The sequence below is a fragment of the Besnoitia besnoiti genome, chromosome XI, assembly GCF_002563875.1.
Source record: "Besnoitia besnoiti strain Bb-Ger1 chromosome XI, whole genome shotgun sequence".
Classification (NCBI taxonomy): Eukaryota; Apicomplexa; class Conoidasida; order Eucoccidiorida; family Sarcocystidae; genus Besnoitia; species Besnoitia besnoiti.
This window is the reverse complement of record NC_042366.1, coordinates 1,324,776-1,558,781: the sequence shown is the minus strand read 5'-3', so window position 1 is coordinate 1,558,781 and position 234,006 is coordinate 1,324,776. Positions and strand designations below refer to the sequence as shown.

The 234,006-nt window shown below is 56.5% G+C and overlaps 31 protein-coding genes and 2 non-coding genes across 33 annotated transcripts; 18 read left to right on the top strand and 15 right to left on the bottom strand.

The window, feature by feature from the left end:
- Nucleotides 1–4,155: 4,155 nt before the first annotated feature.
- Nucleotides 4,156–6,966, top strand: BESB_020990 (AP2 domain transcription factor AP2IX-4; the record flags this gene model as incomplete). Its single annotated transcript, XM_029360808.1, has 1 exon — nucleotides 4,156–6,966. The coding sequence occupies one exon, from the start codon at nucleotides 4,156–4,158 to the stop codon at nucleotides 6,964–6,966; it is 2,811 nt and encodes a 936-aa protein (XP_029216167.1).
- A 2,218-nt stretch (nucleotides 6,967–9,184) lies between these two features.
- On the bottom strand, nucleotides 9,185–23,614 carry BESB_020980 (uncharacterized protein; the record flags this gene model as incomplete). Its single annotated transcript, XM_029360807.1, has 4 exons — nucleotides 9,185–19,991; nucleotides 20,263–20,467; nucleotides 21,000–21,964; nucleotides 22,419–23,614. 4 exons carry the CDS (start codon nucleotides 23,612–23,614, stop codon nucleotides 9,185–9,187), a joined length of 13,173 nt encoding a protein of 4,390 aa, XP_029216166.1.
- A 1,961-nt stretch (nucleotides 23,615–25,575) lies between these two features.
- BESB_021980 lies at nucleotides 25,576–25,657 on the top strand. Its single transcript has one exon. It is a non-coding gene; the product is annotated as a tRNA-Ser (tRNA).
- Nucleotides 25,658–26,877: 1,220 nt separating this feature from the next.
- On the bottom strand, nucleotides 26,878–30,901 carry BESB_020970 (uncharacterized protein; the record flags this gene model as incomplete). Its single annotated transcript, XM_029360806.1, has 8 exons — nucleotides 26,878–27,108; nucleotides 27,618–27,703; nucleotides 27,963–28,056; nucleotides 28,367–28,427; nucleotides 28,561–28,622; nucleotides 29,184–29,293; nucleotides 29,719–30,033; nucleotides 30,835–30,901. The coding sequence occupies 8 exons, from the start codon at nucleotides 30,899–30,901 to the stop codon at nucleotides 26,878–26,880; spliced, it is 1,026 nt and encodes a 341-aa protein (XP_029216165.1).
- Nucleotides 30,902–31,993: 1,092 nt separating this feature from the next.
- BESB_020960 (uncharacterized protein) lies at nucleotides 31,994–38,527 on the bottom strand (the record flags this gene model as incomplete). The annotated part of the gene is made up of 6 exons (XM_029360805.1): nucleotides 31,994–32,093; nucleotides 32,611–32,742; nucleotides 33,433–33,933; nucleotides 34,250–34,445; nucleotides 35,027–35,259; nucleotides 35,901–38,527. 6 exons carry the CDS (start codon nucleotides 38,525–38,527, stop codon nucleotides 31,994–31,996), a joined length of 3,789 nt encoding a protein of 1,262 aa, XP_029216164.1.
- A 1,934-nt stretch (nucleotides 38,528–40,461) lies between these two features.
- On the top strand, nucleotides 40,462–45,049 carry BESB_020950 (RNA recognition motif-containing protein; the record flags this gene model as incomplete). The annotated part of the gene is made up of 6 exons (XM_029360804.1): nucleotides 40,462–41,654; nucleotides 41,982–42,088; nucleotides 42,436–43,060; nucleotides 43,470–43,881; nucleotides 44,313–44,438; nucleotides 44,678–45,049. 6 exons carry the CDS (start codon nucleotides 40,462–40,464, stop codon nucleotides 45,047–45,049), a joined length of 2,835 nt encoding a protein of 944 aa, XP_029216163.1.
- A 584-nt stretch (nucleotides 45,050–45,633) lies between these two features.
- BESB_021930 lies at nucleotides 45,634–45,706 on the bottom strand. Its single transcript has one exon. It is a non-coding gene; the product is annotated as a tRNA-Glu (tRNA).
- Nucleotides 45,707–46,597: 891 nt separating this feature from the next.
- BESB_020940 (uncharacterized protein) lies at nucleotides 46,598–52,209 on the bottom strand (the record flags this gene model as incomplete). The annotated part of the gene is made up of 11 exons (XM_029360803.1): nucleotides 46,598–47,227; nucleotides 47,705–47,920; nucleotides 48,396–48,575; nucleotides 48,842–48,923; nucleotides 49,072–49,302; nucleotides 49,726–49,813; nucleotides 50,086–50,183; nucleotides 51,057–51,093; nucleotides 51,303–51,510; nucleotides 51,842–51,883; nucleotides 52,162–52,209. The coding sequence occupies 11 exons, from the start codon at nucleotides 52,207–52,209 to the stop codon at nucleotides 46,598–46,600; spliced, it is 1,860 nt and encodes a 619-aa protein (XP_029216162.1).
- Nucleotides 52,210–53,945: 1,736 nt separating this feature from the next.
- Nucleotides 53,946–55,207, top strand: BESB_020930 (uncharacterized protein; the record flags this gene model as incomplete). Its single annotated transcript, XM_029360802.1, has 3 exons — nucleotides 53,946–54,217; nucleotides 54,507–54,643; nucleotides 54,846–55,207. The coding sequence occupies 3 exons, from the start codon at nucleotides 53,946–53,948 to the stop codon at nucleotides 55,205–55,207; spliced, it is 771 nt and encodes a 256-aa protein (XP_029216161.1).
- A 1,208-nt stretch (nucleotides 55,208–56,415) lies between these two features.
- BESB_020920 (uncharacterized protein) lies at nucleotides 56,416–59,808 on the top strand (the record flags this gene model as incomplete). Its single annotated transcript, XM_029360801.1, has 4 exons — nucleotides 56,416–56,674; nucleotides 57,110–57,390; nucleotides 57,765–59,204; nucleotides 59,713–59,808. The coding sequence occupies 4 exons, from the start codon at nucleotides 56,416–56,418 to the stop codon at nucleotides 59,806–59,808; spliced, it is 2,076 nt and encodes a 691-aa protein (XP_029216160.1).
- A 1,108-nt stretch (nucleotides 59,809–60,916) lies between these two features.
- On the top strand, nucleotides 60,917–61,456 carry BESB_020910 (uncharacterized protein; the record flags this gene model as incomplete). The annotated part of the gene is made up of 1 exon (XM_029360800.1): nucleotides 60,917–61,456. One exon carries the CDS (start codon nucleotides 60,917–60,919, stop codon nucleotides 61,454–61,456), a length of 540 nt encoding a protein of 179 aa, XP_029216159.1.
- Nucleotides 61,457–62,025: 569 nt separating this feature from the next.
- On the top strand, nucleotides 62,026–63,597 carry BESB_020900 (Armadillo/beta-catenin family repeat-containing protein; the record flags this gene model as incomplete). Its single annotated transcript, XM_029360799.1, has 1 exon — nucleotides 62,026–63,597. The coding sequence occupies one exon, from the start codon at nucleotides 62,026–62,028 to the stop codon at nucleotides 63,595–63,597; it is 1,572 nt and encodes a 523-aa protein (XP_029216158.1).
- A 1,518-nt stretch (nucleotides 63,598–65,115) lies between these two features.
- Nucleotides 65,116–77,823, bottom strand: BESB_020890 (uncharacterized protein; the record flags this gene model as incomplete). Its single annotated transcript, XM_029360798.1, has 10 exons — nucleotides 65,116–65,205; nucleotides 65,611–65,698; nucleotides 65,924–66,660; nucleotides 66,982–67,175; nucleotides 67,651–67,788; nucleotides 68,027–68,071; nucleotides 68,293–68,631; nucleotides 69,083–70,369; nucleotides 70,701–75,698; nucleotides 76,326–77,823. The coding sequence occupies 10 exons, from the start codon at nucleotides 77,821–77,823 to the stop codon at nucleotides 65,116–65,118; spliced, it is 9,414 nt and encodes a 3,137-aa protein (XP_029216157.1).
- A 1,491-nt stretch (nucleotides 77,824–79,314) lies between these two features.
- On the bottom strand, nucleotides 79,315–82,291 carry BESB_020880 (uncharacterized protein; the record flags this gene model as incomplete). The annotated part of the gene is made up of 3 exons (XM_029360797.1): nucleotides 79,315–80,261; nucleotides 80,781–81,008; nucleotides 82,180–82,291. 3 exons carry the CDS (start codon nucleotides 82,289–82,291, stop codon nucleotides 79,315–79,317), a joined length of 1,287 nt encoding a protein of 428 aa, XP_029216156.1.
- A 1,812-nt stretch (nucleotides 82,292–84,103) lies between these two features.
- Nucleotides 84,104–96,202, top strand: BESB_020870 (E1-E2 ATPase subfamily protein; the record flags this gene model as incomplete). The annotated part of the gene is made up of 20 exons (XM_029360796.1): nucleotides 84,104–84,743; nucleotides 85,422–85,728; nucleotides 86,167–86,497; nucleotides 86,810–86,949; nucleotides 87,273–87,535; nucleotides 87,715–87,981; nucleotides 88,172–88,569; nucleotides 89,011–89,182; nucleotides 89,514–89,774; nucleotides 90,096–90,432; nucleotides 90,632–90,831; nucleotides 91,186–92,225; nucleotides 92,521–93,009; nucleotides 93,194–93,313; nucleotides 93,815–93,885; nucleotides 94,150–94,338; nucleotides 94,639–94,830; nucleotides 95,100–95,225; nucleotides 95,532–95,733; nucleotides 96,065–96,202. The coding sequence occupies 20 exons, from the start codon at nucleotides 84,104–84,106 to the stop codon at nucleotides 96,200–96,202; spliced, it is 5,883 nt and encodes a 1,960-aa protein (XP_029216155.1).
- A 2,767-nt stretch (nucleotides 96,203–98,969) lies between these two features.
- BESB_020860 (HEAT repeat-containing protein) lies at nucleotides 98,970–102,539 on the top strand (the record flags this gene model as incomplete). Its single annotated transcript, XM_029360795.1, has 1 exon — nucleotides 98,970–102,539. The coding sequence occupies one exon, from the start codon at nucleotides 98,970–98,972 to the stop codon at nucleotides 102,537–102,539; it is 3,570 nt and encodes a 1,189-aa protein (XP_029216154.1).
- A 6,440-nt stretch (nucleotides 102,540–108,979) lies between these two features.
- On the top strand, nucleotides 108,980–115,730 carry BESB_020850 (uncharacterized protein; the record flags this gene model as incomplete). The annotated part of the gene is made up of 16 exons (XM_029360794.1): nucleotides 108,980–109,177; nucleotides 109,556–109,672; nucleotides 109,972–110,117; nucleotides 110,454–110,748; nucleotides 111,008–111,073; nucleotides 111,280–111,335; nucleotides 111,679–111,820; nucleotides 112,131–112,224; nucleotides 112,675–112,774; nucleotides 113,243–113,338; nucleotides 113,561–113,654; nucleotides 113,912–114,106; nucleotides 114,498–114,578; nucleotides 114,751–114,920; nucleotides 115,211–115,345; nucleotides 115,655–115,730. 16 exons carry the CDS (start codon nucleotides 108,980–108,982, stop codon nucleotides 115,728–115,730), a joined length of 2,061 nt encoding a protein of 686 aa, XP_029216153.1.
- Nucleotides 115,731–116,926: 1,196 nt separating this feature from the next.
- On the bottom strand, nucleotides 116,927–118,378 carry BESB_020840 (uncharacterized protein; the record flags this gene model as incomplete). The annotated part of the gene is made up of 1 exon (XM_029360793.1): nucleotides 116,927–118,378. One exon carries the CDS (start codon nucleotides 118,376–118,378, stop codon nucleotides 116,927–116,929), a length of 1,452 nt encoding a protein of 483 aa, XP_029216152.1.
- A 1,353-nt stretch (nucleotides 118,379–119,731) lies between these two features.
- On the bottom strand, nucleotides 119,732–123,184 carry BESB_020830 (uncharacterized protein; the record flags this gene model as incomplete). The annotated part of the gene is made up of 1 exon (XM_029360792.1): nucleotides 119,732–123,184. The coding sequence occupies one exon, from the start codon at nucleotides 123,182–123,184 to the stop codon at nucleotides 119,732–119,734; it is 3,453 nt and encodes a 1,150-aa protein (XP_029216151.1).
- Nucleotides 123,185–124,630: 1,446 nt separating this feature from the next.
- On the top strand, nucleotides 124,631–136,356 carry BESB_020820 (uncharacterized protein; the record flags this gene model as incomplete). The annotated part of the gene is made up of 10 exons (XM_029360791.1): nucleotides 124,631–126,328; nucleotides 126,654–127,868; nucleotides 128,286–129,746; nucleotides 129,986–130,460; nucleotides 130,917–131,047; nucleotides 131,666–131,803; nucleotides 132,269–132,412; nucleotides 132,857–132,946; nucleotides 133,385–133,495; nucleotides 134,077–136,356. 10 exons carry the CDS (start codon nucleotides 124,631–124,633, stop codon nucleotides 136,354–136,356), a joined length of 7,743 nt encoding a protein of 2,580 aa, XP_029216150.1.
- Nucleotides 136,357–138,341: 1,985 nt separating this feature from the next.
- On the top strand, nucleotides 138,342–139,874 carry BESB_020810 (uncharacterized protein; the record flags this gene model as incomplete). Its single annotated transcript, XM_029360790.1, has 1 exon — nucleotides 138,342–139,874. The coding sequence occupies one exon, from the start codon at nucleotides 138,342–138,344 to the stop codon at nucleotides 139,872–139,874; it is 1,533 nt and encodes a 510-aa protein (XP_029216149.1).
- A 758-nt stretch (nucleotides 139,875–140,632) lies between these two features.
- Nucleotides 140,633–142,170, top strand: BESB_020800 (putative ribosomal protein l22/l43; the record flags this gene model as incomplete). Its single annotated transcript, XM_029360789.1, has 3 exons — nucleotides 140,633–140,767; nucleotides 141,103–141,318; nucleotides 141,904–142,170. 3 exons carry the CDS (start codon nucleotides 140,633–140,635, stop codon nucleotides 142,168–142,170), a joined length of 618 nt encoding a protein of 205 aa, XP_029216148.1.
- A 2,234-nt stretch (nucleotides 142,171–144,404) lies between these two features.
- Nucleotides 144,405–148,594, bottom strand: BESB_020790 (uncharacterized protein; the record flags this gene model as incomplete). The annotated part of the gene is made up of 5 exons (XM_029360788.1): nucleotides 144,405–144,965; nucleotides 145,393–145,637; nucleotides 145,896–146,052; nucleotides 146,280–146,364; nucleotides 146,526–148,594. The coding sequence occupies 5 exons, from the start codon at nucleotides 148,592–148,594 to the stop codon at nucleotides 144,405–144,407; spliced, it is 3,117 nt and encodes a 1,038-aa protein (XP_029216147.1).
- A 4,846-nt stretch (nucleotides 148,595–153,440) lies between these two features.
- On the top strand, nucleotides 153,441–158,893 carry BESB_020780 (adenylate and guanylate cyclase catalytic domain-containing protein; the record flags this gene model as incomplete). Its single annotated transcript, XM_029360787.1, has 4 exons — nucleotides 153,441–154,386; nucleotides 155,878–156,257; nucleotides 156,714–157,814; nucleotides 158,426–158,893. The coding sequence occupies 4 exons, from the start codon at nucleotides 153,441–153,443 to the stop codon at nucleotides 158,891–158,893; spliced, it is 2,895 nt and encodes a 964-aa protein (XP_029216146.1).
- Nucleotides 158,894–159,511: 618 nt separating this feature from the next.
- On the bottom strand, nucleotides 159,512–161,848 carry BESB_020770 (putative thioredoxin family redox-active protein; the record flags this gene model as incomplete). The annotated part of the gene is made up of 4 exons (XM_029360786.1): nucleotides 159,512–159,563; nucleotides 160,290–160,353; nucleotides 160,861–160,964; nucleotides 161,451–161,848. The coding sequence occupies 4 exons, from the start codon at nucleotides 161,846–161,848 to the stop codon at nucleotides 159,512–159,514; spliced, it is 618 nt and encodes a 205-aa protein (XP_029216145.1).
- A 1,863-nt stretch (nucleotides 161,849–163,711) lies between these two features.
- Nucleotides 163,712–174,870, bottom strand: BESB_020760 (tetratricopeptide repeat-containing protein; the record flags this gene model as incomplete). Its single annotated transcript, XM_029360785.1, has 19 exons — nucleotides 163,712–163,762; nucleotides 164,093–164,210; nucleotides 164,490–164,644; nucleotides 165,018–165,428; nucleotides 165,806–165,964; nucleotides 166,239–166,503; nucleotides 166,820–166,911; nucleotides 167,235–167,324; nucleotides 167,594–167,628; nucleotides 167,909–167,992; nucleotides 168,735–169,010; nucleotides 169,137–169,228; nucleotides 169,882–170,371; nucleotides 170,836–170,928; nucleotides 171,325–171,631; nucleotides 172,109–172,396; nucleotides 172,995–173,465; nucleotides 173,948–174,369; nucleotides 174,681–174,870. 19 exons carry the CDS (start codon nucleotides 174,868–174,870, stop codon nucleotides 163,712–163,714), a joined length of 4,089 nt encoding a protein of 1,362 aa, XP_029216144.1.
- A 1,631-nt stretch (nucleotides 174,871–176,501) lies between these two features.
- On the top strand, nucleotides 176,502–185,158 carry BESB_020750 (RAP domain-containing protein; the record flags this gene model as incomplete). Its single annotated transcript, XM_029360784.1, has 15 exons — nucleotides 176,502–177,190; nucleotides 177,573–177,759; nucleotides 178,116–178,181; nucleotides 178,535–178,608; nucleotides 179,323–179,450; nucleotides 179,912–180,014; nucleotides 180,288–180,391; nucleotides 180,744–180,909; nucleotides 181,302–181,359; nucleotides 181,801–181,899; nucleotides 182,176–182,269; nucleotides 182,579–182,809; nucleotides 183,430–183,975; nucleotides 184,413–184,521; nucleotides 184,987–185,158. The coding sequence occupies 15 exons, from the start codon at nucleotides 176,502–176,504 to the stop codon at nucleotides 185,156–185,158; spliced, it is 2,826 nt and encodes a 941-aa protein (XP_029216143.1).
- Nucleotides 185,159–186,402: 1,244 nt separating this feature from the next.
- BESB_020740 (prefoldin subunit protein) lies at nucleotides 186,403–187,091 on the bottom strand (the record flags this gene model as incomplete). Its single annotated transcript, XM_029360783.1, has 2 exons — nucleotides 186,403–186,566; nucleotides 186,911–187,091. The coding sequence occupies 2 exons, from the start codon at nucleotides 187,089–187,091 to the stop codon at nucleotides 186,403–186,405; spliced, it is 345 nt and encodes a 114-aa protein (XP_029216142.1).
- A 1,968-nt stretch (nucleotides 187,092–189,059) lies between these two features.
- On the top strand, nucleotides 189,060–199,412 carry BESB_020730 (uncharacterized protein; the record flags this gene model as incomplete). The annotated part of the gene is made up of 16 exons (XM_029360782.1): nucleotides 189,060–189,201; nucleotides 189,956–190,133; nucleotides 190,178–190,606; nucleotides 191,049–191,157; nucleotides 191,468–191,764; nucleotides 192,046–192,201; nucleotides 192,718–192,923; nucleotides 193,161–193,353; nucleotides 193,988–194,350; nucleotides 194,736–194,898; nucleotides 195,380–195,453; nucleotides 195,915–196,396; nucleotides 196,953–197,205; nucleotides 197,465–197,785; nucleotides 198,587–198,718; nucleotides 199,149–199,412. The coding sequence occupies 16 exons, from the start codon at nucleotides 189,060–189,062 to the stop codon at nucleotides 199,410–199,412; spliced, it is 3,762 nt and encodes a 1,253-aa protein (XP_029216141.1).
- Nucleotides 199,413–202,396: 2,984 nt separating this feature from the next.
- Nucleotides 202,397–203,953, bottom strand: BESB_020720 (radical SAM domain-containing protein; the record flags this gene model as incomplete). The annotated part of the gene is made up of 1 exon (XM_029360781.1): nucleotides 202,397–203,953. One exon carries the CDS (start codon nucleotides 203,951–203,953, stop codon nucleotides 202,397–202,399), a length of 1,557 nt encoding a protein of 518 aa, XP_029216140.1.
- Nucleotides 203,954–207,006: 3,053 nt separating this feature from the next.
- Nucleotides 207,007–210,152, top strand: BESB_020710 (uncharacterized protein; the record flags this gene model as incomplete). Its single annotated transcript, XM_029360780.1, has 5 exons — nucleotides 207,007–207,032; nucleotides 207,454–207,505; nucleotides 207,822–208,104; nucleotides 208,489–209,085; nucleotides 209,542–210,152. 5 exons carry the CDS (start codon nucleotides 207,007–207,009, stop codon nucleotides 210,150–210,152), a joined length of 1,569 nt encoding a protein of 522 aa, XP_029216139.1.
- Nucleotides 210,153–211,470: 1,318 nt separating this feature from the next.
- BESB_020700 (uncharacterized protein) lies at nucleotides 211,471–215,363 on the top strand (the record flags this gene model as incomplete). Its single annotated transcript, XM_029360779.1, has 7 exons — nucleotides 211,471–211,597; nucleotides 212,148–212,402; nucleotides 212,771–212,843; nucleotides 213,204–213,467; nucleotides 214,306–214,469; nucleotides 214,830–214,980; nucleotides 215,303–215,363. The coding sequence occupies 7 exons, from the start codon at nucleotides 211,471–211,473 to the stop codon at nucleotides 215,361–215,363; spliced, it is 1,095 nt and encodes a 364-aa protein (XP_029216138.1).
- Nucleotides 215,364–224,108: 8,745 nt separating this feature from the next.
- On the bottom strand, nucleotides 224,109–231,608 carry BESB_020690 (DnaJ domain-containing protein; the record flags this gene model as incomplete). The annotated part of the gene is made up of 13 exons (XM_029360778.1): nucleotides 224,109–224,300; nucleotides 224,689–224,784; nucleotides 226,317–226,537; nucleotides 226,837–226,955; nucleotides 227,415–227,569; nucleotides 227,698–227,860; nucleotides 228,324–228,566; nucleotides 228,985–229,123; nucleotides 229,314–229,584; nucleotides 229,722–229,791; nucleotides 230,024–230,595; nucleotides 230,937–231,221; nucleotides 231,537–231,608. The coding sequence occupies 13 exons, from the start codon at nucleotides 231,606–231,608 to the stop codon at nucleotides 224,109–224,111; spliced, it is 2,598 nt and encodes an 865-aa protein (XP_029216137.1).
- Nucleotides 231,609–234,006: the final 2,398 nt, after the last annotated feature.

Sequence of the window (234,006 nt, the reverse complement as noted above, 5' to 3'; positions counted from 1 at the left end):
TTCTCTTCGTTTGAAGCGCTGCGCAATGATGCTCCGCCACATGCTCACCTTACCGGTCAGAGATGGTCGAACTGCCACGTGTAACCAAAAGCGTCTTAGATCCACAAGTACCAAACATAGTTGGAATGGGAAGGAAGAAGAAAGCGAAAAGCACATACGCTTGAGATTCCCGGCACACGCCAGCCGCACTTGCTTCTCCCAAGGCACTTCATAATGAAGGGTATCAACTTTTTTGGCCAGAGGGCATCGCCTTTTCTGTGTCAGTATTCTGTGGATAAACCCAAGACTCGTCGTTAGCGACTGGCAACGTCATCACTGCGCGAGCCGCTCAGGGAGTCGAGGAACCAGACAGCGCTGAACTGAATGTTGAAACTTGACCGCACGTGGAGGAAGGGGAGCGCAGCTCCGGCCCGTGAGTCGCTAATAGACAGTGCCTTCCTCATGCGGGTGTACTGTGACGATAGGGCGCATCAGATGCCTTGCCTGTCCGGCCTCAACTTTTCGTTGCGCGGGTTTTTTGACCCGAGGTCCGACTACCTCGCAGCCACGTACGCGGCTTGGGATTGCAACGGTGGACAAAAATGAAGCGGTAGGAGTATCGGGGGCGGATACCTGCGGGTGGCGTTACCTCCCCGGTGCACGCGGGATACGAGAAGTGTGCGCATTTCGCGCGGGGAGACTAGAGAAGAAAAAACTTACTATGAGAATACTTTGGCAATCTTCTGGTTGGACCTACATGAACACCTGTAGAAAACAGTTGCAAAAGAGTTCGGCACCGTGCCTGTATAGTGCCTTCTGGCCGGCAGTCCTTTGTGCTGCCGGCGAGGCACGGGTTACAGTTTTCAAAAATACGAGGTTAGAATGCGGTTCGTCTAGTCGATCCCCATCTTCCTTTCAGCCGCTTTCGTTAACTGAAAGGACTGAACGGTATTTACTTGTTCCTTCCGCCGCCAACACGTAAAACACGAGGCCTGGCGCATTCAGGGTGGCCCCGCACACTTTCAACTTTATCCCCAATACTTCGCTACAGTAGGGCCGCCTCTTCCGAGGTGCCAGATCACGTGGCGTGCATCCTGGTCGGCAGGGAGCGTGAATAATTAGTAGGAAACTATGCTGGAGGCACCCGAGGAAATACAGGCGTACACACTTTTGTACCTGTGCCCGCAGCGAATGCATACCTCTAATGACGGGGGGGAGGGCTCTAGCATCAGTTGTACGTCCGAGGTGTGTTTCAGGGCGGTACTAGAGTGGCCACGTAAACAGACCGGCGCGCGGACAGGAGCGCGTCCTACTTCTTGTCTAACCGAATATTGAATCAGGCAGGGTAGAGGCGTGCCGGTCTGCACCGTGCAGGCCCGCGACTTTAGAACAAAGATGTGCTTATCAACCACTACAGTGGGCCTCAACCTCGTTCGCACACATCGTCACTTTGATCTTCATTTATGTACTCACGCAAGTTCATCCTTTTGGCGGTGATGAGTTCGCGCGTGTGGGCTGTTGGAAACGGTTCTGTGAGCGTAGCACATCCAAAGCAAAATCATGCAAGGGCTTCTGACAGCAGAGTGCCGAATATGCGAAGGCATTGCACGAACTTGTGCGACCTTTCTGGAGTTGACTGACAATTTTTGGCATGCCGCTGATTCAGTCTCTGAAGTGAAACGCACACTGTTTTTTCTTTCGTCCGTCCCCACTCCAAGGGCGGGGGAAGGAGAAAGACATTGGCTCGTCCGAGTGGAAAGTAACGAATATGAGGGACGACACGACAATGCCTCTCTCCTGGAAGCATTGTGTCTCGTCAATCCGCGAGGGTGCGCTGGGGATTTTGCCTGGCAACAGACATGACGTTCCTCCGTCTTCGTCAAATTATGACGTTTCCGTGTGAAACTAGCATGTGTGTTGTGCCGGAAAATATCGTGGAGAATCACCGGGCATGGTAAGCATACTCTCAGTGTGAGAGATAGCGTGCTGGACTCACTCGACAACCGTGGCGGGACAGCTGCTGGCGGACAGTGCGTTCCTCGTCAGCGGCGGGCGTACTGTGAATGTCCGCTGGCGGGTAAGGCATGGTCGCTGTAGAAGACACGACGAGGGGGCATGTCCACGCGGGACACTGCTGTCGCGTCCCCGGTCATATCAGTTGCAGTACGTTTCCAATTCTTGTATTCGTTCCTTCTTCCAAACTCCCCCAATTTCGTTTATAAACAACGTGTTAACGAACCTAAACCATTAAGTAGGCCAGGTAGCTCTGTCGTGCAAGGCATTCCCGGTCGGTCGGCTTCTCCGGGGGGCGAGCGGTGAGCCTGAGGTACGTCGAACGGTTGTAGCTTCTGCATGACTTGATTACGTTTCTGTCTCGTATAAACTCGTCTTGTGACTGTTTTCCTTTCTGTGTCAGATGGTGAGGTGTGCCGCAATATTACTTCCTTTCTTTCCGAAGGCGGTGGCTTCTGCACCTGAGGCGCTCGCGTGAGGCTCTCTCGGTGTCTTGTCTTGGGAGGCCTGTTGTCTTCAATCCGCCGTTCCGCCCGCCGCCTCACTGCCTCGATCCTCGCTCTCATCCTCGCGTTCTCCCTCGATTCTTCGAGTCGTAGAAGGCAGTTTCTGCATTTCGCACCGTTTCCTATTCGGCATTTTTTCCCGTATTGGTTTACAAGGCGGGTTTGCGGCGGCCTTCCGAGTAGTTGTAAGGTCTTGTAGCGTGTGTGGCACTGCACGCGAAGCGCTCCTGGCCCTGCCAGCTGGGAGCTTGTCGTCCAGTGCCGTGCGTGATCGGACTCCACGACCCGTCTTTGCTCGACGCTTGCAACCTCAGGATTGCAAAACCGCTGCATGGGAAAAGAGGTTTTCGAGGCTGATGTGTGCGTGAAGGAAATTTGTTTTCCCGGCGGAGCGCGTCTCGGTTCTCCGTCTTTCCGTCCGTGTGGCGGGCGCGCCAAGCCATCCTGCTCGGAGCCAATCCCGAACAGCTATTCAGGCGCGCCCCCTTGTCGCTTAACGCGGAGAAATAAGCCTGTCACGTCGTCGTCTTTTCCAATCGACAAATGTAAATCTGACTTTTGATGTGTACCTTTCCGCACCGGAAAAAACTGGCTTGGCTGCGCCCGTAGCAAGTGGTGCTGGTCCAGACACAGTGTAGCGGAGTTCGCGGTGGCCTGCCAGCGCGGCCGTGCCGCAAGGTGGACGACGTCTCGTGGCTTTTCATTATCTTGGTCTAGCAGCCTCGCCTACGGGACTTGTAAGTGAACGTGCTTCCAGCTCGTGTAAGTTCCACTCCTTGGGCACCCAACAGGGTTGTGGTGGTTGCGATAGCGGCGTGATGTTTGACTTGCGAGCCGTCGGTCAAGCGTGCCACGCGGTCTGGCTCTTGCCACAAGACCTCCAAGGCCGCGAGGAACTTACGCACTAGACGCACTAGATGCCTTGTTCACTTTCGGGAGAGACGTCTGAACGGTCTCGGAATAGGGACATTTGGATCAGTTATGAGCCATCTGCATTGAGTGTTCCGGACACCTTAAAGTAATTTCGCCTCGCCGTATATTTCGCTCCACCACCGCGAGCTCCACACGCGGTTCGGTCGATCCGAGAAAGGTGAAGTACGTTATTCGAGCGCCTGACGCCCCCCCTCTCCAGTGGATTTCCTTTCGGGCAGATGAAACCTGATCTAACCCTGTAGATCGAGTTCGATACGGAGAGGCACACAGCTAAACGAAATCCAGCAGCGACGTTTTGCAGCCAGACCGCGTCCACTCTGAGGCCACGCCCTCCGCTCCCTGGCTCGGAAGCTGCGCGATCGATTGCCGGCCCGGCAGAGGAGCGTATACCGCAGTTCACCAAAGACGCGAGCTGTTTTTTTGAGGAATCAAACAGCTCGTCGTGAACCACATCGTACGCGCGTGTCATCGACAGCAACACGACAACAGGCGACGATTTTTTTCTGCCTCTTGTCAAGGTGCCGTAATTAGTCAATACGTTTGTGTGCCCTGTGTCGCGAGTCGATCTGCGCTCTACAACCTGGGACCCCTGCTGTGTGGGGTCGCACGGCACCGGGGCCCGTGGCGTGTCTGGTGCGCTTAGTCGCGAGGACGCCCCCAGCGTAGTTTCCTATCCGAAGAATTTTATGTTTTAAGAAACTCTACGGGAGTTTCTTTGCGCCACATGGCGACCGTTCTGTTACAAGCGGCCGAGCGGCCGTCAGCGTGCGCTGAGGTCAACATGACTAGCCAGTACGCAAGGCAGCCTGGCAACACGGACGATCTACGCGGCGTGGCCGCGGACAGTGTTGAGGCGTCCCAGGAGCCTGCGTCCGACATCCGATGCGTGGCCGCTTCTTTAGATGACTCCAACGCTCTTGCTCCATTCGGGAGCCAGCCGTGTCACGGCATCAGCACGTATTCGGGTGCTGCGAGTTGCGGCGACGGGGAAGTAGTCCGGGACGATGACCAGGTGGACGATACTTCAACAACATCGCCAACTCCATTAGTGAAGGCGCAGGCGACTTCCCCAATGAGCTCCTCTGGAATTCTGACTCCCCAATTGGACCCAAGCAGCTGCATCAGCACTCCTCCTCACGAGGAAGCTGGTTCGAGGTTCCTGCCGCCAGGTCTTACAACGGATCAACTGTGGAACTTCGTCGTTAACGTTTCGGGCGACACAAAACCAGAGGGCGTTGCCGGAAAAGCCTGGCAAAATACAAGTTGTGACGAACATCGGGAAGCATCGTGCCGGGCCCTCGTCGCATCGACAGATTCGCTGAATGCACCCTCCGTGCCGTATGAGTTAGCAGAGCCGGAAGTTGAAGAGACACAAGGCTTCCACTCGCACAGCACGTCTAGTGCGCTTTTTGACAGCGCTCTTTTTGATGGATCCGCATCGCGAGTTGAAACAATTGGCAGCCGTGTGGGGCTGTATCGACGTCCGCAGCTACGCAGACCGCACCGAGACGGCGATTGCTACGCGCGGCAGTATCCTCAACGCTCACCCCTCTCACCCGATTGTGTCGCCAGATTGCCAATGCCTCCGCCTGTGTCCCGGGCAACTCGAAGCACCGCGAAACGCTCTTTACCCGCTGAAACGACATGTCCCGGGGCGCCGAAGGACACCAGCATACCTTCGTTACCAGCGCTGAAGCGCCGAAGAGGAAGTCAAGATAGCGGGAAAGGAAATGCCATGGCTTGTCCTCCTCGCGAACTCGGCGCTCTGTTACATGTTCTGGCAGAGCATGCCAAACAGGTCGCGCATTCTCCGGAAGGAGCTGTTCCGGCGGTGTTGGACTGTTCCTTCTGGAAGGAGTTACAGGAACAGATGTCTGCGTTTGCCAGTCAAGAGCGCAAAGCTTCTGCGACGAGTGACAAGCGCAGCTGCCCGCCACAGTTCCTTTCCCGTGTCCGCGTTGCGTGTTCGACATGTCCGGTTATCCCACATCCAAATCAAAACGCCAAAAAACACAAGAAGAGACACCACGATCCAACGCGGCCGGGTCTTCCGTTGCCGTCCCCTCGGTGCGTGCCCAAATTCTTAACAGTGCCGCTGGCCGCATACCGTGTGCCCGCCTTCCGCCAGTATATCTACCAATGGATTGCCAGTCAAGCCGGAACACCGGTAGAAACATTGGAGAGGCTGAGAGAAAACTCTTCTGAGGAGGTGCCGCCACTGCCACTTCCGCGAGGGCTCTTTTTCTCATCTCGCGTCACCGATCGCATGAACGCCGAAGAAGAGGCACAGCTTTTCTTCACTGGCTATGTGCCTTCCGCTGGAGAAGAAGCAAGTGCTGCTCTGGAGCAGCAGGATAACCATGTACGTGCTGAGGAGGCGAAGGGTATGCCCACGACGGACGAATTCTCTGAGGATTCAGTCCTAGCTGGGCGTACCGCGTTCTCCTTTGGTGGAGTCTACACACAATGCAAGCTACGCGCAACGTGCGCTAGAGACGGCGTTTACTACGATCGAGAGGGATGTTGCTGGAAGGCTACAGTTCAGCGACGAAACCGTGCCGTTTCGAGAAGATTCAAACCGCGATGCTCTCAACCAGAGAGACACCCGCAAGATATCCTTTATGAGCGAGTCACATCGGCCTCGATGACGCTACGAGATGGGCATCATACTGCGAGCCCCGGGGCAACCACTGCAGAACTGTACTACGATTGGGTGAGCAAGCACTTCAAGGAGGTGTGTCAGTTTCTTGAGTCCACCCCAGCGCCGCCGCCAGAAAATCAAGAATCATCCACAGCTGGTACCAATGGAGATTCGAGAGTGCCTGCGAAAGGAGGCTCGCACGCGACTTCTTCAGTTCGCTTTGCGCCGCAGTCGGGTACTCCTCAATCAAAAGCAGCAGGTCGGCCTGTGTCTTCTACATCATGTAGACTAATAAATACTTCCATCGTGGAGAACACCAACATACTCGCGCAATTGATGGAGCCCCTGAACAGGCGAGAGGCTGGGACGCTGCACGAAGTCGAGCAACGTATGGAGATGGACCAAATCCCCTTCGTCTCCCACTCTGGACTATCAGACTCTCATGAACAATCGGAGAACTCCGTTTGCTGTCCCGAAGTTCTGGAGCGGCACTCGGTGTTGCGGCAGTGTCAGCGCCTTCTCACAAGTCATCGCCGGCAGCTTTCCGATCATTTGTTGTCTCAGAGAGTAGCATCGCTGCAGAGCTCTCCCACATCGCGCCGTGCTTGCCCTGATAGTTCCCTGCCATTACCACGGCCGAAGGAACCAGAGCAAACCCATCAACCGAGTCAGCTGTCGGCAGCCGGCCACGTCGTGCAGAAACTCCAGGAAATGATTCGCGACACGTTGGGAACAGTGTCGACCCCGCCTGCAGGGAATGGCTCGTCTCGGTACCTCGGGCAGATCCGATTGTTACAACAGTTACGTAAGCACCACCAGGACATGCAGCGCCTGATCATCAATACGGCTTCAGGCGCCGAAAGGCAGGAAAGAGGTTGCGTCCCGGGGGACTGAATGCCAGCGGCGCGCGCAGCGGAATGGACGAGTTCTGGAGCAACGGCCAGTGCCGGCGTGTTGCAGTAGAACCAAGCGATTTTTTCTGGGTTCCAAAAGAAGCAGAAGCTGTCCGGAAGATGGTTGACAACGTATGTTCGAACCAAATGTCGATTGTCACCGGTTGAATCTGTACCCGCCTACGCTGTTGTTGCCGTTGCCACGAACGCGTCGCTGCGGGTGTTCATTTCGTGTTCGTACTTAGCGATGCTTGCCCACAAGTTTTGAGGGGCCTAGCTTCTGTTCCTAGTCGGCGGGATCGAGTAATGAACCCGGGAGTGCATGCACGTGCTTCTCAGTTTTCCAAGAAACTTTACGTAGCAAGTCAGTAAACGATATCTCGCTATGTCGGAGGTCAACAAGCCAGAGGCGCGTTCGCTCCCTGGTACGGTCTGCGTGCCCTTCTCGCTGGCATTTCAGTCCACTATCTGTCTGGCACATTCCTTTCGCCTATCGATACCTACACACGATACATGGGTTGCAACATGCCAGTCAAAATCGGGCGACTCTGAATGAATTTATTACAAATAAATGGGACTTGTACTCCCTGACTAGGCGATGAGAGCGAAGTAACGATAGCACCCCGCGTATCTGGATTGCTCTCCCATATGCGGCAACTTACTAGTAGTTTTGCCTTCCTGCGACTGTCTAGTGCCATTACCAAAAGATGCAGCTACATACACTTAGATCTCGCCCCGTCTTTCGAAACTATCGAGGACTGAATTCCTATGGAAGCGGCGTATTCAATACGCTGGCAAAACACGAAGTAGGCTTCGCGCGCTCTCAAGATAACTTACAGTCTCCTTGAAGAGCCACCATGACTTTCCGTGTGACTCGCTATCAGCCTTGCTGAGGCACGTTCACATCCGCGTGTGTCTGAGTTTCAACTACAACGTAACTTGATACGGTCACAGTGCGATACAGCGACTCACCTAGGCCTTGGTCTTCGCTGAGCGGTTTCCACCAGAGACAGTCCCGCGGAACCGCCGGCACCACTCACTGGGTCGGTATGAGGATTGCAATCCAGCGAATTAACAGGAGTATCTCAGTTGTATCCAGTCTTGCACGAGGATAACTCCACAGAACGGCCTTTGATAAAACAACAACTTACCCCTTGAATCACTGGCGAACTATCACTCTGTTCGGATTACCTCGTGCCACGACTGCGGTGTGCGCTTTCACAGAGATGTGACTTAAGCAGCCCGTGAAGCAGTCCATGTTTTCCGTGCACTGCAGTCCCTCTGGTGGTAAGTACGCTACCGGAGCTGGAGCAGTGAAGATACCAGGGACTACTGCTTGGGCGACATACTGGATCACATGGGTTGCTGGAGAGAGATTCCTACACATATACGTTACATTCGAAACCACTGGATTTGTCAGGGGGGAGGATAAAGTGAGTAAAGGTGAGTTCCGTGTCGACCCCGGTGGCATCAACGAACACAACCGAGACCAGGACGCAAAGAAATGACGACTTTCGGGGTGGCTCATCGGCGTGACGGTAGCGGCATTCGTCATCAAGCGTGGAAGAACTGTCGGAGAAGGCAGCGTGACAGATGGAAAGAAAGCTGGATCCACCAGCTCAAGTCCAGCAGGCAGGGGATCTTCCACAACCAGGCTCCTGGGAAGCAGGCACTCACACGGAATGCATACAGAATATGATGCGTTTCCGTTTAGACAGGGAAGCGCACTCGTGTGATGCGAATTTCATTAGATGATTAATGGTATAAAAGGCGACTTCCCTTCCCAGAGCTGCCTCCTTCCCCGAAAAAACATACGGGACTCCTTCCACAATTATTTGCTTATTGGATGAACTGAATATGCGGTTGTTCTAGTACGGGTGACATGACGCAGGTGCTTTATATAGTGAGGTACTCTCCCTCCTCCCACCAGCTTTTGCAGAACAGCAGACTCAGCTCATGTACCACTGTTTGTTTTCTCGTCTCTGTGACGCATGCAGTAAGAAGGATTCAAGCGGGTAGAGAGGACAGATACGCACGAAGGGGCAAGACTTCCCTACAACTGGCCCAAACACTTGCGAGCCTCCTGTCTTCCTGCTTCCCATTGGATGAGGAGCTCATTCCCCACCGGCGTCACATGTCAGAGTAGCAGACACGAACTCTCGTGGTCAAGGCGGAGACAAGTACAGAGAAAGGCATGACGTCGTTGGCTTATGCCAGCCTTACCTCATAGGCGTGTTCATCTCCAGTGCTACGGAGATACACAGGTACTGCTTCACCTTGAACCCGTGTCGACTCATGTGCTTCAGACCATTGTCTGTTCCTCCTCTGTCTTCCCGCAAGCCCTCATTCGCAAAGGCCTGAAGCGGCCCGGTGCACCTCAAGGCGTTCTTGTCGAAAAACTGCCAAAAGCGGTTGATTCCTTTACTCATGCTCGAACCGAGCAGGGGAGAGAAAGATCCGGCTCGCGCAGGCGGGAAGTCAACACCTGCCCTGTCTAGGCCCCTATACACCGCAGACAGGATAATAGAGAGACCAGCTGCAGGCCCCGATACAGTAGACTCCACGCGGTAGACAGTCACAGCACTGGTTGCTTCTTCGTCCTTGGCACCCGCCCCGTGTCTCCCAGCAGCCTCAAAGGGTCGTGGGACGCTGTTTTGCCAGTCCTTTATCTGTTTCCAGGAGATGCTCTTGCGTGACCACGCTGGCCCTTGTCGTGAGGCTGTTCTGTACAACGTCAAGTTTATCGCCGGAAACATCGCTGATGGCCTTTCTGCGGTTGTTGACGGGTCATCCCCGGAGGGGCCTGAAAGAAATGGGAAGCCCTCGGACCTCTCGGGCCGGTGGAATGCGTCATGTGAAGGATCATCCGTTGTTCCGAATCGTGAGACGGGAGAGGAAGGAGCTGATTCTACACTGAGAGTCACACGAACATTTACCGGCTGACGGGGAGTATCTGTGGGGTATAAGAATTCGTGAGCACAGCTTAGGGCTTCTAGAACAAAACTGAGATCGTTCTCCTCACGACAGCGGCGGGGGCTGTCGCCATCAGCCTCTGCAAAGTTTTCTTTAGCCTTTGGCCAGACTGCCTGCCCCGTCAGAAAAGGTCCAGCAACATCACTGTCAGCCACCGCATTTGCAATGCGCCAGAGGAGCTGGAAGTTGGGCAGTTCACACGATGAAGCACCTCGGAACCAGAGAATAAGAAGCAGTGCATGAGATTTCAGAGTTAGAGCCATCTTTGAAAAAGAGCTAACGCCTTCGGTGTTGACTACAGTTGCGTACTTTTCCTGCGGGCCGAATTCGATCTGTCCGATTGAGGCTCTGCATATGCTTGCCCGTAAGCGGTTAAGAGACGCATTAGGACTCTCTATTTTCTGGAGAGGATGAGACAAGAGATACTCCGAGGACAGTTTGCCACAGCATTTGTTTAGTGGAACCCTGTTTTCGGGTGGTCCGTTCGCCGTCCGATCTTGCTCTCCGACACTTTGACTCGGTAGATCGTCCGGCGTAGCAAAAGCAATAGACGCGTTGCGTTCAACGTTTGGGAAGCCAGCGACTGTGGGGGCGGCGGAAAGAAGTAGGGCGTGGAGCTCAAGAAGGTTACCGACACTCAAAGCGTCGTCTCCCAGTTTCGTAGCATCTGTTGCGGCCGAACGCAGAACAATATTTACTAAGTGGTCGTATCCTATGTTGCGCTCCATATCCTCAGGCAGCCCAAAGCGATGCTCCGCACCGAGGGCAAAACGAATTTCTCCAAGCAACTCGATGCCGATCCAATCAGCGAGCGAAGAACCATGTCTCCTCTCGTCCCCTTCCAGTAAGGCATCAGCCTGGTTTTCTGCCCACGCCCGCGCACGGGCTTTCACATGACAGTTGATCGCGTTAACTACCGAGCGTACAGCTGCATGCAGGAGCCTGTGTGATGTGCCGCGTGGAACACTCTCCTTCCTGAGCTCAGTTTCTCTTGAGACAATTCTGAAGACGCGAGCGGCATGTAGCATGAGGTTTATATCAAGACCCTTGCATGGAAGCCGTGCGTCACTTATTCCTGCCATTCTACTCTCGTCGAAAATGCCTCTGTGAGCATGATTGTCCGTGTCGTCTGAAGGGCCTGATGGCAGGGAAGCATCCTGCTTGAACGAATGCTGGCGGCGAGTGAAATTCTGCAGAGAACCATTCGATGAAAGAAAGTGGCCGTCGCCGCACCCACATGAGGCATTCCTCTGGAGGTAAAGCGGCAACAACCGCAAGGCAGTCAGCCCCGCAATATCGATAGCTGCCCGTGTTTGTGACACCAAATTCTCACACAGTCTATCCTTTCCATCTCCCGCGGCATCTGCTGCAGTAGATCCGCGTACCGCTTGCCCCTCAATCGCCTGTTGATAAGGAACTGTAGTGAACGCCGACTCATCCGTGGAGTTTGTCATCGACGACGCCCGGTATTCGGTCTCGCGCGCACTACCACACTCATAGTCTAAGGAGGCGAGGATCGCCCTGGTGACGATGATGTTTAGTAATGTAGAGAAGTGTGGCAGTTCCTCGGGGGGCGCACCTGTTGCCGTCTCAGCAGCCGACGAGGCACAGGCCTCGCGGAAGCTATCGTATTCTTCCGTCCAATTTAAAAGAAGCCTTTCTCTCCCGTCATGCCGGTCGCTTCGTGGCGGAAAGAAGTTAGTGTCGCGTCGTCTCCCGTGACTAGCATCCGTCTTCGAAGTCTGTGGTGACGTGGGGACCCCGTTCAATTCACTGAAGTTTATGGATGTTGATCGTCCGTAGAATGGAGGCGACAACTTGTAGAATTCGTCGCATAGCAGCGTTGAGTGATATGGGCTAACCAGCCTCCATCCGCGTCGCTCGATAGTGTCCACGAAACCCATCCGTGCCTCTATGAAGAAACCTCCCTCGTCTCCATGCAGAGCATCCGGGACAGGAAAAAACTCACGAAATACAGTTCTCCCATCCTGCACTTCGTAGTCAGCAGGTTTCATCTTCGGGGGGCCGCACACAGAGGCATCTCTATTTTTACTAGGGAGGCCAACAGCGCTTTTTATGGGCTTTGACGGACGCGAAGGAGAAGCACGAAAAACAAAGTCACACCCATGAGTCACTTGTGTTTTGTTAGTTCCGTCTTCGTGCATGAATTGGTCGGATAGTTTACGAGACCCCTGTTGCCGTCCCATACGCGGTTGCACCTGGAAAGAAGTGTCTCGCGGAGCCTTCTGCTGTGTGTCTTCTGGCGCAATAACTTTCCCTGCTGCAGCATCGGTACGACTTCCATGTGGCTGGAGGATATTTGAGAACTCAGGTGCCACCACATGAAACGCATGAAAGACGCTTGGATATTCCCTTGGCAGTATAGGGATTTTCACAAATGTTGACTGCTCGTCATATATCAGCGCGTGACGGCCGGGCGAGGAAAGCTCCTCGTGCCTGCAACGGCCTGAGTCGAGACACACCTCTCTCCTGTGAGCAGATGCCGCTTCGCTCCTGTGTTTGTTGCAGGAGCCCCCTTCTGGCGTCCACGAGAGAATAATCAGACCTTCGTTTATAGCACCATGTCTCCTACCTGATGCTACTTCGCTGTTGGCGCGCAGGCGAAGCGCGTGACTGCACTGCCAAGTGGCGTTCCGCCGTTCCACGGCATCCATGTCATCTTCTTCTTCCCGTCTCACCCTCGTGTGTCGAAGGTTTGGCGGCTCTGGGCCGTTCTCTTTGCCAAGTTGTCCACTATTCGGATACAAAGCAAGTGAGCACACGCGCTTGTCCGGCATCACCTCAAGGGCTGAGTTGCTGGTCCACCTCACGAAAGGTTTGTTTTCATGCGGGGGGCACGGCGCCACAGGTTGGTCAGGGGGTGACTCACACGCTCCCGAGCATTCCGCGGAACCCTGCGTCCAGTCCGTGCAGACCAAAGCGTCCGCCGCCATATAGACATACGCCACATCTCCGTGTCTGAGAAACCGAGGGAGGCCGCCCTCGATAAGGTCACGTGGAGCCGCTTCTGGTGGAGTAGCTTCATCCAGAAGCACTTGCTGGGTGGAGTACCAGACTTGTTGGTACCCAGCAAATGCACATGTGGCTGTGTTTTTGCTGTTATGTGCCGGAATAAAAGGAGACTCGTCCGGTTTTCCTTGTCTTCCCAACGAGGGCCACACGCCGCCAGGGACCGGGCGCATTTCTCTCCTCACAATGGCTGCGAAGACATTCACCGCATAAACACCAGAAGCAGGCCTTGGGAGCGGCAGCCTGACCGAAACCTTTACTGTCGGCGATGCTCCCTGTTTGGTGCCATCGTCTTTTATTAGTGAGGAACCATCTGACCGTTTTTTGAGTAACCCCTGTATGTTCACGCGGAAAACTCGGACAGCGCTCTGAGCAGTCCCATCAAGTACATGGGCGCTCGAATGCGTATCCACCGCATCCAGATAAGAGCTAAAGCCGCGCACACTGTGTATGCCGTCATCTGCGTCCCTGTGTTGAGAGGAATGCTGCGGGTCAGACGTTTGCGCCGTAATCGCAGTGCTCGATAGGTCGTCCACTGACATTATGTGCACCCCGGCAGAATCCTGCCTCGCCGAGGGGGTCATAAGCTCAGTAGCACTGGGTGCTTCATGCTCCGTGAGAGGAAAGCCCCTCCCTGGATTGGAACTAGCCGGAAATCCAGCAGTGGCAAGCAGTGTGCTATACTTCTGCCTCATGCACGTAAGGAACTCGCATCCCAGGTCTGCTTTGTTATGTTCAGACGATCGCAGAGGCCACTCCGTGTACTCGATCCACGGATCAAACCGGAGACGAGCTTGAAGGGCCTCAGCAGTCAAGAGTTGCCCGCGGTAAGATACAAAGTTTTCTACGTTGTGATAGGCTGAAGACGATGTGTGTGTCCTGATGTGTAGGCTGGATCGCGCGTTTCGCTGCTGAGCACGTGAGAATGCCTTTGCCGGGGACCGGAGGCTATCGGCGTCCACAGGTGACCCCCGTAGGCCCAGCAGGCGCTGGTCGGTCAATATCAGGTAAACGACTGCCGCGTACTCTGCCTCTCCGTGGCCTCCTACGCAGCCAGACGTGCTAGCCGTGGTTGAGTTGTAGACGCCCGGCTTGGTTTCAGACACCTGCTGACTACTTGGCGCGCCAGGCGTCCCCGGTTCTTTGGCATCCTGTTTGATTGCTGGTGGCATCGAGTGCGTGTTGGTATGACGAGCCTCCTGGAAGGCCGGTGGTTCTGTAGCAAACGTATGCTCTTGCATTCCTGATGTCTTCGGTCCTTGATCACTGTCGTTCCTCGGCTTACGGCTCATGCTTGAACGTCGTCCCTGTTTTTTGAATAGGAGACCAAGGTCGAGAGTTGCTGTCACTATAACGCTGGCCTGATCTGCGCTCCTCGTGTGGGAAGCAGACTCACTCCCGCTCCTTCCTGCATCGCTGCTGGCCTCTGTCGTTTGTGCCTCTGATGCAACATGTTGTCGCTGCACGCTCGCCAAGGTTTCTTTCCCCTGTTCCACCCGCGCAAGGTTGTCAGTTGTCTCTTTAGCGGTTTGGATTGTGAGCACACCCGCCGGTAGCTGCAAAGGTGATTCGTCAGGTTTTCTGACGTCCACATAGACTTCTTGATCGATGAAGAACGGTCCAAACTCTGCCAAAAGCCAGTCTGTATCGTGCTGCCTCGAGCCGAAAACTTGCTCGGGAGGCCTCACGGATGCGTTGCAAGCCAGCCCAACTTCCTCACGAAGATGGAGCTTCCTCACGCTGTCGGTGCCCTCGCTGAGAACTTCCGCCTTCACCTTTGCTTCTGTATACCTCTGATGTGGTTCTGTGAAGCTGTCGGAGTAGGGGCTGCGTAGGATTCGGAGTCCAGCTATTGGAAGCCTCTCTTGCGAAAGAGGCGGTATCAGGACGAGACGAATCTTGCATGCTGATGTATGCATACACGCATCAGGGACTGGTCCAGCGGAGACAGTTATAACAGTCGCCTTCTGAGCTGCTTCTGCCGCCATTATAGCTGCAAGGCGATCTCGCCCGCGGAGGCCGCCATCCCAGAACGACCCTGTGCCTCTGCTGAGCTCGTGCAGTCCCACTCGGTCGACATCATCCGTTTCTTCGTCGCTTACTTTTCCATTGGCCGGATCTTCAGGTGTGTCAGCTGTTGACGCTGGCGCCGTATTTATGAGAGGTATTCTACGAGTCAGCGTGAACGCTCCCTTCACCAGCCATGTGATATTCAAGCGCGAGCTCCACGACAAGTCTCCCATGGCTTTCGCATGGCCAGACTGGCGTTGGGAGTTCCGAGCTGGGCCGGACAACCTCTGATTCGTGATAGGAGATAGGAGAGCAGCATTCGCTCGCAGGTGGGGCGTCGTCTGATTATGGGGTAGGCTAGAGATTGACACAAATACGGAGTCATCGTCGGCATACGTGCTGCCTTCCTCCTCGTGCAGCGCAGAGTCACTCGGCACGAAAAGGGTTTCACGGGTCCGCGCCTCACCTATGAGGACCGCAGTTGCGTTAATATCTGGAACCTGCCACGTCTGCTTTTCCGGGATTGGATGGGTAGGCCGTTTGTCCTCTTCGTCAGAAAGTGGAAGATGCGGGCTTTTTTCTGTGGGAACGGGAGTCATGCTTTCATTGCTCTTCGACGCACCGAGGTGGCGCTTGCCGCTTTCCACGCTTGACGCTCTGGTCGCTTCCACGCTTGGTGCTCGAGAAGAAGAGGAATCTTCTTTCTTTCGTGGTATAATGGCTGAGTAGTGTCCGAAAGGGTTTAGAAATGAGAGGATAAATTCCTCTCCCGCATTATACACACGCTTTCCAGTATCCACAAGGACTGCAAGCTTTCGTGTGTCCAGCGTTTTCTCTGTTGCCTGGAGTACCAAGCAGTCGACGTAGCACCCCCAGTCCCTCACCCCGCTTCGGTCGGGCTCACGCTCCGTCTGGATCTTTCGCTGGGCAGAAGCACGTAGCGTTTGCTGCTGATTCGCGTCTGTCTTCCATGATATCTCGCCCGGATGCTGTCTCACCTTTGCATCCTGTGCCTCGTTTCCTGTTTGCCCCTGTTGAGGTGGATTGGCAACACCATCGAGTTGCTCTCGCCTGTAGACAAGGGGTTCCTTTTCTTGTATTGCTCCCGAATGTGCACTTCCTGTGACTCCGGCATCTGCCAATGAAGGAACTTTCTTGATGCACATTTCCGTGACAAGGAGGTAGGGATGCGAATCTACGGGCGTATTCATGACGCATGACCTTTCGATGCCTTCAGACTCATCCACGTCGGCCCTCCCTTGGAGGCGTACTGCACGGCAGCGCTGTACTGGCACAACGTTTGGCATCCTTTTCATGGCTTCGGCATCAATACCTCCTCCCTGTCTCGTCTTGACAACACCTTGTGGACACGACCGTAAGCCATGTCCTTCCGTGAATTCCCCCTCTTTGTTTCGGTTTCCTGATTCGAGTTCATCGAATCCAGGCGTTCCTTTCTGGAGGCTTATCCTGAATAGAGAGAAAGAGAGCTCTATATTGTCATCGTGGAGCCCCTTGCTTCGGTCGTACCTCTGTTTTGCTTTCGAAAGCGGAACTACTTTTGCTGAGACCATGAACGGCACCCCAGGCAGGAACCGCAGAGGGGACATCGAGATCGGTAGCAGCTTGTAGAGCAAGCGGCTCACTATGGATGTGGCCGCAACCCGACTGCTGGGCTCATCCGGCACACCGCCGCTGGCCTCCGCTTGCCATTCTAAGCGAGATCCAATGCGAAAGTCCACGCCGAGGTCGCCGCAGATGCAACTAAGAACAGCATCCTGCGGGTCATCCGCTTTGCGGCTTTCAGCACATGTATAGCGGAGGAGGCTTAGATCAAAAGTCCCTGCAAACTCCCCTGTTTCACGATCCACAGGTACATCGCGGAGACGAAGGTGAAACATCTTGTTCCGCTGAGTGTACGAGACGGATACGCCTGGCTGCAAAGACGTGAGACCCCACTGGCTGTTTCCTCCTCTGTCCTCCAAACAATGGCACGGGGACCTGCAAACGTCTTGAGGGGGAGGTTGCTTTGAGCTTATGTCTGCTTCTGCCACGGGGTCAGCGAAGACTTTATTTTCGGGCTGCTGCTCTACTGCATGCTGGCTTCGGGAGGGAAACGCGCCACCGTCTGCTGATGTCGCCTCTTCTGCGAAAGTTCGCTGTTCCCTCATCGTGCGTTTCGCTGTCGAATCTCCGTCCGCTTCGAAAGCTAACATGCTTGCTCGAACCAGCTGTCGCTCGAACGTGGACCTCGCATGCAGAAGCGCACCTGCGCTGCGTGCAAGTGGCGGCGTGGCCGGAGACTCGAGGGGAACCTGGACAGCCGCTGGGGCGATGCTCTGCGAGGACGCGGATTTCGTTGCAGTAGGACTTTGGGAAGAGGGCGAGGAGAACGTGTCCTGAGTGACAGAAGGTTTGGGAGTCCCTTCGCGCAAGTCGCGCCTTTGTAGTCGAAGCGACAGCGAGGCTATGAAAATGGGAGAGGCAGACGAAGAGGTGGATGAAGATCTATGGCTGGTGCCAGTGGCTTCTCTAGCGCCAATCTTCCTGAGAGTTCCTCTTGCGGTCAGTGCCCCGTCAGGTGCGACGACTGGTGTGACTGTCAATCGATGGGGCATGAACCTTACGGAGGGAAGCTTAGATGCTGCCAGAACTGGGCGGGGAAAAGAAATCACTTTCACTGGAATGATATCCGCGCGTCTACGGAGTTTGCGAAGCAACGACAAATCGGAGGCGCTTTCGAACGCACAAGGCAAGTAACGACTGAGCCGGATTTCAGCGGATTCTGTTGTCTCGTAAAGGTGGCTTCCGCTTGACTTCTGCTGCAAAAGAAGAGTGGAGCTGGAAGACGCAGACGCCTTCCGCCCGCCCTCAGCATCCTCTGTAGAGACAGACTTGTCGGTGGCACTACCGGGAAAATGTTTCCACTGCTGACCTTCTTGACTGGCCATGAGCTCAAGCGCCACGAGTGGCGAAACCACACGAAGTGCGGGCGTGTGCAGAACGCGATGCGTAGCACCAAATGGGATTTGAACTCTCAGCGAGAAGGAACCAACTTCGTCCAAGGGAACCAGGAAGTCTGAACAGGCAAGACCCTGACGAGGAAAACTCGCGGATGGCTCTTTCAGTATGCTGTACTCCTTGCTCTTCGTTGCTGACAATTTGAGGGCATCATCCATTTCCTCGTCGCCGTGTGGCGTCGTATGCCGAACGATTGAGAGCCGTGAGCGGACGTCGGTACTCGCACCCTTGTCTGTTGTCGAAGGCGAAGGCACATTAGACCTTTTCGGCTCGTCATCTCTATCTCTGCTCCGGGGAGAAAATTCAAAATTGAGGCCTTCCGGAAGAGACGATGTCATGGTCGAGGCTGGTGTCTCTCGCGCAGGGGCTCCACTGACTCTGGATGTGTGCCCGGTACCTCGATGATCAATGACGGGGACCGGCTGTTGCGGGAAGAACAAAGCATTCGCCGGCTGCGTACGGCTCTCGTCGGACCACTGAAACGTGGCGACCACGTACAGAGAACTCAAGGGGAGCTCTGAACCTGAAGAGACGCGTTGAGTCCCTGAGGATTCGGCGGCGTCACCCCCTTCTGGTGCGTCCTGTTGCTGGTCGCTCTTCTGCATTCCGTTCAGGCCAGTTGTTGGCTCAATATCAAGGGCCCAGTGAGGCAGGCACGCCCCAGATGCTGTGGGAGCATGCTTGGGTCGAGGAGTCTCGCTGCCTTCCCTGTCACCATCGGCGGAAAGCCCACTTTTTTGTTGGCAGGCATTCGCTCCGCTTACAGTGATAAAACCAATTAAGCTCAAAATCTCTCCAGCAGCATAGGCCGGCCTATCGCTGATTAGTACCGCCTGCATCTGCTGCCGTTGGTAGGAAAACGACGCAAGCTTCGCAGACACGTTGTCAAGCCACGCCTGTCGGCGTTTTGGTTCCTTTTGTTGTGTCTTGCTCTGCTGTTCAAGAAACAGCTGTGCCTTGCGTTTCGCTGCCTCTTCGATTTCAAGTCGCTGGCGCCCCGGGCTTAGTGGAATGAAGTACGGACCACCAACATATGCATATCCCGTTGCGTATCTGCCGCGCCCCATACCGCCGTGGTTCTTCTCCGTCAATGCTGCATGGTTCGCGGAAGCAAGAAGACTCTGTAAACCAGGGGAGCGCGATCCGCCACTGCCTTCTGAGCGCTCCGCGTCTCCGTGCCCTCTCGTTCGATTAGAACTTCTCTCCTCCGTCAGTTGGCCGCGCTTGTTCGTCGGCGGTGTGGCTTCTGGAGTGGAGAGGTGAGCGGTTTCTTGCGTGCCGGCCTCGCTTTGCGTCGTATTCCGTTGGTGCTGAAGGGCCAGTGCATCGCGATTTGCGGTTATCACAACATACAGAGGGTCGAAGGGGCCTACACTCTCTGGAAGAGAGATTCGAGCAAAGCCTCTCGTATTCGTGGACCACTGGGTAGTGTTTGCAGCACGGTGGTCTTCTACGCTTGCATGATCCCCAGGTGAAGCCAAAGGAGAAGCACTACTGTAATCGCCTCCACCTATGTCCTTGTTGTTCGCAGGGAAGAACGAAAGTGACCCTTTCAGAAGCTGTATTGTAGCATTGTTTAGCGGCCATGCCGTGTCGAGGTCCACGACGTCAACTAGGAGCTCCGCCGTCCGATGCTGCACCTCTCGAGGATACAACTGATGCTGGTGCGTTAAAACGGGAACACCAGCTTGGCTCATGGGAACATCAAACGAATGCGTTTCATACGTAGCCACGACTGACACGCTCACCCCAAGTGATGTAAAGCCAACCAGTGCAGAGCGCTGGGAAGAAACGAGCGCTCCGGAGGATCGAGTGGTACTATTTTGTCCTGCAAGATCAGTTTTACGCCACTGAATCAAGGCGACCGGGGCCGGGCTGCGGGGGTTAGAAAAGGTGAGATCTACGGGAATGAGGCGGCTCGACACAGATCCGGGCCCCGGCGCAGCACAAGACGTCGGCGTGTTGGCAGAAACCTCGAAAGTTCGAGTGGACGGTCTGCAGACAATGCGGGTGGAAAACAGATAATGGGTGTCGAGGCTACTCGTGGAGTGCGGTGAGGAGCATTAATTGAAGGGTTCACAGAAATTTGTGCGAGCGTGGAGCCTTTTCCTGCGGAAAAAGACGTATCACTTACTGTGCACTCCAGAAACGCTATCCCGGGAAATATACTTTTCAAGCTAACTGTGAGCTTCCACCGGATAAATAGTGTATGCTGACCTACATCATCCAATATACCCCTTGCCCGTGTCAACACATCACGACGTACCTCAGAAGCAGAGCGGGCTGCCTGTAGAAATTTACTTCAACAGCCTGAAGGGCCTGAAGGAGGATCTCTTCTCGAGAAACCGGTTCTTCAGTGTAGCTGTTGCTTCCAGTGCTACGCTCTTGTTTCGCGTTTTCTCCGTTTGCTCGGATTGCCGGCCCCCGCGCAGAAGATGACTTCTCATCCGCTACTGCTGCGGTACCCTCAGCTGCTATGCCGAACCTGCAAGAAGGGCTGAGAGGGAAACGGCCGTCTGGCGGGACGCTAGCGGATGGTTCATGCGGTCTTTCAGGATCGCTCCCGAGAAGGAGAAGATCATCTAGAGGAGAGATGAAGGCGTTCCATGAATGCCGGGATACAGGCGTGGATGCCTGAAGCGGCTCGCGACGCAGTCCAGCTGAAGACGTGCCACCAGCTCTATGAGGTGACTGCTGCGGAGGTGTGCTCTTAAACGCTGCATATATTGCCAACGTTCTATTGTTCGCCATCGATTCTAAAAGCGGTGCACGAAGAAGACAACAACGGCAAAGCGGGTATTGTTCTCGCCAGCAACAAATTTTCAGGCGCAAAGCGACCCCGATGTCTAAAGGTGAGCACCCCGCGGCCTCCTCGCTCGTCGTCGTTGTTGTATCGCATCTACACTGAAGCTCTTTGGCCAGCATCTTGATGCTCTCTAAACACGGGACAACCAATGTTTCTTGCGGAACACATTGTATCCACTTCGACGCTTGTGTACGCACCGCCTCTGAAGTCACCAATCTCATCTGCGCCCCTCGGCTTCTCTATACCTCGCAGTTGGATATGGCTGCTTGCTGCAGTGGGGCACACTGCATCAGCGCGCCCGCGAATCCGGCCGGCATCCATTCGTTTACCTGCTACATCCCGCGTCAGTGGGAACCATACGGCGCCACTCAAGCTGGCGAGAGAGTCAACGGGGCCGTCCTCCATCTCGAAGTACAGGTCGCCGTCCGACAGCGGCACCCCGAGGCCGTCTACAGGTGGAACACCCTTTTCCCTGCAGAGTCGCGTTCGTATACGCAGATGGTACTTCCTTCGCGGCAACAATGCCGGTGAAAATGTCTCGAGAGAATTAGACCCCACACGTCGGACGTGAACAGGCAGTTGCTGCGTCGGGTGCCCGAACTCTGTGAGACAAAGGCACTGTGCAAACTGGTCCGTGTCGAAGCCTCTGGGCAAGCCATGAAGAGTGTCCAGACGCAACCTCTGGTACTTCATCTTCGCAAAAGCAGGTAATCGGTTAGATGCCTTTGGGGAAGAGGTGAGCGTGGCACCATATGACATGCGCTGGGCGCCTTCATTTTCTATACTTGTCGATAGGGAACCGATGTGAGAGTCGTCGGCGAGGCCTGATTTCACAGAGGTGGTAGTGCCTGCCCGTGAAATTGATGGTCCTTCAGATTTCTCTCCTGACGGAGAGATATTCAAGCCCGTTGCTTCGTGTTTTTCGCAGGATGAAAAGCGAAATGCCCGAAGTCCAGTTAGGAAGACGGGCACGCGTTGCACTGGCTGCGACGAATACGGGCATTTAGGTGTGAAGGCCGCTCCCGCCGATGGTTCCGCGTCGAGATCCGAAAACTTGTCATCAGGAGAGCCGACCCCTCTCCTTTGTAACGCGCCTCTCCCGGCGCGTCTCGTGGCCGTTCGCCGCGCACAACCGTAAGGACAGCTGTGCTTTTCTCGGTATCTGGAAGAAAGAAAATACATGCGCTACGCCGGAAATACATGACACAAAACGTCAGCTTGGTGTTGCGTGAATGTGGACGTGCCCTGATTCTCAGTTGAATGGACCCAGCCTTATGGGAACCTAGACTCTGAGATACGCTCTGAGAACATTAGCAAAGCCTCATCTTGGAGCCGCCTTTACTGATGCTGTGACCAGGCCTGAGGAACGCTAACATACAGCTCACAGAACCCACAACGCGGAAAACATAATACTGGTGTGAATGGTAAGCATAACAGATATGTGATATACGTGTGTACTGTGGACGCATACCTATTCACATTCAATCAAGTATTTTGTCTGATGATTGGCTTCAGCTCTGATACAGATCTTTGGCGCTTGCTGCAGCGCTAAGGAAATGCGTCCTTGGCGCTCTCTGAACGTGATGTATATCATGCTCTTCGTGCTCCTTTCGCACCTCTTGTTCTTCAGAAGGACGACTCGGTAGAGGGTGTCGGTCTTTAGTGGATCTGGAAAAGTGAAATCTACACAACGTGTCAATCTCTCCGCCTTTCCGGCGGCACGAGCGATGTTCGCCTTTTCTCGAACTGGAGGGACTCCGCACTCGCCACGAGAAAGTGTTTGTCCTTCAACCTGCGCTGTCTTCTTCTGCCATGCGTCCAACAAGTTCACTTCCTCGTCCGCTAGCCCAAGGGAGGACAGTTTCCTTCTTCGCAAGTGAGAGGACGATCTGGGATCAATATCATCGTAGACATCTGTTGAATGCTCCCCTGCACAGTCAGACGCTGTGAACCGTACGGCAGACGATCCACCTGCCGCCTCTCCAGCGCGTGAACCATGCTCCAAAATTACCAGAAAAGCACGCTTTGGGTCACGGAGGATGTACAAGTCAATAGGGAAAGAAAACACGACCCTTAGTCTGCCGTCAGGTGGTACCTCATGCGCACTTGCAAGTTGGTCTCCACACCCGCCGTCATGGATCGGCATCCACAGTCCGTCGGATGCGGCAGACGCCATTGAGGAAGTGACTGCAGTTACCGTGAAGCTCAGAGATGCTGTGAAAAACGTTTTGAGCACGGCACTGCTACGCAGTGGCATCCGTACAGCCGGTGAAGTCCCGGGGCGCACGCGCTGCCTCCGTGAAGCATCTGTAACTAAAGTGCCATTTGTATCAACATTCAGATGGAGACGAGCTTTGAGCTGCCCGGTAGAGACCGAGGTGCCGTAAGCAGCAGCGCCGTCGTTGCAGTAAGCTGGGGTGCCTACTGGAGACGAGGACGAATCCAGAGCGTCGCCAGGTTCCTGAGGTGAAGTCTCAGGTTTTTCATCCCAAGGGCCGTCAGACACAACATGGATAATACAGTCTGTTGGCCATACAGATGCCGGCGTGAACCTATAGACTGTAGAATCCAACCGCTCCCAAGAACCTGGGATTTCAATGTCATCTGCATCTGGCGATCGACAACCGGAGACGATGCGAATCATGACTTCACGAGACGCCGAGTCCTGCAAAGGATTATCGAACTGATGAGCAGCATTTGTGGGGGTGTTATCTTCAACAGGGGTGCTAATGGGAGGGGAACCAAGCAGGCTGTTAGAATGGAGAGGTCGATTTGATAAGTCAATAGCGACTATGACTGGAGCTGCGTGCATAAGAAGTTCTCCGGTAGGATGTATCCAGGTCGCACTCACACGCGCTGGATGGGGCAGACGATCAGCCTTGAGAAATCTCGAGCTACTTTCAGTGGAGCTCCGTCCTCCTTCATGCCTGGAAAGAGATATGGCTTTTCTCTCTGAGAGAGGGACGGCGGGAACCGGCGGGGGAGAGCTGGTTCCCGCGCGAATTACATTGTGGGCTCCTAGTGAATAATGATGAGATATGTTCCGAGTGATAAGCTCGTAGCTGTTGCCGACCATCGACATGCCACTAGGTTCAACGTAACTGACCTCATCCAAGCATGATGTAGAGGAACAAGAGGTCGAGTTATAACTGGCTCCACCTTGGAAAACACCGTTTCTGTTGATCGAGTTCGCAGATGACGAACTGCGGCTATGGAAGGTGTCTGAATCTGGAGTCGACCTAATTAGCGCCCCTGTTCCACATGCATAATGGAAAGCGATCAGCAGATACAACGATACAAGCCCGCGTTTGGAAAGGACCGCCTCCAGCCGCACCGCCCCGCTGTGGGCGGCGTTGCGTCTCGTATCGGCAACGCGTTCAGCCGTGGACGGCATTGGTGGAAGCCTGAGGAGAAGAGAGCGTGGATACATTCGACGGCGACCTCCTGAAGGATACCTGTCAAAACGCAAGAAAAACCTCTTACTCTTGAGCACAGCATTACGAGCCGAAACGGGGAGTTTCTCGTCTAGGACCGAGCACATCCAGCGCTCTACAGGCCTGACTGCTTCCCCGTTGTCATGCGTCGGAGACCTGTCCCGTGCCAGAATAGCAACGCCGGCAGATACTCCAGCATCATAGCAAACACAAAAAACGGACGAGATTTGTTCGGAGCGCTATCATCAGTGTACAATGCGTGCGTCCGATGCGCGACGGTTTCCGTATGCGAATACTTCATGCGGACTCGTGGTAGGCACCGACTGCGTGTCAGCCTTCCAGACTCTAGCAAACTTAACACTTGGGCAACGGAACATCTTGTGGTCGATTGGGTAGACGACCAAGCATGACCTTCCTTGCCAGGCCCAAAAAGTCGATGCTGAACTGCACACATGTCGAAGTGGATTTTTGACGCGCGATCATGCCCGACATACTGAGCACCATGATATTTCAAGAATACCGACAATTGCTGGCCAGCCAGTGTCGTCAACGCAGGATAATATGGGGATCTAGTTCCGGTAATATGTGACGTGGAGGAATGTGATGAGCGATGTCGCAGCGAGGCATTCTAACGACAACCCTGTACATCAGGGCCTTCCGGGGAGGCTTCTGCACTACCAGGGACAGCTGCACAGCGTTCCAACAGACACAAATTAACGACTGTGCCAGCAGGCTGTGTATATGTTATTTGCTTCACAGTTTAAAGGATTTCAAGCTTCCTTCATCCGATTGCCACCTCAGCTGGTCATTTTGACGGAGTGTTTGTGACAACCATCATCGCCTATCATTTTTCTCACCTATCATACGGATTGAAACGTTGCTTGTGACGCGATACAAAGACACTGGTTGTCCAATGCACTCACGGCGAATTGCGCCATCCATCTGTAGCTATCTGGCGCGACATTATCCTTGACACACCATAGTGGTCGTGCCGTTGGCACAGTCAGGATACAACAACTTTGACACAACAAGGACTCGAGTCACGATGATATTGACGGTGTGCAGATCATATGGCACTGGCGGCGGAAGACGCTGGACATGGCGCCTGCCATACATGCAGCCACACCGTGGTGCAACGCTTATGGTATGCACCGCGCCCATGGACAAAAACATACACACCCTCTCAGCTCGTTTCCAAGCTTTCGCCGTTGCTTATGGTGTCACCCATATCCATGCAGTTCTGTGGCGACTCTAGCCTGGTCAACTGGAAAATACTAAGAATACAAAGGCCGCCTGGAAGAATACGCGTCCACGCCACTTTCTGCGAGCCAGCGCCTCGGACAACGTGGCCGAGTGGTTAAGGCGGTGGCCTGCTAAGCCATTGGGTTCTGCCCGCGCAGGTTCGAATCCTGCCGTTGTCGGCTAATATCTTTGGTGTCGCGAGAGTTTGACCACTGAGGATGGATGGGCAGTATCTCGAGTGAAGCTACGACCGCGTTACCGCGACTACATTCATATGGAGAATTGTTAGAGAACTCCAGATTGTTTAACTGCGTGTCCTTGTGTGTCGCACTACTGTCTATAGACAGCGGATTAGAATTAGTGAGCATTGAACTCAGACGCCATGATTCATACATACCACCGCCTACTTGCGAGTATTCGCAGGTAAATGGTGTGTCAGCAGCTCACAGCTATCCGTAGCGCCCTGCCACTTGGGGAGAGAGGGACGAACACGATAGAACATATGCCCCGAGCTGTGTATATCAGAGATACATGCACCTGAATGAGTACGAATGTAATAAAAGTGGCCTGCTGAACAATGTAGGTCCTTTTAACGATTCAGAGGAAGATCCGCGCCTGAGATTGCGGTGCCCAGACAACGCGGCCCAGTGGTTAAGGCGGTGGCCTGCTAAACCATTGGGTTCTGCCCTCGCAGGTTCGTGGGCGACGACTAACTCTGTCATCGAGGGCTAACTCACGCGACGGATGATCCTCAGCCGTTTAACAAACGATCGGAGTAGTAACGACAGTACAGGCGCCTAACGAGTGCCGCACAATCTTGAAACTCTACGAACCTGGTGAGCTGCGCCCTACTGCGGAATCTGAGGATTCTTAAAAGCGACAAAACTCCTTCACTGGGCGGGACGAAAGAAAACCTACGGATGAGTCTAGTTAAGCGTTCACACTGCTCTCGACATACAACAGATTGTAAATTGGTAAATCCACAAGACTAGGACTGATCATATGAGGTTGCACTCCACCTGAGCCTCAGAGCCTATACTTGGGCACGCCCCTGGAGTCGGCGAGCTGCCAACACGGATGGGTGTTATACAAAGCGGCTGGTTCCTCCACGTGGTACGCCAGCTGATGCGCATTCCTGATACAACACTCATCACCATAGTGGCACGGAATTCAGAAGGCGCAAAACCCGACCAAGTCACCATCCGCTCTGATGTTCTAGCGCCGGAACATCAGTGCACGGCCAGACGGGTTCTTGATGAACTCACACGCACATCGATGTTGCGTTGCGGTATGTAGTAGAACGAAAGCACAAGAAACGTATTATACACGGATTATGAGAAGCGGTTAGCTCCACTGCTGCCGCTGGAAGTAGGGGCCCGCCATGCTAGTACTCCGGCGGTCATTTCGCCTCGCGCTCTTCTTCAGACTGAGAAAGAGTCTGCCGGAAACAGTCATTGCGCCGATAGGCTGCGAACTGATTTGGTAATGAAAAAGGTTGCGCGGGGTCGGTCTTGAAATTGGCAGTGGAAGGGATGACATACAGCATAGACGGCAGCAGCTTGAAGTACCGCGAGAAGAATAGTGGCCGTGTACATTTGGTGAGCACAGCCTCACATCGTCGCTCCTTATTCTATAGGAAAGCGAGACAAGACACAGAAGCGATCCTGACGTCACTGAAAAAAATGACAGAATATCACCACATCTCTTCACCTGATGTCCACCGAATAATGATCCACACACAAGAATGAGACATACTGCCTGCAAAGCGACTGAGACTGACAGCTGATTTACACCATTATTTTTGTGGCATTTTACAACGTGTGGTAGGCCGATCGGGCGAACGCTACTTCAGTCTTTGTCTGCCTCCACCTTCGCACATCAGGGTAAACATACTCAGAGGCGCTACTGGAACGGTGGACAAAGAATGCGAACGATGCTTGCTGTGACACACATCACACTGCTTCTGTATAACACAAAAACGACGCAAAATACACCTAGTTTCCTCGTGACATTCCCGCTAGCCTTCACCGGTGCCAGCGGGAGAATCAGGTGTACGAGGACGTGAGATCGGCCGGCAAAACAACCGAATATCCGAATATCCAATCAAGACCGCAGTACAACAGCCCCCGACAAACCTACCTTAGGGATCGTCACGAGCTGCTCATAGCGCGCCTGGACGTCCTCGAAGTCCCTCTGCATCTCCCACGAAATGTACAACCAGGGGTCTGAATGCACAGCACGCGCGGGCAATAGCGAAAGAGAGTCACACCTCTCGTCAATTCTTTGCCTTCGCCTGACTGGCGCTGAGTTGGAAATGCCGCACGACACTGTCCGGGGGCTTTCGACTACCGTTGTGAAATACGTTTGTTGTACACGGAGCTGTAGTCGCAAGATGCGCAATGACGTAACTATTTCAGAGAATAGAGCTGCACACCGGCACCAGCTCAACGAGACACCAGGGCACCGGTGTGACCGTCTGCCTACCGCCAAAAGAGACGTCGTACTGTGCGGCCAGCTCAAGGAGGCGTGCATCGTCCGCTTCCCTCCATTCCTTTTTCTCGTTTTCGAGAGGGGGCGCCTAAACCACCGACAGAGTCAGAACGTCTTGTGATAGTGGACAGTGGACAAGACGCGGCTCGCCACGAGAACGAAACGAACGAAGCCAGGCCATGCAACGTGCGCGCCAGCAAATCATTCGTTCAGCGGTATCCGAGTGCCATAAACGGACTCCTGTAAATCCCGGAGCCCGTCCAGGTTCATCGCTTGTCTGAAAAACGCTCTCGTCACGTCGCGCCTTGCGTCCCGTACAACACTTCTGTAGTGCTGCTCTCTTGAAACAGGTAACACCGTGGCAGAGGCAACGCCCTCCTCCCCTTTGCCGCACTCACCTGAAACTTGTCAATGTAGTCCTCGTAGGAGTTCTCAGGCCAGAGCCCGTGATTGTAGAGCCTGCATCAGACCGACCAGAACGAAACTGGACATCACGTGGAGGGCGTCGCTTGGTCCTGCTGCCGAAATGCCACTGTATTGCTACAGATCGTAGCACCGTAGACGAGTCGAGGTACATAAACGTGGATCTCACCGGATGTGCTTGACGATTAGTCTCCTCTGCTGGTTTGTCATTCCCTCGACGCTCTGCAGCTCCTGGATGAAGTGAAACGACAGATCAGATCGATCGTGGAGCCCGAGCCCCACAACGAGCATGAGTGGTAACACACGGATGCGAGTGAAGGTGAGTGCCAGTCCCGTACGACAAGGGGGAGACGGCTTCCCGCCTACACGAGAGCGGCGCCGTGCGATGAACCCCCCAAGAAACAGGATGGAACGCCGGACGTCAGGCAGACATGGGCAGGGGAGGCGGGTCGAGCAGGCATACCATGCAGAAGGCTGACTTGGCTGCTTACGTGGTTATCCTAACACGAAGAAGAAATTGAAAGAAAGCTCGTACATTACTCGCGGGTTTCGCAGTCGTGAAGCATCCTCGTACACACCTAGAATGCTACGCACCGAGCGGAGAGCCATGAAACAGTACCGACAAACTGGTGCGCGCCCCTCAATAGGCCTCACGCAGCCCTGCGTGATGCGCAGAGCTACCTGGCAAGCCTGCTCTGACTTTCTTTCCATAGACCTACGACACAACATGCATTTTAGTCACGACCAGCAATACTATACGCGAAAATCCACGAAACGCCCTAAGTGGCTTACTTCGATGGTGGCGTTGGCGAGATCCGTCCACGAGTTGAAGGCAGCGGCAATATCTTCCACATTGTCCCCGATCTTGATTTTCTTGAGAAATGTTAGAACCGTCCATCCGGCTGTAACCACAGACCCGTTTACCACACACAGTTGCCAAAAAACCTTCGTGACGCTGCCATGGCTACCACGCACGACATGCCGCAGCGGTATCGGATTTTGTCAAACGCGTCGCCCGAGCGAGTTAGGCGTGAGCCTTCTGCATTGACTGAAGTGAACGAATAGGGTCGACATGAGGTAAACCAGTATACCCATCTACCCTGCTGTGAACTGTCACTCAACTGCGCCTGCTGACGCAGAAGGGCCCCAGACACGGGATACGCACAACAATACGTACATATAAATAATACTAATACGTCTCCATGCACAACGGTGAATAATTTACCGGCTAATTGTTGGGGAAGACCAAAACTCTGTGAGAAGACCTCGAAGGGACACTAGTAAGTCGGCGTGTGCGCGGGCCTATTATGCATAGCTGTCGCCTTACCAGGGAGAGGTTTGGTGTAGGTCCGTTTGAGTAGAAGCTCCTCCGCTGCTTCTTCCTTCTGTTTATATCGCAGGATGAATTTCTTGAAGGCCTTGAGGTCGAAGAAGCGCCTCGGCTTGGGCTTCACAGGGATATCGACAAGGGACTTGGCACTGCTCCCCAGAACCACACCAACACTGCTGCGACTGTGACCCGCGCTGCTCCCCCCCGCGGCCGCCGCGAAAGTTCGCTGCGAGCAGAAGCGGAAAAGAGGACTGCCTGCACCCGCGGCCGCAACAGACAAAGAAGTCGCCGTAGACGGATGCGGCTGGTAAGCTGACGAATCAAAACGTGACGATAGTTCAAAAACAGCACGAGAGCGGAGGCGATCGTGAAGCGAGGACGACGAGCGCTGAAGCGAAGCCGACGGAGAACCGACAAGAGGAGAATCGCACACACCAGATGGGACAAAGCGGAAGCCGGCCGAATGGGGACATTCGCGGCCGCGAACTAAAGACAGTTCCGATACCGAGGCAAGAGACGATGAAGGTGCCCTACATTGACCATGTTGCAGACAAGACTCTGTCGGCCTCGCCGTCTGCCGCCGTGGCGCCTTGGAGGTAGAGCGCAAAACTGGAAAACCGCGGGTGCGCTGCGCTGTGGCGCCCATAGCGGATGGTTCGTTTTTGGCAGGCACCCCGCAGAAGGGTTCAGAGAACGAGGAACGCGACAGAAAAGCTCTTAAGCCCGAATACGGAGCTCCAGCAGTCTCCAAGGAGGGCACTGCCTGAGTGTGACGTTGGGCGCATGCTGCCGCCCGCTGCAGCAGCCCCCGTTCAACCTGTGCCATTGCAGTCAAAATGATCCAAGACCGCCGCACCGGACTGATAGGCGGCAAAGACGCAAACGAAGGAGAAAACTCCTACTGTACACAGGAGACTACTAACAAGCTCTGTTTCCTCCGGCCGATACGAAGAGTGTGCGTTTGTGGGTTCTCCCCTCACATGCGAGCCCCAGCCTCACACACGCTGGAGGCCAGCTGATGTAACAGCTGTACGCAGTTGAAACACCGGCGAAATCGAGGTGACAGAGAGGAGAAGAAAGTCGAGGGAAAATACCAGTTCAACCTAACCTCACCTCGTCGCATTGCGAGAAACGCATGCAGTCCGCGTTCGTACACTGAAGGCAACTGCACTCTGCGCATACAGTTACGAACCCGAGACCTACGGAAAAGACAGACTGATTCCCTATCAACCGTCTGCACCCAATTGCGACGGTGAAGGCTTGAAGGTGGAGAAGACAAATTCGCGATAATCATTGCGCAGCCGAGGCCGTATGCCCGGCGAGCCAGATGCATGCGTTGAACTGGGCCTCGAGCGCGTGGAGCATGTAAGTCTAGCAGCCGCCAGGACTCAAAAAAGACACCTGAGGCTCCGGTCTACGATAGTAGCAGTGACCTCTTGCGTGCCGGCCAGAATCAGGTTCGTCTCGTCCGCCTTGTTATTCTTGGCCTAACGCAGCGAAGACGCTGGCGTAAGCTCTGGGTCCCCAACGACGTGGAATCTTGCGAGCACGATGGAACAAATGGCAACGTAGATGCGTCCAGTACTTATGGTCTGGCAAGTAAATTTTTTTGAACAAGTCATTCCTCTCTTCTTCAAGATTGGGGCACCATGAAAGTCGGGAGTATGCTAGCGCGGCTGACACACGGTATGATGCGTGTCCTGAATTCTCGACGGATATACAATACCTCCGTAAGGGCTAGCTGAGCAGCAATTACACTCGTAGCAGCGTCCGCTTCGCGTCTACTCTCTTACGCTGTGAGCCCAAGTTAGAAGTGGTCGAAACAGCAGCTGGAGTGACAATGAAGCTAGTTCCTCGCCTTCAGGCTTAGCCTAGCGGCGTGCACATGCTTCTCAGCTGTCGTCTCAAGTTACAGACAAGCGCGAGATGTGCTGTGGAAGTACCTGTGCATGTGCTTGTGGCAGACGTCATCGGCTATGGCAACCACAATTGTCAATTGTCCAGACAATGTGCAGTTGACTTCACAAGTTACAAGGACATCCTTCCGCAGTCTGAGAGCAGCAAATGCTTGACCTGCAAGCGACAAACGGGTTGGTGGAGTCTCTCCAACTTGGTGAGTGTCCATACTTTTCTACATAGTGTCTGCGGTGGAACCTTCCTTTCCCTTTCGGGGCCCAACACAAACAAAACGGAGGGACCATGCGAGGAAATTTCCGGAAACAAGGCGTGCACCCCTTTAGGCACATATCGCCCGAATCCGCAGAGGGGAAGTTTAGGTTCCACGTTTCTCTTGCTGGCCGTACACCATCAGCGAAGAGAGACGAGAGAGGTCCGGGAGCAGAGAGGTTCCAGCGAGCGCTTCGTCCAGGACACTGAAACACACAGTCAGCCGGGAACAAAAGAATGGAGGAAAATGAGTCTTAGCAGAGCCCCTTTTCGCAGCCTCGGTCCTGCACGGTGGAATAGCGGTGGTTTCCTTCCTCCTCGGTAACCAACAAGCGCCAGCGGCTATCCTGCGAGCTCCACTGTTCATTACTCCATCGCATGTGCAATGCACACTCCCGTTCACGACCGGCGCATGTGTATACCACAAAGGCAAGAATACCTTCCTCACAGAAGAGCGCCACGCGTCATAGCGCCATCTGGAACCAATGCAGCCGACAGCATGTCTGTGCGGCGTGGCGGCGGGTGAATCGTGCAACTGAGCGAAGACGAGTTAGCTACACAAAGTCGAGCCTATGGTGAGCCCGAAAAAGGAACACACAATCATGGACATGAACTGAAGACAACACGGATAGCAACCGAATCACACGTGGGGATGAGCTTGTCGACATCATTTGCGGTAAACTACGGTCTAGATCGCTCGGCGAACACTTCGTGCGGACTTACGGAGCCTGTTCGGGGCTTGCCGCGGTTCCTGCGGAAGCCCACGCACCACTCCAGAGCTTCTGAATTCTTCCTTTGAGCGTCTCGCCCCGCCCAGCGATGGTTACCTCATCGGGAGAGAGGCCGACCTGGCGCCTGCGCATAAAGACAAATCAAATATAACACGATGTCGCGTACCTTAGAGGCGCCAAATGACCCGCGTGGAACGCCGAAGCAAGCTACTTGAGCTGCATTACCCAGACAGTGGTTACCTCTAGTAGGTGGCTTCGAAGAGCGCACCTACGAGTAACAAACAGAAGAATACCTCTGCTACGAACGAGCAGGGTCCGAGGGCATACTACGTTCGATAGGCTCCTCCTCACGCGTATGGAAGAATAGTATGTCGCCCAGCTGCCATCCACTCATTCCACAGCTTGACGATAGAAGTGGCCGGAACTCCGAGGTGGGCGCGCTGCATCCTCGACATGCACTATGCTTCGTGTTCAACAGGGGCTGCTTACGCTGACGTGGATGCTGAGATGAACTAGGACCAGACGCTGCGCGCGCCGCGAGCCCTTCCCTCTGCGCTCCGTCAAGCATTTGCCGGACACGCTGCTCGCCTCGCATCTCTTCATGTGGTGTGTCTGACTGGAGCTCCACCCTCTATCAGGCCCTGTGTTAACCCCAAACCTTGAAAAAGGACGCTATAGCCCAACTGTGGTGGAACTAAGGACGCTCTACCTTCGGGATGATAGCGAGTGCGACTTCGACGACAAAATGGCCGCGCCCAGCGACCGTTCTAGTTGGATTCTCGTCCCATATTTGTACGCTGTCCCTGCCACCTACCGGAAGTTGCTCAGGCCGAAAGCCGTCGGGCTGACGTACTGCAGAGAAACCTCGATGGGTTTTCTCCTTCGCCACCAGCCGAGAACTGTCCTAACCGCGACCGATCGCTGTTCGGCTCTTTCAATGACTTCTCTGGCGGCCTTCAGACCGAGTCGCTCTCGCACTTTCTCCGAGGCGTCGGCGACGCCGTCGAGGACCCAGCTGGCGACGGAGTTCGTGGTCCACACTCCTCCCTTCAAACCACCTGCGTACTCTGAAAGCAGGATTTGCTGCTGCTGAAGAACTGAGCTCGCCATCTCGCGCAAAGTCTGCAGGAGTCGCTGATGCTGGCGTTGCTCCACCGAGTCCAGAGTCCGTCGTGAAGACAGGGAGGCCGGTAAAGACGGCCGCTCCATCGACGTTGTCAGCTGTGCAAGGAGCGCCTGAGAGAAACTACGATGAAAGCGGCGGATCTCAGCTAGGAAGGTCGTCCCCGCAGCAGTCAGGAGGGCCTGAATGAGCCTGAAAAGATAGAGGATGGAACCTCGCAGGCCTAAGCTGCATCCGATGCCTACCACGATTCAACGGGGGGCGACCTGTTGAGTCACCTGAGGCCATGCACGCTTTTTTACAGCAGTAATCGAGACCACATCACCCAGGAATGCATCCATACGTGCCCTACCGACAATTCCTGGGTGCCCGCGCGCGAAATAAAAATAGTCCTACATTGGGGCAGGCACTATCCGCCGACGACGGCCTCGAACTCACGCAACACCACGAAAACATTCCGTGGCGACGCCCATAGTACGCATGAGCCTCTTTTTGTCTAGGACATTACCTAGAAAAGCGGCGGTAGCTGAGGAGTTCAGGCATGTTCTCGTCGACGCCATCATCCTTCTGCTGCTGACGACGGACGAGGTAGGCCTCGAGAGCGACGAGTTGCTCTCTCTGAATGTGCTCGAGTTGCTTTCGGAACTGGCGGGTTATCTCAGTCCGCAAAGCATTGAGTTGAAGAAAATAGCGAGGCGAGAGAGCTGAACACGCGCAGACAATTTCCAAAGATAATTGCCACGTTAATGCCCTCGCGTCCCATTGTCTGGTTTTGTTGGAAAAGAGGCACCATCGCAAAAATGGGCGAGATTCAAGGGGAACACATTGCATGCTGGCGCATCGGCGCTAGCGCGATGAAAAACACACGCTGTTATGCGTTTTGCGCATACAGCTCTGCTGTAGACAGGGAAAGCGACGGGGAGAGGTACAACCGAATGGATGCAGAAGAACAGCAACCACGTTCAGTCTGCATATTTGTCCATATATATATATATATACCCTAAACCCGCTTGCGCCATAGAATCGCGAGACGTCCCTACCCTGGGTCCATAGTCACAATCAAATCCTTTGGCAAAATTCAACCCACAGACCGTATCCCAGTACTCATTAACAGAATAGACAAGTCGATTCATAGGGGACTCTTAGACTTAAAGTAGTCACAAGCACACAGGGCAGTAGGCTACCCCACAATATATTTTCCGCTTCTCATCTTGAAACCAGCCGTCCTCTAAGTCTCTTGTGTTTCACGTGGGCTGTCCTGGTTGGTGCCCTCCATATCCCTTACATCTTGCGATTTCGCTGTCGAGCTCGTCTCTGAAAGTATCACTGACTCGAGCGAAGTCCTCGCCCACTGAGGTTGCAACAGGGTCGCTCTGTAGCGTCTCGCGCTTGGCGCCTTCGACAGACGACACAAACAGACTCAGCGAGGCGCGACGCAGCTCGGAGGCGACGACTGGGAAAGAACGCGAGTATCCCAGGTGAAAAGAAGGGGGCTGCAAGTTCACGAGGGTGTCGAACCTGTGAACAGGCAGGAACGACCATGCAGCTGCGGTGGATGTCGCCCCTTGCGCTGCACGCGTCACATCTCGCAACGAAGTCTGGTGCGTGACAGAGCTTCATGTACGTCCCCAGGTCACGAAGGGAGAAGGAGCACGTGCGTCTACGCCTCGCTGCAGCGCCCTCGCGAGCCGCCTCAGGCGGTATAGATGCGTTCTCACACGAGCACAGCCTTCTTGGTAGGCAACTGCTTCGTCGCTACCAGGAATGACAAGGGGTCTTTGGTTCCCTTCCCGGCAACACTCTGTAGGTATTACAGATACAGCGACCTCTGCCCATAAATGTGTCTATTTATCTGCCTATATATATATATATATATATATATATATATATATATATATATATTTCTGAAGCACCGGGTTAGTTGGAGATAGACGTAGAGACCAATTCACATGAACGCCAACCTGCACGAGGCTGGGACTCGCTCCAAGTCTAAAGGATCCGTGAGAGATCAGCTGAGCGATGCTGGGCGTTCTCTGTATGATGTGAAACGCGCACGGGATCTTCGACGTGGATGAATGACCCCACGTCTACGAGCATCCACCGCGATTCGTGTTTGCTACATGTGTGCACATCGGTGGATTTCGGGAGAGACAACTCACCGCTCTCTCGTCTCTTCTTTGATTTTTCTAACATCATACTCCCAGGTCACCCGCGAAAAGCGTTCCGCGTCTCCGCCGTTCACAGCTTCTCGTATGTTCCTGAAAGTAGCCCAGACCGACTGCTGTGCGCTGGCAGCCGCTGTCCACGGGTCAGCGGCCTTTACCTGTGACGCCGAACCTGGGCCTGTCTGCTGGCCATCTCCAAAAGTTCGCTCGCAGACTTGCGCAACACGAGTGAGCGACTGCAAAAGAGGCTCGCGAGGAGCGGCAGACGACCGACCCTCAACCGAAGAGCTTCGAGAATGCATGTCTTGCTTCGCATTCTCAAAGGACAACACGATTTGCTCGACAGTGTGGCGGACGCGCCGGGCGACACCCAGGGCCTCTTCGCGAGTTCCTGCTCCATCTTCAGCACAGCTTCCTTCATCTGGGCTTCGTGGAGGCAGTGGCGGAACGAACACGACGTAGACGGAATACAGCGAACCCAGAGAGACGCCGTCTCTCCGCGTGGCGGCGGCGTCGCTCTTGCCACGTGACCGTTGTGTGGTAGGCTGTCTTACAGCCTCCGAGGCTCGTCCTTCTTCTAACGGCGGCTCTGCCTGACCTGCATCCCCATGCGACTGTCCGACGGCCGCGTCATCTCCAGCACTGTCTGCAGACGTGGCTTTTTTGCCGTCGCCGTCCTCCTCTTCCCTGCTGTCGGGCTGCGTCATATCGCGGGCTTGGATATTCGCCCACACACCAGCGAGAAGACGCGCAACAGCGAGCCCAGCTTCTCTGCGCTTCTCTCGAGCTCTGTCTCGCTGGCGCTCCTCCGACAGCGCCTTGGAGACCTGGTGATGCCATCTCCACGACGATGACGGTGGTGTACTTTCAGTCGATGCTTTAAAAGGCGACTCCTGCAGAGACAGGTCGTCGAGACTGTCACCCTCTGCACGTATCGACACGACAGGAAGGGAGTCGCCGTCCATGAGGCGATCCCCTTCGGGGTCGGCGAAATCGGTTAGGAGCACGATCAAGGGCTTCTTCCTCGCCACAACTCCTTCAATATCTGACTTCTCGAGTTCCATCGCCCTGCCTGGAAGGCAGGGGCTTCCGCCTGCCGCCGCTCTTCGCGCGTCTGCGTCTACGGCGGCCCTCTTAGCGGGTGCGTCCACGCGGGTCGGCACACCTTCCGGTAGCAAAGCGGCTCGGCGCGGGCAGGGACTGGCCTCTAGGGGCCCAGCGTGAAGCGCGTCAGCCGTGTCTGCGGCCGCCGAGCATTCACGGGAAAACGCCGCGACAGACCTGCACAGATTTCTCTGCTGTTCAAGCACCGCAGAGAGAAGAAGCATCTGCGGCTCCGCCTGACCCAGAAGAGCCAGAGGCGTGTTGAGCTGAGCGTACGAGAACGGCAGAAGCAGGGCGTCGGCGCAGCAGGCGGCCGAGGCAGCGGCCGCCAGCAGCGGTGTCGAGGAGACTCGCGACGGAGGCGCGAAGAGAGAAGAAGTGGAAGAAGAGGTCGGGGCGGAAGCGCTTCCAGATGGAGCTTCAGAAGGGACAGGAGAGACAGAGGCCTCTTCTGGGGATACACTCAAAACGAACGTTGCACGCGTAGACGGGATAGACGATGAGGACTGCAGAAGAGTAGAAATAACAGACGCCGCAGATGGCTCGCGTGCGGACGTGATGACAGGCGGGAGGCTAGGAAGCCCGGCATCGTCTCGTGATGGCAAGAGAGCAAGCACAATGGACTCCCGCTTCGCGGCAGTCCCTTGCTTTGCTCGGTCGCACGTCTCAGCAGCGGCTGCGTCTGTCTCCATACCCTTCGCTGCAGCCTCCGGCGTCACTGGGGGACGCTCGGCTTCATCGCCCGGCGCAGAGACACGGAACAGACGGAGGTGGCGCAGAGCAGAAGGCGCCGCGTGAGAGCCTAGCGACGGCCCGAGCTCTCGCAGAGGCTGCAGGACCTGCAAGCTCGTCTCCGCCGGTGTGTGGAGAGAACTCTTCGCAAGGGTCATGGCGGCTGCATGTTGGAAACCAAAGAGGGTACGAAGGGTCGCTGGAAGGCAAAAAGCGCAAAGCAAGACGAGACTGAAGAAGAGGCCGCTCAACGTCGGACGCTGCCTGCGCCGACGGGAGAAGTATGCACCTCCATTCGCCACTTCAAGCGAACAGGGAGCGCCTGAGGCTGAAGAGACAAGTTTGGACTGCACAGAGAGTAAAGACTGCCGCCTGCAGCGCGCGGGCGGGAGGGTGAGGGGACGGATGCCGTCGATGCCAGAGTCGCAGACCGACCTGAAAGGATAGAGGTAGCCACCTCCTCTCAGCCGCCCTCGAGAGGCCTGTGTGTAACGGTTGCCGCCTTGTGTGCTCATCAAACCATTACGCAACACGAGCGTAGAGGAGACGACACCGTCACAGGACGGGTAGTGAAGCGCCACCGCCCGCCTGTCTCGCCGCATCTGAAGGGGAGCCGACGAACCTTGAGGACCCCCCGCAGCGCCAGGAGTCGCGGATGATACCGACGCTGACTGGCACTTGGGCGAGGAAGAAAGAGAGCAGCGAGGCAGAGTCCGCTGCGCAGCCATGTCGCACGGTGCTGCATCAGCAATACCTCCGCGTGGCGCGTCCACCGATCGGGACATTGTCAAAGATCTAGGCCAAATATCGCATACCACGGGCAGCGCGGAGAAGCAAGGACGTAAAAAGAAAAGTAGTATCCTCTTTTTGAGTCATAGGGGACTGCGCCGCGCAATACCGCTGGGGAGGCACGAGGTGGGTAGGATAGCTGCTGCGCTGGACTAGCAGGGTTTAGAGGCGATAGCTGTAACCTTAGAGCGAGTGCAAATGAAATCCGTTCACTGGCATTTGTTGACGCGGCGCGGTCGTCTCTCTGGCTTCTCTGCGGTCCGCGAGGCCTCAGGTGTTTGGAGTGACCAGGATCAGAGGCCCCCAGAAGACAGCGGAGACGCCCAGCGCGAGTTGTGGCAGTTTAGGAAAAAAACATCGGATGTTACGACGTCCAAAGCGTTGTTGTGGAACGCCTATGTGCACAAGGATCGCATTTGAGGGCTGCATTCACTGCATGGAGGAGGCGAAATGGGCACGCGACGACTACCCTCACGGAGACACTTCGGGGATGGTGTCTCCTTGGGCTGTGAGAGGGAAAGTCGGCTGTGACGAGTCAGCACACGGAAAGTGGATGGAATGCTTGTTCCTGCGAGCGAATCGTTTCTTCCGGAGAACAAAAGCTTGCCGAAACTGACACTGTTAAATGCATCATATTGTATTCGTGCGCAAGACACGCGAGGAGACACGATGTGCAATCCGGTGGTGTATTTCCAGGGGCTTCCCCTGGCTGTCTCCGCGGGTCACAATCTCGTCGGTTTCCCAATGGATTGTCCGTAAACCAAGCGTCTTGTGAGGATTCCCGCAGCATCTTAGCCAATCGCTGGCTGGATTGCTTCGATTTCCTTGCATTCGGTACTCGTCCACACCCCCGCGCTGGAACTGTGCCGCAGCCGCATATAGGGCTTGTACGCGGTCTGATCGGCGACGTTGCGCAGAGAGTCTCTCGCTGCAGAAGCGGGAAAAGGCGGTAGAAAAGGCTCCTGTAGAGGCACTCAGACGCAGGGCTGTCTTATTTTTCCTTCATCTCCTGTTGAAACAGAGCAGTCTGTCTTGCTCGGCTCTTCTTTCAACAGCTGACGGAGGCGTTGTCGTCAGTGTGATTCGAGTCGGGCTCTAGAAGAGCGCATGCAAACAGAAACGTTTCGCGCTTCCTTCACCGCTCATTTTCTTTACCTCCTTTCTTCCTGTGTCGTTCGCTTAGTATTTATCTCTCTGCTCAAAAGCGTGCTTCTTTTTGGAGTTCGTTGTCGGAGGCCCGCACAGTAGACCAAGTCCTGCGTTTGGGAATGCCTGCCTGCGTTACCGACTCGGTCAAGTGTCTCGCTCGCTGGACGTTCTCTTTTCTGCTTCTCCGATTTCTTTTCCTGAATTCTTTTTCGCCCTCCTGCTGCTTCTGAGTCTTCATCTCGAGTTCTTCATAAAGCCCCCGACGCTGCAGCTCAATACGAAGCCCGCTAGCCTTGCCGCTGCGGAGCTCCGGCCGTTCGGCCTGCACAAGCCGGCAGGTCTCCAGGCCAGCGCATTTCGCGGTGTTTTAGGGGAATAGATGTAGGCTGTTCTCCCGTGCTGGATTCCATTCGTTCAGAACGTGCTGCTGATACAGTCTGACCAGACTTTGCGGCCTCTTCAGCTTGGCTGTGGTGTATCTGTCCCTGTTCTTGACGCATTATCTGTCCCTCTGGCTTCCCATGCCAGCTGATGCGACTCCCCACGACAGCCGAGACCGGTGGCAGACCTAATTATTCTGGTGCCTGGTATGGATGAAGGCGACGATCTGCTTCTTGTGTAGGGACCTGCCGTCTGGCTTTGCTCAACGCCTCGCAGTATCTCGGCGTCATCTCATTCGTTTGTCCCCTTCCCACGCGCCCTGTCGTTCCCCTAGTCTCAGGAGCTGTTGCGGCGACTCGGGGGTAACGTATGACGCATTCGCAGCTTCTTCGACTTCCCCATGGCAAATACATCTCGAATTCTCCTTTGCGGAGACGTGGCAGGCTCCTTTCAACTTCTTGGAAAGCTGCTGAAGCAAATCCAAGATCGCCAGGGCCCGTTCGCTGCGCTGTTCTGCTGCGGTACATTCTTCGGTGAGGAGGCGAGCAGCGGAAAGGGAGATGAATCTGGCGTCAAAGCGACGGGGATTGCGTGTCCGAGTGCCGCGAAGGCCGAGCCAGGAGAGAGTGCAGGCAGCGGCAACGCTCTGCTGGGTCTCCTTCAGGAGCGCTACCCGTCTAGGGTCACCGAGCTTCTCAGAGTGTCCACGGCCTTCCCGATTCCCGTTTTCTTCATTGACCAAGATGTTGCATCGTTGGTGATCGGTGCAGCAGCTGCGAGACGACAGACCCCGCGAAGTGGAAGCGGAGAGGCGAAGAAGGAGAGGATGGGCGCAGAGCGGGGGACCGATGCATCGACTGAGCAGGGGGGCGGCACGGAGGGACTGGATGGCCAGAACGATGCCGCCCGCGCGACACATGCAGACGGGGGTTCGTCGTCTCTCGGAGCCTGTTCGCAGGCCGCGCTCTTTAGTGCGCTTGCTGTGGATCTGTCGGGTGCATCCGCGCCTGTTCAAGTTTGCCACAATGTCTTTTGGCTCGGCGCAGCGGGCGTTTCCCGGGTCGCAGGTCTGAAGGTGGCGTTCTTCGGCATGCCTGAGAGCGATTCGACAGACGCGCCAGAAGGCGGCGAAGGCGACGCCCAGCAGGGAGAGAGCGAGGCAGCCCCTGCCGACGAAAGGCTCTCCAAAGCCGCGGAGGACACTCCCGCAGAGGCTCGCGGCTCTCCAAGCGCCAAGCGCCGCCGCGTCGAGGACGGCGCTGCAGACGCGTGTGTGGAAGAGGCCTCCTCGAATCAGACGTCCGCCGCGCAGTCCCACTCTGCTTCGTCTGGCTCGTCGTCGCGCGCTGCGGCGCCGCAGTGGCTTGCCGTGTTTCGTTCTTCTGCCAAGGCTCTGAGGCACGGATGCGCCCTGGGCGAGAGGCCTGAGTGGAAGGCGCGAATTGACATCCTCCTCACGACTCGGTGGCCGGAGGGAATGTGCCGAGAGCTGTCGCTGCTCGTGGAGCAACATAAACTGGAGAAAGAAGATGAGTTCAACAGTCTCTTGCGCAAGCAGAACATGACCTTGTCTGACCTCGAGATGAAGCACAGGTGGGCGAGAGCAATCGGTGTCGCCGCCAGCTTTCTCCGTGCCGCTTTGTCACAGCGCACTCCCGGTCACACTCGAATCGCTACAAATTGGAAGGTGCAACCTGCCGTGCACTCTCTCTGGATCTTACACTTTGTTTTGGCGAGCAAAGACGCCGCCGTCTGCCGCACGCACTCTGGTTTCCACAATCTCAGGTCCGGCTCAGCCAGTTGTGTCCGGGGGCGGCGCTGCCGCGCATCCGACGTGTGCCTCTTGTCTCAGCGTGGTGCGGCTTGTCTCAGCTTGGTGCGTCGGTGTGTGCCTTGTCTTTCTCATGCTCGCGGTCTCAGCGCTCCCAGCCCTGCGCGTCTCGCAGCTTTCTTGGAACCTCGCTACCTGTTCGCGGCGTCCGCGGGCATCTTCTACCAACGGCCAGCTTTCCGCGGTACACGCTTTGGTGAGGAGGCGGAGGCTTGCGGCACTGTCGACTTGGGCGTGCGCAGGCGTCAGACGGCGTAGCGACCTCCGGGACAGTCCGGCGGGGGAGGGGGGGGGGGGCGGGGGGGCTGTTGCGATGAAAACTCTTCGTGGCGATCCTGTGTCTCTGCTCCTCGTGTGCTTTCTGTGCGTGTAAGGGGCGTGGCAGACATCCCTTACGGCTCCGAGCGCCCGTCAGGCGGATCGAATTCACCTGTATCAATGGCCAGTTACCGCAGTCGGGCGCCAGCCTGATTACCCGGCTTGCATTGGTGGATTCTCCGCGGGGCTAATTTTGCCGCGTCCCCACATTTTGTGACCGCTCAGGATACACAGTGAAGTTCATCGCATTGGGCGTTCTGGGAAGCAAGCGGCCGGAAACGAAACCGTTGCATGCCCTGCAACTGACGCCGTTGGATCAAGTTCGTGCGGCGCTGTCGCCCTCGCTGGCTCGCGTCGATGCGGCGCGCGACCCAGAAGCCGCCGCTATGCAAGCCGCAGACCCGCTTCCCCTTCCCGATGAAGCCGCCAGCACGCTCTTTGCCCTTCCTCCTGATGCGACTCGAAATCCGTTCTCGCGTCTGCTGCCTCCCGAGCTGCAGCTTCCTGCGCGGCTGAGTCAGGTGCCGGCTGCCTTGGAAAGCGTCGCACCAGCGATTTTGACGCACGAACTGTTACGTGCGGCTGGGTGTTCAGAAGGGAACGGAGGCCACGCGGTGCCTCCCCACCCGCCTCTGGAGCCCAATGGGGGGCGCGCGTTCGGGCCGCGAAGAGACTCGCAACCGAGAGGACAGAGGGGGCCTCAGCGCCCCTGCTGCGTCGTCTGTGTGTGCAACCTGCCTTACGAAGTGGACGACGAGAGTCTCGAGAGAGTGATGGGGGCTTTTGGCGAAGTGAAGTTTGTCTACGCCCCTCGGAATCCGGAGGACAAGTCGAAGGGAACAGGGAAGGCGTAAGCTGAACGTACGAATTCCTCTTTGCATGGGCTTCCTGCCTGTTACCGCTCGTTCGTGCTGCCATAGGTAACAATGCCCGCGTTCTCTGCGCCCACGGGTGGGTTTCTCTTATGCAGGACTTCGTCGCTATATCATGCACTGCATGCAAGACGCATGCGGGTGAGAGCCGCCCTCGCGGCCTGAGATACTTCAGTCGAGTGATGGCGCACGAGGAATGCGCATAGAGTGTTAGCTCTCCCACAGTTCTGTAGCGCCTTTGCTGTTGCTGTCCTCTGTTTTCTGCGAATTATCGTGGATGCACTTGCGCATTCATGAGTTCTACACCTCCTTGCTTGACACGCGTCTCAGCTCGTGCACACAGCATTCAGCCGCGCTGCCCTTTCTGCGCGACCTCTTTGTGTGCAGCTTCGTTGTTTACTTTGCGCCGGAGAGCGCGGAGAAGGCCGTGGAGGCTTCGGGGCAATTAGAGGCAGGGCGCCGGGTGCTCCGCGTGGCTATGTGGCGAGAGAAGATTCCGTTTGCGCACAAGCAGCTTCGCGAAGATGGCGCGCCTCCGCCTCCGCAGGCAGGGTCTTCAATCGTCACGAAGCCCCACGCAGATTGCTGGTTCTGCCTGGCAAATCCCAAGGTTGAGAAACATCTGGTGGCGGCTGTGGGAGAGACGTGTTACGTGGCCGCTCCCAAAGGTGGCCTCCACCCTTTGCATGCGTTGATCATCCCCATCACGCACTTTCCTTCCGTCGCCTTCGCGACGGAGGAGGTCCGCGCCGAGGTTGGACGTTACGTCGACGCGTTCCGCACAGCACTCCGCAAGAAGGTAGGCTCAGAGGAGGCCTTTGTCTCATGTCACTGCAAGAGAGACTCGTGACTTTTCCTCCAGTGTACGCGTAGCGGAGAACCTGGCGCTTCTCTAAGCCGGCTGTGCCGTTTCTCGCCGCGCTGCAGGTTTTCCTGTAGGTAGGCACAATCCCGAGTCGCTGCTCTCTGCTACTCTTGACTCATCTGCGTACAGCGGCATCTCTGTCCCTTCAATTGTGCACGTGTAGCGTCGTCGAACTCCCCTTAGACTGCGTGGCGTTGCCAGTGGTGTGAGACACTCTGGCAGATCTTCGTTGTGAGTCGATCGAATAAGAGTCTTTCAGCCAATGGCCACCATACTGCGTTGCCGCAATGCTTTATACCGAATCCGAAAAGTGGTGATTTCACACCTGCGCTAGAAGGCTGTGTGCGTTTATTTTGGCGGTTTAGGAAAATCTCGATTGCATCGTGTACGAGCGATACGTGCCGATGCGCACGACGAAGGCGATGCACACGCAAGTACAATGTGTGCCGTGTTCGCGGGCAGAGGGTTTCCGTGCTGTCGAATTTTTCAAGGTGAGCGAAAGAGATTTCGCGCGAGCATACGCCCATCACGCGAAAAAGGGATTTCGAATTCGATGACTTCGTCCTGCGGCGAGAGCAACACTGTTCCCGACCCTCCAGAGTCTGGGAACTAGAGCAGATGACGCTGGGTTCCGTTGTGATGATGGACTCTTGTTCCAAGTCGTCGCCGGCCACGGCCCGGAACTACCGTGAAATTTGCACTTTTTGTGTCCTTTGTTTGGCGTCTTCAGAAAAAGGCTCACAAAGCTGGCCTTCGCTTTGAGGAACTTCCACATGATCGGAATGCGCTGCCCTTTTCGGATCTCGCGGCACGAGCACCCGGAACGGAGAGCGCATACTTTTATATCGAGCTGCCTGGGCTCTCAACTGCAAGCGGGATGCTTGTGGAGCGTTTCCTCTACGTGCAACCAAACGCGACCGGCGGAGACTCCAGAGCGAAGACGCGGGGGAGCAGCGGTGGAGATAGATTGCCCATGAATTTTGGACGGGAAATTGTGGCGCAATTGATTGAGCATCCGGAGCTAGCCGACTGGCAGAACTGTATTGTGGACGCAGTTGAAGAAAGGTCAAGAGCGATGCAACTGACCAAGTTGCTGGGCTGATTGTTGATTGACGTAACATCAGCATTCACATAGCTCCCGTTACTGAGAAACTGTGGAAGTACTGAGGGAGATGGGGCAGCGAAGAGTACACCCTTAGATATACTAAGCATTGATCAAACTTTCGTGCTACTGAATGTAAACGATACGGTCTGCGGGTGGTGTTGGCGTCCTCGCCCTCGTCCCTTTCGCCAGATCAAGTGAGCAGTAAATCTCGCAGTGGACTCAGGCACTTTGGATGGTTGTCTCGTTGAGACGCGCTGTGCCGGCTTTTCAGGCTAGCATCCGGGGCTTGGCCTAGTGCCTGCGATGCTTTTCTGATTCTCAATTTTACCATATCTCCAAGTTTAGAAGCCAAGCATGACGCGCCACGACCCCACACTCTGTTAGCCGCCTTCCAGCAACATGTGCATATCGATACAACCGTGTACAGCGCACAGTGTGACCGTATGGTGGTCTTACAATGGAATCCTAATGTGCAAAGGACGCTGATAATGTGAAACTTCCCAGCTAATTCAAATTTACGGGCCCGCTTCTGCAGTTGTGTCTATCACTAGACATGGAGAAAGAAAAGTGAAGAAACAGTATTCCGCCGCCGGGACTTGAACCCGGGTCGCGCGGGTGAGAGCCGCGTATCCTAACCACCTAGACTACAGCGGATGTTAAAGGAAGGCACGTTGTACCAATCTACACATTTCACAGCTATTGTGATTTTCGAAGCCCTCAAAAATGAATGCCGGCACACGCTATCTTGCATGCACTGCGCGGCATAATATTCTAACTCGTGTTTCATTTAAATAGTCATCCGGTGGCTCACGTTGCGTTGCCAGGCAGGCGTGTGGACGGCCCCTGCAAGGCATGTGGAACGTTTGTTCTTTCTGGTGAAAGCGATGTTATATTCTATCAAGAGCCGCAAGCAAGTTCCGCAGCACGAGGCTGCCTCAGTTTTTGTGTGAAGTCGAAAGTAATAAACTATTTTCATAGCCAGTACACTTGGTGTTTGTATTGACTGTATGTTCTCCGATCATGACAACACCGAGTGTTTCCGCGACGACTCCTTTTGCATGAAGTGTCTCTGTAAGCCTGCCACAGGGTCCTGTCGATGCTGGGCGCTTGTCGGAGTGGGCACTGGAAAAGCTCTACTTGTGTTTCTGTGAGAAACGCTCAATGAAGTGGATAAGTATCCCACAGTACTTAACTCGTCTGATTTGCTCAATACGCGCCTCCCTGCAATAGCACACGAGGAGCCAGCTCTGGTCCTTCAAATCCGATTCTCTCTGGTTTGAAGCCACCTGTTGACGCGACCTGTAATCCGTTAGCGGGGGCTCAATACAGTGTGCTTGCGGATCCCGAGCTAGTTTACTATTTCGCAAGTTCTTCATGTGCAGTATCCGTTGAGTCACGGCACGCAGGGGCGGGCTGTCCCCAATCAGGACTTGAGAGCAAGCGAGGCAGCGACACAAATTCACCGCCGCCAGTCAGCAGCGGACTCTTCCGGCCTTCGTTCAATTCCAGCCCGTCCAGCGATCCGTCCGATAGACCAGAACCCCTTCAAGGGACTGAAAACGTGCCATCCAGAGGCGAGGCTCCGCAGGAAGCATTACCCACCTTGTCTGCTGTCAGTGGAAACACCGTCGTTGAAGGCAGCCGTCCAGGAAGGCCACCACCTCCCGTGGTGCCTCCCAGATACGTACCCTCCAAGCCCGTCACTTGTAAGGGGGCTTGACGCGCTAGGCCCTCACCGGCATCAGAGTGTCCTCCAGTTTGCTCCCAAAAGGCCGGATACTGGGAACTCGGAGCCTGTTTACGTGATGAAGCATAAGGTGTGACACCCCGGCCGACGCTGAAGTGAGGTAAAGTGGTTGGACATAACCGTGAGCTGGAAATCGGCAACTGCATGCTTGAGGCTGCATGCGGCTCAATACGTCTCGCGTGAACGTCGTAGTCGTCTTTAACCTTTAGCAGCGCCTGCCAGAGGCCATTGCGTTCAGTCACCACCTGACTGAGTTTGTCTATCAACACGCGAATATTCATTCGAAGCTTTTCTTCTTTTCTTCGAGCGGACGACAGTTTCGCAGAAGCCACCCTCTTCAGCTGTGCTGCCTCGGACACGGCTCTTTGCAACTGGCGGTGGATTTCTTCTTTTGCTGTCTCCTTCTCGTTGATCATTTCCCGACAAGCCTGAGATCAAAGTACGATGATCCTAGGTTGCGAGCAGCAGCGTGATGTAAATACGGGTAACTGCGGGGATACGGACCTCGAATCCTGCTGGAGTCTGGAGTGCCCCCTGTCACGGGGAAGTCAAATATAGCTAATAGAGCGTGACATCGAATTACCACTGTACAGATACATCTGATTGACGATCCATAACGATATATGCATGCGCCGCCGCGCACACTTTGTCTACCTGGAGGATATCGGGTACCGGCCGCCTACGCGACCACTGGCTGATCGCCTGTACGGCGATCAGTTCATTGGAAAGCCGCCGTACAGGCGGCTTTCCAATGAACTGAGATGACAGCGTCCATCACTGAAAAACGGGAGGGCGGAGGGGGACAGAAGCAACAATCGCCGAAGCGAGGTATCTCGCCCAAATATACGCGACTCAGCCGGGAAGCAGACAACGTTTCCGCCGCCAGGGTCCGGCAGACTACTCACGTCGATCTCCTTCTTGTTCCTCTCTTCTATATCTTGTTTCTCGATAAGTCGTCTTTGCAAGTCAGCCACTGCATCCTCTGCCTCTACCTTTGACCTCATCAGATCTTCTGTTTCTATTAAGAGTCCTCGGTGTGTCTCCTCAAGGGCACGGAAGTCCGCCTCAAGCCGGTCGTGCTCGTTAAGGCGTCTTTCACAGTCCGCCTGGACTCCTTCCGCCTTACAATCGGGCACAGCAACAGAGTGCACTGAGCGACTCCGTGCCAATCGCCGCATGGGTGCCGCGTCCTCGACGCCGGGCATGACGCCTGTAGGTGCTGTCTAAGACCTATAAACCCTGGGTCCTACTTTAGCAAATAGCTGCTTCTACGTATTTGAACGGCATTAGGCACAAAGGGCCTATGCTTCGTGGGGCGGGACATCTCCTCGTACTTGTGTTTTTAGGAAATGGAAACGTGGGAGAACGAGCACCACCGCCGAGTTCCAGACTCGTTAATTCTTCAATAACATATATCTGAATAGATAAAATTAATGTACTATTAACTGCTGCAGCATGTATTTGTGCATATGCACGGACATGAAAGCCTCAATAATGAAGCCCTTCTCCCACGCCGCGCGAACTACTCCTTCTCTACTTCGCATCTTCAAAACTCCTTCCGCTGCATTGTACCACCTGACGCCGCTCGACACCTACATGCTTGGCTAACTGCTCGGCCCGCGCCACAGTCTTGGCATGCTGCAGGGCGAGATTCTCGCATTGCTCCTGCAGGTTTTCCACATCTGTGGCCTTCCGCTCCTCTTCTTGCCTGAGAGCCAAGATTGCCTGGGATGCTTCCTCGGTCGCTCGCCGCTTTTCTGATTCGAGGGACTCCATCTGCAGGCCGCAGCATACGCGCCGATGCTGATGAACTCATTTGCGCAACCTGCCTGTATGGATTCCTTATCGATATCCCACGCTCCTAGATTGATGCCAGTGGTCACAACACGCATGATGGGTCACTTCGCGATGTTACGTCCCACGATACTCAACTACATCAATCACGCCGATGAAGCCGCCCGCGAGTCCTACAAAAAGAGAGAAAATGTGTGCGTGGCAGCTTCAACTAATTTCAACAACCCAGAACTGACTAACCGCCGTACCTTCGCAGCTGCCTCTCGCACGAGTTTTTCAACTTTCTCCTCATGATGTCGCCTTTCTTGGAGGAGTTGTGCCTCCGCTACGCTACACACATTGACAGACTGCTCCTGCAATATGGAGTCTGAGACAGTCACGACGGGATGTGGCATCTTTGCATTGTGCCAGGCAGCTAGGCAGCCAGCCGCACAGTCAATTCTGCTGACGGCCCGGAGGTTCACAAGGGTTAACTTACTGTAGCAGTTTCGTTTGACGTTCAATAGTCTCTTGTGCCTCTTGAAGTTTTAGCTGAGAAACCCGCTGCAGTTGCGCAAGCTGTTGCGAATATGCATCTGCTTGCTCCTGCTCCCGTCGCTGTGCTTCGCGCATTTCAGCTTCAGCCGTCCTCGCTTGCTGGCTTAATTCTCTGAGCTCAGCTTCGCGGCTGCTCCGTCCTGCTTCGTCCCTCGTTGTTAAAGCGGCCAGCCTGCCACACGAGCAGTACTTGCAGAGATCATGCGTCCGGTTTAGCAGTACAGGGATTCATATCCACGCCACAGGACACTTTTTATTAGTACACCCGCAAGAGGATACGGTCCAGCGTTGAACGGCACGAGAACGCCGTACCAGTATGAGTGCCTTAGCCTTAACGCACGACTAAGGTGTGTTGCTATATACGCAGCCACGGCACAGTGAAACCTATTCCATCTTATTCATTCGACAGACGAGTTGTCATGTGGCCGAATCTGCCCTCGTGAGGGGGCGCAAGCGCGTAGAGCCCCTCAACGGGGGCGGCTCGCACAAGGAAAACGCGTTTAGGGTTTAGGGTTACCTAAACCATAAACCCTAAACCCTACTGAGAGATCCATTTTGCCCTGCGACGAATTATATGTGAAAGATAAAGACCTACTCTCTCCGCAGAGCCTCCACCTGGCGTGTCAGTCTCTCATTTTCAGCTTGGAACTCCATCATCCTTGCCTGGTGGCTTGCAGCTTCTTCTGCAGGCCAGATGAAAAGCCGCACGACACGTGCTCAGAGCAGGCCAGTTGCGAGCTTGGGACTTGTCCAAATACCACAAGAAGATGCAGAACTAGTTTTTGGCGGCAGACGTTAAACGCCGAATCCTAGGATCGTCTAATCACTCGACCAGGGGAAAGTACCCAGCGCTAGCATTTGAGATGGTCGTCGGTCGTATATGACCTGCTGCAATAGTATTCATGGCCAATGCCTCAAAGATAGTTTCATACCTTATTTCCACTCGGAGGCTTACCGCGGAGTGACTCCCTCTCTTTGCTGCTTTGTGCCTTCTTCTCGTTTTGTTCTTCCACCAGTCGGTCGAGCTCCCGCTTGAGAAGCGTATTTTGAGTCCTGGACAGCCGTGATACAGAAATAACCCGAGCGGGCCAAACATGCAGTTCCCATGACCAACCCACAGAGTACACATATATAGGCATCACGCGGAATGACAAGACATTTGCCGTTAGCGACCTAAGAAGCCGATGAGAACGCACATATATAGTGGCATACAGGGAGCTGGTAGACTGTTTCAGGTACAAGTCTCTGCTGTGTGCCGATTTTGTAAGATGATACGAATTCTCTGGTTAGCCTAGAGCTCCAAGATCAACCATCTTGCAATTGGCCGATCTATGCGCCTGCCGAAGGTCTACTTCTTCACACATGCTATGCAGGGCATTCTTACGCCTTCATCTTCCGAGGGTTATAAAATGTGCCGCACCGATTGATATACAAAAGACTTTAGTGGGTAGCTGTGTGCCCTACTTCCAGCTCTGCGAGAGGGCAGTTTGTTCCTTGACCTGATGCTCCAGTTCAGCTGTACTTCGGGCCTCATTTTCGAGTTGCGTGAGCTGTCGATTTAACCGACTAACCCGGTCCTGAGAGGTAGAGCACTCAGGAACACGTTTATGTCGAAGAGTTCGTGGTTTTATTTGTCTATCGTGTGGCTGGCTGTCCTCGCTGGAATTTAACAGAAGTTGACGGTGGCACTGGAACACTCGGATGAGGTGACGGAGGAGCAGAACACTGCTAGCAATTCATGGATGCAGGCAGCATGGACTTAAAGTGTTTCCAACGTATTACGTGAGGACTGCTCCGTAATGTTTTCTCCGATGATGAAGGAAGAACGCGCGTCATCTTGTCGCGGGCACTGCTATGGAAAGGATTCCAATGTATCTGTCATACATGAGCAGGATTAATGATGCAGTTTGTGCTATACTTGCTCACGGGGCCGCCGTGTGGCTGTCGTTCCAGCCTGCTTTTGCTGGAGAAACAACGCCGCACACGAGGCGCACAAACACTCTCGTGTGGAGGTGAGGTGGCAGCCACTTGCGTGGCAGTTTTTGCGCCGATGGTGAACGATGCGTTGATAGACTCCTTCATTGTCTGGCCACGCGCCCTCCACCATATGCCTGAGGACTCATTGTGTAGAAACAATTTTAGGCGAGAGGATTCTGTCACACTCGAGCGTACTTGGGCTTACTTCGTACTGAGATTTTTGGTAGACGAGACGCCGCTCCAGGTCACCCTTGCAAGTCTGATAGATGATCTTGAGTTCTTGGTGATCTCGCTCTATTGCAGCGTGCCGGGTTCTTTCTTCATCGAGCTGGGCGCGTAACTGCTCAATTTTCTCTTTGGACTTAGCCTCTATATCATCAGCCGTACGAAGCCGGACCAATTCCTGCTACATATCGTCGCACCAGGCTGGAAGAGTTTTTCAATGTGCAATATGAGTGTTTTTTTCTCTGCACAGGTCTTATGCCGTAGCAAAGGCAACGCTCTATGCGGCGGTATACGGGAATGATCTCTTTCGGAAGCAGTCTCTGCGGCAGGGAGTTCCCGGGAAGTGACAGTCATCTGGTACCACAAGGGTAGCCTGCCTGCTGTACGGTCACCACATGAAAACCCGGTTGTTCTGCTATTCGTGGACACAGCCGAAACACGAGTTCCAAGCGTCCCACCACACATTGGGGCACCGCAGCACGCAGGAGACGCGGTTTGGTCGGTCTCACCGATTCGTAGGCCATCGCCTTCAGACTGAGCTCCCTCTCAACCTGCATCCAGTGAATTTAACAAAGCCATACTAAACTAACATTCGGGCGCACGAACAGCTTCTGAGGGAGCTTCATCCGATCCGCGGCACCTCGACTGGCAGTGAAGAGACACAAGTTCTGCTTGACCTGGTCGAATGAACATGATGTGGCACTGGTAGGCAGGCAAGGCACAGTGTTTGCACATTAGCCTTAAGGTGATCGGCAACGCAGGTATACAGTCAGTGCGTTGAGCTGGGCATGAAAATGTCGTATTAGATAGAGCGGCGTCTTGCACTCACCGCCGACTTCATCGTGGTCTCTTTTTGAAAGGGTGATTCTTGCGCCATCTCTCAAGACTAGTAGTGACAATCCTGCGAAGAATAGCCCACAGGCGGGCGGTGAAGTGACTTCACGCCTTCACCATCGGGGCTCTTCCACGCGCACCGGCTGCGTAATCCAGCGAGTATGTCCTTGCCGGCACAAATCCCTTGTTGACGCAATGCTGTGAGGCACTCCTTCCTATTGATATGTTCTCCGCTCTAACTATCGTCGCCGCGGTTGGCACCGCAACGGGCCTCGGTATTGGGTCGTTTGTTGGTTGTGCAATGTGTTCGCCCATCCGTCTGCTTTTTAGGAATGCATGCTTGGGAAGCAACAATCGATCTCGAGACACGTGAGTTATTATCGTTCTGGGGCCGCCGTCATGACTGCGGTAGAAGTGAGACGATTATCACAAAAGGAAGTGAGCCTGTGTTCCTTCACTCTACGGTATTGCACATCGCCAAGGCCGATTAGTAGGTGGGGTCGACAAACATGAATGTAAGCGAGACACTTGATGAAAGAGGGGAGTGGGGCTGCGCTTTTTTCGCCTGGACTGCAACAATCAGAAAATCCTCCTGTCCACCTCTTCGTAGAGCAGTTGTTGGTTCACGCAAAAGTGGCAGGCAATCGAGAATCCGCCGGTCATGTTGAATTATCTACCCATTCTGCCAGTGAATTTTCTTTTGTCTCACCAGCGCTGAAGTGCGAAAGGATTTGGCAGGCGCTGCGCCGTTTTGGGGCTCGTGCATGATACAAACTGCAACATATCCGCTGAGGCTCGATTTGGTTTCGCGCTGCCGAATCAGCACTGGACACCAATAGGACTGCCTTTCTCACTATTCGTCGGCCTCTTGCCGTCGTGTGCAGTGCCTTTAGACACCACAGGAAGTCTTGAGGTTATGGGCAGGTCAGTGCTCTGAGTGATCGACAGCGTGGGCTTTTCCGAACGTAACTCTGCATGCAACTGTGTGCGCCTGGCGCGGCCTCCACACTCGGTAGAGGATTTTTAGTCTTGTCTTGTCTGAACTACTTTTGACAGCGGTGATTGCTAAACTGAAGAATAGGCGAAAAAAGCTTGGTTTCCCTCGGGCATTGCTTTGTTGTCGCCTACCATGAGAACAAGGTACCTCATGCCGAGATTCCCCTCCGTCCCGCTTCGATGCTGCAACTGTTAGCCCCTCGACAGCAAAATGCCGGACGGCAGTGCCAGAACAGATACCGATGTGCCTTCAGTCATCATAAAACTGTACGCAGAACTCAAAGTGCTACAGCAACATTTCCGCCGAGCAGAATGACTGACTATGATAGAGCATTGTCTCCAGCTCAATTCACACAGAGGTATCCAGTGCCTTTGTTCGTAAGTAGACGTACGTACACGTGCATTCGCATGCTCACACCGCCGCAGGCATGCTTCCATCCTCACGTACGTTTTCTTTACGCAGCAGCCCCCCGCGTTCCTAGTCGCAACCGGCAATCGGTCACAGCTCACCTAGCGGCCCTACGCAGATGCAACAGCGGGGGTCGGCTACGCGGCGCGAGCTCTGCATTTCCTTCCACCGTAGTTTGATTGTCTGCGACTGTCTGGAAAGCTCGGACAGAGCAGTTGCAACTGCAGCAGCCTTGGTAGGGGTCGTCCTCCGTGGCCCTCCATATCCATTAATGGTGCGCTTGACTCTGCATCGAAGTTACTTGGCCTGTCTCAGACGAGTCAGCGGCCATCCTCTGCTGATAAAGGGCATCCCGTATCAATGCTACCGTCATCATGTTGGAAAGGAGTTGCAAGGCGGGGGACCCGCCAGTTCGGACGGCGACTCCTTCAGATAAGGTGTCGACTCCAGTCAAAGATGAGGAACCTGCGACAGATAACTCGGACAAGAGTCAAGCAGACAGTCTGCTGGAGCAGCTTGCCGCCGTGCCTGAAGGGGACGAAGGTAGTCTTCTTCCTCAGCTTCCAGGACAAGTGCCGAGCTCGGAGCAGGGGCGGTGGGAAGACAAGGGAGAGGCAACCCTTTTCAAGCATCAGCAGCTCCTCACGTACGACACACACACGATATTCCAAGGCAGTACCACGCCAGAACTCAACGGGTGACTTGCCAGTGGGGGGAAGGGGAATAAGGGGCTCTTACATAAGCCGTACCAAGCAGCAATGACCATTTACACGCGAAACAACAGTCGTCAGCGGGCGTTAGCCAGCGCGGGTGCAAACAGTAGGAGGACAGCGCGTTTGCCTGGAACGGTAAAACGTGAGGTCGCTTGCCACTGAACGCAATATTAGCGCCCTGCTCTCATTTGTCTCGGACTCGTTTTCAACGTGGCCTTTCAGGAGATTGCGGCTTTTCATGCCAAGCATCGTAGAGGAAACGGAAGAAGACTTAGCTCGACAAGAGGAAGAGGAAGACGAAGATTACGCCTTCGAAAGGGCACCTGCCGCAGCGGCTGCCATGGAGGATGACCACGAAGGTGCAGTCGCGTATCTCTGAACCACATCCTCTTTTGAATGTATCAGCTTTAAAAGAGTTCTTCCTTTACCCAGCATATTTCAAGGTTAAATATGGTCGCGCATGCCACCTACGGACTTTCGACTGGACGCGGTGTGGATTTTCCCGATGCAGTCACACATGAGCCCTTTGCGTGCTATGGTCTGAATGTATGTGCTGAGCAGCCCTTTTCGACTCAAACTTCTTACGCTTCGTCATTGACACAAACTCCATCGGCAAAGATCCTTCTCGAGAAAATCCTGAATTTCGCCAGGATTTTCCAGATCTGCTCAAAATCCTGCAGACGAAACTCAAGCAAGAGGACAAATTTATCAAATATATTGCTGGGCAGATCACGTCCCTCCGCATCAAAGAAAAACTTCTGCTGCTCAAGTACATCAGGCATGTGGCTCTAAACTCTGACAATTCCATCGCCATGTTCAAATCAGGCGGTGGATTCGCAACCCTGTTGAACCTCTGCCTGCAAAATGATGAGATGCTCGAGCACCTACCCGGTAAAGGAACTGCCCTCGAACTCGAGTACTAATGTCTGCCTTCATTTCTGAGGAGCGATGTCTCAAATAAAATCTAGGTGCCGCATAGACACGACGTCGATGCTCTTGCACAAGGTCGAATGTTATCATCGATTCAGGCCCACTGGCCAAGAGCTGGCTGCTTTGTCTGCCTATACTATGACCATCAGGCTTGCGACAGTAACGGTGCATATGCACTCACCAATGAGAAGAAACTAGAGAATGAGAACAGCACACACAGGCGACTATGGCTGCGTCAAGAAGAAAAACATATCACTCACGCAGGTATAACCTGTAAACTCTAGCTTGCATGCTACTCCTCCACGGTAACCAGGACATCTCACGATAGAGCCGCGATATTAACTACTCAATAGATTTTAGGCGACACACCCGTCAATCATGCAAACCATTTCTATCTCGTGCATATACTCAGACGGCGCACATACTCTGAAAGAGCGTTACGTTCTGTGGTTTTTCCCGTCATGGAAGGAGCAGTGTGTGAACTGGGCCTTCTCGCGAGGATGCCGCGTGCGCTTCAGTCGCCAGTGCCTTACCCTGAGCACTGCTGAAAACGGCGGTAGTGTAAAGGAAGCACTACTTTTAGGCAGCACGTGAGATTATGTGCCATCTTTCTCTGACGAGCATGTCACAGCGGAGGCGTCATTCCGAATGATTGAGCGTAGTTCTTGAAGGTGCCGGTGGTTGGTGGCCTCTCGTATCCAGGTTCATTTTTGAGCGGCGAAAAGCCACGTACGATAGCATGCCCGTATCCGCTTGAACACTCGATTCGTCACTTGGAACGTGTCATCTTTCGAGTATCGTATGACCCAACTGTGTACAAATGTGGTATCAAATACTGTCAGAGATTACCTTCACAGGCATGGACACTATGCTGTTCGGCGATCTCGGGTTGGACACTGTAGCAGGCTCTATCTAGGCTGTCAGACAGTTTCGCAGTACTACCCTTCGGGTCTCACATATAGCGCTGTTATCTCGAAGTACATGATGTAGTGGAGCTCCACAGTAATCGGCGACTAACTTCCATGTGAAGTGCTCATCCTATCTCGTAGCCAGCATTGGCAATAGTGGCTCGGGGAACGGCACAGTTGCCGCATTCGTCCGCCAGTTGCAGTGGCCATTGAGTGGACAACCATGGTTTTTTTTGTGTGAAGGCCGCCTCCATTCAAACTTCGTCGTTGACTGCTCTATCGAGTGTTACCGTATGATGACTGGATCAGGTATTATTGTCGCTGTCCGGCTCAATGACGACTCCTTGCGTTACCTGGCGGACGAAGGTGCTGGAGGTTTCATGATTAAGCTTGCGAAAAAGGCAGATGAAGGAGTGGTTTCTCGGGCGGCACTCGCGCAGGCTTGCTTGGTGCCTCTTCAGCAAGAAGAAGAAAAACAGTATATCGACGGATGGATTGAAAACCTTGTAGATACGGTGTCTGGCAACGTCCCCGTCGCTCAAGAATTCAGCAGTAAGTCGCCCATGCAAAATAGCTTCTAGTTGGCCGTCACAGGTATGAGTTCCACAGGCGCCGGAAATTTCCTCTGCTGCTTTTCCTAAGCCCCAACCCCTCATGTGCTTACAATGTCATGCACTAAGTATGTGTCCTACGTCGGTACACAGGTGTGTGCAGTTTCTATGTAAAGCAGCGACGGAGTACTTCCATGCCCACTTGCGGTGGCCAGCCTCCGTGAACGCGATTAACGGCTTTGCTTTGACGGGATGCCCAGCAGATATGCCCAGCACCAGGCGCCTTATGACGTCGACCGGCGCTAAAGAAACACTAGAGGCATGGAACTGGGTCACGTCTTCTGCACCTTATGAGATGGTTTCTTGGCAGAGCGTCTCCGGATCTTGCTCCAAAAGGTGCCCGGATCTTCCCGTGGTGTGACGATATGTCGCTCAGGTGCCTCCTTGTGTTTAATGAGCGCCGACACTTCACGGCAGTCCCGTCTTTTCCAGAAGACAGGCACTGGTCCTGTTCTCCACATCTTCAACCCTCATACGGCACCAGAGGCCCTTCTGTGGGAAGCAGCCACCGTCGCCAATCTCGCGAAGAACCCAACCAACTTTCCAGAGTTCCTCCGAGAGGAGACTCTGGACACTTTACACGAAATGTCGAACTCGGTTTGGAATGAAGTCAGGCTCAATGCGGCGTGGACGTTCGTGTTCCTCTCGCTTCATAAGGTGCGGTGCCTGCTGTTGGTGTGGCCTCGAGTGTACCCCTAGTGCATTATGAGCCCAAGCACGTGAAACCCACGATGCATCTTTCAGAAGTAACCGGGCGCACCTCCAACAACGCCCCGAATAAAGAATGAAGCTGAGTGACTCCGTGGCGGTGCGATATACCACTGATGCTTACACGACCTCTCAAAGGGGATGCACCCTGTCAGGAGCGAGCCGGCGACGGTTTCTGCTCCCGCGTTAGATGCACATAAGTATGCGTCGGCAGCTCAGATGCAGCCATCTCTTGGGCAGTGCTAGATCCTGACGAGCGCACACTAAGGCTGTGGCGTTACATGTGATGGCCATCGTGTATGCTGCTGGCATGCGGTGTGCAGGCTTTCCATAAACAGGCCATCGGCCGTTGGGCCGCTTGGGTCCGTGACGTCTTGACAATCGGAGTCTGCTCGGAGGACGGAATCACTAATAGTATTATCGAACTCTTCTTTGCAAACATCACTGGGAAGGAGACGACACGATGCTATGAGGCGCCCGCAGTTCGCCGGTACCTTGACAGCTTGCATCAGACAGACAATACTGTCCGCGAGCAGGCTCAAGCGTTTGTGACGAGTCTGGCCAGCGTCTACCCAAAGGAGATGATTGACTCCTTGCTGGTGCTTTGCTCAGTATCGCACGATGGTGACGTTGCCCGAGATGCCTTGGCAACGCTGGCAACACTTCTGTCTGATCCGGATACAGCTGAAGCAGCGATCGCCTGCGATGCGTATCTACCTTTCTTATGTCTCGCCGGTCGGCCGGACGAGAGTATTCAGCTTCTTTGTGCACGCCTCCTCGTGAAACTGATTTCAACTAAAGATGTTTTTCTCAAATATGAAGATCTCGAGCCCGCCTCAGTTCTACTCTACTTGTGTGACTCCAAGAGCCATGCCGTCCAAGAATGCGCATTCAATGGGATCTGGGTTGCTATGGAAATGGCTCGCCGTAATCCGGAAAACCTTGCTATACCTGTGTTGCGTTCTTGCCGCGAGGACGTACCTGGAGATAGCGTTCATCATTCTTACCGGTCCTCAGTAGCACAAGCAGACGCGGCATTTGCCAAGCACCGGGCAGCTGATGCAGCAACGAAGGAATACTTCGGCCTGGAATGCCTTTGTGCCCTCCTTGTGGATGCGTCAGCGCCCGTTCAGGGGCGGCTCGCGTATAAAATCGAATCTTTTACAGCAGACACCACCAACTTGAGTCGCATGAACGATCTCTGCACCCGCGCGCTTGCTTACAGTTTAGTAGCGCTTGGACAGTCTGTTGTTGATTCGGTAAAATCCAGGGTCGTGACGGCTTTCATGCAGCTCGTGTCCCTCGATCGCCAGTCGCGAGCAGCAGCGTTTCAAGAGTCTCTCGCTGGAAGAGGTACTTCGGATCAGCCGCTGGTGTCTGCCTTAACCAGTCGCGAGCCGACTGCGAGAAAAACGGTCCAGCCCGAATATCGCTTCACCCAGGCTCGTCTCGCTCTTGACCATTTTCTGGCAGATAATTATACGCAGTGCCTATGTGGAATCCTCCTAGACGCATCTGCAAGTCCGCTTCTGAAACAGCAGTGCTTGTCCGCGATTCGCCAGAGTCTGAGTGACCCTTTGGTTTGCCAGTACCTAGGGAAAACAGACTTCATGTCGCGTCTCTTCTCGGAAGAGATCGCGACATCGGCCGGAGACCCGACGGACTTTTACTTCATGTACTGCCATATTCTTAGCCATCCAGTCACGCTGGGGCATATCTCCAACTACATGGGAATCCTGGAAAACATTCTCAGAGACGTAAAGGTGCGTCGGCGTAAACATGAACTTTGACAATCTGTTCCGGGAGCTTGCTGGCCGAGCGGCCGACCATTCTCAAGAACACCTCAGGCCATCCTTCTCGTGCGCACAATTGGTGTCCGCGGACACTTAAGAGTTGTTGTAGTACGTGCACGCTTCTTGATCTGCAAATTGTTGCGTGTGAGAGTAGATGAAGTTTAGTTGTAAGGTAATCGTGGGAAGTCACGCATGCCGCCTCCATTGCAGTCGGCACCGTCATCCTAACTCCGGAACGAAGACCTGCATGAAGGAGAGAATGGACATTTGTCCTCGGGCGCGAGGCTCTGCGGGCGATCAGGAGACCCCTGGTTGCCGTTTGAACTCTTGCGCCACTGGAAAGGATGGATTCTGCCGTCAGTGCGGCAAAGACCATTATTCACTACGTATATACCGTGTTCGTTTTCGGCTACTTGTAAGCACTGTCCACCTCTTCCAAGGTCATCCTCTGGGGAATCACTGCGCTGCACCGCTTCAGGCCTACCCTTCGCTAGCGCTTCCCCTTGCAAAGCTCCTGGATGCGGCGTGCTTTCTTCCTCACATTCAAGGGTACGTTTCGGAAGAACACTTCTAACGCCTCTCGGCACTGCTCGTTGCTGTCAGATCAGATGACCGGCTCGGGAAACTAGCAGGACACGCTCCAGCCCGTTGAGACACGAGCGTTTAACAGATGTAGGGACGGCGTGCATTCCGTGGCAGCCGTATGCAGAGCCAGGTTTGCATCACCACCTGCCGCAGTTGCCGGCTCAGGGGCTACAGGCAGCACTAGTATTGTTGAAATGAATGCTTCTGATTAGCTGTACGGCCACCGACAACTCGTCCGGTCTCGTGTATAAAGACCAGTCTGCATACCGCCTATGAAAAAGATGCTGCAACGGCTCATCTGCATGTTCATGCTTGCGCATGTGCTTACAATCTCAGGGTGATCTATTCGAATTTGCGGCAAGTCTGCGAGTTGCTCATTGATAACGTGAAGACCGGGAGGTGCACGAAAGCACTCGTATTTCACGTCCTCAAGTCCCTGACGCGCCTGTCCAACGTTCCCGGAAGCAAGTTGTACGATAACTCACTGAGACGGCTTCTTTGGCAGTAATTCACGGTGAACGCCAGCTGGGAAAGCAACAAACACCAAGCCAGCGGACTCCTCCCACTCTCATAAGCCGCGGCCCTAGAACTCTCCAATGTGCAGCAAGCAGAGCCCGGTCTACATGCTGAAGAGGGAACACACTTTGCAGGGAAAACTGCCTTGCGTTAGTATTTGGATACTCCCCAGATGCGTTGACCAAGAATACCAGGGAGAAGAAGAACTATCGTACCGTTTTTTCTTTCAGGATCTGGTTCTGTGCAGCTCAGCAGCACGGGTACCTCGGTTGGTGTTTTCACACATTATGGATCTGTCTTTTACGCGTTAGGAAGCATTCCGTAACGGATAGGCATCGCAGCTAACACGTCATCACACTATTGTCTCCATTACTAAGCGACGAGGGAATTACCCGACCGCCCCCCCCCCTCCCCACCATCCCCTGAGATCCGTCAACGAGTTGATTACGTGGAAATCGCAAATGTATGCTTGCGACCCACCACGTGGTTCGTACTAATGTTTGCGTGCATTTCTTCCTGTTTTTTGACTCAGTCAACGATTTGAAGAACAATCCTTGATTCCCCGGCCTCTTCTTCTAGATATGCTCGATCTGCTAGGACAGTATTCGAATCCGAACGCCAGCGCGCCGACGCAACCTAGGCAGATGCAACAAGGCCCCTCTGGTTCAACTTCCCATTTGACTTCCCGGGCTCTGGAAGGGTCAGAAAACCGAGGCGGCGAGAGTCGCAGGGAGTCGTCTCTCCGAGTCAGTCAAGATGAGGCTGACGACTGGGGGAGAGCCCTGAACAATCGCGAACTTCTCGACTGCGTAGTCGAGGCCCTTATTTCGCTCTATCGCCTGGGCGTGCTTAGAGACGTCTTTGACAAGGAGGCGATGGACAAGCAGTTTCTGCCTTTGTTCGCCGGTTCCTCAAGCTCAGACAGCACAATTGTGTCTCTTCTGTCGCTGGCGAACTGTCTTTGCATTGAGCCTGAGCTGCTCAACAGCTTCCTGGAAACCTCGATTCTAGGCGACATTGCGACAAGCATCACCGAGCAGGGCGTTCAGAGCGAAGATCTATATACTCAGACCGCTGAGCTACTTCGCGTCGCACTGCTCCACGAGGATGCACAAGAGTAAGCCTATGTCCGGTAATAACTGAACCTGCCACCCCTCCTGGTTCCTGAAGGCAGTCTCTGTGGTCGCGGCCACACCTTCTACGGACAAACTCCACCACTCCTCTTCTTTCTTTTTGCATGCCAAGCAAGATCGTGATATACCATAACCGAGACAACAACGCGCCGGCACCCGTCGTCAAAAGAGAGTCTCTCGGGAACCTGACCGTCGGGGGGACACCCGTAATGCGCCCGAAATCTCGTGTGTCACTCCGTATTTACTGAAACGAAAACAACCTGGCGTCTATACGTGCTTTAGAAGATAGCTCGATTGCAGAAGTATTGCGATCTGTGACTATTGTCTCAAGGAGTCGCACCCTTTGGGATAGACGCGGGCTCGGCCTGCAGGTCTACGCGCCTGCCGGTGCTTCTGTGTTCTGTCTGGCTTCACAAATCCGCAGGAAGGTGGTCGCCAACCTTGCCATTGTGGACTGCATATTCACGATCATAAGGACCCCTGCTTATCCGCCGGCGCAAACTCGGGCGCTCTTTGCTCTCCACAGCATTTTAACAAATGAAACCATATTGAGGACAATGGCAGCTGAGGACTTCGTCCCAACGCTGTGTGACATCGCGCTGAAAGGAGGCAGCAAGGATGTACAGCGTGTGGCGGCTGGCGTCCTGAGCACCACTGTTGTGAGGCCGACCTGTCGCGACATCGTCTTCACTGGATCCTCTTTGCAAGATGTTCTTCGGGTGGTGCTGGACTCGAAGATGCCGGAAGTCTACACTCAGGTCCTTTGGGCCATCTCATATTTTCCGCTCGGCGACGAGTTCGTTCTACCTCTTTTGGAGAATCACGTGATCGAGCGCATGAAGCAGATGTTGACTGAAGACCATGTAGGAGTTCAGACGCAAGCGCGAGCTACCATCGTACAGCTGAGCGCCAACAAGCAGCTGCGAAACCGTTTTATCGAATTGGGCTTCCTCCCCCTGCTTGTAGCTCGTACCAGCACTCATGATCTGTCGTGCTGCGAGGCGAGCATCCTTGCCATGCAAACACTGAGTGATTCGCCAATACTCTCGGCGTCGCTCCTCGACTTTGGCGTGGAGCTCAAGCTCCAGGAGATTCTCCATGAGTGTCTCCAGCACGAAAGCAAACTTCTTTCCATCTCCTCCGCCGCTGGTTCACGGACGTCACTGAAGGACGAAACAGAGAGCGGGCCTTTTTGCGCGACTCCGCTCTCCGCGCCAAGCGATGACATTAGGCATTGCTCGAGTCCACACACAGTCCAAGAGATCCCTCGAGAGCTGGAAGCAGCCAGAAGCGCAGCGCTTGGCCTGCTTTGTCAGCTTTCTAACCACGCTGTTCAAGAACAACTGGCTATGTTGGACGACGCAACAGTGACTATGGTGATCAACTGTATTGCGGGGGCGCGGATTCGAGCGATTGAAGAGAAGCGGTCTGCAGCCTTGTTGCTCAGGCTCTGGGCTGGAGTCGAGCGGACGCGGAAACTCTTGCTGTCCCACGGCGTCATCGCGGTACTACTGCAACTCATTCTTTCGACAGAAGAACCAACCGTGATGCACCAACTGGCCTGGAGCATTGGCAACATTGCTCTGGGGGAGAGCAGCACGCAAGTGGAAACTCAGCTGGCCGAAGCCGGCGCGGTAGATGCTCTCCTTTACTACACCACATCTATGCATGAAGAGGTACGACGACGAGCGCAGTGGGCCCTCGGCATGCTTGACGAAGAGACGCTGAAGTATAATGCCATCCTCGCAAGCAGGAGCAGCGAGGCCCTAGGTCTTCCGGAGCTTCTCCGCCGCCAGCGGGAGTTACTGAGACGAAGATGGCAGTGCAAGAATGACCGCGCTGCCCAAGCTTCCAGCGACTCTGCGCCAAAGCTACAGACGCAGCAGGTGCTTCCAGCTGCCCCTTGTTCTCGTATGAATCATTTGGCCGGCGCAGAGCCCGAGGGAGCAGCCGATGACGTCTGCAGAGTCGATGTAGATTTCGCGAGGTCTGAAGCTGGAGCTCTGGAGAACGATGGGAGGCTCATCTCCCATACTGGACTTCGTGTGCGGGCGAAGAGTGATAGTATAGAGAACTTGCAGGGGTCAGTCAGGCACTGTAGTGTTTGCTGCTCCCGGGAGGCCCTCTAAAACTGCAGCCGTCGCGGTCCGTGACTCCACACAGTGCGCTGCTGTAACACCGCGGCGGGCGGTAAGGGGCACACAAATGATGTCCAGGGGAAACTTTGAGGTGCGCAGGGGTTGTTCTTATAGTATGCGACTGACGCCCGGTTCGTTTCCAGTTCATTGTCACGCCGGCTCGGTAGTAGGCGCTGCATGAGACTGAATCGCCCGACGATGCCTGTGGAATCGGAGGCGCGATTTCATCGATTCGCCTGGGCCCTGCGGCAGTAAGAACAGCTGGTGCTCCCTACTACATACACTACTTTCCAAGTGATGCAAGCCTTGATGTCGAATTCGCCTATCGGACTTTAGCGTTTAGCCACAGGACCACGCAACGCAGTTGGACGCTGTCGCGAAGCCACAAGTGAAAGGCCGCGGAACTGGGTGGCATGTAATCCGGAATTCCGCAGGCTTTCGGATACCGTCGTACTATCTCGGAAAAACGCAGAAACATCAGTCACCGTGCATTTGTCTGGCGGTGAGAACAGGCCCTCCGCGACTGAAGGCACTGCATCCGGTCGCACTACAGCGCTTCCCGGCCGCCAGGAAAAAGGGCAACGGCAGGAAGAATGCCCTTCCCTCGCGCTTGCCGTATCAGACGTGCCGCTCTCAACGCTTCCACATGCGGACAGTAAAGGCAGTAGGCTGCTGAAGGAAACCGAATTCCCCGAAGTGCAAGGCGGTGCATCCGTCGACGGAAGAAAACTCTCTCCCGCAAGATATGCAGGCAAACGTTACGTTCGCATACGGTGAGTGGCGTTTAACGCGGAACCAGCGCCTGCCATCAGCTGGACACCTCATGGCGAAAAGCACTAGACTCAGCTGGACTAACTCATGACTATTACGATGCTTTGCAATACTCCATAAACCACTGCTCACTTGCGTGTGCCTTCGACTGACTGGTGGAAACTGTGCCACTGCCCCAGGGCGGGTAAGAACCACTTGAAGGTCCCCAGCACCTAAAATAGCGAGTGGGCGTCACCAGAGCGGAAACATCCGCAGGTTCCTCTGCCGTTCGTGCGCTGTGCGCTAAAAACTCTCACCATGTTTGGGCTGATTCCCAACGTCTCGTCAGTTTGGAGTCTCACGACAGGTTCACACCCCAGTCTCAGCATGTCAGTGGCGCATGCTGTTCCCGCCCGACCATTGTGATACCATGGAAGTCGCTCCATTTGCACACCCCACAGGCTACCAGATGATGCGAGCTGAAGAAGGCTCTCGGCAAGTCCACTGAAGAACAGCAACGACCAACGGTCGTGCATAGCTTGCTATTCACGACCGACAAGGATGACGACGCGGACAAACTACCAAAGCTGACACCACAGTGTCCCCAGACCCCAGCGCGTTGCAATAAGTTTTCAAATGTTCATGTCCTTCGTTAAAGCCGCTTAGGCTGAGTGCATGCACCAGCCGGATCGCGCTACAACTGCTCCAATCTTTGCCGTCATCTTGTTCTCGCGCTGTCACGAAACCGGTGCAGATTTTCTATGTCGCTGCAAGTGTGCACGTCCACCAGGGATGTCGAAGAATCTCAGCAAGCGTCGATCGACGCGCGGGGTTGGGTTCCAGAGCCCCCTGAAAGCCCAATTAGCAACTGGTCACCACGAATTTGCTTCCCCAGAACACCACCACCATGTCGCCGCGTCTTCGCACACCAGCAGTTTGTATGTAGGCCATGATGTCAGCTTCACTTTACCCGAGGCCCTCATCCGCACGAATTCCCGCCAAACCCACTGATAAACCACAAGAGGCTAGCAACGAAGCAGATAATGTATTTTTATGATTTGGAGTGCGAGTGCATAAAGTCGAGCTGCACATGAGGACGGATCTTGAAGATGGAATGGAACAGACGCTTCCAAATTGCCTGAGAGAGGCCACTGCTGATCCCAGTTGTTACGTGTTATGTAAGCAGGAGACAAACGCAGGGCACCATCATGGATAGGTTCGATGCACAAGAAATGTTTGTGCCCTTCTGCATACCTTGAGTAGATGAAGCAGTTCCGTAGGCCAGCCATCGCAGTCCGTGAAGATCCCGAACTCGAGCCCGCCTTGAAGCAAATCGTTATACCTGGGCACGACAAGCGACAAGGAAGATATGCGCGCACCCACAATGTGCTGCAAAAAAGGGTACCTCCTGAACGGACATGTACTTTTTTCGGGGTACCGTAGAGAGAGAACTGCTCCAGTCACGGCTCTCTGTTTGGGCAGCCAGGAGCAGACGACAGACGCGCAGCAGGCAGCACGCGTAGGAACTGTCTAGGAGGGCCCTGAGACCGGCAGCCTGCAGACGTACTGCGTGTCTTGTCGCGGGTCGGAGCATGTCCAGATCGACCCCTCGGCCCAAATCCAAAACATCAGCGCTCCAAGCATGTATACATCAGCCTTGCGCACGTCGAAAAACAATTCAGCAGCGTCCACGCCTGCCGAGACGTCGACATGCAGTCCAATCCCTCCTGCGCCAAGGTCTTTTTCAAGACCGGGGGGATCCTTCAGATATAGAGGAGGTGGCGGACGCCCGGTAGTCAGTAACGGCGCCCCCACTTGCGCGAAGGGCGCCGTGATTCCAAGTGCCCTGAGAATGTAGACGATGCGCCAGCATTCGGGAGGCATGTAGGGACCTTTCGCCACTGTTGGTTCACAACTCAAGAACGGCTGCGCAGCATCGGTTGCGACTGTGTCGTCCAACCGGGTATCACTGAAGTGCGCCTTGAGGATGCACTGGGGTAGCCGAAAGGGGGACGAGTTGAAAAGCGGGGCGGCTTTTGCTAGGTCGCACACCTTGAGCTGCACCCGGTGAGCAGAGCCCCCGGACAGCTTTGCGGAGGGCGTAACAGACGAGGCGCTGCCGATGCGGTTCCCGGCGCCGAATCCAGAATGCGGAGTGACAGAGGAAGGCAGCGCCTCCGTATAAGCGTGAACGAGAACGTTCTCAGGGGTGAGATCAAGGTGGGCGACTCCCGCGGAATGGAGAGCCACCAGGATCTGCGTCACTGAGTACTGGAGACTCCGCTTCGATGCAGGAGTGAAGACCTGTAGGACAGACACAGAATCCTGGAAGTGTGACTACGTGAGCATTCCGGGGGGTAAGAGGCAGAATAGATCTGTGAATATGAACCGAGCCTAATGTGGATACGATATCAACCGCATTGAAAATCGCGGGCCGTCGGCTACCCTTTGTCAGCCACAGAAAGAGTCTTGCACGATGGTGTCTCTACCTTCAGTCAACAAACCGAGCTGTGCTTCTGCAGTCTTCATCGCCCCTCTTTAACCGCGTTTGCAGGGCCTAAGAAGTCTAATGCGTTCAATTATGCATTCGTATGCGGTTGCAGTGTCGCTCGCCCCGCAACGCACCTCCGGATCTGCATTGTCAAAGAAATCCAAAAGGTCTCCTTGTCCGAAGCCCTGATTCACGAGGACAAACCGGCCGCCAGTTGATGTTGTGTCGAGTCCTTCAGCCTCTACACTACTGGTAGGCCCGCTCTCTGGGAGACTCCCGGCTTCATGGAGGATGGCGAGGAGCGGAGCCACGCAGAGGGGAGCGCAGTCTGTCGTGGCAGAAAGCACACAATGAGCCTTTCGGTGCGCCAGTAATGTAGTAGCTACGGGCGCGTCGAGACGCGAGTAAAGCCCTGCCCGGCAAAGCAACAGACATGATGCGGGGGAAAGTGATCAGTGAAGCTAACAAAACGTGAAGCGCTGCGAGCGAGTAGAAAAGTACGGGGACGGGTTTCCTCAGACCGCATTCCACCTCATGGAGGGGGACAGTCATGCGCCCCCCGGAAACGCGCAGGCTTGGGGTATCTGCGGCTACAGCTCTCCGTAGGTGTCCCATAAGACTTTCCTGCTGTTTGCAGCAATGAAGGGTTCACAGAATCCTCTTGCGACGAACCTGGCACCATGAGGACTTCTGACGCTCCTTCGAGTGGCATCAGCAGCGCTGCGGTGTCGAGAGATGCACCAAGCAGCGATATACAGTTCTAGGTGTCACTCCGGGGTGATGCTTAAAATGCTGCTACCGACCTGTGAGGAAGGCAGATAATGCGGCCTCGCCGACAAAGTTTTCTCCGTCTGTCAGGAAGAATCCCTTATATCGTTGTGCGAGCCGCCATTGCTGCTCCCACACAGCTGCCGGGATCTTTTTGATGAACACGGCCCGGCCTGAGGGGAGCCGGCCTTTCCACATCCTCTGCAAGTACATAAATCACAACACCGCTTGACCGGCGGGACGCTGAGTTCTCCAGCTTAGGTGGATGCAGGTGCCTTCGTGCTCCTCGCACACAGACTCTCTCTAGGCAAACATGACCCCATGAGATGGGCGTCCTGCCCAGCGATCACCAGGTGGGATCGCCCCGACTTGGGCGGTCTAGCAGGCGTCGGGAGAGTGAGGGAGCCTCACCTGACACCGGGTCGCAGTGGTTGAGGCGCCCATAGTAGGAACCACCTGAAGCCGCCAGCGATCGAACGGAATCCCGTCAAGCGTGAAGTCTTTCGCCTGGCAGGTTCGTCGGGCGATCAGCTCCCGACATAGATTCCATGCAGGTACTAAGGCCTCTGATCCTCTCGAAGCGACGGGCGCTGAGTTGCTGGGGAACAACTCCGCCGTATTCGCTCTCGCTTCCGCCGATTCACCTCCTGGCCATCCCGCTCGGATGGGCGGCGTACTCCGGGCTCCTGACTCCGTAACATCATCTTCTGCATCCCCACCATTTTCCCCAGGCGCTCTCGTTCCACGAAGGCCCCCCAGCCCTGACGCAGACGACGCCGGGCGCGAAGTGCCTACTTCCGCGTCACTCGGCATCACACGGAGTCCACCTATTCCTCTGCCGCGGCCCTCCTCGCCTTGCGCCCCTTCACGTAGTTGCTCGCCGTCACACAGAAATGGCGTCACCGTGTGACGATGCCGGCCGCGAGCCTGCGGGGATCCTGCAGCTCCGCTCTGCGAGCGCGGGATGGCAGCAACCGACGGCGATCGCTCTCGAGCATTGGTCTCTGCTTGTGCGCCTGCAGCCATTGAAGCGGGGAATCAAACAGCATCACAGTCTTGTCCAGGCGACTGACCATTGAGGCACGACTGCGGCGTACACCTGCGTGAAGCGCCACAGTGCCTCAGCGCCACGTATGGATTCGGCATGCCTCTAGGGACACGGGCCGTTCCACATATCCGCAAGCAACCATGGATGCGCAGAAGAGCCACCTCGGCGTCGCGAGCTGCCCTGAAGCTGTGGGCGGCCGTTGGTGCTGCGCGAGCGTGCAAACCAGCAGCAGACGGTTCGTAGGTACATGTTAAAATCCCTCACGCACACACCCTTAGGCACTAGCTGCACAAGCCAGTGTCCGACGCGCGCGATCAAGAAAACGGTAAGGCAAAACGACCGTGAACCGCTCCTGTACCTAAGAGGCGCAGGCAGCTGCCTTGGCTATATCACGCGCGACGCAAGCGGCATCCGCGTACTCTCGAAATCATGGGACACAGCGGCAGAGGAGACCTCTCCAGCTCGGTGTGCCCTTGGAGTAGAGGCGGCGGCGCTCCCAAGAGGGTGCCCCGGCCGACCCAATGCTGCTGAGGCAAACGCGAGCCCGCGAGCGGCGCGCGCCGCAGCGGCCCCTGCCGCGGCTGCGGCTGCAGCAGCGGAAGTAGGAAACGGCGTCCAGCTGAACCGGGCGGCAGTGTCTGCCTCCCGCGGGGGCGGATGCGAGCTGTCTGGAGTCGCTTGTGGCCTCCAGGCTACCGCACTCTGGTTGCTGGGAAGAGAGGCAACACCGCGGGGCGTAGTCCACGCCAGCCCCTTGGAGCTCGCTGCGGCGGCGCGCTGCCTTGCAGCCGCGACCGCAGCAGCCGCAGCAGCGACCGGCACAGCTCGTCGTCTGGCCTCCGCGACGTCCTTGGCATTCGCAGCCGCCGCGGCGGAAATGGCAGCAGCAGCCGCAATTGCCGCGGCCGTCCGCTGGGCTGCGGCGGCTATCCGGGGCGAGGCAGAGGCACACCGCCTCGCTGCCGCAACCGCTGCAGTCGCTGCATCTGCGGCGCGCCGAGAAGCGTCCGCAGCTCGTGGAGACACAGACGATTTTGCAACGGCTGCGGCCCGATGAGCAGCGGCCTCAGCTGTCGCAGCCGCTGCTTCCGCACGCGCACGCGCTGCGGCGGCGGCTGCCGCAGCTCGTGGAGTAAGCGGGGGCGATGCGCGCGACGCAGGCGGGTCGCCTCTGCCAATTGGGGTCATATGGCTGGGAAAGAAGTGCCCGAGGACCAGAGCGGATGCTTCAGGAGGTAACGCCGACGCTGCGGCGGCGGCAACAGGAGAGAGCGAAGGCAGAATCGAATACGCTTCCTGCACGGTGTGTCCGCTAGCAGTTGCCCGTGGACTGTGCACGGAAGCACCCTCCGAAGGCAATTCTAATGGGCTCCGGTTTTTAGCTGCAGCTGCAGAACGAGGCGGGGCCAACGCCGATAAAGCCCGTGCGGGAGGAGGGAGGTCGGGACCCAATTCAGATACCGACTGCAGCGCCGCGGAAGCGTCTACGTTCTCCAGCTGCGCGGCGGCCGCTGGCGCGGTCTGTAGAGATGAGACGTGAGGCTGTGGAAAGCGCAAAGGCGGCGACGGAGAATCGGAGGGAGGCGAACCATTCGCTGGAGGTGTAGAGCGGCCCAGATGAGACCGCGGCGTGGCCTCAAGACCGGGGCGTAAGCAACCGGCAAGCCCGATTGGCGAAACGAGGGGCGAGACAGCAGGGGAAGTATCTGACAGACACGAAGAGAGGCAAACTCTAAGAGGGAGACCCTATTCTGTATTGGCTGGACCCGCGCCTGTGGAACACAGTCCTCAAGTTGGCTGTCAGCCTCCAGGGGGCACGAGGTCTTTTGCAGAGAGTGTGATGCAGGCACCCGCCTCCCTTGCATAAGCGCCAGAGGGAAGGCATTTCCACTGTCGCTCCAGCGCTGACGCGTCTTTGTCAGTGATTCTCCGAGGCAGTCCCATTCTTTTTTTGAAAATTACACCAGCAACTTGACTTTTAAACACCCACCTTGTCACGCCGCGGCGCAGGGGGCACCCGCACTCCTCCTTACTTACCTCCGAGCACCTGCAGAACGGAAGGCGAAGCTGCAACAGCTGCCGGCATGTTTGCTCGAGCTGCAGCACTGATCGCATCAGCTGACTGAGCTTGAGCAGCCTTAGCTGCCGCTGCCCCAACAGCCTCTGCTGTGGAGGTCGGAGAAGTGCGAGGTCGTGAAATCTCGCCTTCGGTTTGCCGATCTGCGGAAAGTGTTAAAGACGAGCCGACCTCGACAGCGTCGCTTTCCTGCACACCGGGCGCTGCTTCGCCGCGGCGGGGGCATAGCGGTGAGTCGCCAACGTTGGGTGACGATGCGGTGGAAGGGAAGAAGGGAGATCCTTGCTCCAGGAATCTTCCGGCTGGACGCATCCGAGACTGAAATGCGCTCGATCGCACACCGTCGGCCGAACTTGGAGACGGCGAGGGGACGCAGAACAAGGGTGAGCGTTTGCCGCTTGCGCGGTCCCTCCTGGGCAGAGCTGCCTTCCGACCCCCTCTTGGAGACTCCCTGGCGGCGCTGGACGGAGACTGAGGCCGCAAGCCTGGGACGCGCCGATTCCTTCCGAGCGGCGATCTCACCTGCACAGCGTGTGAACCGTTGAAAGGCGAAATGGCGTCGATGGGAGAGTAGGGGACAGGCGTCGACTGAAAGGCGCTACCCGGGGAAAAAAGGTTTGCCCGAAGCGGCGTCCACGCTCCCACAGACGCTGCCTGTGACACCTGCAACGAAGTGCTGCCCGTTGCCGTCACTGGCGTGCCCACGTTCGACGCACCCGAGCGGGCAAATGGGGAACTTGAAGCCGCGGCTCGCGCTGTGGCTGCGAAGGAAGATCCAGGTGATGATGCAGGGCTCGAAGATCGCTTTGAAAAGAAAGTGGGAGACGAGGCTCGGGGACGGCGGCTGCTCTCGCCCCCGTAGCTACTCTGGCTTCTCACGGAAGCAGGCTCCGCCGCGGGGAGGGCGAGAGGAATTATAGTTCGAGATCGGTTGGAGTTCGCTGGGGACAAGTCGGTAGGGGAGCCGAACGCGGCAGATTCATACGCAGAGGGAGAGGTTCGTGACGACAACTGTGTATCGAGACAAGAAAGGCGTAGCGGAGACCGCATGTCTTGCTGCGAGACGGGGGTCTGAAACAGCTGCTCTATATCCAGACATGAACGCGACGTCGTCAGCGAGCCGATGTCTGTCGTGGTGTCTAGCGCCTCCCCCAGCCGCAGGCTCCGGCATTCTGAAACACTTGCGCGGCTGCGGCCTGTGTCTGAAGGCGCCGCCTCGGTCAGCGGATGTGCAACTGAGTGACAGCTCGTCACACTGGACGGTGAGCGGACAGGCGCTGCGGGGGACAGCGAGCTCGCGGAAGTTCCTGCGTAGGTACTAGAACAACGCGCGTGCCTCGGGGACATTGACGGCGGCGTCTCACCTGACGCGATCGCCTGCGAACCAGCCTGAAACGGATACTGGTGAAGGGTACTGTGAGTCTCATCTCCGCCTGGAGCTGGGAGTGACGAAGGCGAATGCTCCCTCAAGTTCTCTGGCCTTGGGGAAACAGGTGGTGTTCCGTGGGGAGAGTGTGGCTCCGCAATCCGTGAGGTTGCCACCGACCGCGATGTTGATCCCCGGCAAGAGGTGGGAGTTTGCGGATGCATTGGAGGCGTGTGCAGCACTTCAGCAGTCCCATCCACAAACTCAGGAGAGGCCGTGCCGCCGTCGCCACACACCAGCCGGCCGGAACCGCTGCAAGGTGTGTTGCCGCCATCCCCCACGATGACGTTCCGGCGAGCCAGCGGCGACGCGCAGCTCGACAGTGCAAGGTCGCCTAGCCCTACCGCGGGACTCACGGCATGCGACAACAGTTCGGACGACTGGGATAGCATGTCTCGGGGCGACCTGCATCGGCTGGAGCAAAGTCGCAACTCTTGACGGAGGCCTACTCCACACTCGCTTTCTGTGGATGCCCCTGCAGCGCGAGGCGATACTCCACTTGCCCTGCAGGACGCGGGCGTCTGGGAGCCCATTTGAGTCAGATGGCACAGCTGACTTGCACTTCCATCCAAAGGGACGACACGCGCTATTTCACTGTTTTGGGTAGCTGGGAGGTACTGCTGTGCCTCAAGAGTGGAACGAGTCCGGTGTTCGGGGGCGTTTGACAGTGTGCTGCCCAAGAGGCTCTGACTCCACTGAGGCGCAGCGCCGACGAGCGGCACGGCCCCATCTGCGCTGGTTGCCGCGGCTGCGCGAGACGCAAGGGACCCTGTGGAGAAGCTCTGCGCGGCCAAGCTCCCCCAGCTGCTGGCCTGAGCAGTGAGTCCGCTGCTGCCTCTCCACGCATCGCTTCCAGGACGGCTTGTCGACACACGAGTCACGTCGAGGGCCCCCTCTCGAGGAGACGCCGGGGGAAAGCGGGCGCCAGAACCCGACTGCTCCACCTGAGACGAACGACACGGGCTGTGCCCATGCGTTTCTTCCCACGTGGTTAAAAGACCAGATTGCTCTCCCCAGGCAGCCTGCCCGGCCTGCCCCGACAGCGTCCGCCCTCGCGATGACGTTTCAAGAGCCAGTGAGCAAGGTGTGACAGCAGCGCTATCAAGAGAGCAGCCAGAGGATGGAGCAGAGGAAACGAGATCTCCACAGCCTTTTAGGGTTGGCAAGCTGCTTTCGCCGTCCTGCGTAGTCCACCCTGGAGGTGCATTGCGTCTGAGGCCTCCACTTTTGCACGCGGCTATGCCAGTCGCGGCAGGCTGCCGTGATTCAAAGGACTCGCGAGCTGTGCCTGGTGCAGAGATGCGAAGGCCGCTTGCGGGGCCTTGGACGCAATCGGAAGTCACGAGACTGCGCTTCAGTGTATGTGGCTCCCCGGTTAGTTGAAGGCTAGACCCCGTCACCGTACCCACCGACGGCGACAACGGAAAGTGCGCGTACATCTCTATTCCAGAGGCTCTATGTCCCGAGGTATTTTGACAATTCACAAGAGAATCCTGCGTTTGGACAGTCAGTCTATTCTGCGCAGACTCCGCCAGTAGCCTGCTTTGGGAATCACCGGGGAACGTCGCACACGAACTCCCGCTCGCGCAGGCCACCGATTCCGAAGCTGCACCAACTGTGAGGAGGCTCGACGCAGTGCTGCCCCCTGTGGTCTGCTTTGACGCGCCCGCCAGAGGGTGTCTGAGGCCCTGAGAGCGCGACGGTGTCATGCAGCCCCTCTCCGCAGGCGGGGGGGATCGATCTAGCCCAAAGCTGATCGGAGTGGAAGGTCGCTCGGCGACGGGAGTGCCCGCTGTGCTTCTTGCATGGAGCGGCATTCTTGTGTTACAGCCCAGCATGTGAGGCACAGAGGGTGGCTGAGGCTGATGAGCCACAGGCGACCACGCAGGCCGTTGGGCTGGAGAAGACGCGGTGGGCAGGCAGCGGGGTTGACAGACCGTTTCACTGCAACTCCCGCAGGCTCGAGCGGTTGCTGCGTTTGCTGCGTGCTGCTGCCTAACCGCTGTAGCCCATGCTGCTCCAGGCTCTGCAAAATTCGTAAGCGACAGGGGAATGACTCCGCCACCATCTCTCGGAGAGCATGCGGCCTCATTGCCGCGCTCCAACAATTGGGCGTGCGGCGGATTATGGGGCGTTAGCTCGCCGACGCGCTTGGCAGGCGCTAGCAACCCGTCCTCACTTTCGCCGCCAGCCCCCTGGAGAGAAGGCGCTGGCAGCAATGAAGCACTTGCCGCATCAGCGGTATGCCCTGGCATAGACCTTTGAGCCGCTACATGCGACGCAAATGCTGAGCATCGTGGCGACAGAACCGGTCCGGGCACACGCTGTGCCATCGACTCATGAGGGTGGTGTAAAGGTTCGAGTGAAGCAGGTGGTGTGCCAGTAGACCGCCCCGGAAGGTACCGGGTGGCGTGCGCTGATTCGCGGTTTTCGAGGCACACTGGCGAGGCCATCAGGGTTGAGTCGGTTGCGGCCTTCCAAGACCTGGTGCGGCTATATGCGTGGCTGCGTGCCGGCTCTGAGAATGACCGGATAGCTGCTGACCCACAGCCGTGAAACTGGTGACCTCCGTTGCGGCGTTCACCGCTGTCGAAGCCGTCGCTTTCAATGTAAGTGTGCGTATCTGGAGCTCTCGGAGAGGTCAGGTGGTACATGTCAGGTTGGGTCTGGGAGAGCCGTGGGATCTGATGATAATGTGCTGTCCTGTAGCAGGCCAAAGCGTTTGACTCTACGTTGCGCGGCAGCGGGTTCGGAAAATCGAGCTCCTGCCCGTAACTGCAAGGCTGATGGGAGAGAGGAAGCAGTGACATCTGACTCGAAACACGCATTGGGCCTGTAGGCATTGTCACCGTGGTTGCGCCGTGCTCGGCTAGACCAGCGCCAGCGAACTCGTGTCTCAGCTCGGCGGATGCCGAACGGCTTCGAGAGCTCGGAACGACGTTCGGCCGTTCGCTGGCGCTCCCAAGGGCGACTGCGGCTTGTCGGCAATTCACCGGAGGACTCCAGATGCAGTCGCCAAGGGCTGCGGCCTCGGGGGCTTGCCGCGCCGCGTACCCGCCCACAGGTGGATACGAGTCGTCCCCGTGCAAACTGTGTGCAACTCGGCGGGAAGGCGACGGCGCTTGTGGGAGCCCATGGTCTACGCGAGAGAATGGCACGCTTGTCTGCGGGGGCCGCGGCCCCTGTCGAGCACCACTGGGGACAGCTGCAGCCGGCCAAACCGACGGAGCAGCTTGTAGGGTCCGTATATTGCCATAGTGCATGTCAGCATTCGTCACCCCCTGCTCACCTGGCGGTGCTCCACGATATCCCTCTGGCATGTACGAGGCAAAGCACGGGCAGCTGTTCTTGCGCCTAAGCGCAATCCCTCCTGGTGAAATCGTCGGCTGCGAATGCTCCGGAGTGTAACGCGGTACGCTCTGAGAACGACGCTCGCATAAGGGGACGGGTCCTGTCGACTTTGCATGCCGGCTTTCTTGATTCTCCTGACAACGAATCTGCAGCAGCGGGTGATTCCCTAGAGGCGAGCCTCCTGCTCACAGTCATGGAGCCGCAACCCGAATGTGGAGAGCGAGGCACGCAGTGCAGTTCACAGGCTCGGTGAGTTGGTCCGTCCAGTCCCAAGGCAACGCAGCGCAGCATACACACTCTTTGCCACGCTGCGTAGGAGCCCAGAGGAGACTGAGAGCGGTACAGTGCAAACAATACCGGTTACAGTGTGCTTTACTCGCTCCTGCAGTACGAAGCAGTGCACGGGCGCTTTACCAAGCCTGAGGTGCAATTGGGTAGTTTCGACGAGATCACCGGCCTACTGTGTGGTCTACGCTTCGCAGTCTAAAACTCGTCGTCAGGCAGGCCAGCAATATGCGTGTTTCACGGCAGCGGAGGTCATCCGTTCTCTACTAGAAGAATGCGGGTGTTTGCAACGGCGCGAGTGCATCGCCACAGGCGACCGCGACGTCCCTGCCCCGCCTCGGAGGCATATCTGCATGGCAATAGCGACCGCTGGCTTTAAGAATTGCGACTATCGTCACCTGCCAGCTAGGCGTTCGAGCTTTGAAATGACCCCGCAAGGGCAGGCAAACGGATTAACTGCGGCGGCCCTTCGGTGTAAACATGACGTTCTGCGTTGCAGATGCATACGGAGAAATCCACTCACCAGGCGCATCTGCAGGTGGGGCCCGCGGAACGGAGAGAGGAGCTAATCTCTGTGTTAGCTCGGTTAGCACACATGGCGGGTACGTTTCCTCCTCAGAGTGAAAATCGTGCGCGTCTGTGGGGAGCGCAAGGCGGTGATAGACTGGAGGTGCAGAAGCGTCCCCCAAGCGGATGGGTACAGATGTGCCGCCGCTAGGCGCAGCGGCGGAAGGTTCCGGCATGTGTGGAGCCGGCGGACGGCCCTCATGTTTTGCAGGCCTCTCCCAAGGTGTCGCATAACAAGCCGCAGACTCCTTGGCAGACTTATAGCCTGGCAGATGGCCACGAATGCCGCTTTCTGGCTGCAGTTTGTTTGGCTGAAAAGGTGGCACAGGTCCGCCGGTGGCGGGCGGCGCCGGCGCATCGTCCGCCGCGACCTGCCAGACCGGAGAACGATACGACTCGTTTGGATCTCCCGGCGCAGCAAGAAATCCATCGGGATCTGAAAAAGTTGGGAAATCTCCCGGGCAGTGCGCCTGCTGTTCTGCGTAGTTTCCTGTCCTATATCTCGCGAAACCCTCGGCAGGAAGAGACGCCACCCTCCTTAGCGCAAGTCGCTCGGGAGTGCCCACCTCTGGAGAAGAACTGCAGTCTGAGCAAACCACTCGCGGCTGTTGGCAGGCACCTGTCCAGACACTGGACCTGTCAAACGAGGACGCAGCAGTGGTGGACGTCGTGTGAAATCCTGGCGGTGTCCGCAAGCAGCTGCCGTACGATGCGAGCTGCGCTGTCCGCACACCGTCTTCTGTCCAGGCACTGGGAACAGCGGGAGGTAATGCAAAGGGGCCTACACTGAAACCGGAGCTGCCCGCGTGTGAAGAGGGGAGCGGGGTCAACTGCGTAGGAGGCCGCTGTACTTGCGGGTACGTTTCCGTGTGGCGTATGTGATTAGAGGAGGGCAGGGCTTCGTTTCCGCCTTGTGTGCGGCGGATTGTCGGCGCGGGCGGGTGAGAGAGGACGAGGGCGTCGGCCGCAGTTGGTGTGGGGGTCATTCCAACGATGGAAACAGAGACGAGGGGAGCTGAAAGAGGCCGGCCTGACGCTGTGGCAGTTGCGAGCGCGTCTGTGTCACCTCCAACCCCAAGAGAAATAGTTGAGGGGTTGGTACGTGTGATGGACGCGGGAAGGCCGTGGGAGCAAACGTTGACAGTGATATGCGGCAGGGACACTACAGGCACTGTGGCCGTGGGCGACGCGAATCCGAAGGTGGGGGGGAACACGGCAGCTTGACTCGCATGTACTGGAGGCGCAGCTGCATCTGTCGCACCACCAGTAGGTCTGGGGAGAGGGAGAGTGCCTGCCTTAGGCGCAGAGGGCCGCCTGCCGTCCGGCGGTGCTGAGCCGGGACGTGCAGACAATCGGCGCAGCAGCGCTGCGTCATGACGACTATCGGGGAAAGGGCATGCGCGCGCAGTCGTCGTAGGCCTCCCAACCCTACAGAACGGGAGGGCGGGCTGCATAGTAGTGAGGCTCGTCTCGCCGCCACACCATTCCGGGTGTGCACGTTAGATCAGATGATTCAGTGTAGAAGTACAAAGCCACGGATCTTGTGAACCATCTGGCTTGAGACGGGAAAGGCACTCATTAGGCTGGGACACGTCGTCGGGCCTGCCAATACCACTATAGTCAATTCCTCAATCCCGACCGGCACCCTTACCTGCTGTCCCCCCTCTGCTGCGAACTTTACCGCTGTGACTTGTCCCGAACTGCATCTGTGCAGCTCTGGTTGTTTTTACCGGCACCAGGCCGTCGCCATGAGCTATGGCTTCAGCAACGGTGTTCAGCTACGGAGTGCCGTTGGTGGAGGAAGAGAGTTGACACTGATCCCCACCTTCGGAGGCAAATGAGATGACACTCGTCCGATGTACTGCATGCATATGTTGTGGCAAACAGCACACTCATTCTTCATCCGGTTTCGCGCTCCAACACAATTCATGTGACCCGAAGGTAAGTGGGATGGAGCCAAAAAATCTGGACCGTGCGCTTTGTACCGAAAGGATACACGTATTTCGCTGAGCTCAGGGAGGCAAGAAGAAGGATGGAACTTGGCACGAAAAGGAGTTACTGAAACGATGGCGCATGTAACGGTGCAGTTCCTGCAGTCTTGAAATCCGCGACGAACAACGGTACTCGCTTAGCTAGGCATTCACGAACACATGCGCCGATGTACGACGACCGTAACATCAGAGCAGGCGCACAGAGGCGAAGCACGCGGTTCATGAAGGCACATATCCTACCAGATGATGCACGAAAAATACAGAGGGGCCGTTTTCGTCAAACAGAAGGTAAGGTCAAAAAGGGGACGGGCAAAGTTGCCTTGCATACACAGTATGCCTGTAACGCGATGCGATGACCAGGCAGCGAAGCTCATCCCGTTCGCACTTACCAGTTTGTATTCTGTATAAGGAACGGCCAGAATAGCGTTACGGATGCAGCTCTGTCAAGATGAAGGAAAGGAATTGTAGAGGTACGCCGGCGGTTGGCACAGTTGCCCGTATGCATCTGGAGCATCTTGAGCCAGCAAGATCTACCGATCCCTCGCGCGAAGAGTGCGATCACCGACAGGGCTTTGAGCTATACACACTCTTGCAAAGTTAGCATTTGTGATCGTCATCCCCGCTTGCGCAAATGGCCGCAATGACTTTCATGCCTTCTTAGACGAATGACAAGATTTTCAGACCAGAGAGACCGCATTTGTTCATGTGATCGTGTCACCGCTATGTCATCCGCAAAACACTCTTAGGTTATTCGTTCAAGTGTTCGTTGTCGTTTTCGTTGACAAAACGCGATTTCTCAGCTTTCCGCTGAGTTGGAGGGACGATAAAGGCTTAGCGATGTGCAACAAAGCGTGGAAGTAGCACAGCTATTCCAGGGGACACACTGGAGCAGCGTTGCTGAAAAAAGATTGAACACACTGCACAGCACGTGATCTCCAAATACACCATCCACCGTCAATGTGTCGCAAACGCCGGTAGTGCCGCTGGATTGTCGCCAGCGTCCGCTTCTACGAATGCCTCGACATCGGGAAAGACGCGGTTCACCACAATGTCAGAAAGTGTGTGCAGCAGCGGATCACTTCGGATGAACCGAACAAGCTGCACAGCAGCTGTCTCGGGGTCGGACAACTCGGTTCCTTCGTCACGAAGCCCCCCAGTGGACCAGTGGGTCTCTACGAGCGTTTTGTGCGCGTCTTTGAGCATCTCCAGCGTCGGCCCGAAGTGCTTGCGAGTGAAGTGTGACAGCCTGCTGAGTGTTGTATCTGAGCTTGCAAGCGCGTGAACGACATCTCCAGGAGAGACATCCGACAGATCTGGTCCATGCCTTGCTAGCAGGTCCTGTACGAAACGCTCATCTTGCTGAATCAGCTTATTAACCATGAACTGTGCCACCGAAAACGGATTGATTGGCGAGCCTCTTGCATCAGTGGGCGCTAGGAGGGACGGGCCTGCAGCTGTGACCGGCCGGGTCACCACACCACCGGATGGGAAGGCACGGAATTCAGTGGGACTCGAAGAGGGTTGATTCCATGTAAACGGACGGTCCATTTGTGGTTTTGCCCGCTCGTAAGACGATTCGTGCGATTGGGACTGGCTAATCAGGGCATCGTGCCACATTTCTCGTGAGCCAGTGTCGGGCGGCAGCGGTGCATCGTGTCGCTTGAGGAACTGGGTTCCGGAAACGCCATGTGCGTCGGCTGCCAGAGATACGCGTTCCGGATGCACCAGCGGCGAATGTGCGGGGTCCGCTCTGAGCATGGCTTGTTGGCTCTCAGTTTCACTGTATGATTCCTGAGTCTTCGACGATTCCAGGGCTGACGACGAAGATGTTCCGGAAGGCGGATATGCCTGCCAAGCTCCGACCCCGTAGCCATCTCGCGAGTGCACTCCTTCTGTGGGATCTGTGTGGCCAAACACAGCGTCAAAACGCGAAGTCGATGCGCGTGGGCCCGCCATGGATATAGTGAACTGCGATTGTGGGTAGAATCCCTCAAGTGCTTGTGGCCTGTAGATATCTGGAGAGGGAGCGGATGACAATCAGCCACAGGCAAATCCTATTTCTGGGTCTTGGCGACCCTCGTTTGGTTCCGATGTGTGGTCTCGTGGCGACCAAATGCTGCGTGCAAAGCAAATTATAGCCGCGCTACTTGAGGGATTGCCCTGGTTCTCACAGCATCATGCAGGCCGGCCGCCCGTCGCCCCCATTCAGTTGCAGATTTCGGGTGCGTCTATTCGGACAGGCGTTGCAGGCAGGCCGCTTGAAAGCGTGTGTATGCTGACTGCTGATAGTCATGACTCAGAAAAATCCGCTTGGAAGCTCTGCAGGCATGTTGCGATGTGGAGACCCCTCAGGAGACGGGGAGCAGCCAGGCAACCACCAATGACGGCTAGGAGCACATGTCAGAAAACACTTGACTTACCCACAGCATCACGGTACAGCAGCGACGGCCCCGCTACGTGTGTTCCAACCCAGTGAGCACTCCTGGCTCCGCTGTTGCCATTCTGCATGTGTTGACTCTCTAAGCCAGTTGTGAGGCGAACGTGCGGACTTGGAGTCGGACTGATGGACCAGTTAGTGTCAGAGCGCGAGCGTCCGTACGAGTACAACGGTTGCTCAGACCCGCCAGCTGGGACCATCCCCGCACTCGCTGAACACATTGCCATCAGAGCAGCAGGAATCGTACGACATCGCATGCATGCTGCATCGAATAAGGGGTTCCTTCCTGGTGAAAAAATAGTGTATTATTAAGCGGAGCAATTCACCGCGCAGTGATGCGATTTGCACACGCGCTCAGCGAGCTTTAGAGCTCTCGGATGCGTGTTGGGAACCCGATTTTCATCAAACGCAAGAGTCAACTGCAGAGATTGCTGTGGCGGTCTGCTCCTTAGAGCGCTCACAACCAGCCTGCTGGTCACGCCGACAGGCAACTGCCGTTTTTCTGTCGAGTCTACAGACGTACCGATAGTGAAAAAACTTCCGATGACAGTCCAGGTCCAGATATACAACTGAATCCAGCGCCGCGCAGCACTACGCCTGGCAGGCCTAGCAGGGCTCGAGGACACATCGCAGTGGTTCTGCGTCGGTAGTCCGCCCCCCGTCCTCGGATGTGGCCTGCAGAGAACGGGGGATAACTTTGTCAAACTGCCAGTCGGAAATGGGGAGAAAGAAATATGGTCAACAGCAAAGTTCATTTTCATTAATCCACTTTCAAATTCACAGCATCCGATGCGCCAGTACTACACAAAACAGTCCCTTCGAGCTCACTCAGGCACGCTGACCGAGAGGAGGCGAGATTATATGCACCGCCTCGAGGAACAGAATGGAAAATGCATTTTTGGGGAGGGCATTTGAATACACACTAAACGATGAGCTAAGTTGGCGTACAGACTGGAAAAGATAAAACGCCGAGGTCAAGCGTTTTTTGGGGAGGCCGTGCCATCCAGAGACGTTTGAGACCTACGGGCATATACGCCTGGTCCCGTCTGAGGCATACGGTCGCTGTGACTTGTTGGAAGCAGGGTTGTCATTCAGCTTCATGCTCCACAAAAACGCACAAAAGCTGACCCTTGTGTGGTAGTACTGCTTCCGATCCATCCTCAGAGCAGGCCATGCAAAACAATGTGGGGTGGCTATATTCGTGGTCGCTGTTGATTTGCCATGGCAGCACACAAGCCTGTATGTCAGCGACCTTCTCTGGCTTCGGTGAGTCTCTTCTCCGAAAACTATGGACTACAAAGACTGCCTCACTACGCCATTCAATCCAAAGCATCAATTTTTATTCTTTCGAGTGAAATCAGATTGGGTGTCAACATTCTTACCTAGGCCGGAGCCGGCGCGCCGGGCGAGCAGAACGAGGCGGAGAGCGGCGGCGAAGAGGAGGGGGGACGTCGTGGGAGCGGGCGTGAGAGAGAGCGCTAAAGGGAGACGCATCGGCGCGAGCTGGGTCGCGGGGAAGAGATCTCTCTGTAGGCGTCTGCTCTTGGGCTCCCCCCTTTGACGCCTCCCGTTCGCGAGCCTTCATCTTGGCAGCGTCGACACGAATTGTAAGAGACAAGTCGTTTGGCGAAGAGGGCGTATCCAGCGTGCGCGTATTCGGTGCTCTTCTCAGAGTGCGGTGATTTGTCGTCGGGATGTTAAGTCAACAACGGGACTAAATTGGGTGCCCCAGCAGCGGTACGGTGGCATCCGCAGTCGGACGATCTCAGGCAGATCATTCTTCAACAAAATACCCCAGTTACTTTTCATTCTGTTCGTGAAATGAATCATATCATACAATTCCTTCCCGAAGGTTGCGCGTTTTGCCAAGTAGGAGTCCTGCTTGTCAGTTCCCTGGATCACTTCTGAAGCCGGTGTTCGCGTGTTAGGGGAGCTGTCAGGATGAAACAGGCGTAGTAAGTGACAGGTAGAATGTCCGGACAGATCAGGTGTAGCTTCAGAGATATTCAGCTCCGTACGAATACACATGGGGGGCGCCAGCCCGCCCCGTTTCTCCTTCCCTTGTCTCGTCGCTCCTCCACCTAGGCGACCGGCGTCAAACAGGCGCCATTGCCACGCGAGGCACCCAGTTTAACGGAAGAAACATGAATATGGGTCTTCCCGTAGAAGCCAATGGCATTGAATGGTCATAGGCCTGCGCCCGATAACATGAGGGAACACAAAATGACTTCATTTTCCGTGCCCCCTGACGGCATGGGGGACCCGCCACTCGATGCTGCACGCAGCGGAGACAGAGAAGGCGGCAGAGGTGCCGGTCGCCCACGAATTGGGACTGCGCGGCGACGAAATTCCAGTAGCAAGCAATATCACTATGCTGCAGTTTCTTAGGAGGAGTGCGCTAAAGGTTCTGCTTTTTATCCGTTCTCGGATAGAATTCAACAGCGGATGTAGCGCCGCGAATCCAGCTGCATGTTGTCTTGTGCTTGTGCCCTCCTCGTTGCCCGGCAGTGCAAAACGCTGTCTCTGTGTTAGTGGAGACATGGCGGCCGCCCTCCAGATTTGCCACGGGCTAAAACTCGTCCATTTATCCGTTTTCTCTGTAGTCGAAGTAGCTTCCTGGTTCTCATCTTTGATTGTTTCGAGGGAGTGCTGCCGTGCCGTTTGAGCATTTCTCCCCAAGAGTTTCCATACTTGCATTTCTCTTTTTGTGTTGCATCGTGCGCGTCCCCCCTCTTTATACCGCTGCATGGAAGGACACCTTTCTGTATTACCGGTGTGTAGCCCCCTTTGCGACGTTTTGTTATGATGCCTAATTCATAGTGTCTGTGATTTGATAGGCGACACTGGAGTTTTGTCTGCTTTTCACGCCTCTTGCGGCGCATCAGGCGCAGTCGCCCACCAGGTTGGGTTTCTGTCTGTGTCGCTACCCGACAACGCTGGAGCTGTGTCTGCGTAGCCCGATGAGCTCCTAATCGATAGCCCTGTCCACAGCCATTCGTCCACATAATGTGTGCCTGTGTCTGCGGGATTCGGCAGACCTTTGAACGTCAAACAGTTCGTTAGGGCTTGATGCCTTCGCTTAACGGGATTCTGCCGCGCTCTGCCGTCGGACCGTCGGGGGGCGGTGATTCTACAAGTGATGCTGTGCATGTGATGAAAAGGACTTTTCCTGGCTGATTTGCTTCAGCGTCCGCGTCGGCGAGCCACATCAACTTGCGAGGTTGCTGCGGGCATCTGAGGCCATTCAGCCGGCTAGACTCCGGTCGTCCTGCTGCGTCGTTCTCGCTGCGATTTTTTCGGCGCACAATGTCGCCCCTATCGCCCACCCCTTACACTTCTCGTGCGTCGCTACTCCCTCTTCAGTTTGAGCTCTCGCCCCTTTCGGAGTTGTGCTCAGGAGATCGAGTACCACTGCCTCTCGTCTCGACGATCAGCTTCCTTTCTTGTGTCACGTTCTCTCTCATCGTGTCTCTCTTTCTCTGGCGTCTGCGCAAGCGGTACCACGAGCGCCTCCCCTTCGAATCCGGTGTTTCCGCGCACCTGTCACGACCTGACAAAGATGCCTCAGCATGCACTTCCTCTTCCACGGCTTGTTCTGCTACTTCGTTGCAAGCTACTCGAGTGGTGCACAGCAGCGGCAATGAGGGTCAAGACACGAAGCAGGGAGAGGACGGAGACGCGGAAGGCGCGGCAAAGAGAGGAACGCAGCTCTCTGATCCCGCACCCTGCGCTGATGGCTTGGTTTTCCAGAAGGGATATCGGCGAAGCCGCATCGGCTTTGCCCTTCATGTTCTCTTGTACACCGTGGTATCCTCTGTCCTGCTTCTCATGCTCAGCTTGATCGCAATCGAGACCTGTATACCAGTAGCAAAAAGTGAACTGCACTGGCGTGACAGAGCGGTCAGTTATATCGCCCTGTGGATTTTTGTTTTCTCAAGTCTTTACGGTGAGTTAAGAAACGGATCCCTATCGCGGAAGCAAAACTCTCAATCCAGTCCTGACCACACGACGGTGAAGTAGAACTGTAGAACTCCTAATGGCACGAGGGTCGGGGCGCGCGCATTTGAAGGTGGGCATACCAGCGACCCGGTCGTATCATGCATAAATGCGAGATGGATCAGCGGCTCTCTGATGTCTCCGGTGCTCAGTCAACGGGCCGTCGTCGGAGCCGATGGAGGAGGGGGAGGGGGAGCAAAGGGACGGAGGTAGAGGGGGAACTCTTCACAAGCGTGTAATTCTTTGCATGTAGAGTTTTATGCAGTTGTGTGCAAAGTTCACGCTCCCGATGCTTAGTCGTGCTCACTGGTAATATGGTCTTTTGATGCCGCGCGCAGCTCGCTGCGGAGAAGGCGTCGTGAGAGGACTCGTGCGCATGAATCACTTGTGGCCGCGCCGGTGAACTCTCCACTTTCTCGCAGCACGCGGGCCTTCATCGGATTCAGATAACACCAGAGCCTGTGTTTCATAAGCAACGCCAGCCTACCGTGGCGTTTAACGGGACTCCAGAGGAATCGCCTGAGGGGATCAGGGCTCGCCTGAGTTTGTCCCTGCCAGCGGCATCTCAGCTGGCAGTCGGCGAATCAACCTCGTTGACCTACAGTTTGCTGCGCGGCGCTGTTTGCAGGGCTCCAAATATTCCACCCTTACTTCCCCTGGTTTTTCCGGCTGCGATGCTCTCTCTCCGAGGCCACATCTGTGTCGTTTTCTCGAGAGCCCGGCGCGCATGCTCCTCCAGGAGAATCTAAACCAGCGCCTGCAGTGGGGTCGTCGTCTTCGCTAGGGCTGCGCAAGGCAAAGAATTGGCAACATGGCGCTAATGACGAGACTCCAGAACGGTGGCACGACGACGAGACGGAGGCAGACCCCGAGGAAGATGATAAGGAAATTTTGAAGGCGGAAGCCCCAGATCCCATCTCTCGCGCAGTTGCCAGGCAAGCCGGCTGCAACCAGAAGTGCCCGTCTCCGCATGTGTTCGGAGAAGCGTTCAGTTTTTATCTGGATCGGGAAGTGGAGCTTGTTCTGCAGCACAGGTTTTTGCGACGCCATATGGACAGAGCTGTGAAATATCGTTTCAGCCTCTTTACGAGAGGCAACGACATGAAGTGAAGGCTTGGCACGGAAACCAACGACATGGCGTGAAGGCTTGGCACGTGGTGACACCTGCCGCTGCAAAAGCTCAACATCGCTTGCCAGTGACGGCTGTAGTGCTTGAGCCGGTGCCGCCGCCGCTGCAGATGCAGAATGAGCATTCCTCAGTGTACGCATGAGTGATAGTAGTGCTGTCAGCATGTGCGTTGTTATACAGTGCAGGCGCGCGGTTTCACTGATGCGCTCCCACTTCGCCGTGTGGTTCCTTGCGACTTCTGCAGAGCCCGCCGGGAGGTATTCGCCTTCGCGCTTTCATTTTGCTTCGGGATACCGCGCCCGGATCGCTCACGCCGGAACGCCAGTCTAGCGCTGTCGTGTGAGCCATCCTGCCTTTCGCTTGTGCCCGTACGGCGACTCCAGGTGACGGCAGGATCGTCTTCTGGCGGTTCGGGTGACGAGCGCAGCGGCGGCACTTCGGTAGATTCTGGGGCAGGATCGTCTTCCAGCAACCGTGGCGAGAGGTTTTGCCGTGTGGCGCACTGGGAAGGCCGGAGGTACATCTACTGCTCCGACGCAGGACGCTTCGTGCTCTCCAAGAGCGAATTACCGAAGGTGAGTGTTTCTGGTCACACGCAATCCAAACAACTGCTTGCGACATTCTCCGCCCTGAAGCAAACCTTCAGCCCCCCTTTCGACGGGGGGGCCGGTTCAAGGAGGGGGGGATGCTCGCAGCGTTGTTGGATAACATCGCTGCATGCGCGTCCCTCATGGCGGCGTGGGCGTCGCCCTAGGGCAGCGTCTCCAGCAGACTGGCAGTAGCATCGAGGCCGGTGCCGAAGCGGCGGCGTCAGAGGCGTTTGAGCGCTGAGTTTGCCTCTCTCGATGTTATAGCCCCGCCTTAGCCTCTCTGTCGTATCTCTGCAGGCAGAGCGGACTGAACACGCGTTTGTACTCCTGGTCAGCCAGGGGGGGCTGCTGGCGTCTGAAGCAGTAAATCGGTGTCGCCAGTATGGCGCGAATGCGGTTCCAGTACACCTGCCACAGCTGAGGGAGGCGCTCAAAGGGTAGGTTGTATGCCGCGAAGCATCGTGGGGAAGCATGAGGTCCGGGGGCTGTCCCCCGCGCTCCCTGTATAAAGCGCCTCGGTGACGTATGTGCGGCTATTTGCTCACTAGGTACCTTTGCCGCCCCGTTGCGAGTACACTCATGCTGAAAGCATGCACACCGGAGTGCGCTCCGGAGTTGACGGGAGACGCAGCTCCGCGTGAGTGATTCACGCGCGCAACTTTAGCGAGGCGATAAGAGTATATTCGTTTATTCCTTCAGGTGACGAGCCAAATAATGCTGCGTTTTCGGATTCTCGTTTCCCCCGCGTTGTTGTCTGCAGGGAGTTCCTCGACGTCATGTTCCTTCTTCAGTTTCTCCTCGTTTGCAACTCCTTCTATTGGCGGTCCTACCTGGCCTCGTCCGTATGGGCCCTGCTGGCAGTCTACGGCATTCTTGTCAGGGTCTGGATTACACGAAAGAACCAACTCAAGGTCCAACGGCTGGCTGAGCAAGGAGACGCAGCTCCAGTGTCTGTCCTGCGTAGGCCTAGTGAGACACCCTCTTGTGCAAGTCTGCGCATTCCTGCGAAGGAACTCGTTCCAGGTAGGGAGAGAAGTCTGTTGAGTGACAGGGCCCGTGCGGGTCTACGTGTGGAGAGGACCCTCAGTCACAGTGGCTTGTCGACGGCACGTCTAGGACTCAACAGGCAAATCGCTCTCTGCAGCGTCGCTGCGCCGCCCGGTGAATTGTCCCGGTTGTGTGTTTGTATCCATTGCGTGCAGGTGACTTGATCTTGCTCAGGCCGGGTATGTGTGTTCCGGCGGATTTAGTCCTCCTTCAAGGCAGCGCTGTCATCGATGAGAGCGAGCTGACGGGCGAGACAAAGCCCATCCAGAAAGTGATGTGGTTGCACAGCCGAGTCGTACTCCCTGACCGAGCAAGGCAAGATCCGGAAACGCCGCAGAGGGGCGGTTCTCATGCAGATACGGGAAGAGACAAACCCTTTGCCATCGATCGTCCAGCCATGAGAGAGTCTGCTTTGTTTGCCGGTAAGCCTCTCGTTGGATAGACGTGTCTGAGGTAACTGTACGTGCAGGGTGCGTTCTGGCAATCGATGGTGCCCCCCCCTGCGTCAGGACAGCACTCCCGTGAAGCGCCGCAGAAGAATCGTTCGGCGTTTCAATGATAAATGGACAAAATGGTGCCTGCTTTTTCTTGTATGCGTACGCTGAAACGCAGGGACGCATGTGGTCTCCGTCGCGGGCTGGAGTGCCTCGAATATTCGCTTCCAGCACGAGGTTTCACCATTGGGCGCACCACAAGAGGGTGAAAAGATCGACGGCTCAGTGCCCCCGTCAAACTTCTCTCTGTCCTCTGATCTCCCCTCCGAATCTCCCCCCTTCTGTTTGGCGGCTGTCGTAAGAACTGGCAGCAGCACCGCCAGGGGCTCGCTGCTGCGCCGGACACTTTTTTCGTCTCTGTTCCTGTTCAAGTACGACGCGCAGCTGCCCGCGGTCTTCCTCATCATGCTGTCGTACGCCGCTCTCGTTATTGGCGTGATTTTCAAGTTCTCGCCCAATGCTACTGGAGTCGCCGGCTGGTTCTACGCTATGGGCACGTTGTCACAGCTGCTTCCGGTAAGAGGCACAAATATCCTCGGCACAGCTAAGAGGTGTCTGTTTAAGGGAGGCCGTGCGCCAGTAGCGGGGAGGAGAGACGTGAACTTATGTGTCTGTAGTTTACAGGGCGACCACAGAAGTTCAGGAACTATGCACATGAATTTAGCATCGGGTCTGCCTCCAGTGGTCGGCACCGGCAGCTATTCTCAGGAACTCGTTGCGAATGCATCTACGCACCGCAGCCTTGGTCGGTCATCCAGGTGGGGTTGAGCGAAACTGGAATGCGTAACGTTGTTTCCGATGTGACTCATCCCCGCTACTCACGGCGCTCATCGCGCAGGTTCTTGCACGCCGTGGGCACTCTCCATCGAGCATACGCCAGCCTGCACATACTGCTTTAGGCCCCCTGCGGTCGTAGTGGGTACTGCTGCGCGCGAGTGGCTGTCTGGGGCTTTTCAGGTGTGGACGCCCGTACTGATTGCTGGAGCCCAGGCCGCGTCTGCGCAGCGGCTGCACGAGACAAAAAAGATCCTGACTTTAGCGCCGCAGCGCATCGCAATGTGCGGCAAGGTCCGCGTCGTCTGCTTCGACAAGACGGGCACCCTGACGGAGCACGGAATGCAGTTCGTCGGTGAGCCGCCGTGGATATCGGCGGAAAGATACCGTGCCGAGCCTTAGCTGTCAACGCACTTCAGCATGCCAGCCTCTGACTGGCCTGGATGTCTCCTAAGGCTGGAGGAGCCGCTGGCTGAGGGCCTGCACGCTCCGGCGCGTAGGCTGCCCAGGAAGGCCTGTGACTGGGCAGGACGTCCGAGAGCTGTGCTCGGCCTTTTGGTGCCTTCTCACAGTGGCGGTCTCTTCTGAGGACGGAAAAGTCTGAGGCGGCGAGTGGGGACGCGCGCGGCGTTGGAAAGCTGCATCTGCAACCTGCTGCACGCGAGACCCGCTGTCTGTGCTTGCAGGCGTACTTGCCACCCGCACACCGCGCAGTAGAACGTCTTGCTTGGATCCGAGGATTCACACCATGGATCAGGAGAATCCGGTGAGTGGAAGTGCGCAGCCTCCAACCCCACAACCTGCAGAGGCGCCAACAGTTGCTTTCGACGACCACGTTCGGCCAGTCACCGCAGCGGACTGCAGAGACACCGATCTGCGAGCGCCATTTAAGGTCCCCCCGCCCAGCTGTTCCTCACCCACATCGCGTGAAGATGCAAACTGTCGAGGTGAGATGAAGGAAATAAAGTGCTGTGCCGTTGCTTCACGCACCGCCCAGGGGAGTGCGGCGGTGTGACATGTTGTTTGGTTCTCGCACAGCCCGTGAGGTCTAAGCAGGGTCGAGATACTGTTCCGGGCGCAGAGCTTGGATAGGGCTGGTCGCAGGGTATCATTGGCCTCTTGGCAAGACCGCTGTAGAATGACAGGGAGCCGACGGGGACTACAGTGAGAAAACCTGAACTGGACGAACCAATATGACCAAGCGAGGTGGAGAGTAGCGCTGAGATCTTTCTCAATGATCAGCCATGCGCGTTGCATGCCATTCGCAGACTCAGACGGCGACAACGCCGAAACGCCGCAAGGTGGATCCGCTGTTTTAGCGCCACTGCAGAACGACAGCAGTCTTCTGGTTACTGGTCTTGCCACATGTCATGGATTAACCTTGAAGACGCCACTCCTGATCCAGCATCCGATCCAGTTGCGCGTGCTGCTCCGCGAAGCCGGCACGCTGCCTCTTCTGACTCAAAGGCATGCGTGTGAGGCGTCTTCGCCGCAGCCGCCCCATCCACACACAGTGACAACGCGAGGCGGCGGCGACTGCGCGAAACGCGGCAACCACGAGGCGGACGATGTGGACATCTTTCTTGGCTCCGATTTGGAGCAACGGTGAGCTACAACTGCGTGCTTTGGCTCCGGACTTGCCAGGAAGCTGCCCGAAGGTGGTCGCTTCTCCCGCCGACTAGCTTCGTTCGTCTGACGCCCATTTCTGGGAGGTAGCACGGTCTATGCTAATTGTGTGCTTCCTTCGTTCGATCGTTCGACTGGTGCATAGGAGTGCGTTCGTGGCTGCTGTGTCTTTCGGCAGGATGGTGCATGCTACCGGCTGGGCTCTGATGGAGACTGCTCGTGGAGAAGAGGAAAACAAAGAATGTCGCCCGTCCGAAGTTGGCAGCACTCGAAGGTGGATGGTGCCTCCAGACTTCGCGTCCCGCTTCTTGGTTTCGCCTGACTTGTGGGACGCGTCCGCTGGCGACAGGGAAGATCTCAAGCTCTACTTCGACGCAGGTATATAGCCAGGCAGTCTTTCACCCACTGAGATGCAGTGAAAGTCGCGTCAGGCTCGGCGGATGGCGCACCACAATTCTGCGGTCAACAGCTGACGGATTGTGCAGTCTTGACTGGGCCTCCTACATCTCAAGCCGCAGTGCACGACGCGTGATTCTTGGCGAGAAAGTCCGATCGCACATCAGCCTTCTGCGGACCCGACCCTATCGGTTGTTGCGATGCAGCATGTGCAGTCTTTGATTGTTGTCACTGGCTGTAGCGCGTTCGTTTCCTTGGGTCCCTCCCCTTGGGGGAATCCGTGTTCGCAGTTCTGATGCGTCCTCGTTTGCTTACGCTGCCTTATCGCCATTTTAGGTGCTGTGGAAGTCCTGCGCGTCTTCCACTTCGACTACGTTTTACAACGCATGAGCGTCCTCGTGAGACGACGCCGGCCGCGGACCGTGCACCTGAATGCGGACTGCTCCGAGACGTCAGCGAGGCTGGATGAGACCCTGGTATTCTGCAAGGGGAGCTACGAGTCAGTTGGCCCCCTGTGCACGTCTGGGCTGCCGCCAGACTTTACTGAGCGCTGCCACACGCTCGCCCGCGCCGGCTTCTACGTCCTTGCTCTCGGTTGCAAGCGGGTCTCACTGGACGCGCCGCAGGCTCGCGCATGCAACGAGTCTGTTCCTGAAGACGCGCATGGGCCTGACGACGGGCTGAGCGTGCGCAGGCGCAGGGCGCGCAAAAGACACTCACACCCAGTGCAGACATCTGGGCAGCAGGAGGAGGAGTTCGTAGAGGCCAAGTCAGCGGGAGATTGTCTCAGCAGTCCCCGTGATGCGGCGTTCCTTTCTTCGCCGAGCCACTCCGGGACTTCCACTGTCGGCCTCAAGGCGGCTGGTGATGTCGCAGCGCGATCTGCGGCGGAGCTACAGAGGGACTCAGCAGAAAGCAATCTTCATTTTTTGGGTTTGATTCTTTTCCGCAATGAACTCAAAAGCGACGCGGCAGAAGCTATCCGGCAGCTGAAGCAAGGTCGCGTAAGACCTGTCATGATCACTGGCGACAGTATCCTCACAGCATCGTGTGTAGCCAAACTATGTGGGATGACCCAAGGTCACCCTCTCTTCGGGTCGGCAGCCCCTCCTCACTGCAACGCCACCTGCGACGTCCGTTGCAGTGGAAAGAGCGCGGGGGACGAGAGCGCCATTGAGCGAGTGGCGATGGACAGCCATGAGGGCATCCTCGTTCGAAACGCCGCAGACGAGTTGACGCCGGTGCAGCCGTCCCCATCGCTGCTCATCGCAGAGTTCAAGACTATGGAGGACCCGCGCTCGGGGCTCATATGGCGTGACGCGGAGCGGCCAGAGCGAATATTTGGCGAAGCGGAGGTGTATCAGTGTGTCGCCAGAGTAAGCACTCCACTGGCAAGCTGGAGGACCTTGCAGCACTCAGAAGGGCCGCAGAGCGTGATGCCACTGTGTCCAGACTGTTTCACTTGTTCGCGGAATCGCACGCTGGCTGCAGGTTTGCTTTCTCTCTGGAACCGGAATCGAGCTTGGCGCTAGCTAATGCTAATCAGTGCACGGAAGACCACCGGTGTATCCGCGGAGTAGCTGGTGTGGAGTTAAGGGTTGAAAGCCTCAAAGAGTGCATGTTTTTTGAGCCACAATAGGCCTTCATCGATTGTGTTTTGTCTACTGCTAGGCTGGAGGCTCTTGCGATTTGGCGGTGACGGAGAGGGTCCTCGAGTACCTTGCGACGACGCCGTTTGAGCCGACAGACGAATTGGCTCGACTGAGTAGCGCATCCGCTTCAGATGGCTGTGACGCTCCACCGTCGTCCGCGTGGCCAGTCCCTTTCTTGAGGAATGTGCAACGCAGGCTAGGGGACGGTCTCGAGGCTGGTGCGGACGAGAAAGCCGCTCTTTTGGAAGCAGGAAGTCCTGGCGCCTGCGTTCAGCAGCACACGAGAATTCCGGCGTGTCGTGATGTTCCCTCAGAGGAGCGGCCAAGCCCCTTGGTCTATGGCTGGCGCGCAGCTAGGGAATGGTTGTTCGGGTCCCGTCCGCCGGTTTCGTCATGCCCGAAATCCAAAGGAAGTTCTCAACCGCACGAAAGCGAAAACGGTGACGTGACGACGCTTCTAGACGTCCTATTGATGCGCATCAGGATTTTCGCGAGGATGTCGCCTTCTGTAAGCGCCTCTACTGTGAACAAACTATACGCCGGGCAGCATTCCACCTGTCGCACGCGCCAGGCTGCCTGCACAAGTAAAACGTCTTTTTCATTCCCACACGGGGACTCGCCGCCCCTATGCATCAGCAAGCACCAGCTGCCGGGTTCCACACTCCACACCTGCTCCTGTGCGTGTGTCGCAGGGAAAGCGACGCGTCGTGCTGGCCTTCATGAGACGAGGCTTCGTCACTTGCATGTGCGGCGACGGAGGAAACGACTGTGCAGCGCTTCGGGCTGCTCATGCGGGTCTTGCTTTTTCTAAGGTTCGTTGCAAGAGACCGTTGCACCTAGTAGCCGCGGCTCCGACGCGCTTCTTAGCTGGTTTACGCGGAGTATCGTTTTCCCTGTCTGCATGTCCCTGTACCCAGAACAAGAGCTGGTGCAGTGACCTCGAGACGTGCGTGTGTTTTCTCCGTCGTCCGCCACATATTTCTGCGTTCGAGGTGCCGTCCTACGCCGTGTAGCCAGGCTGGTCGCGCGGTTCAGCGTGTTGATACGATACTGGCGTGCCAATACGACCAGCCCATAGCGCTGTCTCGTAGAGCCGGAAGTGAGAGCCTCCGATACCGTACTCGTTTTTGTCACCGTCGCAGCTTGTTCTCACAGGAATGCCGGTCAAGGATCCCCACTGGGGACCCCCGAGACGCAGCTACTCTCAACTCGCGGGGGATAGCCTTGACATAGGACGTAGTTCTGTATCCAATCTGTACTATTGCTTAGTCGCGTTGATATGGTGACGTCTTGCGCGTGCGAGTGTGCTGCAGCGGTCTGCATCTGTTCTTGCTCCCTTCACTGCCGCATCTCTGAGGCCAACTGCTGCGGCAGACCTGTTGAAGTAAGTGCATGTGGCATCGAATAGTGTTGACGTTTTCGCTCTTTGTTTCTGATGCTTGATTGGGGGCCGAATAAGTATGTATATGTATGTGTATGATTGCTAGGTTGAAAATGTCCTTCTCTGCAGATTGACGTGACGCTTCCCAGCTGCGCCTCTGGAGTAGCAGCCACTCGACGGGTATCGCACTTTGTTCCGCTGTGCCTCACGAGACTGCTGAACGAATGCGTGGTTCGCTGTTTGGTGTCCTGTACGCGCTGCTCCCAGAGAAGGGCGCTGCAGCTTGGCCACGGCTCTTTCTGCGTACAAGTTCTTGGTGGTGTACGGCGTCTTGCTGTCCTTCGTCAAGGCGATTCTGCTCACGTTTGGAGGAGGCTCCTGCATGAGTCAAGCCATTTACCTCATTATGGATGTCGCCATCCTTCTCGGCATGAGCAAGGTCATGGTCCTCGCCAGGTACGGCCTCGATACTGAGGGAGCAGGGCTCTGCGCCCACAAGGCTCCGGCTGCAGAAGGTGCCGCCAAAACGTGTTTCAAGCAGGCCTTGAGCCATATAAGTTGCTGGGAGAGCGTTCGCAGCTGTAGGTGTGCCCCGGTGTGCTCCCGGCTGTCTAGCGTACACGGGCGGGCTCGTCCCGAACACTCATATGCCAACGCTATAGCGTCAAAATGGTGGTTCCTGTACGGCGGCGGTTGTCGTCATTTTGCGACTGAGACCCCACAGGGGGCTGGGCTGCCTCGACATGCTGTTTGCAGGCCCAAGGAGAGCCTACGAATTCGCTCGCCAACGTCGAATCTGTTAGGCCCAACTACAATCGTATCTGTCTGCGTTATGCTCCTGGTGAATCTCCTCTTCATCGTGGCGCTCTACACACAGCTTCTCGCCGCAGGCCTCGGCGTGGACATGGCGTACCAGTCTGCGCTGCCTGCTCAGGCGTGGTGGACGAGGTGCGTCTGAGGCTGTGCCTTGTGGGAGTCTTTTGTCGGTTCTCTAGCGACAGTCTCCCTCGGCCAAACTGCTCCGTTGCACTAACACAGGGTGATGCAGCAAGTCAGCATTTCCGACTGGGTCGTGCGGTCGCGCGGGTTGCTCTGCAAGAGAAAGCTGGAGCATGCATCACCGCGGGCAGGATTTGCGGAGCAAGCAGACGATTTGCAGGCTGACGACTATGAAACAGTATCGTGCTTATGTCCTCACTGAATCTGTTTTCTGGCAGGAGCGACACGTACGAGGCGGCAAGTTGTGCCATTTGGCTGTGTATGCAACTCACCAACACGGCATTCGTCTTCTCTCTAGGTGGCATGTTCCGCGATCGTTTTTACCGCAACGCAGCTCTCGTCGTGTAAGAAAGCGCACGGGTCTAGTGGACGCTTCTGTCGGCGGCTTTGGCTCTAGGATTTCCAGCACCAGAAATAATGTAGCTGTCAGGTATATGCTGTAGCGCAGTGGCCTCAGAACGTTCCTCGCTGACTCGTCGGTTGTAGTGCCTCTGAAATATGTTGCTTACTCGCCTTGATTCGCGGGCCCGAAAGAAATTCAAGATGCGTTCGTCGCAAACAATTACGCATCTGATTTTGCCGCTCAGGCCGGAGGGCGTCACGTTCTTCCCTTCGCGTGGCGCGGTGTGACATGTTTTGTTTGTCTTCAGCTTGACTGCAGTTTTCCAGCTGTTTTTCATTGTCATCACTTTCCTGCCGACGTCGAGTCTTTCATGCGTCATGCGCATCAACTGTACCGACGAAGCGTCTCGGGCGCTGCGTCTCCCCATCCCCGCGTGGATGGCTCGCCCAGCTGCGGGAATGCCTGTGCACAACCTGCGCGGGCACAACATCTTTCCGATGGCGTGGAAAGTACGTGAGGCGAGATGATGCGGCCACAAACCGCATGGGTAGGCACTTCTGTTGCAGTCCCCCACACGTGCCGTGCGTAGTCGACGGCTTCCGTCTGGTGCAGCGATACTTTGAAGACATTCCTGTTGTCCTGTCAGGAGCTGGCGAGTTGACCCGCGTCTGTGGGATTTGTGCTGGAGACTTGTGGGCATCGCGTGCCGAAGGAAACCGGTCGCGGGAGGGCAGTAACGCTTCACCTTGCACATGCATTCGCCACTGTATGTGAGCCAGTACGTTTTTCTCATGCTGCTGCCGACCGGTTCCTTGGATGCGTGTCCTCGCGTGCACGCAGGTGCAGCTCGTTGGTTTGTCGCTTGCCAACGCCGCAGTCAACATCTTCATGGCCAGATTCCTCTTCTCCGCCGCCTTCCTCAGATTCCTTAGAACTTACACAAATTGTCCTGGAGAATCGGATCATCTTCGAATCTAGTTGTGTGAACGATTCACCTTGCGTGGGAGCGTGAGTCCCGCTACACCGAGGTAGCGCTACGCGAAGTATGTCCCGTTTAGGAGTGAATTTGGATTTGTTATTTATGAGCGGTAGCCAGCCGCTCTTTCCCACTTGTCGGGTTCTCATTCCGGTGGGCTTCTTCTGTTCTACCACATCCCGAACAAAATACACGCACGAGTCTTGTGCAGTTGGCGCACGAGAATGCAGGGTTTCGCAAGTGCGCACGTGAACACACGTTTTTGCTTCCTTAAACACTGATGGCTACGGCTGCGAAATGCTGGCATCAAATCATCTAGGCTCCTATTCTGTGCCAGCGAAGGGAGATGATCAACTAGAGGGTCAGCAGCGACGGCAATGGCAGGGCATCATCCGTTTGAGTGCATTTGCGAACCGTTTCGCCGACCGTGCGACGCCTCTCTCCGTGGCCTAATAGTTCCGCACGCACCCCGTATCACGCGGTTTTCGTCAGTCAGGATGTGTGAAAAGCGCCCCTATTGCCGCGATATCCGAACACGCATACAGCGAGTTATTGAAGGCGTCGGCCAGCCTACACGAAAGACATTGTAGTCTCAATAGCTTACGATGTCTGTCTTTCTTCTGATAAAGGATGACCATTTTCCTTGCATACCGCTGTTCGTCTCTCATGTCTTTTCACGCCAGTGCCTATGCACTCTAGCTGGTTCTTCTGATCACCAGCCTACGCGCCAGCAGTCGAGAAGGAAGTTAAATTCGGTGCGATAGTAACGATAGGTGACATAACCCCGGCACGTAAGTTCGTCGTGGCTGCTTTGTACGGAGGATATCGCTTAAATCGCGGCTCTGGGAAGGCCATTTCGGTCTTCCCGAATTCGCGTTGTATTTGCCTTCAATGTAAGTTGGTTTGAGGTGCATGAAGCTGAGAAAGAACCACGGTTAAATCCTGAAGGCGAGATATCTGGCACACTGGGGGGGCTGAGTAGAGTTTCCACATGCCCTGCATTCAAGCATCTGTCGTCGGATCGAACCACTTGACTCGTCACGACAGGCGTTGTTTTTTTTTCCACAGAAGACAGTCCCTCGATTCTGCCTCAGTATTCGTTGTTCCAATATACAGCCACGTAACTCATGCTCAGTCGTGTTTAACCAGTTCGCGTCAGGGCGCGTTGAATCCTTTTCGAAAAAGAAGTGAGTCGGTCTGTAGCATTGCTGAATATCGACTTGATGGTACCTGGTGGTTTCCCCCTTACGTGTGGAAAATGCCGTTCGTCTCGAACGAGTAAGCAAGCTGCAGTAAGGCTGAGTCGCACTGCAGACGCCGTGGGGGGACAGCCACAACGTATCGAACGAAAGTGGTGCTCGCCAATTGATAACAGTGCTCTGAGTTGCTTATCGTCATCTGGTGGCTCACGTCTGCAGCGCAAGGGGCTGCAAACCCGCGACACACAAGCGGATGCTTTCGTTTCGGAGACGGCTGGCCACCGGCTCGCCGTGAGGCTTGCTAGACAGAAGTTGCGCGTGCCAGAACGTGCTTTAGTTGTCACAGCGTTGCATCTGCGTCTTGTGTCTTCAATTCAGTGTATCGATTCGTCTTTTGTGTATTTCTGCACGCGTCGGGCAGAGAGGAATGAAGCGAGGACAACTGCAGCCGGGCTTTCGTCGAAGCCGAAGGGCCAAGACAGTTCGTAGTCATCCGAAGGAGCACATCTAGACACACTGAACACATCCGCACGCTCATGCGCCTCCAGTTCCCAACACCCCTCGGCCAAAATATCGCGTTGCATGCTTGTCTCATTAAGTCAGTCCCATGCATGAGGCTTTGCCGTCAATTATGACTGCATCCGAACTTGGCCGGAGTCACCTCTGAGACGTTCTGCATGCGTGCTCCAAGACCGCTGCGGCAGGCAGCCGTCCTTACTCCGAATGTATAGATCGAGTCGCTAGCGCGATCGAGTGAAAAACGTTTCAGGATTACGACAGGGTTTCAACAGTCATGAACTGGCATGGCGAATATCCTGTCGCTGTGCGTGTACTGCATGTAGCCGGATGCGGCACTGACACGCTCTGAGCCCACACAGATGCAGTGAGCTAAAGTACCTACGGGAGGTCTCCTTCTTTCTTCCATTTCTCTTTGCTCTATGGGGCCCTCCTACTTAGTTTCACGGTCTTGTGTGTTTAGCTTGTCCAAGGACTGCGTTGCAGTGTGGCTCTTTCTGACACGGGGTGTCACTCCTGCTCTGGTGTCTTGAACGGTCTCCTTTTCGGCCTGTCACGCAGAAAACCTGTGGCAATACTTTATCCTTTTTTTTCCCTTAAATCTTCTGGCGTAGTTGTCCTCCATAAAACTTCGAAGCGATATTTCTGACTTTATCTCCCGCCGCTGTCAACCATACTAGGGCTAGTCTCTCGTCATCATGCGTTCTGCCCTCGCTGTAACTTCCAGTCTCAGGCGTTTTCGAGCCCCGGATTTGATCGCGTGAGGCGTTCTCACCCGGCCCTTTCGTGTTCTCCCGTAGATTCATCGTTTTGTGGACATCAGGCGACGTCTCATCTACTCTTCGGAGACCTGAGCAGCGGCTAGCATCTGCGACGGGCAGCACCCGGCGGGAGTGACTTGTGTCTCGCCTGCACTGCGAGGGGGGGAACGGGGAGCTATTTCGGCTTATCTCCATGCTGGCAGCCGCTCTTTCGGCGCCGTCATAGTGCGTCGATCCTCGTCTTCCACGCCTTTTTCTCCTCACCGTTTCGTCTTGCTCTCCCTGTCTAAGAAATGTCGTTAGCTCCGTTTGTCGCGTCGACCGGCCCTTTGCTGGACCGTGCTTCCGCAGGGATGCGAGCACTGATCAGCATTGTCTCCAAAAATGAGTGTCAGTATTTCGAGGAGGGGCACTTCAACGCATCCCAAGTCAAGAAGGAGCTGCAAGATGCGAGCGTGGAAGCCAAGGTGACAGCCATGAAACGGCTGCTTGCCGCGCACGCCTCTGGTGCAGATGTCTCGCCGCTCCTTCCCGATGTCGTGAAGGCAATCGCTGTGCCGGATCTCGAACTCAAACGTCTCGTCTACCTCTTTCTAGTTCAGCACGCGGAAGGGAACCGCGACCTTGCTCTTTTGTCCATAAACTCTTTCCAGAAGGACCTCAGTGACCGCAACCATATTGTCCGTGCGGCGGCGTTGAAAGCACTTGCCTCAATACGGCTGCTGGAAGTCGTTCAGCTTCTCGTTATCTCGCTGAAACGTGCGGCCGCAGACTCGTCGCCCTTTGTGAGGCGCACCGCAGCGCAGTGTGTAGTTAAGGTGTTTGCTCTGGACCAGGATCAGTTTGAGGATTTGAAAAACATCGTCCTCACCCTGCTTGCAGATGTCGAAGTGTCTGTTGTCGGCGCGGCGTTGGTCGCTTTTAGAGAGCTATGTCTCCGCCATTCCTATTTGCTTTTTCACGGCGACGAAGATCATCCGGATGATCGCGACGAGGAGTACTTGAAGTGTTCGTACACACCGACAGAAGGCAGAGACTTGAGGAGTGGAACTCCAGGCACTGCTGTAGGTGTCGCTTCTGGTGGGTGTGAAGGTCGGTTTAAAGAATCGCAAGAAGTCCGAGCGCAGGCGGCTGCCCTCGCACTCCTTCATCGGCATTACCGCAGACTCCAAAAGTGCCTCCCGCAGTTTGAGTCGTTCGCTCAGGTAGTTGCCGTCGATCTATTCCTGCGCTACTGCCGCCTCTATTTCTCAGATCCCGTTGAACGATTTCGGCATCCGGGCGCTGGCGTTGCTCACCGTGGGTCCGATGCAGCGGAACGCAACAACGAGAACGGGAGGCGGGCACCTGCGGTGCAGGGCTCCCTGTCTAACGTGGAGGGGAGCGCTGAAGCTCCCGTGACTATAGAGCGGCTTACAGAGGACTCTCCCGGCAATCCCACGCCTGCGGACTTGCGTCTATTTTTGACAAATCTTCAGCTGCTTCTGCACTCAGAGAGTCCTGATGTCGTTGTCGCCGCAACGGCGGCTCTCTTCTACCTTATTCCTTCGTCTCCGGCAGCGTGGCAGGCTGCCGTCCATCCGATGCTGCGATGTATGCACACGTGTGCGTCGGACGTGCATGAGCCACTGCTGCACACGATTTCTGTGCTGGCGTCAGCAGCGCCGTCTCTGTTCGTGCCTCATGTGCGGTCATTCTTCCTGCGGTTCACGGATTCTCCACCCGTGCGACAAGCGAAACTTCAAGTTCTGCGTTCTCTCGTGGCCTCCGCATCTCCGCAGGACACACCTGGCGGGGCGGTCAGCCCCCTCGCGCTTCTCATGCTGCCAGAACTCCGCACGTACATCCACTGGCCAGGTGATCAGGCCCTGCTCTCTTCTTCATTCCGTTTTCTGACGTTCCTAGCCCTCCGGTTCCCGCCAGTTCAGGCGGCCTGCATGCAGATTTTTGTTCAGCTCCTCGATGCGCCGTCGGCGGCTCTCGCCGCCGAAGCCGTGCTCGCTCTGCAGACCTTGCTGCAGCGCCAGCTTGAGCAACAGCGCGAGAGCAGTGCGCGGTCGGGACAATTGGGGCGTCTGCTCTTGCAGCTGGTGTCGCAGCTGCCGCGAGTGCACGCGCCGGCAGCTCGGGCGTCTGTCGTGTGGATCGTCGGGCAGTATCAACGAGAAGTCGGCTGGGTTGCCGCGGACTTTCTGCGGCAGCTTGTTGGAGAATTCAAGGCGGAGGCGGAGGAAGTAAAGCTGCAGATCTTGCTGCTCGCCCTGAAAGTCTGGGCCTTCCACTGGCTGAACAAGACAGGCCTGGCGCACGCCGTGGATGACGACGCTGTGCGCGAGCGGGGCGTGGCGGCTGCCCGCGGCACCCCCGCAGCAGAGGAAGGACACGGCCTTCGGAGCGACAAAGGAGAGAAGCCTACGGGCTGCGTAGGAGATCAAAGGCAGGAGGAAGAGGTCCATCAGAGCTCTCGCGACTTCAGTGGCGCAGAAGGATCGTGCAGGGGAGCGCAGAAACGGGATGTGTGTGACGAGACAGGCGACGCCCCACACGGGCAAGCCACTTCGCAACTGCTGCCGATGCCGACGGAGGAAGAGAGTGCGGAGGCCTTCCCGAGGCTCGACGGCATGCTCAAATACATTTGCGAAGTCGCCAGCTTTGATAGGAGCTACGACGTCAGAGACATGGCTCGTCTTTACTTCACACTCTCTCGACTCGCACTCTCAACTGAGCGCGCAGCGCCCCAGAGAAGCGGCGTTCGTGACCCAGGGAAAAATGGCATCAAGAGGGAAGACTTCGCTGACGGCGAAAGTTCCGCAGAAGCGTCCGTTGCGAGCGGGGCGGCGTTATCGTCACTCGAGGGTTTGTCCGGCCTAGGTGGAGACAGCCTCAAGCGAGGGGCGCCGGTGGCGAGTATGCAGCAATTCGCAGGCGTCTGCATGCGGTTCCTCGCTGCTGCACCAGGCGACAAGACTCAGAGAAAAGCCGACAGTCGGAGCCACGTAGCCTCGACCTGCGCGGCTTCCACTCCGGTGGCTGCATTCGCACATTCGCAAAACAGGGCTGACGAGTATGCCGGCCGCGCAGTCGGGTGTGACGCTCCTGACACTCGGCGTGAACCAGTCTTTGCGTTGGGTTCGCTCTCTGATATGATGTCGGAGCGTATGGCTGGATACGCGTCGTTGCCTGCCTTCGCCGCAGAAGACTCAGCGGATGAACTCAGGTTCGTCGAGACAGAAGAACGCCGCGCCCTGGTCATCGGGCCTCCCGGCACCGAGAGGCGACCTGGCGGAGGGCTGTCTTCTCAGAAAGAGCTCAAGTCGATCTCGTCCGACGACGTCGTTGTCCGCAGAAATGCGGCGGCGCTGATGGGTCGCGAAGCGGTGGTGAAAGCGGCTCCCACCCCGCTTGACCTCGACACCTTCTACAACGATCTCGGGGGCCTTGCAGGCGACCGCGCGGGACTGGAGGCGCTGCGGGCTGCGCAGCCGTTGCAGCAAAGCTGGAGGGAGGCTGCTGGTGGCTCGGTCGCAGCAGAAGCAGAGAGAGGCAGTGAAAGCGCGGATTTGTGGCAGATGTTTGGAAATGCGGCGGACAGCGGGAGTCGCGCCGGTTTTGGAGGTGTTGAAGCGGTTTTCCAGCAAGGCCGACACCCCGCTGCGGCGTGTGGACCCAAGACTGCAGGCTGTGGCGGCGGAGTGGCTGTGGCAGGGGAAGACGATGAAAGCGAAGACGAGGATCAAGAATGGCGAGCAGCCGCCGTCGGCGAAAAAGAAGTCTGTGATGGAAGCTGTGGTGTTGGAGCTGAGGGCGCAGGCGTTGAGAGAGAGGAAGAAAGCGACTGGAAATTCATGCCCCCTGGCCGATGAGGCTGATCACGTCGCCCTGGAGGTCGCCGTCTGTGTCGTGAGAGCTTCTTCTGTGCTAGTGAAAGGGTACCAGTTTCAGGTAATTAGAGTGTAGCGACACAGTTTTGAAGCGTGCTGACGTGCCCGGATGCCGGGGGGATGTGCATCAGGTGTTGGTACCCGCATTCTTCGCAAAGTAGGGCGTTGGCAGCAAGCGGAGAGGTAACGATCAAAGTGGAGGTGTTCATAATGACGGGGTGAAATGAAAGGACAGCGTGTGGGGGACCATCAGCAGTTTCGTCAATCTCTGCGATGGTTGCGCGAACCAGCTCTCCCGTATCTCTCTGTGGGCGCAGAAGGTGTTTTGCGTCTGTTTTCTACGCGCTGAGGCAGTGCCTCGCGCGTGGGTTCTTCTGAAGAATCTGTGTGCGGCGGCGCAAGAATGTATTGGGGGTGCGTGAAGTGGTTTGTAGAACAGTGAGACGCTCTGTATAGTCCGCCACTTCTATCTGTTATACTTCCGAATCCAGGCATGGTGTGCATGACGGCCAATTGCGTCAGTGTAGAGACTGGGATGCTGAGTGGATTTTGCGGGCGTTGAGAGGATATTTCGCGTGTTGTATTCTAAGGCGAGTAACGAGTTAGCTGTTGCCACGGTGCACAGACTAGTGCTTAGAGTGTGCTAGGGAGATTCTGTTAATGCGGCGCGACGAACCGTACGACGACGGGATAGACGCAGAGGTCTTCTGCATGATTGAAGCCTCCAAACGTCAGGCGTAGACGGATGTGAGGGAGGCCAGATAGAGCAGAGAAGGATTCAACAGGTTATCCGCTTTCCCCATCTTATGCGTCCAGCTCAGTCTCACGGGCAACGGAGGTGCCGTCTCAAGACTCCATCAGCAGGTTTTTATGTGGAAAGTATAGTACGAGGTAGCCGGGTTAAGTCCGGCTTCTCGTCTCGAATTAGAGCCACGAACATCGGTCGCGCTACGGTCGTTCATTAGGCTGCACAACGTCGCGGGGTGCGGACCCGATACATATGAGTAACTACGATATTGCACGGGCTCGAAATCTGTTTATTTCGTTACAGTTCGGTGCAGCGAGGCCAGCTATCTGCAGCTGTTTCCTGCAGAGTCCAAGACAAATTTCATGTACAGTTTAGGGTGCGATTACTGCAGAAGTCAACGCATTGCGTTCAACGAAAGTACGCGCCTGCGTACTCAGTGGGGGCGGGGAAGGCTCCGCAGGCAGTTATGCGCGGGACTCAGGAAATCACGCGTTTGCCATTCAAGAATCCGTCCGGCTCGTCGAACGGATTTCTTCTAGAAAGGCCTGTGATTGTGAGAATCAGAAACGAATTCGCTGAGAGTGTGTGCTCGAGCCGCAAACGCTCATAGAACCGCAGGTGCGTGTCGCCGTCACCAACGCTTTTGAGACTGCACACTGTTTACAGAGGTTTAGATCAGCGTAGGCAAGGCCTTGGCTGATTCATCAACACTAGTTCCGACGAGCTACGGGCATTCAATCGCAGCAATACCCGGACTTTCTGTTGCCCTGGTGTCAAAGGCCGTAGTCTCTAGTCTGTCACTCTGGAACGCCCTGGGCAGGGCTTGTTCTTTGCCTCTATCGCTTTTCCTTCTCCCCCCTTCTTTTCAGATTCGGTCTATATGGCGTCTTTGTTATCTGTCAATGGATTCAAATAGCAGCCTGCATGTTGGATTGACTGGATAAATTCATGTGCCACCGGTGTCCTTTGTGGACTTTTCGAGCGGTAGCGACCACGACGGGCGTGAGGCGCTAGTGCTGGTGGAAGCCGGCAGGCTAACCACATCTGGCGGGAAGAAGTCAAGCAAGCTTGAATGTATTCTCCGAGAAAAAGTCGTTTTCTAAGGTGGACAGCGCTTCCAATATCTGGGTGTGCGGCATGAAACCCACCACATGCGCGACAGTAGCGACAGATCCTTTCGCGCCACCACGGCTTTGAAACCGCGGGGCCGGCGTACACAGCCAAGCCTGTCCCGGCACAGGAGGGCTTCGAGACTATTCCGTCCCCACACGGGACCATGGCAGCACACAACGGCTTCTTACTGAAGACAAACAGTGGTCGTCCACTGCTCAGCCCTCTTTCCCAGTACAGTGGCGTATCAGGCGCAGTGTTCAAAGAAACGCTGACGGCGACACAGGTGGTCCCAAAGAGGAACACAACGCATGCCATGTGTGTAATCCTATTGCACTGTGATCGGTCTGCAGAGTGGCTCGCGGGCAACAGTATCTACTTTGCGAGTCTACCCGAGGCAGTGGGACTGTATGCGGCTGGCGTCCTTTTCGATCCCGCGGGCGACAGAAAGTTCGTAGGCGCGGCCACGTTCGCAGAAGCGAAAACGACTGCGATTGCACAGGAATCATCGTTGCAATAGCACACCACCGTGATTCATGTGATTGGAGCACTGTTCAACCACCGCAATCGAGTGATGGCATCGCTAAGGAGCTGTTGGATTTCTAGAACGGCTGAGGAGGGATCACCATACTGACTCCTTACCGACCCAGCACTCTCGATGGCCAGTTGGAGGTGTTCACTCTCAGGCGCCCTCATCGAGATAGCAGTGTTGAAACCCACGTGTAAGGCGTGAGCGGTATTAGCAGCGAAACAGAAGAGCCGCTTTCGTAGGAACAACAGTCCTACCACTACAGGAAAGCTGTGCAGGGGCCTCTGTTTTTCAGAGGCCCCACAAGCAGACAGTTCTCCAGGCATACTTTCTGCTGCCGAGATGGAGGGTGACCCAGGACCACCTCCCCCCGTGGATACGAACGGAAAATCAGAGCCCTCTAGCGCTCCCGCTGTTTTCACTAAACAGAACGAGGGTGCATCTCTGTGCAAAGATCCAGCGGGGGATAATTCTACAAGGAGAGAGGATAAAATCTGCAAGTCCAAATCGCAGAGCTGCAACCAGTCCCCTGAGGACGCAGCGTACTCTTGTGCTGCTAGAAAGCAGACATATGAGTATTCGAAGCAGGCTGTGTTCAATGCGAGAGCTATCAAAAAGAACTCGAATCGAGGGTGTCATGCCTCTGAGGGGAAGGTGAGTCCTTCAAACTCACCGAAGGCGATGAGATTGTCAAGAAGCTCGACCGTGGCCAGCTACGGCTCAGATCGTTCCACTGGATCTAGATGCCCACAGAAACACCCCTCGAAAGCGAGGAACTTTGTCTTGGAAAATGCACGAGCGGCAGCTCTGTGCGGGACCCAGCGTCGGCGGCCAGTCGCTAGTGACGGCATTCCACGAAGGCATGTGAACTACGGTACCATCCCGGAATACTTGACAGTAAGTGTGACGGCGTCCTCTAATCTACTGTCCGCTCATCGAGGCTCTGCTGTATCCAGTGCACCCTGCAAAACTGGTTTCTGTCGCGAGTATACGGTGCCGGTATGGTACGGGCGTTGCCGTGTAGCCGTATGGGCGGATCAGCATGGCAGGGTACTCCTTCGACCAGAGAAGAACGCTTGCCTTTTTTCCGGTTGCCGCTCGTGCCTCACATCGTTACTGTCACGCCATCAATAACATTACACGCAGTACACAATCATGGCAAAAGATTGGCGTCCAACAGTTACTTTTGTGGAAATCCGTATCCGCATAACGTCAGTTGCCCTTCCTCCACGTATCCCCTGGTTCACGGCGTTAATTCGGGTCTGACCTCCGGAACCCTCTTCGAACGGATTGAGTTCGACAGATGAATTCTGGTGGGGCGTCGTTAGACAGTTCATGTCTCGTTTTTCGTGCGTAATCAACGCTTCCCTATCGACTATCTGCCCTCTCACTGTCGCAACGGATACGCCGCTACTGAGAGGCAGTCGCCGCCCATGTGCATGTGAATGCATTACCTCTACAACTTGTCCTAGCAAATCAAGAGAGAACTAGAGGAGAGGCGACGGAGGGAGAATGAGGAGGAAAACGCGAGGAAACTCCCCGAGGGTATGAGGTTGCTGAGCACTGAAGAAAGACTCGCCCTCATTGACGGTATCAAAGTTGAGCAACGCCAGATAGAGGTAAGAATGTGGACGTGCAAAAAAAGAAGGTTCTCTCCGGGTATTCCACAGTTGCCTACAATGGTGTACTCCTGGTGACACAACTTGCTGATGCCGAGCGCTTTCAGAGTGAAATGGCAAAAATGCCAATAGCGCTCAAGACAGCATCGCAGCGACGCCGGATCGAGTTGCTCGAACGTAGGCTAGGCGAGCTGGAACAACAGGAGGAGAGGTTTTCCAAGCCCAACCTTCTAGTAGAAAGATGACAGAATCGGTGGCTCGTCTGAGCTAACCCTTTCGTTTAAACGCATTCGGTGGTCGTTGGACGCGACGTGAGAGACGGCCCCCAGTCTCACCGTCACTGATAAGGACATGCAATGTAGGTCCACGTCTAACCAGTTTCATGGCAGTGCGGGGCCAATTGCGAGGAGCGGTCTCGTGTCATCTGCTCCTGGAGCCTGTTTGAGAGAGTTGAAGGAGTCTCAGCTAATGAGGGACTACTCTGGTAGCGCGTTACTGACTAGTGCCAGACACCTTGAATTGCCTAGCCGACCTCGTTCGCAACTCAGAGCGAGGCAACGCTATGGAACGCCTGACCACGCAGAAACACAACGCACTATTCTATGCACGAATCATGACAGAGCACATGGCGTTTTGTTTTGGATGCAGAGCGTCCTGCGGCGACGCTGACTCCCCCTGCGTAGGCGTGAACCGAAATACCTGCTGAGGCGGTAGACGCCCTCGTATAGGCCCGAACCCCACTCTGCATCTTTCATTCTAGTTTTGACTTGAACGGGACTTCAGGACGTCGACCCGCACTTAGAGAAGTCATTGACCGTCGACACGCTTCGGTCTCTTCCAGACAATGATACAGCGTATCGCTGGGTGTGTATGGTAAATGATTCGGACCCTGCAGGCCGCAGCTCACGCGTGCGCCAGGGATCAGAGCGTGGATGCTTGTGCACACAACCTCAACATAGATACATGCTTCCCGCAGTGACAGGATCGATGGGTGCTTATTTGGAACAGCTGCATACCAGGTGGCCGTTGGCTGGCGCCCTGGTTTCCAGCTACGAGAAAACAGAACCCGCCAAGCGCTCTAGCCTATTGAGAAGCACACCTGGACACAGAAACTCCGTCTCAGCTGCGGTGACAGTGACACGCCTCCAACCTACACTGCGGAGGGCGTGCGCAGCGTCCCCCAGGGTCGAGCCTTCGACGCCGCAATTTCAAACCGGTGGTCGAGTGAGGACGAAGTACCGAACCCTGCGGCAAGGGGGAAGGAGAGCGGCGAACCGAGAGAAAACTGACATGCTAAATTATAGGATTCAGCGTGAACCGATCTCTGCATGGTCATAAAGTTGACGGACTCGTGAGTGGGAAACAGCAGTGCTCCAAACACTTCCTCACTGCTGAGGCTTCGATGCTCGCGAGAAACAAGGATGCGCTGTTGTATCCCTTCTTTGCTTGCATGCGTACCGGACGAGAAACTGACTTTTCCGAAACACTTTCCTGCTGCTTGGGTTTTCGGTAGCTTTTTCGTCATCAGTGTGCATCTTGAAAACTCAACAGAAGGAGGATTTCATTCGACATCTTTCGCGTTTCACCGAGGCATAACGGCTGCCGGGCGTGTTAGGCATCGCTACCTGCCCGGCTTCCAAACAGTCCAGACAGCCAACAGTTGTTTCACGATTTTGGCGAGATACGCCGCTTTTCGCTTTTCCCTTTCTGCTGCGTCGTTCTAATTGTATTCCTTCTCTAACTGCCGACGGATTTCCTCCCCTTCGTCGCTTGCGCAACTGTTTCTTGCGCCTCCCATATCCCGCGCGCGCGGGCGCCTTTGAATACAGCCCTGCGGAGAAACCGAGGCATCAAACCCCAACTCTGCCTTCCTTGCGGCACTTTTGACTTTTCGCCCCCTAAAGGATTTGGTGAGGTGGCGGCACAGCTGCGTAACCGTGCTGGGGTCACTCTGAGTCCTGGCAGTGTCTGTCGCTGCTCGGTGCCCGGCCGCTGCTGCTGTATCGGCCACTTCGGGGGTTCCTGCTTTTCTGCTGCTCCAACGAAATCTCGGAAAGTTCATCGCGGCGGCAGGAAACACTCACTCCCTGTGCGGTTTCACGCGCAGAGCCGCGCGCTCGGTGCTGCGCACGCTTGGTCGCCGTAGGCGGCTGCGGTCAAATCGGGTGATGTAACGAAATGCCGAAGCTGCCTGGTCGCCTGACCTGAGAGAGACAGTGTGTGTGTTGTGCTTGCGCGTGTTTCGCTTGCGCTGTGTTGTTCTGAGAATTGTTTCACGTTGTCTTGGTCATCCGTCTCTCGTGTTCGCCTTTTCGTTCTTTTCCTGGTCCGGGGCTGGGAGTTCTGCCGTCGATCCTCCCGTTGTCGCCGTTGCTCGGTAACCTTCGTTGCTCGGGTTTCTCTCCAGCTGCCCAAAATGTCGTTCACTCACGCACCGCTGCTCGACACGGACGCGTGTCTCGAATTTCTGAACACACTCGATTACGGCAAGGAGCACCATGTTCAGGAGCTGCAGGACTGCGCCACGGCGGAGTATGTGTGGGGAGCACTCCACGAGATCTACCCTGCCTGGTTCGACGAGTCTCTGCACCCGTCGAAATTCGCGAGCGGCCAGGTGATTCCCCGTTCCGAAAGTCCGCGGGCTCGGCTTCAGGCCGGTGGCAGGCGGAAGTACTCGTCAGAAGGAGGCAAAATATCCAGCTATGGGGTCGTCAGGTCGACCGACATGTATGATGCGCTGTCAAGTGCGCGCAACGAAGTGTGTGCGCTTTGCGGGGAGCTTCAGAAATCGCCTGCCAAGGCGTGTGATACTCCTCGGCGGTCCACGAAGTGTCTCGCCTCTCTAGCCCCCCGCGCCGCAGCAGAGACACAGCTTGCAGTCACTTGACGCAGAGTCACGTGCGTCACCAAGAGGGGACCTCGACACATGGACCTGAAGCTCAAAAATCCGCGGGCGTGTGACACGGCTGGTTCCGCTGTGTTTGTTGTTCAGGAGGCCCTGTCACAGATGCTGTATTACCTGGATGAGTATCACGAGAACAAATATGCTGGGGACTTCAAGGTCATCACCGACCACCTGGATGCCTTCCTGTCAGGCGATCCCTCTCTCGTAGGTGCACTGTTTTCTCTTCAAGGGAGGAGAGCGTGACTGAGAGAAAGCATCACAGCAGAAAGTTTTCGAGGACAGGGTTGGGCCTGTGCTTTTCAGGGGGCAGAGGGTGCAGATTTTCTCACAGGCAGCACACGCTACCGCTGGAAACGCAGCGCAACTTACTCCACACGCCGGGCCTAGGTCTGCAGCAGCCTGCAAGCGAATCGGGGGATCCGGGTGTGCGCCGTTTGTTTAGATACAGAAGCATCCGCCACGCATTCGTCTCCTGGTGAGGCGTGTGTATGCGGCGTGAACAGATTCTGAAGACATATGAGTTCGTCCTGCTCGCGACTGTGAACGGAGAGTGCCAGCAGATTATCGCGAAAATTATGACGATGAGCCAGCCGACGCAGGAAATCATTCAGGCGATCATTCAACAGTATGCTGAGAACGACGTAAGAACGTGCTTCTCCGCAGTGTCTCGCCTCCGCAGTGTCTCGCCTCCGCAGTGTCTCGCCTCCGCAGTGTCTCGCCTCCGCAGTGTCTCGCCTCCGCAGTGTCTCGCCTTCGCAGGACACGCACGCCGCGTCGCGAGGGGAGTCTACGGAGCACAGCAGTTGGCTCCTTCTCGTGAGGCAAATACACTTCTCATCCGTCTCGCAGGTGTGACCAGCGCTCGCGTCGGCGCCGTGTTCGCTGCGCCGCTCCACTCGGTCTGAGCTGAAGCCGCGCGTTGCGCCCGCCGGTTTTTTGTTGTGATGCAGAACGATCCTTCGCACTCGCACACGCGAGACTTTAGTCGAACGCTCTCAGATGCGCTCGCGGAGTCGAGACGCGACGTGCCCGACTTGGGCCTTGGCCGCGTGCCGAGTAACGCCGGAGGGGCGCTGGCACCCGTGCTGCAGAAAGTTCAGGAGGAGCTGTCTCAGGTCAAGGCGGAGCTGCGGAAGACCAAAACGGCGCTCACGGAGAGCGAAGGCCAACGGGAGGCGCTGACAGACAAGCTGCAGCTCGTCGAGAAAGAACGCAACGAGGAACGAACCAAGCGGACGGTGTTGGAGCAACAACTCGCCGCGAAGAAGGACGTGCTAGTGGTCAGTGGAGAGACTCTTCGAAGTGCAGCCCTGCGACAGCGCCAAGGGGAGGGGGTGGCGAGGGGGCAAACAGAAAGCGGAAAAACCGGCACACCCTGGAACAGTGGCGAGGAAAATTAGGACGTAGGGTGCGCGCTGGTCAGTAGCCAGGAGCAGGCAGCACCAGGTCCCCGTCGTTTCCACGGAGATGTCTGGTGTGACGCAACGTGTCTGCGACAGTAGGTCGTCTCGCCCTCTCCTCTGTGGTGTCTCTTCGCAGAAGGACTTCACTGAACAGATCGAAGACTCTGATAAGCAGATCGCACGGCTGAAGGAGGAGCTGGAGGTAGGAACTAGTCAACACGGGGGAATCAAACTCACAATTGCACTCGCGTCCTTTGCACTTCGCTGAACGAGGCCAGCCGCATGCGCCTGCGGGGAAGTCTGCGGAATGGACACGCTCACAGTCTGTCGTTCGGCTTCCTGTGGAAAGACAAACGCGTTCTAGTCTTTCGTGTCGCTTCGATGTGCGGCTCGAGTGTGGATTCCCAGAATGAGAAGAAGGAGAAGAAGAAGTCGGAGGAGAAAAGCCGTGCCCAAATCGCCGAGTAAGAGTTTTCGCTGCCCGGGTTCCCCTCAATGCTCGCGTCAGCGTTCCCCGTGCCCTCGTGTGGTGGCCTGTGCACGCCGCTGCGATTGAGGTCTATTTTGGATTCTCTGCATTCCTGGGAATACCTCACTAAACCAAGATTGAATGAAAGTCGTTTAGATCTATGCATTAGGTCAGATCCAGGAAGTAAAACAGATCTACCCGAAAATTCATGCGGACGCCTTTGCTCCAAGCAGCACCGCATACATGTGTCACTGCTCGAATTCGGGTCCGAAGCGACATGTTTGCAGCCGCGGGCTCTCCACAGACGTGCGTCCTTCACTGCTTGTCTCGTTGTTTAGACTGAAGGAGGAGATGGATCTCCTGAAGCAGGAGTCGCGTCGCGTCTCCTCGCTGGAGGTTCAGATCCAAAACTACAAAAACAAGCTGACAGAAATGGCGACTCTGAAGGAGAAGATGACTCAGCTCGAGCTCCAGAACAAGGTACCACGTCAAAAACAGGGCGCTTACCTTCTGCAGAGATATCTTGTGCATGCCTGATGCAAGAAAGTAACCTGAACGGCTCCGGCAGCTGTCTCTTCTGTCAGTCCTGGCGGGGATGTCGTGAAGCTTGAGCAAAGACCTTGGCGACACTGAGCGCGGATGCTTCGCTTAGGTCCCCTCGCTTTTAACGCAGCAGGAACTCGGCCGCTTTACTCTAAATTCTTTCTTGATGTGTGCGTCCTCTCCTCTGTGGATCGCGCTGAGTTCTGATTCGGCTTCAGCTCCGTTTCTCTTCCTGCCGTTGCTGCAGGCCTACATGGACAAGATTGTGGAGGCGCAGACTGACAGCGTTGGCGCGCTCGGCCTGAGGAAGCAAATCGATTCCTACAAAGACCGAGTCGCAGGTGAGTTTGCGTTTCCATCGGCAACTAGTTGTCAAGAAGGGTCCTCTTCCTTTTTGCCAGCGCGCGGGCTCGCCCGAATTTCCGGCTAGGTGTTACCCTCCGATTCGAGACAGAGGATGAAACGCCGGTTTCCAGTTCCCGTGATCAGAGGATAAATGAGAGAGTGGAGGCTGGTGCGGAGATCCACGTTCTGTTGATGGCGCAGGCGACGTGCCTCGTCGTGGCGGTTTCTGCTCTCTGCGGCGCTGCGCGTGGCGTTGTGCCACCTTGAGCGCAGATGCCGATTCCCTTTTGCAAACTCACGCATCCTGCCGCGCGAGTCGCCTCTGCGGCGCTTCATGCACTCTAGCGACGAGGTCTCAGACGTCGAGTAGGCGGGGTCTGCGTCAGGGCGGTTTTTGCGTTTGCAGAAAGTGATATGTCGGTTTCGCCCTGCGTGTCTGTGTGCAGACGCGGAGGAGCGACTCAGCGCGGCGACAGCGGAGAAGGAGGCAGTCGTCAAACTGAAGGACGAAGTCGAGAAACATGTTTCGACTCTCGAGAAGAAAGTGTACGTTTATGATTGCAGCGCATTAGATGGGTTCGTGGAGTCCTGCGTCGCAGCCAGCTACCTGTCTGGCCGTCGCGCATGAGCACTTCTGAGGCTTTCTGACTCGTCTCCGCACCACCCCCAGCAGAACTCTCGTCTCATCTGGCCGCCGCGCGTCTGTTCTTTTCCGGAGACTGCCAAGGCAGCGTCCACCCTCTGGTCACCTGGAGCCTCTGCGCGCCGCAGATGTGTTTGCCGCGACGAATTCTGTCTGCAGTGATTCGAAGGTTTCACCGCGCATGCGAGGCTGTTCCCGCTGCCTCGTCAGTCCTGCAACGTCTTCCGGATCCTGAGGCTCGTGTGTGTACGCCTTTGTGCAGAAAAGGGTTTTCGATCCTGGATAAGGCGCAGATGCGTAGAGGCATGCGGCGCGTATTTGTCGGATGTCATGCGGCGCTGCATCGCTGACTCCTCTGCGCATGTGTGTAGGGAGGTCAAGGAACTGGAGATTGCTCGCCTCCAGGCGACGATTGAGGCAAAGGATTTCGAGATTTCTTCGCTGAGCGAGAAGCTTAAAAACATCGAGTGAGTCTCAGACCGAGGTGTCTGTCCGCACAGGCGTGTAGTTGGCTGCCGCGGGTGCTTGTCGGGAGCCTGAGGGTTCTGTCGCGGCTCGGCCTACGTCTCCGCAGACTCTCTGTGAACTGGCGGTCGCTAAGGCTGAGGTGTTTATTGAGTTTGGCTGTCGCTCCACGAGCGCACATGAACGGCGGCCCCCTGGCGCGTCGCTGTCGCTTGCCTCTTCAGCAAAAACCAGGGACGGGACATTGCGGAGGAGTTGGCCGCTCTCGAGCGCGAGAAGAAGGCCTCCGGCGCTGAGAGTGCAGCGCGCATCGTCGAGGTAAGCGTTCCAAATTGGTGGATGAATTGCATGCAGGAAGAGTCCCGATACTGTCTCTCAACAGCGTTTGGGGCGCGTGGGCTGCCAGGGGAGCCAGCGAACTCGTGCTTGACATTCAAAGTTGCAGCTTGGCGCTGCCGTTCCTGGCAAATGACACCGTATTGAAGGGTCCGGCGTCGAGGTGGCTGTAGGCGAGCGGGCTTCTTGGCGTGCGAAAAACTCCGCGGCGCTTCGCTGTCTCGTGTGCGCGTGCATAGCTCACCAACGAGGTGGACGACTTGAAACGTGTGAAGCAGCGGCTGGAGAAGAACAACGCAGTTTACGTCGCGCAGATCGCAGTTTTGCAAAAGGAGCTCGCGGCAGGCTCCTCGAAAGAAGCCGACGCGCAGAAGCTGCAGGACTTGGTCGCGAAGACCGCGAAGCAGGAGGAAGAAATTAACCAGTTGCGAGAGGTGCGTCGCAGGGCGCCGAGCGCTGAAACTCCAGGCGCCCGCCTGCTTGGGGATGCAGAGGCGTACCCCAGCCGCGCAGGGTAACCTGCGGATTCTGAGGCCACGGGCGTTCCGCATTCAACCTGGGAGTCGTGTCCGGAATGACTCCAAATGCAACTCTCGAAAGAACCGTCACATCAAGGGGAGCGCCTGCATTCCTGGTGCTGCGTTGGCGCGCAGCTCTGTCGGGCGCTGCGCCGATCTCTGTGTGCGGTGGCGCTGCTGGTGTGCGGCGCAAGGCTTTCCGGAGAACGATGGAGGAAGAACGAGGGGCGCGGGCTCCGTGGCAACGAGCGCACTCTCTCGCCAGCGTGGAGCTTGGCTGGGCATGCATTTCGTTTGCTGTTTGTAGAGCAAAGACGACATGGCGAAGAAGATGATGGAGACGCTGAGCAAGCGGGAAAGCGGAGGGGGCGGCGACGAGGCAGCGGCGGTAAGCGGACGCACGCGTCGTCGCGCGTTGGACAGCTTTTGCGGCAGCATGATCCGCGAGGCGCGAAACCCGAGCATGCAAGGCACACGCATGCAGAGCCAGACGCCAGTCGTTCTGTTGGCTTATCTTAGTGACTGAGCAGTTCAGTGGCCTCTCGTCTCTGTTTGCGTAGGCCAAGGTCGCCATGCTGGAGACGCAGCTCGAAGCCGAGCGAAAGCAGGCCTCCATGCGAGAGGACATCGTCCGCGCGAAAGTGGAGAAGGAAATGGAGAACGTGCAGTCCACGCTGAAGAGTCAGCTGCAGTTGCGCGAGCGGGAGACAAATTTCTACAAAAAGGCTGTGTAGGTCGACACGCGCCAGAAGGAACAGTTTCGCTGCCGCGGGGTCGCGAGGTTTAGGGTCTGGGGTCGACTCGAAGGCTTGCGCTGGAGTGCGACTCTAGATCACTCTTCTGTCCTCCAGCCGTGAAGCGCTGGTATTCTCCCAAGCGACGCCGGTTGCCGCATCTGGCAAAGTGTTTTGCGCATTGCTTCATGGCTCTCTTGAGAAAGGAGTTGGGACTTCGTTTTCGCCGGTTTTCTCCGTGCGTCCGACTTCCTATCGCTGTGTGACGGGTCCTTCGATCTCGCAGGGAGGAGAATGCCGAGAACAGCAAGAAGGAGATGAAGCTGCTTTCCTCGGTGCTGTATGACCTCGGGCTCCGCTTCCATCGGCTCCAGGCCTACTGCGATCAACTGAAGAACGAAAACGAGGCCATTCAGCTCAGGTAGGCCTAATGCAGCGATGCAAGCGGTGCTCTGGAAGGCGCAGTTCTCTGTGTCAGAGCAAATACGTCTTTCTGTGACGCTCCTGCTGTAGCGTCTCGCCGACGGTGCCGGCGCCGTGGCTGGGAGCGTCTCGGCGCTGCAGTTTGCTAAGCGCCGAGCAGATGCGGAGGAGAAGACATTTCGCCACTTTCGTCGGCTCTGCCGCCGCTGGCGTTAGTGGTTGGGAGGGCTGGGGTGTCGCTGACTGTCTCCTTCGTCGCGCGGAGCCGTCAGTTTCCCTGTCAGAGCTTGTTCTCGCGCTGTTGCAGGGTTCAGATGCACCAGCAGGGCTTGTCGGGGCTGGAGTCCCCTCCTCTTGGGCCAGCTGCAGGATCCGCGGACTGACGGCAGCGGCCTGGGAACGCGACCATGAAGGGTTGTGAGCAGCACGCTGTTGACGCGGACTCGCTTGGCGTCGCGTCTAAATGCAGTCATAAGGATCTTTTGTGACCGCGCGAGGTCGAGCTCCAGCACTTGAATCAAAGGGCGGCGGCGTGTTCGACTTCCTCGCAATCGTGGACTGCAGAGGCGCGCAGCTCCGCGAGCGTACCCGGCCTTCTCGCGGCTGGCGCCACTGGGCGAGGCCTGCAGGCTGCCGAGCCAGGAGGGCATGTCTGTGGATCTACCGCAACTCTGGTTGTATTGGAGCGGTAGCATTCGACCAACGACTGCTAGAGTCGTGTTTTCCCCAATTTTGTCATTTAGTGCTCGACGCGACGCATTTCTCTTTGGCTTCCAAGGAGCAAGAGTGAAGGGCACGTTGCTGCCCCGATAGTCTAGCACCTGCTGTGGGAGCACCTTGTGGGGGGATTTCTCTTGAGTTTCACGCGACACAGATGGAGTTAGGACCGTGTAAGAGGCCCGGAAGCGGAAGAAACAGACTGTGGTGAGTGTTGAGTAGCACGACAGTGCTCCTACTAAGCAGCGAGTATACGAACAATGTCTGAGTCCGAAAGGCTCAGTGGAAGGCCTTTTTCGTGCTGGAGAATGTGAACCGGTACCCCAGTGGTGAGCGTGACAAGATTGGGAAGGCTCCCATTGCTAAGCTTCAGTCACATCACCACTTCGGGGCCCATTTAAGTCGCGCCGTGAAGTCTGTCTCGACAGTCTCTGCTCAACCTGAAGGTGCAGTGTGGTTGTGAGGAAACCCCGTTCACGCGCAACGCCGCATACCAGTGCTGGAACTCCGTTCCAGAATAGTTTTCTGTTTACCCAAGTAGGCTTCTCAGCTATCCGCTTTTCAGCGAGTTACGCATGATCGCCTAGTGTAGAACTGCTGGATTACAGTATCATACACCGGATGTATTGCCGAATTCGCGTAGCCATTGCTTGTCACGCAGGGACACGCGCGTAGAAGTCCTGTGACGAAACGATTACAAGCCGTTTTTGTTTGTGCATACACGCGAGACACATCCGCACCGAGCGACGCCCAATACGTACGCATCTTCAACATCGGCTAACAAATGAAAATGAAGTCCACGTAGTTGTTGTTCGAACAACTTTCGGCGAAGTAACCAAGCGCGGATGCTCCGTTATGGATGTCACCTATCAGACAAAATTGAAGCGATCTCGTCTGGCGTAGCAGTTCTCAATACCGCAGTCTTTCGAATCAGGTACCCAGGTTTGAGCCTGTCCCATCCCTTCCTCAAAAGTCCTTGTATCAGACCCTGAATAACTCGAGGAATGGGGGGACAACCATCAAAACTCAGTTCGGAGCTGTTAATGCGAACAAGCGCATCTTGCATTACCGCCAAAAGATTGTCCAGCGGTTTGCTGTCGTCTAGCCCGAACGGCAGAGTTCCACACCACAGCTTATACAAGATGAGACCAGTAGGCCAAGCGTCAACTGTCGCATCATACCGAATGCTTGAGTGTTGTCCCGTCCAAAGCTGTAACACCTCGGGAGCCATCCAGACAGGGTTCCCGAACGGCGTTTTCGGGAAATCGTTGCCTTCCTGAAGAACGATGTCGAAATCAAGCACAATGGCGCCCGACTCGTGAATCAGAAACATCTTCGGATGGAGCTCTGGCTGCCCCTTCCCTGCACCGTGAAGGAAGTCAAGAATCGAAGTGATCTGCGCAGTAATACTGAACCTGGCCCTGTCTGATTCGGCGTCTGCCTCTAGAACTCTGAGCAGGTCCTCCAGCGTGCCCTCTGTCTTCGCAACCACGTGAAACTCATTGAGAAGAGAAAACTCGCCTTGCTGAATAAGCTTGTTTTCCACATGCCTTAAAGAGAGAGTTCTGAGAGGCGTGAGTAGTCGCCCTGAGGAAAAGAAGCACTCCAGAGACATTTTACGACGAAGAAGCCTCAGGGAATCCTCAAAGGCTGCGACCTCATTTTCCATTTTTTCAACACCTGGGGTCCCCCCTTCGGCCACCCGGACGCGAAAGGCAAAGTGGTGCCGCCGATCCGCGCTTTCGACATGAAATGTCAGACACGTGGAGGTTGCAGGCATGAGACCTCTAGTCCTCACAGTAATTTTCTCTCCTGTTACGATGTCACTGAATTTCAGAGTTTGCTTCGTGTCCTGCAGGTCAAGACCTGTGACCCGCGTCACGAAGCCTAGAAGCGCTGGCGAGATCGGTGGCAGTGGGGCTGGGGCGTGCTCCATTTTAAACTTCTCCATGAGGTTTGCGACAGCCGACTGGGCGGGCAATCTTTCATCGAACTCCGGCAGGCCGGGCGAGACATTCCCACGACCCACAAACCGGAAGACGCCAATTAAGGTGGTTGACGTTCTCACTCCCGTCGACAGCGACAGAAACGAAGGATTCCCTGGCTCTGTTGGATGAGGTGGTTTCGTGGAACACGACTGAGACAAAACCACCTTTTCGCCATGTCTTCGCACTTTGCGAAGCCTCCTGAGCAGTTGAACAACATTGGTTGCGTAGGCTGCGCTCACGGAGCGTGCTAACCCTAGCGATAAGCCATCGGTGTAAGCTCGGAATGCGCAGATGGCAAGAACAGCAAATACAGTGCCTGCCTTCATTGCAGTACCGGGAGTGCGAAACCAACGAATAAAACCTACAAGGGAAAACGGACAGACACGCCCCCGCAGGTGGCAGGCGCTCTGGTCATCCGACAGCATCGACCAACGGCCTCTTACTGATTATCCATTCATCTCTTCAAGAAGGGGGACGGCCGAAATCCGTGACCCTCGAAACGCCGGTCGCCGGATGCCCGACATCAAGTCCACTGCTTGTGCCAATTACCAGATCTGGCGGATGAGGGGCGACGCCTACTTGTTTCTGCACAGACCTGCCTCAATGCCGAGCGATCAGCAAAAGCGCTCATAGGCAACAAAACTCAGAGACATATGGAACCACAGAATTGTGCGTCTGCGTCGGCAAACAGACACTCTCACAAACCTCCCCGGAGGCCCGCGGACAACGCTGGGACGTCTTGCCGCTCAATGAGACGGATAAAGATACGTGTTTGTTCACCAGCGGCTAGTCGCGCTAGCCGCGGCGGCAGTCTGTTCGTTCGGCTGGGTGTGCGCGTCGCCACGACGGTTTACGTGTTACTCAGAAAAACCTTGAATCCTTCGAGCTTCCACATGTTTCCAGTGCCACTGCAACACTTAATCTCGCACTGACGACCATGGCTTGGATCGCCATTGCATCGCTCAGAATGGCACAAGGAGAGCCCCGCCAAACTCTCTTTGTTGCCTGCATAGACGCACGGGTGCGTGTGTGCTGTGGCGAGCAAAATCAAATTTCCACTTTGGGCGGGCCGATGCCTCGTGGCGGCGTGCCTACCGGATCAGCTTCGGCGAAGATATGCAGTTTGATTATAACTAAAACCAGGAAAAAGAACTGCGGCATCGCGCCTGCTAATCCAGCTACGACAACTCGCATGCTAATCCAGCTACGACAACTCGCATGCTAATCCAGCTACGACAACTCGCACTAGCCATGCTCTGTGCTCGTGCCGATTTGAGGCGCTTGCGAGCGGTGCCAGGCTGCACAGACAGCTTGCGGCTTTGCCACGAACGAAAGCAGATCCGAGGATATTTTGTGATTGCGACTAGGGCGCACGACGGAGAGAACTTGACAGTTCCTCTGTCGGTGCTTTTTATGTGTTGCCACGCGGGGGGGCGAGCGATCTCCGAGGACTCTGCCTGCCCGCACCTGCTCCCTTTGGCCACGTGAGGGAGTCTCAATGCGCGCAGGGTTCTGAAAGACGCACTGCTCACTAGGAACAGCGACCCGATTGACAAGCGTTGCATGCACGCCCAGAAGAGTCAGCACAGTGTTGAGGTGCAGACTCACACTGAGCACATATGCCCCAGCTTCGCGTGCACGCCATTAGCTGTGCATACACGGGTGCGTTGTAGGCGTTACTACGAAACGCCGGCAGACTTTGTTTTCCGCAGGCTGGTTTGACTGGTGACAATGGCATCCAGCGGCAGCAGCTGTGAGAGGCTTGAAGGGACACGTTTTGGCTCTGTTCTGTTTGCGCGGGCAGCACCGCCCGGGACCGCTGCTAAGGGCTCCACCGACGACATCTGCGCGGCGGCCTGAAGGTCTGCGGTACTTTCGCTGAGCCAACTGCCGGTCTGCAGAATCCGCTGAATCGACAGGGGCAGAGTCGGAGTAAATTCCCTGGCTTCTGCGAGCGGCGAGCAGACAGCCGCACACAGACTGGTGCTCGAAGCGTCTGTTGAACTTGAACTCGACGTCGCAGCCTTTTTGCGCGGCCCACTCGGCACCTTTGCCCTGTCGACAGCCATCCCCGCGCCTGCAGGTCCTACCGGGAGACTTCGGAGCATGTCTTGCAAGCGCGAGCCTTTCTTTTCGAGGCCGCTGTGTCGAGAGGCCGCCCTGAAGAAGACCTCTGCGCCGGCCGCGCGCAGATCGTTCACGAAGACTTCGAGGAGACACAGCACCGTCAACAGCAGCTCGATACTCGGTCCGCGACACACCTCGGCAGGAACCGCAGTCCAGGAAGCACCACTAGGTGGGCTCGTACGAGAGCCACGTGCCCGGTCTGCCGCGTCGCCTGCCGACTCCGCTCGTCGCTGGTCGGAGTCATAAGAACCGCAAGCGGGAGTCTCTGAGCCGCCGCGCCGCTGAGCGGCACACCCTCGTACCACGACAGACTTCACCAGGCGTTTGAGGCGCGCCACCACCTTCAGGACCCGCGCCACGTTGCCCAGGCGCAGCTCTCGACACACGTCCTTCACAAGCCTCACGACAGCCACGAATCGAAGTCGCGCCTCACGAGGCCGCGCAGCTGTCGCCGAATGCGTCAGCGCGTTCCCGCCGCACGCCTCCCACGCGTCCAGCGCCGCGCCCAGAGAGACCTCTTCTCCCCCCGCGCCTCGATCAGGCGCCGCCAGCCCGCCCCGCGGCGTGCGACTTCTTCGGCTCTCCTCCTCGGCGTCGACGCCCGCGAGCTGCTCGCAGAGGACCTGCACCGCGCGCAGACACTCTAGAATCGTTGCATTTGTGCCGATGGAGGACAAAGAGCCGAACTGAGATGCGGACGGCGCATGCGCAGCAGCGCCCACCAGGGGCTGCGTCGCGGCTCTCACACACACGATGGAAAGCCGCGAGCAGGCCGCCTGCAGAAGCACGAAGCGCTTCCGCCCCTCCTCCGCTCCACCTCTCCAGTCTGCCTCCCTTGCAGCCGCACCGTCGCCCTCAGGCCTGCGCCGCGCCGCCCTACCTCCCGGCGCAGCCACGACACTGCTTGCCGTCTCCCGAACTTCTCGTGGACCCAGGGGCGCGGCCCTCTGGACCTGCCTCAGCAAGAGAGCCGCGCACACCGCAGCCTCGCTCACGTCTGCGGCCTGCGCCGCAACGTGCAGATTCGTTCGAAGAAGGGCTTGGTAGAACGCACATTGCCGTCCGTCTGTCAGCTTTGCAGATACAGGCGTCGCCTGCTTCAGCGCTCCAGTCGTGCGATGCGAATCTAGACTCGGCACAGCCCTCGCATTCTTCTTGTCCCCCTGCTCTGCAACGATCTCACTCGCGTCTTCGTCATCGTCGTCGTCGTCGCTGGCGCGGCTCGCCTCGCCTCGGCGTCGACGGGATGCCCGCGGGCTGGACGCGGCGGGTGCGGCGCGATGCAAACCCTGCACAGTGCAGCACTGCCGCAGGAAGCGGAAGACGTCTTGCTCCTTCGCAACCCAGAATCTCCGCATTTCGGCGCGGTATCTGCTGAAACGCGCATCCAAACCCCCCTTCTCGTCCTCCTGAGGGTTCGCCGGCGCCACGCTGGCCGCGTGCCAGACCCCCTGCACGTTTCCGCGCTGCTTCGCCTCGCGCCGAGTCTTCTTCGCTTCTTCCGCCTGACGGCCATTCGCGAGGGACTCGGCACCCGGATCCCCCCCCTGCGCACGCCAGACGGAGCCAACTTCAGAGACGAGACACGAAAGAGCGAGGGTAGCGTGCGCCACGCCTTGCCGCGACAGCAGCGCCTCCAAGTCAGCAAGCCGCGCCCTGTACGCCGCAGCCGTCGGCGCACGACAGTGGAGAGGAATCACGCCCTCCGTCCACAAGTCGCTCTCTCCACGTTCCACGACACGCGCAGCGTCCCCTTCATCCTTTTCGTCTTCTTCGTCGCCTTTTTCGAGTTCGTCCGCGTCTTCTCGCGCGGCCTCGTCTTCCTCCTCACCTTCCGCACGAACTCCCTCGTCCGCGTCGTCTTCGCCATCTTCGCTGTCCTCTGCCCCCCCCTCTCCGCCTGTGTCTGTGCCTTCTTCACCGGCGCCTTCGCCGGCGTCGCTCGCCTCGGGTTCAACGTCCTCGTTGCCTCCTACTTCTTCACTACCACCTGTAGCCTCTCTTCGCTCGCCTGTTGGCAGCTGCTTCTCGGCCAGGCGTTGGACGCGGCGCCATTGAGCTCGCACAAGTGCGCTTCGGGTTGCTGCCGTCGGGTTCAGAGGCGCTGAGCTCTCTCTCGGGCCGGTTTCGCCTCCTGCTGGACGCGGAGCGTCTCGCTTCACCTTCTTGTCCCCGTTGGACATGTCGCTCCTTGTGTCTCTGGTTCTTCCTTCTCTCTCCCTGCCGGCGTCTTTTACGAGGGCTCTCTGGGTCACGCGCCGTGAGCCGAGTTTTCCTTTGCGCGCACTCTCCGTGCGTCCTCCGCTGCATTCAGCGTCGAGCCTTCTCCGCGCGACCTTCTGCAGCCCTTGATTCGAGAATTCGTCGCGAGTCCAGGCACCAGCGGCCCACGCTGCGGAAGCGTGGAGGACGTTGGCAAAGAGAGGCGACGGCGCGTTCGCTTCAGGCTGCCGTCTGGGGCGGCTGCATGCCGAGAGGCGCTCGCAGCGGGTCAGGCGCCGGTACAGGAGGGCGCCAGCGAGCAGGCGGAGCCGCAGGGCGCGGCGCGAGACGAAACGCGCGCGAGCCGCGTTCCGTCTCACAGGCTTCGAAGAAGACACCGAAAAAGACGACACAGGATGAGAAAAAGGATGAGGAGTCGCAGAAGAGCGGGGGAGACGCGAGGAAGCAGAAGGCTGACGGAGAGAAGAAAATGAGTGCAGAGAATCGGACCGAGAAGAGGCAGAAGACGCAGAGTGCCACGAGTTAGAAGGAGCCGATGCGCGCTGGGGGCGAGGAGGCGCCCGATCCGTCGCGACCTCCAGGCAAGCCCCGCCAGCAGGACGACGAGTCTTGGGGAGAGACGTGGCGACGTCGGTCGCCGCGGTTCGCGCGCATTTTGGCGGTTTGGTGCCTCTCTGCTCACGGCTCCGCGCCGCAGGACTCTCCCCTCCCTCAGCAGGCCGTTCGCAGCGGGCGTCGTCGCTGCGCCGGCGCTTGCGCGCCCTCGCCTCAGGCGGCGCCATCAAATGACTCCGTCACACGCTGCCAGCCCGAGGAGACACAGAGTTTCAGCAATGTCGTTTTGCGGGATTGCCCTAATCCTCGTCAAAGCCAGCGGATTCGCAAGTGCCGCTGCGAGGAGCTTGCGCCCGACGGTAGTCTCCACGCGCAGGGGGACGAGACACACTGCACTGCCGAAGAGGCACACTGAGAAAACAGACGGGGATGGAGTGTCGGAAATTCACGAAATGTCACAGGTCTGTGGAGGGAAGGATTGTTCAAAACACGGAGAGGGTCTTTCGCTGTTCTTTTTATGGTGCCGTGCCGACGCTGCGCGACTCCGGCGCTCGCGCAGGCGCCTAAGGCTGCAGGGCGAGGAGAAGGGGGTTGGGGGTGGCGAAACAGATTTCACGGGAATCTTGGCAAATAGAAACATCTTCCCTCGCCCGCAGTTCACGGATTCACCAAGTCGGACACGTTTTGATCTCGCGGAGAGGCTCTCTCGAGACCGAAAGCGTCTCCTTTCGAGCAGCGTTGCGCATGTCGAAAAAAACCGAATCGGCTGCATGCCCTCCACATCATGGCCATCGGCTGTCGCTTTTCGGCTCCTCTTCTCCACCGTAAAGGACACCTGCACCTTCGGCTAGTACGTCCACTTTGCGTCGCTTTTTGCCTCTACTTCGCTGCCTAAAGAAACAGCAAAAACCCGCCGATGGCGCGCGTGCTTTTCCGCGGGCCTTGCTTCCTCGTCGATGCACATCTGGACGCCCGAAAAGCTCCCTTCCCTGTCTCGCGCAATTTCTGCGGCTACCGAACCCTGTGTGCGCCTTTTGACCTCCGACTTCGCCGTACGCTCCTCACACGCTACGCTTCTGGGCTAAATCGTTCTCTTGTCTTCTCTCTCTCGTCGCTTCGCGCGTTTCCTCCTGCGTCAACCTCCCTCTTTCGGGTCGCCTGGACGTCGCGGAGCCGCGCCGGCCTTCCTCCGCCGGCAGCGACTCTCCGATCGCTTCTTCCTCCTCACATGCTCTCTTTGGAAGTCAGGGTTCCTGGTGCAGCGTTTCTGCAGCTGTTTTGATGTCTTCGGGGACGTACACATCCGCCTTTCTGTCTGTCTCTCCTCGCGTCCGCTTTCGCCCGCGCGAAAGGCTTCTCTGCTATGCTCTCCACACTCTCAAGATGCACTTGTAAGAAGCCCGACTGTCTGTCACGTCAGATTCCATCTCCGCGCGCCTGTACACGGCTTCTCTCTTCTCTCGCGTCTCGCAAGGCTTGTGCCGCCCTGCTCGCTGCCCTGCGCGATCTCTGAAGCATCGCTGCCGATCGGCTTGTGTCTCTCTACGCTGTCCGCCCTCCATCGAGCCCTTCGCCCTTCCCTCCTCTCCCGGACCTATGCACGCGGAGGGCGGCGCCGCCGTCCCGTGCGTAGCCTCTGCTGAGGATGCGTAGCTTCTTCGTGTGCGGCGAAGATGTCAGCCATCTCGTCCTTTCTGAAGCGAAAAGTCAAGGATCGGCTGTCTCTGCTGGACGCCGCCTTGGAAGCAGACACGCTCTTGACGCGTCTGAAGGCGACACTCTCGCGGTTCTTTGAGGGCGGAGGACTTCCGACTTCTCTGCCTCCTGCTGCCCTCGCCTCTGACGCGTCTCGCCCTTCACCGGCGAACGCGGTCACCACGTCTGCGCCGAGTCCGCCCTCCGCCTCTCCCCGGGCCTCGGGGGACGGTGCTGCAAAAGGCAGGAGCGCGGATGGAGACGCCGCTGCCCGCGCCGCGCCTGTTGCAGAGGCCCGCGACGCAGACGCGTCCAAGCCCTGCTCGTCGTGGAGTGGGCGGCGAAAGTCTTCTGCTGCGCCTCAGGCGCGCTCCGCCCCCGCGCTCGTCTCGCCTCTGCCGGCGGAGGCCCTCGAAAAGCTGCAGCAGCTCTTGCAGCAGCTGCTGCTTCTCTGCAGACAGCAGAAGGCGTCCGCGCTGCAGGCGGCGCAGAAGAAGATCGCCTCCGCTTCGGCGGCCGCCGCTGACGGGCTCGCTTCGGGGCCCCCTCCAGCGAAGGCAGCAGACGACGCCACGCCCTCCGCAGCGACCCTGTGCAGCTCCCTCGTCACGCATCCGTTGGGCCTTCGAGTTCTCTGCGGCGTCTTGCATCTCGGGAAGGCGTACGCTGAGAAGACGGGCTCCTTTGCGCATGCCGCTGCGGTTTCCACGATTCTTCAGGACGCCTTGGAAATCCTCGACCTCCTCTTCGCCGTCAATGCGCCGCCGCCCCTGACCCGCGTTACGCGGCGCGGAGACTCTGCCAGAGGGGCGAGCGGTTTATGTACACCCCAGAGGCCAGAGGCGGCGAACGAGAAGGGCGCTCACGTGAGAGGCTCCCAAGCGGGAGTGCTCAAGGAGTTCTTGGATGCTTGCCGCTGCGGCGATGAGGAAGGCCTCGATGCGACGTCGTCAGACGAGGAGGGCGGCGACGGGGATGGCGATGGCGAGGAGGAGGATGACGTCGACGGTCCCGGGCGAGGAACGCCCTCGCGTTCGCAGAACGACGGAAGTTCCGCGAATCGAGGGAACCACGATTTATTGAAACGCTCCGATGCTGCCGACGCGTGGGGTGGGGGCGTGTATCTCCAGCTGATGGATGGCGTCATGCAACACACCGAATACGGCGACCTTATTGTTTCGCTGCTCCTTCTTCCAGAGGTCTACATCCAGCATGACGTCCTTCTCGTCTTGCAGAAGCTTTACGGGTTCGCGGAGGAGGCGTGTCGCCGCGGCCGCGAGGCGCTCCGCGAGCAGGGCGAACAGGCGGAGAAAGCGAGGCAGTGGGAGCTCGCCACCCGCCAGCAGAGCTCCTCCGAACAGCCCACGTCTTCCTGGATTCCGGTGCGCCGCGCCGCCAGCCGCGTGACTAGTAAGAGAGACGCGTGGAGAGGCGGCAGTGGCCGCGGCGAGGGTCAACGATGCGCGAAGGATGTTTCCGAGCTTGAGGCGCGCGGCGCCGCCGTCTGCCGCCTCCTCGAAGACGCACTTCTCAACCGCCCCGCCTGCATCACGCGCCTCACCGCGTCGCTGCAGGAGGGGGCAGGCGCCACGGACTTTGTGCGCGAAGAGGCGCTGGAGGTGCTCAGACTCATCACCGGGAGACGCCAAGAGATGAAGGTGATCGCCACCTTCCAAGTAAGCCACAGAGAGAGAGACGCGTCGCCCAGTTCGAACTCCTCCGGCGCCAGGCATCGGCTGGCGCCGGGCAGGTGTATGTGCACGTGAGGCATGCTGCCACGCGTATGCATCCTTGTCTGTGTCACACGACCTGTCTACCTCTTCAGGCAGCCGGTCTGGTCGCTATCGGGCACACAAAGGCTTCTTCTTGAGTTCTCGTTTTAGGGACATCTCACACTTGGAGTAAGCTGTTTGTAGATTATTGAATCTAGCGGCATGTGGAGACGCGCGCATTCCGCCTCGCGAACTTCCTTTGCCTCTTCTCCCTTCGTGCGTCTCTCAGGGCGCCATCGAGGCGCTTTTGTCGCTGCTCGCTTCGGAGCTCGGCCTTCCTCTGGGTATCACGGAGACCTCATTCGGCTCCGCGTCCTCCTCCGCGCCTGAAAGCAGGGGAGTCGAGGCGCTGCAGCCTCCGCCGCTGGCCACGACGCAACTCCTGCTGAGTGCACCGCGCGTGCGGTCGAGCCTGCGGTGTCTGTACAGCTTGACCAGCTGCGGGCCGGTGTGTAAACACATTCGCGAGGCGAATTTGCTGCGGCCGCTGGCGCTCCTGCTTCAGTTCCTTTTGCGGGCGAAGGAGGATCATGTCAAGCAGCTGGGTCGTCTGACCCGCCAGCAGGCCCTCCGCTCGGAGGAAAACGCGACAGAAAACTCGTTTCCAGGCAGCCCCCCGTGTGCCGGCCTCGAGCGCGGCGGCGCTCGCACGAATGGAGCCGCGAAAACGCAGCTGCCGGGTGTACGTACACCGCCTGAACCAGCGCCCCCCTTCGAAAACGCGCCGGGCCTCGAGACCTCCTCCACGCCGCTCGACGAGGCTCTTTTCCTCGTTCTGGCGGTCTTCGGGAACTTCTTCCCCTACCGTAAGAAGCTCGGGCCGTCGCCCGCGTCGGGCGCCGTCGCCGCAGCGTCGCACGGCGCATTCGCCTCGAGTGTCGGTTCACTGGCGGCGCGGCAGAAGCGAGAGCTTTCGCGCGTGTCGTGCGAGAAGGGGCGGCGAGGGAAGGCGCAGGCGCGGTGGTCTGAAGCCGACATTCGAGCGAACCAGGCGGCGTTGCTGCGGAGCGGACTCCTCGACCTCTTGTGCCAGCACGTCGCGAAAGTGTGGAATTCTCTGGCTTTCTTCTTTGACTCCCACTCGCAACGCCCGGCGGCCGCGCCGCTGGCCGCGCTTGTCCCGTCTCTGTTTCGCCTGTTCACACGCCAGCTGCAGCTGCTGCTGGCGCTCGTTGTCGAGGAGGCCGACGGAGGCTCGGCGGCGGCGCAGCGGGGCGGCGGCGGCGCGCAGGCTCGCGCCGCGGAGTCGTCGTCGCTCGCGCTGCAGGCACTGCTGCTTCCCTCCACGCCTCTGCATCTCTTGCCTTACGAGGCGCGCGCGCGGCAGGACGCCTCGAGGGCTGAGGCCGCAGGGCCGCCGCCTTTCTACTGCCTCGCGTTCGCCGCGCTCCAGGCTGGCGCGCCGCCGGCGTTGCATGCGCTGCTCCTGGAGGCCCTCGACGTGGTAAGTGGCTACAGCTGAGAAGTGTGAGTGAAGAGGAACTGGAAAATGTGAAAATAGCTTAACAAAGAGGAAAAAAAGCCGACTTAGCAAGGGCCTCAGCGGGCATGGCTTCTATCTGCGAAGCCAAGCAGCGAATGTCACCGCAGGAGCGCGCTGTCAGAGGAGGGAGAGGAGACATTTCGTTTTAAGCCGAAATGTGTGGCGGGGAGAGCTAGATGGTTGTTTCATAAAGCTCGTATTTGCGGCATTCTCTCGCGCGACAGCAGCGTGCAGCCGACTCATACACTGGGTCTCCTTCCCATGGCTGCCTCGCGACTTCCTGCGTGCGTGCCTCCTCATGCCGCGTCAGGGGAACCTGCGTTCTGCTAGCCTTCCCACTCAATCGGTTTCCTTTGCGCTTCGCCTTCCGTCGTTCAGATCATCACTTCCTTCCCCGCTGTTCAGGCGCACATCCTGGAGGGCTGCCTCGCGGCTCTCGGCGCCGCGTCCTCTGCGGCCGTTGCCTCGGGCTCCGCTCGCGAGGTCGCGACGCCCGCGCCCGCAGCCGACCTCGCGTGCGCGTTGCCGCGCATTTTCGAGTTCAGCTCCGCTGCGCCCGACGAGGGCGGTGCGGCGCGCGGCCTCGAGAGCGCGCGAGGCGACGCAGGCGACGAGCCGCCGCCTCTGCAGATTCTCCCCCCTGGCGTCGTGCTCGCCGCCGCCTTACAGTGGGCCTTCCGCCGCGCCGTACGCGCCGCGGAGACTGCGGCGGTGGTCGCGGCGCCAGCGCCACAGAGCGAAGAGAACGACCCCGAGGCGAAGAAGCGGCTTGCGTGGCGCTGGACGCAGGCGTGCACGGCGGTGTCTCTTCTCTCTCTTTCGCTCTTCCAGAATCCCTCCCTGGCGCTGGTGGCATGCTCGCGGCCGCTGCCGTCCGTGGCAGCCGGGCCTGGAGCGCAGGGAGAGGAGCCGCTTCTGCGGCAAGTTGTCGGAGGTCTCCTGCCTGCGCTGTCTCGCGCGCTGCGACAGCAGGAGCCCACCGCAAGCGTGTGTCCTGCTGAGATGCGCGCGCTGCGCCTGTTTTCCGCACGCGTCAGCGTCCTGCTTCTCTCCCTGCTTCTCCCCAGGGTGTGCGGGGACGCCTGGGCGCTGGCCTCGCCTGCTGCGAAAGCTGCCTCGCACGCGCGCGCGTCGAGAGGCCGCGAGCCGCCGGGGAACCCCTCTCACGCGGCGTCTGCCGCTGCGGCCTCACGGCTTCAGCACCCCGAGGGCACCGTTGCGCTGGCGCTCGCCTGGCTGCTTTCGTCGGCGCTGGTGCTACCCTCTTTGCTCCTTCTGCTTCCCTTCTGTCCGTCGGCGCGAGCGGCTGGGACGCCTTCTGGCGTAGCTGATGGCGAGGCGCTTCTGCGGGCGAGCGTGGCGCTGCTCCTTGATCGCACGGCGAGTGCGCTGCAGGCCTTCGCCGAGACTGAGCGCGAGCTGACGCGCGATATTGCGAGAGGCCGACTGCGAGGGAGGGGGGAAGACGAGAGGAGCTTGGTGCCGGAAGGGGGGAGACAGGGGAGGGGCATGGCTCGCGCGGATGCAGCCCTCAATCTGGTTGCGGAGGTGCGTCACGAGCTGCCGTCTCTCGAGGTGTACTTTTCTGATTTAGAGGCCGGCAACGGGCAAGAAGTGTGGAGGGCGGCGGCGCCTACCTGCGGAGGTGGAGAGAGTAGCGGCGGCGACGAGACAGAGAAAGAAGGAGGCTCCGCCCAGCGCAAAGATGGCAGACGCGATATGAAGCTTGGGAACAGAGGCGCTGTGTCGCATCGCGCCGATGAAACGCAGAGACTTCTCGTTCAGGTCGTCGGCGTCGAGTGCCTCGCGCTGCATGCGCAGCGACTCCAAACTGACCCGGTGAGGACGCGCGACGGCGAATTTCCTCATGCTTCCACGGCAGAGAGGCACGCGCAAGCCGACAAGACGCAGGAAGCACCCAAGAAAAAGTACACCAAACACATGCGCGATCTTGCGCTTAAATGCGGAAATGTCTTTTTCTCTTGCCGCCTTGTGAAGGGCTTCCCGTCTCTCTCCTAAGAATAACGCCATCTCCTATGCATCCTCCAGTCTTGATCTGGTGTGCCTCCGCCTCGCAGGGCTTCCGCTTCGCGTCCACTTTGGTGCTGTTTCCTTCTCCGTTCGCTGCAACCGCGGTGGGGTCGCGCGGCTGGCGGCGGCATCCCTCGAGCTCCGGTCTTTCATCGTCTCCCGGGCTCATCGGAGAGGTGGATGTTGCGGCGCGAGTGCCCGCGTCGCTCTACGTGCAGGCCCTCGCAGAGGTTGGCCTTCGCCAAGGCGGCGAGGGCTCGCAATCGATCGCAGAGGAGAAATGGTGTAACGGCGGCGGCGCGCATCCTGCTGCGGCGTCGGCGTCGGCGTCGTGCGTCGTAGCAGCGCAGGACTCTCTAGAAAAGTCTCCGCTGCGGTGCGGCTCGGCGCCGTCGCTGGGCGCGGCGTCGCACCTCGCGCGCCTCTTGGCGGGCTTCCTGCTTCCGCGAGAGGTGGAGATTCTGCGCCTCGCGGCGACTGGCTCAGGCGCGCGAGGCCTGCAGATGCTACTCGCTGTCGCAGGTAGGCTCCAAGAAAGCGCCTGGACGCGAGAGGAAGCCGAAAGGAGAGTCGAGACGTGTGCGGCGCCGATGTCCTGCGCCTGCCTGCGGGAAGGAGTGCGCAGCGGCAGAAGGCGAGAAGGATGTCTGCATTCTCACAACACTCGACTCTCCGTACTCTCTCTCAATATATATATGTATGCATATCAAAAAAATATATGTGTATAGATGGATGTTCAAGCCGGTATAAATGTATGTATATCCTTGGGGGCATGGACTACGAGATTTGCTTTGACCTGACTGCATAGGAGACAGATGCGCGCTGGAGATTCTACGTTCAGGGGAGACAGAGTCGAGGTCGCGCGTGTGGAGACCCGGAAGTGCGTGACACGTGGAAGCGAAGAACGAATCTGGTTTTTAGAGTTGCAAATCCCCCTCGCATGATCTCACGACTCTGCGGCGAGTGACTTTCTTGCAGGGAAGCGTGCGTGCCGCGAGGGCGGAAGTTACAGAGGGAGCGAAGAGAAGCCCGACGGGGGGACGCGAGATGAGTCGCAGCAGGTGGACTGCTTCACGCGCGAGGATTTTGAAGACTTTCTTCTTTTCCAGGTATTCGCTCTGCTCAAACGCTCTCAGAGAATCTGACTCGCGTTCGTGAGTCCTCTTTTCTATACTCCTTTTCCCTTTTTGATCGGCTTTTTATGAGGCCGGGGTCCGCGACAGTCCCCCTCTCTCCCCCGCTTCCGCTTCTTCTGTTTTTCCGTCAATTGGTTCTGAACTTTTCGTCTTCACGTTCTCGGGTCGGCGGTCGCGCGCGTGTCTGCCTCACGTTTGTCGACTGATATGTCTCTCTCGTTCGCCTCGCTCTCGATTCCATCTCTCCCCCGTGCGTCTGGTTTTCTTCCCCTCTCCCCCTCGCGGCTTCGTTCGGCGATTTCTGCGGCGCCTCCGCTAAGCCAGACTGAAGTTCAACTTGCTCAGCTGCCCTATCCTGTGTTTCGTTCGATTCTCTCGCGCCGCTTCATCGCCGGCTGAGATTCTCGCTTGCCGTCGCCTCGTGTGCCCGCTCGCCTCCGCCGGTAGACTAGTGAGCTTATTTTCAGTCGACTCTTAAGGTGATACATCTTTTTCTGTCTTTTCGACTCAAGTGTGAGCCGGTTTCGGTCTGTAACGCCGCTATCCATTTTGCGACGATCCATGCCTTTCTCGTTTTTTTTTTGGTATTAGGAGGATTCGATCGCGGAGCTTCGTCGGGAGAATGCGAGGCTCGCCGCGCGCACAGCGCGGCTGCAAGAAGCGCTGGACCCCGATAGAGAGGCGCTTCTTGCTCAACTCCAGAGGGAGACGAGTCTTCTGCAGCGAGAGGTAAACGAGATTCTGAGCGTCTCCATGTCAATGATAATGCGGCCATTTCGCAATTTAGTGACACACTATTTTGCATTCGAATTCGCTGTATTTGCTTTCGTATGCGTGCATATTTATTTCCGATTCGATATGTTTAAACTTGTAAATGCATCTGTAGACACAGGTGTATGTTTGTATGCATAAGGATACACGTGTCGGCGTCTGCAGTTTTCCGCGAGTTCCGTACAAGCAATCGTGTGCGATCTGTGACAAACCCAGCGTGTCGATTTATGCATATGCGCGTATAAATATATATGTATATATATATATATATATATATATATATATACGTATATCTGTATGCAAATGGTTCCATATTTATATATATGTATGTGCATATCGCTCCATATATATATATGTACATGTACCGCTGCGCGATCGAGTGCATGGTTGGCTCGCCTGTGTTTTTTTTGTTTCTGCTTTTAGTTTGAGCGCTTGCTGATGCAGAAGAGCGCGCTGGGCGAGCAGCTGGCGGGGGAAAGGCGCCTGGCTGCGGCGCAGCTCGCCGATACGCAGAAACAACTGGAAGCGGTTGTGCTGGCGTTTTCACAGTTGGAAGAAGAGCTTCAGGTTCGTCTCGCGCTGCGCACGTGTTGCCTTGCACACGTCTCACATTTTTGCCGTTTGGGCCATGACCGGCGACTCTCTAAAGGGCAGCCGCCGCGTCGCGGCAGCCTGCCCAGTGCGGCTGAGTGACGAGTGCGCGACGTCAGTTTTTCGGTTTCGCTTTTCCCTCAGCTGCACTCTACTGTATTCAGACACGTATGCGCTTCGCTGCCCTTCAGTGTGCGTGGCGAGTGCGCCTACTGTGTCGTCTCTCGTCCCGAATGCCTCCTGCAAATATGTTTATCTTCCGCGGCCGCGGCTCTGGCGGACAGACTGTCTGCGACTCCGAGGAGTCTCTGGAATCTTCTGGCCGGTAGCCGCACGCCTCGAAATCGCGTTTCATTCGGGACTAAAACGGACTCTACTTAAGCGAAACCGCGCCTCCCGCTCTGCCTTTTTTTTCTTTAGACACGGGAGAGCGAGCTGCAGACGCTGCGGGCGGAACTCCACGCCGCGAAAAGCGCAAACGATTGGAGAAGAGGAGGGAGAGCCGCGGAGGTGAGTCGCGAATGTGAGACGCCGACGGTCTCCAAAAAGGCGGAATTCCTCCCTGGGAGACATCAGTTGCAGGCAGGGCTCAACACCCACGAGCTTGCATCTGTATCTGTCTATCTGTCTATCTATGTATCTATATATCTATATACGTACATGCATCCCCGTATATAGGTACACGTATGCATGTATGAATATACAAATATCATACCTACTTGTATATGTCCACGTATATGTGTGTGTATGTACATGTAGCCGCACGGGGAGAGCCCTGGGGGGTGGCGACAGCCTGGTCCACTGTCTCTGCGCCGGCTTGTGTGGAAGGAGACCGGATATTTCGATTTTATTCGGGGCCTAAGGGTGGGCGGGGAGGCCGAGCCTCGATTCGAGGAGTGTTCGCACGAGAAAGGATGAAGCCGTGCACTCCATATCCTTTTTTTGCAGGGCGAGGGAGAAGACGAGGCGGATAAGGCCCTTATGGATAGGTTGAGCCGCGAGGCAGCGCTGGCGGCCAGGCGCGGCGAGCAGCTGCGCGACCTCCAAGAGAAGCACAACGTAGGCCGAAACAGACATGCGCGGTTGGTCTGCGAGGTGTTCGCCGCCTCGATTTTTTATTCTCTCGACTGCGGTTTCCGACGATTTGTTACTGCATATGCAAACACCAGACGAAAGCTGGAAACGCGAGTGCTTAGAATCTGTTGGCGATTTTCTGCGCGTATTCAAAGCACTGTGTTACTTGCAGCAGACGCCTCGCAGTCCCGTGTGCAGCGCTAGCGCCTGGAGCAAAGGCCGCAGGGTGCGAGAGGGACATGGGCGTCTGCCCCATACCATAGCGTAGACGCCGGTCTCGCCTCAATACATCGTTACATATATATATATATATATATATATATATATATATATATATATATATTTGTATATTTGTATATTTGTATATCTGTAGAGACATTATTATTCACAAGCGTATCCCCGCATGCGGTATAGCGCATGTGTGTGTATGCCTATTAGTTGAATATATGTATATTTGGATAGCCGTGCACCAGGGGGTAGATCGCTGCAGCGCAGCGGGCCACTTGGTGCGACACTGAATATTCTCTCTCTGGCTGTGCGTCTGGCTGCGCTGGTCGGTTGCTCAGGAGCTTCTCGCGCTGTTAGATCTGCTCGTTCACCGCGTTCCCGAGTGTCTGCAGTTCGTCTGCTCGCTGAGCGACCTCCCGTGCCGCTACAGCCGCGAGCTTCAGGCGCTCGCCTCGCAGGTGGAGACCGCTTCGCGCAGCGCGTGTCTCGATTCCGCTGCCCCCCGTGCCTCGCTCGCTGGCGCCGCGTCTTCTTTGGGATCCAAGGCAGATGGGCTCCGCCCGGCAGAGGAGACGAGGCAGCAGGGCGAGCGCGCAACGTCCCGGGGCTTGTCGCCGGACTCGGCGGCCTGCGCGGCCTCTCTGTGTTCGCGCTCGCCTTTCCCGCTGCTGCCCGAAGAGGCAGGCAGCGACGGCGCGCTGGGGGTTGAGAACGACGCACGCCGAGTCCGGTGGACTAGCGACGAGGCGTTTTCTCCCTCGCGGGGCGGCGCAACCGCAAGCGGCTTCGACGAGTCGGACCTGTGCCACGGCGACGCGGGCGCAGCGTCGCCCTTCGAAGGAGCCGAAGATGTGGCGGAGGCCGTCAGAGAGGACTCCTCGTACTCACGTCTCTCCTGCCAGTCCGGCGCGAGCTCCTCTTCGTTTCCACCGTCGCACCGCCACGGAGCCTTCTCGGAGTCCACGCCGCAGGAAACGTCTCCTCGCGACACGCCCACGCAGATCCCGACGGCCTCTCTCTCCTCGTCTTCGCCTTCGCCGTCGTCGCCGTCTGCCTTCGCGCAGGCTGCGTTCTCGCCTCCCGCGGCCTGCGCCTTTCCTCTGTCGCAGCCCGCTGCGACAGCGCGAGAGAGGCGACAGAGCGGCGGCTCTGTCGCCTCTCTCGCGCTCGTCGGGCGCGTGCTGAGTTCGCAGCAGCGCAGTGCCGAAGGGCCTGCGTGCGAAAGGACGCTCAGCCTTTCAGCCGGTAGCGGGGCTTCTACAGCGGCTGCGGCAGCGCCGGCGGAGCCGCGCGTGGAAAGTGCGTCGAGTCACGAGGCGGCAGAGCGAGTGCGAGAGGAGGAGGATCGTCTTCGCGCTCTGGCGGGCGCGCCTCACGCAGAGGGTGACTCGCTGGTTGCAGGCGACGCTGCGCAGACGCAGGCCGCGGGCGCGAGCCTCTCAGGTCCTGAAGCAAGCCTGGAGGACGGTGACGCCAGAGTCCAGGGAAGCGGCGCCTGGCGGCCAGGCGAGGCGAGCCTGCCGGTGGCGTATCCGCAGGACGGAGGCGGAGAACGGGGCGAGGCGGACGGGCACCCTGGTGCCTGGAACCCCCGACAGGCCCGCGAGCTCGGCACGGCTGTCGAAGATGCAACGGGGGCGCTCGCGAAGCCGCAGAGGAGGCACGAAGCGGAGGCGCAGCTCGCACAGACGGCGGCGGAGAGCCGCGGGCCTGAGGGCGCTGCAGAAAGCGGAGTGTCTCAGGAGCCAGCAGGGCGGTTGGGGTTCCGGGGGCGGCTGAGTCGCTTCTTTTGGTCAAGCAGCAGAGCTGGGCAGGAGGATAGCGAAGTGCGCGCGGCGCCATCTGCGGTGCCAGACCCGCGAGAGAAGCTCGGGACCGCGGCCGCCGGCGCGCAAGGCTCTCAGGACGCGTTTACAGAGTTCAGCAGCCGCACCGAGCAAGAGGACCGCGTGGGGAGAGACCTGCTGATGGGTGGAGACCCCGGGAGGCCGGCGCACTTCGGCTACTGTGGACCCTTGGGCGAGTCTCCCTCGCCCTCCGGAGTCGCGTTCCAGGCAGGAAGCGAGGAAGGCAGAGGAGACCATTCTGAGCGACGGGATCTCTCGGAAAGACCGGCCGACGCGCTCGAGTGGGAGGTGGAGACCTCTCAGGCTCTCTCGCGAGCTGGCGTTCAGGCGCCCGCGCTGTCTTCGCTTCCGCTCACTGCCGGTGAGGCGAGTGTCTCCACAGCCCGCGAAGCCGCATCGGCACTTCTCGCGGGGACGCCGCAGCCTGTGGAGGGCGGCAGAGCCTCTCAGGTCGAGCCTGGTAGCGCGGCCGCGGGACCAACGGGGGGGGCGGAGAGGGAGAGGGAGGAGCTGAGAGAGGCCGGCGGCCCTCCCGTCGAGGAGGTGCAGCAGGGGGTCGCATCAGAAGGGGCGGTTGGGCAGGAGGGAGACGCGGAGCCTCAAGCGGCGGCAGGAGTGATGATGAGCTTCGAAGAGTACGTGGCAATGCTCCAGGCAGTAGACGAGAGTCAGTTAACGCTGCAGCAGCTAGAAGAATGGAGAGCGTACAGGGCCCAGTGCGAAGCATTCTTCGCCTATCAGCGGCAATATGCGCAGTGGCAGGAGCGATAGACGCAGCGTGCTTGGGCAGAAGGGGAATAAAAGCAGAAATCACCCCAGAAGAGAGACGAGGGGGCTCGAGGAAGGCGGAAGAGAGAGAGCCGTCGCAAGGCGGAGAAGGAGTCTCGCATTTTTGCCTAACGGGGTGAGGAGGCGTAGCAACTGTCACGAGGAGAAAAGATGTTCACCAGAAACTCGCTAACGCAGGAGTCTAAAAGAAGGCGTTGGGAGGAGAAGGTGTTGTGAGACTATGAAGAAGTCCAAGCAAGAAAGATGGTAGACATTGAGAGGGGGATGGAGGAGGCGGGAGTGCGTGAGACGAGAGGACAGGAACAGAACGACGAGCGAGGGTGTTGCAGCGAAACCGACGTGTCGATTTCACGTATGCCTTCTGTGTTTAGGATTCCAGGAGCTACAATGTCTGTGCTTATTCTATTTGAGTTATACAGTTCTGGATCGCGCATCATTTGTACAGAGAAAAGGTCGTTTATCTAAACCTAGGAATCCCATTGTAGCAAGTGTAGCATGGAGTCTTGCTTCAGTTGTTATCTGATTGGTATTGCATTTATGGTGACTTCTACTATCCTTCTGATTACACTTGTTGACGATAAGCATCCAGTGGCTGTTTAACCGTTGCCGAGGCATCTCACCCCTGCCGTAGGCGGCGAAGCCTGAGCCAGAGCCTTCGTGACTGCCTGCATGTTGGCAATTGAACACTGAGGGAGCCTATTCGAACGGCGAGCAGCAAGTCAGGTTCAGAAAGGCAGTGCCAGCTCTCTCGTTTGAACTTCGAGATTTGAATACCCGCATGTTGATACGTTAACATTCTGTAACTTGAGACTTAGTCAGTGGATGGAACATGATTTGTGTATAGAGTACGGTCTCCCTATTTACTACTGCCGGTCCTATTCTGGAAGCGACTTACATCTGACTTAAGGTAGGAGCCGCAGCTCAATGGCACGCAAGGAACCTCAAAACAAGCAGGACAGTGCAGCGTCGTCGATCGCTGAGGCTCGTAGACTGGTCTCTCGCACTAAGATGTGGTTTTTTACTCTCAGAAACATCGCGCTCACATTCTGACACAGAGAGAGTGGAAAAACGCGCCACTTCTTGAGGCTTGATATTCCCCGTGCCAGGTGGGGAGTCCTCCCTGTGTTGAGAGATCGCCAGAGAATGCCCGTCCCTACGTGGAAAAACTCGCTATCACGTCAAAAAACGCTCGAACTGTCTTGATCTATCCGGTGTAATAGCCGAGACAGCTCCGGTCGTCCATTCTTGCGCGGGCAAGTCTAAGGCTTTGAGGCCAAAAGCAAAGGGATAGGAGAGGATCCCACCGCGGTAGTTGATTCGCGCAATGAAGGCAGCATACCAACTGGAGGCAGCGACAGGGCGACGAGACTTTCGCAAGGGACTTTTTGCAGCGATGACTCCACTTAGGAGAGCTATCAAGCCCGTGGACCTTACGCATAGATCTCCTACGCACCAAAGGGTCTACCTTGCTTTGCTCGCCGCTGCGTGTGCGGCCGAAGCACAGATACACTGCGCCTCGCCTTTGAATGAGCATTTTTTTCTTTCTTGAAGGTCGCCTGCAGAAGATACTACGATTCCTAAGGAGGCGGTATTATCCAATCATAAACCACCAAGGTTTTTGAACTGGCTGCCGCGTGTAGGTGCCGTTCGCGATTCGCGTGGCGCGAGTATCCATGCCGTAAAGCGCGACATAACTCTAGCTCAAACTATTTCGACTCAGGTTTCGACGTACATCGCTCCACACCTAGCGACAGTTGTTTTGGAGACGCCCGCTAGGCTCTCTCCAGCCAAAACCTGCATGGTAGTTACCGAAGGTGAAGGTAACCTGTGCATGTCTCCCACTCCCGGTGTCTCGTCAGCTGCTGGTCTTCCAGGGATTTCACTGACACAACGCCACATCTGCAGTTCGTGTCGCGATCCGCGCGGAAGCGTTCTGTTCTCGAGATCGAAACAGATCACTGAAAACGATGGATTCTTCCTTGCGCTTTTGGGGTTTCGCCTCTGGCACCCGCACACGGTGCTCAGTGCGACCCGTTCTTACGGAAGGATCTGTCGGGCAACGTCGCGCATGCATCTGCGCAGACCGTTCGGGTTTTTGCGTGACGCTTGGCAACAAGCCCACGAGACTGCCGCGGTCCATTGTTTTCTCTCTCTCTTTGTTTGCGGCAACTTATCTGTTTCTTGCGGTCTTTTCCCTGCATTCGTCTTTCCAGTCCGCCCAAGCAGCTGCACCCGGCATCTACCTTAGAGGCGCCGACGAAAGGAAACCCAGCGAAAATCGCATAGAGCCTGCTGATGCGTCGTCCGCCGCGGCGCCGCCGCGTTCTCCGGCACTCCACCTTCTTTCTGGTCTCTCACCGTTCAAGTCTTCGACTTCCACGGCGTCTCCTGCCGGCTCGCCTTCAGAGCCCGCGTCGCAGTCGCTCTCGAAGCCTGCGGCCCCACTGCTCAAGCCTACACACTCGCGGGCCCCGCTGCTGTCTGGCAAGAAGGCCGAAAGGCACCCGACAGACCAGAAGGCCGACTCGCCGCAAGAGAACGAAGCCCGACCTCCTCTGCTTGCGCATCTGCTAGCGCCGCACGACGACGCCCTCGACACGCGACGCACAGGTTCGTTGTTGTCGCCGCCACCCTCTAGCGCCACCACCCCGCCGTCTTCTGCGTCTGGTTCGCCCCTGGCTGCTCTGTCGAACGGCGCCCTCGAGAAAAACACCGCGTCTTCGTCCGCGACGTCGCGCAAGCCTTTCCCCTCCCTGCTTCCGCGTGTGAGAGCCAAGAAAGGAGGTGCGTCAGCTGGCGATCAAGAAGGCACGAAGCGCGAAGTCGTGACCCTTCCCGAAGAGTTCCGCGCTCCGCGCCCTGTGCTGGCGACCCGCGGACGGTCGCTGCAGGCGACTGACTACGAGGCGGCCTCCTCAGCGGAGTTGAAGGCGACGCAGGAAAGAGGCTTCGAGACGCTCCAGGCTCTTCTGGCTCAAGCCCCCCAGACGCAGACGGTGCCCGTCCTCCCTCTCAAGGTCTTGGAAGTTGAAGAGGAGACGCAGACGCCTGAGCCGTGCGCCTGCGACGCCTGTCAAGAAGACCGCGGCGGCGAACCGGCAAAGAAAGAAGGAGGCCTCGGTCCGCCGTGCGTTTGCGAAAGCTGCCTGAGGAAGGCCGCGGAGGAGGAGCGGAAAAAGGCCGAAGAAGAGGAGGCGAGGAGAAAAGCTGAGGAAGAGGAGAAAGCGCAGACACCCGACGAAGCGGAGAAGGAAGAGGAGGAACGCAAGGCCGAAGAGGGGAAGACCGCTGATCCATCCGTCGAGCCCGCGGAAGACGCACACGAGGGCGAGTCGCAGCAAGCACAGGAAACGACGTCGAGCTCCTCCGCGGCGCCAGACTTGAACGTCAAAGGGACGGATATCTCTCCACGAGCAGCGAGCGCCGCGTTGTCGTGCGCCGTTAGCACTGGCGCCCTCGGCGTTGCGGTGGGGACGGCAGTCGTTCTGCAATTCTTCTAAGAGGAGAGAGGACGCGAGGCCGAAGGGCGCGCTGCAGCCGACTCAGGAGGAACTCCGAAACCTGGACACGGTAGAGGCGAAGGCGCGGCGTCTGCTACGCTGCGGGCTCCGTCATCTGCTTCGTCGATTGCCCTCCGGAGACTTCGAATCGCCCCGCGCTCTCCTCTGGCGATTTCCTTCGGTCGAAGGCCGTTTCATCATCGAGACCTCAGCCCTTCTTTACTGTCTGTGCTCCAAGTCTCTCCCAACGTTGCATGCTCTGTGGTGTCGGTTTTCAGCTCCGCTCTCTGCGTCGGCGATTCCATTGTTTGTGAATCCCTAAAACCGTCTCGCGAGGATTGACTTCTAGTCAGCGTTTTTGTCTTCCTCCGAGTTCTACTTTCACCGTTATGGTTTCGCGTCCATTCTGCCTCTTCGAGTTGAGCCCGTGCGCTTCTTCAGGTTGTTCGTTTCGTGTTTGAGAATTCTCGGGAGTCTCCGCTACCCGTCTTCCGCATTTCAGACTTAAGCTATTCTCTCATATCAGAGGGACAGGTCTCCGACTGGCCTGAGCCTGGGGTATTTTGCTATCTTGCGTTTGTTTCCTTCTTTTCGACTTCGCGCCGCCTGGCCTTGGTCTGTCTCCGTCTCCCTCTCTTTCGCCCCCGCTCTTCTTCGGGGCGTCGCACCGCCCGTCGGGACGCACGCGTGCCTGTCCGCGGATTTTTGTTCCTTTCTTCCAGATTCTCTGCTCTCTGATTTTCTCTTTTTCCTCCGAGATGACTTCGCGCGGTGGCGCCGTTTGGCACCTCAAGGAGGTCGTCCTGCAGTACAGCGCCTCGGGCAATTCCAGCCAGGGCCTTCGCTTCTTCTTCCGCCATCTTCTTCACCGGTGGAAGCAAAGAAACCCGCAGGTTCGCACCGCATGTCGATAGTATACATAGTGGATACATGGATGTATGCCTCGACGCACTCGTATTTGGGATACCTCTATGTGTGCGCATATCTGAGGGTATAAACGTATAAGGGGATGAATGTGCGCTACGCAGAAGGCGTGATGAGCGAATAGCTACTACGGCCGACTCTACCATTATACATATACATATATATATATATATATATATACATATATATATACCACGTAATTGACGCGGCACGAATCGCCACAGGTGGAAGGGAAGTCACTTGGCTGCTGACCGCCGCTCGGCCTCTTCGACTTCTTTTTCTTTTCCCCATTTTTTTGTTTCAGGTCCTTGTGCACACAGTGGAGAACAAGTACGAGCCACCCAAGGCGATGTTTAAGTACATGGGCGAGCGCGCCGACAGTCGCTGCGAGTCGCCTCTGAAGGATCTCTCACCGGGGCAAATCGAACAAATTCTTGACCTCCACAGAAACAGCAAGGGAGACAACCGCTTTCTGAAGCACGGCGGTCCGAGAACGTGGACTGAGCGGAGAAGCATTCAGGTACGGGCTGTGCCAGTCCTCTTCAGTTCCTTTGCGTTCTAAACTTTTCCCGAGTTTTAAACAATACTTTCTGTAAAAGAAGCATATGTATTACTGTCACACACAGCCCAAGCATCCCGGAGGCCAGCGGGAGCCGCGGCGTAGAGCTTTTTCAGCCAAAGAAATGACCGCGAGGCACATCGCGGCTCGCTGCATGGTGACGTACCAAGCCGTCTACGCGCTGACAAGAGTTGGTATCTTTTCTGCATCCGATGTGATGTCTTGAAGTTCGCGATTAGCGGATCCTCTGCAGCCGTCTCGATTTGAAGGTGCAGCAGGTAGAGGACAGAGTGACTCCCACACGCACATTTTTTGCTGCGTTCGCCTGGTTTTCTCAACTGAATGGACAAGGTGCGTGTGTTTCGAAGCTGCCCCGTTCTGGTGACTCGCCAGGCATCGCGCGCCGCGTCTTAAGAGCTGCGGGGGGAGAGGTCTCGAAGTGGACGCCAGCGCCGCAGAGCTGGGTTGCGCGTGGAAGGCGCGTGGTCCGCGTGACCAGCGTCGTTTCTTCATTTTGTGTGTTTCGCATGCGTGTGTCTCCGATAGGGACTCTGGCGGCCGAGCTTGCCGTCGCAGCTGCTGGCGCTGCGCTGGTTTCACCGAAAGCGACCGCCGATGCGGCTGCCCAAGTACTCGCCGCTGTCGCTGGCGCTCTCGATTCAGGCGATTCGCGGGCACGGCCGTTGGGGATCTGAGCGCGAGTTCCCCAAGGGCTGGGATCAGCTGCATTTGAAGGACGTTCTCTCGCGCCGGCTACTGCCGGAGCGCAGCGAAAAAAAAGCTGAAAACGCAGACAAACGCGAGGTTGCGTAACCTGACGACTCACCAGAGGACAAACGCGCGAGGTCCACGCGTCTGAGAGGTTCTTCTTCAGAATCAGGAAAAGAAAGAAAGAGGGAGAGAGGGCGAGAGGGAGTGAGCCACAGTCAGAGGGGCCTCTGCGCTGCGTGATTCACTCCAGTCCGCAGGGCGACGTTGAAGGAGATTCGCAGGTCGAATTCGAGACGACAGGCAGTGCTCTGCAGGTCGATTCTGAAAATAGCGAAGAAGGAATGGAGGAAGGTCGCACTCTCGAGACAGAACGGGGCAGTGCATGCGAAGGAGCCCGAGGAGACCGGTTAAGCCCGGCGGCGCGCGAGAGAGGAGAGGAATGAGAACTTGAAACGCGGAGCGAAGGCTGCAGCAATTTGTAGGGAGCAGAGGGGGGTGTCTGAAAATGAAGGCGCTGGACCGGCTCCCCGAGAGAAGGAAGGCGTTCGGGTGGAGGGCCTTTTTGGGATGCGAAGAAGATGTTAAGTTGATCATCAAGGCGCGAAGCCAGGATGCGCATGTTTGTGTACGAAAGGAGTGATGTTTTTCTGCGTACTCAGAGATCGTGCACACATTGTGATGTCTTCTGTATCCATTCTCCTTGTGGTGTCGCGTAGCGATCTCCAATGCAGAGAGTTTTTTCTTCCTAAAGGGAAGAGTCGGTATCCGTGCGTGAGACAGTGCGCTGGGGCGCGGCGGGCGCAACAAGAAACCGAAGTCATCGATTTTTTTTGAAAGTTTCAAAAAGCCTCCTTTGCACGCAGGGCCTGTGTGTGAGCTGTCTCCGCAGCACGCGACACAGATCCAACAGACAACACAATGCATAGAAGTCCACTCGAGGGAGACGGAGGTCGCGGCCGGCGCGAAGCAGCACGGCTTAGCTTGCAAACAGTTCAACAGCAGCCACTCATGGAGTCCAAGGCTGCGGGACGCGAGACGATTTTTGGAGACGAAGCCGCTGCGTCGCGAGAAAGGAAGTGTGGAGAGGCAAATGGGAGCAAGGAAAGAAGAAGAAAGACCGTGGGGAAGGTAGAAGCAGATGAGAATCGACAGCGCAGCCGAGTCACCTCAGGCAGCCACGCAGATGGAGCAGTGTGAGGTAGAGACGGTCGCGTGTCTGGTGTCGTTTGCACGCCGTTAACGAGACGTTGAGGCCGCTTTCTTCTGTCGTCTCTTTCGTGTTGCCCTTCTGCTTCACGCCTAGCAGAGTCCTACACGCGAGGAGCGCAAGGCCGCTGGAGCTATTTGATGCCTACCTCACCGCGAAGAATTGTACCTGTTTTGTACCAGTCTATATTGGTGGTGCGGAAGTCGTCATCTCAAGAACTACCGCTACTTCTTGCTTCCTACACCCGTAGGGAACGTTTTTGGTCTGATCCTAAGTCCACTCTCCTTGTGCACCAGCCACGCGGCATCTAAAGGGGCGGTTTTGGATTGAGACGAGTGAAACGAACTCGGTTTCGTCTTCTATTCCTGGCAACGACTGAGTTCATCTGGGCTACAGCTCCTATTCTCTGTGCGCTCTCGGGCGTGCCTGGTTTCGTGTTTGCAGTCGCGCGGGCGGGAAGCAGAGACTTTGCAGACAAATTCAAAAATAGTCTGGAGTCGAGGGTTACGGGGCGCACGTGAACGATCGCTCGAGACGTAGAAGCACTCAGTCGCTGGGGCATGCCTCTTCTTTTGAAAAGGCGAAAGAAAAAAGAGAAAGCGAACGGCTGAATGTGCCGAGCGCATAGCCAGCGAAACGCCCTTCTCACAGCCCTCCGCGTTGACGGAGACTCCACACACACCCCGTCTACGAGCGTAAGTGCATGCGGACAGAGTTACATTGGGATTCGTGCTGAGAACGGCGTGTGCAAAACACCAGGCACACAAGGCAGATAATACCAAAGACTTTCCCACCCTGCGGCATGGGTTTGCTGGAGGGCAGAGGGCCTCGTCTGCAGCCCTGAGAAGACGACCTAGACGCTGCTGGTTTCACTCAAATTATGTCGCATCAGACGTAACGCAAACTGCCTGCGCGCACTGGTGGAGCACCTTCGCATGTTTCATCGCTTGCGCCAGACATGCTGCACTTCCCACTCAAAGAGAGGCTCCTCTGCGCTGCAGACACGCACTTCGTGTCTAAGCAGAGATCCGCTGGCGGCCTGCGAGACTCACTGCGAGGCACGCCCGCGTTAGACTGAGCAACCGTCACTTCGTTTGGGTGCGGGCGACGCGCGCTCCGGGCCGTGCGGCTAGAATTCCGCACTCGTGCGCGCCCAGTTCTTTGCCTCTCTCTCGACTTTGGTGAAGTAGGTGAGGCAATTTCGCAAGAGCTCTTCGTCGCTCTTCGCAGCCGCGAGCATCATGCGGGTGACGGCGGCCTCCCGCTCCCTCTCTGGAGTCTCTCCCGCTTCCAGCGAGTCCAGCAGCGGGGCGCCAGCGTCTTGCCCACCCTCGGTCTCCTCGCCCCCCCCCCGCGTCAGCTCCTCGCTCAGGAGTCTGACGGCCTGCTGCGTGGCGTCGAGTTGAAGGAAGCAGGCCTCTTTGAGCAGCCCCGCGACATGCGCCTCCTTCGTCGCCAGCGAGATCTCCTCGCGCTCTTCCTCGTCCTCCTCTGCGCGGGCGTCGTCTGGCGCGCGTCGTCGCGGGGAGTCCGCGGAAGCAAGCAGCTCGCGCAGGCAAAGGTAAGACAGTCGGTCAAAGCCGCCAACAGGCCCGCCGCGGCGAAGAACGAGAGAGCCGAGACCGAAGGTGCGACTGAAAAACACCGACGGATCGCACACCAGCGCGGGCTGCCCGGCCGACGTCACAGTCTGAACAAACAGCGAAAAGAGAAACCTCAGCGGAGGCTTTAAGTCGCTGCGCAGACTGAGAAGCAAGCACCCGACGCGACGAGTCACAAACAAAATGACAGTCCCCCCAAACCCTAAACCCTTCTTCCCCCCCCCCGCCCCCCCCCCCCCCCCCCCCCCAGAGTGCAAGGAGGCGGCACAGTGCGGCACGATAACTTGGCATGCGCAGAGAAGAAAAGAATGAGCCGATGAAGCACGCACCGTTACGGCAGAAAATCGAATACCAAACGCCCACGAGATGGGCAGAATGGAGCCGGAATTCCACCGCGAGACAGGCTTGTAGGTCTGCGCGCGTTCATACGCGCAGATATGTGCATATTTTGCTCGTAACTATGCCTCAACACCAGACTACCGCACTGCGCAAGTGAATGCCGAACTCCACCCTTACCTCGCGGGCCTTAGGTCGGTCAAGCTCGGGCAGGGGGTCGCACTCTTCGTGGGGGCTGCCGCCGGTCGCGGGAGCGTCAATCACTGGGCAGCCGTAGTGAGCCTGCTCCGCCTTATATTCGGGGTGGAAGCACATGGTGCCGTCTCTCGGGACGATGCGCCTTCTGCGCATCCACGAAGGCAGTCGCTGCAGATTCTCTGGCGACGCGCGAAAAAGAAGTTCACCTGGCGCAGAGATGCCGTTCGCTGCAAGCGCGGGGAACACAGAAAGCAAAAATACTGCATTCGATGGCGCCTAGACACGTGCGTGTGCGCGCCGCAGCCCCCATACACAAGCGCAGTGATCTACGAGGCTGAGACACGCCGCATCAGGCGCCAGCCGCTTCGAATGAACTCCCTTCCCAGCGTTGATTGGCTCAGGTGCGGCGCCTCCCCCCCTTCGAGGGAATGCCGTGGGAGATTCCTTCCCGTTTGCCGCGCACACGCGGGTTTCGAAATCCTCACCATGACGAGTCGAAGCGAACGGCGGACGCGGGCGTGCTTCCTGGTCGTTCTCCGGTCGCCGAAAGAAGAAAACCGGGCCCCAGTGATTCGAGGCCTCAACAACGCCGAAGCGATGCAGAGTGTGGACGCTGCTAAGTTGCCCTTGGTTGACAGAGATCTGAAGGAAGGGGAAAGCGCAAAAACGGCAACAGAAATACGCGTCTAGGCACATTCCTGCCCGCCTCCCCTCATATGACTCACTGTATGGCTCCATCCACAGAGACACACGTTAAACGCATCAGAGAGCAGGTCAGCAAGACGCAGACAGCGTTCGGAGTCAAGAGGTGAAACTCGCTGAAAGTCAAGGCATCGAAAATGTGCCGACCTCGAAACTTTTCCGCGTACCTGCGACCCCGAGGGAAGCTCGCGGTCAGCTTTCCAGGCAAAGCTTGCGGCGGCTGCTTCGTGCATGATTGCTTCATCCGAATTCCTAAAAGCACAGAACAAGCCACAGCCGACCAACCTGAGTTCCGCGCCAGCCCCCGGGGGGCACCGATGCACAGGAAAGCCTCGAAAAGAAAAGATGTGCGGAGAGAGAGAAAGCGAAATGAACCCAGTCGCCGGGCGGTCGACCTCTCGAACGAAGCTTACCAGGTGTAGCGATTGAAGCGTCCCTCGAGTTCGTAGCCGGCCGGCGCGACAGCGATGTTTCCGTCGAGATCCCAGAGGCCCTTGCTGTAGAGGATGCTCACGGCATCGCGGACGTCTTCGCGCTGTCTCTTCTCGGCTTCGGGTTGCTGCTCAGACGCGTCGCCTGTGAGAGTCTGCGACGCTCTGGCTGCCTGCGTGACCCCGGCGACAAACTCTTCCAGAGGCGCTCTCTGGAGAAGCGAGAGAAGCTGCAGCGCTTCCCAGTGAGCGTCGTTGAAGAAAAAGGCGTTTTTCTTAGTGTTTTTTAGCAGGCAGAACGGCAGAGGCGGCAGGCGGGCGCGCAGGCTGCTGCGGAGATCTTTGGCGGACTCGGAGCCGCTGCGCGCGGTCGCGAAAAAGCCTCGAAGGACGCCTCGCTGCAGCTGCTTCTCGCGGATCAGCAAAACGCTTAAGAGCTCGTTGGCTGTGCAGGCGCGGAACGGGGACGAGTCAGAGGGCACTCTGCAGCGGGCGCGAAGACTGCGCGGCACGTTGCGAGACGAAAGCAGAAATGCTCGCGGGATGCTCACCAGAGGCGTCGCCCCCGCAGCGCCTTGCGGCAGGGTGAACTCCGCGTCCTCGTCGCCATACGGGACAGCGCACGCGCGCTGGAGATCGCTGAAGGCCTTCCAGTCTTCGCTGGGCTCGCCCTCGTCGCAGCGCAGGTCGTCCGGTTTCGAGTCGCCTCGCTCCTGGCGCCTGGAGGCAGACGCGGTGACTCTCTGCCCCGCTGAGCGCCTCCTCGTGAGCCGCGGCAGAAATATGAGGTCGTCTGGCGTCCCCTCGGATTGCTGCACTTCCTCAAGCGGAGTGCCCTCGCCTCTAAGCAAATCGTCAAGCTGATTCACCAAAGGCATCCAAGGCTGCAGCACCGCGATCTCCTCTCCCTCCTCTCCGCGTTCGCGATTTTTCCTCGTTCCATCGAACCCGCGAGGTTCTCGCCCTTGAGCGAACGAGACGCGTCTGCGCGAGGCGAGGTCGGCGTCCGCTTCTTCGTTTTCAAAAATGAAGGGAAAGGCGACCGCCTCCAGGTCTCGCGCGTCGGGCGTCTCCGCGGCCGACTGTGAAGTCGAGAGTGCCGCAAAGAACGGGGAGAGCGAGTCCGTGGAGGCGCGGAAAAAAGCGAGAAGGGACGAAGGGAGCGCGAGGACGCGGCCGATGCATCGGATGACGGGCAACACCGTCTCAGTTTGGACGTCTACGAGCCACAGGACGTACAGAAGCAAGAGGAAGAGGAAGCCGAGAGTCGTTGCCGCCAGGGAGCGGAAGGCGCGCGGCTCGCCTCCGCATCGGCGCCGGCGCTGCGAGCGCTCGAGCCTCGAGAGCAGGCGCGCCTCGTACGACGCGGCCTGTCGGTCCTCCTCGAGGCCGCTGAGTTCGTGGACGGCTGATTCCACGGCTTCGCGTCCCCCCGGGAAGAAGGCGTAGACGTGGTCGCGAGGGTCGGTGCTCGCGAAGAGCGCAGCGAGAGCGGGCGAGGCCGAGCGGCTGCGACCGGCCTTCTTGCGGGTCGCCATCGCGCCGCGCTCCTTGGGCGAACAGACGGTCTTGTCGACGTCGCTGAAGACGGAGAGACTGCGCTCGCCGTCGCAGGTGGAAAGCGACTCGAGCTCGGTGTCGTGCCGGCTGCTTAGGTCTCGGGGTACACCGACGGGCGAGGGGCTCGCGCGGCGCGCGGACATTCTGGCGCAGTGGGATAGCCCGGTGGAAGGGGAAGGAGGCCCGTTGAAGTCGGAAGCGGAGCGGGGAGAGGCGGGCGGAGACGTCCAACAGAAAGAAAACGAACGAGGTGCTTCGGGAGCTGCGGAAGATGGACAGGATGAAAGTGACGAGAGACGAGGAAGAACGGGCGCAGCTGTGGAAGCTGTCGAAGCAGAAGAGTGTCGAGAGCAAGAACGTTCTAGTTCGGAAGACTGGGAAAATTCGAAAATGGAAATCGGCACAGGGCAAGACGCGTTCACAGTCCGAGAGGCCATGCGACTGCGCGTGATCATACTATGCCGCACACTGGAGACAGCCGCTCGGGGCATCTTGAAGGATACGAGACCATCGCATGCTGACTTCTTTAAGCGAAGAACGACGACAGAAACAGCGACAGAAACACCAAAAGCGAAAACGTTGATGGCTTTCGCTTAGCAACAGATTCGATGAAAACCGTATAATCGAGAAGATACTCGTTTCGCAGTTGGGAAAGACCGTGTAACGGATCCCAGGCCATGCCACGCAGGTGAAGCGACAAGGCGTTTAGTCTTGGACAGAGAGGAAAATCCCAGCTCAAACAGAATGCAGTCAGAATGACAGCTGAACCACAGCAGGTTAGTTGTAGGACGAAGATGAGGCTGGCGCTTCAGGGGCTTTACCAACCGCGTACAAGCATGTGGACAGCTTAGGATGCCAATCGAACGACAAGACGTAAGCAGAGGAGGAAACAGGAAGGCGAGAAAATTAACAGAAATATAGGAAAGGGTGAGCGTCGCGATATCAAAGGAAAAAACGAGGGGGAAATTAGGCAGAACAAAGAGATCTGTTCTCTGTTGACTCTCAGTTTTATATGGCGTGTATTCAGCGGAAGAGGTCCGCCGCGAGAAATCGGTCTCCGCAGCATCTGATGCATGTGAAGGTGGATTGACTGAAATTGCCTGAACAGCTACCCATTAAAATAGCCAAGGATTGATAAGATGGAAAAAGAGACCGAAAAACGTGGAACCGCCAACCAAGAGGGGAGACGAGGGCTGAAGACAGCTGACTCCCCTTCACGCTGTATGTACACCGCCGCGAGCCAAGACAGCCAGCGGTGCGCACAACACGAAGTTGGCTCTCACGAGGAAATGCGCGGGCACAACAGTATTTTGAAAGGGCACAGGGAGGCGTGTAGCACACAAGAGAAATATTTACGCCAATGAGAGGTTCTAGCAAAGAGAAAAGCTCAGGTTGACTCGCAAAACGAGCTCAACTCAGCTCAAGCCTCGGTACTTCAGCTTCCTCGTCCCGCCTGTTACGCCGCACGGACGCACGCGCCGCGCGCGATCTCTGATGTACGCTGATAACGAATGAGTCGAGGCGACTAAAGATGCTGTCTAGAGCGCAGGTGAGCGCAAATATAGAAAAAGCGAAAACGGTCGGATCGAATAGATGGCGGATAAATACAACAAGAGGAAGCACACCGAAGACGCCCCATATCGGCCGGCGCCTGAGACAGACCACAACTGAGTTGGCTGGCTTCCCCTCAGGTGTGCTCGGCGTGCGAGACGTACCGCGCGATACTGAACAAGCCGAGCACGGGTGGCGGTCTGCTGATGAGCAAATGGGATTGATTAAACAAACTGAGTTCCCAGAAAAACGCCGAGCTCCGCTTTTCTCCTTGGAGTCTCTCGGAGTAGGTTTGACACTTAGTACCCGGAATCCCAGAGCACACGTGTCTCCCGGGTCAAATATCAGCATCCAGAACAGCTCTCTCTCGGAGAGGCGTTCAGAACTCGTAGCCCGCCGCCGCTCTTTTTGAAACAGCTGCTACCGTCAACGGAAAGCTGGAGTCACGTTGCTGTCCTGGAAGGGGCGACAAGTAGCCAGGCTGTTCACGTTTAGCCACAAGAGTGCTGCGTTGGAGAACGATATATCAGATGTGGCGTAGTAGAGGCGCCGCCATGTCAGGTAATATAATCGAAAGATTGTGTAATGGTAGTTGAAGCGAGGCTATACGGGCAACCGGCGCGGTGAGCACACCGCATAAAAATTATGCCTGCAACGCGACAGCAGAATGAAGGCATTCGAATGTATTTCAAAGTGGGCATCCAAAGGGTTTGAGACAGGGGGTCATCTCACACCTCCATGGGTCAATCACTGATCCAGTCTTCCAGGTTATCGTACGAAGGCGGTCCGCTCGACTTGACGAGATACACATACCCAGCTTTCTTTCCGCCGGTCAGCCTGATACGCAGGCCCCTTTCGTAAAAGATGAATGTGGATGAGCTCCTGAGTTGGATGACTCATGTCGCCACTGTAAAGAGGAAACCAGCCGGTCAGCTAGAGTGCCGCTGTGGCTCACAAACGTTTTTTCCGTGCTATGGAGCAGATCAAGTTTCGTATGGCGGGGGGTGCGCTGCGGTGTCTCGCTGTCTCTTAACTCCTCTATACAGAACAACTTTCTCAGGTTGCTTTTTTTGGCAAGTGAACCGCTGGCGGCGTCTACCACGGCTCGGAAGAGGGCAGTGTCGCAAAGCGGGACGGCATCAAGAGCGATTCCGCTCTTTCTTGTTCCCTATTCTAGCCATCGGTCTCACGCGCGGAGACTGGGAGCGCAGACAGCCGCAATTCTTCATCTTGCTTTGCGGTTGACTCTCCCTGTTGCCGGTTAGAGGAGCACGGTGACCACTACCCCGGTTTTCACAAATTGGAAGGTACAAACAGAGACAGTCCCCGCTTTGCCTGCTTATAACTTCGGATTGTGCTAGCAAAGCTGAGAGCAATGCATAACTCGCAACGCGGAACCTGTTGTTGCACAGATCAGAATTCGGTCTTTCGCTCTCAGGCGTTTCTCCGCCACCACGGCGAAAGGCGACGCGGGGCAATTAGTGCAAATAACGTTGCTGTTTACTTCTCCATTCTCCGTGTGCCTTGTGCTGGTGACGAGGCGGCGTGCGCGGAAACGAGCCCAGCACACTAGCAGAGGCCTAGGCAAAGCCATGGCTCCATTCCTTCGTTCGGACTCTAAACGATAAGACGGCCCTGTCTACAAAGGTTACTACGGTTGATTCACATTCAGGAAAAAGAAAGCTCGAGAAACAGAAATATCTCGGGGGCTTTTGCACGTGGGCATGAGGTTGCCGCGAGTGCGCCCAGTCACAGTATGGAGCACTCTGACTGGCACGCAACGCCTAACGCGAGCGCAAGACAACCGGTTAACTCGGGCCACAAGCTCGACTAAAAGAGAAATGGGTAATTAAAGAATAAAGGGGAAAGAAGCAACCGCAAATCGCGCTTTGGCGGACTCGCCATGGCCTGCTCATCGGGTCGCACACCCGCGACTCACCTGACAGCAACATGAGACACGGCAGGGGCTAACACAAGACTATATCGCCTGAACTCATGCTTTGCTACAGTATGCGCCTCCACACAGAGCGTCAAGACGAATTTTCAAACAGGCACGCCAAAATCTCTTTTCGAGGAAAATCCGGGCAGCTCCTCTTCGCGTGATGCGCTGCCCCCCCGTGACCCACACGCGTACTGTCGTGCAGATGCGCTTCTTCCTCACCGTTTCTACAGCGGCTTTTTTGTGTTTCAAAAGTTCCTACACCGTGGCGGTCTTTCCACTCTTTCGTTTATTGCTATTCTGGATTCGCTGTTAGTCTGTTCCGCCTTAGCCGCTCAGGAGCATCGGTTCATCTGGTCGCCCGCTTGTCTTGACACGCCCTGGCGTGAGCCTCAAGCTAGGATAGCGAGACAGATACGAGTCTTTCCTCTCACGGCACCCTGTGAAACCAGATTGTCCAGGCTTCGTATTTTCCATCAATCACCGCCTCAGGCTAGCGTAGGCAGCCTGGTGGAATGCCTTTTGTGTCGGGACGCATAGCGACTCTAGTGTCTTGGGCACACTCACGGCAAAGCGAGCTCCGCCGCAGTCACGCCGTTTCCCGGATGAATCGAAGTCTTTCCGTCATGGGCTTGAATGAAGAAGACATTCAGCGTACGGAAGGTACAAGATCGGAATAGAATGATTCGCCGGGAATTCGGCTTGGAACGTGAAGTCCTGCCCTACCGCTCTACGCCCTGCTTTGGCTACTGCAGTCGTTTCCGGAGAAGATAAATGACGAAGGACTGCGTCGATTCCGCCATAGATACCGCTTTTGTATGCCTTGCCGTCTTACTGCCTGACCCTCCAATCGCCTCGGTTATCCGCATCTTCGTCTCCTCGTACCTCCTAGGTCTCTCGCCTAGCGAACGTTCGTCTGAGGGGTGTCGTCCCAGCCTTTCTGTTTGACGTGTTTCCAATGCTTTTCACTCTTCTTTCGCTTTGCTGTCCTGCTCTGAACTGAATTCTTCAGCCCTAAATAGTCTGAATTCCATCACACACCACATGCCGTTCGCGTTCTCCCTCGCCACACTGTGATGGCTAATAAGTTCGCTGTTTTAGCATGTGCTTTGCCCAGCCCGTCTTCATACCCCGATTGCTGGCTGTCATTCAAAAATAACCATGTAGCACATGCGAACTTCGTACTTGTCTCCATACTCGCGTTTCACATGCTACGGTATCGTCGCAAGTGTGTTTTCCGCCGCCAGGTGATCTTCTGAGAGTCAGACGGCCGCTCAACAAGGTGTTGCAGAGATCTTTCTGTTTATTAGCCTGCGGTCGCCTTATTCCCAGTTCGTTGCGCCAGCGTATCCTGTCTCGCGTGTCGCCTTTAGAGCTCTCTTGTAAAGTCCGACAGTGTCGTTGCGCTATCACCCCCGATCTCGTATTCTCGCGAACGTTGTGTTCTTTGCCTACTCTCTGGCATTTAACAGCTCTGAAGGCTGATTGTTTTGCATTGCCAGTTGCGGGTCCGGTGCGCTTCTCAGCTGCCTTTCTCGGGCCTGGGTGGCTTGTCTGCTCCTGCGAGCGCATCGCCTGCCTTCCACGAGTGCGGCATCCTCCAGTTGCCGCGGCGCATTCTCCTTCTTTCTTCGGCGCCTGAGCCTGTTACCTACTCAGCGTCTCGTTTGTGTGTGTCTTCTGCCAGTTTGGCGCCTAGCTGCTGGCGCTGGTTTCTCCAGTCGGGTGGGGTTTCCGCGGGGTGTGCGCCTCCGCCCTGCGGGTTGTCGCGCTTGCCACCGATGCCTCTGTCTCGCGTTCTTCGCGGGTAGCCTGCCTTCGCCTGCGCCCGTCTGCAGTCCGCGCCCATGGAGAAAGACAAGCAGGGCGAAGCCGCGGGTCTGCGGAAGCGGCCAAAGGCCGCGCCGGCGGGGCTGGGTCACGCGAGGAAGAAAGAGCGGACTCGCGAGCAAGAGGCGAAGGAGAAGACCACGGTTCTCACGGCTGAGGAGAAGAAGGAAGAGACGCGGCGGAGATTCGGCTGCCTGCCCAAGATATCGCCTCGCGTGCGGCTCCTGTGTTGCCGGTTCCTCGACAACCGCGTGGCTGAGGGAGTGCTCATGGTGCTGACTCTGTATGCGCTTTTTGGCGACGACCTGCGTCTGTTGGCGACGCCGCGAAGCGCGGACCCTGTGTTTGACGCGATCACGAGTCTCGCGTTGGTGGCCTTCTGCTCAGAGATCATTCTGAGCTGCGTAGGGCGCAAGGACTACCTGTTTCACCTGTTTTTCTACCTTGACGTGCTGTCGCTCCTCTCGCTCGTGCTGGATCTCTCCTCGGTAGACGAGGCTATGCATATCTGGGCAGACGACACGAACGCCGATAACAGCAGCGAGGTAAGTCCAGCCAGTCGCGCCGGCAAAGCGGGCTCGAAAGTCGCTCGCATGCTGCGTCTCATTCGGCTCGTTCGGCTGATTCGCGTCGCCAAGCTCTACAAGAACATCAGCTTCTCCAGCAAAACCCGCGCGGAGGAGGACGAAGCGTTCGGCTCCTTCCTCGAGCCCGGGACTTCAATGGACGACGACCTGAAGGAAGACGAGGAACCCGAGCGCAGAAAGGACAACGGCGAGACGCCTGCCGAGGACGAGTTCGAGTCCGAAGTCGGGAAGCAGCTCACCGAGAAAACGACGCGAAAAATCGTCTTTGTCGTCCTCGCCCTCACCCTCGTTCTCCCAATCCTCTCGGAAGAAAACTACATCACGCGACTCGCCTCAGAAAAGAGCACTCTCGAAATCGTCGCCGAATACGCCACAGGTAAACGCACGCAGCGACCCTAAGCCCTCCAGGCTTGCCAACGCACGGCAAACTCCGGGGAGGCGGGGGGAGCGGAGCTGACTAAGAGATGTCTCCAAAGTCGCAACGTTTGCCAAATCCAGAGGCGTCAAGCTGCTATGTTGGAGCGGCTCCCTCAGAGATATGACGCAGCTACATCGTAGCGTGTGCAGGCCTAAAGGGGTCCACTGATTGATGATAATGGACGCAGCACTCACGCCACGCTGAGGAAGCTTCAGATCTACACGAATCAGAGCCCACATATGCAGGCGATCGCTTCAGCACCGGGAGAAGCGGGCGCGAGGAAGTGAAAAAGAGTTTGCAGCGTGGCAGCGAGTAGCTGTTGTATAGATGCCCAAGTCACAGACTGCACTCTAGTTCGCTAGTAGGAACTTAACAGGAAGACCTTCATTTGGTCAAGAAGTCGGAGAGTCAACTCAAATTGTGTTACTCAATTTAGGTGCAGAATTCCTTTACCAGTAAGCTTTTACGCACTTTTGACGGGAAACGTGGCGCCCTCCATTACCCGCACGAATGCGTATCTGCTGGTCGCTTACATATGCATGTCTAGAGACATACGTTCATCCCATCTGCATGTCTTACAGACATGCATTCGTCCCGCCTGAAGGCCTGCCCTCACGTGGAGACACCAATCCAATCACAGTTATATCGATAAAGAGGCTTTCCGCGCCTGAATCTAGACTGTGAAGGAGAGGACGAGTGTAGAATAAACATCTAGACTAACCTTGGGGCTGTGGAAAAGTGGTTTCAGGAGGGGGTCGGCACCCTCTCTAGTCAACGCCCCCGCGCAAACGACCCAGACTCGGAACCGAACACGCCACAAGCATACCAAGTCAGGCGCTCGTAAACATATGAGGCACAGAAGGTCCAGTTCGCTGCCGGAGTTGTATAAGGAATGAGAGCCGTTTTTTCTCCTCTCGCGGAGAGGTGCCTCCGACGATAGCGACAGCGCCGCCGTCGTCTGAAACGAAACGTATCGGCAGCAGCACACAAGAGCTAGAAGAAAATACTAACCAAGGGAGGCAACCTAGTCTACATGCTGCAGCGAGTCTCACTGGGCACGGCAGAAGCATTAAATATGTAAGCACGTATGCGTGCGTAGAACAGCACATACGCACAGCCCGGGGGAAAACACTCACTGCAGCTCCCGAATCAGGCTGCGTCGACGTACAGCCGCCCGTCGTAAACGTTCACCAAATTTCGACTTCTAAGCTAAGAGGTGGACTCTCTCCAGCTTCGTCTGTCTTCCCCGCCTCTTCTTCTCTTCCCTCGCGTCTGTCGCTCACTTGCAAGCGCGCTGTTCTGTATTATCCTCGGCAGCGCTTCACCACGTCGTCAGCGCGCCATGCCTGATCGGATCTGCTTTCATGCCTGACTTCGTGCGTTCAATTTTGCGTCAGCCGACCTAAGACTGCCTCAGTTTCCCTCTTGCGCTGTTCGCGTTTCTTTCAGCGGCTCAGCGCGGCGTAGACCGTGACGCGTGGCTGCGGGTGTACACGCACGCGACGCTGTATTACATCAACTATCACCGGCAGGGGGGCATCGGCGACATGGGTTCGAACCCGAGCCACCTCGCATTTTTCCAGCTGGCGCTGCCCCTCTACCAGACGACGATGCTGGACGGCAGGATCTACCAGGACGTCGCCTGCATGGGTTTCGCCTCGTGCGCCAACAGCCTCGTTCTCCCGCAGGAGGCCGCTGCGCGGTTGTACCTCCCTGAGGCCATGACAAACGGCACGATGATTGTGGAAGACCTCCACAGCATCGAGCAGCTCAGACTCTCCGAGCGCGAAGTCTTCACGGCTTTCTTTTGTAACGAAACAAGCGCAGACGTGGGCACAATCACTCCCCGTGATCAAAGCAAATGGCTCACTAGTATAGTACCTTCACACTGGAGGGCCGTATGTCGCCTTGCAGAGATGCCGCCTCGCAGACTCCGCGCAATAGCACATGTGCCGCCAGCACCGTTCCAGGCGCCGCATCCGAATGCCTCCGTCGTTCACATATCTACCTCCGCACAGCACATACACATGTATCGTTGAAGTCTGTTTCCTTCTGAACCCCGAATAATTCTTCTTTTGGCTTCGCGCCGACCCGGAACAGATCCGGGGCCGCGCGCGTCCGCAGTGCCTGGCGTCTAAGGCAAACGCAAGTGGTTGCCTGGCGATCTGTCGCCGGGAGCATGCCTAGGCGTTCAATCAAGCGCACTCTGTTCTTTCGCTTTACGTGACCGCTGCGTCTAAGCTGCTCCTCTCTGGCGTTGTGTGTGTGTCGGCGTGTATGGCTAGAGCGCCGTGGGCGGCAACCAGAAGGCGGCGGACTGCAGCATCAACAGCATCACGCCGATTCGCGCGGTGTTCGATCGGCGGCCGGGTTCGAAGCTGCAGGCGGGGTTGAGCCTTGTGCGGACGTTTCTGATTTGCTTCATTTTGACGCTGGGTGCGTTGCTGATTAACCGCGACGAAAACAACTTGGTGCTGATTCCCATCGAGCGCATGATGGCGAAGATGAACGAGATCCGCAACAATCCGCTCGCGGCGGCGAACATGACAGACGACGACGCGATTGAAGGCGTCAGCGCGAAGAAGTCGCGCGAAGGCCGTGCCCGCCCGCTGGACGACGAGGACGCGTCGCCGCTCAAGATGCTCCAGTCGCTTTTTCGCACCGGCCGCGACGGCGAGCGGAGCTCGGACTCGATGGAGACTGCGATGCTGGAGAAGACTATCATCAAAATCGGGGGGCTGTTGGCTCTCGGCTTCGGCGAGGCCGGGGCGGAGATCATAGCGAACAACATGAAGAACTCCGACGGCGGACTGAACGCGATGCTTGACGGGAAGAAGCTGCAGGCGATCTTTGGCTTCTGCGACATCCGGAACTTCACCGACGCGACGGAGATCCTCAAGGAGAAAGTGATGATCTTTGTGAATCAAATTGCTGAGATCGTCCACGGCACCGTCGACCAGTACTCGGGCTGCGCCAACAAAAACATCGGCGACGCGTTCCTGCTCGTCTGGAAGTTTCCAGAAGTTGAGCGCGAGGGCGGCGTCAAGGAGCAGCTGATCGACACAGCGACGATGAACCGCCTCTCAGACATGGCGCTAGTCTCTTTCGTCAAAATCATCGCCGGCATCAACAAGTCCCATGTGTTGGCAGAGTACCGCGAAATCCCAGAGTTGATTGAGCGCCTGGGCACCGGCTGGAAGGTGAAAATGGGCTTCGGCCTCCACGTGGGCTGGGCCATCGAAGGCGCAATCGGATCCGAATACAAAATCGACGCTTCCTACCTCTCACCCAACGTGAACATGGCCTCCAGGCTCGAAGCCGCCACCAAACAGTATGGCGTCTACATCCTCATCTCCAACGAATTATATGACATCATGTCGCCTCAGGTGAGACCGCAGAATCGCCGCCAATCCTGACGCGCGCGCCCCGCGCACCTTCGCAAAGAGAGTGTTCAACCGAGGCGCGAATGCGTCTCGCCTCAAACCTCATACGTTGTGATCAAATGAAATTATAGTCCACATGTGTGCCCCTCCCTCCGCTCGGAGTCCATCCGAGAAATGCGCCAAACTTCATCTCTGACTCAACATGCGGATGGCCCAAAGCCTATGTATGCAGCCCCCCGGAGAGACTGAAGCAAAGCTTCAGTCCACCGTCCGGCGTCCAGCCGATGCAGCTGCTCATAGCAACGTATCAACGCACATCTTCTCTGGAATGCTGATAACGCGTTCGGACAGGTGCATCTCCGAGTGGAAAGAGTCCTCTTTTCGTGCGCAGACAGACGGCGAAGCTTCAGTTTTGGAGCTTTTGTAGCGCTTCCTTGGTTAAGCCGGCCGGCTGTTCTATCAAATGCAATCGTTTTTCCCGTTTTGGAGTAGACTTTGTTTGCGTGCTGAAAAGTAAATGGAGCTTGCGTTCGCCCACCCGTCTCACGTCTGCGACCTCGTAGCCCAATTCTAGAGCTGCGTTCGCGTGCATGTGTTTTTTGGGACTTTCCTAGGCTCAGCTGAACTGCCGGCAGATCGACCGCGCTACCGTGAAGGGTTCGCAGGTGCCTCTGGGGCTCTACACAGTGGATCTGGATCCTGGGCGTCTGTCGGTGGTGCGGCAGCCGCCCAACGGTGCCTGCGCGCAGCGGCAGAACAAGTCTCGGCAGCGCCAGCAGCGGAATCTGCAGAAGCAAAAGCTGTGGTCGAGTCGCACGTCCATCTCTGCGATGTTTGAGACAGATCCCGACATCGTAACGATGCGCGAACACCTGACGAAGGAGTTCCTCACGACGTTTCGAAGAGGCTTCAGCCACTACCAGGCCGGCGAGTGGTACCGCGCTCGAGAAATCCTCATCAAGACGCAATTCATGCTCGGCGTCGAGGACGTGCCCTCAACCGTCCTGCTACGCTTCATGGCGAGTCATGAATTCGTCGCGCCGGCCGACTGGCGCGGCTTCAGAGAGCTCGTTGAGAAATAGAAAACAGACTTGACGCAAACGACGACCCGGCGCGCACACCCCACAGTGGAGAGACAACGCGCAGAAACAGCGCAGCCAGAAAACGGCCGCAAACAAATCGCAAGGCAGGGAGAGGAAAGCAGCAGAGACAGATGCAGAGAAGGAGCAGACCTTCATCTACAGAGATAATACTAGACAGGAAGAAAAAGATGACGAGGAGTGGCGGACGCAGCCCAGCTAGGACACGGTTTTCGCGGCTTCTTTCGTCCCGAGATGAAAATCAGTCCTGCGTCCTTTCCATGATGAACACACCTCGGTGGTCTCGCGCGGCCAGCAAAGCGAAACAGCCAACGCAGCAGGCCCTGTGCGACAGAGGTGCCCCCGGCGCGTAAGCAAGGCATGAGTTTGCACACGAAAGGACGATGCGTCGAGGAGTTGACGCCGCAGCATAATTTCCCACTGCGAAAGTCTGGTCGTGCTGACGGAATCTCCGCCTGCTTACCACCTCAGGAAAACAAAGAGGGGGGGGAGGGCAAGAGAAGTGCTCCCGGCGCGCAGCAGACAGGACAACAACAACGGCACGGAGGAAAAACTCATTCGTCGGCTTCAGCCTCAAACGGAGCTCGCGGTTGCGCTTCGCTAGCCAAACAGCGTGCGGAATCTGTTGCCGAGCGAGACAGGGCCACTGAATCTGAGCCACACGCCACACAACGCACGCCAGAATGCACCGTGATCCGTTTGCATGAAGCGGGATGGAAAACAGGGGTCCAGGAATGCATGCCGCGCACATGCCCCCCGCAGCCTCCGCGTCGACAGGCATGACTCCGCAGGCACTGTAGCTCATTGCCAGCACCGTCGGACACCTGACTCCAGTGGAATATATATTCCATTATAGTAGATATATACACAAATACATATACGCGGGGTGAAACTACATAAATATATATATATAAACCGTGAACCCGATATATATATATATATATAGGGGGGACGCATAGTACGACAAGGCGGCCATGTGCCCCCTGCGTCAAACAAGAAGGCAGAGAACAATGGAGCGCTTGAAAGCTCAAATGCGTGGCCTCGCGTGAGATGGATTAAAACCGAAATTTACGCGGGAACGACTACAGATGGGCACGCGAGCCCACGTCGGTTGCCCCCGCCCTCCACCTTGAGAAAAAGACACGAGTGAGGCTGTGGAAGCGCAGGTAAATCTACAGCTGAAAATACCCGAGGGCTAATGAGACGCAGGAGTCTGACCGTGGCTGCCCAACGCATTTGCTTCCCGGTCCTACAAGTCTCCCAAGAAAAGTTGCTGTCGCACCAAAACCCGCGAGCGGTAAACGGCGGACAATGAGAGAGGAACAAGGGAACGACGTGCCTCGCCCCGCAGAGAGACTCTCTGCAACGGGAGACATACCTTTGGAAGATCTGTGCGAATTTCTCCGTGGAGCCGCTCTCCTTGATCAGTTCGACTGCGTCTCCTGAACCGAGAAGGACACTTAGTTGACCCACCATAAAAGAGACGAAGAGCCGACCGGTCTTTAGGCTCCGCTCGGGCATCACGAAAGACGAATGCACAACTCTGAACAACCTTCTGTAGGAATACGATCCTCCTTCTGTACATCCCCAGTTCACCTTGACTCTTGTGCGTAAAGACGCGCTACCCAAAACACCCACCCGGCCCCCTCGGCCCCCCCATACCTCATGCGTGAGACGTCGCAAGAAGATAAAACCTCTGTGTTTTAGGCGAGCGCCGCGCAATGACAGGCAGTTATCAGCCAGCGGCATCCGCCCCCCAACAGACAGCCACGAGATACGCACACGTCGACGACGTCTCACACCCGCCGCTGCGTTCGAAACAGCCCTCTCTCTTGACTGTAGACCCCTAACACTCGACTCTGTGACGCCCAGCAAGAGCGAGAGATGTCGGAAACTCTTGGTGAAAGAAGGCACTCGCGAGTCTCCCCGGCAGCTCGCCTCGCTCTCACCTGTAAGCACAGCGTCGTCAGGCGTCACGAGGACGAGCGACGGCAGCGAGCGAACCTTGTATCGCCGCAGGAGCTCGCCTGGATGCTTGAAGGGCAGCGCGTACCTGTCGGCAAGGTGAGAACGAAGGAGTTGAAATCCCCAAGATCCGTACACATTTCGCAGCCTTCTGCACAGACACTACAGAGCACGAAAGGCATTCGCGCCACGTGAAGGCCTCGAGGGTTCGGAAATACGGCGGCAACCTGAAGGCCTCGCCTTCGCGACGTCAGCCAGAGTGCATCTCGAGGCGCTTGATTGCTGTGCGAACGCATTTGGCTGGCTGAGAATGCGTGGGAGATCCCGCGCCAGTCCGCCTCTGCTTGAGTGCGAAAGTTCATCTCTACAGAAACCCGGACGCGATTCGAGTCTTCGCGCATGGGTGCTGCTTTCCACTCCAAGAGAAGGGACTCCGTGAAAGCAATGCGCTGACATACACTCCTCAACCGACACGCACACGATACACACGTATTTGGAAGAGAGAGACGGAGAGAAAGAGAGAGATAGTCCTGCGGGGCATGGGAGCCAGAGCGTAGCCTCCTCGGCAACTTACCAGGGCATGGCCTGCACGAAGCCTCGGTATTCTTGGATGTTTCGATCTAGCGGCACGTAGATGACTTCAAACATGCCCGTGGGTTGCAGAAAGTTGTAGAAGCGGATGAGAGCCGACATGAAAGTTTTGCATGAAGGGCACCACGCTGCGCCGAAGAAAATTCCAACGTACTTCCCATCAAGCACCGGCGCGGCTGGCGTGAGCCACAGCGCGCGGGACGAAGACGTGGCGGGCGGCCCTTCAGAAGGCTCCAGAGAAGGTGGCGAACTCACAACAAGCACCTCGGCGTCCGCAGCAAGCCGCGCGGCGGCGTTGTAAGGCACGTAGTCCTTCTCAGAGACAGGCGGAGACGCACACCGTGCGAGAGAGCGCAGCCTATCGAACAACAGGACGCCCATGGTGTTGGTAGGCGATGCGACGGTGAAATCCACGCGCACAAACAGCGAGCGAGGCACAGAGCTGAAACGACGGGCGGATGTCCGAGCGAAGAGCTGGCGGAGTCGGGGCTAGACTCGATTCGACACTAACGAATAAAGAGACCGCGGAAAACAAAGGCAAAACAAACGCACACGGTAGCGATCCTACATCCTAGTAGACCGCACAAGCTCGAAAGAAGAGGCCCAGCGAAACGTATACCAGGAGCAGCCTGGCGGCATCGGTTCATTTTCCTTCACACAGACATTCCTCTTCACGACTCAAACTGGGGGGATATGTGCCGCTGATGCGCCCGAGGAAAATAACTGTTGGGTTAGATGTTGGAAACATGGAATGTATCGTCTACTTCCTTCGTAGTCCGCTGTCTTGCGACCCTCGTTGAGCGATGCCAAGCGGGAGAAAAGTCGCCTTGGTAGAAGCCAGCTCGGTGAAAGGTGTTGTTTCACCGCCGACAAAATTGCAGCCGAGACTCTAAATAGGAAATCCCTTCTGTGCAGACAGAAACAACACCCAAGACGAAAACACGACTTCATGTGTGCGTTTCCGCTGAAGGGGCGCCGGCAACGAGGGAATTCATGTCTCCGCGGCACGGTAGGGTTCTTCCCAGCATGCAGTCCAGATGCGCTCTCCGGTTGCAGCTCGGCAATCGGGTAGGCGCGTGTATTTTCACGGGTTCAAACTTCATTCAGAGGGTATAATAGTATAGTGCCTGCTCACTCGTTTGTTTTTGTTGCTCTTTTCCGCATGTATGAACGCATTCACTGCTGCGTCTGCAGGCGCACTTCCCGCTTCAGTGACTGACAGCGACTCTATCGACTGGCTTCTGGTCACCGTGCGAACAGGAATTGACCCGAAACGTCGCAGTTGTTGGCTTCCTAGGGCGTTTCGGTTCGACAAATGGAGCGTTTTCTTCAAGTGATGCTTCGGACTTGTCCGCGGTGGACTGGACTTCCATCGACCGCCTGCCTCCCGCCTATCCGAGTTCGACGCACACCGCCCTCCGCCTCGGCAGACACCGGGGTCGCGGACAGACCGCCGCGGGAAACCCGGCAAGGTATTCTGCCTTAAACCGCAAGAGATGAAGTGTTTGATACGGTTGCTCTCCGTGACTGAGCAGTTTTCTGCATTCGTTACCCGCGGGTAACTGCTACCCGCACAAAAAGGTCTTCAGATGCCAGCGAAGGGCGGCAGCACACAAGAGTGATGCGACAAGACAAATCCTTTGGTACTGTGTGCATCTCACATCCAGCGGCAGCCATAGTTGTCCTGGGCAAGTGATGCCCCACTGATTTTTCCATTGCATCTACTTCCGCTCTGTCCGGAGTATCCTTGCTAGGGATGCCAGCGAAACATTGACAAGCGTGCCGCACAGAACGCCCTCTTTTGCACAATAACGCGCTTCAATGCCTTTCGAACACGTGAACGTGAATCGCGCTCTATAGTATTCCTCGCCTTTAGTTCATTAAAATAGGCAGACTCGCGAAGGGGTTAGTGCACTCTTTCAAATCCGTGTGAGCTCCTGAAGCCTCGAGTCGCTGCGAGGTCTACTCCGGCGGACTGCTTTTCTTCAGCTGTGTCGTCTACTAGAAACCTAAATTCGAGTTTTGCGAGGTGCCCATGTGGAGTAGAGTAGACGGAAATGTGGGAGCTGGCGTGCGGGTATGGACGGAAGATAGAAAGACGCTCGGCTGACGATCTTACAGCGGCAAACGTAGGCAGCTAACCTACAGCGCAGCACCCGTGAAGAATGGACGACAGAAATAGATGTTATCGGATACAAAGGTTCCGAAGGAGAAATGATCGCAGAGACTACAGTTGCAAGGGAATTACTGAGCAGCCTGAAGGAAGGCATCTGCCCGCTGCGCCAGGCCCTGAACCTGAGGAAAACAGAACGAATACACATGCAACAAAGCCAAGATGTGCTGTCTGCCCAATATCATTAGTAACCTGTTGCCGCCCTGTCGGCGACTGCCCCTTCGCAGCCCATCCATGCTGTGAGCTCGCATTGTTCGCCAGAGATTCGAAAGCACTTGTGAGCGGCGCGATACATGTACACACAACGTTGACACGGACACCCGAGTAGCGCCAGACTCGCCAGGCTGCTTCAGACAAGTTCCTTCGAACCCGGCACAATTTGAAGTCCTGCAGATGACTCCAAATACCCCGAAACAGCGAAACGCGACACAGGGCCGCGGCGCGCCACTTACCTGCTCACGGAGAGCCCGGATTTGTGGTCGCTGAAGGAGGCACTCGTACGACCCTTCCCGCTTCTTGAGCATCTCCGTCACGCTGCATGCGGTCGTGTGCAAGTCGCGGGCCCGCCGCCTGCGTACAAATTCATTTCAGAAACAGCCACCGGCGTGTTTCTTCTCGAGAACGAACGCCGCCAACAAAGTATGTTGCCGCTCTGGAAGGGCGCACACAACTTGCAACTTGTGCAGGCCTGCCCCCACAGCACAATATCCCTTTACATGCATGCCCCAGCTGAAGCACTAGCTTCGTCCTCGGTTTCTATTCGATGACACCACTCTGCGACTCAGGATTAGCGTGAAGCTAGTTCTGTGCACATCGCCTCTTATATACTGGATCAGATCTCGGGCTTACTCGAGTTCTTTGGGGTCGCCGCCCGCGGCGGCCAGTTTCAGTAGGAGGTTAAAGACTTCGCTCAGCGCGTCGATGGCGTCCTTCTGCTGCTCGAGAGTCTTGGCAGAGCCGAAGGCGCGACTCTCGCCCGGCCTCTCTGTGCGACTCATGAGCGCCTGCGCGCATCGCCAGTGGGAGAGCGACGCGACATCTCCACTACCGCAGCCCAAACCCTAAACCCTAAAACAGTCCTCTAGGTGCGATCCTGCAGAAAGCGCGCGGCCGCCAGCCCTGTAGCTGACGCGAGTCCCAACGCCCGGTCCCTGAGCGAACACCACGACTTGTAGTAAGCGACACAGCCGTCTTCGCACAGTGTTCCACGCGCTGAAAAGTTAGAACAGAACATAAATGCAGCTATGCACAGGGTCTGAGAAATAGACAGAGGAATCAGATTCGCGGGCCGCCCCCGGTGTGCGCGCATCATCATGAACCGCCACAGCCGTCACGACACCCGCGCGCCCCTCGCTTCCGCCAAGCTTCTGCGCTTACACTGAGTGTTCTGAACTGCTTGAGCCGTGTATCCGCCGCCTCGGCGAAGTCCCCTTTGACCGCTTGCAGGTTCGACAGCACGCGCCAGAGCTCCGCCTGGTCTGCCACGTGCTGCCCGAGGAACTCCAGAGTTTTGATTGTCCCTCGAAAAACAGGTGAGGCGGCGACGGGCGACGCCGCGCTGGGCGACACACTGTGCTTCTCGGGTTCTGGCGCGAACCCAACTCTCCTTCCCTTCGGCGGGGCCTCTTCATCACTGGACTGCGAGGAGACTTCAGGCGCTCCGCCAGCGCTTCCGCTCGCCTCGGCGCTCGCCGAGTCAGCAGGTGCGCTGCGTTGGCTCGCCGCCGCGGGCTCGGCAACCACCACATGCTCTAAAAAGCTGTAGATCCAAATGGGAATTTGGTCTTTCTGAGGCAGATGGAGGGCCACACGAGGAAGCAATTCGAGAGCGACAACTTACGCGGTGATAGAGGTGTCTGTGTGCGCAACACCCGTCGGCTGGGAAACTGAAATGCAGAGATTGAGCGCGAGAAAACCGTGGCCGTCCCCGAACGGCTGCAGCCCAAATCACCGTGCAGAACTCAGACAAACGCATACAGAACAAGGCCGTTTCTAGCTCGAGTATATATGTATGCATGTGGATAAGCATCAAGTCTGCAGGCGACGTCCGGACTGCAGCTTGGTCGGCGCAAGCCTCGGGCTAGCCAGCGCCAGAGGAGGCGAGCGGTACATCACTTTTGTATAAAAGTGAACTATCCACACGGCTGTGCTTCGCTGGCGCTTACCACGTTGAGATCAACATAGTGCCTGAGAGCCTCGTTCACGCCTCGAATATCTCTGAGTCGCACGCAGATCTTGAGAAAGTTATCCCACATCCGCCAGCTCTCGCGTCGGTGTTTGACGGCCTCGCCGATGCAGATCCGCGCAGCAGTCCATGCTTCTTTCTGAGCGCATCGCACACGACACACGCTGACGCGGATTCACTGTCTCTGCTGCAGCACTGCGCGAGACTGTCAAAGCGTCCTTCGCCAGATTCAAAAAGCCCCCAAAGCACCCGGTTGCGCCTGCGAATTCAAAGCACCTCAGCAGCAACTGGCGTAGTCGCAGCCGTACATCGGAATTGACAACACACTCCTCGCCACACAACGGACGGCCTATGCTCGTTCGCCAGGTGTCTCCATGTGATGCCGGAGCCCTCAAGGTCGCCAAGAGCTTTACCTGCGAGTGCACAGCAGCCAAGTTCGCCCAGGCGTCTCCGTCTTCCGGTTCGAGAGAGACAGCTCTGCCAAACGCCTGGATGGCGTTGTCCCAGCGCTCCAGCTTCATCTCGCAGCAGCCCAGAATGAACCAGGAGTTCCTGTGAAGCGGATTCAGCTCGAGCGAGCGCGCAAAGGCCTCTGCCGCCCTGACGTAGTTCTCCTCGCGCATATACAGATACCCCAGCGACCGCTGCGCGCGCGCGTACCGGTGCTTCGACAGGTCCCTGCAAGCAGGAACCGCCGCCGAGAAACAGACAGCTAGACGATCACGTCGTAAAACGGGAAAACATTCAGACCAGCCTGGTGGCCTACGTGTACATATATGCCATTACATAGGAGACGGGAAGGCACTCGAAAACACACTATCGCGACTATGCATATCTATCTATCTATCTCTATCCGTCTATCTATCTATCTATCCGTCTATCTATTTATCTATTTATTTATTTATCTATCTATCTGTATACATAGATATATACAGATACATAATTATGTAATACGTAAGCCACAGACGTTTGCTACGAAAGCGGGAGAGCTCACCAGGCCTTTTCGTAGCACTCAACACTTTTCCGCAGATCGCCTAGCGTGCACCAGAGGGGAGGAGACTCGCGAACCTTCAGCCGGCCGACGAGCTGCAGCACACATAGTCTCACGGAGATTGAAGCTGACGCAAAATATGGCCTCGCATCACCACGTACCCAGCCAGCGCACGGGTGGCTTCGTGCCTGCGGTCACCAGAGACTCAACTGCCAAGCTTGAGCAGAAAATCTGTTGCCCCCCAGAGAAAGGAAGCCTAGTACGCGCGCCGCACGGTTGGGCAGCTAGGAAAACGGATATCTCCACTGACACACACATTTGCAACTCGCTCATACAAAGCCAATGAACTGTCTGCACGTATACCAGTGAAACAATGCTCCACCGAATGAGCCTTCAGCTTGACAACGACAAGGCATACCAATTCTTCTGCATCAGCTCGCCGATCGGCAGCATACAGGCACTCCGCAGCCTCTTCCCACATCGCCAAATCCTTGAAGCTCTCATAGGCCTGAAGGCATCCAGACAGCAGGAACGCACACACGGAGGTAAACACACCCCAAGGTTGCAACCGTCAACCGAGGCAGAGGACGTATCACTGACTTATTGTCATCCTTTGCTACTGTCTCGCTTGGAGTAATCCGATCCCTCTCTGCTCCTGTGCACTGCCTCCTCGATGCCTCCATCCTCCACCACCATTCAGCCTTTGTATCGGGGGCACAAACCTCTACCGCGGAGAGCCGCGTAAACCCCCGCCCCTCCCCCCCCCTGAGGACTCACGGTCAGCGTCGCTCCCATGCGCATCATCCGGAAGGCTGCGAGAGCAACCAAAGCAGAGACACGAGAATTCAAGGAGTCACTGCTCAGGCGCGCATCGCCTCCACGCCATCTTCTCGGGTTTTGACATCCCCCTCCAGACACCACACAGAGCGAGTATGCCGTCAGTGCCCATCCCTCCCATGCGGGCACGCGCTAGGCCGTTCGGGAAAAGCAGCCTGACGCCCGCAGAGTCAAAATAGACGTGCGGCCGTGGACCGTCGCGATGAGTAAAGGCTATCGGGTCTATCAACGCCTACGCTGCGAGAGAGAACTCACCGAGCTCGCGCTTCCCCTGCCACCAGCTTGGATAGTCCACGTCGTACACGAAGCGGAGGCGCTGCGCAGCCGCGGGCTCCCGATCTGCGCGCAAACAGACGACCCGCACAGGCCACGCGGGTGGAAGTGCAGAAAACTGGCAAACCGGCGAAGGCAGATTGACGCAGGGAGGATGGAAGCCGCTCAGATGGACTCCCTGCCCACCTATCCCTCGCAACTCGAGACAGCCTGTCGCCACGGGGTTGCTCGCCACGCCTCACGCCTGAGCGTGGCGCGCACCCAGATGAAGAGATCCCAGGGTCAGGCTGCCAAGCACAAAGCGTCAAGCAGTATCGCGGCGAAACCGGAGAAAGCATGCCGCAAGCGACGTGAGGTGTGCCCCGTGCAAAGGACAGAAGCCGCATAGGCGAATCCCAAAATGCAGAGGAGAAGGGCACGTGTTGCAGCGAGGCATCATAGATAATCTACAGTACGGGTCTATGTTTGCTACTTGACGAGTTCTAGCTGGTATGGATATTGCCCTACTAGATACCTATTATACTGCATGGGTGAGAAATAACGAGGCTTCGTCCAGGCGCAAAAGGTTTGAGAAGGCATCCACGGCGACGACGGTGCGTCACGCGCGGCGCGTGGTGTGTCACAGTCCGCAGTGCGTACGGAAAGCTAAATCCACAGCGACACAGCAGCCCGCAGGCGATCGAGGGCAGCGCCGCGGCCGAGAGAGAGGACGCCGCCTAGACGGAAGGGTTTAGGCACCAGGCGGGCACTGTCGAAGACCACGAAGGCGCGCAGCGGAGAGCAGAATCTGTCGGTTCTGCTGGCGTACCGTTGAACTGATCAATGAGCGCGTTGAGCTGAAGCGACGCGCGCTCCACAGTCTTGGATCTGTGGTATTCTGCCTTGCATCTCTGCCAGAGAGCGGCGGAGTAGAGCAGCCAGTCTTCGCTCTTGATCTCCGCCCCGTTCATCTCAGCGAGATACAGCGCATCCGCGGCAGCGGGCTCGCCAGCGCCTGCGCTTTTCGTCTCATCGCCCTCCTCGCGCAGCGTCAGGCACCGCAACGCCACGGCATTGAGCTGCTCCATCGCCAGCTCGTCCTTCGCTGCGAGAAAAACAAAACACGGCAGGGCTGCTGCGTGAAAACAGGGACCGAAACCAGTCAACCGCTGCAGCGCCAATACGACGATGGACGACGACCTGCGTACAGGTCCGCGTGAGAAACGCCTACCTGGATTCGCCTCCAAGATCCTCAGGCCCTTCACAAGCAACAACGCTTGCTCAACAGCCTCCAGGGGCCGCTCCGCCGCGGCCTCCTCTTGCCTGAAAAGTGTAATGAAAAGCAGAAGCGGCCGCAGATTGACGGGGCGCTGCCTCGAAAAACGCGAGAAAGCGGTACGCGTGCTGAAACAGTGGAAGCCAAAGAAGCCAGGAAGCGCAGTCGGGGCTAGTGCCGCGTGTGCGCAAACTTGTAAGGGCAGAACGCTCCCAGCAGGAGTTGGAGCTGCGAAACGCTTGCCATATGCACATCGGACAAACACTATATACGTGTCTATATGTATATGCGTATACAGATACACACTTCGTATTTACATACCTATATATAAACATATATGCACAAGATACCACGTCGGACAGGCGCTGAGCCCGTACGGATGAGCGGAGGTGTTGGCGACGTACGCTGCTTGCAACGTGTGAGCATCTGTACAGTGTTGCATACCCACATACCTCCTATCGCCTGACGCGTCGTGCTGACAAGCGTGGATAGCGAGCGATCCACATATACCTACATATATATATATATATATATATATATATATATATATATATATATATATATATATATGGGCATTGATTCACGACTGTATACGCGTATATATATATATATATATATATATATATGCACATATGTGAGTGTATGTGTGACTGCACTCAATATGATGTCCACGGAACTAGCGAGACAGGGAGAGTCGTACGGGTTGAGGAGCTGCGGCCGTTCGAGAATGTCTGTGTCTGCCAGGATGTCTTTCAGTTTCCAGTGGCGCCGCTTCGCCTCCATTTCAGCCACTTCTCTCTCCGCGTCTCCTTCTCCGGCTTCTTCGCTTTTTTCACTTCCCGGCTGGGCGCTGGCGCCCTCTGCACCCGGCTCGCAGTTCGGCTCGCTCTCCACGGGGTGGCCTCCAGCCCCCGCGTTCGCTGGCACGCTATGAGATTCGTCTCGATTCGCGTTGGCTGTGCCCTCCGCAGGCGGCGCATCCGCAGCCACGCGAGCACACGCAGCCGTGGCAGAGGACGAAGCAGAGGACGAGGCAGATGACGAGGCAGAGAGCGGAGGCGCAGGCGCTACAGGCCGCAGACGAGTCGCAGAGACGACGAGCTGAGCAATGGCGCGCTGCTGGTACCGTCGCCGAATGCCCGTGGCCCCGGTGAAGGAAAATTGGATGTTCGCAGCCTCGCAAGCGGCGTCTGAGCAGAAACCGCAGCCGCAGAGACGGCAAGAATAGGACACAGGTCCCGCGCGGCGACGCGCAGAGGCCAAACAAACGAGCCACGCAGCATCCGACATGGAGACAGCGGCCGCCGAAACGGCGGCGAGCCACGACGACCTCGAACTCAACAGCACACAAAAATGACGTAGGTAGCTGCGGCTCGTCAATTGAGAGGGGCGACGAGGCGGCTACGGATGTCCCTGCCTCCGGCACGTCGACGCACACACCGCTGCGCTTTCTACCATCCCCTCGCCACCCAGCCCGCGATCAGTCCAGCGTGCAGCGTGCGTGTGACGTCCATCAGGCAGCTGAAACGAGAAACGGCGCGGCGAATGACAGCTGAGCAAAATATGGTGAAGGAGGCAACGAACGAAAGAAAGACCAGAGATGCGAAACGCACTTCGGCGCCTCCGCACCTTTCCACGTCCGGCCGGCGCTTACTCAAGACTGCGTCGAACGATTTATCGATTTTTCCGTACAAGAGAAGGTGCAGAGACAGCTCAAGCAGCATGAGCGCCTTCTGTCTGTCGGTGACTGAAAACATTAGCACAGAACTCTCATCAGCTGCGTCACAACTGATTGATTCAGCTCCTCTGGAACCGCTCAAAAACCAGCGCGTGCCTCTGCCTTACGCAAGCCTCAATGCAGGCTGCGTTGAAAGAGACTGTCAACCGTTCCTCTCCCGCACGCGACCGGGGCGAGCGCCTTCCGTTATCAGCTCGGCAAGGCTGACTCGAGCCGCGAAGAGCTCGCAGAAGGATCCTCTAGCCGCATCCACCTTTATACTTCTCTGCGTGTAGGTTCAGGCATGGATGCACACTATACCCCTGCCCACCCCCTCCCCCCGCGAAGCGCCTCGTGAGCTGCCGGTGCGCCACTTGGCCTGCGTTTCACCTGGCGCGCATGGATTCACGCCACTAGGCTACTCACGCCAGGCAGCGTCCGGAAGGAAGACGAGCCCCTCTGCGTCGTCGCCCAGCCTCGCGGCCTCCAGTTCTCGCGCATGCGCGGCAGATCCCTCGGCAAAAACACGCACGAGAGCTGAAGCCGCCGCACGCTTGGAAGCAGCGCCGCGCGAGGCCGCCGCACGATTCTCCGTGACGGAGTGGGCGTCGGAGCCTGCCAGCAGCCTCGCCGCGGTTTCTGCGCCGTTCTCGCGCTCCGAGACGCCGAGGAGCTTGAACACGTTGCGCAATTCCTCGGGCGCCTTCGCAAGCGAGAAGGTCTCCGGCAGCAGCTGCGCGGAGAAAAGCAGATGCCGCATAACTGGATTCGAGCGCACATCGTATCGACCAGCCGCCGCGGAAACTGAGCGCTACGTCCCGACGAAATCGGAGTGACTCAAACCACGACTGCATCAGCAAAACAGCCAAAACAGTCTGCTGTCGAGATACTCTGAACAGCCCCATCATCCAGGCGACAGCCTTCAAGACAGGAGCGCGAAGCCGACGAAAGAGACGGACCAAGCAGTACGCAGCCACGGCGAGCGCGTGAGCGGCTATGAGCCGCAGACGACTCGACAGTGAAACCCGAGGAGAGGGGCAAGAATGAGTCGCGACTGAAAGACTGGGCGCGTGCGCCGCGTCTAGGATCAAAACTGCGGGACTGCGCAGCGTCGAAAGCTGAGGGACAAAGCAGATGTGAGCGCCTCGCTGGAGCGACTCGCCCACGACCTGGATTCAACGCAGTTCTGGCTCTACTAGAATCTGCTTACTCGCATTTCCTTCAGGGCGGCTGCCAGCGCGTCCACGGAGACGCGGAGGAGCGACGGCGCGGGTGAGGCGGCTGCGGACACTCCCCGCAGGATCTTCTGAGAGATCGCCGCGATTCGCGCCTCCCACAGAAACGAAGCAAAGACAGGACACAGAAAAGACGACCCGAGCGGGGTAAAGTCCCCATCACCTCCACGCACAGGCAGCGCCGCGTGCTGCGCGCGAAGCCACGCCGAGAGTCGCCGGGCGAGCCAGAGGTATGGCAGCCCGCGCACGAGCTCGTAGACCTCCTGAGCGAAAAATTCAAAAAAGCTCAGAGACAAGAAATGCCGGACGTAACAAGAAGACGACAACAAAATCATACAGAGACGAGAGAAGCCGCGCATAGCCAGGCCGCAAGACTGGAAAACTCAAACGCAACTTACAAAACGCAGATGCACGCGAAACGCCGAGAGAGACAATGGAACCCTAGGTAGACCTGGATGAACGCCCACGCGCCAGCCAACATGCCGACACCCAGGCTCAGAATGCGAATAAATCTTAGCACACTGCCGGCATCCGCGAGCCGCTGGAGAGAGAACGAAGTCACAAACACAGGGGAGCGTGCCGTCGACGACTCGAATAGGCTTGCGGGGAGAAGCGCTCTCGAGAAACGCCATCGAAAGAGGCAGTCGCAGCCCCTAGAGCGACAACACCAAAGTGGAGAAAAAGCGACAGATCCGTGTCACGCCGGCAGAGGCCAGCGCGCAGACGAGCGGGTCACCGCCAAGCCATAGAACGCCCATGCCACAGGCAAATCAGTCAAACCGAAACGATACGCTTCCCCTATCTCCTCCTAATCGCCACCACACCCAGGCACACGCGAGAAAATGTCTTCTTCCTTCTCACCTCTCCATCGACGTTAAACTCCTCCGCGACTTCGTCGTGGAGTCTCTGCAGAGCGGCCTGACTTGGCAGCTTCGCGGATGCCTCCGCCTGCGCGCTCGGCGCGGGGTCCTCGCCGTCTGTCTGCCTCTTTTCTGGCCTCTGCTCATCGCCCTTCACCTGTGGAGTCAGCGGCATGTCCGCCGGCCCCAAACGGCAGACCGCCTCGAGCTCGGTTTCGCAGAAGCACCTGGGCGTCGCACTCGCGCGCTTTCCGCAGAAGCGGCAGAAGGGGGAGGCGGGCGCCACGAGGCGCTGGAACCTGCTTGTCGCGCGGCTGGTCGCGGCTTCGCCCTCTGCAGGCACGGCGGCGGCTGAAGCCTGAGTCTGGTAGAAGGGATGATCGGGGAACTTCGTCTTGCCCTCTGTCTCATGTTGCACAGCGAGGAGCTCAGACTGCTTGAAAGGACGAATCGGCGGCCCTGTCCAGTTCACCTAAAAAAACAGAAAAAAAAAAACACACACTCACAGCTTGAACCGAGGCTAGACGCGGCCCCGACCGGCGCCTGCGGAAGTCTCGAGGAGAAAGAGAGACTGCCGCAGAAAGACCTGTAAGACGGAGGAGGAAGGAAGTGCAGAGGATGAGAGAGACCACTGCCGCGCGTTCCTGCCAAACCGAGCGAGACTGAAGAGATGGCGGGGAACGTAAATGTCCCGGGCTTGGCGAAGGCCCAGTCTACTCAGATGTGTCACACTGGGGGCGGCCGTCGACAAAGTGCCTCACGAGAGACTCCCGCCGATGCTGGCGGATTTGACAGCCAAAAACTACAAAGAGTGGTAATCCAGCAAACACAAATCAAGCTCGAAAGCATATTCAGAAACTCGCGCGTCTAGAGGAATTCGCCGAGGCGCGTCGGGGAAAGCGAGGTAGCATTGGAGCGCGCGTGGAGGGCGTCGCCTGCGGTGGCTGAGCGTACCTGCATGAACAGCTGCGCCGCAGCAACCGAGGCGAGCAGGACGCCTCTCATCCTCAAGCTCTGTCGCAGCTCATTCTCCTCTCTCTCTGGCTGACTCGCGTCTCTATTCGCCGTGTCTGTCTCAGGGGAAGCGTAGACGAAGGACGCGCTTGCTCGCTGCAGCTCGGCGTCGAGATCTCGAAGAGACACGGCGCCCGCCTCCGGAACGGCTCGGTCTCCAGTCTCAGCTGACGAGGCTGCGGCAGCCGCTGAGAGAGCTGCAGACGCGGACGAGCTCTCGCGCCCGGCGGGAGCATCAACAGGAGAAGGAGAGAGAGACAGAGGGCGAAGCAGAGGCGACAGCCACGGCGAAGCGAACAGGACAGAGCGATAATGGCAGCGACGCAAATCGCCCGTTAGCTGCAAAAACGCTGCGAGCTCAGCTGCAAAACACATCCGCAAGACGCGACATAGCGCAACGGATGACGTGCATGACGGGAACGCTGTTGGGCGAACGCCAACCATCAAATGAGTAAGATCGCCGATGACTAGATAGTTTTGCTGCGTGTAAAAGCAGGAATAGGAAACAAGGAGGATACGAGGGGGACGCAACGAAGCAAGGGAGAGCAACCCGCGATGCGGGGAACCAGAACGCGCTTCCGACGCGTCTCAGGCGCCCCAGAAACTTGGTTTGTATGCCTGCCTCGTAAAGGGTCAGGTGTACATGCACTGTTTGTCAGCCTTCTCGCCTCACCATCGACACTGGTGCATAGTTCTGCATCTGCCTCGCAGCCCCGCGCTTTTCTCCATGCCGTTGAAAGCTCGTCGAAGACTCGCTCTTGCGCAGAAGGCGGCAGCTGCGGCGTCTCCGCGCCGCACACGAGGAGGGCCTCCAGCCTCCACAGAGACTCCAGCAGAGCCGACAGATCTGCCTTTCTCCCCATGCTTCGTGGCTGCCACTCAAATGACGGCGTTTCTCTGCACAGTAGACGTCTTTCCGGGCGCCCCGGCGGCGTCTTTACACGACGAGAAAATCAAAAAGAAGGCGTCAGAAAGAGAAACGATGCCAACTCGACGACGGTGGGGCAAACGCGTCACGGAAACCGACCTGAAGAACTCACGGCTAGGGCCGCTGAAGCCGATGTAATAACGGAGGCGAGGGGACAAGGAGTCTGCGCGATGCCAGCCAGCACGAAACTAGCTCACGAATTCCCTGCAAACACAGACGCGGCTCCCATAAACTGACCCATTTGACTACACAGAAAGACGGGGGCACGGTAGAAAATACGAGTTGCGCGGCGACCACAAGAAACGAAGCCGTGAGACACAAACGGTAGCGTGGGACGGTGGGACGGGGTAGACCCTGAGGTTCAGAAAAGCTGACTTGAAGCCCGCCAAAGACGCAAAAACAACAACCACGTGAACATATCTTCGTTGAATGGAGACAGAAGACGAAATAAAAGACGAGAGAAAACAAGGTCATGGGAGCTCAAATTGTCCGCAAAAGAGCCAGATTCGCGAATGAGTTCTGTCTCTTCTGTTGCCGCGGCACTTGTGGGGTGTACATACAGTCCACGCGAAGGAACTGCGAAAAGCAATGTCTTCGTCACCCCTTTTCAGACAACTCAATGCTGGAAAATGTAGTCCACTGTGGAGAGCAGGCGAGAAAAGAGAAAAGGAACGAAAGTAGCTCTATGCATTTGCCTGACTGGTAGGTCAGCGGCCAGCGTTCCATGACAAGATGCAGCTCGGCACACCCTGTCACTTCGGAGACGGCAAATTCGTGTTTTATCGCTCTGCCAAAACAGGTCGAACCTCCCATCCTCTTCCCTCCGAAGTTGCGCGTGGCTGCGCTAGAGTGTGTCGGGTTTAAGGGAAAGAATTCATAAGATGCAATCGCGTAGTCCAGCTCGCATGCTCAATGCTTGCGAGAGTTCTTTCGCGAGCATCGAAGCCCGCCCCTGCAAGAGAAGATGCACGCAAAGCGGGCGTGAAATGTCTCCCCGACGGGCTGTAGATCCAGAAGAGTTTCTCTCTCTCTCTTTGGCATATAGGGAAGGCCATCTTTTTCCTATCTGCTGTAAGAGCAGGAAAGTTAACTGTATACAGGACGTCATCCTGCCCTTCCGCGCTACATGTTGTGTGCGCGACCTCCTCGATTCCTCCTTCGAATGCGCCAGAAATAACAAACGCAGCGGCACAGCGGCGAGGACCTGAGAGTCTCAAACAACGGTCTCCTCGTCAGTTTCTTCTTCCTCCTTCTGTCATCTCTCTCCCGGGCCCTCCACGCTCCTCCTCACCTGGTGTCGTTCTTTCTCCCTTTAGGCTCCCCTCAGGACGATCTTTGTTCCTCTCTCATCATATATGTATGCATGTATATGATACATGAATACTTGTATCTCTACATATATTTCACGAGTATCTGAATGTATGTGTATCTCTTTGCGCTTTTCCTGCCGGGCTCTGCGGCTGCTCTGTCTCCCGTGTGTAATCGGTGTCCTTCGGTTTCTCTGTCTCTAGCCGTCGCTCGCTGCAGCGCGTCTTCGGCCGTTCTGGCTCTCTAGCCGTCAATAAGATGCACGCCTCCGTCGTCTCCGCCCCTGTCTCCCGGGGCTGGCGCGCGAGCGCGCTCGCAGCCTCCTTGCCCGACTCGTCTTCCTCCTTCTCTGCATCCTTGTCTTCACTCTCCACGTCATTCCCGCGTCCTTCTTCGTGTCTCCCCTCGTCCGCTCACCTTTCGTCTTGCTTCTGCAGGAGCCGCCTTCGGAGGACTCCGGCGCGACAATCTCCCAATGCCTCAGCAAATGCCGATGGCGGACGGCCTGAGATCCAGTCTGGCGAGGGAGTGCGGACCGCTTTCGTTTCCTCCCTGCCTCTTGCGGCTTCCTCTCGCACTCGCCCTCCGCACCGCGGCGGGACTCCATCCGGGACCTCTGTCTCATCCGTCGCCTACGCCCCTTCCTCGTCGACGTCTGCTGCTTTGGCTCTCAGCCTGAGCCGTTCTTCGGCGCGTCGCGCGTCGCCTTCGCCGTCTGTTTCTTGCTCGCCCCCGGTCGCGTCGTGCGCGCCGTCATGCGCGGCTTCTTCGGCGTGTGGCGTTAATCCATTCTCTTCTGTTTCGGAGGCCCTCGCGTCCTTGGCCAGCGGATGTCTGCGGGCGCCGGCGCGCGGCATGGCGTCGCTCTCGAAGGCCGAGCAGCACAGGAAGCGCATGCGGAAAATGATGGACAAACGCATGCTGTGGAAGCCGCCAAACGTGTCGACGTGAGTGCATAGAGGACGGCGAGGAGAAAAGTGAAGCGACAAGCTACATCAGCACACAGCAGAGGTAGAGAGGGGAGCTGAAGGGCGTGGGAAGCCTGCGCCTCCAGAACGCCGTCTCTCCCCGCGGTGAATCGGTCAATTCTCGCCAGCAGCCAGCTGGCGAACACTTGTCTCACAGAACAGTAGCGGAATTATGATAAAATTCGAAAACCAAGGCGTGCCGCCGAGGCGGGATATGGACTGTCATCCTCGGTAGCGCTCGTCTTTGTCCAGCACTATGAGATTTTCTTTCACCGCCGAGACGAGAATCCACCGCGAACCTGCTTGCCGGTCAGCTCGCTCCTCTGCATGCGCACTGGCCTCTACCTTTGATATTTCTCAGGCGCTACTTGCGGGCGGAAGCAGATTTCAACGTGCTGAGTGTGCAGCGACCGCGCGTGCGGCGGGGCGGAGACGAAGGCACTCGTGGCAAAGCGATTGTTGACTTCGCTGACGGTGCATCGCTTCCGGCGGCAGCGGCCCGTGCAAGCGAGGCAGGCACAGAGCGACGTCTGCTCAAGCCCCACGAGGTACGAGAACGGGGATGTGGAGTGAATCTCCCAACTTGCGCCGGTTCGCCTCCTCTCTTGGGGATGCATCTCGACACGTTTGCTGCGGCGCAGACTCTTTATTTCTGTTTTGCGCTAGGGGCTCCGGGATCACTCAACTGAACAAATAACGCGGAAACGCAAATCCCCTCCTTCCTCTCCGCGTAGATATATGTCTATATATATATATTCCTACATCCGTTCAAGTATATGAGCGGACATTTATTTCTCACTGCGGTTGTAGCAGCTGTTTTCTAGCGTGCGCGTACGGGCACGGCACTGCGCAAATTTCTCCCTTCAACTTATTTTGAACCTCGTGGCTGTTGCGTTCGCTTTAGGTTGCAAAACTCGTCGCCTCCCACGAGAAGGTCACAGGCACGCGCGATGATAAAACAACGGCAGCTGTAAGACGGGACGAGGTCGGAGAGGCACTTGCGCGTCGCTCGCTTTTCTCTTTGCGTGTGCCTGGCAGACTAACGCAGGTGGCTCTGTTCTGCTAGCGTTTTCCTCTCCCTCTATATATATGTGTATATGTAAATATAGAGAGAGATGTGTTTACGAGGTGTTCCTCACTACTCGCGGACCCGTCTCTCCCTGTCTTCTGTCGCACTCGCATTCTCCGTCTGCTCGATCGTGTAGCGCTGACAGCTCACATCTCCATCCACGTCACATCTCTTTTGTTCGCGATGCTGCTGCCTCCATCAGTGTCTGGGGTCTGGAACGTCATCGCGGTTTTCATCTTTCTTCGTCTCCGCAGTCTCTCCGCCGAGGCCACCTACCGTCGTCTTCACGCGTGCCTCAGCTCACGGCGCGGGACGTCGATTTCCAAAAGTGTGTACGCGGCAAAGGGCGAAACCGATGCCAAAACGCGGCGATTCCCATGCCACTGAACGTCCGGCGCCCCCCTCGGTTGACGTCTGCAGACAGAAGGCGTCCGCCACACCAGCCGTGCTGGCCGCCTTGCACCAGCGCGACCGCGCCTATATAGCCAGGCATGCATGCGGCCTGCAGCGCCTTCGACTGTCGTGTGTGGATCCCGTTGCGTATATTTGGATGCTACTCGCTTCGAGTCACGCGCTCTTGTATATGTGCATTTAGTCTGAGAGCTCGGGTGCGCGCTCTTGGGCAGTCGTTGCCCAAGGGCGGTGTGGAGGAAAAAAAGAGACGACGCAACTGCAGATGGTGCGACTTTAGCTTGTCATCTCCCTCTGCCTTCCTGTCGGCAGGCGCGTCGTCTGTCGCGTGGAGACCTGCGTGGCTTCGAACTGAAATAGCGGCGGCAGTTGTTTGCCTTCTGAACTCTCCAGCCTTTCTGACGGAGTGCAGGCGCCGATGTCGTGTCTCTATCTCTGGCTTCTACCGCGCTTCGTTTCATATTTTAATATATATATATATATATGCTTATGACTATAAATAAGTATATTTTCATGCTTATACGTATAGGTATGCATGCACGCGTAAATATACAGTGGGCGCTTCGGATGAGTGTCTTTGCGGCATCGACACTGGACTGGACTGTTCTTTTTGTTGCTTCGCGATTTTTAGACGCCCTGAGGCGAAGGACTTTGGCTTTGGCGCTGCGGAGCGAGTCTTCGGTGCGGCAGGGCTCTACAAGGAAAACGACGCCGATTACTACCGACGCTTCTTCAAAGATCGCTATCGGCGGCTTGACGGTAAAGGTCTTCACAGCTGCAGCCAAACAGGACGCTACGCGCTCGCCGTCGCGTTTCCATGGTCGCTTTGCATCCATATTTGCATAGACATTCGTATGTATATATATATGTATCTATATGTAATCCAGATTCACTCGTGAAGACTCGAACGCGTGCCTCACAGGATCGCTGGATCTCTCCGGTAGGCGCGTGTCTTCCCGCGGAAGACTCTCTTTGCCGCATCAGCCTCTACGCGTCTCTGGTCTGCAGACATCTGTCACTGAACTCGCAACGCGTGATAGAGTTTATACATTCCATTGGGGTTAGGGCTCATCAGAGGAAGCCGGGAACGGGCGGCCTGGCTGGAGCCATATTCGCCATGTGATGATAGTGTGCGGAAGCCGTGTGTTTTGTCGGGCCCCTCTGGACAACCATGACAGTGAAATTCGCTTTTCTCACTGAACTGTCCCCTTGGCTTTCAGGCAAGGAAAACGAAGCCTCTCGGCTGATGAAGTCTGAAGCCGCTGCCGCAGACGGCGTCCGCAAGCCCCCAAAGCAGCGCTACATCCCTCCCAAGAAATACTGGTAAACATCAACATCGGAGTCCAAATTTGCATCGGGCTCTAGACACACATGCATCAGAGTTCTATAGTTATATAATGTATACAGGAAACACATATATATTTTTTGTTATATACGTGTGTATATGTATAGGAGTGTCGCACCCTCTGTGCTCTCGCCTCTCGAACATTCCAGGAGGCCCTGAATATTCGCAGTGCGCCGTATTCGCTATGAACAGCCTGCGCGTCCCTCGACATTTTCTCGATATTCTACCGCGCTTATTTCGTTTTCCATCAGGTACCGTGACAACTACTGCTCGCCGCTGCCGTCTGAAGTGCGCGGCCTGCCGAGTCTCACGCTCAAGTTCGCCTTGATGAACGAAGCTCGTCTTGTTAAAACAGGTGCCTCTGCAACTCCCTCTGGTTCTGTCCCCTCTGGGCGTGTCTTCGTTGACAGGCAGCAAGCTTGCATGCGGCGGGCATTCGCTTCTCGCGTTCCATGTCCAGCTGGCACCTGCGAGAACAGATTCAATGCTGCTTAGACTGCCGTCCAGCATGGGGTCTAGTCATCGTGATCTCTCTCTGGTTCCGCCGTCTGTCTCTCTCGGCTCCCGCGCGAGGATGTCTGCATACTTGTTGTGATTTGCCTTTGTTTTTATCGTTCGCGCGGCCGCCTCCGGCCTTTGCGTGCGGCTCGGTGTGCTCGTCTGGCAGTTTTGCACGAGCGACATTCGCGTTTTTCCCACTCTCCCAGGTCGCGTCCCGCTGAATCTGCCGCTGTGGCGGGCCTTCGAGGCGCGGCTTCTTCAGCTCGCCAGCCCGCGAACAAACGTCCGCGCGGCGACGCTTCTGCGCGCGCTGCATGCGATGAGCAAAGTGCATCATCCTGTCCTGCCCGCGACTGTTGAAGGAACGATCAGGTGAGCGGGATCCGAAGAGAAGAACGGCTAGGAGCTGCCAGCGATACTGCGTCAGGGCGCACGCGGACGGCGCGAGGGCGGAAGCCAATCACAGACATTCAAGTTGACATCTGCGTCATTTCCCTGGAACGACCGCGACCGCAAGTAGTGCGTCGAGGCAGCCGTCATCAAGCATACACATACATATATAATACCTTAAATGTGTTTATGAGTATCTGTATTTGTACGTCTGCGTGATTTGGGGGGCTCGCGAGTGCGTTGGGAGCTTAGGCGTGCTTGCGCCGGATGGCTCTAAGCAGCTGCGACATTCTCGCGGCTTTGTGGACGCAGGAGCGAGTCTGGCGCACGCTAACCATGTGCGCAGTCCACTTCGTTCTTTCTGCTTTTTTCAGGGGCCTGATGTTTCGCGAGTCGAGCTTGAAGCCGCAGCACTACGTCTTCCTCTACCAAGTACGCTTCACTGTGCTGTTTGCGACAGGGCTAAAACTTGATTACGCTGCTTTCACTCAGATATTCGTTCGACCGGAGAGTCTGGCATCTTTCATCCCGCGTAGTCCCACTCCACTGAGAGGCCGATGTACGCGTGGATCTGCTCGCAGCCGCTCGCTCCCTGTGTGGGGTTTCCTTTCTTGGTTTTCGATTGTCGCCGCCGCTCTCACCTGCATCGCGTTGGACGCGGACGTGCCTGCATGCAGCGGCGGCAGCTGATGATTTTCATCGTCTAGCATGCGTCCGTGTGTCCGCGTCGCCGGACTTGTCTCTGGCGAGCGACGCAGGCATTTTCGCGGCTTTCCGCTCTGTCGGGTGTGTGGATTGTCACATTGGAGCCAGCCTAGGCGCTCGGCGCGGCCTTAGCGTTCGTGTTTTTCTTTGCGCTGTGTCGCCTCGCAGGCCCTCGCGCGCCTGCGCTACCGCCACGTCTACCTCGTTCGCGGCTTGAAGGAGATGATGCTTTCCTGGTCGGTTCTGCGAAACAACTTCCTCATCAAGGCAAGTTACGTGCGCTGCTGGGCGCTCCGAACTCGACTCTCTAGGCCCTGAAGTCTGCGCGGAAGGCAGGGTATTTGAATCATATACGGAGACGGCGTTACCTCGGGTCGAGGTAACGCCGTCTCCGCCGAGCGCGCGGGCTCTTGAGCGTGAATGGACGAACACTCTGGTGCACGCAATCCGATTTTTTGCAGAGCCGCGGGCACTCTTTTCTTGGCAGCACTGCTCGGCTGATGCCTAAGCTGCAGTTGTCGTTTGCCCTCTGCTTCCCTTCAGGCGGCCAACGCCATCTGCAAGCTCGACCTCGCCGATCACATCCTCGTTCAGCCTCTGCGAACTACGCTTGCGACTCGGATTCCAAATTTCTCAGGTGCGATTGCCCCCGCGGCTGGCTCCCTTAAACGGCTGAGCGGCCCCATGGGTCTGGCAGTTTTGTCACGCATACTTTTGTATACATATATACACATATCTATGTATATTTAAATCTATATGTATATGATTATATATGTGAGTACATGTGCATGGACATATATATATATATATATCCTTGTGTCGGTTCATGTGTGTGCGGAGCGTGCCAGGGTGACTACTGGACTTCGTTTTTTCTTCTTTCCTCGTGTAGGCACCGGTGTTTTCTACCTACACCGTCTGCGTTTCGCGTGCTTGTTTGGGTTTTTAGCGGGGAACTGCCGGCGCCTGAAGTGGATTACTGTGCTCAATTTGTTTTCTGACTCGATGACGCTCGCTTTCCTTCGCGTCTGCCACAAGCACGAGAACGTCTTCAAGGACTATTCGCGCAACTTGCAGCTCATCGAGCTCTTCTTGCGTCTTGAGAAGCCTGAGGTGTACGCGCAGCTGCCGGTGACCACGCAGTTCTTCCTCGAGTGTCTCCGGAAAACGCACACAGAAGGTTTGTCGAGTCTCGGTCGCGCGCGTCTGTGGCTGTTTCTCCGTCTCAAATTCGCTTCCACTCCGGTGCCTTTCCCTCACGCAATCCTTTGCTGATCGTCTGTGCTGTGTTCGCCTTTGGCGCGTGGAGCTGGCTCGCAACAGAAAAGGTGGTATGACAGCAGGCGCTCATAAAAAGAATTTGGGGAGATGTCGCGTTTGGTGCTGGCTTTGCTTCTCAATTGATGCCGCTCCCCGTGAGCTGAGAACTTCTTGTTGGCATGCGCTCCCTTCTGGCACTCTCGCGCTCACCGGGGTCGCGCGGCCTCTTGCGAGATCTACACTCGCTCACCTGAACACCGGTTTGATACATGAAAGTCGTCCGTACGTCAATCTCCCAAACGCCATATCTATATCTACCCATCTATCTATCTGTCTACCTATCTGTCTATCTATCTGTCTATATATGTATATAGACAGATATACACGCATATATGCATATATGCATATATGTATATATATATATATATATATATATATATTATCGGTTCATCGGTACGCAGCCTGTCGGTGTTGTTCTGAAAGGTGAGCCGGCGGCTCCTGCATCTGGACTGTTTACTTTTGCGTGGAGCTGCTTCTCAGATGCAAATGAGGATGAGAACGAGAGTGACGAAGAGTCCGATGAAGACGACGGCGTTGAGGAAGAAGCTCCGCAGTTCTCCGCCTCGTCTCTGCTCCAGCCTGACCAAGCTTGCGGCAGCGGATCGTCGTCATCGGCCTCCTCGTCCCTGAGTCTTGCGCACTTTCTCCCCATCCCGCCTCAAACTGAGCTGCTGGGTGTCTCTGCCTCTGTACCCGAATCCGCGGCAAATACTTCGCTAGCTGCGCTGTCTGCTGCGTCCTCGTGTGCGGCGGCGTCTTCTGCATCTGCGGATTCGCGCGAATCAGGAGGCTTGGAAGAAGCTTCGCACGCCACGCCCGCGCCGTCGGAATGCCGCAGCGGAGCCGACGACGATTTAGTGCCTTCCCCCACTTCCTCTGCATCCCACCCTTCTCGGACGTCCATGGCGCTCGCTGTGTCGCCTCCGGCTTCACGCGTCGGGTGTACCTACACCTCGCCGCTGCACCAGGAAGTCAGCCACGCGCTCGCGGAGCTCGGCGTTGATCACTCCAATTCGGTTTTGGCAGGTATCAGGCAGGAATGTTGCCGCAGTCACCGCTCGTCTTTGTAGAAAGTGCAGATGTAGAGAGGCATAGTCTATGCGTCTTGCGCGACGACGGCATGCCAGCTATCCGCACGCGTCTTCTCATCGTTTCTGCCAGACACACGTATGCTGTCCGTACGTATGTATCCGCCCGTGTATCTGCTTAGCAGCCTAATCTACTGTGGATATATTCGTGTCTTGAGTGAAGGTAAATCTCGCATCTGCATCCCACGTTTGCATGCATATTCTCCTATGCGTAGGTATGCAGGTGCGCACATAGGTGAGGCTGGGCGCGTGACAGCCAGCTCCTCTTGCGTTATCATATTTTTTTTCTTTGCATATATACTTATATCTACGTATTTGATTTCTGGTCTTCTGCAGACTTGTGGAGCTGCCTGGGGATGTCGTTTTTCTGTTTAGGACCGCTGCGCGTGGACATGTTTCACGCGGCTTCGCAAACTGTCATTGAGACGTGCCCCGTTTTCCAGTTTTATGCGAACAGCGTCAGCTTCACAGCTCTCAGCAAGCGGTACGTCACGAAAAAGCGGCTCCGCACACGCGCTCAGCTGACTGACTGCAGAGAGTTTGTATAGATTTATGTATACATGAATGTATAAGAGTACATGTATTCACTTCTGTTTGGGAACGCCTGTTTGGCACGTGTTCGAGTGACGTGGAGAGGTGCGCATGTTGACCTATCAATCAGAGCGAAATCAGGAACCGGAAAACCTCTTTATTTTCAAGAGTTAAAAGATTTATTTGTAATGATTCATCTGAGGACAATGAAAGAATTCTTCCCCTAGTATTGGCGAATGAGTAGGGGTGAACAACGTCTGACGCCGCGTTCACAAAAATATTGTAACTGAATAAACAACAAACCCCAGTGTTGGGGTGCGTGTGTGAGTCATCACTGCTGCTCACTGTGCCTGATTTGGCCTTACCTTTTTCGTACTTTTTTTTTAATTTTTAGTTGTTTTCTGTGTGTGATTTGCAGGCGACACCAGCTGCTCCTGGCCATGGGATTCAATCTCGTTCTTGTTCCGCACCAGCGCTGGGACGCTGTTAAGTCCAGCGAAGAGAAGAAGAAGCTGCTTCTCTCTCTACTTCCTCCTCATGTTCTTCGCACTGCATCGCATTTCGGTGTCGCTGCGCCGTCACAGTTCTAGGGTGACGGCGCAGTTTGCCGCCGTGAACGCAGCATTCTTGACAACTGCGGAGTGCAATTTTTTCGTGTTTTTTGTCTGGCACCATGCGTTCGCGCGCTCTCTCCGTTCGCTGCGAGTGTGGAGCGGCACAGCCTCGCTGGGTTTGTTCACAGTCCTTCGTTTTTCCAATCTGCTTCCAGTGCAGAGCCTTTCGGCCTGAGAGCGGCCCAAGAGCGGACTCCTCAGCAAGAACAGAGGCGCGGCGAGGTCGCCGGAAGGAGGAAAAACGAGCTCATGCCCAGCCGCAAGAGAGCGTGACAAAAGCGAATTCGAGAGAGAGGGAGACAGAGAGAGAGAACTCAGGGAGACACAAGTGTGGAAGCAGACCAGGCGCAGCGGCGACATGCAGAAAGTCAGACAGGGAAGGTGCCTCTAAGAGAGAAGAATGTGTAGACAGCCGGCGAAGAAAAACGAAAGTGGCTGCGCATGGGCAGAGAGCAGGGAAGCAGGCCCTGCGAGAGAAAGGAGCTACAGAGAAGGTATAGAGGCGAACTGTAGGACTGTGCACACGACAAAAACAGAAGGCACCAGAGAAGAGGGAAAGGCCTTGGAGAGGAAGAAGCGCGCTGGCGGCAGCACGAGGAAGCAGCGCGCGTAAGTCCGATCACGCAGGACAAGACTTTGAATCAGATCGCGAGAAATTGCGTCTTCTGTTTCAGTACGGGGTGGGACGAAACGAGAGACGTGCGTAGAGGCGGAGCCTGAGCGGCCTCGCGGGTGCGTAGAGTTTTGAAGAGGTTCCCAACGAGTGCAGAGGAACATCACCCAGCGGCGAGAAAAAACCCGACAATATGCGTGACGATAGGCGCGCCAAGACACAGAGAAAGGCGGCAGAAAAAAAAGAGAGGAGAGTTCGAGAAAAACAAAATTCGCAAGATTCACTGGTAGCCTTCCAGCAGACAGAGAAAGCTCACAGGGCTGCAGGCATCGCACCGCACTGGAAGGCGACAGATGCCCATTCCTTCCCTTCTCGTTCCGCTATACCGGCTTTTACTTACACACCGTCTCTTGTCCGTCGTACTCACCCTCAGGCGCTGGGCTTCATACGAGAATAAACAGCTGATTTCAGCATTCTCGCGTCGCCGACGCTGCTGCGATTCGAAGGTTTTCCACGGCATGCGCCTGAGAAGAGAACTGCCCCGTGTCGCGGAGGCCTTCCGGACAGCGCGCGGCAAACAGTAGCCGGTATGTACGGCGGAGGAGACTTATTTGTCGAGATTGATTCGGTCTCCGAATTCGCCGTAGAGCTTCGTCTTGAGCTCTCCCATTTCTTTCTTCGTCTTCTCCAACTCCTCTTTGCACTCATCGAGGATTTTTTGTTTCTCTGTTACCTGGCGCTCGAGCTCCTCCTCGACTGTCTCTCCGGGGACTGCGGCGAAGCACTCGCCTGCAGAGAGAAGAAAACAGGCAAGACGGATTCAAAACAGGCGAAAGGCAAGTCGCGCATAAGGCGGCAACCGCTCCGCTTCTGAGAATTCTTCACGGCTGCAGCGAAAAGCTCGCGGCTTCCATTCACCCTTGCAGAGAAGCAAACTCGGCGGATACCATCGACTTCCTCGCAGCTAATACTAAACTTGCGCTCGATTTGCTTGAGGTTTCCGCAGCTCCTGAACAACCGCAAAGCAGCGAAGCACCGCTGCAGGAGTCCTTCCCGCGCGCGCGCCTTTGGGCCGCTTGCGTCGACTCTTTTTAGGCGGCAGCGCCGCGGCTCACCGATCTTGAGCATGATGTCGCTGGGATCGATGACGATCATCGCTTCTTCCTGAGCATCTCGCAGAGTTCGTAAGTCGTCCGTGAGTTTCTCAATTCGCGACTCGAGGTCAACGAACTTGTGGTTCAGGCTGCTGAAGCGGCAGATCCGCTCCTGCGCCTCCTCGGTGACTTCAACGTCCATCTTTGAAGAGATGAAATAAACGCGACTACGCTCAGCGCAAAAGTGAAGAGGAAGAAGAGAGGAGAGAAATCGGAGAGCCGGCAGAGAAGAAAATACGAGAGAAGAGGAGCCGGCACGCGAGGCGACGTTTTTCTTCTTGTGAGGCGTCAGACTCGGAGGAAGAGAAAAGAAGAGCCGCAAAGCAAATACAGAGAACAGCGCGCGAAGCACGGAAGTCCATGCACGAGTAGAAGAAACGAAAGAGAACCTGAAGCAGCAGGAAGCAGGAGGTGGAGAGGAAGGGCGGGAAGGCAGAAGACTGGAAGGGACGAGTGACTTCCGACAATTAGTGTCTGCACCGCGTAGGGGGACATAGAGCAAAATCGGAAAGAAGCGCAAGACGGGGCGGTCTCTTGCTTCCTCGCAGCGCCTACTTCGCTCAGAAGTCCTTCTAAAGGTGAAAAGCAGGAAACGAGTCCTCTCTCCGCCTCGATTTCTCTCCCATCTGTCTTCCGTGGACGGGGCGAGCGGAGGCTCATGCATGCAACAGGGAAATGCACACGAGAGAAGAAGAACCCCTGCCGCACGCAAAGTCGACACGCCAGCAACCGCGGCAAGTCTGTTTTTCTCCAAAGGGATAACTAGGCGACGAGAAAAGCGAATGTCGGAGCCGCCCGAAATGAAGGAATAGCGGACACCCGAGGAGGGTGTGTGTATTTCTTCTCTCTGAATCTGCGAGCGAGTCATCCTGGCGTGGCACACGCCGTGAAGCAAATAGGTGATCTCCCCGGTCTACTTACGGTTGGAGGTGAGCCAAGTCTAAGTCATATTCGCGTCCACTATTCGTTTCCCTGCTTTTGTGTGCGCTTTTGTTCTCGAAATTGTTTTGGTGTGTCTAGGCAGCGGGCGCGTCTGTCTCCTTGCGTCATGTGCTTGCCTGGGGGTAAGTCGGCTCAGCCGGAGAAGAAAACCAGCTGACAGCATGAGGACGTCGTAACAGTTCTTATCCTCGCCCGTATCTTTCGTCATTGGCAGACACCGCTATCACGCTCTTCGCATGGTTTCCTGTGTCATTTCGCAAATGGAGCTTCAGGTTTTCTCTTCGCTTCGTTAGTGCTTCTGTCTCTGTGCTCGGGGGTTCCTGCCCCCTCGGCCTTCTGCGTCGACGTACGCGCCGCGCGCCTGATTCGTCTCTTCTTTTTACACCTCCCTCTGTCTAAGCCGTCGGCCTCTCCTCTTGCTGTCTAGATGTCCAGCCGCGGCTCTGAGCCCACGGGGGCCTGCTTCAGCATTCAAATACAGTGTCTGTTGGGCCATGTGCCTCGCAAGCTGCCTGTCTTCCGACTCCTGTTCGAGGTCTCTCGCTCGATTGCTACGCGTACCTCGCTCTTCTCTCGCGTGCGCCTGCACTGACTCTACTTCTGCAGCCCTGCGCAGCTTCGACATTCGTGCGCAGGCTTGACAGGGGTGACTCCGCCTCTGAATTTCGTGTCTTCTTTGATGCCGACGTCAGCGCTTGCCTCGTTGCGAACCGCCTTTTAGATCTCAGCGACACGCGTCCCGCGTAGGAGGAGGGAGACGCATTCGAAAGGCAGTTAGAGAGTTTGGTGCGGAAGTGCACATTCAGCGCGTGCGAGGGAAAAGAGACTGCGAACGCACACAGGGCGATTCGGACGCGAAGGCAGACACTCGAAGGAGCGCAACATGCGCTCAAGTGCGACGCGCGTCGGGGGAAGGAGCCGAAAGACAAACAGACGCGTTTCGCAAGCAACGCAGGAAAATCCAGTCGCGGACAAGACGTCAAAAAAGCAGACAAACAGACACACCAGCGAGCAGAAATATGTCGAGAGGCGAATGCCCCGGGTAGCCACAGCAGACGCGAAGACTGAGACGTGACAGAGAGAGAAAAGCACAGAGAAGGAAGGCACTCGTCCAGAGCCCGAAGGAAGCGGAAAGTGCGCGGCGTGCCTCCCGTGAGCAGCGGGCGCCATGGGGCTTTTGCGCAAGTCGAAAAAGAAGACGAAGCAGAAAAGCGGGTTTTCGTCTTCATCGTCTTCTTCCCCTGCGGGAAGCGAGGACGGCGAGAGAGAGTTGAGTGTCCCACGCCCCGGCGACAGCGACGCCGCCCCAGGTAGGCAAACGTCTGGACTGCGCCGAGGAGGCGCACCCGTTTCAGATCGCGAGGCAGCAGCGCATGTTTGCCACACAAGCTCCGGTTCTGCGCTGACGTCCTCGACTCAGCAGTGGACGGCGGCGTCTGTAAATCCCGCGACAACGAGCATCGATAGAAAGAAGCGCAGCTGCGGGCTTAGTCGCATGTCAACAGAATCGAAAGAGACGCGAGACCACCGCGAGTGAATGCACTCGAACAGAGAATCTATGGCCTGAGCGGAGGCCTCCACCGCAACTAAGGAAGCGCCAAACAACGCAGCGTAGGACACGCGTTCCGAAGCGCTGGCATAAGCTGACAACCTGGAAATGCGAAGGAAACGCAGCGCGAACTTCTCGCCGAAGGCGCACACGCTGAGTTGCTCATTCACGTACGAAATGCGTTTACGCGGTCGCTCCCACAGACGACCGGCCGTAGGGCGGAAACCCACGTGGAGGTCACACTCAAACGGCGAAACCAAATCGGCGCTCTAGCCCCTCTGTGTGAGGTTGTAACGACATGTGCACCGTTTGCGCCAAGAGCATTCTCAAACAGTGAAAAAAAAAAAACTTAAACGAATTCTTAAACCTCTGCAGGGGGCAGTCCCTCCCTCGCTGATCGCGCGTATTAGCCAGTAGCCGGGAGTATGAAACGGAGTCGTCTAGTATGGTGTTTGCAGCTGTGCGACGCGCCATTGAGGCTGGGTGTGCTGCATGCTTTGGGGGTGTCTTTTTAGAGAAACCTCCAGAGCCGCAGGAGTCCCTGCCTTTCGAGCCTTTGACCCTTCCGCGGGTCGCTCAGCAGTCGGGCGATCCGCAGCTGCTTCAGCAGCTCTTTATTCAGCAGAACATGCTTCAGCAGCAGATTCTGACGCAGCAGGAAGAACTGAAGCGGCAATGGCGGCACCAGCGCGAGTGGGAGAAGGAACAGGAAGCACGCATGCTCGGTGTGTGCACAGCGCAGCGGGCAATAGAGAGCGCGGCCGCAGCGGAAGAAAAAAACGACAGGGGGGGGGGAAACGGCAGAACGGGAATGGCGCCGATACAGCCGGAGCCGAGGCGGAAGCGCGCCGACGAGAAGAGGAACGGAAAGCCAGGGAAGAGCGACTTGTCGCACAGATCAAAGAGCTCGAAGCGCAGATAAAGGAGATGCAAGAGACGCAGCAGAAAGAAAAACGGGAGTTGGAGGAGGAGCGACGCAGGGCGGCAGGGATTGCAAGCGAGCCACGCGAAGAACGTCCCAAAGCCGACGTCGAGGAACACGACCAGGTTCTGACTCGGCTACAGTTCTCCGTGGTTCACTGCTCTTCATTCCAGCCACCGTATACGCCCGAAAATCTCACCCCGCAGGCGTCGAAGACAAATGGAAAAGGGTGGCAATCTGCTCCGTAAGCCGCACGAGATCGCCCTTCTCGCACCGGTTCCTGAAACAAACCCAGTTACAGTATATATGTACATGAATTTGCAAACATAAGCTGTTTAATAGAACTCTTCGCCGCCGTAAAACGCATAAGCGCAGCATAAATACTTTTACAAATATATATATATATATATATATATTTAAATGTATATAAATTTATGTATGTCTACCCCGAGCGTCTAGGGTTCTTCAAGTCGGTGGTGCGCGCGTCTCTTCGAGAGCAGTTTGTCTCCTGTGAGGATCCGGATAGTTTGCCTTATGTCCGTTTGTCCTCACTGTGTTTCGAGTTTCTCTTTCGTATGCACCCTTCCCCGGATCGCCAGCCTGTCGGCCTGCGCCTTTCATCGTCTCCTAGCGCAGTCCCCCTCCTTCAGTCTCGCGGATTTCGTTCGGATGCTGTCTGCGCTCAGCCACTGTGCCTATCCACAGGAGATAGGTCTCGCTCTCGAGGGGCCTTCGCAAATCAAGTTTTTTCAACTGCTCTCTCACGAGACGAAGATCGCCCGCAAAATCGAACTCGTAAGCGAGTGGCTCGGCCCCAGTGGAGCCGCGCCTCGCGGCGGAGAAGCAGCTGCGTGTGGAGAACGGCCGCAAGCAGCGGCTCTGTCCAGTGCGTAGAAGGGCTGACGCAGACGATCCCGAGGAGGCATACGCCACTCGGCACGAGCTTGCAGATCTTGTGAGAGGGCAGAGAGGAGGCGCTGGGAGAAACTGCCTCCCTGACCCCCTGAGCAGTTGCAGCCAGAGCAGGCTTTCTCCCTGCCGCCTGGAGAGGCACGTGCGAAGCAAAGTGTGCGTCTGTGCGTCTGTTCTCGCCTGCGCTCCCTAGTGGGTGGCAAACGCGCCCTCTCCTTCCAGCCTCCGCCAAGCCTCGCCGTCTCCGCCACTCGTTGCCGCTTCGCCGCCTTCATCCTCTCCCCCTGCTGTTTCTGCGCTTGCGGAGGGATATCATCGAGCCCACTTCACTCGCTTGGGGTACCTCCGCCTCAGTTCAAACGTCGCCTCTCGCCACCGCGCGCGCGAGCTCAAGAGCGTCAACCTGCCTCAGTTCTTCGATTGTTTATACGTTAAACTCGTCCTTGTCGCGCCGCATGCTCTCCCTGAGGTCAATTCCGCTTGCCAAGTTGTGAGTCACAGCCAGACGCGCTCGACGCTGAGCGTTTCTCAATAATCCCCCAAACACGTCTACACGAATTGTGTTGCCTGATTCTGCTCGACCCCTCGCTCGGGCCTCGTGTCCTCATTCTCGTTCTCACCTCGCCAATTCTCGTCTTTCACCCTTCCTCCCTTGAGGGTTTGGTTTTTCGCTCACGCTGACTCCGAGGCGAGACCTCTGAGGCGACGCAAACCCCCCCTTTCGTACACTGGCCTGCTCGCCTCCGTCTGTTTGTGTCTGTTCTGGTTCAGAGTTTGATCGCGCTGAACTGCCTCGGCGTGCCTGCGCCGAGCCGCGCCGCGCCTTGGCTTCAGTCCCCGCGCTGGAATGCAGAGGAGGCGCGCGCGATGGACCAAGATCTTCTCATGCGAAAAGGCCTCTGCGGACCTTCGTCGTCTACTCCGGCGGTAAGGGGAGGAAGTCTGGTCGCCTCGTCGCAGCGGGCTGGGAGCTCAGGCTTGCGGCTCCAGCGAGGCTTTCCTGAGAGACGAGGCGAATGTCTCGGTGCAGGTCGCGACAAGCGCGCAGCGGGCATTCCCGCCGGCCACGGGCCCGGGCTGTGGCGAGCGACGCACTCACGCGTCTCTCCAGGACTCACATGGCCGGTTTTAGTCCTTTTTCGCTGTGCTCGCCGGTTGAGGAAGGCCCCCGCGAGCAGCGAAGGGACAGGCGCGGCCGTAGCCCTGAGTACCTTCGTAGCCTGCGCGTGGCGGCTGCGGAGGGATCGGCGCCTCGTCTCTGCTTCGGGGGGCGTCCCCGAACGCGCTGCGGATGCGACTCCTCTGGGCGCGCGCGCGTGCTGCTTTTCCGGCAAATGGTCCTCGCTTTCTTGCGCATCCTCTGCTTTCTCTCGTCTGCAGCATTGCCGACGAGGCACCTCACCCCGTTCGTCGCCGCATCTCGCCGGTTCAAAACATTCTCAGCACGGGCGCGCGCTCTCTTCGGGAGCTGGCGGGCCTCCATGCCGGCTTCTCAGCGCCTACCTTCGCGAGAAGGAGAGTCTTCTCGCGTCCGCCAAGACGAAGTTCGTCGCCGAAGAGAACTTTGCCGCCGCTGTTCTGGTGCGGCGCGCCCTGGACAAACTGGCTCAGGCCAAGCCGCACATTGAGCGGCTGGAGAAGCAGGAACAGTGAGTCGGAAGGGCGGGCACCGCGAGGAGTCAACTCCAGGGAGAGCCATGTGCATGGAGCCTGTATGTCTGTGAGCATTGTTACATATGGTTCTGAGAATGCGGAAGCGCATATTTTAAGTATTTTTATACGTGACGGTGAAGAGCCGGTGCGATGAGAGAAGAAGGAACTCTCTCCTTGAGGATGTCTAGCAGAGTTTCCTTCGTGTGAAGCTGCTGCTCTGTTTCGATTTTCAGGCAAGCAGCAGAAAGAGAAGACTTTGAGGAGGCGCGCCGTGCAAAAGCTCAACTCCTGTCCTGGCAGCTCTGCGTGAAGAAGACCGTTGCAGCTGCGCTCTGCATGCCCGAGGACCCGCTCTTGGCGGCCGAAGAGCGCGAGGAAAAGCTGCTGCTGAAGGACAGCAGCCTGATTGAGCACCTCGCCCAGAATGTACGGACTGCAGCCAGACAGAATACGCCATGCTTAGAAGGACCTGCGAAACGCGCAGTCGCACTAAGTAAATCTGTGGCGTACGGGTCTCGCGCGCGACACTGTACACACTGAAGTCGAGTAGTCTGGGTAGAAACGAACATTCATCACGTCTGGATGCACGTGGTCACCCGTTTCGCTGACGGGCTCGCGTCCTCATCCACCAAGCCCGCAACACTGGAGCATGAGCCGCCTCCGCACAGCTGCGACGAGCCTCCACCGACTTCCTCCAGAGCGGGGAAGGTCCCTCGTTGGAACTCGGCATGCGCTTCAGCGACCGGAGCGCGCTGGCAAGCACAACGCATCGCTGCATGCTTCTGCATGGAAACCCTAAACCCTAATCAGCCCGGGCGGGGCCACTCTGTAGATTTGCCGAATCTGAGGCAGTTCGCGTTGGGATGCTTCACCACCCAAGCGGCAGGCGCATTAGCCCAAGGCTGCTGCACTGGACACGACGGAGTAGCGCAGCAGGGTGTGGTGCTTAGCAGTGGGCTTCAGCGACACGGAGGGGGCGGGCCGAGAGCCTGAACGCTGGCTGGACGAACCAGGACTAGCCTGGCTCGGCTGCGTGCGCCCCCGTTCCGCTTTTCTTCAGCTTCCTGCGTCGGCGCACGCTCTTCCGTCATGCGCGGACAGCCCGCTTGATGAGGCGGTCGCGCCACGCTGCCCGTGCGACCCCCGGCGTCTGCTGGACGACCGATCGTCTCCGCTCCGCTCGCCAGGCCGAGGCAACAGCCGCGACCGTCGGAGGGACTGTGCCCTCGCCGTCTCTGCCGACTCGGCGGAGAGAGAGGCGCACGCAGAGCGCGAGCGGGAGGGCGAAGATTCGCGGGAGACTCCACCCCCGCCTGTCTCGCTCGACGACATGCCAATTTGCCCGATGCGATCCGATCGACAGAGACTCTTGATGCTGCTGGCGACTACTGGCAGGGAAGAGAGCCCCCCCCCGCCCGGCGAGGTACGTGGCGCCGCGGCTCGTCTCCGAACTCGTGGCAGCTTCCTCGCCAGCGACTGCCTTCCTTCGCATGTCGCAACGTTGTTTGCACGTTGTCAACACGCGCGCAGGGCAAGACGCTCGCGTGCGCTCGCATTCTTTGGCTTTGCGGCGGCCTTGTGAGTATGTCCCAGAGATACTCGGATCGTTTTTCTGTTGGGCTCACCAGCGCCAGCTCGCGTGACTCTGTCTGAAGAGACGGACTGCCGGCGTCTCGGTACAGACACAGACTGAACCCGGGCTTGTGCCGGCGTCCAGAGGGACACCGCTTCACGAGGCGTCGGGATCCTCGCCAGATGATGAGGCGAAGCGACGGATGTCTCCCCTCTATGGTATTCACCCTGTGTAGGCCTCCGCGCTGGAGACGACCCTACAGCCAGAAGATGAAGCCGACGCATCGCTGCTTTTCCCGTTCTTCTCGCGAGACGTCGTGCTGGCGCTGTTCGCGGCGGACATTCAAACGCGGTGTGCCGCGCAGGAAACCGTTGTGCGGGAGATCAAAGATCGCCCAAGTAAGCAGTGCAGATAATATTGCAACATCCTAGACGAAGCATCAGACGGCAGGTGCGAAGTGTAAGACGCCGCTCGCGCGTCTTCGGGCGAGACGGGTTCGCCCCGCGGAAATATAGAAATCGGGAACTCTGGGCTGCAGCTGTGGTGGCTGCGTGCTAGAAAAATCCCTGGGCTATAAGGGATTCGCGGCTTCGCCGAGAATGTCTTGCTTAGACTCTTACCGCAGCAGACCCTTGGTTGTGCGTGAATGCCGTCCACCATCAAAATCTTCTCAGCACAGACACTGGGCTCGACGGGAGCAAAACGGGGCAGACGCGGCCAAATATGTTGCTCAAGAAGCAGCATGACGCAGGCGGAGACGCTGCCAAACGAGGCGAGCAGAGGTTGGGATGTCCGCAGGAAAATGAACAAACAGAGCGCGAGCACAGAACGAGAGACGACGTTCTGTGCAAGGCGGCGGTGTGTGGAATGCGCCTTCAGACATGGTCACCGGCGAGCTCTTCTTCGCTCTGTGCCCCTTGATACGGCGAGCCTTTGCGGATAAAACACTCAAGGTCAGTTCTCGGCTCTCGCGTGGGCACCGCTCGCGAGGCGCACATCGAAGGTATCTGCCCCTGAGGGACACCGCGCAGGCTGCGCCTTTCGGTTTAGATTCGGGCTGCGTTCGTTCTGCTTCATGCCCGCATGGGTCGGCGCTCGGAGACGTCGCGGCGCATACACCTCGTCTCCTGATCTGAGGCGCTGTCCTACTGCCGCTCTCGCTGTTTGCAAAAGGGCGGTAGCTGCGATTTGCAGCTTTTTGAAATGTGCGCAGCCCCTCTCGCCACGCATGAGGCCTGCGGACTGCGCTTCATTGGAGATGTCTTGCCTTCGTTTGACAGCCCAGCAGCAGCTTTCCACGTGTCGCGGTCACCGCCCCAGTGTGCTTCTTCGCAGTCCGGTGTGTCGCCGGTGATTTCTGTGGTGGCTGCACTTCCCTGCCCGTTCGCACGCTTCCTCTGTCTGACTGTTTCAGGTATTTCTTGGAGGTTCGCGGCTGCTGTCTCTGTTCGCGGAAGCTCCGGCGCTCCACGCGCGCCACTTCCTGTCTGCGCCGGTTCGAGGCATTCTCCACGAGTTGCTCCTTCGCGTCGGGAGTGTGTTTTCCGATCGCGCGCGGAAACTGCTCCTTCTCCTCTGCAGCTGTCATCCGGAGTTGAAAGACGTGCTTGCGCGGGAGGTCTTTGACAGTCTGGTCGCCTCCTGCGGGGCGTTCGCAGCGACCTCCGACGCCCTAAACTTGAGTGCGGCCGGTGGAGCTCGGCGAGGCGCGGGCGCAGACGCCGCAGGCGATATCGAGGCAGCAGACAGCGAGAAGCGGAGAGCGATCGAAGCAAAAGGACGAAGAGGGCGAGGAGGCAGAGGAGCGGCTATCGCCCGCGCAGACGCGCGGCAGCAGCAGCGACCGGGCGCAAAGGCGCCGCAGGGCAGCGGTCATGCGATCCCAATGCAGCAGAAGTAGGAGGACGCTGCGAGCCGAAACAAGTCCTGGGGGGTCATGTCTTGCGCTCACGCAAACGACCAAAAGACACACGGAGGCGAGACGATGGGGCGGAGGGCGCAGGCGGACACATCAGAGGTGCAGCGAGCCGGGCAGCGGCGGTTTGACACTTCACTGTGAGAGGCGATCTAAACGAAGGCGATGGTGCGACGTAGAGGCAGCGGTGCCGACCTGGGTCGTTCGGATGATCACGCAAGCAGTCGGTGGACTCGTCCACTCCCGTCAAGAACTAACACCACCACACAACTGTACTTCAGATTTCTACCTCTCTTGTACGGCGTGTGTTGGTTTTTCCGTTAAGCTCGCTCCAAGCATGCGCTCTCAATTCCCTCGCCGTCGCTCCTCCACCTCGTGGCGCAGTCAAGGCAAGAACACAAGCGCCAGGCGTTCGAGGCGATGTGTATCTAGACTCGATATATATGATATGGGAAGCCAAAGTGGGCATGCGCGTTGTGTAAGAACTCGGGTTGCGTCTGTGGCTGCGACTCTGCCGACTCGCTGACGTTTTTTCAGGTCAACAGTCCAGCTCCTCCAGCTTCTGGTTTCGCTGCTTGCTGCGTTCTGCCTCGTCGAGCCTCTGGCGCCCGGCGGCCTGCCTCTCGCGCCGCTTCTTGGGCTCTTGCGCGAGTTGTTTCAGTCGCCGTCAGGCGACATTCGGGCGTCGGCGGTTCAAATAACGGCGCTCCTTATTCTGCAGCTGCCTCACGCTTGGTCGCAGGCGAAAATCAAACAGTTCATGGACACGCTGCGCCCCAAGCAAAGAGACGTGAGCACACGAGGGAGGACCTACGCGCGACGGCGTAAACACGCCTCGCGTGCTGGAGCACGCTCTCTCTGGCGGGCTGTGGGAGGCTCTACTGCGTTGGCATTTCTGTTCGGGGCGCCCCCCCTCTGCGTCTCCCAGGAATTAGGGTTTAGGGCAAGAGGGTGATTTCCGCCCACGTCTCCCGGCTGTGGCGTGGCTGCGCGGCCGCCTCTCCTTGAGTTCGTTTCTCTCTGTCGAGGTATGCGGATCGTTCTCGCAGATGATTGCCGCCGAAGTCGACCGCCTGGAGCACTCTGAGCTGCCCCCGCCTGCGTTGCCGGGGGCCGCACACCCGCCCGCGGCCTCCGGCGCTTCTGACAAGCGCTCCCCGACGAATGCAAAGACAGATGCGCGAGAGTCTCCGACCACGAAAAAGAAAAGGCACAAGGAACCTGCGGAGCAAGCCAGCGGGAAGGAGACGCCGCAGTCTGCAGCCGAACAAAAATCCACAGCCGAGGGTTTGGAAGACGAAGAAGCAACCAAAGGGGACGTAAGGCCTCCGCTTGTTGCGTGTCGTTGCGCTCGTCCTGAGCCTCGTTCGGTCCGCTCGATGCGTTTCCACTTCGCATTTGCCCGTCTTCGCCCATCAGGCGGTCGTGGCGTGTCGCACCAAATCTCATCGCTAGGCTGTAACTACGTTACACAGACATTTGCATCCCCACATCAGCTGCGACACTCGCCTCGTTTTTGCCAGGAGCGCCAGCGTGTAGAGACAGGCAACCGAGTGCAGCAGTGGCCGTCCAAGAAAGGCTACATCTACGAAGCTCTGGGTTAGATCTCGAATGTCTTTGTTTACTGGATCCAACTTCTCCCGTGCTCTTCGACACCATCGTGTTAAGTGCATTAAGGATAGTAGTATCTCTCGTGTTGATGCGTCGAGTCCGATGTTCGAGCTTGCCCTCCAATCTGTCTCATCGGGCCTGCGTAGAGAGTCACAAGCTGGTCACAAGTACCGCAGGCGCAGAGCGACCTGCGGGAGGCTGAGCTTTTGCGAGGCTGTTGGGGATTCAAATGGAGCAATGCGTTGCCGCTTTTCTGTCTCGAACGATGCACGAAAGGTGACCTGCGGGGAGCTCTGTATATCCAGCGATTCTCACCAACTGTTCAGGCATGGTGCCGGCCGGGCTGCGCTTTTAGCACCCGCAGCATACGATCTCTTGCCCTGGAGTTCGACGTGAGTAGTGCCGGAATGCGTGTAGCGTTTCTGCCGTCACAGCCTCTTGGCCTTTCTGCTGGCAGGTTTCGCATTGAGAGGCATAAATTTACGCTAGTGGCGAGGCGTTGCTGGGAGCTAGGAAGGCTGGCGTTACCTTAGGCCCTTTGTGCGACTTTTCCTGTGCAGGCTCCTCAAGGCGTATGCGAGTTCTGTTTGGAGCATGGGCCGCTGCTTGCGAGTCAATCTGGAAAAGACACCCATTTCCTGAATCAGTGCCCGATGCTGACCTCGTGTCCGCACTGCCGAAGCATTGTTGAGGCAAGCACGCTTCTGAGGCCTTTCGCTGCGGCCACGGCACTTTGATCTCCTCTCGAGACGCTCCTGCGGCGATGCTTTCGCCTACTCTTCCGGCGTCTGTTTTTCTGGCAAACCATGGCAACGAATCAGCCGTCTATCTCCGTGTGGCACCTGCCGCAGTCTCACGCAGGCTTGTGATATGGAATGCTGCACGCGCTCTTTTGAAATGCACGCAGACGGCTCCCTGGTCGCTTCGCTATGCATCCGGCGGACGCGCGGCCTCGCACGGACTCAAAACATGAGCTGGAGTTTCAATAACCCCAGATGCATTGTCTCCTTCGAAGCAGCGACACGGCTGAGGCGCGTCAGTCTCGCTGCGTCAAGTTCCAAACGTCTCTCCTTTCCGCGCTCGGGTGGGCCGCTTTGCGGGCGTGCCTTCGCGTCCCTGCAGGTATCTTTCCTCTCTGACCATTTCCTCTCGGAGTGCCCCAAGACTTCGTCCTACGTCCGCTGCAGCGCGTGCCAAACGATTCTCTTGAAGGCCCAGTTGGCAGGGCACAAACAGCTGGGCTGTCGAGGTCAGATCGCACACACAGAGGCTCCGCGTCGTCGAGCTCTACTTCCCGCGCTCTTTGTTTTATTCTGTGTTTGCTCCCGAGGTGTGGCTCACGGGCTCAAGGCGGATTCGTGCAGAATGCTTGCGCACCGCGAATAGGAACCAACACTCACACGACTGCGAGACTATGAGGCAGGCGAGCTTCAAAAGAAGCCAGTGTCCCGCACGCCTCTTTGTCTCCACGGTGTGCCTCGTCGCGTGTGGCCGCTCCTCGCTGTCTGTTTCATTTGGGCCGCTCGAAACACCCAGAGCGGCAGCCCAGCCGCCTCCGCAGTCCATGCCCTGGACGGCGCAGTTTCGTTTCTCGTTGCCAACTGTTTGCGCTCGGCATTCCCGACTGTAGTACCCTCTCACTCTTTATTGGTCGGTGGCGTTTGGGATCGCCTCTCTCTGGGCCTTCCCGCACGACTGCGTGTGCTGCATTGAGGAATGCATCGAACAAGCACCCGGGTAGCTGCTGTGCAACACGCAGGAACCCAGGAGAACGACGCCTTCACCCCGGGGGTTTGCGGTAAAACAAGAAAACCCAGAACTCTGTACTGCACACGAATCAAAAGACCGATGTACTTCCCAGAAACCCAAGAGGTATCCGGTTTTTACGTTCTTTGCGCTTTTTGTGTCTCGGCCTATAAACCAGCGCCGTTGCGTCCGGATCATCGCCAGTGCTACTTCTGCCGAGAAGCAGTTCCTCCTGCTCCCTCTGCCTGGCGAAAACATCTTCTGCGCGAATGTGCGACAAATCCCCGGAGACCTGGAAGCTTAACTGGATAAGGTACGAAAGCCTCCCACAGCAAAGCAGGACGCATGTCTTTGCGTCAGCGTGGATGCGCCGCAGTGTCCCGAATCCGCCAATATTCGGCCAGGAAGCGTGAAATGGCTGACCACGGAATGCTTCACGTAGTGTAGTCGGGACAGTGCATGCGAAGACGGACGACGACACCCCTTCACCAGATAGGCCTCGAACGGAAACGCGGCGGGAGGGATTCACCTGCGAACTCTCGGCCGCGCTGCACAGCCACCAGCGAGACAATTTTGAAGCCGAGGCACGCGCAGCCAAAGAGCGTGAGAGTCATTTTCATTCTGTAGTGAGGGGAAGCAGACCACCCACAGTCCGAAAGACCGACGGCCTGCGCACAGCATGACAGTAATGGTGTTCTGTTGTACTGTTGTACCCCCGTCTTCAGGTTGCATATGGCAGACGCACGTTGAGTCCGCCTGAGATCCATGTCTACACACGCGGTATTCTGGTTCGGCTGCTACCGCAAGGTCTCGTGCTGCGTCTTGCTTCGTTGAGAGAGCCCGTCGCGCCGTCTGGGGAGACTAGCCAGAACTCAGCTTGAAAATGCTTGGGGACGCGATCTAACACGAAGCTGCGCGGTGCAGTGAAGCACATCCCAGCAAGTAAGGGCGCATCATTGTCTGTCACTAGCCAAACCGTCGGCTTGAATTGAGCTTGCGCCGGCACTGGGTGACAGGGACGACTGGGCGGTTGCTCATTCACAGACGACGAGGCTGCTGCCGAATTTAAAACTCACAGCAGGGGCTCTCCTGAGATAGGGGCTGCGCCAGGCTCGAGCCTTCGTACGAACGCGCGACGACGTCTCCCTTCCAAGCTTCGCGTCAACAAAGTGGAGGCTTGGGTAGACGCAGGAATGGGGCCTGCTCAACCCCTCCACGGGATGTAGACAGCACAAGAAGAGAATGTCGGTGCCGCCACATCGCGCTTCCGAGAGAAGAGAGCGCCCAGCGATCGCACATCTTTCACCTGACTTGCGCTACGTAGTCTTTGCCTACAGCCTTCCAAAGTCGATGTCGCACTTATACCTACGGTCGAGCTTCATTCGGCTCAGATGTCTCTTTTTCGCCGACGGCATACAATTAGTCACCACTTGGTCGCTGCTTCCGTCTTTGGTTTCTCCATTCGCCGACGTCCTCTGAAAATTTCGGACTTGCGGATGGAATGATGAGGTGTGCTTCTGGTGTTACCGGTGACTTACATTTGCGGCTACGCTATCTTGCAGCACTGATAATCCAGTGTAGCTCCCTCACCTCCCTCATCGCACAGCATTGCTGAAAGCACTCCCCGCTCTCCCTTCTTCTGCCTGATTCGGCAGGTTGGGGTGCGACTCTTTTTCTATCCATTACGGCGAGAGACCTCGCTCCAACGCTAGTCTAAGTCTCTAACGTACCTTTTACCTACAACTGTACGGAACGTAACAAACCTCTAGCCAAAGAACTTGGTATTCTGTTCTAATTCCCCGTGGTAAACCGTTTTGTTGTTACACCAGATACATAGTATCCACCGGGTAACCAAGGTACTAAATATAGTACTGGAGAAAGGAGATCGCCTTACATTGGTACTGCATTGATATAACTATAGTACAAGCACTCAGCTAGATATTGAGAGACAATCACGAGCCCAAAACGCCTCTCCTTCCAAATAGATTTCATGGAAAACCTAAAATTCGCATGTTTGATTGACATTTAGCCGCTAATATACAATCATCCAAGATCTGAGCTTCTCTTTTCTTCAGTGGTTCCTATGGCTTAGTTGAGGGCTATGGTCCTGGTCGTTTCCTGCAACAAAACATTTGCCGAAAAGTTGTTTGCCGTTAGCACATCTTTCTGCATACGTGCCGGCATTCCGGCTGAAAATCGTAACGCGGAGAAATCAGAAGAGAGAGCCACCACAACCAGGAGACAGAAAAACGCTCTGCTTACGAAGCTTTCTCTCTCCTCCTTATCAAATACAAAAACAGATGCATGTGCGTCCATGCAGAGTTGCTAAGCGTATGCGGAAACACACGCAGACATAGACAGACGTGTACGCGCACTTGTTGCTAGTGATTGATGGGGAACAGCAACGCAACATGACTGCGTGAAAACTGAGAAGCCCGCACTCGAGCGACATTACCGCGAGATACGAAGGTGCAGACGCATGTATCTATGCGCACGTAGGCACCAGACTGAGAATCGTGTACCGCTGCACATGGCAAGCCTCCCTGAAACAGCCTTGTCTCCAGGATACGGAGACGTCGGTTGTCCCTGCGTGCATTCCTTCCGTGGTCTACACGGTCTTCGTTTTACTCAAGAGCCACTTCTGCGCCGGCGTCCGCGAGGATCTTCTTTGCTTCATCAGCCTTCGCCTTGTCGACTTGTTTCAACACGGCGTTGGGGAGGGCATCGATCACAGCTTTCGCTTCCTTCAGGCCCAGATCCGTCCGCACGGTTCTCAGCGTTTTGATGACGGAAATGCGCTTGTCCAGAGGCACTGCTTTGATAACGACGTCAAACGCCGTTTTTTCAGGTGGAGGCGCTTCTTTCTTCTCTTTCTCTCCTTCGCCGTCTTCCGCAGAGGCTCCACCGGAGGCCCCCGCCGCTGCGACTGTCATGCGCGCGGAGACGCCGAAAGTCGTTTCAATCAATGCGACCAGCTCCGCGGCCTCCACAAGCGTCATCTTTTTTATCTCCTCTAAAACAGCCTGCGCACGTCCGGCGGGCGGGGAAGCGGCGGGTAGTTCCCTCGATGATGCCTGAGAAAAGAGAGGCGCGACAGACGCACGCGGCGAGCCGCCGAACGCCCAGCAGTAGGCGACGGCCTTTGAAGGGAGGGAAGGCGAGGACGGAGAACAGAAAGACGGCGAAGCGGTCTGGAGCCGCGATGGAGCAGACGCGAAAGACAAGATTCTACTGGCGCGGGAGGAAGAGGAAGACACGCTCACGCGGGCGGCGACTGCGGCGCTGCGGTTCTCCTCGGAGCAGGGAGTGGAACCTAAAGACAGAAACAAGCTGTGCCGGAGCTCTCGAGCCCCTGAAACGTGACGATCGCCCTGCAGTGACAGCCTTCCAGTCATGCGCACAGAGCGCGGCGACGCACGCGGAAGAAAGGCATCTGGCGAGCCCAGCCCTTCGCCATATCGAGTATCCACCCGATAGGGAGACCGGAGATGCGCACACGAGCATGTCCGCTGCGAACCCAAGCAAACAACGAAAGCTGCTGACCTCGCGAGTGGATTCGTGTATCCGCACAGAGGCGAACTCACAGCGGGGGAAGGGTCGTCAGCGAAAGCCGACGCGCCTGCGTGAGACAGGCGAGAGTATACCGAGTTGCCCTGTCTCTCGCGGCGTACCGCTGGAGGCACTCCTCGCAGAGGCAAACGCCTCTCTTCGGCGCGCTCGGCAAGCTGCCTCCTCGCCAGCTGTGCCTGCGACGACGAAACACAGAATGAACAGGCCTCAGCCCGCGGAGAGATCCGAACTCCACGAGAAATGGTGATGGCCGCACGGGTATCGCAGTCGCCAAGGGGAAGCAGCGGAGACGCACAGAAGCGTTCCAAGTCGCAAAGGAAATAGACGATTACAGCTGCGAAAAACGCGATGCGTCGCCCTTCACGACTTTGGGTCATCCCCAAAACTTGACACATGCGCGGCCCGGGTGTCTCACCGGCGCCAGCCCCGCGGGATATGGAAGCTGAAAGTGGATGCTTGCTCGGCTGCATGCGCCTGCGCCTTGAAGTGGAAATGAAGACATCAGGAAGACATTCCAGGAGGGGCCGATTCGACGGTCGCGCAGAGCCGTCCGCGGCGCGGAAAAACAAGGCTGCGCCTGATGACGCGTCGTCAGCGGACTGCCCGTCCATCTTTGCTGCCGCGCTTCCCACCCTGTCAAGTTCGTCGTTTTCGCCCTCCGGAAGACGCCAAAGCAGCAAAGAAGAGCAAGCGGAACGGAAGCTGCATCCTCAGAGACAGGGGATTTTCATTTGATCAACCGCAGTCCAGACAGCTCCGCATGCAGCCGGACACGCCGACAAGTTCGAACTACAACCGCTAGAAACCTATTCTGAGGGATCGGAGAAATGCTCCATAGATCTACGTGCGGGAGTCCGGATAACGTGAACGACTTTCCCGGAGAAGGACATCATGTGTTGGCTTTCCCTGTCTGCGGAGCCTCACAGCCAGAGGGCATGCACACCCGTGTGCGAGCAGCATGAGTGGCGGCGCATCTGACTTGAGTTCCGGGAAGACCGTGTTGTAGCAACCTTGAAGAACCACTGCCACGCGAATGTGTCAAACGCAGAATACAAGACGAAAGAAGATCGACGAGTTGATGAGTGACAACGTCTGTCACAGACCACCGAAGACGGAACAATGGTAGTCGTGACAGCGGGGAGCGCATGCGTGCTCGGGCTGGACGATGAACCGAGCACCAGTGACAGGAGCGAGATACGGTTGGGAAACTATTCTTGCCCGCACACAGAGGCAAGGGCGAATTTGAAATACCTATGAGGTCCCTCAAAGACCCGTTTGCAGTCACGCGCGAACTGCGACGTACCCGCGTCGTTTTACACACAAGAGAGCAGGCTGCATTGTCACATCGCGCAGTCGCAGAGTGAATACGAATCGAAGCGAGGCGTGGCACGCGATGGTTCGGGCCGCGTTGATTTTCTACCGTTAGAACTTATAGGTTCTCAGAATAGTCTCGCACTGCCTCGCTCATAATTCCTTCGTGTCCTCTCTAGTGGAACCATCGTTCCGCCTCAATTGTCTGCTTGCCCGTCCCAGCCACCTCTCGTCTCGACGCACTTAGGTCGGAACGATGAAGAAGAAAAAACGAACAGGCACGCAAATACGGCCACTCCCGTGCCTGTCTGCTGATCTTCTTGAGCTGTTTGAGTTATTAACTCTCTCACATCTTCGAGTACACGAAGAACGCGCCATCCAGGAGTGAGACACAATTTCCATGGCGAGATGGGATCTCGGGGGTGGATCTCGGGCGCGTGGAATGATTGTTCGTCTCTGCAGCGGCTGTCACCGGCCGATGGCATCGTTTGAGCTCATGGGCCATTCCTGTTTCTCATTTCTTCCGAAACAAACAGAAGTCTTCCGGTTCGACTGCTGAGGTGCTCTCAACGCGACCGCTCGACGTATAGAGGCTTGAATCCTCCATCCGACACATGTGTATCTCGTCGCTGCCGCAGCCGTATTTATGCGTTCCTCCACACATAGTACTTCTATGAGTTAGCGTCGCAGGCTACTCGACTACGTCCAGCGCATGGCTATGCTATGATGTTGACGACACAGACCGACTTGGAAGCTACACCGGTGTAGCACATGTTGTCCCCATGCATTCTGCATCCACATAACCACTTGGCAGACAGAGGACTATAAGCGATGGTCTCTGAAGTGCCTCACATGGCATAGCGTGCTAAAATATACTCCTCCCCGCTTTGTGTGCCGGACTTGACAACAAGCGTCGATGTTCACGCAGCATCACGGAACTGATGGGGATACGTAGATGGGGAGGAGCACCCTGATGAGCGATCTCGACAACACGGACTTTGCAACAATTCGGTTGGACTACGTTGAGAACGCGGCTGGGTTACCGCGCAACATAGGCATTGCATGAGCATGTCTGTGGCCTATCTGTGCGGCGGCGAGATGATCCGCGTTTTCCGGCATACAGACACAACGTTGAATAATCGTGAGGGGCGTCACTACCTCTTCTGTGTTGCGAGAACAGAGGTCAATAATCCCGTGCTGATGACATATTACGGGCAGCCCGGCAGCGGCGCCGATAGCAAATTAATAGGGCAAGTGTATCCCGTTCCGAATGCGTCTATAATTTAGATACCGAAGCTGGCTCCGAATCTGTGAGATGCGGACATGTTTCGCCGTAAATTGCTGGGAGGAGCAAGAGGCCATACAGGCAAGAGACAAAAAGAGCCAAGCAGGGGTCGCCAATGTCAACGCTGGCGGTCTGGCGGCCACTTCTGATCACTAGCAGCACATTTCTTGAGAACTACATGCAGACGCTGTCGGCACGTGTACCTGTATCCAGGAGGCGGCGGACGAGAACAGTAGCTAAACCGCTGAGGCATGCGAACGATCAGGTAGTGCGTGTTCCTCTGATGTCGCCGGCTGAGTACGAGGGATAGTGCCTCGAGGGCCGTGACAACCCATATGGAAGTGGCCAGCCGATGAGACTTGTTCAGACATGGATGTCCGACCCTTGTCTGATGCACAGACTTGACTGGCTGTGGGTACGTGCAGCATGCAGTCATCACCGTGTCGACGTTTCCGTGCTAAGGCCTATCGTCGGACTGGCTCGGCAACATGATCCTCACTGCATTCTCTTTGTCCTCTTCCGGTGGACGGGTGGTCCCCCTCCTCCCCTCCAGCAGAGCTAAACTTTGGCCGCTTCCAGAGTAAGTTGGCCTCCGCGGGGTAAGTTTGCTGCAGCTTCAAGCAAACAATCGAGTCCACACTCAATGCTTCCCGTGAGATATGTGCTCGATGTGGGGACGCGCTCTTTGTGTTGCACAAAATGCACGTGTCTTGTGGACATGCGAACACCTTATTTATTTGAACAGTCGTTCTTCGGCGGAGTGTAGTTTAGTGTGGTGGCGCCTGCGTCGTTATGGTGGTGCAACAGACTGCGGATATCACGGCGGCCAAACGCCTCTCTTCTGAGACGCGTGAACCCAATGCAATCGGGTCCCATCTACACTGGACGCGCTGCCGGTCGGATCCGCCTTCAGGTAGTGCGAGGGAAGTCCCCGTCCATGAAGGTCGGTGTCTTGGATTTCGCACCGCTAGTGCTGCGATTCTGTTGATATTTGCCGGAGCCTGCTCCATTCAGCAAAATGGAATTGCGTGGCTGGTGTTGCAGACACCACCTTCACACTCGGGCAAGATGATGTATTATGACGCCGTCATTGCGTACGTCAGGAGTTTCCCCATTCCCACACCCGCTTTTTCACGTTATACCCGCCAGCATACACAAACCGAAACTCGTCGGATACCAGGATAACAGACGAAAAGAAGAAAGTTCCCTAAGAAGAAATGCCACTACTCTCCCCCCTTGTTCTGGCAGCCGCCGTTGCCCTCTTGGTACCACGGAATGAATTTAGATGCAGCCTCCCGAATTGCATCATCAGCAGCCACGACTTGGCAACTCCGCTACAAGAGCGTGAACGTGCTACGCCAAATACATTATGTGCTGTTTCTCTCATTTTCATTGTCAACGTGCGCGCGGCCGGGCCCGAAGCATTTCAACCGGCTGGCAGCAAAGGGAGTTCTACCAGTAAGTGACTTCTAAAGGAAACAAAACTTCAGGAACCCTGGTGGTGTGCTTTGCAAGACGACAAAGACTCAGTGCGGCGGACGTGCAGTGCGTGAATGCAGGTGTGAGGGTAAGTGTTCTCGGTTTTGTATTTTGCAGGCGATTCGTACCCTTCAACTTCCGCTTCAGAACCAAGTACTAGTGACTATTCATCTGCTCATACTCCCGCCCGGATCACACCAGCCTCACATCTCCATCAGTGGCAGAAAACGGTGGGCACCCCGCTGCACACAACACCGGCTGGAAACGCCGCGCACCAGAGAGTTTGGCCAAGCGCCAGATGGGGGATTGGGGCATGTGCAGGCCCCGCCTCACTGAAACATGCTGCTGTTTTTGACTCCCATCGCCAGTGCGGTTTTCAACAAGACGCTGATGTATCGAAGCAGGTGGATGCGCTTCAACAGCGGCTTTTCCGTTTGGAACACAAGCCGATCGAAACGCTTGAAGAGTACGTGGAAAGGCGAGTTGAAGCTCGTGCCCGGGAAGCCGGCCTGGACACACCTTTCTCGCACTGGTATTCCGATGCCCAGTATGACTACGCGAGGAACGCAAAGAAACGAGACGCACGGAGGGCCAAGATCAGAAAGCGATTGCTGGAGCTGACAAGTCGCCTACCTCAAAACGATGGCAACCCGGACAGTGCAGGGTCCGGCACGTCTGCAACCAAGGGTAAAAGAAGCATTGCCCGTGTTCTGGGTGTGCAGGGGTGCCTATCGCTACTCTCGATAATAAGCCCCACAACGAGCGCAGGTGCAGGAAGCGGTTACACTGACTGGGTGCCTCAGTGTGTTTTTCGTCGGTAGATGGGTCGCGGCACATCACGTGTTAGTGCGGGCGGTGTTTCTGCTCTTCACGGCGGCTCCGCATAAAGAGTGCGTGCTGATGACTCCGCGCTCCGTGCTGGCGATGGAAGAGGATGGGGCCGAAGGGCTCTTTATCACCAGAGGGGATGCTTGAAGCGGGGGGTTGAGGGGGGAAACGGTACACGCGTGTGCACCACTGTGATGTATCACTCTGCAGCTTCTCAGGTTGTTTGTCGTTCCGGATCGACAGGTAGCCTTGGCGTTGGCACGAGTGGGTCGGCACACGCGACAACGACCAGCTCCGGAACCCACGACACTGCTGCTCACGCTCCCACAAGTGAATACGTCGAGCTGTCCACGGGAGCAGGAACCACGACTGTTTCTGGCAGCACATCTCCCCGCAGATGTGCCCGATTAATTTCTGATGGTAGCAACATCAGCGACACGCTTGATACAGGAACAGGCAACGCCATAGGCGCTAGTGAAGCCTTGAGCGCTGTCGTAAGAGAGGTCGATCTTTTCAGCGACGAGGAAAGCTTATTGTGGGGACCAGACGGACCGTTTACAGACACGGAACGTTGGTTACAGGCGTTGGAGGTGAAAATTCAGGGACTGGAGGAGGAGGATCCGGCACTCCTCGAAGCATACACGGGCCAACCTGACTCCTCTCCCGACATACCTGACGGGAGCCAAGAAAACGGCACATGGTCGTCCATACTCACAGACGCGGAAAGCAGCGCTGAAATGGACGACAGCGCGATAGGCTCACAATGCCAGGATAGTCTCATGAGCCTGCAAGAGCCGGGACGCCCGGAACAGCGGACACGGGCGGGCTCAATCTCGGCAGGTGAGTCTACGGATAGGGAGACACTTGACGGTATACATCACCCCGGGACTGCCCGGCACATGATACAGTTCGCGGCGATAGAGGTCACCGTGGCGCTTTTTCGAGTGACGATATGCGGGGTCGCCGCATGTATTTGCGGTGAGGCGTCTTTGATGTCTCCGCTGCGTCCGCTGTTGGGCACAAAGCACAGAGGCGTCTGCAGATATCTTGCAACGGTATCGCGGATGTCGTCGTTCGTGCGCTGTCGGTGCTTACTTGAATTTGGGTCTCTGTGCACTGGCGCCGACGCCGGTCGAGCCACGCTCAGGCAACGTTTACTTAGGTGAGGAGCACTGGGAGCTAAGCTGCATAGCAAGATGTCCGTTTGCTCCCATAGGGCCGCGCCGGCCCTACTCATTGTATATACCGCGATGCCATTCGCATTCTGGATGCTTTCCTGTGTCTCGTATTGGACAGTAAGGCAAGCGGATGATGCTGATGCAGCCGTCGGCGGGGCACCCGCGAGCCACCCGCAGACGGCGGCGGATCCGCGATGTGCTAGCCACCGGCGATTGCTTGGCGAGTCCGGCGCGGCAACCGGTGGCTTACGAGCTTGCAGCGATCCGAAGAATACGGGGGAAGCTGGCACGCCTGAACGGCGGTCCCTGGCGCCGGCTCCGGCAGTCTCAGAGGCTCCAGGGGAGCCAGTGGGGACGCGGCCGGCTGCTGACGTGAGCACACAGTTGGAACAGCGACCGCGGCGAAAACGTAGTCGGCGGGCACATCTGGAGTTTCTTCAGCAAGAAGTGTTCATGCACAACCGAGTCCTTCAGCAGCTCGAAAAGGAAGGCGAAGAGACATTTATTCAGTACGTGACGCGGTATCTTGCGGAGCGAGCTGCACGGGAGGGACATTCGGTACCAACATCAGCCTCGCTTTGTTTGGCGAAATACAACTACAACAAGGCCAAGAAGAGGAGGAAGCTATCGATTGCCAAAACAAAAAAAAGGCTTGAAGAGAGAGTTAAGGAGCTCACGCAACTTTTAGAATCAGGTGCGGCTGTAGAGGGCAATGCAGACGCCACATAGTTTCCTTGAGGCCAGGCCGGTTAGCACGGTGCTGCAAAATGGGTTTGGTGTCCGTTTTGCCGAGTCGCAGACGGTCACGATCACCCGTATTCGAATATTCGTGTCGTCTGCTGCGTAAGAAGAGAAATAGTTCCATTTCAAGTGCACGAAAGTAGCAGTGTCGTCTTGGAGGATCGTCATAAAGTCGCCGGAGATACAGGGCATGGAGGAGCGAACATATGGTTTGCAGCCTTACCCCTGGCGGGCGAGGCGGACGTGTAGTTCCGTGTCTCTAACCCACCTGCGCCGCGCCGTGCGAGGCGTGAATACGCGCGCTCTGCGGCCGAACACACAATCTCGTTTGCGTGCTTTCCGCACATATTTGTGCTGTGTTCAGAGCCATCAGTGAGCGGACTGTGTGCGACCGCGTCCAGCTCACTCATTACTGCGACACATGACGCTGCAAGCGGCTCGCTAAATTACAACATAATGTTGAATAGCAGAACCAGAACAAGGCGGGCGCGACTCGAAAGTGAAGTCTGGTCCCTTGAGAAGAGAGTCGAGGAATTAGAAGATGCTCAAAATGAACCATTCGATGCGTTTCTCGTGAAATACATGTCAGCTCGTTCGTCGCGTGCTGCTGGAAAAGCACCTGCACAGCGGTGGTTTGCGGATGCCCGACACAAATTCAAGCATGCCCGCATCACGAGAGAACAAGCGCTGAAGAAAGCTCAAGAGAGACTCAGTGCCACGCGCGCAGAGCTTGCAGAGCTCACCACCTGTGACAGAAAAGGCGCGGATTTGTCACGCGAGCCTGGATCGCCTTCAGGTGACGATCGAGAGCCACACGTTGCCCACAGGTTTCAACGGTATAGAAATCGGTAGCGGGGTAGAGGGGGTGGTACCAATGACCTTTGTAAGGAAACCATCTGGGGGCAAACGATGATAGGCGTCGTGAAGCCTAGCAATCGCTCAAGAGCAATGATAGACGCATTAGTTGGTGGAAAGTTGTATACGACGTGGTCGGCATGCACCTCATACCTGTTCCTAGGACTTACTGTGTGTCTGCACCGGAGCGGCTCGAATATTGTAGTTACGAATGGGGACTCTTCTTAAGTCATGTACAAGCCCCATACGCGAATGCCTGCAACATGCATATGAAGAACGTCCGCCATGATTTTCCTGAGACGTAGGCAACCAAATTGATCCCCTCCTTTGCGACACCTGTTCTGCAATCCATGTCTCAGAAGCATCATCGGACTGCAGAACCGCCCTGGGAAGTTCGCCTGCCGGTGCTAGTGCTGAGACAAGGCGGCGTATCTACGTTAGGATGATGACCATGCCAGAAGACGCTGACGTCCACGAGCTCGAGGCGCAAATATTTTTGCTTGAATCGAAGCTCAAGCAACTAGAAAATGCACAACACGAACCATTTGAAGATTACCTGGCACGGTACATTGCAGAGCGTACGGCGAAAGCTGGGCGGTCGACATCTGAAACGAGGTGGCGGTCGGATGCGCTGCATAACTATCGAAGAGTTAAGGATACGAGGACTCTTGCGATGCAAGGAGCTCGGAAGAGGCTCGAAGCCCTACGACGGCAGCTTGCTTACCGTACAGGATCAGGTGCGCCAAAAAGTAGGTAGTAAAACGAATAAAGCCGTTGAGTGTGTGCGGCTTCGGAGCCAAGCTAGTAATCTGCGTTCGTAGCACAACTGTTGCCAGCAAAGGGCACACTGGGTACCCTGTTTGTCGTGCATATAGGAAGTGGAGAACACAGTGCACGACACGCTAGTCCACGGGGGACCTCTGTTCGTTACCTCGTGTCTCCTACTGACCGTGATCTGTCCGATGATATAACCCAGGGGGAGCCCATGCGTGGAGCAGTTGTCGATTACCCACGCATGATCCGTTGGCAGTCGCGCCCTTTCCACAGATGGTCTGCGCAAGTTGACGAGCGCTGTAGAACATCTGGCTGTCCGGCTGTCCTTGGACGCGTATGCGTTGCAAACTGTAGGTGCTGCGGCATCTGTCGTCGACGCGCCACCTCATGGGATGGATCAATACACTGGTGAGGGTCCGTCGCCAGTACCGCTCGCGAGCAGTTCTCTGGACGAACGTGGTGACACGCCCAAGACAGCGCGTGAAGCGGTCCGTTCGATCGCTGCTAGTGCAGTGGCTACCAGAGGTCACCACGAGAACGCGACCCAGCCCCCCTCCCGGGCTGAGCCCGAGCCGACCAAGCAACTCGGAACATTGAACGCAGATTGGCGTACGTCCTGTTTTGCTTCAGAGTGTCTGGCGACAGTACCCTCGGAGTCGGTTCATCACGAGGCATCCTCAGAACGGATTGAGCGACCGTTACCTGCGCCAACAGTTGGAGCACTGTCACTGATAGAGGAGATATCAACGCTCGCAGAAAGTACGTCGTTCCCAACATTGTGTTCAGTGGAGGTCGGCGAAATAATTATGGCGTGCACTGGTGAAAGATATGTAGACACGATGCATTCCATGGCCCATACAATAAGATCACCAGAATGTACGGTTTCAGCTGCTAGAATCCACGCTAAATATCACTTTTACAAGCAGGGGTGTCTGGATGTGACAGTCCGGAGATTGCGTGGATACTTCCGCTTACAGCCGGCTTACGGGCTGTGCAAGCAGGCAACCACCAACACGCCTCCATGACTGGCATTGTGTCTCGCATAAACATGTGCGTGCCGTGGAGATGCAAAGCCATAATCAAGGATGCCGGCTGCGTGATGTACCAGGCTTGATGCAGTTCGACCCGCGTGCGGCTTTCTGTTCTTCACATGTGTATGTGTTCAGACGTCAGTCACTCACAAAACACTAGTGAAGTCCCAACGTCGAGTAGCGGCTCAAGGCAGGCACGCACCTCCGCGGCAACCACCACCCGCGGAAGTCAGGCGCACGAAAACATTGAGGGGTCACAGTTACTACAGCGTAGCGAAGGTCTGCCACAGGCAGTGGAAATGTTTCGGCTTGCGGCTGGACCATCAGAGGCCTGGAAGACCCGGAGTTTGATTGAACCAGGGGGCACATGCATATTCAGGTCGTTAGGCATATCAGATGACACAGGAGGTTGCGTCTCTACGGAAGACGCAGGTAACGTGGGCGCTCCCCTCGGCGATAAGCGCGTAACGGCGCGGCAGTTGAAAATGGTGGGGCTTCAGGTGATACGCCTGGAGCGCAGGCTTCAGAGCCTGTTAGAAAAAGATGCCGAAACCATCGACGATTACATGTCGCGTTACCTTGCTGATCGAACCCGCAAAGCGGGCCTCGACAAGCCGTTGCGAGCGTGGGCAAAATCCGCAAGGTATAATTATTCCAGGAACGCAGATTCGCGACACGCGTCGATTGAAATTACTAGATCCAAGCTCGCTGCTAAAAGACAGGAGCTCGCACGATTAAACGCCTGTTACGCACTCGCAATCTTGCATCAGACAACGACAAATTCTGACGAGCCCGACTCGCATCCCCATCCAGAGTCAGATTCCAGAACTTCTGACGGTACGGCTGTCATACGACGGTGGCTGTGGCCCCCTTTGGGAAGCCGCGCCAGCGTTGCATAGCGCCGGCGGATGCATTTGAGTCACAGTTGTTTGAGTTTGCATTTTTGCGCAGGGCCTGACTGCTGCGACATATTCTCCGGCGCGCGGTTGGCCTCTTGATGACAGTACACAATCCCTACGCACCACGCGAAGTATATGCTGCATCACGGATCTTCCAAGCTAGCATGTGCCAGAAATGATACGGATTGACCCTGAGTTGGGAATTGACGCTGGCACCGACATCGAGACACATAAACGCGTGCCGGATTCCCATTCTTTCATCTGTGCTGCAGCGCTACCAGCAACCGAGGACTGTGCCAGCACCCGCTCCACCCGACTGGAGGACTGTGGGCCTTTAATTGGTCCTACAGGCACCCTGAACCTGCTTGATTCATGGGCGTTCACACGCCCAGCGTGTGTCGGCTACGCTGAGGCTGATGGCCGTAGAACGGAGGCGGAAACACTTATTGCGGCCCCGTTAAGTAGGGTGTTGAAAGACGAAAGCCACACACAGAACCAGAGTGGGGCGGGAGAGCAGTGTAGCGTCACCTGGCCGTGCAGTGCGTTTCAAGTAGATGATTGTTCGTGCGCGGGCACTTGCAGTGAGGTGATGCAGCCAGGCACGGTTGATTCCGTACCCGCAAGTCCCGTGGTAGCATCCCCCGAGCATGGCCATGGTAAGGTAAGGGCGACATCAAATTTGGAGGGACATGCTTTCACGGCTGCTGCCTCGCCGAGCATCGGACTTCCAGACACATCTGACTATGGTGAGTCTTCTGCATTCGCCACACGAGCGGCACGGTTATGAAATGCGTTGAAGAAGGGCTTTTGTGCGGGTAATCATCCGATGGCCCGCTGTCGGGCACAAAACGCAGCGAGGAGCCGATCTTGGGGTAGCGACTCGCAAGCATCAGAGCCAATGATTTGCCTACAGTACTCCACGGCTTGTCTTGTGACGGTGTCTCCCCTGGGCATGTCGCCCCGGAGTGAGCGTCCTCCCGGTCAGCAGATGCCGTCTTCACACAGCTGGGAGGCACGACTTTTTAACAGTTCGGCACCAGCCAGCACTGCATGACCGGTTGGGAGTTTCGATTAATATCTCTGCTTGCATTATTCTTGGTTTCCAGCTTTCCAGCAGGCCGGTGTCAGCGGCGTGGCAGCCACGGTAGCGTCTCCGAGGCCAATGGTGGCCCCTACACAAGGTCAGCAGGCACGACAAATGGCTGGTAGCAGCGGCACGTCTTACGATGGGGCCGCTGCTAACGGCGGCACGGATATGTATGATTGGGCGTGCCGAAGTCTACGCTGATATCACTGTTATCGTTACATATATACCACAGCTTCAACGAAGGCCGTCGAGTGTTGTCGACGCTTGAGAATCTGTCGGCAAGACGCGCGTGTTCCTTTGGCCAACAACGCTCTTAAATGCGGGCACGCGCATAGCAGGTATTCTCGGTGCGTCGTCCATATATGCATGATAGGAATTGGATGGTTACGTCAAAGCCCTCTGTGAACGTGGCGGGACCGTGCGGATATACCGTGCCGCGAGGGCGTGTGGATGAGCTTCTGCATCAATGAACGGCTTCCTCGTTACGTTCAGGGTGCACGGAGCAGGGGATATGGTAGAGGCAGGGGCCGACTACATCGGGGCCTGGGTATAGCCCGGTTCGTAAAATATTCCCCCGCGCGCTTCAAAATTGTATTGTGCCTGTTCTGCTGTTGGTGGGACAGGATGCGGATTGCCGGACGGTGCCCAGAGACCGCCAGATGGGCACGTGAATTCGTGTTAGGTGGCCGCTCCGAGTCCATGCGCAAGGCTCAGCAGATTGTCCGATAGAGCAAGCTAAATCGTCATGTACAATGAAGGCGCGCGTAACAGCTGGTGCTGTTGTAACGCAATTTACTAGTTCGTTGATTGCCACTCGGCTGAGATAAAGTCTTGTATTGTAGGGGAGAGGCAGACCGTCACCTCTGCCGCCTCACGACAGCGGCCAGGGCGCAGCGGCCGTCGTGTGGGCACCCGCTGACCAGTAGTCTACGCAAAGCTCTAACCGCGCGGCGACTGCCTCGCCACCGTCAGTTGATCTATGAGCAAGTCAGATGGACGGGTATCCCTGTTCTTGTGTACCCTGCCCCCGTCACGGGGGCATACCATAGTAGGGCTTGCAACAGGCAGAGTTAGCGTCGCCCCATGGACGCTGACGGAACGTATGCAGACCTGAGGACAGGCCGGGGTCGCTATCGTGTGTCGGTTTACCACTGCAGAGCTACGGGAAGTGGATTGAAACACGAGCATACTCGGCAGTATCATGATGCCGAGTCACTAGTTCTGCTGTCACTGTGAAGAAGGCATTCGGAAACGCTTCGGCGTACATCTTGCCTTCAGCTGGGATCCAGCTCGCGGCATATGAGGGCGCTACGCGTGTCGTGCCACGCCTGCTAATTTGTTAAAAGGCGACTGGGACTATACCGAATAGCCTCACACACGGTTCACCTGCATCGATAAGCCAATTATATGCTATGTTGGCGCTTGGAGGGGCCTTGAGAGAAATAGCAGAGCCGTCTCCGGCGTGGAAGGTCGCATCTTCAGACTCACAATCGGTTGTGCACAGCCCGCAACGCCACGCTAACCTAGCAGGAAGCGTAAACGTGTCATCACCGTCGAGGTCACCGGCGTAGGGCAGAGCGTAAGTCTAGCAGGACAACATATGTTGCCTCGCGATCATGACAAGCAAGAAGGCACGAGCTGTGTCCGGCGGAGCGCCATTCAGCCGCGCTCATGGCGAGTGCCTTATTGGGGGGTGGGCCAGGATTCGAACCACGAGTGTTGTCGCGGCGTTTTTGACACGGAATGTCCCTACCGTCTGCGAAGGCTCACCACAAACACGTCCAGGCAGCAATGCTTTCTAGTCTAGCGCTCGGCGCAGAACTGCGCATGTTCAGGCCAGCTGAACCTGCCCTGTCATTTGTTTCCGGAGGGCCGCATTCGTCTTGCTAGTGGGGAGCAGACGCTGGACTTCGCCCCTGTAGGGTGGTATAGCAGTAGCTGAGCGCCACCCAGCGGATGACAACGTGATTCCTGTCGCATAAACAACGGAAGGATGAAGCATACGCCAGGCGCGTTGAAAGAATCGAAGTCGGAATGGCGTTGATTGTGCCTTGAGTACGCCTCGTTACAATTCGCCGACAATGTTTGTTACTATCTGTCGTGCAACTACAAGAGCCCTCGTTCAACGTGGTAGGTTGCGAGGCAGTACGCACCAGGTGCGCCACTGCTCATGTGTGATTGTGAGTCGTAACCGTATTGTGGCAAACCCGAGTGGGTAAGCACCGTCCTGCGGGGGTTCAGGTTGCAGTTTCATATTACGTGCTTCCGGAATCGTGAGAGGCACATCAGCATTGGGCCGGTGAAATCGCAGACGCCGGTATACGCTTTATGGACGAATTAACCAGATTCCCCCGTCCGAGACATCGCCTCATGTGGCGCGGCCGTACCGTGCAAATCTTGCAACCTCATGGAGGATTCACCGGGAATATCTCGCCAGTGACACGAAATTTATGTTTCCTGGTGGGAAGCAGGAGCAAAGATGCCATGTTCCCGAGAAATCAAAGTTTTGACGTCAAATGCAATGGGCTCGGTACCTGGTTTGTGCATAGGGTTGCGCTTACAACATGGGGATGTTGTATGTCACACGCGTTTTTCGTGTGCTATTTGAGTCCCGTATTCCACGTGGCATACTCGCTGCGACTATCCAAGTGTCGAAACAGTCGTGACAGCCAGATACTACGGTGGGCAAGGCGTCTGGTGGATTGTGGAAACACTGCAGTCGCAAAGCTGAAGCGTCTCTGCCGCCCAACCCCCTTCTTCCCCCGCGATCGGTAGTCGTCCGCGAACAAAATCAAAGTTACCAGTCAAATGTTGCATCTTGACGGTGTTCCCTCTATACATGTTGGCACAAGTGACAAGGCAGCAGTAGGTAACGCATATTGTGCCGTGGCGCTACGGCCATTGCGGATGCCGCTGGACGCTGGGCCTATCTCTCTTATGAGGAGGTTGGCTCACTCAATTCTGCCCTGATAGATATCGTGTCTGGGTTTTGGCAAGAATATGAAGCCTCAATGCTTTGCCCGAGGGTGCTTTTCGGGGGGGGGGCACCCGGGTCTGACGCTGTCCGCACCGGCAACGAAGGTTGTGTCGCTCGCTCGCACATGCTATCGCGCATGTTAGGTTACACACAATCACCCCCCTGTGGGAGACCTGCATTTGGTAGCGAGTTTTCCGATGAAAAATGAAGCCATTAGCGAACCGTTCCTCCATAATATTCGTCAACCTAACGCCTGTATGCTACGTCCTCTAGTCGGTGGTCCGCCGGCCCTTCCGACTGGAAAAAACTCCCGAAATGAGTTGGGGAGACCAGCGTGTTCGACTGTGTTCTACCCAGCTGTGATGCCGTCCCCAACTCTGTATGTGTCACATCGTCGACTGTTATGTAGAATACGATTGCCTTCGTTCAGACGAACCATGGTGTTGTGGTGATACAGTCGGCGCTGAGCTCACCCGCAATCAGAATGCCGGCGAGTTTCTTTGTTGCCGGGGTAGCGGCCGTTACCCTGGCATCTCTCACGACACAACACAATTGTCCCACCTATAGCAAGCGGGCATCACATCGGACAGTCCCTCCGTGTCTGGAATTGCAGGAAAACATGAGAATGCCCTGCAGCCCGAGTAGCTACTCCCCGCTTACACTGGTGTCAGTGTATGTTACATGAGAGACGAGGTCCGGGGGAACATATACAGACGGCGTGACACCAGGTAAATGCAATAGTGAATTAGGTGAGGCTGACAAAGTGCTCCAGGCTGCGAGGCGCACAGCTCCATCGGCTACCCCGCCTCCTACCACTGTATGCGATCCGCGTCGGTAGGTAGTGCATACTCCAATCGTCGGCAGTGTACGCATCTGCGGGTCCCATATTTTGTTGCTTGTGAAAACACCTATCCGGTTTCTGCTTGCACCAATAGTGTGGTGCTCACTGGAGTTTGTAGATTCAAAAATAAGACCAGCAAGTCGGGAGAGCAACGACGAAAGAAACAGGGGCCGGATGGGATACTGGTCTTTGAGACATTTCACGGCATTGCAGGAATTTTGTGTTCGCAGTCCCCAACGGAAATATTAGAGTTTCAGCGTTGCGGCTTCGTGACTGACATTACAGTGGGTCAGAAAATAGCCAGGACCATGCGGCTTTTTGGATTGTCTAAGCAGGTAGCTGGCCGGTGGAGTTTGGGGGGGGGGGGGGGGGGGGAGGGTTACTTCAGGTGCTGTCCCCAAACACGTCTGTCAACATCAGAGATCCTGTTATCGTGGATGAAATGACGTCATAGTTTGTGAGCTGCCCTAACAGTCCACACGTTCCAAGACGACGTTCCTGCACGACGCACATCCACATCCTCCGTGGACGCCTGGTTTTACATCGGCGCAACGGTGACAAGGAATGGCGACAAACCTGAGCTTCCACGATGTTTGTCACGCGCATTCGATATGCAAGAATTCAAACAGGCCCTCGTCGTTCTTCCTGGTGATTGTAGTGCGTCACAAAGCCTGGTCATCGGCTCCCAGGGCGAGCGGATGCTTACGGGATGTGTTGCCGCAGGGGACCGCTAACACCCGGCGACAGCCTGGACACCGAGCGGTAGAAGGCATGACGGCCCAAGAAGCGTTACACAGGCGCACCCTACACCAACTCGCAGATGCCAACGAAGAGTTGGTGAACGGCGGCGTAGGCCGCGCTGCCTTACCGACCGAACAACGGAGCAAGAACTAAGGGCTCTTCGACACAAGCAGCGAGGCGACGGTCGATGTAACTGCCGGGCAGCGAGGGATACGCGACACTTGGTAACAAAAGCAGCTGGGCAAAGGGTTGAACCGCGCGGCTATGTGACAACGCATACGTTGATGCGCAGCGGCACAGGGCAGCTTGAGGCACGTGATTCTGTAGCTCAGCAACCTGCCAGTTTGCTGGATGGCCCCCGGGTCTGCTCAATGTTTGACACTGGTTTCCCGGTGGTACCACGACATAGGCGTTCTTGCCCCCCTCACGTGCCGCTCCAGGAGCCCGCCGTGGACTAAAAAGCAGCGTCGAGAGATGGCTGCCTCTCGGAAGAATTTCTGCTACCCACGTCATTAAGGAAGCGAAGCAGAACCACTGGCACGCCGACAGCTTAGCGAGACGTACCGTGTTTTAGAACCAAGTTGTTGGGTCAGGTTACACAGCCTGGGCGCACTTGCATGGCGGTAGCATTCCCTACGCGGATGTGACACAGAGTGCCGCGAACGGAAGCTGGATCCCTTAGCGCTCCATGTGCATTTTGCAAAGCGTTTCTGCGTGATGCCGGCACCAGAGGAGCTGAGTCGTAGCTATGGTCGAAACACTTGCCGCGCGTGCCTGTGTATCGAAAGCCAATTAGCGCCGCACCGTAGCCTTCAGGCTCTGGCGGCATATCTTTGTAGGCCACGTCTGTCAGCTATCTTAACATGGGAGACAAAACCCAACGGCAGCACTATTGTGGCCCATAGCTGCGCTGCTACACAACAACCGGGAACATCTAAAACGAATCGTCGCTGACGTGCCCGTAACTGAGTTTGCTGAGGGACCACAACACTGGGGCGATAGGCTGATTCTTATTTTCGCATGCAGCCGTTGCGTTCGCGTTTGCCTTGCACAAGTCGCTCGTGGCACGCCCCACATAAGCTGGCCTGGTGTCCTCCGCGTCAGTTGAGCAGCGGTTGCCATGGACCATGGATTGATCATCTCACACTCTACGTCTCCTCATCTTCGCGACGGTCAAGCTGTGCGCGTCTATGGTACCGGCATCGCCGATCCATACGCCTTCCGGGCTGTCTCAGTAAAGTCGGCCCTTCGGACCTGTTTTCGCTTACGCCTTATTCCACAGTTCCTTCCCTTAACGCCACCTGATACAGGATGTGCTTAGGCGAGCACATGCCGTTTCTGGAGCACCATGCTGCTGAATCGCTGGTGCACGCTGCTGTTTCCGACTCAGTGCAGAGGAGCGGCTTGGAAAGTAGATGCCGGCCCGCTTCGCCTTTCTCGGGGCAGCCGTCGTTGCCCTCTGTTCTACGCAGCTTCTCGACTAACTAGGGCGTGATACCGCGTCACGAATATCCCAACATACTACCGCAGCAAAGGCTGAGCCCCGTGAGCAGCGGAAGGCGCTTCCCCCGTGTGGAATCCATCATGGTTTCTGCGCGGAGCCCAGATCGGGAATTCAAGGCTTAGTCTGTCTCAGGTAACCTTCCAAACACGGGCGGGGCTTGGCCGCCAAAGTGTTTTGCCAACCGGCGACTCCTCTTTGGGCTCCACCGCGCCGTCGCTGCAGACGTATGCTTCCTTCAGACTAGCGGTATGATCGTTCCACAGTGCCAACGTTTTATGCTTTCTATAATTATTCATAATCTACATTTGCTGACGGCGTCAATAGCAGTGCCTTGACATTCGCTGAAAAGAACACGGGCCGTGACATATCTACAAGAGGGGTGCACCAGGGCCTCCGATCAGTGTGCCACTGTGTGACTCTGTGCTTTGATTGACGGGCGCTCCACGAGGGCGCTTAACAATTCTTGGGTGCTGGGTACCAATACCAGCGAGGCTGCTCTTAGACTTGCTTGCCACAGGCCGGACAGGAGGCATACAAGCCAGCCCAGCGCGCCCCTCTCGTCTTCAGACTCGCCTCGTGCCTGTCCTGTACCCACGGGCGACCGCCAGACTGCAACCATTTTCTTTCCTTTTGCTCTATGAATATGAGTAGCCCACGCTCTCGTTGAAGGCGCAGAAGGTGTGAATTGTCCACTAGGCACTTTGATAGTCCAAATGCCCCCCCCGTTTGCCGACGCTGGAAGCCGTGCTGCGGTGGTCGGACCCGTCGTACACGCGGCACCGTCTGAAGGCCTAAGAACAAGCAGGCTCGATAAACCGTCTGTGGGCACGCCCCATATGTCTGTCGCACTGGATGCCACTGGACGTTCTGCTGAGACAGACACAGTGGCACCATTGTTTGCGTGCGTTACGCTAGAGCGCAAGACATCTGTAATTCGTCAAGCGCGTAGTGAAGTCGTTCGGGCGAGTAGCGCTAAGGCTGAGCTGTCCGCAATAAGGCATCGCCCGCACGCAAGAGACTAAGTGCAGGGCATAACTTATCGAGATAGAATAGGCGGAGCTCTGCGATGTCTAGACAGGCTAACTAAATGCGGTTATTTCCGAGTAACCAAGCAGGGAGTTTCACACAGATTATCGACTTCCTGGATATCTTTGATATGACATGTGTGTGTTCTCCTTGATCGCCAGATATCAAGAAATTGGATGGCAAGTGTGTAACCAGCCGCTCTCCCAGAGCCCGCCGCGGCATTCTATAGGTTTATCACGTGCCTACCCCTGTCATCCGGGTGCGCCGCCCAAAGACGTATAAGTGGTGGGTCATGTGTCAGTGGCATCACCGTCAGTGACCTTTCTGGACCCGAGTTCGCCGTGACCGCCACCGCATCTTCGGACCACAGATCATGTTTATAGAGCATTGTCAGGCCAGAGTGGGAGAATGTCGGGTGCAGGGGGCCTCTCTCAGGAGATATGTTTTCCTTTGAACTTACACTCCCCGGTACCGCTTGCCGCTCGGCTGCTTCCTCAATTCGACAGAAACAACGAGACGAAGCGACTGAAAAAAAACGCACCTTGCGCTCCTGAATCGAAAGCTCAGACAACTGAAGCAAGATCATCAAGAAGACATGGAAACGTACCCGACACGGCAGTTGCTGCCTGTCTATTGGAGGCTGGGGTAGAGAATATCTCCGACTCAGAGCACCACGAGTTCGCCTGAGTATCACAAGAATCTGTGACGGAGACCGTCGACCATCGATCAAGCGTCCATCTGGAATTCCGCTCATATATATACCATCATGCTTACAAGACCGTGAAGTACACGGCAGCCCTCCATTCCGTCTTCAATATATATATATATATATATATATATATATATATATATATATATATGCATACATATATATATATATATATACTTTCACTATGTCCGGGTAGCAGCAGGGAAAGATGAAAAGGATCCTGGAAGCGGACAGAAGTGCCGTATTAGTACTGTGTGGCATGATCCTGTGGGGCCATATGATGGACGTCCAGGTGTGCTGTGGAATATACAGACCACGGGCAGATGCCGAGCGTGTGAGTCACGTTGCGTTTAGATACGAGATTGTGGGGAGCTTATGTTTCGCGATAATGAAAGGCGATACTTATACGAGATACCCATTAGCTTGGCGTGCATACTTGGCTCGATGTAATTAGCAGCCCGTCGACGCAATGAGCCAGCTAGAATGGCTACGCGGATCAGCACATTGTCATATTTACTACCAGGACTAGATCGCAGGCGCCTCTCCAAGAGTCAACTCGGCATCCACCTTTGTGCAGCGCCTCCCGCAGCAGTCATGGACAGACGCGGGTAGTTCCGCTCGATAGTGGTGTCTGTGTGTCAATGTTTTAAGTATCCCCGTAATTCTAGTTTTGCAGGAGCGAGGGCCCGCCCCATGGTTGTCTAAATAGCTTGGCCGTTCGGTGGGTGCACGAGGCCATCGACGCTTTGCCTAGTCTACGCCCAAGGCACCACGTGGCACGGAGAGCTCACACGGTCTTGCTAGCTGGAATGATTGTGACCCTGCAGCCCCCTGAGCACAAAGCATTGCTTGCAAGGGAACGATAAGCATCCTGGTGCATTCGGCACTCCATTCGCCACTCCAGCAACTCACACCATACGCCCACCATAGTACTTTCTGGGTTAGAGCGACAGCCTCATTAAATGCTAGCTGACATGAGCAGCACTATGGCTGTTGTGGTGAAGCACGTACTGCAGTTTGCTCCTCTGTCGGGTTCCAAACGTGACTAATATTGGTCGCTCTGATACCGTATCGGCTCCTAAATGCGAATGAAGAAACCCTGGCAGCCGAGGGCGTCTAGGGTCGCACCTTGTACAGTTGACCCCAGTACTTGCCGTAAACAATTCATGTGTACAATTGAGTACGGTGCCTAGCAGGGATGTGCCGTGCACATGTACTACATCTCACCCAGCGGCTTCTGCAATGATGCAGCTCCACTATAAATGACCGACGCATACAACGTCAACGCTGACGGGAAGCCCGGATCCACGGACTGTGCCGTCGGATGTAGTTTACTTGTGTCTTCCTCATCGGCGAAAAGTCAGCCTTCTCTGGTAAAAAGAATCTCACATATTGTAAGAGTTGGCTAATCGCTTAGAGATTACGGAACATCCGTGTAAAAGATCCATCCCACCAATCATCCCGCCTTTAGGGCCGTCCGACTTTCTTTGACGAGTTGGTCTACGTGAGCCTCAGAACCGAGAAAACAGCGGCAACATGCGCAAGGGTGCGATCGTCAGTTTCGTGGGTGCCATCGATTATGGCTTCTCGGGTCACGCAGTACCTGCAGCGTTCGAAGGCTGTCCTCCATTCTTCTTGCGCCCATGCTGGACACTCCGTGTCTTTCGAGCCGACCAAAAAGAAAATCTTCACCTGCGTGAATATCCAAGGGAACGGCACGGCGAGATGCCAATGGCTAACGTTCGCACATCCCCCCCGCGCGGGATGCCGACGAAGAATCCGTAAGGCGCCGATTTTCCCGTTTTCAGCGAATTCAAGCCAGACGTCGGTGCCGAGGGGGCGCAGCAAGGCTCATGAGGGGATGTGCCCTGTGGTACCCCTCAAAAACTTACACCTTTGAAGAAAACATATAGGCGCAAATATATCTTCACTTTCTCATAAAAATTCGGATACAAGCGGGGTGATATGTATGCTTAGAGACACAACCTTTAGTCTTCTTGAGGAGTGTGTCGTTAATTGCCTCTGCATCCAGGCAACAAATCAGCCATACAGTTCTGAAGGTCCGGATTATGTCACTCACCTCTCTGGCGTGGCTATCCGCTCGTGCGAGGAGGAAGCGAAGGATACGTTCCTCTAACAGCGGAGCTCCCAAGCACAGTACTGCTTCCACGGGGAACTGTACGCACCGTACACGCAAGCAAGGCTTGGTTTGGCTTTTAGTTTAAATCACAGAGCATCATATTTGATCTTCCAATTCTGTCACCGTTCTACTCAGAGAGCACGGATACATACACGAGCTTACGGCAGAAGGTGGTATTGTATGCGTTGAAATGACGAATGACGCGTCCGCTCTGAACCGATATCGCTTTTGCTTCACGATTGCCTCAAATGCATACGCTAACGGCGATGACACATAATGGTTGTCCCTCTCACTTCGAGTTTCGATAGGGCGGTAAAAAGCGCGACAAGTGCGCCTTCTCCAATTCCAGCTAAGACAAGGGCTCTCCGATGTTTAAGTCCCACTCCTATAGCCTTCACCGGCGCGCCGCCGCAAGGCATAGGAGCTTCCATCTTCTGTTCAATCAAGTCCGCAAGCAGGTCGCAGCTGTGCGCACGAAAGGGCACAAGAAAGATATACACGGCTATGGATCCTGCATACAGAGAACACTCAAGTACCGGCCGGCTGTAGCGAGAAATGTGGTCAGCATGAGGTTTCAGACAGCGGGCAGGCGCTAGGTATGCTGTAAGTCCATCTTCGCTTTGTGGCCAGAATCACTTGCAATCAGGTACGCAATTCTGAAGAGTTTGACTCTTGTCAGCAGAGCTGCCCTCACGCAGCCCTTTCCTCCAGATATTTGCACAGTACCTTGTTTCGAGGCCTCTCAGGGCCTCAACATCCTCTGCAGTCAGATTTGAGGCTTCAACATTGCGGCCGCAGTGCCCCTCGTGGAGGCGATCTTCAGCTTCATGGCGTCGTCGCTGTCCAAACGGCGCAGTCGACCCCTTCGAGCCGCGCTCTCGCACCTCAGGCAATCGCGTCGGTGTCCAGCATGGAAGCCCGTCACCGTCCTACAAGCAAAGCCTTGCGTGTTATGGGTACCGGTTTCATAACTATATCATGGTATACAAAGGCAGACAGCTCCGATTGCTACGCCAAGACATAGCAATCGCAGCTGTCTGCCTCTGTTGCAAGTGACCCTGTCCGGTCTCTGCACAAATGATCCGCGATACAGAACTCTATAGCGTCACTTGAATATGCGGAGACGTTGGACTCTTGGGAGAACCAAAGGTAACTCACGTTATGAGCTATAGACAACCGAATACTTCCTGATTGCAGTACGAGTAACATTACAGGGCTGCTGTTGACAGGAAGAAGGCCTATGTCAGTGTCCGCAGAAAAGCAGCAGCACTAGGCAGTAACAACAATTCGCATGCAGTGGGACTCATGGAAAACAGCATTTCCATATCTTTGTAGACCTCTTATGTCTGCACTAGCCAGTCACTCAGAGAAAAACTATGCAGGGACAGAGAACGCGTGCAGCAGCCCTTGCCCGCAAGCGTTCGTCAGAGAGCTACGGTGGCTCTCTTCGACGTGTATCGCCGAAGAAGTTGGCATCATTCACAAGGAACTATTTGTTTGTTGCGTCAATGGCAGGATCCACAGTACACTAAAGTAAAAGACAGTGTGGGGCACGTCGGGCAGCATACCATGGACGATACGAACGGTCCAGCTGGGAAGACGAAATGCGCGCCTTGGAACGTCTCTCGAAAGTGTTGGCGGTAGTGCCGGAAAAGAATCTTCAACTCCTCAGGTACTGCTCCTCGATCATGAAGGAAGACGCAGATTGGCTCAGACTCGTCGCTGCGGGGTGTGTGTCCCGCCAGACTTCGATCCGGTGGCAGTTCGACCATAGAAAGTCCTCCTCCGCCTGTCCATCGCACGAGCAATCATACGAGGAATAGATACAGAAGTATGCAGGCTCTGCAGAAACGGAGACAGCTGTTGTGTTTGACGAATCCGCAGAGCACCGCTGCTGGCTCCCTTAATGTTGTCAACTATCACTGTATAGATAAAAAATTCGTTCAAACGCATCTGAACGGCTCTGGACTTCCGGCCCTGGTTCTCAAAGGACGGATCTGATAAGATGTCCATGAAGGAGAAGGAGCGGCGTCCCGCGGGCAGCCGTCCTCAGCTTTATAGTCCCGCCATTTGCCCCCCTGGTCGTACCCGCTCTGGCTTCTACTGGAGACGTGGCTTCGTGTGCTCTAAGATACTCAGAAAGTCGTGCTTTGTCGCTGGCACACGAGCGACTGCCCTTCTCCGTGAAAAGTAATTCTCGAGCCCGCCTGAGCGCATAGACTACACAGCGCCCGGTCCTTCCTCTAGCTGGACAAACAGCATATTCTTGATGCAAGACATGAGTAATCACTTTCGATGATATGATTCACCCTCAATCGCCACTCTTCTACCCAAATTAAGGCACTAAATATTCAGGTGGAGCATGTCCGACTAAGACCCCGGTAGACTTGCTTCTGCCGCCGCCGGAGGAAGGAACTGCACACCGCAGCAGCAACGGCTCATGAGGCTGCGTACGCTAATCGTCAGAGTTCAGTGTGGCTCAGTTTCTTGTGAGCTGCTCTGAGGGGTCGAGCATTCGCAGGTGGGCACTGGAATCTTTCAGAAGAACGCACCGGTCCCAGACCTACAGAGAGATGGCCGCGTCTATGGAGCTCAGACTTGTACCGCGCACAAAAAAGTTCAGTGCTGCACCAGGGCTCACCGCGGCATGTTTGAAGCCTTCATACCTTGTTTGTTGTTCCTGTAGGATAACTTTAGCTTGCTCTTCTTCATAGAGGAGCCGCTCTCTTTCGAAAGAAGCAAACGTCAACAACGGCTGCTGGACGTATTCGCCGGATGTGCCCCTATATACAGCGAGCATTGCGCCAACAGCAGTTTCGGCCTGAGCGCATGCATCCACACAGAATAGTGAGGACCACATCATCCAGGAGGCCACTTACTGGCGAGGGGGATCCGATGCCGCCTGAGAAACTTGGCGTGTTGCCTGCACGCGTTGTGCTCGGTCCTTACCCCTGTATACGGAGAAACGTCCAGTGGGTCAGCAAGGTCCACAACCAGCTTCCCTGCTCTTACTAGCGCGCCGATATTCTCAAGCGCCGAAATCATTTTTTGTCGATTGCGAGCACTCGTTAGCCAGCCAGTAAGGTAGAACGACTCAAGACGAATGTCGCGGCTGAACATTAAACATATGTTGAAGAGATACATCAGATCAGCAATGGGGGAGTGTGAGATTCAGCGCCACAACCAGCGATACTATCACTGCCTTTCAAATCCAGTGCGTGATACTCACCATGCGACACACAAATACGTCTGAGGCACTATAAGCATTCTTGTTGGGCAGCCAACTGCATCTGCGCCCCACAATGCGAGACCAGGATGGTTAGTTATATGACTAAAGCGACGCTGGACGGGGCACTTAAAACTGCACCCTGTCCCATCTTCCGGAAAACGAACACGGTCTTCAACGGTGAGACTTGACGATTCAAATAAACCTCGATACGTTGGATGCTTCCTGTTCTGAATGGTGCTCTGATGTGGTGTATATAGAAGCTGAGCTCCTCAACGCTCCGTGCAATGTCCTACACTCTGACACCTAAAAGGCTTGTCTCTCGCCAGCCTCACTGGATCGAGCTCACCTTAACAGCTCTGTCCATGGAATTGTTGCTTTCTCAGTGACTGCCGGAATATCTCCTGCGGCGTGCACCAGAACAACTTTGCCTCCGCGTGCAACCCATGCGGCGACGGTGAGACCTCCTAGGCTCCCTCCACTCAGCTCGAAAGCCACCAAGGGAAGGCTCTGCCTTGTTTTCCTCAGACATTTCGTGACGTTGTCATGAGGAGCGAATACATCCGTTGCACCGAGAGATCGAAGGTATTGACTTGTACGAAACCGAGGAGAACACTTTTGAAGTGGCTCCGAGGGATGTGGACCGGGCACGCAGTCCCTGTGGGTGGAAAAAATGAACAAGGAAGAATGAGCAGAGGATGGCTGTGTCCACGTTCAGGGAGCGGCTCGTGAGAATGCCCAACGCGGCTCAGAAACGTGGTACCTCTTCTTGAGTGCGCAATTACCATGTGAGTCTAGTGACCGACGGCTTGTATGGTAGTGGTCGCCAGGTATAGATCATTTCACGCTGGAGCGAGGCCTCCCTGGAAAGGCGTTTTGAGCTTGTATGGTGCCACATCCCGGCGCCAACCACCTGAGAGGTCGCGTGGTTGTTTTGCACATGATGCAACATTCTGAGCCGAAAAAGCAAGCCCTCTCCAATTTGCTCTGTGCCGCGTCGTGCTGCTTACTTCACAATGCAGATACAGCGTAGGCCCAACAAACGGCAAAACTGCACAAGCATTTGCCCGACCAGACAGCCCGCGCTGTTGACTAGGACGGCGTCGCCAGGCTTAAGGGTCCTCGCGTGCTCCTGGAGCAAATGATAGGCTGCGAGAGATGGAGAAGCAAAATAAGCCGCCTTCCGGCATTATCATACAGCACTGATTAATTGGCAGAGAGGCGGAGCCATCAAGCCCCAGTTTGAGCACGCCTGCAGCGGGCTGCCCTGGATCCTGCATCGCACCACAACTACCTTTTTGCCAACATACACGTCTGACACATCCTGCCGTGTACTCACCAAGAAAGAGTTCCTTAGCAACCGCTGTTTCTTCCGTGCGAGGGAAAAGGTCCTTTGGCACTTTCATAAGGTTACGTTCCTTCCAAATCGACGCGGCTCGCCAGCAGCCCTCGCCAGCTCCGAGGGGGAAGACATAGTCTCCTGGACTAAGAAGCTTGACCCCTGGGCCTGCCTCAATTACTTCCGCAAGGCAGGAGCAGCCAAGGATGACATCCTGTGTGAAGCTTAGCTTCGATTCCAAAGCAGAACCACCATTTATGTTGGAGTCTTCCTGAAAGGAAACCAGCACGACGGAAGGCCAGCGAAATGCAGGGATGCACGCAGCGAGCACGTGGACGTTGCTCCTTCGATACACAACTTGCATTCCGATATGAAGCAAATCCGCTGACGGAAGCAATCCAAGCGTACCTGACGAAGCCAATCATCAAGGCGTTCATCCTCCATTTGCGCGGCCTCACCCAAAATGTCCAAACCATCTCTGCAAAACAAAACGCAACCGTGACGACACGGGTCGCTCGGCATCATCTGCTGCTCGCGGGCGCACGTAATTGGTGCACCCCGTGGTTCTTCACTTGCAGAGCGGTATGCATCTGCGTCATTCCAACGGCACTGTTTGGCCATTTCCTGCGCAAGCGCGTATTGCAGCCGAAGCATTCAAGCACTGGTGACGTCGCGCTCAAAGCCCCTGTTCTACCTGCCACCAGACCTACCGAGCCATCACGAGATCGTAAGGAAGGACCGCGGCATGGAGGACACGGACAAGGACTTCACCCCAGTCGAGTTCGTCCTTCAGCTTCATACTAATAGCTTTTATTTGCCATGACTTCCACACATCAGCCCCTTGTACCGCAGCTCCTCGCCTCGGTTTATCAGGTCTTTCATCCCTGTTGTCCTCCGTGTCACAACGGTCACCACCTTGACAGTTTGTTTGTCTCCGATTCTCGCCTCGTCCAGGGACGTGTTCCCGGACAATAGCAGTGACAGGCCATATGCACGTGTGCTTCACGATTGCGTTTTCCTGGGGTCTAGTAGCTGGGCCTTGCTTGCTCAGAATAACATCGTCGTTCACAACGCCTAAGGAAGATGCAGGTCGAGACCGAAGCCATTGCTCAAATCCCTCACTATGGCTCATAGTGGTGTCAGCTCTATCGAGACGACGGAACAGGTCTGTTGTTTCGGGTTCGTCGGCTGCGCGGAACAGAGTGGGGGTCGACGTCGTTGTGATAGAGGAGGGTAAAGTCCCTACCGGTACAGGCGTTGAGCCCCGAATATCCGAGCGTGGCTGCAGTGAAGAGGCAATGGAAAGGTGGAAACAGCATTATTAGTAAGGTGCACTACCGATCTTGGTATCAATCGCGCGTCGATACCTTCCGTGACTCGCTCACCGGACGCGGTAAAACGCTCGGTCAGGGGCGATCGCGGCCGTCCCTCAGGATGCGGAAGGGTGACCCTGTCTACTACAGGTCATATGTGCATATACATGTACACGGATGAACAAATGGACACATACAATGTATAGTGCAGTCGGTTCACAGATGCATATATGTATGCGCATCGCTACATACAGGCGGTATTCTTTCGGTAAAAAAGCGAGACTAGCTAGCCGGCTGCTTTTCAGCCCACCTCGGAGCAGCTGTAATCAGTGCCAGTGCCATCGCTCTTAAAGAAGCCGCTTAAAAAACGTTGCTCCACCGTGGAGGATCCTTGCGGAGGCCGAGAACCTTTGCCAAAGGTACATGAGTTCTGGCTTCCTGTTTGCTCATGCAGCCACGCATCATAGTCTTGTCTGGCTCGGCAATCGCTAAGCGTCTCGAACGCTTCCTGTATTTGAAGATATCGTCCTTGATTCGCATTCGGATCGCCTGACTTTTTGTCAGGATGGTGCACCTTCACTAGTTGCCTGAAGGCCTGCGCAGCGCCAGTAAACAACAGTAAGAACGCTCTGACAGACGAGAGAGATTGACTAGTTTATATCATTTCGTTGCCGTAACTGGCTGGTCGACTACGGTTCCATCCACGCCCGCTGCCCATTCTTTCGTCCGGCGCATATGTTTAGGCGGCGTGGCACGGTGATATTGGGCAGGGTGCACGACAGAACGAGCAACACGTACGCCTCTCCCGGACCCAGACCGCCAGACCGAGAGAATCGGCAGCGGAGGGAATTGGTGTGGATGGCTCTCGCACCATGCAATGATTACGATGTTGAGCCTCTCAGGGTCTCACCTTTTTAATGTCCCCTAGAGCTGCATCAGTTGGCACACCAAGGACCTCGTAGTGCGTCTCCACCCGCCCCATTTTTTGCCGCCGGTGAGGTTTCGCGGTAGGTAGGATCACTGCCGCAGTTGTTCGGTAAGTTTCAGTCTTGACTGCTGGTGTCTACGTTGAAAAGAAACTGGATTTGAGGCAAAAAAGGCCAGTAGAAACTAGCAACCGGCGCACTCGACTGATGAGGTTCAGGCGTTTGCAGAAGTCGGAGACGGAGACTGCTCCCCTAAGAAGGGCCGGCCAAAAAGGACGCGCGGCGCCGCCCGCGGCTAAGATCGGCATGGAGCTAGGGATATTGCAGGCCATTCTGACCGCAGACGCTGAACTTGTACGCCGTCGAGTTTGAGTATCAAACGAGGCACGGCCAGAAACTGCTCCAGTTTAAGATTCAATGAGATATTGGCAGGGGTAGTCCGGCTTCTCTTGGTTCCAGACAATGAGGAACGTGTGTGTAACACCGCGTCGCCGTGGCCGCTTTCGCCTAGCATGTTTCGCGTTGTCGTGTCTCTTCAGCCGCATAGCTGTGGCTAGCCACCAGTCCGGACGAGCGTTGTCTTGTAGCTTCCATATAGACTCCTCATTCAAAATTGGTTACGGTTGACCTCACCTGCATCAACTTGGTCGTGTTCCAACTAGCTGCGTTTCCCAGCGAGTCCGGTAAACTATGATTTGAACAAAAAACTGGTGCTGCGAAGCGCGGTTTTTTGCTCTCACGGGCATGTATGACGGGCGAGACAGCGAACGCCTTGACCGAAGAAAAACTGCTTTCCACCACCGTATTCAAAGTCCTAAAGTGCCTGCCTCTTCACTGGGCAGCCTGCCTGCATTTACTGCGTTACAAAAAGTCTGCTTTTTGTAGGATGCGCTGCGTTTGTGCCTACCATCAGTCAGCGTTCCCATCCATGCTTGCACCTTCCTGTGGGGGCGGACGCCAGAAATATCACTTCACCGGAGCCGACAGGTGCAAGCTCCAGTATTGTTACCCCTGTTGCGGCGTTCTCCGCATGAAGATCAAACACCATCGCGTCAGTGAACGGTCGGTGCACATCACTTGTTCAGGTGACTAGCGTCACACGGTGCCAGCAGACACGGATTCTGCGGAGACGAAAATCAAAGGACCAGGTACAACTGATTTTGCTGTCCAAACGTTTCACGATCAATTCACACCTACAGCTGTCGTCTGCGCCGTTCGAGGAACCCACTCAAGACTCCCGCTACAGTGCAGCTCTATCGGTGGCTGGGGCCCCGTATGGCGCTCGCACTCACTTGGCCTCCCTTAAACGAATGCATTTGCCTTTACGTGAAAGCCCCTCTACATCAAATATCATACCAATATCGGTCACAGGAAACAAGTGATTCGCCCTTCTAAGTGAAGGTGCTATCAATACGAGCAGTTGGGGTGTCATCCTGGATAATGCGTTGCCAGCTGCTTCATTTGCTCGTGCGACAAGGGGAGCTTGTTCATGACGTTTCCCGTTGTGGTAAACAGCAGAACACCCAGTAGATAGTTCCCCTTTGTATCTGGCACTATCTACCCTATCCAATGTAGAGGGACATGTTTCAGCAAACACACCTAGGAACATACAGGAGACCAGCATGCAAGATGTGTTTATTGGCCAGACGCCGAGCCAGTATTTGCGTCCAGAGACTGCGACTTCTGTCCTGTCTTCTGTGTTCGTGTGACTGCAGGTTGTGCCCTTCGTTGGGAAATTACAGAGCACTTCTCACCTGGGCCATACATGCATCCAACAAGAACTAGGTTTCTGCTGCTCTGGTCTCCACAAAACTGTCGCTTGCAGACACGGAAGGCTCAGCCTACTTCCCGGAAAAGTGCCGAGATCACTTGAGTGAAATGCCCGGTCGTGAGACCTGATGATGCTGACTGATATCACAGTTCTCGAACTTGTCCTCCGTGCAGGGGTTGCCGATCTCTGCATACCTGCAAGCAACAAGCATAGGTGAGATTGGATGGCTGGTGGAACACCATACCACGGAAAATAGTCACGGTTCAGCAAGGCGAATAGGGCACTCACGCAGATGCACACCAAAGGTGCAAGTCCCCAAGGGTAACTAGCGGAGTCGTCGGCGCAGTGGTATGCTACTTTCAAGCACGCGTGTGAACAATTTATATCCATGCAAGGCCTCCGGCGTTCTGCCCTAAGCGAGCCCATGCCACGCCTTGGGAAGTCGACATCTGGGGAGCTTGGCCGCGCTGCATCAGTATCCTGGTTTTTGCCCTGTTGCATCTGATCGTGTACGCCACCCAGGTGATACGAACTCTACGGCTTGTATGCCTAGTCAGACGCATCAGAGAGTGCGCTAGTGCCATCTTGACTCAATCTGAGTTAGCGTTGCTACGGACTAGGCGAGACGTGCCGGACGATGCGTCCTCTTGAAACCCGCAGGAGCACCCCAACTGCTTACTTCC